Source organism: Oncorhynchus tshawytscha, linkage group LG24 (assembly GCF_018296145.1).
Source record: "Oncorhynchus tshawytscha isolate Ot180627B linkage group LG24, Otsh_v2.0, whole genome shotgun sequence".
NCBI lineage: Eukaryota > Metazoa > Chordata > Actinopteri > Salmoniformes > Salmonidae > Oncorhynchus > Oncorhynchus tshawytscha.
In genome coordinates this window covers 14,680,640-14,968,997 of record NC_056452.1, presented here as the reverse complement: position 1 = coordinate 14,968,997, position 288,358 = coordinate 14,680,640, and the positions used below count along the sequence as shown (strand labels likewise).

The following is a 288,358-nucleotide window of genomic DNA, read 5'->3' as shown; positions in this document are numbered from 1 at the left end:
TGAGTCGAAAATAAAGAATGTCATCTTTTATTTGAGGGTTTTTCATTACATATCTGTTTAACCATTTAGAAATGAAAGCACTTTATGTATCTAGTCCCCCTATTTGAAGAAATCATAAGAATTTTGACAAATTCACTTATAGCGTATTGAAGTAGTCAAACATTTAGTATTTGGTCTAGTATTTGGTGTCTTGCGACTCTTCAAACTTGTTTGCCTTTTGTTTTGACTATGTTTTGGGTATTGCTCAATAGTAACTGTATGGTGAAAGATGTTGGGTGTCATTTTGGGGTCACTTTGTAAGTGAGGATAGAAGGCATTCATTTGGATGCTGCCATGATTCGGAAAAATCATGAATGAATCATGAATAATGACGAGTGAGCAAGTTACAGAGACACAAAGATGAGAGGATAATCTGTTGTTGTAGTAATTTTCATACTCATGATTATTCATAATCCGTTCAGGAATTTTCTTAATCGTGGCAGCATCACAATGAATTTAGAAGTGTTCAGAAACATCTTCTCTGCTCATTTAAAAAGAAAATCACTCCAGACACCATTCATTTACGTTTCAGGAAGACATACAGACAACAGATGTGTATGAAAATACCCTAAAATAAAATATGACATTCTGTACTATCATTTGATCTCAAATCCAAAATTCTAGAGTATAGAGACAACATTTTTATTTTAGCGCCACTATCCCTCCCAATAAGTATGGTGAGGACTGTATGTACATGTACATGTGTACTATTTGGTGACAGTGTGTACCCATGAGTGTTAACATTTTTGAACACCACTGTTTGTCACAGTGCCAACAGGGCTAAAGCCATAGTGGATGTGAGGAACTACTTCAGCACTTTTGCCATATCACCCGATGTTTGTGGATGGGATACACATACGCGGGGAGATTATGTATAGCAGGAATCCCTTTACAAAGAGTGACTGTTATCCGGTTGAGAAACAACTCCAAGCTCCTTCTGCCATAGGCACCTTTGAGAAGATTAGATACTCTTAATGCCATACAGTAGAAGCTAGGAGTCTGTTTGGTACTGGGAATAGGTTACTGTAGAATCTGTAAAGTATCTCACATGTCACAAATATTTGGACAACCCTACTGTTGATCTTTTTCCAGGAGGTTAGTGAAGGCAGACTGTCCCCCAGCTAAAGAAAACTCTAGAAGGTCATGAACTCTAGACCTGGTGCAGGTTCCCCACCCTGTGGTTTTGGAGTGTGAACATCTCTACCACCTCAGCCTATCATACAGTTGACCTTATTGTATTTGTGTAATCAATTTACTAAAGAGGATTCTCATACGTCAATACAGGGGTGTGTTTCAAACTTTCAACAGCATAGATTGGTCACTTTTTTCTAATTTAGCACACAGAAACTAGAGGCCATGAGTAACTTGGTCAAAAATAATGGCACAGAGTGGCCTATAGATGGCGCTGTTATAAGTATTCTTACTTAAACCCTCATATCCGTTACCTTGTTTGACCTAGAGACTTGAACTTTTGCATGTAGGTTGCTTTTCCTCATGCTGAACAAATTTGCCTCAAGGACTCATAAGGTCCGTCAGGATAGATTTTCCTCCATCTTGTAGCCCATGGTACATCCCTTAACTTAGTTTGATAAAAGCTAAGGGATTGATTAAGAGATGGCTGAGATATTGATAAATTAGGATTTCAGATTTTACGTGTCTTTCGTAAATCTTTTGTAAATCCACTCCACAAGGCCTAACAACATCAAACTTTTTAGGGTCATCAAAGCTATTGCCACGATGGACCATGTTAAGTTTGACATTGATATCTTAAAAATTAAGGAAACTATTAACAATTCAGTTTTTTGACGATGTAACCCTAATGCTTAAAATAATCATAAAAAATCTCTCATTGACTAAAAGTCAGATTCACTGCAAATTTGGTCTTTGGACTAATCACAAAAGCCACTAAATATTTTGAGAAAATAACATTGACGCATTCAAAGACTGCCACATTATATCAGCAGATGCATATTAGCACATGGCAGAGTTATTGACAAATCAAAAAAATCTTTTTTTTTGTGTCCATTTAAACCACTGTAAATCCGCTCCATATTGGCCTATCAACTTGAAACTTGTCATCGCAATCATGGACGTCACTACGATGAACCACACTGAATTTGGTATTGATATCTAAAAAACTGTTAACAACTCACCCTTTGTATATGTAACGCTAATGCTCAAAATCATCCGCAATCATCTTCTCCTCATGAACCATATGTCAGATTCACTCCATGTGTTCTATTTAGACACATTACAATTAGACTTGAATGCTTTTGAGATTGTTGCTCCATTCAATACATAGTAGCTCAATAGATTAAGTAATGACTTTAAGAATGATTACCCGCTGCATTCAAAGATAACCAACTTACAGCATTTGTGTCATCCTTGTGGTATTGAGAGAGAAACATGGTAATGCTTTCCCTAATGGCATATAAAGGAAGATAGTTCCGACATCATAGAGTGCTCGCTTTCCTATCCAACTGATCTGGTGTCCTTTCTGTCATCCTGTGAACCCCTGTTCATTGCTGCTCGCAGCTGTCTTTTTGAATGGTTATACTGAAGCTCCTCTGGTTTAGAGTGTTATTCTGATCCATCCATTGTTCTCTTTTCCTGGAAACAAGTCCTTTTGAGTCAGATAGAGTAATACCCTGTTGACAGTGACTATACTCTCCGCATAGGAGAACCCTTTGAATAACCCTTTTTGGTTCCAGGTGGAACCCTTGGGATTCCAGGTAGAACCCTTTTGGGGTTTCATGTAGAACCCGTTCCACAGCCATAAGGATTCTCCCTGGAACCAAAAAGGGATTCTCCAATGGGGACAGTCGAAATAACTGTTTTGGAACCCTCTTTTCTAAGAGTGTAGTGTTGTTGGGTCATGCTCACCCATGCGTGTGTGCGTGCATGCGTTTGAAGTACACGTACGTCCGTCTATGTGTCGAAAATAAACATTGATGTAATTGTGTTCCAGGTGGATTATGCCAAAGTGCTTCACTACGTGGGTGCAGGGGTGGCTTTTCCCACCAGTATCCTGTTTGTGTGTCTGCAGTCAGCCCTGACCTACCGGCTGGCGAAGACCCAGAGAGAATATAACGTGGGCCACCTTCGACTGGGGATGAGCTTGCTAGCCTTCATCACCCTGGTCTTCAGTATCCTTTACACTGGTCGTCACTGTAAGAGAGAGAGAGTCAGCGAGACATGAAGGAAGTACGTATGTGTTACATGGCCCCCTGCTGGATAAAGGCATATTTTGCATACATGCTGTTGATATAAGTGTGTGTGTGTGTGTGTGCACGCAAAGTGTGTTTCCACATGCTATCTCTCAGTAGTCCCTCTGTCTAGATAGGTGCTGTTGTTCTCCTTAACCCTCTGTCCCTCCCAGGCGGTGTCTTCTTTGTCCAGGAGAGCTTTGCCCTGCAACACGCCTCCGCCATCTTTGAGTGGCTCTTCTGCATCATCATCATGCTCTTCTTTGGGACCTTTGCCTTTGAGTTTGGGGACATGTCCGGGGATACCCTTATGGTGCTGGCCAGAGGGGGTGTCCAGGGATTTTCCAGCAGTGACCACAAGGCCGAGGAGGCAGGAGGGCCCAACCACCACTACCAACCAGATGGCATAGCAATGCTGTAGGCCTATCAAAGGCAGGCTTCTGTGCCCACTGACCAATCACAAACAGGGTTGGAGTGGGAAGAGTGGATCACTGACCAATCATAGACCACCAAAGGGCATGAGGACGACGCACCCTCCAAATGGACCTGCTCGGTATTGCACATAGCTAAAGCACCCAAAGCTTTTCTAACCATTGACCAAAGACTAATATCATGTTATTGCCATATTTGCACTGCGTTGCAGTAGACAGTACAGGGTGGATCGCAAACATATGTTACAAGTGCCTTTTGGAAGGAACACAGGCAGGTGCACACACACACACACACACACACACCTTCCCCGTCTTTTCCTTTCATCATTACGTAATCACTCTTGATTACGAGAACTTGTTCGCTTGCCGTGTATCAGATCCAATGTCTTGATTGAGTGCCTGAAAAATCTTTAATGACTAAGCAGAATATGGCTGGGTCAGTACCTGTGTTATTATGTTTGGCCATTCAGACACTGAACTCTGCATCGCATTGTTTCTACTCAGGAAAATCTGTTACATCACCAGCTGTTCAGTGCCTTTTAACAGGAACTTAAAGGGAAGTTAAAGTCAAACAAAAGAGGTATTGTTGTTTTCTGTGCTCAGAGATATTTGTTTTATATCAGAGGTTTGATTGTTGTATTGTATGAAATATAAGCAAATAGGGTAAAGGGAGGTTCTGTTCAGGTGCAGTGACCCTTGTTGTTTCATTTTGTGAGGGACTATGCGAAAGGAGTCTGAAAACCTGTATTTGGTGAAACCAGTAGAGGGCCCCCTGATCAATGGTTTTGTTGCAGTGTCATCTGATGCAGAGAAAGTGTTACAGTGAGAAAGAAAGCAAACCAGAGAAGTGAATCACTTTGAACGTGTATCTTTGTACCAAATTGATATCAAGAAGAAGAAATGTTAATACAGACATGTTATTTTATGTATGCTGTTCAATTCTTCAGGTATTAATGCGAATATAGACACATTTTTTACTTGATCTAAATCTGTCTATTTATCGTCTAGAACCTGTTTTTTTTTTTTTATCTCTGAGCTGTCTTCTATCTAGTCATTGTTTCATGCCAATCGGATCAATTGCTGTTCAAGCAGGCAGAGATACAAAATGTATCACACCGGCTATGACAATTAGCGTTTTGAAAGTTCCATATCTTGAAAACTTGATTTCTGACATACAAGACATTTTGGGACTGTGTCAACAGTGGACTAATGAAACAAATACCAAAAGATAGTTTGAGTGGATTATTACTTTAAGGTGAGCATTATCAATGCACCAGCAAAGAATAAAACCCTTTTCTGAGAATGAACTCTTATAGAGACTGATGAAAAGACGTATACATTTCATGTTTTATTGTTCAAAACCCTATTTACATTTTCCTGTTATCTATTGACAAACTGTATATGAAGGATCTGAGTTCATCTGGTTTCCGAGCAGTTACAGCAAGCGGGACAAGGTAACAGCATTGACACAACATTCTCAGTCATTTTTTTCTACATTGAACCAAAATGTGGCGACATACCATTTTACTCTAAACCCTTCACGCTCAGAAAAAGCTAGCCCTGCCTCTGGTTAATATCTCTACAATAAAAGCGTTCTAACATAAAAGCATGTAGAAGTCGTGTGTCTCTTTCAAAGAGATTTTGTGTATTTGTGCCTTGATTTGAACAAAGTTTCACAAAGCACTCAACTATACTATTGAACCTCTAATTGATCAACTTTACTTGAAAACCCTTCCCTGAATTTTGTTAGAAAAAGTTTGGATAAAAGGAATTAAGAATGAACACCACTTCACATGTCAATCACAGCATGTCAAATAGAGTGTAGTTAACAGATGTTCTTTGATGGTATCAATTAGTATTAAAAGACCCAGTGCAGTCAAAATAGTTTTCTGTGTTTTGTATCATATTGTTGAAAATACAATACTCTCTGCCAATAACAGTAATTTTTCTTTATGCATAGCCTTTCCCATTAGGCCCCTCCAATTAGGTCCCTCACTCAGACCACTGTTTTTTGCGCACAAAAAAAGCTATTTGACCATTTTAATTTGAACTACTATAGTAAGGTGTTTAATTGTTACCCACATTCTTTTTGATATTGCGATAATAATAAAAAAACAGCTGCATTGGGCCTTAAAGTATATGTAACGGCTACGTAAAGTATGGCTATTCTACCTTTAGATTTGGTCATTTGCTTAATAACAACAGGCGGTTTTAGCGGTTACAACAGGACAAGTGTAGTTAACCTAATTTCTTTTTTATCCAGCTTAATGTTTTAGGCATTACTGAAAACAAACAAAAATGAAAACTGCACCAAAAAGGAGGTTGTGTTTGTGAGACAAGCCACATGTATGGGGGTGTGTAGTATATGTTAAAAACACTTTGAAAATGCCATACAGCCATCTCACATATCTGATGACCATTGAGGTCATAGCCACCGCCCCTTATCTTATGACCGAGATGTTTGGGTTTTCAGTTTTCAGCCAAAGAGAGAGCGAGAGAGAGTACACTCCCCCTTACTCCAACCTTGCCCACCCTCCCCTGTACCCCTAACAGCTGCCAGCATGGCTGTCGCGTACTGGTCAACATAGACAGCTGCCCATGTCACCGTTGCCCGTTGCCTACCGCACCACACACTAGAAGTTGAGGTTCTTGGCCACCTCCCAGGGAAACTCCTTCCTGCCAAAGTGGCCGTAGCAGGCCGTCTTCTGATAGATGGGCCTTTTCAGGTCCAGGTCTCTGTGGACAAATATCCAGCAAGGTATTCCAGTCAAATCCCATTGCTGCCACTTAGTGTTGACGACAGGGAATATTTACATACACACAAGCACACAAGACTAGAACAATAAGATTTTCTTAGCATGTGACCTGATCAGGAAAAACTCTGGAACCTATTTGTTGCTTATAACTAAGGCCCAGAATTTCTCATGGCCTGGTTGAGTGATCAGGAAAAACTTTATGTATGACTGAGGGGAAATTGACAAGAATATTGTCCCACCTGACAATGACCCCAGGCCGGAGGTCAAAGTTCTTGTTGACAATATGCAGCAGCTCCTTCTCACTCTTCTGGGAGGACCCATAGGTGAACAGGGAAATAGACAATGGTGCTGCCACTCCAATGGCATAGGACACCTGGATCACAAACACGCACAGGATATCAACTCCTCAGTTCCAATAGAAATGACTGGCATTGTTTACTTCGGTTCGGTTGACAGTGTACAAAGTTTAGAGAAGTATACGGTTGAATCTCTCACCTGCACCAGCACCCTCCTGCACAGATTGGACTTGACCAGGGACTTGGCGACCCAGCGTGCGGCGTAGGCGGCAGACCGGTCCACCTTGGTATAGTCCTTACCAGAGAAGGCCCCGCCACCGTGGGCACCCCAGCCACCATATGTGTCCACAATGATCTTTCTACCGGTTACCCCAGCATCACCCTTTCATAAACAGAGATGTGTGAATGTTTGAAAGCGGACAAAGACTACAGGTTGTATCCTTCACGCATATAAAATGATGAACTTGTCATCAATAAAATAAAATAATTCATTCAGATACTTTGCGTGTTGACAGGCTGTGGATTCTACACGGATCACCACCCAGACACTACAAAGACCCAACCATCCTTTGTAACTGAGCTGCTGGAGAGGAAGGAACTCTTACTGATAACTTGAAGTGAACTGGAAGTAGATAAAGTAAGGTCAAGAAGATCTCCTCAGTGGAGGGAGGAACAGCCACCTTGGCTTAAAGAGGTGAGGGGGTGGCAGGTAGCCTAGTGGTTGAGAGCGTTGGGCCAGTAACCGGACGGTCGCTGGCTCGAATCCCCGAGCTGACTAGGTGAAAAATCTGCCGATGTGCCCTTGAGCAAGGCATTTAACCCTAAATTGGATAAGAGCATCTGCTAAATAACTAAAATATAAAAAACCTATGTGGCCTCTAATAGCTCAACCGGGATTGTTAGAACCTAACAAATGGGACCATAATAATGGTTACCTGGGGCCCGCCAATCACAAAGCGTCCGCTGGGCTGCAAGTGATAGATGGTGTTGTCATCCAGGTACCTGGCCGGCACAACGGCCTCGATGACCTTCTCCTTCAGTATCTCCTTCTGTTCTTCCAGGCTCACGTAGTCGTCGTGTTGCACTGAGATGACCACTGTGTGAACTCTACGAGGGATCACCGCCCCGTTCTCCTGGGTGTAGTGAACTGTCACCTAGAGAGAAGGGGCATGAGGGGAGAGTTTTCCAGCCCAGCACTAACACACCTTTAAAATAATATATAATCAAATGACTAATCTTCATTCTGAGCCATACTTACTTATATCAGATATTACTGTTGGGCTGGAACAAAAGCCTGAGAACTGCGATAAAATCATTGTGTTGGGGGATTTTAATATTCATGTTGACAAAGAATCTGACTACAAGGCCATTGAATTTATTAATATTTTGAGCTCTATGGACTTTATCCAACTTGGTGCTGTGCCCACCCATAACCACGGCCGTACTCTGGACCTGGTTATTACCAAGGGGCTTTCTACTGACATATCTTCTATTGTTGATGTTGATGTTACTTTATCTGATAACCACTGTATTTTTTACTTGTTGCCCATAGCACAGGGTATTACTGAATGCATTATTAAGAAACATTATTTTACCTCTGAAGTTGCCACAGATTTTATTGAGTGTATGAACAATGCTCCTCCACCTATTCTGCCTTCCTCTTGTGATAACTTTAATAGCAAATTAAGGGCAACCATTGATGCCATAGTTCCAGTTAAGTTGAAAAAGGACACATCCAAACGCAGCCCCTCAGATGAGTGAGGAAACGAATCAATTAAAGAGAAATTACAGGAAGGCAAAGCGCAAGTGGAGAAATTCAAAGTTGCATGTCCATTATGATACTCTGAGAGAGTAACTTGGCACATACAGTACCAGTCAAAGGTTTGGACACACCTATTCATTCAAGGGTTTTTCTTTATTTTTACTATTTTCTACATCGTAGAATAATAAGTGAAGACATCAAAACTATAAAATAACACATATGGAATCATTTAGCAACCAGAAAAGTGTTAAACAAATCTAAATCTATTTTATTTTTGAGATTCTTCAAAGTAGCCACCCTTTGCCTTGATGACAGTGTTGCACACTCTTGGCATTCTCTCAACCAGCTTCATGAGGTAGTCACCTGGAATGCATTTCAATTAACAGGTGTCCCTTGTTAAAAGTTAATTTGTGGAATTTCTTTCCTTCTTAAAAGCATTTGAGCCAATCAGTTGTGTTGTGACCAGGTAGGGGTGGTATACAGAAGATAGCCCTATTTGGTAAAAGACCAAGTCCGTATTATGGCAAGAACAGCTCAAATAAGCAAAGAGAAACAACATACCATCATTACTTTAAGACATGAAGGTCAGTAAATACTGAAAATTTCAAGAACTTTGAAAACGCTTTGATGAAACTGCCTCTCACAAGGACCGCCACAGGAAAGGAAGACCCAGAGTTACCTCTACTGCAGAGGATAAGTTCATTAGAGTTACCAGCCTCAGAAATTGCAGCCCAAATAAATTATTCACAGAGTTCAAGTAACAGACACATCTCAACATCAACTGTTCAGAGGAGACTGCGTGAATCAGGCCTTCATGGTCAAATTTACCAAGAAGGAGAGTGATGGAGTGCTGCATCAGACGACCTGGCCTCCACAATCACCCGACCTCAACCCAATTGAGATGGTTTGGGATGAGTTGGACCACAGAGTGAAGGAAAAGCAGCCAACAAGTGCTCAGCATATGTGGGAACTCCTTCAAGACTGTTGGAAAAGCATTCCAGCTGAAGCTGATTGAGAAAATGGCAAGAGTGTGCACCTGTTGTTTTACGAAGTGACAAATAAAATGAGATTTGATAGATCTCCTGCGCCAAGATGAAATGTGGCACACTTCACTTTCGTCGCCACTGAACCCCTGGAACTCCAAATAGCACTTTGAGAGAGTTCTCAGATTCCCCCCAAAAAACACTTTAGTGCTGGAGCTTTTCCCAAGGGCCCCTGTGGGACAGATGGACAACGGTCTCCCCTAAAGACCAATGAGAGTTGTCCATGGGAAGATGGGGGAGGAGAGTAAAACAGACCACGGAAGAGTCCAGGCCTCGGAATCCATGTTCTCAATGTCATCATGGTCACGGTATAAACCAATATCTATGACTGGGTTCAGTGTAAACACAAGAATAGCTTCCAGTCCATTTGACTTTAAAGGCAATCACCTTGACTTATGAGGATGTGCACGTGTGTGTGTGTGTGTGTGTGTGTGTGTGTGTTATTATTAAAGACTGGATATTGGAAAGCAAGGGACAGTGGGTCTCCAAAAAAGGTGAGCTCCTGTTGCTTTGAGAGGGTTCATGTTCAATGGCCATTTATGAAAACACCTAACTGATGTATAATGGAATGATAACAAGGATCGGCTCCAGGCTCGTCAGTCAGAACATAACCAGGGATGGTCAAAAATGACAAAATACCGGAAAGATCAATGTATCATAATAAACTACAAAATACTTGTATTTTGAAATGTATTTAATTAAAATACATGTATTTGTATGTTAAAATACACAAATACATTTGCAATTAACCGGCCAGAACAGCAACAACCTTCTCAGGAATGTCTACTGAAACCTTTGACTCGCTATGACTGTGATATGTTGTTGTTTTTCTGCCTTAGTTGAATGCACTCACCGTAAGTCACTTTGTATAATTTTGTCTGCGAAATAACCAAAATGTATATATCAAAATGAACTGCAAAGCACACTGGGTACTATTATTGGCCTTATAATGTCATATCTAGATGGGATACAGTTTAACTTAATTATCCTAGCCTGCTACATTAATTATCCTAACCTGCTGCGTAAGTTCTCCTTAAACCTGGTACGAAAAGTCCATTTTGCTGTACCCCTTCTAGATTGTTTTATTTCTGGGGAGGGGGGTCAGAGCTCATTCAAGTAATACACAGCATGCTTTGCAATTGTCCATTTTTACACACACTTTTATATTTAGTTAATTTTGCAGATGGTCTTCTCACACCATAGTGCTATCAAACTTCTGATACCAATCATGGGTGAAAGGGGGGCCACAAAATGGTGAACCTTTAAAAAAAACTGTGTAGAAAAGTATTTTGTAAATATAAATTACAGCTCTCGAAAGTATCTTGTTACAAAAAACTTTGGAGTGTAGTTCAGCACATGGTAATACAATTGACAACATACTCAAAAGTTATTGAAATGCATATTTCGAATACATGGATCCGAAATACTGCCCATCTTTGAGCTTAACCATCATTATACCTGTGTCTTGGAGTCAGGGCGGAGCCAGGGGACAGTGCCGTTCCGCCTCAATTCAGCCATCTTGGCATTGAGTTTGTGGGCGAGGACGATGGTGAGAGGCATGCACTCCTCGGTCTCATCAGTGGCATAGCCAAACATCAGACCCTGCAAACCAAGCCCAGGCAGTTTAGAATGACATCACCTCACACACCTAACGCCTCAGACCCCAATTGTTGAAGGATCTGTTTAATCACCTGGTCTCCTGCTCCGATGTCACTCTCCATCCGGTCAATGTGAACTCCCTGGGCGATGTCAGGGGACTGCTGCTCCAGAGCCACCAGCACGTTACAGGTCTTATAGTCAAAACCTGAGGGGAGTGAAACATGACATGCAATAACTGCCATGTGGGCCAGATTTAACTAACATAATCTGGCCCTGCCTGGGTGGGGGGGTGGGTATGTTGTGCACACCTGGGCTATGACAACTCATGATGAAAAGAAAAGGGTAGTGGGAGAGCAATGTCATATATACTAGGGTAGAGGAAATTATTTATCCAAGTCCAATATTACCTTTATCTGAGTTGTCATAGCCGATTTGCCTGATGGTATCCCTCACAATCGTCTGGTAGTCCACGTTGGCCCGAGATGTAATCTCCCCGCAGAGTAGCACCATGCCGGTCTTACACACAGTCTCTGTTCACAACACACAATGGTTAGAATGCTGACCATATGCCTGATGATCATACAACGAGTATACAAAACATTAGGACACCTTTTTGCACCCCCTTTTTGTCCTCAGAACAGCCTCAGCATGGACTTTACAAGGTGTAGACATTGACTCCAATGCTTCCCACAGTTGTGTCAAGTTGGCTGGATGTCCTTTGGGTGGTGGACCATTCTTGATACCACAGGAGGACTGGATCGGGGTAATGGCTGGAGCAGAATGAGTGGAATGGTTTCCAAGTGTTTGATGCCATTCCATTTGCTCTGTTCCAGCCATTATTATGTGCCGTCCTCCCCTCAGCAGCCGCCACTGCTTGATACACACCAGAAGCCGTTGAGCCTGAAAAGCCCAGCAGCGTTGCAATTCTTGACAGAAACCGGTACGCCGGTACACACTACATGTGTTAAATGTTCTGCATTGCAGGAAAGGTTCTCCTGCAAAAAGGTGATCAAGTTCTACATCGGTACATCCCTGATCAAAGGCTGAGAAGTTTGTCCTCTGCTGCTATATAGAGGTGAGATGTTCTCCTCAACTCACCACAGGCCACCTTGGCATCTGGATCCTGCTTCAGGTGAGCATCCAGCACAGCGTCACTGATCTGGTCACATATCTTATCTGGAAAAATAATGTTGTAACGTCATTAATTTGTCAATGTCAACAATGTAGCCTTGACTCTGTTTGCATAATTGTTTGGTAATGCAACGGGATGTAGATTATTAATAAACCCGGGAGTGTATTTGGGGGATTAGCCTGATAGGAAGTCAAACCTGGGTAACTGTGGCTGTCAGTCCAACACCTTAACCGCTACACCAAGAGGTCCAAAACTCTTGATCAGGTTGCTACTGTAGGTGTTGTACAGAAAGTATTCATACCCCTTGACTTACAGTGCATTCGGAAAGTATTCAGACCCATTCCCTTTTTCCACATTTTGTTACGTTACAAACTTATTCTAAAATTGATTTTTTTTAAAGAATAATCATCAATCTACACACAATACCCCGTAATGACAAAGCAAGAAAAATGTTTTTTTTTTGTTGCAAATGTATTAAAAATAAAAATCAGATATACCTTATTTACATAAGAACTCAGACCCTTTGCTTTGAGAGTCAAAATTGAGCTCAGGTGCATCCTGTTTCCATTGATCATCCTTGATGTTTCTACAACTTGATTGGAGTCCACTTTGATTGGAGTCCACTTTTTATTATTTTTTTTATTATTATTTTATTATTTTATTTATTATTTTATTATTTTTTTATTAAATTGATGGGACATGATTTGGAAAGGCACACACCTGTCTATATAAGGTCCCACAGTTGACAGTGCATTTCAGAGCAAAAAACCAATCCATGAGGTCGAAGGAATTGTCCATCTCTGCAGCACTCCAATCAGGCCTTCGTGGTAGAGTGGCCAGACGGAAGACACTCGTCAGTAAAAGGCACATGACAGCCCGCTTGGTTTGCCAAAAGGCACCTAAAGGACTCTCAGACCATGAGAAACACGATTCTCTGGTCTGATGAAACCAAGATTGAACTCTTTGGCCTGAATGCCAAGCATCACGTCTGGAGGAAACCTGGCACCATCCCTACGGTAAAGAATTGTGGTGGCAGCATCATGCTGTTGGGATGTTTTTCAGCGGCAGGGACTGGGAGACTAGTCAGGATCGAGGGAAAGATAAACAGGACCCCATTAACATCGATGGGGATGTAGTGGAGCGGGTTGAGAGTTTCAAGTTCCTTAGTGTCCACATCACCAACAAACTATTATAGTCCAAACACACAAAGACAGTCGTGAAGAGTGCACAACAAAACCTATTCCCCCTCAGGAGACTGCAAAGATTTGGCATGGGCACACAGATCCTCAAAATGTTCTACAGCTGCACCATCGAGAGCATCCTGACCAGTTGCATCACCGCCTGGTATGGCAACTGCTCGGCAGCTGACCGTAAGTCGCTACAGAGGGTAGTGCGTACGGCCCAGTACATCACTGGGGCCAAGCGTCCTGCCATCCAGGATCAATATAAAAGGCGGTGTCAGAGGAAAGCCCATAAAATTGTCAAAGAGGCATAGACCCAAGTCATAGACTGTTTTCTCTGCTACCGCACGGCAAGCGGTACCAGAGCATCAGGTCTAGGACCAAAAGGCTCCTTAACAGCTTCTACCCCCAAGCCATAAGACTGCTGAACAATTAATCTAATGGCCACCGGACTATTTACATTGACCCCCCCCCTTTGCACACTGCTGCTACTCGCTGTTTATTATCTATGCATAGTAACTTCACCCCTACCTACATGTACAAATGACCTCAACTAACCTTTGCCCCTGCACACATGGAATAAACAAGCGCACAGTGAATAACACAATAGAAAAAAAGAAAGTCTATATACAGTGTGTGCAAATGACGTGAGGAGGTAAGGCAATAAATAGGCCATAGTAGCGAAGTAATTACAATTTAGCAAATTAACACTGGAGTGATAGATGAGTGATGTGCAAGTAGAAATACGGGTGTGCAAAAGAGCAGAAAAGTACATTTTAAAAAATATGGGGATGAGGTAGGGGTGTGGGTGTGTAACGGTAGATTTCATCTTCGTCTGAAGAGGAGTAAGGATCGGACCAAGATGCAGCGTGGTAAGTGTTCATGACGATTTATTAAAAACGAACTGAACACTGACATACAAAACAATAAACGATGTGATGAAAACGAAAACCGAAACAGTACCGTGTGGCGACAAACACTCACACGGAAACAAATACCCACAAACCAACAGTGAAACCCAGGCTACCTAAGTATGATTCTCAATCAGAGACAACTGCCTCTGATTGAGAACCATACTAGGCCGAAACAGAAACCAAACATAGAAAAACAAACATAGACTGCCCACCCCAACTCATACCCTGACCATACTAAATAAAGACAAAACAAAGGAAATAAAGGTCAGAATGTTAGTGAGGGAAATGTAAGTCTCCAGCTTCAGCGATATTTGCAATTCGTTACAGTCATTGGCAGCAGAGAACTGGAAGGAAAGGCGGCCAAAGGAGGTATTGGCTTTGGGGATGACCAGTGAGATATACCAGCTGGAGCGCGTACTACGGGGGGGTTGTTATCGTGACCAGTGAGCTGAGATAAGGCGGAACTTTACCTAGCATAGACTTATAGATGCCCTGGAGCCAGTGGGTCTGGCAACGAATATGTAGCGAGGACCAGCCGTTTAGAGCATACAGGTCGCAGTGGTGGATGGTATAAGGGGCTTTGGTGACAAAACAGATGGCACTGTGATAGACTGCATCCAGTTTGTTGAGTAGTGTTGGAAGCTATTTTGTAAATGACATCGCTGAAATCAAGGATCGCTAGGAGTCAGTTTTATGAAGGTATGTTTGGAGGCGTGAGTGAAGGAGGCTTTGTTGCGAAATAGGAAGCCAATTTTAGATTTAATTTTGGATTGGAGATGTTTAATATGAGTCTGGAAGGAGAGTCCAGCCAGACACCTAGGTATCTAGGTATATTCTAATTCAGTACCGTATAGAGTAGTGATGCTAGTCGGGTGGGTGGGTGCGGGCAGCGAACGGTTCAAAAGCATGCATTTAGTTTTACTAGCGTTTAAGAGCAGTTGGAGGCCACGGAAGGAGTGTTGTATGGCATTGAAGCTTGTTTGGAGGTTAGTTAACACAGTGTCCAAAGAAGGGCCAGATGTATACAGAATGGTGACGTCTGCATAGAGGTGGATCAGGGAATCACCCACAGCAAGAGCGACATCGTTGATATATACAAAGAAAAGAGTCGGCCCGAGAATTGAACCCGGTGGTACCCCCATAGAGACTGCCAGAGGTCCGGACAACAGGCCCTCCAATTTGACACACTGAACTCTGTCTGAGAAGTAGTTGGTGAACCAGGCGAGGCAGTCATTTGAGAAACCAAGGCTGCTGAGTCTGCCGATAAGAATACCGTGATTGACAGAGTCTAAAGTCTTGGCCAGGTCGATGAAGACAGCTGCACAGTACTGTCTTTTGTCGATGGCGGTTATGATATCGTTTAGTACCTTGAGCGTGGCTGAGGTGCACCCGTGACCAGCTCGAAAACCGGATTGCACAGTGGAGAAGGTATGGTGGGATTCGAAATGGTCAGTGATCTGTTTATTAACTTGGCTTTCGAAGACTTTTGAAAGGCAGGGCAGGATGGATATAGGTCTATAACAGTTTGGGTCTAGAGTGTCACCCCCTTTGAAGATGGAGATGACCGCGGCAGCTTTCCAATCTTTAGGGATCTCGGACGATACGAAAGAGAGGTTGAACAGACTGGTAATAGGGGTTGCAACAATGGCGGCGGATAATTTTAGAAAGAGAGGGTCCAGATTGTCTAGCGCAGCTGATTTGTACGGGTCCAGGTTTTGCAGCTCTTTCAGAACATCTGCTATCTGGATTTGGGGGAAGGAGAAGCTGGGGAGGCTTGGACAAGTAGCTGAGGGGGTTGCGGAGCTGTTGGCCAGTGTTGGGGTAGCCAGGAGGAAAGCATGGCCAGCCATAAAGAAATGCTTATTGAAATTCTCGATTATCGTGGATTTATCAGTGGTGACAGTGTTACCTAGCCTCAGTGCAGTGGGCAGCTGGGAGGAGGTGATCTTATTCTTCATGGACTTTACAGTGTCCCAAAACATTTTGGAGTTAGAGCTACAGGATGCAAATTTCTGTTTGAAAAAGCTAGCCTTTGCTTTCCTGACTGACTGCGTGTGTTGGTTCCTGACTTCCTGAAAAGTTGCATATCGCGGGGTCTTTTCGATGCTAGTGCAGTCCGCCATAGGATGTTTTTGTGCTGATCGAGGGCAGTCAGGTCTGGAGTGAACCAAGGGCTATATCTGTTTTTAGTTCTACATTTTTTGAAAGGAGCATGCTTATTTTAGATGGTGAGGAAAGCACTTTTAAAGAACGACCAGGCATCCTCTACTGACGGGATGAGGTCAATATCCTTCCAGGATACCCGGGCCAGGTCGATTAGAAAAGCCTGCTCGCAGAAGTGTTTTAGGGAGCGTTTGACTGTGAGGAGGGTTGGTCATTTGACCGCGGACCCATAGAGGATGCAGGCAATGAGGCAGTGATCGCTGAGATCCTGGTTGAGGTGTATTTGGAGGGCAAGTTGGTCAGGATAATATCTATGAGGGTGCCCATGTTTACAGATTTAGGGTTGTACCTGGTGGGTTCCTTGATAATTTGTGTAAGATTGAGGGCATCTAGCTTAGATTGTAGGACTGCCGGGGTGTTAAGCATATCCCAGTTTAGGTCACCTAACAGAACGAACTCTGAAGATAGATGGGGGCAATCAATTCACATATGGTGTCCAGGGCACAGCTGGGAGCTGAGGGGGGGTCTATAACAGGCGGCAACAGTGAGAGACTTATTTCTGGAGAGATTCATTTTTAAAATTAGAAGCTCGAACTGTTTGGGCATAGACCTGGAAAGTATGACAGAACTTTGCAGGCTATCTCTGGAGTAGATTGCAACTCCACCCCCTTTGGCAGTTCTATCTTGACGAAAAATGTTGTAGTTCGCTATGGAAATCTCAGAATTTTGGGGGGTTTCCTAAGCCAGGATCCAGACACGGCAAGGACATCAGGGTTGGCGGAGTGTGCTAAAGCAGTGAGTAAAACAAACTTAGTGAGGAGGCTTCTGATGTTAACATGCATGAAACCAAGGCTTTTCGGTTACAGAAGTCAAGAAATGAGAGTGCCTGGGGATACGCAGGGCCTGGGTTAACCTCCACATCATCCGAGGAACAGAGGAGGAGTAGGATGGTACGGCTAAAGGCTGTCAAAACTGGTCGAAACTGGGACAGAGAATAAAAGGAGCAGATTTCTGGGCGTGGTAAAATAGATTCAGGGCATAATGTACAGACAGGGGTATGGTGGGGTGCAGGTACAGTGGAGGTAAACCCAGGCACCAAGTGATGATAAGAGAGGTTGCATCTCTGGACGGGCTAGTTATGCTGGGTGAGGTCACCGCATGTGTGGGAGGTGGGACAAAGAAGGTATCTGAGGCATGTTGAGTGGGACAAGTAGCTCCGCAGTAAACTAAAACAATGATAACTATCCTAAACAACTGTGTATAAGGAATATTGACATTTGAGAGAGACATAAAGCAATCACAAGTGTTGATTGGCAGAGCTAGCTAAGACAACAACGGGTAAGACAACAACAGTTAATCAGTTCAGACAACAACAGCTAAAATGGTGATGAATGGGCAGAGAGGGTTGGTTAACTACACACAGGGCCTGAGTTCAAGGCTGGGGCCGACATATAAACAAAAATAAACTAAATGGAGTGATTAATGAACAGTCCAGCAGGCATCAGCTATGTAGCCAAGTGATCATAGGGTGCAGTAGATGGAACAGGGAAGCCAGATGGCCAGATGGCGAAAGAGGTATTGTAGTTTTATTGTTTTATTGTAGTTTTACTTCATGTAAAGTGGAACAAGGAAGCCAGATGGCCAGATGACAAAAGAGGTATTGTAGTTTTATTGTTTTATTGTAGTTGTACTTCATGTAAAGTGGAACAGGGAAGCCAGATGGCCAGATGGCAAAAGAGGTATTGTAGTTTTATTGTTTTATTGTAGTTGTACTTCATGTGAAGTAGATATTTCTGAATTTCATTTTCAATACATTTGCAAAAATGTCGAAAAACATGAAAGACTTGAAGATTGCTGTTAACCATCACTCCCCATCTAACTTAACAGAGCTTGAGAATATCTGCTAGGAAGAATGGGAGAAAATCCCCAAATCCAGATGTGCAAAGCTGATACAGACATACCCAAGATTATTCAAAGCTGTAATCACCACCGAAGGTGCATCTACAAAGTATTGATTCAGGGGTGTGAATACTTATGCTACCCGACCAAGCAAAAAGGCAGTACCTGCTCATTGCATGGAACTGAGAAAAATGGCTTTTATTTACCTTGGTCTCACAGTAACTTTATGCAGTTACTTCTAACATGACCCCCATTTTCTCCAAAACACAATAAAATAGAGGTAGGATACGTGTCTACATGATTAAGCATGTATTTAATGTAGCAAAAATGACATTAACTCATTTTCAAACAAATGAGCAGTTAGTGTCTTTTTGCTTGGTTGGGAGTATGTAAATTTAATATTTCTCTATTCAATTTTCAATAGATTTGCAAAAAAAAATCTAAAAACATTTTCACTTTGTCATTATTTGTCATTATTGTGTGTAGATGGGTAAGAAAAAAATCTTTAATAAATGTTGAATTCAGGCTGTAACACAACAAAATGTGGAATAAGTCAATGGGTATGAATACTTTCTGAAGACACTGTAACTGACCATAATGAGCCTCCTGAAGTTGATGAGGTAGTTTCCTGGCTTGACCTTTTGCTGCACATGGCAGAAGCCAAGTCAAGACCTAGATTATATTTCACCCTTCCGTCAGAGTACTACTCTTGGTTGGCTCATATTAGGTGCTCCAACCCTCGGAATAGCTTTAGTTCTGTTAATGCATACCTCTGTAGCGTGCTTTCCTCCCCACCGGCAGTCAATATACACCACCATATATGTGCATATATCAACTTATTGTGTAAACTTCACAAGGAGGTTGAGTGTTCAAACTATGTCATATTCACAATCATTTGTGTTATATTCTTTGATTGATGTTGATATGCCTTCATTTAAAGAGATATGAGATATTCAGTCTTCACCCATCAATCTAAATAAATACAGATTTTACTTAATTGTTATGTTTGTAACCCTTATGTTTCTGGTTTTCTCCCATTTACACTGAACAAAAATATAAACGCAACAGGTAGTGTTTAGCCCCATGATTCCTGAGCTGAAATAAAAAAATCCCAGAAATCATCCATACGCACAAAAAGCTTATTTCTCTCAAATATTGTGCACAAATTTGCACCTTGTCCTGGGGACAATAAAAGGCCTCTCTAAAATGTGCAGTTTTGTCACACAACACAATGCCACAGATGTCTTAAGTTTTGAGGGAGCGTGCAATTGGCATGCTGGCTGCAGGAATGTCCACCAGAGGTGTTGCCAGAGAATTTAATGTTAATTTCTCTACCAAAAGCCGCCTCCAACATCATTTTAGAGAATCTGTTAGTACCTCCAACCGGCCTCACAACCGCAGGCCACGTGTATAGCATCGTGTGAGTGAGCAGTTTGCTGACGTTGTGAACAGAGTGTCCCATGGTGGCGTTGAGGTTATGGAATGGGCAGGCATAAACTAGGGACAATGAACACAATTGCATTTTAATGATGGCAATTTTAATGCACAGAGATACCGTGACGAGATCCAGAGGGGCATTGTCGTGCCAATGCTCTGCCGCCATCACCTCATGTTTCAGCATGATAATGCACGGCCCCATGTCGAAAGGATCTGTACACAATGCCTGGAAGCTGAAAATATCCCAATGCTTCCATGGCCTGCACACTCACCACTTGAGCATGTTTGGGATGCTCTGGATTGACGTGAATGGTTGCGTGTTCCAGTTCCCGCCAATATCCAGCAACTTCACACAGCCATTGAAAAGGAGTGGGATAACATTCCACAGGCCACACTCAACAGCCTGTTCAACTCTACTTGAATGCAATGTCGCGCTGCACGAGGCAAATGGTGGTCACAGCAGATAGTGACTTGTTTTCTGATCCACGCGCCTACCTTTTTTTTTTAAAGGTATCTGTGACCAACAGATATATCAAAACATGCATATCAAAACATGTATTAACCATGTAATGAGTGGAGTGTTTTTAACGTGAGACATTCATGAGAGCATACCATAATTAGTGAGGGAAAGTGTGATACAGTAATTGATATGTGAGCAGATCAAGTTGTCTCTGAACACATTGTGACATTAAATGCAGAGAAGGTACTTGGCCATCATGAGGCAGGTGTTAGGGCATATGTTGCCTAAGTTGCATGCCACTGCTCCGGGTGTATGTGTAATTATGTGTGGAGCACAGGAGGTTGGTGGTTTCTATGTGTTTGATGCCCTTCCATTCCATCCGTTCTAGCCATTATTATGAGCCATCCTTCCCTCAGCAGCCTCCTCTAGTTTGGAGGATACATCATACTATATTGAAGGGAGCAAGAAAGAGAGAGAGGGTGCTTTGGCAAGTATGTATCAATATTTATATTCATAATTACACATTCAGAGTAGAGGTTAGTACTGTAAGTACTGTCAGGAATATAGTAGGCCTACTGTATGTCAACAGAGGTGAAAGTATAATATACCACCGTCCCCTTTCATTTGCTTGACCCGTCCTACTGGAGTAACTGGGGAGTAACAGCAACACATGCATCCATAAATTGTCAATGGTATGTCTCTACAGCACCTCTGTAGCATGCTCCCAGTTAGATTGAATTGTGCAGGCATCCAATTCTACTGCCAACTTCTGCACTTTCTCAATATGTTTCCTCTCAGTTTACATGGTGCAAACTCTTAGTGAATCCGCTCCTTTGTGTCTCCTCCTTCCGCTTCTTCCTGCATGGCATAAGCAACCGTTCAAATGCAAGTACAACTAATTCATAAAAACCCAGTGGTGTCAGCGGTGGGATCTTGAAGAAAAAAACAAACTTTCTATTGATGCAGTGCATGACATTCTATGGTTCTGTTCTGTTTCATGGGGACCATGCAAAGGCATAGTGGTGTTATGGTATCCAGACTAGAGCTGTCTACTCACCTGGGTGTCCTTCTCCCACAGACTCAGAGGTAAACATGAATGACCCATAGTGCTCAGCGTCATACAATCCGTCCACTGGCCCGTTCATTGTGATCTGAGCAGCTCAACGATGCAAGGAAGTTAGAGTCGGCTAAAAAGCCTAAATAGAGAGATAACTATAGTAAATGACGGGTTGAGCAGAGAGGCTGCTGTACCAGCTACTGCGTCCTTCTACGCAAGAGGCTAAGAGAGAAAGAGGGAGGAGAGAGGGAATGTGGGAGACTTTACTGGAGCCACAACTTTCCTCTATATAAGGCAAGGACAACATACACACTCATGCACACACACTCATACACTCTCCGTGAAAGGGGGTGGGGGTCATGTGAACCGGTGGGTTAGACCATTCAGAAGAGGGAAAGAGGGAGAGAGGGATTACAATTTCCAGGATAAACTTGTTTTTAACTCCTCGTGTGCTGAGCAGCGGACCCTTCCATTCAACCACTGTCTTACTTGAGGTTTATTCAATGAATGCCCTGTTCATAGAAAGTCACCACATGGAGTGGTGTATTATATTACTGTGAAAAATGTATATTAATTGTATGGAGTGGCTTCTCCTGTCTTTCCCCCCTATTCTCTCTCTTTTTGTCACAAGGGGCCCCTCACTTTCCTGGCGGGATCACTGTGCCTGTGTACACAGAGTCAGACCCGGTAGAGTTATAAGCCCAGCCCTGGCAGTAGCTGCTGGAATCCATGCTTCTAATGAAGACATGCCTGATTGAAACTAGGCACTATACAGCATGATGTAATGCATTCAGTTGAGCATTAAATGATGAACCATCAAATTATTTACATGTATTTTTTTTAGAATGGACAATAAGTTTTAAGGATAAAGCATTGCTTGTTTAAAAAAAAATTAAACATATGTTTGAGTTTCATGTTTGAGTTGATTTTCTTGTCAACCCATCTGCTACAAGACATCGCTGACCCTGGCCCCATACTGTAATGACAACATAGAGTGGGGTCAGAGTTCAGACAGAGGTCAAACCAAAGAATAATGACTCTCGCTCTACCTAAATGGTATAGGCCTATATGAATATTTGCACCTCCAAGAGCTTCCAAAGTGTGAAAAGTAAGAAATACTTGAACATGAGCTTCTCAAATATGAACTGTCCCATGGTATCCATCCTGTATGGAGTACACTAGAAATATAGTAATGGATGCAACAGTCTAAATGAAGTGGTATTGTAATATTAATCAAGTGTCCAATAGCCTACAATTTCCCATTACTAATGCTAACCTTTCCAATTCAAATGTCCTCATCCAGACGTGCTCTTTGGTATGTGGTGGTGCTTGGGGATCTGGGTCAGGTGTTGGTGAGATGATTGCTGGTGTGACCGCTAAGCAGCGGCAGCGTGCATAGGGCTGAGATCCCCTTTCCTCCTCAGCTATTATGGGGAATGTGGCAGCTGCCTGCAGGGTGTGTTGGTTGGATCCCGCTGTACCTCACCGATGTGTGTGACCCTGACAATCTCTGATTTCATGAAACCCTAAACCCACAACCAAAACAAGAGCTTTGGATTACTGATAAACATCACAAACCATATCTCTGCTGAGTGCAGTGAAAAAGGTGTGTGTGTGTGTTTCAAACTTAATGCAGACGAGCAACTGAAACATCAACCCAAATCACTGACTCCCAGATCGTATTAAATGACTAATAATTATATGGATTCCCTGTCCTAACGTAATGTACAGCTGTATGGTCATAGATGAATAGGTAAATACTGTAGCATGCACCCTAACTACATATAGAACAAAAGGTATAAGATACCTAGCAAACCTTTTTCTATTTCAATTAGTAATGGAATTATTTAGCTCACACAGGCCTATAAAACCATTACTGAAGTGTAAATGGGTTGAAATACAGGCTTAATATGTGGTTATACCTTGTAATTGGTGACATTATATGTCATTTCAATGAAATTATAGTCTTATATATTTTTTAAATGAAATAAAATGCACGTGGTACATCTTTGCCAGCTCTACTTCTTACTACAAAACGGAACCTTCTCAACAAAGTTGGAGGAAAGATGTATGAAGTAGCACCGTTACCATGGAGATAAAATACATATCCGGACGCTCTAAAACGAAAAAGACAGGTGGGTCTGGTTTCAAAACAATTGTATTTGGAGTCAGTTTATCCTATTATAAAATAGTAACATTAAAGTAACAATGCTCTTTTGTGTCGACACATTTAGTTTACAAAGTATTTACAGTCAAATAGGAACGTTTTACACTGAAAACCTTGTTTTATTTTTCATAGGTTCGATAGCTAGCGTAACGACGCAACAATAACGCCTGAGCTAAAGGTAAAAAATTAAGTAGAACATATTTTGTACCCCTGTTGTCTTAGCTGACATTTGTAGCTACTGTGTTCATACATTATGGCATTTTCTTGCATACAGGAAAATGGACTCAGAATACTTGAAAAGGGGTATGGGAAAATGTCTCATAGAAGGATTAGCCGAGGTGGCCGAGCTTCGCCCCATGGACCCGATCGAATTTCTTGCACAGTGGATTTACAAGTGTAAAGAAAACATGGACAATGAGGAGAGAGTGAGTAATGATGTTCAGACTATTGCAGCCTATATCCAAATGTTGTCTAGGCAATCTCATTCAGACGTGCTCTTTGGTATGTGTTGGTGCATTAGTTTATTTAGTAAATATCTTTCTTAACTCTTATTTTTCTTGAAACTGCATTGTTGATTACCTGTTGTATTCGGCACATGTGACAAATAAAGTTTGATTTGATTAACTACCTGAATGCATACTTTTCTGAGCCTATACTGTCATTCAATGTTGCTAGATAACGGGACTATAAAAACACTTGAGTACACAATCATTAAGCTAGTATTGTGATATTATTGGAATATCTCTGATCATTGCAGAAAAAGGCCCTCCAGCAGCAACTGGAGCAGGAGCAGCAGAAAGCCATAGATGAGGCAGTGCACATGAGGCAGATGAAGGAGGAAGAATATAAAATCACAGGGGAAGTCCCAGAAGATCCCAAAGAAACAAAAGTATGTGTGTGTGTGTGTGTGTGTGTGTGTGTGTGTGTGTGTGTGTGTGTGTGTGTGTGTGTGTGTGTGTGTGCACAGCCGGCCCGTTCATTAGGCAGGATTAGGCGGCAGATTGACGAGGGCGGCATTTTCTGAGCTAAACTGACCAAGACGCACCTCCACATAAAACCTCACATAATTCTGCCCAAAGACAATGACAATTTCTCGAAACCAGTGGCATATGGGCTTTTTAGGTGAGTGCTGATGCTACCCTGATAAGCAGCGCCCACAGGCTGGAGATCAAATGTATGACAATGTAATGAGAATGACACTTTTTACATCATGCAGGTTTCTCTGATCAAATAGCCTAACCTAAATGACGATAAATCAAATAAAAAATGTGCTGTCATGTTAACAAACAACATATCCTAAAAACAGGACAGGTCAAAGTAAAAGGGACAATATGTCATGGACAATCACAACTGTTGTCCAGGAGTTTCACCCCATTGTCATGATCAGTGGTTTCAAGTTTGTATCTGTACATTTTTGAAAAGCTGGTCATAGGGAAAAATAAATACTTCTGCATTTCCCACTGTGTAAACACATTGCAAATAGGCTCACGATGACTCCTGATAGAGTTGGGTAGCTGATATTTAGAGATTAAATATCCAAATTCATTAGTCACAGGAACCAGGACTACTATTTGGTGCGGTCTGAACCAGCCTTGATTTGGCTCAAACATAGTTTATAAATGACGTATTTTCAACTTTCATTCAGATAAAAAAAATGCCTGATTTCAACATCTGGAAAATACATATTTTCAACGTCTGGAAAATACGTATTTTCAACATCTGTAAAATAAGTATTTTCAACTTTCATTCAGAACCAAAAATGAACCAGATTTCAATGTCTGGAAAATACGTATTTTTCAACATCCAGAAAATATGCCTTTTCAACATCCTGGGAAATATGTATTTTAAACATACGGAAAATACATTTTCACCTGTTATTCAGAACCTAAATTGAACCTATCTTCAACGTCTGGAAAATCCGTATTTTAGACATCTTTTCAATGTAATTTTGCTTACTGGGATTATTCTAGTTTTGCAGAGGGCACCATTTTTGGGTCTCGCCTAGGGTGGCAGCACGGCGAGGGCCAGCCCTGTGTGTGTGTTTGTGTGTACGATTTAAAGCCCATGAGGGTTGAAATTGTGTTGTTATCTTTTCAGGAAGTTGAGGAAATACCTGCGACGCCTCCGCCAGCTCCAGTTTCAGAAAGGCCCAAGAAATTAAACCCTCCAACGCTTGCTGCAGTGGAGGAGGGCGATGATGGGGTATGGTTTTTGTAGAATTTTAAGACTCCCTCAGTTCCTCAGATATAACGTTTTCATGTGTTGTTTTCAAAACCATTTTTGATAGATTGTATGTTTTTGTGTATGCTTAATATCAGGGAATCTGTGATGTCTTATAAATGTTGGTCGTCTTAAATTAGATTTAGCGTAATAAGCCCAGTGTAATCTCAAAATGGTAAGAAAACAAACCAAATTAGTAATATCTGTTTAGAATGTCCATGTTTTGACTAGATGTTCACAAGAGAGCTTCAACTGCATTTTGAAATATAGATTAGGAACAGCCGCTGGAGAGAGAGTTGAGAATTTTATCATCCAGGGTTTAATCTCATCAACACATCATCAGATATTTCAAGAGGACCCTACAAGGTCTGGTCAGAGTCAGACCACCGGGGTCATATCACCAGGAGTCATGGAGAATGAGCTGTTGACATCGGAATTATCCACCACCTCCAACTCTGAAAATGAGCAGGTCACTGAAGAAGTTCAAGACAAAGATAACACCAAACAGGAGGTAACATCCGTCCCAGAGCTCAAGAAAACTCAGCTAAAATCTGTGTGCCTTTGGTGGCTGCTATACTATCCTCTAGGTCACCATTTCTTTCGCACCTCTGTATCATCCAAGGGCTTTTCCGGTTCTGTCCATTGGCTGATGATGACTGCTTCAGCACATTCTTTGCATGGCTTGCCCTCTCCCTGAGGTCAAAAAATTTGATTCAGAAAGGCTAGACGTGCAGGCTAGAGCTGAGAGCAGGAGGACTAGAAATCTACAGATGTGGATGAATGGCTGCAATGATTCTAATATTGTTTTGTCTCACAAACTGGTCACCAGGTGACTGATCAACCTGAAACTAGTGAACCTGATGAATGTACACAAATAGAGGTAGAGTCAACCTCAGCACCAGAGAATGATGAGGGGGGACAAACTGAGGATCCACAAGACAAACACAAACCTCTTCATCAAGACCAAAATAAGGTGATGGCTCATACTAAACACAGACTGAAACGAGGGACATGAGAAATAACAAACAAGCAAAAGAGATAGGAAAGAACATGGATAAATGTGTGTCAGGCAAGAGAGGGAGGAATGTCTAGACAAGACAGAAGGGATACATTGGACAAGTGCACAGTAAAGATCATAGATTACTGAAAAGAAGACAAGTCATTGTGCCTTGGGAGACAGTCAATGTTGTTTTCAGGACTGAAAAAGACAGTCAATGTTGATTTCAGGACTGAATTAATGAAAAGATGGTAGGAGCAAGAATAAAAGAATCAGGAAAGCTGAATAATCAACCCGAAAAAATATCTTCCTTTTGAGATGCAGTGAGGACATTTTTAGCCAGACAGTCACACTATTATCGAACAACACCAGAAGACGAGAGAGAATAAGTACATTCAGTGAACTGAACCCAGTCATTTTTCTTCCAAAAACATTTTCAACAGGTGACTGATGAACCTGATAAACCTGAAACTAGTGAACCTGCTGATTCTACACAAGTAGAGCCAACCTCAGGACCAGAGAATGATGATGTCAAACCAGATGAGACTATGTCTGAGGAGGGACAGGAACATAAGGACCAAGAGAAGGTGATGGCTTCATGTGACACACCCAAGACAGATTAAAATGGTTGATTATGTATTTGTGTTTTTAGAGATATGCTGAGGATGTCTACCATCTGTTTTTACCCAAAGACGTAGCAATTGACAAAATAATATTCATTCAGGGAAGGAAAGACAAAATAAAGGGATGACAAACCAGGAGAAGAGAGAGGAAAGATCACGGTGAAATGAGTGCCAAAGAAGAAAATAAAATACAGTACCAGTCAAAAGTTTGGGCACACCTACTCATTCAAGGACTTTTCTTTACTTTTACTATTTTTTACATTGTAGAATAGTGAAGACATCAGAACTATGAAATAACACATATTGAATCATGTAGTAACCAAAAAAGTGTTAAACAAATCAAAATATATTTTATATTTGAGATTCTTCAAAGTAGCCACCCTTTGCCTTGATGACAGCTTTGCACACTCTTGGCATTCTCCCAACCAGCTTCACCTGGAATACTTTTTCAACAGTCTTGAAGGAGTTCCGACATATGCTGAGCACTTGTCGGCTGCTTTTCCTTCACTCTGCGGCCTCAACTCCTCACAAACCATCTCAATTGGGTTGAGGTCGGTTGACTGTGGAGGCCAGGTGGAGGCCAGGTCATCTGATGCAGGACTACATCACGCTCCTTATTTGTCAAATAGCCCTTACACAGCCTGGAGGTGTGTTGGGTCATTATAATATTGAAAAATAAATGATAGTCCAACTAAGTGCAAACTAGATGGGATGGCGTATCGCTGCAAAACGCTGTGATGGCATGCTGGTTAAGTGTGCTTTGAATTCTAAATAAATCACTGACAGTGTCACCAGCAAAGCAGCCCCACACATCACACCTCCCCCTCCATGCCTCACGGTTGGAACCACACATGATCAGAACATCCGTTCACCTACTCTGCGTCTCACAAAGACACGTCGGTTGGAACCAAAAATCTCAAATTTGGTACTCGTCAGACCAAAGGACAGATTTCCACCAGTCTAATGTCCATTGCTTGTGTTTCTTGGCCCAAGCTTCTTCTTATTGGTGTCTTTTAGTAGTGGTTTCTTTGCAGCAATTCGACCATGAAGGCCTGTTTCACTCAGTCTCCTCTGAACAGTTGATGTTGAGATGTGTCTGTTACTTGAACCCTGTGAAGCATTTATTTGGCCTGCAATTTCTGAGTCTGGAAACTCTAATGAACTTATCCTCTGCAGCAGAGAGGCTGCATTCCAAACACTTAAAAGACCCATCCTATTCCCTTAGCCCTCAAATTATGTGGACACTTCTGATGACGTCTGACGAGTATACACTTGCAGGGCGAGGGAGGAAGGAATGATTTTTAAATGGACCGCCCTTGCCCGGAAATTTGTCAATCGTTCATCCCGCGTTGATTGTGCTTTCAGCCAGCTTGTGGGTGCTTTATATGCGATTCAGTCAATTATGATTGCATGTCTACTTATATTAACTATATCATTATTAATACCAAATCAAAATCAAATCAAATTTATTTATATAGCCCTTCGTACATCAGCTGATATCTCAAAGTGCTGTACAGAAACCCAGCCTAAAACCCCAAACAGCAAGCAATGCAGGTGTAGAAGCACGGTGGCTAGGAAAAACTCCCTAGAAAGGCCAAAACCTAGGAAGAGATCTAGAGAGGAACCAGGCTATGTGGGGTGGCCAGTCCTCTTCTGGCTGTGCCGGGTGGAGATTATAACAGAACATGGCCAAGATGTTCAAATGTTCATAAATGACCAGCATGGTCGTATAATAATAAGGCAGAACAGTTGAAACTGGAGCAGCAGCACGGTCAGATGGACTGGGGACAGCAAGGAGTCATCATGTCAGGTAGTCCTGGGGCATGGTCCTAGGGCTCAGGTCCTCCGAGAGAGAGAAAGAAAGAGAGAAGGAGAGAATTAGAGAACGCACACTTAGATTCACACAGGACACCGAATAGGACAGGAGAAGTACTCCAGATATAACAAACTGACCCTAGCCCCCCGACACATAAACTACTGCAGCATAAATACTGGAGGCTGAGACAGGAGGGGTCAGGAGACACTGTGGCCCCATCCGATGATACCCCCGGACAGGGCCAAACAGGAAGGATATAACCCCACCCACTTTGCCAAAGCACAGCCTCCACACCACTAGAGGGATATCTTCAACCACCAACTTACCATCCTTACCATCCAAGGCCGAGTATAGCCCACAAAGATCTCCGCCACGGCACAACCCAAGGGGGGGCGCCAACCCAGACAGGATGACCACATCAGTGAATCAACCCACTCAGGTGACGCACCCCTATATATATTAATATATACCTACTGTATGATAGCTAGCAAATTCATTTCCAAAGCTAACCAATCAAAAACATAATTACTTTTACGAGACGTGTTTGTGCATTAGTAGCACAATCTTTTACTTATTTACTCCATATTGACGTTGAGTTTTGGCAGACTTTTCTTAGTGGATGTATAAACATCGCAAATTGAATTATGAGGTGTTTCAGGCACCGAAGTGAACATAATTGTAACTCTCGCAAACTCCATTAAAAACGAGGGCTGAGGGGCTCACATTGCAATTTCCCTTGCTTGGCTAATCATTTGGACCGACCACAAATATGTCTGCGGGGATTCCCCCAAGGGCATAAGGCGAGGGTAAATGGACGAGGGTGTGTCTTTTATGAGTTTGAAACGCAGCCTGGGTCTTTCTTTCCTGTGGTGGTCCTCATGAGAGCCCGTATCATCATAGCGCTTGATGGTTTTTGTGACTGCACTTGAAGAAACATTCAAAGTTCTTGAAATGTTCCGTATTGACTGACCTTCAGGTCTTAAAGTAATGATGGACTGTCGTTCCTCTTTGCTTATTTGAGCTGTTCTTGCTGCAGCAGAAGGCAGACGTTTTACGTGCCCCCAATCGATTGTGTTTTTTTGCTTGTTTATCTGCGTTGTTTGTAACTTATTTCTTTACTATTTTTGTACATAATGTTGCCGCTACTGTCTCTTATGACCAAAAATAACTTTTAGACATCAGGACTGCGATTACTCACCATGGACTAGCAGAATCCTTTTTCTTCTTTCACGACACCGACGAGCCCGAGGCGGAGGATATACGGCTCCCTCTGGAACAGGCTCCAACCCCAGTGATCTGCATGAAGAGGAGGTAGAGAAAGAGAGGCCGGAGAACGGGCTGTCAGAGGCGATCGAATAAACCCCCACTCCCCTAAATTCTGCTAGCAAACATGCAATCTTTGGACAATAAAATGGATGGGTTATTGGGAAGATTAAACTACCAACGGGACATTAAAAACTGTAACATTTTATGCTTCACGGAGTCGTGGCTGAATGACGACAATATCAACATACAGCTGGCTGGTTATACGATGTACCGGCAGGATAGAACAGTGGCATCTGGTAAGACAAGGGGCGGCGGTCTATCTATTTTTGTAAACAACAGCTGGTGCACGATATTTAAGGAAGTCTCGAGCTATTGCTCGCCTGAGGTAGAGTTTCTCATGATAAGCTGCAGACCACACTACCTACCGAGAGAGTTTTCATCTATATTCTTTGTAGCAGTACATACCACCACAGTCAGAGGCTGGCACTAAGCATTGAATGAGCTGTATTCCGCCATAAGCAAACAAGAAAACGCTCACCCAGAGGCGGCGCTCCTAATAGCCGGGGATTTTAATGCAGGGAAACTTAAAACAGTTTTAACAAATTTCTATCAGCATGTTAAATGTGCAACCAGAGGGAAAAGAACTCTGGACCATCTATACTCCACACACAGAGATGCATACAAAGCTCTCCCTTGCCCTCCATTTGGCAAATCTGACCATAATTCCATCCTCCTGATTCCTGCTTTCAAGCAAAAATTAAAGCAGGAAGCAACAGTGACTAGATCAATAAAAAAGTGGTCAGATGACGCAGATGCTAAGCTACAGGACTGTTTTGCTAGCACAGACTGGAATATGTTCCGGGACACCTCCGATGGAATTGAGGAGTACACCAAGTGCATCGATGACGTCGTCCCCACAGTGACCATACGTACATACCCCAACCAGAAGCCATGGATTACAGGCAGCATCCGCACTGAGCTAAAGGCTACAGCTGCCACTTTCAAGGAGCGGGACTCTAACCCGGAGGCTTATAAGAAATCCTGCTATGCCCTCCGACGAACCATCAAACAGGCAAAACGTCAATACAGGACTGAGATCGAGTCATACTACACCGGCACTGACGCTCGGCGGATGTGGCAGGGCCCGCAAACCATTACAGTCTACAAAGGGAAGCACAGCCTAGGGCTGCCCAGTGACACAAGCCTGCCGGACGAGCTAAACTACTTCTATGCTCGCTTCGAGACAAATCACACTGAAACATGCATGAGAGCCCCAGCTGTACCGGAAGACCGTGTGATCACGCTCTCCGCAGCCAATGTGAGTAAGACCTTTAGACAGGTCAACAGTCACAAGGCTGCAGGGCCAGACGGATTACCAGGACGTGTACTGCGAGCATGCGCTGACCAACTAGCAAGTGTCTTCACTGCCATTTTCAACCTCTCCCTGTCCGAGTCTGTAATACCAAGATGTTTTAAGCAGACCACCATAGTGCCTGTGCCCAAGAACACTAAGGTAACTTGACTAAATGACTACCGACCTGTAGCACTCACGTCTGTAGCCATGAAGTGCTTTGAAAAGCTGGTTATGGCTCACATCAACACCATCATCCCAGGAACCCTAGACCCACTCCAATTTGCATTCCGCCCTAACAGATCCACAGATGATGCTGTCTCTATTGCACTCAACACTGCCCTTTCCCACCTGGACAAAAGGAACACCTATGCGAGAATGCTATTCATTGACTACAGCTCAGCGTTCAACCCTCAAAGCTCATCAATAAGCTAAGGACCCTGGGACTAAAGACCTCCCTCTGTAACTGGATCCTGGACTTCCTGACAGGCCGCCCCAGGTAGTAAGGGTAGGTAACAACACATCCGCCACGCTGATCCTCAACACAGGGGGCCCCTCAGGGGTGCGTGCTCAGCCCCCTCCTGTACTCCCTGTTCACTCATGACTGCGTGGCCAGGCACGACTCCAACACCAGCATTACATTTGCAGATGACACAGCAGTAGGCCTGATCACCGACAACAACGAGACAGCCTATAGGGATGAGGTCAGAGACGTGACCGTGTGGTGCCAGGACAACAACCTTTCCCTCAATATGATCAAGACAAAGGAGATAATTATGGACTATAGGACAAACAGGACCGAGCACACCTCCATTCTCATCGACGGGGTTGCAGTGGAGCAGGTTGAGAGCTTCAAGTTCCTTGGTGTCCACATCACCAACAAACTAACATGATCCAAGCACACCATGACAGTAGTGACGTGGGCACGACAAACCTATTCCCCCTCAGGAGACTGAAAAGATTTGGTATGGGTCCTCAGATCATCAAAAGGTTCTACAGCTGCACCATCGAGAGCATCCTGACTGGTTGCATCACTGCCTGGTATGGCAACTGCTCGGCCTGCGACCGCAAGGCACTACAGAGGGTAGTGCGAACGGCCCAGTACATCACTGGGGCCAAGCCTCCTGCCATCCAGGACCTCTATACCAGACGGTGTCAGAGGTAGGCCCTCTAAATTGTCAAAGACTCTAGCAACCCTAGTCATAGACTGTTCTCTCTGCTACCGCACAGCAAGCGGTACCGGAGCGCCAAGTCTAGGTTCAAGAGGCTTCTAAACAGCTTCTACCCCTAAGCCATAAGACTCCTGAACATCTAGTCAAATGGCTACCCAGACTATTTGCATTTCCCCCCTCTCCACACCACTGCCACTCTATGTTGTCATCTATGCATAGTCACTTTAATTAACTACCTACATGTACATACTACCTCAACTAACCGGCACCCCGGTTTAATTGTTACTTTTCTCTTATTCTTATCCATATTTTTTGAAACGGCACTGTTAGTTAGTGGCTCGTAAGTAAGCATTTCACTGTAAGATCTACACCTGTTGTATTCGGCGCACGTGAAACGTGAAGCGCACGCATAAAATTTTATTTGATTTGAAATAGTGCTATCTTCTGTATACCACCCCTACCTTGTCACAACACAATTGATTGGCTCAAACTCATTAAGAAGGAAAGAAATTCCACAAATTAACTTTTAACAAGGCACACCTGTTATTTGAAATGCATTCTAGGTGACTACCTCATGAAGCTGGTTGAGAGAATGCCTATTGTGCAAAGCTGTCATCAAGGCAAAGGGTGGCTACTTATAAAATATATGTTTATTTGCCAAACACTTTTCTGGTTACTACATGATTCCATATGTGTTATTTCATAGTTTTGATGTCTTCACTATTATTCCACAATGTAGAAAATACTAAAAAATAAAGAAAAACCCTTGAATGAGTAGGTGTGTCTAAACTTTTGACTGACAGAATGAGGAGTCAAGTCTGAAGGAGGAAGGTGTTGTGAGGTGTTCAGTCAACCAAGAATTAACAGACAGGGATCAGAATATCAGAGGAGAAGGCGATATTGCATGTGATGTCAGAGGCAGGCTTAAAACATGTTTTATTACTCAACCAGTTTCCCTCTGACAAACTCAACATAGGAGACCGATAACCCTGTCCCAAGTGACACTATTGATCACACACAAGAAGGGGCAGCCTCAGAGAGTGATGATGTCAGACCCGATGTGACGCAATCTGAGGAGGGAGTGGAGGAGGGAGCGGAGATGTCACAGGGGGCACTTGAACATACAACTCCTGATGACCAAGCCAAGGAGAAGGTTAACATGGAGAAGGCTTTTGTTTCGAAAGACATTTACACTGTTCAACTACAATGATAGCATGCATAACATATAAGAAGACATTCTCAAGAGTGAATGACTAAGGAAAACAGGTATAAATAGTGTATCAGTTCCATCTAAACCCGGTTATTTTTTTTCAGGAGGAAGATGAGGAAGAGGAGGACAACTAAGATGTGGAATGATAATTTTCCTACATTATCTGGACGAAGACGTTAGTTCAAATGCAATGATAGCCTAAAGATCTATATGTTATAACATTCTACATCTTATAAATCAGTAGAGAAGCTCGACTGACGCCTAATGAAATGCGTGATGTCCCCAAGAGGGAGATACATGTCAATTTAACAAAATGTCTATTCAGTTTGCTTTTAATAAATTTGTGTAAAGTTGTGCTTCCAATTGTATTTATTATGAATGCCATTTAATGCCATTTAAGCAGTCAAATGTTTAATTGATGTGGTGATTCTTTTTCTGGTTCTTGTAGTTAGAAAAACTATGGCAGTAGGCAGGACACTAGATATGGTCAGCTTATCTTGTGCTCTTTGAACGCTACAGATGGATGTGCCACATGGTTGACGGTGATAGCGCCATTCTGAGGCTGCATTTAAACAGGCAGCCCAATTCTGAAAATGTTCCACTAATTGGTATTTTGACCAATCACATCAGATCTTTTCACGTCAGTTATTTTCAGAGCTGATCTGATTGGGCAAAAGACCAATAAGTGACAAAAATATCAGAATTGGGCTGCCTGTCAAATCGCATCTTTAACGCAGTGTAATTGGCCATGCCTGTGCGGCATCAATCCTATCACTTTGCTGGCGAGACAACGACGGAATAGCTCACATGACATTTATCTATGTACTTTCGAAATAACTTGTGAAATATCAAAACGACGATTGGGCTGGATTTAATTATTCGGGGATTTAAACCCAGCCTGCAATGTGTGAGTCATAAGGGGCCAATCTATGCCAAGGGTTGACCTCGTGCTTCCATTGTTGAGCGTGTTTATGGGCCAAGAGTGGTTTCGTGTTGAATTTCCTTCCTTATTTCGATACAAAGACAAATTGTGCGATGGATGTTGTGGTCCAGTCATTGGGCGCAGTTGTTACCTTAATCGCTACTGGTTTGCGCTCTTTCAGCGACTTGTTTTTGACGCAGCCATCGAGAGCCACCCTCAAACATTTAGAGGAGACTGACCTCAAACCATTGACAGGAGGTATGTTTCTAAAACACTTTCTAAATGTATTGTGTTATCTGACGTATTGGTGTACAATGGATGGTCACCGAATGTATTGGTGACAATTGCAATTTTCCCCATAGTCCTATCTGAACTGAAATAGCCTTGCCTGAACACGATTTTTGAATCAAATCGAGCAGCAAATAGCATTTTTGAATCATGCCAATTTCCCCTCATGACATCGACGAGCCACAATATTTAATAAACTTATTTTAATATACTTTACGGATTGTCAGTGAATTTGGTCCTTTTGGCGGTTGACAACGTATCCACGGGAAATTCTAATTGTCTCCCATTCCTACCGCCAAAAGGACTAACTGCACGGACAACCGGTAAAGTATGTTCAAATATAATTTTATTCAACATTCGGTCTTGTAGAGTTCTTGAGGTAACTGTCCTGATCTAAATGTTAAGTTTTGCCCCACAACATCGGATTTCCATGCAACCCGTGACATGAATTTGCTTAATTTTTAACCTTGCAACTTCTTTCTCACTTAGCGCGTAAGCCTTTGAAGGCCAAATGTTTATGGGAGAAGTCTGGAGCAGTTATCATGGCAGTAAGGCGGCCTGGATGATTTTTGTGCAGAGAGGTATAGTTTGAGTCACCGTTTACCTCTGCGTTTGTAAACACTTTATTACAGAATTTATTTGATGTTAACAGTAACACAGGTGTAAATCCTTATTTGCGTATTTATTTCCCGGGGTGTGTTCTGAATGAATTTGAGGTACAAGTACCATGTTTGCTAGTGACAGACATGATTGTTGCATTTAGCTTTCATCAAACCGATTTGATAAGTTTAGAATTGTTTATCTTAAGTATAAGATCGATTAGTCAATGTGTATGCAGACACTGTTATAAAAAAACAATTGTAAAAAATCGACCTGCCACAATGCATGCTGGGATATGAGACACTCGTATCAGTTGTAAGAACACAATGTGGTGTTGATTCCACTGACTAAAATAATACTTAATTTGATTTGTCACATACACCAGATGGCTGCAGTGAAATGTGGTGGTTTACAGGTTAGCCATAGTAGTATGGTGGCCCCTAGAGAAAAGTAGGGTTAAGTGCTTTGCTCAAGGGCTCTTTGTCAGCTTGGGGATCCGACCCAGCGACTTTTCGGTTACTGGCCCAAAGCTCTAACCTAATACCTGTCGCCTGCAGGTATTCACCGCAGGTGGTGTCAATTTAAATCACCCTGTTAGAATCAACACTCTGCCATAACTCAAATCTTTTGACCTCAACACTGGGACTTTGACGTCATTACATTTGCTGCATATTATCAATATGGGCTACTTAATGCTGATTTCTTCTGCCGGGCTGTGGTGTGATCTATGCCCTATGTCTGTCATTTGACAATTGGCTTATGTGGTGTAATCCTCCAGGAGGCCGCTGAGCTGTCCTCTCTGAAGCCCCAGCTGGACGAGCTTGGGGTCTCTCTGTATGCCGTAGTGAAGGAGGACATCGGCACAGAGATCCAGAACTTCAGACCCTACTTCAATGGGGAGATCTTCATTGATGAAAAGGTGCATAAGGCTGTATTTCAGTCTAATTTACAGGAAATGAATCCTCTTGTCCAATCAGTGCCATTGTGGGTCATATCTCAACTAGTTATGCATGCACCACATTATCTAATCTGACATGATTATTGCACTATGAATAGAGCAATTTGTTGCAACTCCAAAGCCTTCTGTTTTTGTCACAGAGATGTTTCTATGGGCCCCGCGAGCGTAAGATGGGTCTGTTGGCGTTTCTCCGTCTGGGCGTGTGGATGAATGGTCTGCGAGCCTTCAAGAACGGCTTCTTAGGAAATGTGTTTGGAGAAGGCTTTGTGCTGGGTGGTGTGTTCGTCATTGGAGCAGGCCAGCAGGTAGGTCTTCTCAGGAAATATTCATTTCGCAATCTCACTGATGCATGGGTAGTAAAATAAGTGTTTTGAGGGAAATGCTGGCTAAATGAATCAAATGGTGCCACCAAAGCCAATATATTTTGTCTGCAGGGTGTACTGCTGGAGCACAGGGAGATGGAGTTCGGGGATAAGGTCAACATTCTGGATGTCCTGAAAGCTGCCAGAAAAGTACAAACTGAACTTGTCTTTGGAGAAGTAATGTAATAGAAACTGAAACAAATTCCACCCAACTTAGGAGGTAGATGCCGTCTTGTTTGTAGTTGCCGTGTTCTCTCTGGGATCTGCAGGGGCTTGTCCTGCTGACGTGTAGGTGCTGTGTTGGGCTGTCGGCGTGTGTTTATGATGGTCTGTGTCTAAACTCTGTTGAGTGACCAGACTTGATGCTTTACACGCAAGTCTCCCCATTTGGTCGACACACAGCAGACGGGCTACCTGAGGACTTGAAAGAACTCTGTTTGACAATAAAGATCTTGTTATGCATCAGTACCTCTCTGATCTCTTTTCTCTGGCTAGTTTAATGATTGACTTGACACACGTTTTCACATGTCTGTTTCAGAAATGTCTCTAATTGAACCGTATTGACTGCTCATGTAGTAAATGTTATTTTTAATGTGACATGTTTTGGTTATATTGGCAACTACAATTAGGTATGTTTCCAGTGTTTAATGATGTGCATTTGTCTTGACTGTTTTAATAAGACCTAGGCTAGCTCTAGGCACCTTAAAGTCAGTCACTGTTTTTCTAGTGTGTAAGGGCTGTGATTGGCTGAATTCTCAATCATTCAAATGACCCTCTGGCAGCCTCCTGTTTAAGTGGCGAGTATAGGGTGTGTGACATCCGGACTTCACTGTTGGACAGACTACAAACTGAAACAGAGGGAGCAACACTGCATGTCCTGTATTGTTCTATGTCCTGGGAAATCTACAGCAACAAGTTGGTATTCTTTTGTCTCTTAGGCCTTAAATATGATACTTATTAACCCATGTGCACATTTTCAGAACTAGAGGCAAACAAGTTGACTCAGTGACTGTATACAGGGATTTTGTACAATGCAAATGTATGAATGGTGGATTCACTCCTTGCGCTTCAACTTTTAAGTCTGCCACTTGTACATCAGCTGCCACACTGAATTGTCTCTAAATGCTTAGTGACTGTAGGGTTAATTACTAGTGGTAAACACATGCATTTGTTTGTCCAACTGACTGTCTTGGATACAACAATACATCTACATTTTACGTCTTGGGTAATCGGCTAATTTTCCTTTACATACTGTGAACGCCCAATGTGTGCTTGTCAGTGATACTATGGCTGTCACCTCCCCCTTCCCAAAAGGACCTTGCTCTGTTTTGCAACTGCCCAAATAACTAAGCAGAAATGTTTCAGAATTGATTCATCAGGTTTTGATATTGGTTAATAGCCCTGTCCTGAATCGGGTGGTTTTTCTGTGTATGCATGACATGTTGCAATGTCACAAGATGTGATCTACAGCTTACAAAATGTAGCTGTGTCCAATCGAGGGGATTGTGATGCAGTGTAAATGTCTGAAGGCCTGTATCCGTGACCTCTTTTTCTGAGACTGCTTTCATGAGATAATACAAATGGAGCCTTATCAGAAGAACTGAGTCATGGTTGGGACACAATGTGCCCTTGAATCAACCAGGGCAAAGGCAACACCATGGCTCCTCAGTTAGGAAATGTACTGTTACAGAAACGGGAGGGGGTGTCATCTGGAGTTCTACCAGAGCAAATCAGGTTCTCATTGGCTTCACGTACACTAATACCTTTAACATGAAACAGCTGTTCACTTCCACACTTGCTCTGTTGAGAACTGTATCTACTGAAGATAGTGTTTGTTTTGAGACTAAATCTGCCCCCCGAAGTATAAAACTTGTACACGTCCATTCATAGATCTCAGAGGAATGGGCTGATAAATATCACCCCGCCCCAACCGATTCCTTTTAAATCCATGAGGATTTAGAAAGTGTATACTACTGACCATGCTTGTATGTGCACCGATATCCTGTTTTTTGGGCTATTCAAGTATTCTGTTTTTGCATAAATCTCATTTACAATTACCCAAAAAGGGGAGAGAAACCCTGATAAAATGCCTGGGATATGCTGCGCTTAGACTTCAAAAAGTGAGTAATTTCCAACTTTTGGGAGGCCATTTGTCTATAGTTAAATGCATACAGCTTTTCTGTCATAGGCCAACTTGTTGCCCCAGAAGACCAAATACAGTAGTGCTCACCAGAATATCTTTACATTGATAGAATGAATGCGTTAATCTCCCCTGAACAAAAATATAAACACCATGTAAAGTGGTTTCATGAGCTGAAATACAAAAATCCCAAACATTTTCCATATGCACAAAAAGCTTATTTAAGAAAATGTTGCGCACATTTGTTTATGTCCCTGTTAGTGAGCATTTTCTCCTTTGCCAACATATGCCACACCAGTCAAGTGGATGGATTATCAAGAAGCTGATTAAACAGCATGATCATTACACAGGTGTCCCTTGTGCTGGGGACAAAAGGCCACTCTAAAATGTGTGGTTTTGTCACAACACAATGCTACAGATGTCTCAAGTTTTGAGGGTGTGTGCAAATGGCATACTGACTGCAGGAATGTCCACCAGAGCTGTTGCCAAAGAATTTAATGTTACTTTCTCTACCATAATATCATTTTAAAGAATTTGTTAGTAGGGTGTCATTTGGGCGAGCAGTTTGCTGATGTGAACAGAGTGCCCCAGGGTGGCAGTGGGCTTAAAGGTATGGGCAGGCATAAAAACAGTGGAGATTGGTCCTGTGCCAAATGTCATCAGTGCTTTTATTGTGAAGTGAAAACGTCTAGGGGCAACAATGGCTCAGCTGTGAAGTGGTAGGCCACACAAGCTCACAGAACGGAACCTCTGAGTGCTGTAGCTTGTAAAAATTGTCAGTCCTCGGTTGGGACACTCACTACCGAGTTTCAAACTGTCTCTGGAAGCAACATCCGCACAAGAACTGTTTGGTGGGAGTGTCATGAAATGGCCGAGCAGCCGCAGGCACACAAGCCTTAGATCACCATGCGCAATGCCAAGCGTCAGCTGGAGTGGTGTAAAGCTCTATGAGCTACTAGCCGGAATATTGTGTGCATGTAAATGTGGTCAATGACAAGGCAGAGAAAATTAATAGGGCTTTGGTGTGAAAGGCCCAGTGCAGTCAAAAACAATGTTTTTCTCTGTTTTGGCTTTCCATTGTGACATCACCATGAAGTAAATAAGTTAATAGATCAATAAGAAAGAGTTAACCTCTCTGCCAACAACAGCAAATGTTCTGTTTTTCCCTCCTCCCTCAGACCACTTCCAGACAGTCCTAGTAAGATTCTTGCTTGAGAAATGTCTCTTTGCTAAGAAGCTTTTTTTGTTTCTTTTTGACCATTTGAATTGAAAATAATCACAGTAAGCTACTTTAATTGTTACCCAGAAATGATTTGATGTTAAGATAAAAACGTCTGCATTGGACCTTTTTAATCAGTTTTGTCTGTCCCTGCAGTGCTGTCTTTCCTCCTGGAGGGGGAGCCCCTGTCCCTCAGTGTTTGGTCTGTGGGCCTCTGCGTGCTGGTTGTCTGGCTGGCTGGCCTTATCTTGGCCAACACTGACCTGTTCCTGACCAAGTCAGCCCCGTCCACTCTGGAGCACTTGGAGAACATGGAGCTCAAATCAACACCCGCAGCCGGTGAGACCAAAACAAAAGCTTTACTGATTAACTTTCATCATCTGATTTAGCTTTCAAAGGAAAGCACTTCTAGAATAATCTCCCAGCAGTGGAGTGATCTTTGATTCAGTGCCAGTGTTAATTTAAATATGTAACGCATACACCTGAAAGCTTCTTACTATTGTGTGCAATATTGTTGGTTGTGTCTCGGCAGATAAGACTGTTAAAGCCAGTAGTCTGTGGGAAAAGACTGGTGCGGTACTCATGGCTGTGAGGCGCCCCGGATGATCATTATGCAGAGAGGTACAGTATATTTGTAGGGGTATGAGTGTGTATGCATGCTGTATATATGTGGCTGTGTATACTCATGGAATTGTGCACATATACTCATTCTCCAGGAGGCCGCTGAGCTGTCCTCTCTGAAGCCCCAGTTGGAGGAGCTTGGGGTCTCTCTGTATGCCGTAGTGAAGGAGGACATCGGCACAGAGATCCAGAACTTCAGACCCTACTTCAATGGGGAGATTTTTGTGGATGAGAAGGTCAGTTATATTCGCTGAACTTTTCTCCAATCAGGTAATGTGAGAAAGACTAATGATAGGAAGTTGTCTTTTACAGCAATGTTTCTATGGTCCCAAGCCGAGGAGGATGGGACTGGGTCTTGGTCTGGCTCGTCTGGGGGTGTGGCAAAACCTCCTTCGAGCCAGGAAGAAGGGTTACCAGGGTAACAAGAAGGGGGAGGGCTTCATCCTCGGTGGTGTTTATGTGATTGGAGCAGGGAAACAGGTAAGTTCCTCATTTCCCCTACTGGTTTCATCATATGAGTTTACATTTGTTTTTAGTGAATCATATATATTTTAAATGTTGTGTGTTATTCTGAAGGGTATTCTGCTGGAGCACCGGGAGAAGGAGTTTGGGGACAAAGCTGACCATCCCTCTGTCCTGCAGGCGGCAAAGAAGATCAAGAAGGGGAAATAGAAAAGATATTGAAAGATGGCCGTGAAGTCAAGGCCTCAGAAGTAGTGTACATGTACTGTATGTCACAAACAAATTTTACATATTATTGTATCCTGAACAAAAAATATAAATGCAACATTCAACAATTTAAAAGATTTAATTGAGTTACAGTTCATATGAGGAAATCAATCAATTTAAATACATTCATTAGGCAATATCACATGACTGAGAATACAGATATGCATATGTTGGTCACAGATACAGTACCAGTCAAAAGTTTGGACACCTACTTATTCAAGGGTTTTTCTTTATTTTTACAATTTTCTACATTGTAGAATAATAGTGAAGACATCAAAACTAGGAAATAACACCTATTGAATCATGTAGTAACCAAAAAAGTGTTAAACAAATAAAAAATATATTTTAAATGTTTGATTCTTCAAAGTAGCCACCCTTTGCCTTGATGACAGCTTTGCACACTCTTGGCATTCTCTCAACCAGCTTCATGAGGTAGTCACCTGGAATGCATTTCAATGAACAGGTGTTCCTTCTTAAAAGTTAATTTGTGGAATGTATTTCCTTAATGTGTTTGAGCCAATCAGTTATGTTGTGACAAGGTAGGGTTGGTATACAGACAAAAAAGACTAAATCCATAATGACAAGAACAGCTCAAATAAGAAAAGAGAAACAACAGCCCATCATTACTTTAAAACATGAAGGTCAGTCAATCAAGAACGTTGAAAGTTTCTCGAAGTGCAGTCGCAAAAACCATCAAGCGCTATGATGAAACTGGCTCTCATGAGGACCGCCACAGGAAAGGAAGACCCAGAGTTACCTCTGCCGCAGAGGATAAGTTCATTAGAGTTACCAGCCTCAGAAATTACAGCCCAAATAAATGCTTAAGAGTTCAATTAACAGACACATTTTAACATCAACTGTACAGAGGAGCTGCATGAATCAGGCCTTCATGGTTGAATTGCTGCAAAGAAACCACTACTAAGGACACCAATAAGAAGAAGAGACTTGTTTGGGCTAAGAAACACGAGAAATGAACGTTAGACCGGTGGAAATCTGTCCTTTGGTCTGATGAGTCCAAATTTTAGATGTTTTGTTCCAACCTCTGTCTTTTTGATTGGATGATCTCCACATGTGTGGTTCCTACCGTGAAGCATGGAGGAGGAGGTGTGATGGTTATTTGCTGATGACACAGTCTGTGATTTATTTAGAATTCAAGGCACACTTAACCAGCATGGCTACCACAGCATTCTGCAGTGATTCACCATCCCATCTGGTTTGCACTCAGTGGGACTATCATTTGTTTTTCAACAGGACAATGACACAACACCTCCAGGCTGTGTAAGAGCTATTTGACCAAGAAGGAAAGTGATGGAGTGCTGCATCAGATGACCTGGCCACCACAACCACCCGATCTCAACCCAATTTAGATGGTTTGGGATGAGTTGGGCTGCAGAGTGAAGGAAAAGCAGCCAGCAAGTGCTCAGCATATGGGAACTCCTTCATGACAGTTGGAAAAGCATTCCAGGTGAAGCTGGTTGAGAGAATGCCAACAGTGTGCAAAGCTGTCATCAAGGCAAAGGGTGGCTACTTTGAAGAATCTAATATATTTTATATTTTGATTTGTTTAACACTTTGTTGGTTACTACATGATTCAATATGTGCTATTTCATAGTTTTGATGTATTCACTATTATTCTACAATGTAGAAAATAGTCAAAGTAAAGAAAAACCCTTGAATGAGTAGGTGGTCCAAACTTTTGACTGGTACTGTACCTTAAACAAAAATGGGCATCATGATGGCAACAGGATCTTGTCAGGGTATTTTTCTGTGTTCAAATTGCCATCGATTAAAATGCAATTGTGTTCGTTGTTCTTGGGTTATGGTATGGGCAGGCATAAACTCACTGCCAAAGGATACATGCTCACTAACAGGGACGTAAACAGCGTTGTGCACAATATTTGAGAGAAATAAGCTTTTCGTGGATATGGAACATTTCTGGGATCTTTTATTTCAGCTCATGAAACATGGGACCAACACTTTACATGATGTGTAAAAATGTTGTTCAGTGTATGTATGGTAGGCAAAGCAAAGACTTCAACAATATACAGAAGCTAAGAAAAATCTCTGATTCGTATACAAAGAAAACATAAAAGAAGTATATAGATCTATTTTGACCTCAGTGTTCAGTAAGGGTGTGTTGCACAAGTCACTTCGCTATGTTAGATATGTCTTCTAACAATGCTGAAGGTGTTGTAGTTCTGTGAGTGTGTTAATGATGGTCTGGGTCTAAACTGTTGAGGGACCAGAGCTGATGCATCACACTCAGTTCCACCACTCCAACCAGCTCATACCAGACAGGCTAATAAGTGTGTTTCATTGTACTGTATACCCTCACGGACAATAAACTGAGCCTTTTGTTTCCCCTGGAGTATCATTTAGACAATGTAATAAAACATGAATAATGGGGAAAGGGGGATACAGATTTTTCCCTTGTCTGTTCGGTGATTCGATTCGGTAACCTTTCAGTTACTGGCCCAACGCTCTAAATGAAGACTGCTTTTATGTCAGGACACAGTGGATTTGATTAAATACCTTTATTTGATATCCGAATGGATTATTATGGCTTTTATAAAAATATGGCTCATAAAATTAGGATATAGTATGCCTATTTGCCATGAGTTGCCTACCTGTATTTCCTACGCAGAGGAACGATGAGCTGGTTCAGCAGCCAATCTGAAAGCAGTTTTGTGTCCCAGTCAAAATGAAGACATCCAATCACATTGATGGAGAGGGCGGGACTTCGATAGCTTTGTGCTTTTCCCAGGTGAGCTAGGTCATTCAACACAACATGGACAAAGGTAATGTTCAAACTTAAACATCCGGTAAAACAATAGCCTGAGTTTATCCTAGGATACCTGTATGCTGTCGAGTTAATTAAATGTAACGTTAACACCTTCCAGCAACTTAGTAGTCAGTCATTGCTGGTGAAATGGTGCTGGTGAATATCTGCACAATATCAACGCTTTAGTTTTTATAAATGTATTTATTAGCCGTACCATTCATTTTTGTCGGAGTGCTTTATTTTATTTATTTATTTTAATTAGGCTATATAGAAATGGCAAGACATGCCACGGTAGGCTATTGTACAGCTCCCAGGCTGTTGCTGTTGTTGACGAACTACGCAGATAACGCATCTCTAATAAAGCATATGATAGTAAGGAAAGTGTACTTTAAGGCCGGCCTACTTTACATGCCAGTAGTTTGGATGCTTGAGTAACATAATGCTGCCAACAGCGCATTCTATTTACGCAGTTAGTTCAACGTCGCTGTCCAAGGTCCCAACAAGCCGTAGGCGCATGGGGGAAATCCTCCTTCATGACGACACCGGGTTTATCACGCATTGGGTTTATCACGCATTGGGTTAAGTTTAGTCCAAGGTATCCATGGCATCGAAGGCATGTGACATCGTGTCTGTAATTGGGTCAGGCAGGTTGATGAAAGTAAGCTTAAGAACCCGTTATCAAAAAAGAGCTCAGCCGTTCATCATTGCTCAACCTACAGTCGATATGATCTAAGAAATTGCAGCATGCTTGGAAATAATTGAGCAACATGTATCCTTATCAGTTCGCACATAACATTTGGTTGGTTATTCAATTGGATGAGGTATCTGATCCTGCATGATATCTGACCTACTGCATACACTGGACAGGTCTGTGTTTCTCATGGTGTTAGGCGGGGGAGTGAGATTCACCATGGCCAGGAATGGACCAGAGTGTGAGTCCAGGGAGGAGGAGGGTCTGCCAACATATCACAAACCACCCATCTGCACTGGTAAGTTACCATGCTACTCAATCGTGCCAATATATTCTGCTAGTTTATGTTCTGGCTTCGGGTGCATGCATTTATGACAATTTCAAGCCATTGAATTGTACTATTATCTGGTTTCATCAACCCTGAGCCTCCATCTCCTTCTGTTCTAGGCTCCTTCATCCAGCGCTGAGCCCCTGGAGGAGTGTGTACTGGGGTAGGCGTGTGTGAAAGAGAACCCAGCTCCTGGCCATGGCTCACTCGTCAGACCCCTCTCGCAGGGACGCAGCCCCCGGGACTCAGAGGTCAGGCACGGCTACGCACCACTTCCTCCGGAAGCAGCAGCAGCGCCGGGGAATCCGATCTTCCTCCCCCATGGGCCGGGTCATCCTCATCAACTCTCCTGTGGACGGTGAGGCTGCCGCTCTGATACACCACACCAGAGATTGGCTCAGATCAGATCATCGTGCCCTCTAAGGCATGACCAGTGTCTGGCATATAGGCTTCCCCTCATCACAATCCATATACTGCTACACAGACAAGTTAAGCACCATTTGTTTTCTTAATTAATGTGTTCAGCTCTTTGAAGACAGATTATAAATTGTGGCATAAAATTAACTCCGTAAGACATACAGGCAAAAGGTGCCTTTTTGTGATCCCTTATATGGTCAAAGTGTCACTCATCAAACTTACAACAGAATTTCCTCTTGGAGTTCACCTGGTAGTATCTGTATTGATCTATCACGTGTTTGTCAGGTGGAGATGACAGTGAGGACATCCATACGGTCACAGTGGACAAGAGTGAGGACGGCAGGCTGGGCTTCAGCGTGCGTGGAGGCTCAGAGCACGGCCTCAGCATCTTTGTCAGCAAGGTAGAGGACAACAGCTCCGCAGGTAAGCAATACATCCAGACAACTATATATCTGTGTTACACATTTAGTCTACACATGACAGGTGTGACATAACATGAGTGACACTGTTCTACCTTGACTGTTTTTAAATTGAGAGACCGACTGTGTGTGTGTGAGCGTCTGCATCTGTATGTCTGTGTCCATGCATGTACTGTACAGTGCATTCGGAAAGTATTCAGACCCCTTGACATCTTCCACATTTTGTTACGTTACAACCTTATTCTAAAATGTATTAAATAATTTTTTTCCTTCATCAATCTACACACAATACCCCATAATGACAAAGCAAAAACAGGTTTTTAGAAACGTTTGCAAATAAATAAATGCAAATATTTAAGTATTCAGACCCTTTGAAATGAGACTCGAAATTGAGCTCAGGTGCATCCCGTTTCCATTGATCATCCTTGAGATGTTTCTACAACTTGATTGGAGTCCACCTGTGGTAAATTAAATTGATTGGACGTGATTTGGAAAGGCACACACCTGTCTATATAAGGTTCCACAGTTGACAGTATATGACAGAGCAAAAACCAAGCCATGAGGTCGAAGGGATTGTCTATAGAGCTTCGAGACAGGATTGTGTAGAGGCACAGATCTGGGGAAGGGTACCAAAAGATTTCTGCAGCATTGAAAGTCCCCAAGAACACAGTGGCCTCCATCATTCTTAAATGGAAGATGTTTGGAACCACCAAGACTCTTCCTAGAGCTGCCCACCCTGTCAAACTGAGCAATCGGGGGAGTAGGGCCTTGGTCAGGGAGGTGACCAAGGCCCTACAAAGACCAAGGCCCTGCAATCGGGGGAGTAGGGCCTTGGTCAGGGAGGTGACCAAGGGCCTTGGTCAGGGATGGTGACTCTGACAGTGCTCCAGAGTTCCTTTGTGTTGGTTGTCCTTCTAGAAGGTTCTTCCATCATCTCTGCAGCACTCCACCAATCACGCCTTTATGGTGGAGTGGCCAGAAGGAAGCCACTCCTCAGTAAAGGGCACATGACAGCATGCTTGGATTTTGCCAAAAGGCACCTAAAGGACTCTCAGACCATGAGAAACAAGATTCTCTGGTCTGATGAAACCAAGATTGAACTCTTTGGCCTGAATGCCAAGCTTCACGTCTGGAGGAAACCTGGCACCATCCTTACAGTGAAGCATGGAGGTGGAAGCATCATGCTGTGGGTATGTTATTCAGCGGCAGGGACTGGGAGACTAGTCAGGATCGAGGGACAGATGAACGGAGCAAAGTACAGAGAGATCCTTGATGAAAACCTGCTCCAGAGCGCTCAGGACCTCAGACTGGGGAGAAGGTTCACCTTCCAACAGGACAACAGCCCTAAACACACAGCCAAGACAACGCAGGAGTGACTTTGGGACAAATCTACAGGTGTAGACCTTACAGTGAAATGCTTACTTACGAGCCCCTAACCGACAGTGCAGTTTAAAAAAACACAGATAAGAATAAGAGAAAAGTAACAGGTAATTAAAGAGGAGCAGTAAAAAATAATATATACAGGGATGTGCCGGTACAGAGTCAATGTGTAAGGGCACCGGTTAGTTGAGGTAGTATGTACATGTAGACAGAGTTAATTAAAGTGACTATGCATAGATGACAACAGAGAGTGGCAGTGGTGTGGAGAGGGGAGGGGAGGGGGCAATGTGAATAGTCTGGGTAGCCATTTGACTAGATGTTCAGGAGTCTTATGGCTTGGGGGTAGAAGCTGTTTAGAAGCCTCTTGGACCTCCAGTACCGCTTGCCATGTGGTAGCAGAGAGAACAGTCTATGACTAGGGCGGCTGGAGTCTTTGACAATTTTCAGGGCCTTCCTCTGACACCGCCTGGTACAGAGGTCCTGGATGGCAGGAAGCCTGGCCCCAGTGATGTACTGGGCCGTTTGCACTACCCTCTGTAGTGCCTTGCGGTCGGAGGCCGAGCAGTTGCCATACCAGGCAGTGATGCAACCAGTCAGGATGCTCTCGATGGTGCAGCTGTAGAACCTTTTGAGGATCTGAGGACCCATGCCAAATATTTTCAGTCTCCTGAGGGGGAATAGGTTTTGTCATGACCGCTTCACGACTGTCATAGTGTGCTTGGGCCAAGTTAGTTTGTTGGTAATGTGGACACCAAGGAACTTGAAGCTCACAACCTGCTCCACTGCATCCCCGTCGATGAGAATAGGGGCATGCTCGGTTCTCTTTTTCCTGTAATCCTCAATCATCTCCTTTATCTTGATCACATTGAGGGAGAGGTTGTTGTCCTGGCACCACACGGCCAGGTCTCTGACCTCCTCTCTATAGGCTGTCTCGTTGTTGTCGGTGATCAGGCCTACTGTTGTGTCATTGCCAAATTTAATGATGGTGTTGGAGTCGTGCCTGGCCGTGCAGTCATGAGTGAACAGGGAGTACAGGAGGGGGCTGAGCACGCACCCCTGAGGGACCCCTGTGTTGAGGGTCAGCGTGGCGGATATCTGGGGCAGCCCGTCAGGAAGTCCAGGATCCAGTTGCAGAGGGAAGTGTTTGGTCCTAGGGTCCTTAGCTTATTGATGAGCTTTGAGGGCATGACGCTGAGCTGTCGTCAATGAATAGCATTCTCACATAGGTGTTCCTTCTGTCCAGGTGGGAAAGAGCAGTGTGGAGTGCAATAGATACGGCATCATCTGTGGATCTGTTGGGGCGGTATGCAAATTGGAGTGGGTCTAGGGTTGGTGTTGATGTGAGTCATGACCAGTCTTTCAAAGCAATTCATGGCTACAGACGTGAGTGCTACGTGTCGGTAGTCATTTAGGCAGGTTACCTTCGTGTTCTTGGACACAGGCACTATGGTGGTCTGCTTAAAACATGTTGGTATTACAGACTCGGACAGGGAGAGGTTGAAAATGTCAGTGAAGACACTTTCTAGATGGTCAACGCATGCTCGCAGTACACGTCCTGGTAATCTGTCTGGCCCTGTAGCCTTGTGACTGTTGACCTGTCTAAAGGTCTTACTCACATCGGCTGTGGAGAGCGTGATTACACAGTCTTCCAGTACAGCTGGTGGTCTCATGCATGTTTCAGTGTTATTTGCCTCAAAGCTAGCATAGAAGTGGTTTAGCTCATCCAGTAGGCTCGTGTCACTGGGCAGCTCTCGGCTGTGCTTCCCTTTCTAGTCTGTAATGGTTTGCAGGCCCTGCCACATCCGACGAGCGTCAGAGCCGGTGTAGTATGACTCGATCTTAGTCCTGTATTGAAGCTTTGCCTGTTTGATGGTTCGTCGGAGGGCATAGCGGAATTTCTTATAAACTTCCGGGTTAGAGTCCCACTCCTTGAAAGCAGCAGCTCTAGCTTTTAGCTCAGTGTGGATGTTGCCTGTAATCCATGGTTTCTGGTTGGGGTATGTACAGTTGAAGTCGGAAGTTTACATATACTTAGGTTGGAGTCATTAAAACTTGTTTGTTTTTCAACCACTCCACACATTCCTTGTTAACAAATTATAGTTTTGGCAAGTCGGTTAGGACATCTACTTTGTGCATGACACAAGTCATTTTTCCAACAATTGTTTACAGACATTATTTCACTTATAATTCACTGTATCACAATTCCAGTGGGTCAGAAGTTTACATACACTAAGTTGACTGTGCCTTTAAACAGCTCTGAAAATTCCAGAAAATGATGTCATGGCTTTAGAAGCTTCTGATAGGCTAATTGACATTGTCTTCCAAATGGACAATGAGCCCCAAGCATACTTCCAAAGTTGTGGCAAAATGGCTTAAGGACAACAAAGTCATGGTATTGGAGTGGCCATCACAAAGCCCTGACCTCAATCCTATAGAACATTTGTGGGCAGAACTGAAAGTGTGTCCAAGCAAGGAGGCCTACTAACCTGATTCAGTTACACCAGCTCTGTCAGGACTCTCTCTCGGTAGGTAATGTGGTCTGCAGCTTATCATGTGAAACAAAAAAATGGCTCGAGGCTTCCTTAGATAATCGTGCACCAGCTGTTGTTTACAAAAATACATAGACCGCCGCCCCTTGTCTTACCAGACGTGACTGTTCTATCCTGCCGGTACATCGTATAACCAGCCAGCTGTATGTTGATATTGCCGTCGCTCAGCCACGACTCCGTGAAGCATAAGATGTTACAGTTTTTAATGTCCCGTTGGTAGTTTAATCTTCCCAATAACTTGTCCATGTTATTGTTCAAAGATTGCATGTTTGCTAGCAGAATTGAGGGGAGTGGGGGTTTATTCGATCACCTCCTACTCCTCAGAAGGCAGCCCGCCCTCCGGCCTCTCTTTCTCCACCTCCTCTTCATGCAGATCACTGGGATCGGAGCCTGTTCCAGAGGGAGCCTTATATCCTCCGCCTCGGGCTCGTCGGAGTCGAAAAGGATTCTGCTAGTCCGTGGTGAGTCATGTCCGTGGTGAGTCATCGCAGTCCTGATGTCTAGAAGTTATTTTCGGTCATAAGAGATGGTAGCGGCAACATTATGTACAAAATAAGTACAAAAAATAAGTTAAATGCACATAAACTAACAAATATGCAATCGGTTGGGGGCACGTAAAACGTCTGCCTTCTGCTCCGGCGCCATTTTTACAATGGCAATTTATCTCTGAATGTCCTTGAGTGGCCCAGCCAGAGTCCGGACTTGAACCCGATCGAGCATAGCTGTGCAGCGACGCTCCCCATCCCACCTGACAGAGCTTGAGAGGATCTGCAGAAAAGAATGGGAGAAACTCTCCAAATACAGGTGTGCCAAGCTTGTAGCGTCATACCCAAGAAGACTTGAGGCTGTAATCGCTGCCATAGGGGCTTTAACAAAGTACTGAGTAAAGGGTCTGAATACTTATGGATTTAAAAGAAGAAGAATAAGGCTGCAACGTAGCAAAATGTGGAAAAAGTCATGGGGTCTGAATACTTTACGAATGCACTGCATATGTCCACAGAGCAGGCAGGCCTGTGTGTGGGGGACAAGCTGGTGGAGGTGAATGGGGTGAGCTTGGAGAGCATCACTATGAGCAGTGCAGTTAAAGTCCTGACAGGGAACAACAGACTGAGGATGGTAGTGAGACGTGTGGGCAAAGTACCCGGTATCCGCTACTCCAAAGAGAAGACAACCTGGTAAGCACAGACCTCCGATTATAAATTACACATTTTGTCTGTCAATTCAGAGCCACAGTTTGGAATTGTGAGTTCCTTTCACCCCTTGAATTGTCTTACTGATTCGATTGTGTCTAGTTAGAATCCTGTCAATAAAGCTTTATCTAATTAGCAACTTAAATTCCATAGTTCTGTCTTTAAAGTACTTAAATAGGTCTGATCATGTCTTTACATGTATTTGATACATGTATACAGTATATATATCAATGGTTTGATTACTCCTAGCCTAAATGTTAGTGAGTATAACTCTATTGCAGTGTATATCCTTATGCACCAGTATACACCGAGTGTTGAGTGTAAAAAAAAAACAGCAGCGCTGCAGTTCTTGACAGACTCAAACCCGTGTGCCTGGCACCTACTACCATACCCCGTCTAAAGGCACTTCAATATTTTGTCTTGTCCATTCACCCTCTGAATGGCACATACACAATCCATGTCTCAGTTGTCTCAAGGCTTAAAAATCCTTCTTTAACCTGTCACCTCACCTTCATCTACACTGATTTGAAGTGCATTTAACAAGTGACATCATTAAGGGATCATAGATTTAACCTGGATTCACCTGGTCAGTCTGTCATGGAAAGAGCATAATGTTCATAATGTTTTGTACACTCAGTATATATCAATGGTTTGATTACTCATAATAAAGCAGTGTGTATCCATATGTGCCAGTATATGTCACGAAAACATTTGACCCCATAACATATCTCCATTGCAGGGTGGATCTGATCCACGGTAGGATGGTGGTGGAGGAGAGTGGGCGTACACCCTCCGCCTCGGTGGCCAGCTCAGATGGGGCCCTGCGGAGGATCATCCACATCTACACCACCTCAGATGACTACTGCCTGGGCTTCAACATCCGAGGGGGCAAGGAGTTCGGCCTGGGCATCTACGTCTCCAAGTAGGCTCGTACTGCAACATCTCCGGCTTGAGAAACAAAGAAATCATTAGAAATAAAGTTGAACCCGCTTTTTGAATTCATCATTTAAATCCTTGCTTAGTTTGCCGTGTCTGTATTTCCTGTGCTGTGCCGGACTCTTATGCCCGGCTCTGTTTAGTGATATTATGATGTGTGCTGTGTCAGATTGGATCCTGGCGGTCTGGGTGAACGGAACGGCATCAATATGGGCGACCAGATCCTTGAGGCCAACGGTGTAAGCTTTGAGGACATCAGCCACAGCAGTGCCGTGGAGGTGCTGAAGAGCCACACACACATCATGCTGACCATCAAGGTGAGTGAGGTTGACCTTTGACCTTCTACCTTGAACGTCAAAGACTTTGAAAACAGACAATTAGAGCCTGAGATTCAATATAGATCCAAATGAGACTGTTGTAGATTTCTTTCCACCGCTGCGTTCATATTTACGCGTGGAGATCCATGCTTCTTGGTGTATTGATGACCTGGTAATGAAGGTGTATCACCTTCCAGAATGAACCATGACTACTCTCCATTGAGAAAGTGTGTAGCCCAATTGTAATGGTCAGTGAAAATGGCCCACACAGTCACTCACTCACGGTCTCTCTCTCTCACACACACACACACCGTTACTACAGTACACACACCAAGAGAGCAGGTTGCGTGGCAGGGTAGACAGCTGGCGTACAGTCGTAATATTGCTCGCTCACTTTACCTGTGGCGGGTTGGGTTTCACCCTGTGAAAAATAGCCAGGCCGCATGCATTATTCACTAGGCAGCTCGGCCAGGATCAGGTGATGATCAAAAGCACACAGGCGCGTTTTGTACCTTAATGTTCTCCAATTCTTTACCTCGCCTTGGCCCCTCTTTAAAAGGGAAACACTATTACCAGTACTAGGGAAAATAACAGTACGAAGCATGTCAAAAGGTGGAATATGTGTTGGGAAGAAAGCGATTTCCATTGCTTGTTGTCGACGTGTGGACCTTTTTGCTGCTCTTTCTCTACGTTATATATGACTCTGTCTTTGTGGTTCTAGAGTTACTCTTGATCCTGTGAACGGGTCAAGAACTCTACTGTAACCTATTTGCATATCTCTGGCCGCATCTTTGCAGGAAGCGGGACGATACCCTGCCTACAAGGAGATGGTGGCAGAATACAGATGGCTTAACAAGTGTATGTAACCATCTTACCTCATGTAGCCTATATTATGTTTCAGGTGTGTTTTTGAATTATTTAAGAAAGCAACTGGTGACTTTTGCTAACTTTTATTTTTAAATATATATTTTCCGCACAAACAATCCAAAACAAACACTATCTGTGCTGATGTGTGTGTCTCCTCCCTCTCAGTGGCCAGTGGCAATGGGACTCGGCAGTCTTCCTCCCAGGGCTCGGACTCCAACTCCTCTGCCTCATCCTTGTCCTCTGGGACTCCCATCTCCTCTCTGAGCGGACTGTCTCAGGTCATGTTCCCCCCCAGCCTGCCCTTCGGCATGGACATGGTGGACGTCTGTATCTCTACTGAGGACCAGACGTCTGGGTCTGGCCAGTGCACTGACACCGCCATCCAGACCGACCCCTCGCCTCACAGGATGGGTGCGGACACTAGCCACAGCCTGGGGGCCACCACCCTCCTGCAGGACTCGGCCATCCGGGGGGAGGGAGGCAGGGGGAGAGGAGAGTCCCCCAAAACGTCCGTCCTAATGGCCCTCAGTAGACCGAGTCAGCCCATCCATCGCTCCCAGAGCCAGGTCACTGTAGCAGGTGAGGCCAGAGTGGTGGACTGGTTTAGATAGAAAGGGAGTTTACTGCAACGATTGGACAACTCAGAAGAACCTGTTTTTGTAAAATGACTGAGTGTAGTCTGGTTTGGTTGAGGCCCTGTCTCCTTCCTGTCCTGCCATAGAGGTGAAGCAGACGAAGCAGAGGAAACAGCAGAAAGGAGGGAAGAATCCTGAGAGGAGCACCCTACAGCGCTCCAAGACCTTTGTCAACCTGCTGTTCAGGGGTCGCAGGAGAGACACCTCCAAGGGGCGCTCCAAGTCCCCCCCCAAATCTGGGGCAGGCGGAGGTCAGTAGTACCTTCAATGATCCTGTAGACTATAAGAAAATAACGTTAGTCAATGGTGCAACTAGCTGGTATTTCAACCGGAGTTTTACACTGTCATTGCGAGTTAATGTGTCTGTGAGTATAAGTATGGCTAAAACCAGGGTTAGTTTGTTATAGTTTTGAGTTGGTATTGTACAATCAGCTGGGTGTTGGTTATGTCCCTAGATGGGGAGCGCAGGCGCAGACCCAGCGGGCCGGACCCAGAGATGCTGGGGGTGGTGGAGGGCATGGCCCGCAGGCTGCTGAGTGAGGACGAGGTGGCCTCCGTCATGAAGACCTGCCGACGGGTATGGGGCAAGGGCAGGAGGGGCACCGAAAATATGAACTGTTATCATCCTTATTCCATGGATTTTTGCATGCTGTGTGTTATAGTCACTATTTTCTTGCAGTACATAACAGAGCGTGTGGTGGAGAACCTGGTGCGCCACCTGCTGGCCGTGCTGGACCGGCCTGAGAAGCTGCTGCTGCTGAGGGAGATCAGGTACACAGAGAGGCAACAATAATAGTAACAACATTCACTTTAAGGATTTAGGTAGGAAGGGGAGCGGCCAGTTGACGGATTTAGCATTCGGCTTAACTCACAAATCCAATTATTTGATGACTGGACAATGAAAACAATCCTGTTCTTTTTATAAGCTAATAACTCTGTCTCCCGCTTTAGAATGCTGCTGCCTCCAGCTGACCTAGGGCTTTTCAACAACATGGTGGTCCCATTCGAAGTGGAGGCCTATGATATCTTGAAGTACCGTTCTGGTGAGGAAAGACATGCATATTCATAGAGTAATATACACACTACCCATACATTCAGCAATACATTTAAAGGAAAGCCTTTCCATTCTTTAAATTACCCCTTTATCATGTAGTCAGATCCCCACTTCTGCGCTCCCCCCAGTCTGGACGAGCCCCCAGGCGACACCTCATCACCCCCATTCCAGGTCAGTACGGTCCCATCTACAGTATAGCAGTGTTTCTTTAATTCATTCTTGGGGGAGGAAGTGCGGGCTTTTGTTCCAGCCCAGCACCGTCACACCTGATTCAACTAATTGTGGTTCAGGTTGAAGACCATGATTATTGGAAACCGGTTTTAAAGTTGTGTTGGAACACAAGTCTGCTCTCCAGGATCTTGGTTGTTACTGACTCCTAAATCCCCATGTAGACTTCCAGGGTGGCTTTGAGCTCCACAGTGCCCAGGAGGTGGAGAGGGAGAGCCAGCTGCTGGAGGAGCTAGAGCGGCTGCGTCTGTCTGCGTCCCAGAGTCCCCGGCAGCAGCACACCCATACCTCCAGAGCATTCCCCCCCCTGCTGGACGTCCCAGTGGATGGCTACGCCTCCTCAGACTCCCTCAGTTCTCTCTCCGTCAGCCCCCTGCTCCCCAACTGGCTGCTGGCCCACAGCAATACCACCGACCCCCGCTCCCCGCTACGAGGACACAGTGGTACGGTCCGCTCCGTCCACTTTGATGTGTCAATGGACCAGGGAGATACCATCTCAGAGCGGGGGAGGTCTCCCTTCAGGAATGGGACTTCCAAGGGTAAAAAGGAGAAAGAAACTGTGTTCACTCTGCAGAGCGCTCCTCGACGCAGCAGGCCCCTGTTGTCCCAGGTGTTTGGCTCTGGCCTGGACACTGACTTCACAGCAGAGGGGTTGGGAAGGGAGCGGGTGAACGGTCATCCCAGCTCCTCTGAGAATGGCCTCAATGGCAGCGCTCCGGTCATAGAGTACGAGTTCAAAACCGTCAGCATCTCCAAGACTAAGCAGTCACTGGGTGAGTTTGTGTAAAATTCTTATGTCACTTTGTCACAGTTTGCAATCCTCATGGTTTACCAAACAGTTGCACCTCCAGTACTTCTATAATAATTCATTCATATTAGAGAAAGGGGTCAGCAAAGTAGCTCTTACAACAGAGCCAATACAAATGTGATGTTTCACTTATACAATTCAACACATTTTTGATTGATTACGTGTGTAGTAATGCCTTTGTTTTACTGGTCCAGGGATCAGTATCTCTGGTGGGATGGAGTCTAAGGTGCAGCCGGTGGTGAAGATAGAGAAGATCTTCCCAGGAGGAGCCGCCTCCACGTGTGAAGTCCTGAAGGTACACCTGTTCGATCCTGTGTTGTGACCTGTTCTAAGCTCTAAGGCTACAACCGGTCTCATTGCAACATGACTCATAAACCACCATTCAGATAAGCATTTCACCTTATGAACATCACACATTCCATTCAAATCTTTTCCAACTAATTTGAATTGACCTGATTCATGGAAATATGAATGTAGCTAGTGATGAAATCAAACATTGTGATGAGATAGAGGCCCAAGGTCATCTCAAGGGATCCTTGTTATAATAAGCCTTATGGAGGAGCTCTTTTATTTGAGGGCAGAGTAGAGGGAGGGGGGGGGATTATTTGCGTAACGCATGTTTTGAACCGGTGCATTTAGACTCTGGCACCACATTATAGAAAGAGAACAGAGAGCAATGCAATCAGAATGATGTTTTTGAGCTCAAATAACAACGTAACGTGATGTTGAGGCAATGTGTGTGTGTGCTTGTTTGTGCACAAACTAGAGCAACAGAGCATGCACAAGACAAATGTATTCTCTCTAACCTTCCTTCCTCTGGTTGCATCCCCAGGCTGGATTTGAGCTGGTGTCAGTGGATGGAGTGTCCCTGCAGGGCGTGACTCACCCCCACGCTGTGGAGATCATCCGCAGGGCTTTCAGCAACAAGGCCAAAGACCCCATGGTGTTTATAGTCAAAGTCCCCAAAAGCCCTTGACCCAAGACTGGGTCTTTGACCTGGAGGCCCAAGACCTGAAGAGACTAGAAACAACACAAACAGAACTACAGTGTGTTGGAAGAAGGGGAGAAGAGTGAGGAGTGAAAAGTGACGATCTGAAGGAATTCTGTGGGTTAATAGGAAACTCCTGTTTCCTCGATGGTGAACAAGAAGGATCTGGTCAATCAAATGAAGGGACTAAGAGACCTGCTGCCATGGGAACCAGCAGCTAGTGATGTGTGTGCTGGCCTAAAGCACCAGTTCACACAATCTTTCACTTTTCATTATTTGTTATTTGTTATTATCACATCAGACTTTCACAAATGATGTAAAATAAATATACACATATTTCTTAGGACAATACTTTACTTAAGTCATTTAAAAACACACTGGCTAATTTATGCAAACTGTAATCAGAGTGCCTTCCAGGACCCCTGTGAACTGAACGAATGGTGTCTGTCCGAGCCATAGAGTCCTCTATGTGCCATTATAGCGTCTGTGACAGCATGGGCAGCGCCATTGAGGCAATCTCCATTTTGAAGTAGTCAATTTTCTTCTTCAAGATTGGCAGATCCCTCCTGATGACTCAGTTGAACATGACTCCAGTCTCACCAGGAGGGATCAGCTCATGCTAATTACAGCCTTTTGGCCACTAGAAGCCTCTATCATTGGCTATGGTCTGAGCCAGTGTGGAGCAGTTGCTAGCACACCTGCTTGTGACCAGAAGATGGCAGGCTTGGATCCACCTGTCAGTTGATGGTAATGTTATTACCATGTATAGACACACCGAGCCATAAACTGATAGTGTTCCTCTTGATTGGAAAGTCACATGTTGATATCAGGTGTAAACATGACCTGAGTTTCTCCAATTCTTGGTGAAATGTCTACAGGCCACACAATCTGGGTACAGGAGAGTGACATGTTAGCACACTGTATAAACAGGACTTAACATAAAATAAAGAGCATCTAACAGATGTCAAATCAGTAAGCCATTTAAAAGCAGCTATGCGTTTTTATCAATGGTTTTATTAAAAACAGTCAGTTGGTACAATAAATTTACAGCATGAAAATATACATTTAATGTCTTCATACAAATACTGAGGATTAAAAAAAATGGAATATTGAACCATGGAAGGGGCATTCACTCAAACGTCAATATGCAGACATGGTACTGTAAGGACTCAACAGGACATGGGACATTGCTTTGGTCTATTCACAGTGGCTATGTTTATTTTGAAATAGATCAGATCTATATTTCCCCATATGTGATTTGTCAATACTAGGGATATCTACAATGAAGGGTTAACAGCGATATGGGGGACATTTACAGTAAGTGTCTTTCTTTTGTGAATGGGTGTACTTCTTTATACAGAATTTGAAAAGATAACAGTCATAGTTTGGCCAGTCTAATTTTACTTTATAAAAGACCAAGCTCCTCTCACCTGTACAAAAAGCACGTTCACAAAAACAGCCAGAGCTGCATACAAATATTTTCAGAGAAACAACGCTCCACAGAGATGAATCCATCCATGCTATTGTACTTCTGCGAGAGACAGATCACAAAAAGGGAAAGCAGATTATCTTCACAACAATAGAAAGCATATCGGAGTGTGCTTTAATGACATGTTTCCTTTTGAATTTCCACGGTGCCCCTTTTGCTCGCTGAAGATACTGTGCAGATTCCGAATGAAATTACATCCTGTGTGTGTGTGTGTGTGTGTGTGTGTGTGTGATAGGGAAATTCGAGATCACTAATGTCCATATTTAGATACTCAAGATGTCATGGAATGAGACCTTTGGTAATCGTAACATTGAAACGCTTCCCTTCTTTGTTTGCCAATGAACCTGTTTTATTTGAGAACACTCCGAAGAAAACAAGTGTTATCAGGCTCTACCTCCCAAGAACACACACAGTGAATAAGGAGGAAGTACACATTTCTAGGGAATAGGAGGAGTTACATGATGTTCAGTGAATACCACAGAAAGACAGGATTTATCTCCTCCACGCTGTACGAGACTCATCTGACTCCACCATCACTCTCCCGGTCAGCGTACTCTCCCACTGTCACATCAGATCACACTGCGTTTGTACGATTTAAAGCCAATAAGGGCTGAAATTGGGTTTGCTCCAGTTCCAGGAAGGCCCAATAAATTCAACCCTCCAAAGCTGCTTGTCGCAGTGGTACGTTAGTGTGCTTAATATCAAGGTCTTAGAGATGTTGGTAGTCTTCTATTAGATTTAACACAATAAGCCCAGCTTAATCTTAAAAAAGGTAAGGAAACACCAAATGAGTCATATCTGCTTAGATGCTGTCCATGCTCCAACTGCATTTTGAAATATAGACTAGAAACAGCCGCTGTGTGTGTGTGCGCATTCTTTTGTGGAAGTGTGTGTGCGCGTGCGTCGACATTAGCCAGAGGGAGTCAACCATAATAAGACATTTGTGAGACGAAGTGGAAGCGCAGGAACATAGGCAGAGTAGACCAACTATAAAAAGACTGCTACATACCATACTGACCCTGATGGAGACCTACTGAAGGATTCTGAAGTGACCTACTAAGCAATTATAGAGGCTCTCTTGGCTTCCTGTAGATGCTCCTAGTGGATCACATGCATATGGCGGATAGAGAGAAGGAGACACACAGAGAGAGAAGGTGGTGGTGTCAGATCTCAGTAGCGGTGATCTCGTCAAAGTTGATCTCGTTGCCGCTGCCTTCGTCCTGCTCCTCCAGCTCGTCCCGGGTCTCCAGTTCTAGACTGAGCTCCCGCAGCATTCCCTCCAGCTCCCGGTTCTTCCGGTACATCCCCACGTAGTTCTGCTGCAGCTGTTTCTGGTACTGGATCACCTTGTCCTTTTCCTCCTGCCAGACCCTGTGCTCCTCCTCAAAGCTGCACGCCTGCTCCTCCCCCCGCTGGCGTTCTGTGGCTAACTCCGCCCTCAGACTCTCCATCTGCACCCGGAGGCTTTGGAGGGCCTCGCTCTCATAGGCCCGCTTGGCCTTGGCCTCGTCGCTCTCATAGGTCAACAAATGTGGCTCCTCCCCCTCAGGGAAGGCCTGGCACTGCCTGCCTCCACTACCATTGTGGGCGGGGGCCTGGGGGCTTGTCTGATTGGCCGCGGCGTCAGGGCGGAGGCGGGCCGTCTCCTCCTCCAGGCGACCCACCTTCTGGCGGAGGAGCTGGGCCTCACTCTTGCGGCGCTGCAGCTCGTTCTGGCACACCTCCAGCTCCAGGGTACGCAGGCGTCCGGCAGAGGTGGCCTCTTGTAGCAGGGCCTGGCTTGTGGCGAGCTCGCCTCGGGAGTCCCGAAGCTGGCCACGCAGAGAGACAATCTCCCCCACGCGCTGAGCCAGCTCCCCCTGGACATCCTTCAGCTGCTGCTTCAGCAAGGAGATCTCCCCAGACTTCTGACACACCTGAAGGAAACACAACTAGTGTCATATACACAGTGTACATAACATTAGGAACACCTTCCTAATATTGATTTGCACCCCCTTTCGCCCTCAGAACAGCCTACATTTTTTTATTTTATCTACCCTTTATTTAACTAGGCAAGTCGGTTAAGAACTAATTCTTATTTACAATAGCGGCCTACTAAAAGGCAAAAGGCCTCCTGCGGGGATGGGGGCCTGGGATTAAATACACACACACTAAATATAGGACAAAACACATCACAATAAGAGAGAACACACTACATAAAGAGAGACATAAGACAACATAGCAAGGCAGAAACACATGACAACACAACATGGTAGCAGAACAAAACATGGTAAACATTATTGGGCACAGACAAAAGCACAATGGGCAAGGAGGTAGAGACAACAATACATCACGCAAAGCGTCACAACTGTCGGTAACAGTGTCCATGATTGAGTCTTTGAATGAAGAGATTGAGATAAAACTGTCCAGTTTGAGTGTTTGTTACAGCTCGTTCCAGTCGCTAGCTGCAGCGAACTGAAAAGAGGAACGACCCAGGGATGTGTGTGCTTTGGGGACCTTTAACAGAATGTGACTGGCAGAACAGGTGTTGTATGTGGAGGATGATACTGCAGTAGATATCTCAGATAGGGGGGAGTGAGGCCTAAGAGGGTTTTATAAATAAGCATCAACCAGTGGGTCTTGCGATGGGCATACAGAGATGTCTGTCAGGGCATAGACAACAAGGTGTCGAAAGCGTTCCACAGGGATGCTGGCCCATGCTGACTCCAATGCTGGTGTCAAGTTGGCTCGATATCCTTTGGGTGATGGACCATTCTTGATACGCAGCGTGAAAAAAACAGCAGCGTTGCAGTTCTTGACACACTCAAACCTGTGCGCCTGGCACCTAACTACCGTACCCCGTTCAAAGGCACTTAAATCTTTTGATTTCCCCCCCCATTCACCCTCGGAATGGCACACATACACAATCCATGTCAAGGCTTAAAAATCCTTCTTTCACCGATCTCCTCCCCTTCATCTACACTGATTTAAGTGGCTCAATAAGGGCTCATAGCTTTCACCTGGTCAGTTTTTGTCAGGGGTGGGCAACTCCAGTCCTCGAGGGCCTGATTGGTGTCACGCTTTTTCCCCAGCTAACACACCTGACTTCAATTATCAACTAATCACGATCTTCAGTTTAGAATGCAATTACTTTAAATCAGCAGTGTTTGCTAGGGATGGAGAAGTGTGACACCACCCCGGCCCCCGAGGACTGGAGTTGCCCATCCCTGGTCTGCGTCATGGAAAGAGCAGGTGTTCCTAATGTTTTGTACACAGTGTATAGTAGTGATGGGCATTCCGAGTCTTTTTGGTGAGCCGGATCATTTGGCTCCGTTCAGCTAAAAGACCTGTCCATTTGGCTCAAACGGCTCTTCGTTCATTAGTGCTTAGAAATGTACCATGCCATGACAAAACCCATGACAAAAATAGCAAATATCTTATGTTAAACCTATAAAGTTGCCTGCCATGTCAGATAGTGACATCCGAGTTCAAATACATTTTTACCTGACCAAATTATTAGACGGCCACGCAAAATAAGAAATTTGAATACACTGAAAAAAATGCATGTGGACCAGAGTAGTCTCTCTCCTCACTTTCGATTGTTCCTGCAGTGAGGAATTAGAGAATGTTATAACTTATCTGCAGATAAATCGTGAGCTTAAAAAGCAGTTGTAACAGTATCCAAATCAGGGAGTGAAATGAACGGCTCTTTCACAAATGCGATTCGGTTCCCGACATTCACCAAAAAGATCTGTTCAAAAAGAGAGGTTCGTTCGTGAACGACCCATCAATAATATATAAAGGAATCACACCACAAACTAAGTCCTATGAATATATTAAGATATATGACAATATATAGTGCATTCGGAAAGTATTCAGACCCCTTGACTTTTTCCACATTGTTACATTACAGTCTTATTTTAAAATGGATTAAAATTGTTCCCCCCTCCCCCCACCCCATCAATCTGCATACAATACCCCATAACGGCAAAGCAAAAAACACGTTTAGACATTTTTGCAAATGTTTTATTTTTTTAAAACTGAAATATCACGTTTACATACAGTACCAGTCAAAAGTTTGGACACCTATCCATTCAAGGGTTTTTCTTTATTTTTCCTATTTTCTACATTGTAGAATAATAGTGAAGACATTAAAACTATGAAATAACATATGGAATCATGTAGTAACCAAAAAAAATGGCTAAACAAGTCAAAATAGATAATCTATTTGAGATTCTTCAAAGTAGCCACCCTTTGCCTTGATGACAGCTTTGCACTCTCTTGGCATTCTCTCAACCAGCTTCATCTGGAATGCTTTTCCAACAGTCTTGAAGGAGTTCCCACATAAGCTGAGCACTTGTTGGTTGCTTTTCCTTCACTCTGCGGTCCAACTAATCCCAAACAATCTCAATTGGGTTGAAGTCGGGTGATTGTGGAGCCCAGGTCATCTGATGCAGCACTTCATCACTCTCCTTTTTGGTCATCTAGCCCTTACAAGCCTGGAGGTGTGTTGGGTCAAAGTCTTGCTGAAATACAAATGAATGTTGTGCAAACCAGATGGGATGGTGTATCGCTGCAGAATGCGGTGATAGCCATGCTGGATAAGTGTGCCTTGAAACCTAAATAAATCACTGACAGTGTCACCAGCAAAGCACCCCCACACCATCACACCTCCTCCATGCCTCACACTGGGAACCACACATTCGGAGATCATCCATTCACCTACTCTGCGTCTCAAGACACGGCAGTTAGAACCAAAAATCTCAAATTTGGACTCATCAGACCAAAGGACAGATTTCCACCAATCTAATGTCCATTGCTTGTGTTTCTTGGCCCAAGCAAGTCTCTTCTTGTTGGTGTCCTTTAGTTGTGGTCCTGATTCACACAGTCTCCTCTGAACAGTTGATGTTGAGATGTGTTTGTTACTTGAACTCATTTATTTGGGCTGCAATTTCTGAGGCTGGTATAACTAATGAACTTATCCTCTGAAGCAGAGGTAACTCTGGGTCTTCCATTCCTGTGGTGGTCCTCCTGAGACAGTGCTTGATGGTTTTTGCAATTGCACTTGAAGAAACTTGAAAAGTTCTTGAAATGTTGCGTATTGACTGACCTTCAAGTAATGGACTGTCATTTCTCTTTGCTTATTGACCAAATAGGGCTATCTTCTTTATATCACTCCTACCTTGTCACAACACAACTGATTGTCTCAAACACATTGATGAAAGAAATTCCACAAATTCACTTTGAACAAATCACACCTGTTAATTCAAATGCATTCCAGGTGGCTACCTCATGAAGCTGGTTGAGAGAATGCCAAAAGTGTGCAAAGCTGTCATCAAGGCAAGGAATCTGAAAAATATATATATTTTTATTTGTTTAACACTTTTTTGGTTACTAAATGATTCCATAGATGTTATTTCATATTTTTTATGTCTTTAATATGATGTAATATTAGTCTTCTTGGGTATGACGCTACAAGCTTGGCACACCTGTATTTGGGGAGTTTCTCCCATTCTTCTCTGCAGATCCTCTCAAGCTCGGTCAGGTTGGATGGGGAGCGTCGCTGCACAGCTATTTTCAGGTCTCTCTCCAGAGATGTTCGATCGGGTTCAAGTCCGGAATCTGGCTGGGCCACTCAAGGACATTCAGAGACTTGTCCCAAAGCCACTCCTGCGTTGTCTCGGCTATGTGCTTAGGGTCGTTGTCCTGTTGGAAGGTGAACCTTCACCCAAGTCAGAGGTCCTGAGCAGGTTTTCATCAAGGATCTCTGTTCTCCCCCGATTGCTCAGGTTGGCGGGCAGCCAGCTCTAGGAAGTCTTGGTGGTTCCAAACGTCTTCCATTTAAGAATGATGAGGCCACTGTGTTTTTTTATTTTACCTTTATTTAAATAGGCTAGTCAGTTAAGAACAAATTCTTATTTTCAATGACGGCCTAGGAACAGTGGGTTAACTGCCTGTTCAGGGGTAGAACGACAGATTTGTACCTTGTAAGCTCGGGGGTTTAAACTTGCAACCTTCCGGTTACTAGTCCAACGCTCTAACCACTAGGCTACCCTGCCGCCCCAGGGGACCTTCAATGCTGCAGAAATGTTTGGGTACCCTTCCCCAGATTTGTGCCTCGATACAGTCCTGTCTCGGAGCACACATGTCTGCCTTTCCAAATCATGTCCAATCAATTGAATTTACCACAGGTGGACTCCAATCAAGTTGTAGAAACATCAAGGATGATCAATGAAAACAGGATGCACCTGAGCTCAATTTCGTGTCTCATAGCAAAGGGTCTGAATACTTTTTAAAATAACCTGTTTTCACTTTGTCATTATGGGGTATAGTGTGTAGATTGATGAGGAAATTAAAGTATTGAATCCATTTTAGAGTAAGGCTATAAATGTAACAAAAAGGAAGGGGCCTGAATACTTTCCAAATGCACTGTGTATATATACACACTAACGTTCAAAAGTTTAGGGTCACTTAAAAATGGCCTTGTTCTTGAAAGAAAAGCATTTTCTGCCCATTAAAATATCCAATTGATCAGAAATACAGTGTAGACATTGTTAATATTGTAAATGACTGTTGTAGCTGGAAACGGCAGATTTTTGTATGGAATATCTACATAGGCGTACAGAGGCCCATTATCAGCAACCATCACTCCTGTGTTCCAATGGCACGTTGTGTTAGCTAATCCAAGTTTATCATTTTAAAAAGCTAATTGATCATTAGAAAACCCTTTTGCAATTATGTTAGCACAGCTGAAAACTGTTGTGCTGATTAAAGAAGCAATAAAACAGGCCTTCTTTAGACTAGTTGAGTATCTGGAGCATCATCCTTTGTGGGTTCATTTACAGGCTCAAAATGGCCAGAAACAAAGACCTATCTTATGAAACTCGTCAGTGTATTCTTGTTCTGAGAAATGAAGGCTATTCCATGTGAGAAGTTGCCAAGAAACTGAAGATCTCGTACAACGCTGTCCCTTCACAGGACAGTGTAAACTAACTCTAACCAGAAAATAAAGGAGTGGGAGGCCCCGGGGCACAACTGAGCAAGAGGACAAGTACATTAGAGTGTCTAGTTTGAGAAACAGACGCCTCACAAGTCCTCAACTTCAGCTTCATTAAATAGTACCAGCAAAACACCAGTCTCAACATCAACAGTGAAGAGGCGTCACCGGGATGCTGACCTTCTAGGCAGAGTTGTAAAGAAAAAGCCATCTCTCAGACTCGCCAATAACAAGAAAAGATTAAGAAGGGGGCAAAAGAACACAGACACTGGACAGAGGAACTCTGCCTAGAAGGTCAGCATTCCGGTGTCTTGCCTCTTCATTGCTGACGTTGAGACTGGTGTTTTGCCGGTACTATTTAATGAACCTGCCAGTTGAGGACATGTTAGGCATCTGTTTCTCAAACTAGACACTCTAATGTACTTGTCCTCTTGCTCAGTTGTGCACCGGGGCATCCCACTCTTTCCATTCTGGTTAGAGCCAGTTTGCGCTGATAATGTACGCCTATGTAGATATTCCATTTTTTTTTAAATTCCCAGCTACAGTAGTCATTTACAACAATAACAATGTCTACACTGTTTTTCTGATCAATTTGATGTTATTTCAAATGGACAAAAAATGTGGTTCTCTTTCAGAAACAAGGACATTACTAAGTGACCCCAAACTTTTGAACGGTAGTGTGTATATATAAAGGAGAGAGAGAGAGAGAGAGAGTCTTTGTTATGTGATTGATGACGATGCGACACCGAGCCAGACTCTTGCCCGCCAGCATCTTACAGAGCAGACTGTTTGTACTAGACTACAACAATTACTCAAAAGGGGGTTACAGTGGTATTTATGGATTGTGTAAAATCCACTGTCTCTACTGCATCCGCTTTGTCTACAAGATATACTAAAGTGCCAAGGCCCAGGAGGTAGGGACTCGGAGTGAATTTGGAATGGGGCCGCCACAGACAGTATTAAAGGCCCACCTCACCTCCCACTTGGTCTCCTCCAGCCGGGGCCCTAGGTCAATCTTCTCATGCTCGTAAGAGGTGCAGCGCTCCTCCAGCTGCTCCCTCTCCTGCAGCAGCTGGCTGAAGTCCTCCTGGAGCTTCTTCTTCTCCTGCTGCAGCTGGAAGACCTGCAGCTGGAGCACCTGCTGGGCACGCTGGGCCTTCTGGGAGTGTGTCTGCATTCGTGTGGCGCAGGTCTGACGCAGCTCCTCCAGCTCCAGCTCACAGCGCTTCTGCTTCTCCTCATACACCTGGGGGGGAGAGAGGAGACCGGGTAGAAGGGGTGGGTAGGTGAGGGTGGCATTGTGTGAGGGTTGCACTGTGTGTGTGTGTGTGTGCGCGCGTGTGTGCCTGCCTGCCTGCGTGTGTGTATAGTGATTGTAATGGTTTGAGTGTCCCAGTATGTCATGACATTTGTCATTTCGTGCGTGATGGTTCATGGTCTGCGTGCCAGGTGCGTGCATGTGTACGTGCGCTTGCATGCCTTCATGCGTTTTAGAATATGTGAAGGAAGAGGATTGTGTCTAATGCTCTCTGGTCCATTTACGCCGCCATGTACCTGACAAATGGCCATCTCGTTCTCGTCCAGGTTGTCTCGGAGCTGCTGCAGCTCCACGTCCCTCTCCCTCAGCTTATCCTCCAGGTCCCTCACCACCCCCTCGTACCCCCCCTCCACGGGGGCTGGCGACCGCCCGGTCGACCCACTGTCCGACAGAGGCTGGACACGCCCGCTCAGCGACCCCGACCCTGTGCTCTTACTGGACGAGGAGCGCCCGCTGTCCGAGTTGGAGTGCCCGTGCACATTGCCGGGCGCCGTCTTCATGGGCTCTAGGTGGCCACTGCCAAGCGGGGTGTCTGCGGGTGGCAGATTGTAGGGGATGCTGCCATAGGGTGGCAGGCTCGACAGGGAGTTCCGGCCCGAATCAGACATGGAGCAGGTCTGACTGCCCCCGCCCACGTGGCGCCCGCCGCTGTGGGAGGTGCGTTTCTCCGAGCAGGGCGACAGAATGTCCGTCTGGCTACCAGGTGACAACAGGTTGAGATTGTTCTGGCTGTCTGATAGGCTGGCCCGGTCGTGGCGAGGGGAGAGGTACTGCATGGAGTTGCGGCTCTTGGGGATGACTGGTTTGAAGGCGGTGGGCCGGATTACTGTTTTCTCCATGTTCTGAGGGGTGAGACAGGGTAAGAGGTTGTAAATAATGTATATTCAGTGAATGTTTCATTTATTTTTTCTAATTGTGTTACTGTGAGAGTAGATTGATCTACTGTAAATATAGAGGAAACTGAATGACTGTACCATATAGCCTGGACAGGATCATACTCACCTTCTCCAGCTTCCCCGATACGAGGACCAGTTTGGGTGGGGCTCCTCCTACATTCCCATTGAGGCTCCCCAGCTGCCCCTCCTCAGTGTCAATCCCGGTCCTTGGGCTTCCGTTAGCCACTAGGTTGTCATTCCAGTCCCCCACATAGTGCTGGTTCAGATACGAGTAATTCCCATTGGTCCCGCTGTCCTTACTGGAGCCAATCACCATCAAGGGCTTTCTGTTGCCAGGCGGAGTGAGGCTACTGAGCAGTGGATCCTGGGATGTGTCAGAGGAGCCCAGGCAAGAAATGGCCCCCAATGTGGTTCTGTGGAGCCTGGAAGTTCCCGGCTCGGGACCAATATCAACGGGCCGGTATTGACACTCCAGGTAGGCCGGGCCGGGGCGGTGGGCGATGAGGCTGCTGACGGAGCCCATGGCCTCCTGGGAGTTGGAGGCGGGTGAGGTGGAGGGGCGGTCAGTGGGCGTGTGGGAGGCAGAGGGGTGGCGGCGGGGGGATCCGTTGAGGCCGGGGGTGTGGTGACGCTCAGCCGGCATGGGTGGAGCCTGAATCAGGGCCATGGTGGCTGCTGCTCAGTGGGACAGCCACACAATCTGGGGGGACAGAGGTAGAAACAGAGGGACACAGTCAGTCAGATGAATGGGAACTATCAATGTAGCAAAACAAAAACAAAGTGATACAGTAGAAATATTAGGAATGTACAGCTTGTCTGGACTATGGAACCATCCAGGGTCGTGTTCAGGAGGGCTCAGAGTTCTGAACGTTGCAGATAGAAATGTCTTAGAGATGACCTGAAGAATGTTCACAGACATGCTTCTATGTTCATGTAACATATTCTACATTACAGAGAAAGCGTGTCTGTGAACTTTCTGTGACCCTGGTAAAACCATAAAGACCGCACGAATACAAACAAAATATGTTCTCCTCCTACAGTTAAACATCCAGTAGCCACACAGACAGAGCCAACTCATTTACATAGCCCTTTCAAGCAGCACAAACATGGGCTTCAGGCCTATGGCTTTCGATGCCTGAGACAGCAAAGGCACATTCTCATCTCATGGCAAATAGCCCCTGACATGGTACTCGTGATGGGAAGCGAGGCGACTGTCTGTCTCCCTACATCCCTTCAACCTCCTTTCAAAACAATGTTAGGGGGAGTGAATGACAAAATCCTAGGGTATTCAATTGGTAATGACATCGTACACGCACGCATGCGCACACCATGGCAACCATCTCCTCCCAAACGGTGATCTCATCCAAAACAGCAACACTACACAGATCGGCCGTGACATCATCAGTCTCAGGGCACACCGTCTGGTGGTGAGTGGAGAACAATGGTAGACGGGAAATGGCGCATGATGGCGAGGTCACGCTTCGTGTTTTGCAGGCCACCCAGCTGTGTCAGGGTTCTCCCCAAAGAACGTATGAGGGGCGCTGCGCCACCTTGTGGACTGGCTGCGCCGCTTTTCAATCATTTAAGGCTCTAGATTGCAGGAAATGGCCCCACCTTGTTAAAAAAAAAAAATCTGGTGTGCATTTTAAATAAATCATCACTGCTGTAGGAGTCATCCAAAGCATAACGAGGTCCCAGGGACAGATGTGTCCTGTTGGAGACAGTTCAGTGTCAGAGCGCTGTGAAGTCAGGATCTAAATCCAGATACTGCACTAGCCCTAAACTATGTCAAGTCACACACACACACACACACACACACACACACACACGTGTGTTAAGACCAGGACAGTGATTAAATGGGACTGTGGCGTGTCTATCAACCAGCCAGCTCCTCATTAATTACAGCCAGCCAGCCAGCTTGGCACCAGATGGGCACTGCTGGCGATGCCTCCTTGCCAAGACAAACAGCCTACCACTAAGGTTTATCTGTGATTATGACATTCTAATTAGCACAGAGTGGAGGGGTAATAAGTGATCCCTATTTATTTGATCCGATCATAACTGATACTGAGAGTTGGGGCAGTTGTATGGCAAACAGAAATACTACATACAGTAAAGTATGCAATATACTGTAGTCTCATTGCAAAAGGGTCTGAATATTTTTGTAAATAATGTATTTCTGTTTTCGCTTTGTCATTATGGGATGTTGTGTGTAGATGGATGAGGAAAAATGTGTATTTAATCCATTTTAGAACAAGGTTGTAATGTAACAAAATGTGGGGAAAGTAAAAGGGGTCTTAATACCTAGCCGCGTTAATACCTAGCCGCGTTAATACCTAGCCGGTCTCTTCAACAGTGGTCAATGCGTCTGACCAAGGACCCGGGCATGTCCTTCGTCGACAAATTTTGACTCCTTCTGGAATTGGCCTGACTACTTTGTGGAAGACAGAATTCACCTGGGTGAAAATGGCTCCTGGATGTTGTCATCAAACATTGGGATGATTCTTGGTCAACTAAATTGATGTGAGGGCAATATTAGCGTTACATGTAAGTCAGTTTTTACCATCTCCTCTTTGGTCTCTGAGAGTTCCACATGTTGTATCTGAAAGTGGTAACATGCCAAATGGTGCTAACCGGAGAAATGTCATTGCTATTCCTACTTTGTTTCATTTTCCTAATAGATATAATCCAATCTTTGAGTCTCCTGAAATCTCAAAGTAATCAGACTTGTATTGAAACTCCGTATGATTTTAAATACAGAAAATGTTTGACATTTTTACATCTTAATATTCGTAGTTTATTACCTGAAATGGATCATGTCAAGATCTGGGTCTCGCAGGCAGATCCTGATATTTTTATTGTATCCGAGACCTGGTTAACTGATGAAACCCTGGACTTTGACGTTTCTATGGATGGTTACAATGTGTTCAGGGCTGATAGGAAAGGCAAAGGTGGTGGTGTTGCTATTTACACGAGGAATATTCTTTGTCTCTGTTAAAGGCTACCTCCAGTCCTAAACTATTTGAATTGTTGGCTTTAAGTCTTCAGTTGGGTTCACACCCAAAAATAACAGTTCTAAGAATCTATCGTCCACTCTCCGCCAAGAAGTGTGTACTAAACGAACTCACTGATTTAATTGCAATTGTTATTACCCCAGAGGTGTTGATCGCCGAAGATTTTAATCTTGCATGGGGAACGAACGATGCGGACTGTTTAAAAGATTTTTGTACTAATTTAAAATTTGACCCAGCTGATTACAAAGCCCACTCTCCAAACTTTAACAGGACCCTACGAAATCAACTTGGTTTGACCTCATATATACAAATACTCCAGAGAAATATGCTGGAAGTGGGCTATTTGCTTTAGATATTAGTGACCACTGTCCCATTGTATGTATCAGGGATATACAGATGCCTCGATCCAAACCTTGTTTTATCAACAAGAAGAATTCTTTCAATTTCAACGAACAGGCCTTTGTGACCTTTATTTTGGTGACTTTGATTGTATTGCATCTATACCTGACCCAGAGTTGGCTTTGAACCACTTCACAAACGTTTTCAAATGGTATTGTAGATAATTCTCCGTTTTTTTAAAGGGAGCATGTTTAAAAATCGGTCTTGCCCTTGGTTCAGCCCAGAGCTATCTGAAGTCATACACAACAGAGATGCTGCCTGGGCCAAAGCTAGATTCACAGACTCGGGCCCAGACTGGCAGTCTTTTAGGCAATTGAGAAATCTGTGTGTAAAACTAGTGTAAAAAAAAGCCAAATCAGATTATTATGTTAACACACTATCTGAATGTACAGGGAACCCAACTAAATTCTGGAAAGCTGTTAAATCACTGAAGGGTTGTGTCTCCTCGTCTCTCCCCCAAGAAATTAATTTAGGTTCTGGCCCCATTACTGACAAATTGATATCATTAATGCATTTAAGGACCATTTATCTCCGCAGGCTTTATATTTGAATGTATTTCAAAGCCAGCTCTTGAAAAGAGTCGTTTGGATGTTGATGGTGAAAATCTATTGAAATGATACTGAAAATGCTGGTCAGGAGTTTTCTTTTCAGAAATTCACTGATAAAGAAGTCCTGGATGCTTTGTTAACATTAGCCACACAAAAAAAAACAACAGGGGCTGATCATTTAGAGCCTGGTCTGCTTATGTGTGCAGCACCCCTTATTGCTGGCTCAGTAGCCAACATTTTTTATTTAACATTGTTATCAGGAAGTATTCCAAAGGCATGGAAATCTGCATATCTTGAAAATAGATTTTCTCATCAATGTGACTCCCTGTTTAAATCAAATAAATCTATACTTGTATTGTCAAAACAAAACAAAAAAATCCCTCTCGCACACAAATTTGTGTTTGCAGTAGTGCACTAAACCTTCAGCACACCATTTCTTAGGATATATGTTTGCAGGTTGACTACTATGCCCTTTTCCATGCTCATTACACAGGTGCACCTTGTGCTGGAGACAAAAGGCCACTAAAATGTTACGTTTTCTCCAACAACCCAATGCCACAGATTTCTCAAGTTGAGGGGGTGTGCAATTAGATACCTCATCCCCATATTGTTATTTATTTTTGCTCTTTTGCACCCCAGTATCTCTACTTGCACATCATCATCTGCACATCTATCACTCCAGTGTCATTGCTAAATTGTCATTTGTTTTGCCACTATGGCCTATTTATTGCCTTACCTCCCTAAAATCTTACTACATTTGCACAGTGTATATAGATTTTTCTATTGTGTTACGTTTGTTTATCCCATGTGTAACTTTGTTGTTGTCGCAATATATAAAAAATAAATTGACAGGAATGTCCACCAGAGCTGTTGCCAGAGAACTTTGTTCATTTCTCTACCATGAGCCACCTCCTACGTTGTGTGAGAGAATTTGGCAGTACATTCAACCAGCCTCACAACCGCGGACCACGTGTATGGCGTCGTGTGGGACGAGCGGTTTGCTGATGTCATCATTGTGAACAGAGTGCCCCATGGTGGTGGTGGTGGGGTTATAGCATGGGCAGTGCATACACTACGGACAACGACCACAATTGCATTTTATCGATGGCAATTTGAATGACGAGATCCTAAGGCCCATTATCACGCCATTCCTCCGCCGCCATCACGTCATGTTTCAGCATGATAACATACGGCCCCATGTCGCAAGGATCTGTATACAATTCCTGGAAGCTGAAAATGTCCCAGTTCTGCCACGGACTGCATACTCACCAGACATGTCACCCATTGAGCATGTTTGGGTGGCTCTGGATCAATGTGTACGACAGCGGGTTCCTGTTCCCACCGATATCCAGCACAGCCATTGAAGATGAGTGGGACAATATTCCACAGGCCACAATCAACAGCCTGATCAACTCTATGAGAAGGAGATGTCGTGCTGCATGAGGCAAATGGTGGTCACACCAGATACTGACTGGTTTTCTGATTCACACCCTTATCTTTTTTTAAAGGTATCTGTGTGACCAACAGATGCATATCTATATTCCCAGTCATGTGAAATCCTGAGATTAGGGCCTAATGAATTTATTTCAATTGACTGATTTCTTTATATGAACTGTAACTAGGTGAAATCTTTGACATTGTTGCATGTTGGGTTTATATTTTTGTTCAGTATAATTTCATTCAACATTCTGGCTCGCAAGGAAAATGTTCATGCTTTCAGTACTTTGTTTCAGACTGTATTCCAAGAACTGGTATCAAATTCTGATTTATTAGGCAAGGAAGTAACCCTACTCCTCAGCCAGAGGTCATGTGGCGCTCTGAAGACTCCGAATTTACGAACGGACAATCTGACAGCGCTCTGAATTTACGAATGGCCCAGAGCGCACTCTGACACTCCAGAGTGAATTTACGAACACACGCCTTAGCTTCTCAAAGCCTCGGAAGGAGGCCAGATAGACCGATCACACTGACTCACGTACTGTAGGCCTAGTTCAACCAATAACCATGGGAGTCAGTGCTGCTTTGTCATGGAGGAAATTGGCACCAAAAATACAGGTATATTTCTCATTCAACTCAGCTGCCTGCAGCTTCGAAGACATTCTCTGAGCAAATTGGTTGTATCTCTGGGAAATGCCTAGGATGTATTCAGACAGGCAGACAGACACTCCCGCAGAAATAGCCATTTGCAGCCACATCGGCTAAAACCACTTGTTTCCCTGAGAGAAACAAGTGGTCAGAGAAGGTAGTGGTCAGTGGGTTCAGTATCACCGGTAGGTGGAAGAGCTCCAGTCCACCGTGATTTAATAACCACTGCATGGCAACGCTCACAGTCACATGACATGGCTATAGGGGTGCTCAGTCATGGGCAATAAAGTAATGGCAGCTTACCCCTCAGGTATTTTATACAGCATAACAAGCAATTAAATGAACATGCCCATTGGCAGATTTGGTAAAAAGTGAAAACTAACTTTTCCTTCTCCAGATGCAGCGGGTTATAGACTGCTGGACTGACAGGTGCAGGCCACACCCCAGAACAGCAGCACTTTGCTTATTTGCTACTTTCGTAAGTCGTCTCTTTGAATGCTACAACTGACATGAAATAAACATGCATGGTGTACAACTAAGCACAGGGATCAGGCACAGAAGACCAAACATGAACACATCTCATTTATTGGGTGCTACACACAGAAACACCATGGACACACACATATACAGTAGGCCCAGCAGACCCTGCTTGGCTTGTATGCAACATCACGCAAACATGCTTTGATACAAACCAAGAGGTTGCAGTGAATCCCTCAGAGTCAGTTGTACACATACCAACACAGCCAGAGGGATCTGGGCCCAAAAATACAGTACACACGAGGGGATGTGTCAGGACCGTGAATAAGGACAGCTCTGTTTTACTGGCTGGTTTTGAGGCCGACTGGAAGAGGCACCAGGAGCAGCACTTCTGATTTGGGATGTATTGAGTGAGAGAGCGTGAATGAGTGAACAATGGAGAAATAAAAAATAAAAAAAATAAAAAATAAAATCGCAGAAAGTGAGAAAAATAAGAGAGAGAGCGTGTGCATGAGCAGTTGGGAACAAACTGTCTGGAAATCCCATCCTCCACTCTACATCTCCCTCCCAATCAAATCCACTCTCTCTTCTTCTCCATCTCCCTCCCCCTTTCCATCTTGATTCAGAGAGTGTCCAACACTGAAAGTAGACCACGGAGGAAAAAAAGTGTGACATTGCTATTTTGGTCCAACAGACAACCTACCTATCCAAGAAAATGGACCCGTTTTCCTCAGCCCCGGTCTGTATGCTAAATCCCACATTGTGAGGCCATCGTCGTGATACGGACTGTCATAGTGCTTCTATGGATAATGAGGTGAGTCTTACACGTATACTTAATGCCATTCTCTCCCTCTGAGGGCTAACAAATTGAGGCAGCACGGACAATAATGAAACCTGAGAGAAAAAAAAAAAGAGGCCTCTTTTCACATGCATGCGCGCATGCGCACATACAACACACACACACACACACACACACACACACATTCCAGGATAACTTTTCTCTGCCTGTCACTGTCTTTGTTTCAGTGAGCAGAGAAAGCTCTCCCACGCTAATAGCCATCTATAGTATAGATACGATGTTGTCTTGCCGTAAACTTGCTACTATCCCATTTCAGATGACTCTGGTCATCGGAATGATCACTTACTTCACATTTTAGTCATGAAGCAGACTCTCTTATTCCAACGGACTTCAAATGCATTCAACTAATGTAGGTGAGACTAAACAAAAATCGAAGAAAGAGATTTAAAAAAAAAACATTCACCTCTAGGAGAAGTTAATTACACCACCAGGCGTCAAGGCTAAGAGCCAACCCTCATGGCTCACACTGTCAACAAATGTTCTATGTCTACAGTTTTGGGAACCCCATTTCGCCTGTTTCTATTTTACATCAAACTACATTGTTCCCAAAGCCCCCAACGTTCCCCATCACAGAGTTACTACTCACACATACCCCAAGATGACCCTTGCATAACTGCTTCTGCACTGGGCCTCCTCTCGTTCACTTCAAAGTCTTTCAGCTCCCAGATAACTCGCATCCACTTTCAATGTGTTCCAATCCTCCCGCTGCTCTGTGTCGGTCTCTTGTCCTGAGGGAAACTTCTCTCCGAGTCCAAACGCGGCTTATTGCTCAGGCCAAATGCCACCAATGTGGATAGACGCTCCGGTCCCTCCTCTTCCTTTTTCCTCTACCCCTCCCTCACACACACACACTCCCCCGCACCACCTCCCCTCTCTCAACTCTCTCGCCCTCTTCTCTCTCGTGTGGCTTTGACCAAACAGGCTCCACTAGGCATAGTGTGCCTTGCTGCCTTTCTCAAGTAATAAAAAGGAGGAAGAGAGAGACCAGTCAAAGGGGAATTCTCCCCTCTTCCAGTCTGTCTAAATAGGGAAGAAAGAAAGAAAGAAAGAAACTGGGCCAGCATGCTGATATTGGAAAATTTTCCAAGTTTTATGGCTCCTGTGATGTTGCTGCAGACATGCGTTCCTAACTAATCAGATAACTGGCCGTACACATGTGCTATCTTAATTTGATCACTCTGTTCTTGCTGACTTATTCACATATTCATGTTTTAAGGCTTTTAAAAGTTTGTAATTTCCACTTAAAAATGTCTGACTTGATTTCCCCTACCGAGAAATGTATCAACCCCTATAAAAATGCCCATTAGTTATAATCCACATAATAATTCACATATCCCGTTGCTGCAGGATTATATTCCTGCTGTGGGAAACTGGTCAAATCAAAGGTCAATTGCTCTTGAAAACTCCTTTTGAAAACAGCCTGTATCTCATCAATACGAGTCAGAAACATTTATTCTAGTGTCAATTTACTACATAGTGTAAATAGAATAATGTTGGTCATAAAGTCGGTCTCGTCCAAAACGGAGTCATGACCAACTTCAAGGTTTGGTTTGGACTAAATTATGTCAATTCATGCCCCCTTTTGCCTATTAACACATGGTCGCATCGGGTTTTCATGGAAAAGACTGGGTGAGTTCGCTTTGCATGGCCGGGTGCCCCGGGCGAGCAGCGACCTCTCCTTAGGAGGACCAATGGAATGGTTGAAAATGAGCAAACCCCACCTACCTGGCACACCAGGCGATGCAAACTGAATTCCCCAGACAACACGGTGTATCTTTGGCAGTAGCTTGATATGCAATGTATATATTGATCAGGAAATAACTAAGTCTAGTGAAAATGGGCTTCTGTGAAGTTGATCAATAATCAGATGGCCAGGATATGGATTAAATGCAACGCTAGCTACAAGTTATGCAGGCTGCCAACCATCAAACTGTGCCTGGTGGTGTTGCTGACGTTGAGTTGGTTACACTAGCTGACTACATTATTTGATAATGCTAGCGAATAGCAAGATAATGTGTCTCATGAAACACATTCCAGACACTGGTTCTCGCTACCTTTGGCATAACTGTGATTTGACAGAGAAATATCAGCTAGCTAACATTAGATAGGCTAGCCAGATGCCGCTAGCTATCCCTCAAGCTATGCCAACTAGCTGCTGGCAGCTTGGCTAAAACACAAGGGCAGCGCTGGCTTTACTTTCTATTTGCCTCTTCCTTTCCACTCTAGCCCACACATAGAACTGTATTAGTCCTTGTTTGTGGTTGAATGGCAAAGACAAAAAAAACACCCATATGAAACCACGCCCGGAAGACAACTCTCGTTTGCCTTCAGTCATGGCCGCTAGCATTTCTTAATGAGCACTGATGAAAAAAAAAATGAAAAAAAAAAAGAGGCCAAATCAGGAAGTGCAGCTCCCCTTTAAGATAGTACATCTGTATCTACAGTGTGCGCCCATGAATGCACGTGTAAAAGACATAAGGTCTGTTCAACTCATAAGATAAATAAGTTTCCTTTTTATTCAAGATCATTCGGGATTTTGGCAAAGAGGCCCCTTATCTACTTCCCCAGAGTCAGATGAACTGGTTGATACCATTTATGACCCTTGGTGCAGTTTAAACGAAGTTGCTAACTACTGTTAGCATAATGACTGGAAGTCTATGGTGTCTGCTAGCACTCTAGCAGATACCCATAGACATCCAGTCATTGTGCTAACACTAGTTAGCATTGGCTCATGAAACTACCTCTAACTTCCTTCGTAATGGACACAGACATAACAGTTGTACCCACGAGTTCATCTGACTCCGGGGAAGAAGATAAAGGGCCTCATTTCCGGGGGAGGGGAGCGTGCTACAGACAAGCAACATAACCCTTTACAGTTCATAGCAGGGTCCCACTTCAGTCAGTTACTGAGTGTGTTACAGTTTCTTAATGAAGCCTCGACAGACAGTGAGATCCAAACACCTACTGACAGTCCCTGTTTTCAGCCTGTCTGTTTCCAGAGAAGTTCTACTATAGTCCTCCAGGCAGACAGCGTTCAGCCTCAGCCCTGACCTGCAAATCCTCCATCTGGCCACAATCAATGAAAAACTGTTTCAATCAATGTTAAGCTGTCTGACAGAGTAGACTAAAGTAGGGTAGCTAGAGAAGTAGGCTACAGCACATACATCTCTCTCTCAAAAGTCCTACAAGTGGGTCACACACTGCTCAGTGTTCTGCTTGTGTCCTTCATACAGTGAGCTGTTGAATAGGTAGAGCTCTTCACTCACCTTGAGGGAAACCAAAGGGAGGCTGCGAAGAGGGGTGTAAAGCAAGCTGACCCCTGGTATTGGTCCAATCCAGTACTATAAGAGCTCTAAAGTTGTCTGCAGGAGACTGGACAACAACAACACCCCCCGTGTCCAAACCGGGTGACAATTAATCATGGGCCCAGTTGCTCACCAGCCTCTCTGGCACCATTCGACATTGTGTCTCACAGTGTTATTGCATGAGAACGTTTCTGCTGGAGCCAGACCCTACTGGAAAAATCTGACAACTCCATAGTAGAATAATTGTATCTTTTTACCTAGTCAAATCCAAATCAAATCAAATTTTATTGGTCACATTCACATGGTAAGCAGATGTTATTGCGAGCGTAGCGAAATGCTTGTGCATCTAGTGCTGACAGTGCATCAATATCTAACAATTCCACAACAGATACCTAAAACTCACAAATCTAAGTAAAGGAATGGAATAAGAATATATAAATAGATGGATGAGCAATGAGAGCGGCATAGGCCAGATGCAATAGATGGTATATACATATGAGTTGAGTATAATGCAAGGTATGTAAACATTATTAAAGTGGCATTATTAAAGTGACTAGTGATCCATTTATTTCAGTGGCCAATGATTTCAAGTCTGTATGTAGGCAGCAGCCTCTCGGTGTTAGTGCTGGCTGTTAAACAGTCTGATGGCCTTGAGATAGAAGCTGTTTTCCATTCTCTCGGTCCCAGCTTTGATGCACCTGTACTGACCTCGCTTGTGTGTTTATGCAAGAAAAATGTTTCTTGAGGCGCATTCAAGTTACGAGTGCCATAGGCAGGGAATTCCCAGAATATAGTATAGTTAACTAGCCAGCTAGCTTTGTAGCCATATATAGCTAAACAATGGAAGGTGCACTAAGTAGCTAGCTGGTTGATGTTTTCCTTTGGTAACCAGGGCAGTTGAAAGCAACATTCACCTCCACAAATGCTATTTACATTGATATCTATACTGAATGAAGCAGTTTAGGGACCTCTTGGGCACCCTTAACATTTACACTTCATTTAAGGGGGAAATTCACCTTAAAATGTTTTGTGCAACTGACTTAAAGTTAAGGAAACTTTAAGGGAAAAGATGAGGGGGAAATTAACTTAGGGTGTTTTATGTAACCTGGGTCCAGTTCCCGTCTCCACACACCCTCAATGTGCGCGTGGCTGGTAGGCTTAGGTCTGCCTGGCCGTAATGCAACACAACTAGCTCCTAGGTTTTTAAAAAGTGTATTATCTTGATTTAAAATGTTTCCCCATCTGCAATGTAATTACTCTGAACTGTGAACCGACCCACGGGTTGACAAAATGTTTTCAGTCTACCCGCCTCAACTGTGGGCATCCAAACCGATGCAGGACTGATTAGCTCAATAGGGTAAATGCAGATTGGCAACCCCTTGCGTAAGCCTATTTATGTATAGCCATTATGCTGTGTCAGTTGGGCTAGAGGTGAGTATGCTTATTGTTGCTAATAGCATACCTGATATTATGGACCATGCAAAAGCATAATTTCATCCAACAGGTTAAACAAACACCTCCATCATGACTTAGTTGGTAGGAGATTGTCAATGTACTGATTCCATGGCACATGGTTTATGAGCCGATACACAAAACGACACCGAACTCAAAAACTTTAAATGATTATACAACATTCCTGCAACCAATAGAATGTTACATATATGAGGGATACAACCATCATAGCTCTGCAGATTTTGATGCGAAGCGACAGAATCATTAGGTCACTTGTTTTGGTACTGCCCATATGTAGCTCGTTTTTGGTCGCAGGTTCAGGAATGGCTGAAAACCTTCAACATTTACTTGGAGCCAACTCTGCAGATGGCACTGCTGGGTGATTTGAAAAGTCATAGTCAATCGATCAATAATATAATAATACTCTTAGAAAAAGTGTTTCTTTAATTTACAATCTGTAGAAACTAAGAGATGTTCAGAACTTTTGTGAAACAGTGGAAACATAGTAGCTGGAAATTAAAACTGGAAGGTCTTCAGAAATAGATGGGAGCGGTTGGTGGTAATGAAACAATGCAGACAACTACATTGATAGAAGTCACAATCTGCAATATTTAATCTGATCTACCCCTTTAAAAAAAAGGAAAATTCAAACACCCCTCCACACTCTGTACTTGGCACATTTAAGGTATTACCCAGGACAAATGCGACCTGCCAACCCGATGTACCCGTCTGGCTGTTCCTCCATTATATTTTCATAACAAGGGCTCCTGTCTGTGGCCAATAGAAAGCTAGGTAATCCATCAGTGTCTGGTCTGCTATCGCTGCATGGGGACATGACTCCCAGGGGGAGCCAGAGCTAAACTTGCCTCAAAACTGCCTCAACCAACCCTCTCCCAAAAATCCCTCTGTCACCATTCACTTAGCCTCGAAATTAAAAACTAGTGAAAATAAACTTGATTCAGTTACAATTCCAAGGCTGGTACCATAGAAATAGAATTCTATGGCTTGTAAATGTACCAATCAGTCCAAATGCACCAACAAATAAACCAGATGTTTACCGCTTCGCACTTCCTTTTAAATCGCTTTACACTGAAGTTGACGAGAAAAAGCTATTGGCATTAGCCGGAGTTGCCCTTGTGGATATAAAAATGAGTAAATCACTATTGTAAGCGCTCTAATACATCTGTACAGTACTCACTTAGCAGACGCCTTAGTTACTCACACACACACACACTCAGACTTACAGTATTGTGTGCCAAAGAGATTAGGGGTTACGCCTCGATCCTAAGAGTTACAGCAGTTACAGGGTGGTTAAGTGACTTAGTGCTTACTTCAAACAGCTGGAATTAGGTCCTGTGCGAGGATACAATTGCTCGACTTCAAAATTGACTTGGTAACACTTTACTGAAAGCCCACAGGCATAATGCATTCTACATTCTACAGAGCACCCTTAGAAACAGAATGGTTCCAAACTGTTTCTGTTATGAAAGCATAAAGACAATTCAAAGCAGCTGTGAGCTCTAAAGTAACATTGCCACAGAGAGTCAATCTCAGTAGTAATTTGAGAATGTTTCCAGAGTCTAACTTCAAGGTAGAGGACAAAATGAAGATGCGTGAAAGCCAGAGAGCCATCGCTTTCTAGGAGAACCAGCTGAGTAATGGAATGGTAAATTGACAATATAATCAGAAGCACATTGGGTTCTTGAGCTCGCTCACCTCTCAATGGCAGCCGGTCTTCAGCTTCTGGAGGCCTGAGAGAATTAGGGGGAACGGGTCGGCTGTGCATCCCAGGGACTCACTGCCGCTGTTGGGACTCTCCTCCCTCTCTGCTCCTAGACTACAGAAGCAACCAGAAAGACAAATTGAAGTTAGCTACAACTGCTACAGTACCAACTCAGAGCTGGAACATCTGAAAGGTCACAACTGAGTGTGTAACCTACACCAGCATGTAAGGTGGAAGTAGCCTTTCCAAGGAAAATCATCATGTTAATACTTGAAGGGTAGGAAGCATGAGTTCTCCTCACCAATGTAACAACACAGTGTGGTCAAAGACCACAATCTGGTTACCTAGAAGTATAAACACAGTTATGTAGTAACCCAAAAATATATCTCATTTCCGGTTATCTTCTCAAAGTATTTGCTTGCAAGTTGGCTGAACATTTTATTGAAACCTGTCGTCATGAGTGCAAACAATTTTGGTTTCATTTGAAGTTAGTTTACATTATAGGGAATAGGCTGGCTTGCCGGGTCCTCCGTATTACATCACCCCCCTGAAAAAACTTTTCCGACACGACTACGGCATTCTGATCTGTCTTATGTAAGGACTTGAAAGATGGCGAAGTGAGGTGTAACTTTGCATTGGGACGTTTGATGTGTATACTAATGCAAATCCATATGTAACATGTGGTTTACGTTTTGCTGCCTACCCTGATTCAGGAGGGGGTTGGGTTAAATGCAGAAGACACATTTCTGAATGCATTCAGTTGTGCAACTGACTAGGTATCCCCTTTCCCCTTCCTATAAAGGAGGAACGCAGAGGGGAATTCCATGCCAACTTAAGAGAACACTTCTTATGTTTGCCCTCATTTACGACTGAGTAGTACTTCAACTTTGACCTCTCCACTATGTTCATTAGTCATTTCTAAAGCACCTCTGTCCTACTCTTTTGTCTTCCTCTGAGTGCCAGAGTATGGGTGAAACTCAAGACAGTCCGGCAAACAGAGAGCTTCCAATGGGAAATAAAGCCCTCTGGTTGCCATGGCAGCCTGCTCGTGAAGCGGATTCCTCCCAGCAGCCTCTTGGACTGGGGCCACATTCCAATACTTTGATAATGCATCCTTTATTTCTTTATGCGGCAACGTGGGGCAAATTTACGGTTAAACTTATGCTGGACAAAGCATTCATATGTAAAAGCAGCCATTTGCAACCACACTGCTCCAGCTGACTATCTGTGCCAGGTTCATAATAGGGAGGGTATTTGAAATTATTTTACTTTTAGAATAATATGGTTAACTTTTTTCAGATATACCCCAAAGAATATTGTAAAAATGCTCGACTAATCAAAATGATGCAAATGGCAGAGGTAAACAGAGGACATATATTTTTCAGGTAATTTTGGCTTACAGCTACAGTGAAAGAGAAGTCCGATTTTCACCACGATGGAACGGATTCTGATACAAAAAGATTTTCTGGTGAGTGTTTTCCATTGAACTATGTCAGGTATTGTGGAAACTCCATTAGGTGCGTGCCTGTAATTGCTATTTTAAGAGGGGAAAATAGCATACCGATGTCAGGACAGACTGGAGGGCTAAATGCCCAGCAGTAGCTCAACTCACCATTATAAAAACTACATTCAAAGGTTTGCTGTTTTATTCAATTAAGAATTTCAAACGTTGTGGTATATCCTTGTAGGTAACTGTTGGATTCTAGCTTTAAATATACTTATTCATGTTCAACTTATTACTTTACATGTACAAGGAATGTATGTGTTAGGGGTCAAGAAAGGGTAAAGAGGAACTTGGTGTGTGGAAAGTTACTGAGTGAAAGTTACTGAGAGAAAAAAGGGGAACAGAGTTTATGACCCAGGTCTGTTGAGTAAGGTGAACAGGAGGTCACTGATAAACATCATGGAGAAGTCACCAGATAACCAGGACTGCTCTACTGAAGACAACGCAACATTTTAAATCAAACTTTATTAGTCACATGCACCAAATTCAACAGGTATAGTAGACCTTACAGTGAAATGCTTACTTACGAGCCCCTAACCAACAATGCAGTTTAAAAAAATACAGATAAGAAATAAAAGTAACAAGTAATTAAATAGCAGCAGTAAAATGACAATAGTGAGACTATATACAGGGGGGTACCGGTACAGAGTCAATGTGCGGGGGCACCAGTTAGTTGCCCCCTCTTTTACGCCACTGCTACTCTCTGTTATCATCTATGCAGTCACTTCAATGACTCTACCTGCATGTACAGTGGGAAGAAAAAGTATGTGAACCCTTTAGAATTATCTGGATTTCAGCATAAATTGGTCATAAATGGAATGTTATCGGATCTTCATCTAAGTCACAAAAATAGACAATCTGCTTAAATGAATAACAAACCATTATAATTTTTCATCTCTATTGATCACACCATGTAAACATTCACAGTGCAGGTTGGAAAAGTATGTGAACCCTTGAATTTAATAACAGGTGGACCCTCCTTTGGCAGCAATAATCTCAAACAAATGTTTCCTGTAGTAGCGGATCAGACCTAAACAACAGTCAGGAGTTTTGGACCACCCCTCTTTACAAAACTGTTTCAGTTCCACAATATTCTTGGGATGTCTGGTGTGAACCGCTCTTGAGGTCATGCCACAGCATCTCAATCAGGTTGAGGTCAGGACTGACTGGGCCACTCCAGAAGGTGTATTTTCTTCTGTTCAAGCCATTCTGTTGTTGATTTACATATGTCTAATGGGTTGTTGTCCTGTTGCATCACCGAACTTCTGTTGAGCTTCAATTGGCGGGCAGGTAGCCTTACATTCTCCTGCAAAATGTCTTGATAAACTTGGGAATTCATTTTTTTCGTCTATGATAGCAAGCTGTCCTGGCCCTGAGGCAGCAAAGCAGCCCCAAACCATGATGCAGTCGGGATGGTTTGAGCCTGGACAGTTACAGTTGGGATGAGGTTGATGTTAGTGTGCATCTTCCAGAGATGTCTAAGTCTTTAGCTGACACCCTAGGATTCTTCTTACCCTCATTGAGCATTCTGCGCTGTGCTCTTGCAGTCATCTTTGCAGGATAGCCACTCATAGGGAGAGAAGCAACAGTGCTGAACTTTCTCCATTTATAGACAATTTGTCTTACCGTGGACTGATGAACATCAAGGCTTTTAGAGATACTTTTGTAAACCTTTCCAGCTTTATGCAAGTCAACAATTCTTAATCTTAGGTCTTCTGAGATCTCTTTTGTTCAAGGCATGGTTCACATCAGGCAATGCTTCTTGTGAATAGCAAAATCCAATTGTGAGTTTTTTTACAGGGCAAGGCAGCTCCAATCTCATCTTATTGATTGGACTCCAGGTTATCTGATTTCTGACTCCAAATAGCTTTTGGAGAAGGTATTAGACTAGAGGTTCACATACTTTTTCTAACCTACACTGTGAATGTTAAAATGAAGTATTCAATAAAAGACAAGAAAAATACAGTGTGTGTTAGTTTAAGCACACTGTGGTTGCCTATTGTTGTGACTTAGATGAAGATCAGATCAAATTGTTTGTCAAATTTATGCTGGAATCCAGGTAATTCTAAAGGGTTCACATACTTTTTCTTGCCATTGTACATGCAGGTACAGTTATTAAAGAGACTGCATAGATGATCACAACTGAGAGTGGCAGTGGTGTTAAGGGGGGGGGGCAATGCAAATAGTCTGGGTAGCCCTTTGATTAGGAATTCAGGAGTCTAATGGCTTGGGGGTAGAAGCTGTTTAGAAGCCTCTTGGACCTAGATTTGGCGCTCCGGTACCGCTTGCCATGCGGTAGCAGAGAGAATAGTCTATGACTAGGGTGGCTGGAGTCTTTGCATCACTGCCTGGTATGGAAACTGCTCGGTTGAGGCAGTGATGCAACAAGTCAGGATGCTCTCGATGGTGCAGCTGTAGAGCCTTTTGATGATCTGAGAAACCATGCCAAATATTTTCAGTCTCCTGGGGGGGGAAATAGGTTTTGTCACACCCTCTTCACGACTGACTTGGTGTGCTCGGCCCATGTTAGTTTGTTGGTGATGTGGACACCAAGGAACTTGAAGCTCTCAACCTGCTCCACTGCAGCCCTGTCGATGAGAATGGGTGTGTTCTCGGTCCTCTTTCTCCTGTAGTCCACAATCTCCTTTGTTTTGATCACGTTGAGAGAGAGAGAGAGAGAGGTTGTTGTCTGTGCACCACACGGCCAGGTCTCTGACCTCCTACCTATAGGCTGTCTCGTCTTTGTAAGTGATCAATGTTGTGTCATCGCCAAACTTAATGATGGGGTTGGAGCCGTGCCTGGCCGTGCAGTCATGAGTGAACAGGGAGTACAGGAGGGGACTGAGCACGCACCCCTGAGGGGCCCGTGTTGAGGATCAGTGTGGCCGATGTGTTGTCAGGCAGTATTGGGCAACAGATAGCAGTTCTGAGAAGTTACACCCCTAATCTCATCTTGACATAAATGCCTGTTTGATTGTGTGCAAAATGTGCTTGCAACTGAGGCACCCAGTGAGGAGAAGAAACTGGGTTTAAGCTTTTTCTAGTTGTCCGTTTGAGTTTTAACTGCGTTTGTTCCTAACGTAACAATGTCACAAGGATCATTTAAATGTAATTTAGATAAAGCTTTTTCGTTGTTAAAATAGGTGTGAAAAATGTTCTCCAAAAATGAACACTCACTCAAGTAATCAAATACTGACGTCCGTTCGGATGTTCTATTAATCAATTTACAGTATCCATCACTAGTTCATTATAGGGCATAACGTTGAGGAACGTTAGGATATCAACATGCCCAGCCCTCCCGTTCACAGGCACATAAATCTTTTGTCTTGCTCTCAATTGTCGCAAGGCTTAAACATCTTTAAAATGTCTCCTCTCCTTCATCTAAACCAATTAAAGTGGATTTCACAAGTGACATCAATAAGGGATCATAGCCGTCACCTGGATTCACCTGGTCAGTCTATGTCAGATGTTCGTAATGTTTTGTACACTCAGTGTACAGTGTATATCCTGGATATTTGCAGGATCAGAGATGTTCGCTAAGCCCTCGATTCTTATATTACAAGCGGAGGAATATTGCAATTTGTTCTTCGGCCTATTTATTGACTTTTTCCTTAAGCCAGGCAGAGTAAATATGTTGGTAACAGATGGAAGTGTTAAGAAGACTGTGGCTTCCCACACGTAATGCAGCTCAAGCCACATGACGATATACTGGCTTCAGAAATATCACACTGTGGCAATATAATGCCCGTGTTGGGTAACACCACATTGGGTACACAGTGTGTGGGAGAGAGGTGCTACAAGACATATTGGATGATTTGACAACATAATAGTAACTCCTGGAGGTTTATAGTTGGCCCACACGGACCATTAACAGGTGCTTAGCTGTGCCAGCCCTCTCTCAACTCCTACTCTGAATCGATTGGAATCAGTAATCCACGTTATTGCCCTACCAGCTGCCAGATAGAGGGGGATTAAACTTCATGCAGAGAGCGAGAGAGCAAAAAGAGACTGCGAACCCTCTGTTTACCATTGCATTACATTATTAATCTGCTGAACAGGCACCCTCAGACAGCCATCGATAACACTAACCTCTCAATGACCTGTTCAGTGAGCCATTACCACCGACAGGCCTTTATTGCAGGCTACCTTGGGGTGGCAGGTAGCTTTGAGGTTAAAGAGGTGGGCTAGTAAACAGAGGGTTACCAGTTCGAATCCCAGATCTGTCAGGAGTGTAGGATGGAGGATAGATCGCTCTCACTATCTCCAATCTGTTAAAATATCTTATTGAAGAGAGAGGTTCACAGGTTCATATTCAAGGGTGCACTTGGATACGTAAGCTGTATTGATTGATTTAGTGAAACACTAAGGGTGTTTGCAAGGCCTTATAAACCTAAAAAGGGGAAGTATTTGGTTAATGCTCTGTTTTGCAAAGTCATGAATAATATGGTACCCAATTGCACCTTTAGTGTGAATAACTAGCCTTGTTTCAACAAAATAATCTCTTTAGGTCATTGTCCTGTTGAAAAACAAATGATAGTCCCACTAAGAACAAAGCAGAAGGGATGGGTTATTGCTGCAGAATGCTGTGGGAGCCATGCTGATTAAGTGTGTGCATTGAATTCTAAAAAAATGACAGACCCTGTCACCAGCAAAGCACCATCACACCACCTCCTCCATGCTTCACGGTGGGAACCACACATGTGGAGATCATCCGTTCACCTACTCTGCGATTCACAAAGACACAGCGGTTGGAACCAAAAATCTCAAATTTGGACTCATCAGACCAAAAGGTCAGATTTCCACCAGTCTAATGTCCATTGCTCGTGTTTTTTGGTTCAAGCAAGTCTCTTCTTAATATTTGTGTCCTTTAGTAGTGGTTTCTTTGCAATAATTTGACCATGAAGGCCTGATTCACACAGTCCCCACTGAACAGTTGATGTTGAGATGTGTCTTACTTTATTTGGGCTGCAATCTGAGGTTGGTAACTCTAATGAACTTATCCTCTGCAGCAGAGGTAACTCTGGGTCTTCCTTTCCTGTGGTGGTCCTCATGAGAGCCAGTTTCATCATAGTGCTTGATGGTTTTTGCGACTGCACTTGAAGAAACTTTCAAAAGTTCTTGACATTTTCCGAATTGACTGACCTTCATGTCTTAAAATAATGGATTGATGTTTGTCTCTGCTTATTTGAGCTGTTATTGCCATAATATGGACTTTGTCTTTTATCAAATAAGGCTGTCTTCTGTATACCAATGCTATCTTGTCATAACACAACTGATTGGCAAAAATGCATTAAGGAAAGAAATTCCACAAATTAACTTTTAACAAGGCACACCTGTTAACCTCTCTGCGCACGGAACCCGGTAGCGGGCTGAAATTCCACAACATACGGTGATCGCTACATAAATAGTCATATTAAACATTCATGAAAATACAAGTGTCTCACATGTATCGAAAGCCTAGAATCTTGCTAATCCAAATGCGTTGTCAGATTTTTAAAAAGGATTTACTGCGAAAGAATACGATGCGATTATCTGAGGATAGAGCACCATAAAAAAAACTATTTCAACCAGCACAGCCTAACAAAATCACAATCTGCATTAAAATAAATAGTTTACCTTTGACGATCTTCCTCTGTTTGCAATCCCAATGCTCATTGTTACACAATGAATTATCTTTTATTTGATAAAATCCGTCTTTATAGCCTAACACGAAACATTTTGTGAACCGCTTGTGTCATGAATTCCGTCTCATTCCATTTGACGACACATTCGGGACAAATACCCACACAAAACGTGACTTTTCCAGTCATGATTGGTTTCATTGCAATCAACTGGTTTGTTTGCAACACAACCAAACCTGATGGGCCATTTCGCGGAACGTATTGACTGAAAGAAACCGATTTGAAGACAACAAGTAATGACATCACTGTGCACCAATGATATGACCACTGTTTCGTTGATTGACTGTATTTTAACCCAATGACCACTGATCGTCTTGAAATCCTAGCTGGGTAGATCGCCAATGAGCTGAGGTAAACGGCAGTACGCAATGGTTGTGTTGGAAGACCAACCCATGTAGTAAACTCCAACGTAAAGAGAGTCATTCGGGATTGAAGTTTTATACCGGAAGGAGCTACACATATTACGCACAGCATTGTTTGGTAAATGCGCAGATTCTGCTGTTTATATATCAATCAGTATGGCGACTAAGTCAGGGAAAGCTAAAACGAAGTCTAGATATACAGGTGTACACAGTTTTAGAAGAAATTGATCGGAAAAGTGAGACAGAGATTGGTTGTAGGACGATTAATTTAGCGATTCCCAAGTGGAGGAATATTTTTTGAACGGAGAGGACATGTTTTGGACTGGTAAGTTCTTCTCATGCTAATGCCCTTGTTTGAAATTAATAATCTAAAATATGTGATTTTATTTTATTTTAGAAGCAATATATAAAAATGTAATGTAAATTAAATGTGAGATACAATGGCATACAATGACATTGTAGACGATTCTGTGCTTCCAACTTTGTGGCAACAGTTTGGGGGAAGGCCCTTTCCTGTTTCAGCATGACAAAAATCCTGTGCACAAAGTGAGGTCCATACATAAATGGTTTGTCGAGATCAGTATGGAAGAACTTGTCTGGCCTGCACAGAGCCTGACCTCAACCCCATCAAACACCTTTGGGATAAATTGGAACGCCGACTGTGAGCCAGGCCTAATCGACCAACATCAGTGCCCAACCTCAATAATGCTCATGGCTGAATGTAAGAAAGTCCTTGCAGCAATGTTCCAACATCTAGTGGAAAGCCTTCCCAGAAGAGTGGAGGCTGTTGTTGCAGCAAAGGGGGGGGGACCAACTCCATATTAATGCCCATGATTTTGGAATGAGATGTTCGACAAGCAGGTTGCCACACACTTTTGGTCATGTAGTGTATGTAATCATTCCATTCTAGGTCAAAAGTTTACACTGTTCAGTTAATAAAATATTGGATTAACATATTTTTGGCAAACCATCAATTACCTAGATTGTGTGTGTGTGTGTGGGGGGGATGCGTGACAAGAGCCCTCCAAAAACCAGATGTCAAGATCTTCTAAAAACAGACTGCGTTGATTGACCGCTTGGGGTTTAGAGGAACGGAGAGAAAAAGTGAGGACAGATTAAGCCCTATAATCTGCAGGAAGGACAGCCAGCAATCTATCGTCCAAAATTCACCAAAAACAGAGCCTTCAGAGTCAGATTATACCTTGTATCTCAGTTCCCCGTGTACTGCGTTCCACACTATACATAGGCTACAAATCCTTTTTAGATCATGGCCATCATTCTAAAACACCCTTAAGTCTAGAGAGACAAAGTGGGCTAATAATTACCTGTTGAAAACATTTGTTTATGTTTTTTACATGTCTAATTCTGTCTATTTCACTGTTATGCATCTTCAGATGTTTAAATGCTATTTTTTTTCAATTAAGTTTGATGTAGCACAGGAAGAGAAGTAATTAGGGGGTGGGGGTCGTCTTGGCCAGGGTTCTCCACATAGTGGAGGTCTACATTCTACAACAGGATAAGAGGCGGTGGCCCACCACTTCCTCTGAGTCCAAACACTGCCGTCACACGCACCACAAGGGTTTGTTATTGTACAGCTGTGTGCCAAGGAGTTTGTTGGCTATACAGCACAAACAGATCTGGGATCAGGCTAATGGCTTCAGACAAGCAGTGATGGGACCACACCCTTACCACAGGCCACAAAGGGGGAATAAGGAAGTGATGAAACAACAGTTGGTACATGATTGTAATGTAAACACTTGTGGTAGAGGTTTTGCTAACCACCAATCTAGGATCAAGTTACTTCACCCAAAATTCTAACCTTAACCATTAGGAGGATTTTCCAAATCTGAGCCTTGACAAGCAGTTAGGGTTCATTTCTACCAGCTCCAATACAAACAGTTCAAACTAGGTGCCCCTGTCAAGGTTGTGTGAGCAAGTCTGAACTGTAAGTATTTGTACAGATGTAGGATCTTAATTTGATTCATCTTTTGTTGCTGGAAATGTTTATGCAGATGAGCTTTGTGATTTACATAAATTCACTGAAAACCTACACTAACACACAGTTATATTATATTGACATTATTCCACATTTCATGTAGCCTCATTTTGACTAGATAATAGCGTAACCACAGATCAAGCAACAGGACTAAATGTTCCAATCCTGTTACTACAGGAATATTTTGCTCAAATTAAAGATCCTACATCTGTACATTTGTCATTCTGTCCAATGGAGAGCATTTGTTTATGGAAGGAATGGCACACAGATTATTCGGGCATCTGTCCAGGAGAACACTGGCATGCTTATCCTATACGAGGGAAAAGAGGGATGTCTACATGAGAAGAAAAGCATTCTGCACCAAGATGTCCCAATCTCAGTTTATTTTTCTATGAGATCCTTCCTCATTGAGGATCATTACAGCCAAAACCTCAGTAATTTCCCCTGTCCTGAGAACAGAGGATAGAGGAAAATTCCATTCAATTCCAATGTACATTAAAGTGGCTGGCGAGGAGGGAGGGAATATCATTAGACACGAATTGCATAGATACTCCCATAGTCGTAGCACATGCTCATTTTAATGTACTTGAATAACTAGGATGTCTGTTACATTAGCCACAAATGGGATATGAGAACACTACACATTCTGCATCAAGGATCATGTGGAGTGTAGGACTTCCTTCCTTGGTGATTTGAAAAGAACACAGAGATCAGAAGAATATGGTAGTCAACAACTCAAGCCGACTTGGTTTCCACCCCACCCTGGCACAGTGGGCTACTGAAACTGTGTGTGTGTGTGTGTGTGTGTGTGTGTGTGTGTGTGTGTGTGTGGCAGTAGTGTAGGCAGACCGCCTCTCCAAACTAATTACTTCAGACCCAGTTCCCCTCGGTATGACACGTCTGCGCCCCATGTAGCCCTCTGCTCCGACAGGCCCTGTGCATCACCCTCTGCCTACCACCTACAACACGATTTGCTTCAATTCACCCATCAAACCTAATCTCATAAACAGCTTCTTCCTATAGGACAACTGCTATTAAGTTCTGCTTTTCAAAGGGTCACCTACACCTGACCAGTGTCTGTTATCCATTGTGTGTACGCACGCGCGTGTGCATGTGTTTTTTTTTGTTTAACTATCCTTGTGGGTACCAGACCTCACAAGGGTAATAAAACAAGGGAAATTCGGACCAGTGGGGACATTTTGCCGGTCCTCATGAGGAAAAATGCTATTTTAGGCTTTGGGGTCATCTATTTTTTTTTTTTAACAATGCATTATGCGAGAATAAAACAATTAATAAAAGTCCCAAGATGGTAGTGACTGCCCATTACTGCTTATCACTTATTATAAACTGGGTGGTTCGAGCCCTAAATGCTGAAAATCGTGATATCAGACCGTATACCACAGGTATGACAAAACATTAATTTTGACTGCTCTAATTACGTTAGTAACCATTTAATACTGTATGGCCAATATACCACACCTCCTCGGGCCTTATTGCTTAATTAACCACCATTCACAAACCAAGCCATGAGGTCTAAGGAATCATCAGTAGAACTCAGAGACAGGATTGTGTCGAGGCACAGATCTGGGAAAGGATACCAAAAAAATGTATGCAGCATTGAAGGTCCCCAATAACACAGTGGCCTCCATTCCTAAATGGACGAAGTTTGGAACCACCAAGACTCGTCCTAGAGCTGACGGCCTGGTCAAACTGAGCAATCAGGGGAGAAGGGCCTTGGTCAGGGGGGTGACCAAGAACCCGATGGTCACTCTGACAGAGCTCCAGAGTTCTGGTCTGATGAATCCAAGATTGAACTCTTTGGCCTGAATGCCAAGCGTCACGTCTGAAGGAAACCTGGCACCATCCCTACGGTGGAGCATGGTGGTGGCAGCATGGTGGTGGCAGCATCATGCTGTTGGGATGTTTTTCAGCGGCAGGGACAGGGAGACTAGTCAGGATCGAGGGAAAGATGAACTGAGCAAAGTACAGAGAGATCCTTGATGAAAACCTGCTCCATTGCGCTCAGACTGGGTAAAAGGTTCACCTTCCAACAGGACAACAACCCTAAGCACACAGCCAAGACAACGCAGGAGGGACTTCGCGACAAGTCTCTGATGTCCTTGAGTGGCCCAGTCAGAGTCCGGACTTGAACTGATCGAACATCTCTGGAGAGACCTGAAAATAGCTGTGCAGCGACGCTCCCCATCCAACCGGACAGAGCTTGAGAGGGTCTGCAGAGAAGAATGCGAGAAACTCCCTAAATACAGGTGTGCCAAGCTTATAGCATCATACCCAAAAAGACTTGAGGCTGTAATCACTGCCAAAGGTGGTTCAACAAAGTACTGAGCAAAGTACTGAAATGTAATGTTTTTTATTTTAAATACATTTTCAAAAAAATGTCAAACCTGTTTTTGTTTTTGTCATTATGGGGAATTGTGTGTCGATTGATGAGGGGGAAAAAACAATTTCACCCTTTTTAGAATAACGCTGTAACGTAACAAAATGTGGGAAAAGTCAAGGGGGTTGAATACTTTCTGAATGCACTGTACATCGCACAGTTTGGGCTTGATCTGATTTCTCTATAGAGAAACTACACAATGTGTGCGTTGCGCCACCCCCCCCCCAAAGAAAGATGAACAAAATGGAATTTAAATAATTGAACCGAAGTCGGCTGGTTAGTTGAATGAAAACCAAAATGTTGGTTAATTGCTCAGCCCTAGCAATGAGAAAGTATATTTAAAAATAACCAAACAACCCTGGTTACGTAGGCCTAGGTAATACCTTCACGGCACCGCAAGAAACTTTAGCCAGGGGAAAAGGAGTGAGAGTAATACAGTACATGAAGGCCATCCCACACCAGCTGTGAATGTCATCACACAAACTACCACCGCCCAATCACAAAGCACTCAGGAAGAACATAACATTTATACCATGTCACACTTTAAACCAATGTTTTTTTGCCGCTGAAACAATTTGTGATGTGTTGAGTTGTTGTTTTTTATTTTATACATGTATGTTTATTTAATTTGATCCCTTAGGTCTCGAGTGGGGTGGGATTAGGATGTGGGAAGGGGGGGTGTAACTTCATCTTGTATTCATGTTTGCTGACAATTATTATTACAAAATAAAATACATTTGATCACAAAAAATACTGTTTGTATTCATCTGAATTTACAGTAACCAGAACATACATTTAAAAAATCCCCAGACAGGGTATTAAGTAGTGTAAAAACGAATTGACTGAAATCTGCAGACCTCATTCCTTTGATTTTGGAAATATAGAAGGCAGGCTTGGGCCCAAAGAAGAACAAAAAAACCTGTCCACTACAAACAGCCCCTGGGTCCTAGCTTTCTAGGTCTTTCTGTAATAATATCTGCAATATCAGCAAAACTGTACTGCACTGACCATCACTAAAATTGTATTTTACTATCCATTGAATCAAATTCAATCAATACAGATTATAAGACTGGTGACAAATCGACAGTCAGTGCAAAAATGCAATAAGGTAGCAAATTCCACTAGTCGCCTAGTCTGACGTCTTATCGGGAATGTTTACCAAACTGTAAATCTCATTTCCAGCTCCAGCCCAGCAGTTCCTGGGCCACTTGTCAAAGTGCTTACATGGATGCCGGGTTAAAGTCGAGCCTGAGAAGAGGGAGAGAAAGCATTGGAGGAAGATGGAGGGTAATGAGGTTACAGTGGTGGTGGAGCACAGATTTTGTACGGTCAGGAGAAATTGGGGTTCGTATACTGTGTCTGTCTGTGACACGCAGGGAGATGACTTGGAGCCAAAAGGTTGAGGGTGCGAGAGCTCCTTACAACATGAGGCAGAGATGCACTGCGTCGGGGTACACTATACAACCCAGACATTTCAGATGGACTTTTTTTGTTCAAGCCCATTAGTTAATCCTAACCACATCGTGACCTGACCAGCAAAAACTCCTGCCTCCTGAAGATGATACATGACAGTCAGCCTTTAATGAAAAAAATCTTATCTGGATCTTATACCAACATTTGGTCTCAAAATACCATCATTAACCTTTCCCAGGGAGTGAGAACCCTCATTAACCGGCCCCCTTGACTGTCCCCTGTCACAGTGCCCTTCAGAAAGCTGTGTGGCCCAGCTGTTCACTTAGCTTAATGCTGAGAACATCACTAAAGCCTGAGGGTAAGACGGTGGCCCGCCTCGGTCTGTGTCATCAGGCATTGAAAAGGGATCCATTGTAAAGGAGGAAGTAGTACTGTTGACAGATCTTTTACAGACACATACAGATAAAAGTAGGTAGGCGGTAGGCACACACAGAACCTTTTATTAGCCTTTAGGTTAAGGGCCGAGCCTCCCTGAAGTGCTCGTCTTTTCAGTCTGATAAAGTCCTCAGAGCTCAGCTCAGACCTCCCTTTACTCGTAGACGATTGAGGAATTTCATAGACTTCTCCCAACCCAAATGTACAAAGAACATGAAGTTTCCTCCATGGCATTGTTGTTGTTTCAAACTGTTTAACATATTGTGGTGAGGTGAGTGGGAAGGAAACTATGCAACATCACTAATTACGATGAGAAACAGGAGGTTGATGCGGCAGTGGGACAGAAACAAACTAGCCAACTCACAGATCCTGAAGACAGGAGAAATTACTTGTGTAAGCACTTTACAAGATGCTCCCTTTGAAATTAACTACAGCAAACCTTTAAATAAAATGGCACTATATTCACCTTCACTGTTATCCAAACAGACAATACTGGCAAGTCTAGAGGGACTTGACCTTCAGTTTCAATGTCTTTCGAGGGAAAAACCTAAGTATCCCTTACACAAGCAGGTCATCCACTGAACAGGAAACTGTACAGGGCCCAGGTTAAAATAAACACAAACCCTCTTCCTCATATTTCCCAAGCATCTTTCAGGCCCACAAGGGGAATTTCTCCATGACACAGCAAAATGCTCACAGACAAACACTGCTTTCAATTATTGACAATGCCCTCTACCTCACCCTTTGTTCTGGTCCCTATTCCAAGCAAGTGAAATGGTCAAACAAATTCTACATACAGTACAGTATTGCAGGTTACCCAAATGAACTTGATCACAGTACAACAAAAATTACAGTAGTTCTCTCAGATCCAGTCTCAAATTCCCTTGGGTCCTTGAGCCCGGATGAGTTATTATATTTTTAGCATCATTAATTGCAAGACATGCAGCCTCTTTTGCGTGATGATTGCCTCAGTGAAGCACATCTAAAGCCTGCTCCCTGGTGTTTCATACATACAAAGCAGAACATATACTGCTAAACCATAAAACAAACGCACCAACAGAATCCACATTTTGTTACGTTACAGCCTTATTCTAAAATTGATTAAATGATTTTTGCCCCCATCATTAATCTAGCAGAAACCTCATAATGACAAAGCAAAAACTTTTTAGCAAATGTATTGAAAATAAAAAAAACTGAAATATCACATTTACGTAAGTATACAGACCCTTTACTCAGTACTTTGTTGAAGCACCTTTAGCAGCATTTACAGCCTCGAGTCTTCTTGGGTATGACGCTACAAGCTTGGCACACCTGCATTTGGAGGGTTTCTCCCATTCCTCTCTGCAGATCCTCTCAAGCTCGGTCAGGTTGGATGGGGAGCATCGCCGCACAGCTATTTTCAGGTCTCTCCAGAGATGTTTGATCGATCGGGTTCAAGTCCGGGCTCAGGCTAGGCCACTCAAGGACATTCAGAGACTTGTCCCGAAGCCACTCCTGCTTTGTCTTGGCTGTGTGCTTAGGGTCGTTGTCCTGTTGAAAGGTGAACCTTCACCTCAGGTTGAGGTCCTGAGCGGGTTTTCATCAAGGATGTCTCTGTACTTTACTCCGTTCATCTTTCCCTCGATCCTGACTAGTCTCCCAGTCCCTGCAACTGAAAAACATGCACACAGCATAATGCTGCCACCACGCTTCACCGTAGGGATGATGCCAGGTCTCCTCCAGACGTGACACTTGGCATTCAGGCCAAAGAGTTCAATCTTGGTTTCATCAGGCCAGAGAATCTTGTTTCTCATGGTCTGAGAGTCCATTAGGTGCCTTGGTGGTTCCAAACTTCTTCCATTTAAGAATGATGGAGGCCACTGCGTTCTTGGGGACCTTCAATGCTGCAGAAATTGTTTGGTACCCTTCCCCAGATCTTGCCTCTACACAATCCTGTCTCGGAGCTCTACGGACAATTCCTTCGACCTCATGGCTTATGGCTTAGTTTCTGCTCTGACATGCACTGTCAACTGTGGGACCTCAAATAGACAGTTATGTGCCTTTCCAAATCATGTTCAATCAAATTAATTTACCACAGGTGGACTCCAATCAAGTTGTAGAAATAGCTCAAGGATGATCAATGGAAACAGGATGCACCTGAGCTCAATTTTGAATCTCATAGCAAAGGGTCTGAATACTTATGTAAATATGGTGATTTTTAAAAATGTAATCTAAAAACCTGTTTTTGCTTTGTGTGTAGATTGATGAGGGGGAAAACATGTTTTTGTAATAGGGGTTGTGGTATCCACATACAGTGGGGCAAAAAAGTATTTAGTCAGCCACCAATTGTGCAAGTTCTCCCACTTAAAAAAATCCAGAAAATCACATTGTAGGATTTTTTATGAATTTATTTGCAAATTATGGTGGAAAATAAGTATTTGATTACCTACAAACCACCAAGATTTCTGGCTCTCACAGACCTGTAACTTCTTTAAGAGGCTCCTCTGTCCTCCACTCATTACCTGTATTAATGGCACCTGTTTGAACTTGTTATCAGTATAAAAGACACCTGTCCACAACCTCAAACAGTCACACTACAAACTCCACTATGGCCAAGACCAAAGAGCTGTCAAAGGACACCAGAAACAAAATTGTAGACCTGCACCAGGCTGGGAAGACTGAACCTGCAATAGGTAAGCAGCTTGGTTTGAAGAAATCAACTGTGGGAGCAATTATTAGGAAATGGAAGACATACAAGACCACTGATAATCTCCCTCGATCTGGGGCTCCACGCAAGATCTCACCCCGTGGGGTCAAAATGAACACAAGAACGGTGAGAAAAAATCCCAGAACCACACGGGGGGACCTAGTGAATAACCTGCAGAGAGCTGGGACCAAAGTAACAAAAGTCTACCATCAGTAGCACACTACGCCACCAGGGACTCAAAATCCTGCATTGCCAGATGTGTCCCCCTGCTTAAGACGTGTCCAGGCCCGTCTGAAGTTTGCTAGAGAGCATTTGGATGATCCAGAAGAAGATTGGGAGAATGTCATATGGTCAGATGAAACCAAAATAGAACTTTTTGGTAAAAACTCAACTCGTCGTGTTGAGGACAAAGAATGCTGAGTTGCATCCAAAGAACACCATACCTACTGTGAAGCATGGGGGTGGAAACATCATGCGTCGGGGCTGTTTTTCTGCAAAGGGACCAGGACGACTGATCCGTGTAAAGGAAAGAATGAATGGGGCCATGTATCGTGAGATTTTGAGCGAAAACCTTCTTCCATCAGCAAGGGCATGATCCCAAACGGGTCTTTCAGCATGACAATGATCCCAAACACACCACCCGGGCAATGGAGTGGCTTCGTAAGAAGCATTTCAAGGTCCTGGAGTGGCCTAGCCAGTCTCCAGATCTCAACCCCATAGAAAATCTTTGGAGGCAGTTGAAAGCCCGTGTTGCCCAGCAACAGCCCCAAAACATCACTGCTCTAGAGGAGATCTGCATGGAGGAATGGGCCAAAATACAAGCAACAGTGTGTGAAAACCTTGTGAAGACTTGCAGAAAACGTTTGACCTCTGTCATTGCCAACAAAGGGTATATAACAAATTATTGAGATAAAATAAGTGTTTGGTCAATAAAAGTTTCCACCATAATTTGCAAATAAATTTAAAATCCTACAATGTGATTTTCTGGATTTTTTTTCTCATTTTGTCTGTCATAGTTGAAGTGTACCTATGATGAAAATTACAGGCCTCTCATCTTTTTAAGTGGGAGAACTTGCACAATTGGTGGCTGACTAAATACTTTTTTGCCCCACTGTACACTAGTCGCGGTCAAGATGAGGGAGGACACTTTATGAGCATGGCCTTATTTCTATTACAGCATATTAGATGACTGTCATTCATATTCCATTCACCCACCTCAATGTAACATTGATTGGTTTAGGCTACGACACGATACTGAAATTTTCCCTATACCCATAATGATAATGCTACAACAGGAAGAGAGAAACATTTGCGTAATCCAGACCGTGACAAATCCAATACCACTTGGCACACTCTTGCCTGCATCTAGCTGATCTGGGCTGTTATCATTAATAAAACAGTTGCAAATCAGAGTTTCTATTAGAAAATTCAGGTAAGTTTATCCAAGTTTCGTTCCGTTTGCTTTCGTTCAAGGAACATTGTATAACAGAGTCGATGGAATGAATACACCCTTGATCAGCACAAACACAGTTCACTTTAATAGCAGCCACATACAAACACCATGATTTGCTCGTTGTATAATTCCTTCATGAATCTGTGCTCTCCTCCTCTCACCTTTTCCTTTCGCTTGTGGACTTCAGTGCGCAGTACAACAGCTGTCTGTGACTAGGCGAAAAAACCTTACCAAGCCAAACCTTCACACCATAACCACTAACTGATACACATAGCTTACATCGTTGTCACCTAACGATATAGTCAACATAGCCATCTACTAGAACTAACACATTAATAAACCTGCTACAATGATGCAGTACAGTGTACAGCAAGGAGTTACACCAGCGGGCCCCAGTGGCAATAAATTAATAATACCCAAAAAACGTACATTGACTTAGAAGAGTTCCAGTTTTGGATATCCATAGCCAGCTAGCTAACATAGCATTCCTCGGTCTTTGAGCCGGGTATTTGAGTAGGTTCAACTACTCGCTATCTAGGTAAGTGAGAAGATTTTTTTTTTACAAAATCTCTCATCACATTTTATTCACTGCAGTGCTAGCTAGCTGTAGCTTATGCTTTTAGTACTAGATTCATTTTCTGATCCTTTTATTGGGTCCACAACATGTCAGTTCACACTGCAAGAGCGCTGATAGCTTGGAGGATGTCCTCCAAAAGTTGTCATAATTACTGTGTAATTCTATGGAAGGTGGTGAGAACCATGAGCCTCCTAAGTTTTGTTTTGATGTCAATGTACCCAGAGGATAGAAACTAGCTGTTCTTCGGCTACACCAGGGGTGGGCAATTCCAGTCCTCGGGGGTCTGATTGGTGTCACACTTTTTCTCCATCCCTAGCAAACACAGCTGATTAATCCAATTTCATTCTAAACTGAAATCACAATTAGGTGATTATTGGAGTCAGGTGTGTTAGTTGGGGCTGGGGAAAGACTGATACCAATCAGGCCCCTGAGGACTGGAATTGCCCACCCCTGGCTACACCATGGTTCTATCCCAGAGCGCTGTTGAGGCTACTGTAGAACAGTAGTGCGTTTTAATCAATTATTTGATGACATGAATATATTTAGTGTAGTTTTATCTAAAAAGGAGAATATATTCACTATTTTAATTTCTGAAATTCACTGAGGATGGTCCTCCCCTGAAGAACCTCCACTGACAGACACACACACATAGAGCAGAGTCTTATCCACATACACAGACTGATGATTGGTTGTAAGACATGTATAATAAGATTGAGAGCTGTACTATTAGATTTTAGTGCAGCCTTTGATATTATTGACCATAATGTTGTTTAGAAAACTTGTGTTATGACTTTTCAACCTCTGCAATATCGTGGATTCAAATGAATCAATGTAATCAAACTCAGTGTTTTCATTAATGGAATCTTAACTAATGTTAAACATGTAAAGTGTGGTGTACTGCAGGGCAGCTTTCTAGGCCCTCTACTCTTTTCTAATTTTACCAATGACCTGCCACGGGCATTAAACAAAGCATGTGTGTCCATGTATGCTGATGATTTAACCATATACGAATCAGCAACCACAGCTAATGAAGTCACTGAAACCCTTAACAAAGAGTTGCCGTCTGTTTTGGAATGGTTGGCCAGTAATAAACTGTTCCTGAACATCTCTGAAACTAAGAGCATTGTATTTGGTACAAATCATTCCCTATGTTCTAGAACTCAGCTGCATCTGGTAATGAATGGTGTGGCTGTTGAAGAAATTGAGGAGACTTTGACACCATACTCCACAAAGCAAGTCCTGTAGGCTTTAATTTTTATCTTATCTTGATTATTGTCCAGTCATATGGTCAAGTTCTGCAAAGAAAGACCTAGTTACGCTGCAGTTGGCCCAGAACAGAGTGGCACATCTTGCTCTTCATTGTAATCATAGGGCTAATATTAACACTATGCATACCAGTCTCTCTTGGCTAAGAGCTGCGTCACTTCTTGTTTTTTATAAGAAACATTAAATGGGTTGGAAATTCCAAATTGTTTGCATAGTCAACATACACACAGCAATGACACACACACACTTCCTCCACCAGGCAGGCCACCAGGGTCTTTTCAGAGTCCCCAGGTCCAGAACAAATTCAAGGAAATGTACAGTATTATACAGAGCCATGAGTGCATGGAACTCCCTTCCACTTTATATAGGGCAAGTGAACAGCAAACCTGGTTTCAAAAAACAAATAAAGCAACACCTCACGGCACAACGCCTCTCCCCCATGTGACCTACTTGTTGTGTGTATGTACTGACATGTATGTGTAACTGATAGATACATACATTTAAAAACATTAACGTGTGTGTAAATGGTAATCTTTTGTCTGTAATGTCATTTCGTTATGTGTCAGACCCCAGTAAGACTAGCTGTTGCCATTGGCGGCATCTAATGGGGATCCTAATAAATCAAATAGAACAGTTTTGTTTAACGGAGAGCAAGGTCTGACACACGACAACAAAAGAGTACCCAAAACCCCTGTATGGATGAATTACAAAGGAATTGTACTCCGTTCAGATCCAAGATAAAATAAAGATGGTTAACTTTTTTTTCCCACAAGTGGCTATACAGGCAACATGGGATCAGGATGTTGCATAGTCTAAAACTCACCCAACCAGTAAAGTCTGATAAACACTAATATTAGTCTTAAATAGTGAAAAACAAAAGGACCAAAATAAATAGACCTACCTTAAAAGGTAGATTAATAGCCTATTATAGGTTCTATCCTACCTGTCAACACCACCCCTGTGCCACACAAGCATCCCAAACAACTTGACTGACAACATTATGCATCCCTGTCCAGAGACAGTTATTGACTGTGAACCTTTCATTATTAACTTATCTGCATAAGGATATTGTGTGACCCTGCTGGTTCTCTATGAACATTTGAACATCGAATAACAATCTGGCCTTAATGAGCATGTACTCTTATAATCTCCACTCCACCTGGCACAGCCAGATTAGGACTGGTCACCACATGCAGGAGTGGGCAACTCCAGTCCTCAAGGGCCTGATTAGTGTCACACTTTCACTTCATCCCTAGCAAACACAGCTGATTAATCAAATTGCATTCAAAACTGAAGATCATGATTAGGTGATTATTGTAGTCAGGTGTGTTAGCTGGGGCAAATCTGTGACACCAATCAGGCCCTCAAGGACTGGAATTACCAACCCCTGAATAGAGCCTGGTTCCTCTAAGTTTCTTCCTAGGGTCCTGCCTTTGTAGAGGTTTTCCTAGCCACCATGCTTCTACATCTGCATTTGTTTTGCTCTTTAGGGTTTGTAGGCCCAGTTTCTGTATAAGCACTTTGTGACAACTTTTGATGTAAAAAAGGGCTTTATAAATACATTTGATTGATAAAGGCAAAAGGTCAGTCAAACCTGCCATGATGAAAATGACATGCATGAAAGTATGCATAGGTATGTTTATCAGAGAAGCCAAGTTCTTTTTTTTTTAAAGAAGCAATGTATAAAATTGACAGCCTACACCTGCGTCAAAAGAAATAAAAATGAGTTAGACTGAGCCTACACTGCTGCCTTTCAACGTTTCGACTAATCCCATATGGGACTGTCTTTTGTGAACAAAAACTACGATAAACGTACATTATTACACAACACAACATATTTTGTGTGTTATAACCAAGTCACTCTTGATCGTTATTTTCACAAGCTCGAGAAAGAAGAGCAACGCTGGCTGCACCATTGTACCAGTTATTAAAATAAATAAAAACTTACCATGAAAAGCCTCGATGCACAGCTCAGGAGGAGGTTGACAGTAAAGTAAATTCTTTATAAACTGTTTGGCGCGGGTGTTCTAATTTTTAATCTATAATTTGTAGCCGAAAACGATTTTTCGAGCGTAGAATTTCCGTGTCTTCCTCCTTGTGTATAGCGATGGCGCGTGTTTTTGGTGTGAGCGCTCCAGCACACTGTTCAGGTCAGATGCTTGTAGAAAAATTCCCGTTCCGTCTCCGTCTGACTCTGAGCCCAGCCCCCAATTGGCTGCCAACCATAGCTTCACCACCACTGGCTGAAGTAATGTGATGACCAGTGAACTGAAGAATGGGTCTCTTGTCTACGACTGCTGTTTTTTAGATGCTGAATGTGCAGTGAAACACAGACAAGTGGAAATTTATATGATTTCCTGACAATAACAACAGTCTCTCAGAACCATCGACAGTGACCTTCAATATAAGATATTACACTTCTAGGCACGTCACTCTAACTTCCATTGGCTACTATAAAACACAAGTAAATTAACAGGTGACGTCATTATAAAATCCAAATGGTTTGTCCTGAAGAGAAGTGACCCATTTGCCCTACCTGTTCTAGCACAACCGGTTCCCGTCTATTCTAAATATGTAAAACCAAACGGGGTAAACTAAGCCTACACTGCAAAGCGGGTTCAACGAGTTAGCCAGCTAACTTTGAAAAGCAACCAGAAAAAATGTTAAATAATGTTAAAAAAGCGAAACTCTGATACTGGTATGTGTGTAAATCATCCTTAATCCTGCTTTGTAATATACCCCTCTGGTCATACCTGACAACTCCCTCTTCACATTGACAATCCTTTATTCACTCAAATGAAACAAGGCCACAATATACTGTAGTAGTTGAATTCAATGCTAGCAATGTTATTTTTCTTCAACAGGCAGAAGTTTTTATTCTTGAACTTGGCATGACCCCTTACCGGGTCCAAATTACAGTATCCTACCACGCCCCATGTATACACATACATTCATAATTTTGTGTATGGTTCGGTAAAGAAACTAAATAGAAAAAGTGGTAAGCAAGTTCGGTCCAAAAAACGTATTTTCACCAAGTCAAATGAATTTATTGTGTTAGAGGTTTCATGGTGCGTGTATTTAAACCAAAGTAAATAATTTCAAGATTGTTCTATACATCAGTTGGGGTCTCTATAAGCTTCAATATGAGGTCCTAAACCTAGCATGAAAGTGCATCCTTGTAGCTGTGTGGGCTAATATAGTTAACATTTTTGCCTTGGGGTAAATTGAGCCAATGGCCACGGGGTAAATTGAGCAAATTGAAACGTTTTCTTCCCAGGCGTAATGTAAGGCATGAATGTGAGGTAATAATAGAGCCTGGCCTATGTTAAAAAAGTACAAAGTGTTTGTTAGGTGTTAAGTCTGTGTTAAAATATGCTTACAATTATTTTGAAAAATCAATTGTGATCGTGTTGAATTGTGTTTAGGAAATAAAGATAGACATGGTTTTAAAAAAGTAGTGGCAATATTTCATTCAGTACTGAAATTTACCCCAAACCCGGGGTAAATTGTGCCAAGAGACCACTTTTTTTCAAATGTGACAAGCTATTTTTCAAAACTGTAGACTTTACATGAATTCAGATTATTTCCAGGGATACACAACATCTTTAAATATATGTAGATATTGTTAGAAAGAATGCTATATTCCAATTGATGGAGTGATGCTGAATGTAAAAAAAAAGGTCTCAGTTTACCCCACTCTCCCCTACAAATCAATGTAAAAAAAAATATAAATAAAAATCAGCCATACAAAGAATGAGGGTCATTCAACCATAGGCCTACTTATTTGACCACAAGAGAATTGTATGCACGTGTATCTATTAACAATGAGGCCCTGCAAACCACTGGATCTTCTCTATCTCAGTTGCAGTATGAGCAATGAGACTTTTTGTGTTTTTCTCTTTCCACTGCTCTCACTTTACTCTAGATGCATGCTCAAGATGTTTATCATTGCAAGACAGCCTGCTAAGCTGTAATTTGAGTGATAATGGGTTCCACTGTATCCAGTGGGTTTCTTCCTCTCAAAAATTGCTGAATGGAAATAATCATCCTAAAGTAATCGGCCAATAACTAATTTAACTCAAAATGGCCGCTCTGTGGCTTCTGCAATATTAACTCACAAAGATTCACACAGCCAATTTTTACACATGGATATGATCAGTTGAATAGGGTAAACACACCATGCCAGCAGTGTTCTATAATGTTGATACAGGGTTTGACCATACACCCTCTTGCTGCTCTTGTTTATCACATAACATGACGTGTGTAGAACACTTAGGATGGCCACTTGCTTCACCCAATCTGGTCTCAGATCTGTTTGTGCTGTTTTGATAACTCCTATGGTTATTTTCATACCAAACATGCCATGACAACGACCATAGGAGTTAGCTATACAGCACAAACAGATCGGGGACCAGGTTACATCAGTGACCTTTCCCCTCAATGCATTCAACACTGTATCTCTGCAGACGCCCTGAAACCTGAACCCACCTTTTTTACCTTGCTCGGCCACTCTGACACAATGCTAGGAACTCAGGACAGCATAAAATCACCTATCATGTGATCTACTCTCCTACCAGCTTAGCAGCCTGTTTTGTCTGGCCCTGCAAGTTCCAGCCCTAGTGATACATGCTAGTGTGTAATGCTTATGTAGTGCGATCCCGTGTTAATTGGAGCATGTTATGTGGATTCCATTCCCACATGGACCAGATACAATTATGAATGTGGTAACTGTAAGTGGTTTTGGATGTAAGCGTATTACTATTATCATGCATATGATTAGGGAGACTATTTCCAACAGAATGCAAATTGTTTTTTTACGTGGCTTTTCTTACCAGCCTGCTCTCTGAAATGGATAGGGAACATCTTAGTACATTGGAGATTATATTTTTTGTATTTTCAGCTCAGGTGGGGGCAGGTTAAATATGTAGTAACCTAAAGGTATTTACAAGCAGGCATGGTGAAAGATACAACTTTATAACCAAACCAGGACTGAAGCTCAAGCTCAAGCTATTGCTCTGTTTACTGAAAATAAACAGAGCAAACAACATTACATAAACCCATGTCAAACCATTGGAATGTTATGACAGTGGGTTTCTTCAGCGCTCCTTAATTCATCCCTTACATACTTCCCTATTCAAAGTAAATAGAGCAAACAAGATTACATAAACCCATCTCAAACCATTAGAATGTTATGACAGGGGGGGTTCTTTAGCACTCCACAGTTCGTCCCTTACATACACTGAGTATACAAAACATGAATCACAAGACTTGTCTGAAGGTCCCCCTGTACCAGTTGAAAACATTTATGGAAGTAAAACAGTACCAGGCAAACGTTGGACACAGCTACTCATTCAAGGGTTTTTCTTTATTTTTACCATTTTATACATTGTAGAATAGTAGTGAAGACATTAAAACTATGAAAAAACACATGTGGAATCATGTAGTAAGCAAAAAGTGTTAAACAAATCAAAATATATTTTATATTTGAGATTCTTCAAAGCAGCCGTACTTTGCCTTGATGACATCTTTGCACGCTCTTGGCATTCTATCAACCAGCTTCACAAGGTAGTCACCTGGAATGCATTTCAACTAACAGGTGTGCCTTGTTAAAAGTACATGTTATGCGTTTGAGCCAATCAGTTGTCTTGTGACAAGGTAGGGGTGGTATACAGCAGATAGCCCTATTTGGTAAAAGACCAAGTCCATATTGCAGCAAGAACAGCTCAAATAAGCAAAGAGAAATGACAGTTCGTCATTACTTTAAGACAAGAAGGTCAGTCAATATGGAAAATGTCAAAAACTTTGACATTTTCTTCAAGTGCAGTCGCAAAAACCATCAAGCGCTATGATGAAACTGGCTCTCATGAGGACCGCCACATGAAAGGAAGACGCAGAGTTACCTCTGCTGCAGAGGATAAGTTCAGTTATCTGCACCTCAGATTGCAGCCCAAATAAATGCTTCACAGAGTTAAAGTAACAGACACATCTCAACATCAACTGTTCAGAGGAGACTGCATGAATCTGGCCTTCATGGTCAAATTGCTGCAAAGAAACCACTACTAAAGGACACCACTAAGAAGAAGAGACTTGCTTGGGCCAAGAAACACGAGCAATGGACATTAAACCGGTAGAAATCTGTCCTTTGGTCTGATGAGTTCAAATTTGAGATTTCTGGTTCCAACCTCCGTATCTTTGTGATATTCAGAGTAGGTGAACGCATGATCTCCGCATGTGTGGTTCCCACCGTGAAGCATGGAGGAGGATGTGTGATGGTGTGGGGGTGCTTTGCTGGTGACACTGTCAGTGATTTATTTAGAATTCAAGACACACTTAACCAGCACGGTTACCACAGAATTCTCCAGTGATACGCCATCCCATCTGGTTTGCGCTTAGTGGAACTATCATTTGTTTTTCAACAGGTCAATGACCCAACACATCTCCAGGCAGTGTAAGGGCTATTTGACCAAGAAGGAGAGTGATGGAGTGCTGCATCAGATGACCTGGACTCGACAATCACCCAACCTTTTGTGTTGAGTTGGACCGCAGAATGAAGAAAAAGCAGCCAACAAATGCTCAGCTTATGTGGGAACTCCTTCAAAACTGTTGTAAAAGTATTCCTCATGAAGATGGTTGAGAGAATGCCAAGAGTGTACAAAGCTGTCATGAAGGAAAGCGGTGGCTACTTTGAAAAATCTAAAATATTTTTCGATTTTCTGACACTATTTTGGTTACTAAATTATTCCATATGTGTTATTTCATAGTTTTTAAGTCTTCACTATTATTCTACAATGTAGAAAATAGTAAAAATAAAGAAAAACCCTTGAATGAGTAGGTGTATCCAAACTTTTGACTGGTACTGTATATGGAGACTATTAAATTCCCCAAATAAGGGGTTAAAATAAACTGTTTCCTGATATTTCTTACATCTCTCAGATACAGGACAGACACTTCAGAACAAGCTTCCTTTTTATTTTTTGTGATTTTCTGTTGTTCCATGTAGTGAATCTCTAATTCAGTGCTTTTGTATGGGCTAATACCAGTGTATATATATATTTTTAAATATATTTTTGGGATACTTCAAGGGGTCTTAAAATTCCAAATCAAATACCAAAATGATCACCCCCCTCCTCCAACTGTGGGCTTCCTCACAGTGTCAAGTTGGATGGATGTCCTTTGGGTGGTGGACCATTCTTGAAACACATGGGAAACTGTTGAGTGTGGAAAAACCCAGCAGTGTTGGAGTTCTTGACACAAACCAGTGCGCCTGGCACCTACTTGGAGGTGTACCTGTGGATGTATTTCAAGGCCTACCTTCAAACTCAGTGCCTCTTTGCTTGACATCATGGGACAACCAAAATAAATCAACCAAGACCTCAGTATAATTGTAGACCTCCACAAGTCTGGTTCATCCATGGGAGCAATTTCCAAACACCTGAAGGTACCACGTTCATCTGTACAAACAATAGTACGCAAGTATAAACACCACGGGACCACGCAGCCGTCATACCGCTCAGGAAGGAGACTCGTTCTGTCTCCTAGAGATTAATGTACTTTGGTGCAAAAAGTGCAAATCAATCTCAGAACAACAACAAAGGACCTTGTGAAGATGCTGGAGGAAACAGGTACAAAAGTATCTATATCCACAGTAAAACGAGTCCTATATCGACATAACCTGAAAGGCCGCTCAGCAAGGAAGAAGCCACTGCTCCAAAACCGCCATGAAAAAGCCAGACTACGGTTTGCAACTGCACATTCCCCACAAAGATCGTACTTTTGGGGGAAATGTCCTCTGGTCTGATGAAACAAAAATAGAACTGTTTGACCATAATGACCATCGTTATGTTTGGAGGAAAAAGGGGGAGGCTTGCAAGCCAAAGAACACCATCCCAAACGTGAAGCACGGGGGTGGCAGCATCATGTTGTGGGGGTGCTTTGCTGCAGGAGGGACTGGTGCACTTCACAAAAGATGGCATCATGAGTTACAGCTTGGTCGCAAATGGGTCTTCCAAATGGACAATGACCCCAAACATACTTTCAAAGTGGCTTAATGACAACAAAGTCAAGGTATTGGAGTGGCCATCACAAAGCCCTGACCTCAATCCCATAGAAAATGTGTGGGCAGAACTGAAAAAGTGTGTCTGTCATGTATTGTCGTATTATGTCTTGTTCCTGTTCTTTCTCTTCACTCCGTTTCCCTCTGCTGGTCGTATTAGGTTACCTTCTCTTCCTCTCCTTCCCCCAGCTGTTCCTCATCTTCTCTAACTACCTCGTTCACTCTTTTCCCACCTGTTCCCTTTTTCCCTCTGATTAGGTCTCTATTTCTCTCTCTGTTCCTGCTTCTTTCTTTGTCAGATTCTCGTTTGAGTTTCTCATGCCAGAACCAAACTATCGTCTTGTTTGCTTCACCCTTGTCCCATCCTGTCGGAATCTGCCTGTTCTTCTGATGCTACGTGTGATCAGGTACCTCTGTCCGCTACGACCCGCGCCTACCCAGAGAGACCAGCAGTCTGTCGCCGCAACCCAGCTATTCTCCTCTGCTGCTAAGAAGGGGACTCTTTTGTAAATATCAGAAGGACTTTCTGTTTCATTTGTCGCCCTCTCTGAGGGTTGTCTATTTTGCCATTTTTCTACATCTGAAGAGGATCTATGTCTTCCCTGTGTTTTTACATTAAAGGACTCTGTTTTTGTTAAACCGCTTTTGGGTCCTCACTCAAGTTCATAACAGAAGAATCTGACCAAGAATGGACCCAGCGATTTCGGATCCTTTCCACTCAGCCGTCGAGATCCAGGGAGCGATGCTAGGCAGACACGAGCAGGAATTGTCTGTTGCTCGACATGCCGTTGAGACCCTGACCGCCCAAGTCTCCGACCTCACAAGACAGGTTCACCATCTCCGCCTCGATCCACTGGCCACTTCCAGGGCTTCCGAATCTCCGGAGCCCAGAATCAATAACCCGCCGTGTTACTCTGGGGAGGCCACTGAATGCCGCTCGTTCCTCACCCAGTGTGATATTGTGTTTTCTCTCCAGCCCAACACTTACTCCAGGAGCACAGCTCGTATCGCCTACGTCATATCTCTCCTTACTGGACGGGCTCGTGAGTGGGGCACGGCTATCTGGGAGGCGAGGGCTGAGTGTACTAACCAGTATCAGGAATTTAAGGAGGAGATGATACGGGTTTTTGAGCGTTCTGTTTTTGGGGAGGAAGCTTCCAGGGTCCTGGCTTCCCTATGTCAAGGTAATCGATCCATAACAGATTACTCTATTGAGTTTCGCACTCTTGCTGCCTCCAGTGACTGGAACGAGCCAGCTTTGCTCGCTCGTTTTCTGGAGGGTCTCCGCGCTGAGGTAAAGGATGAGATTCTCTCCCGGGAGGTTCCCTCCAGCGTGGATTCCTTGATTGAACTCGCTATTCGCATAGAGCGACGGGTTGATCTTCGTCACCGAGCTCGGGGAAAGGAGCTCGCGTTCTCCGTTGCCCCCCTCTCCGCATCACTACCATCTTCCTCCGCCGGCTCGGGTGCTGAGCCTATGCAGCTGGGGGGTATCCGCATCTCGACTAAGGAGAGGGAACGGAGAATCACCAACCGCCTCTGTCTCTATTGCGGTTCCGCTGGTCATTTTGTCACTTCATGTCCAGTAAAAGCCAGAGCTCATCAGTAAGAGGAGCGCTACTGGTGAGCGCTACTACTCTGGTCTCTCCTTCAAGATCAAGATGCACTACCTTGTCGGCCCACTACGCTGGACCGGTTCGTCAGCTTCCTGCAGCGCCTTGATAGACTCTGGGGCGGAGGGCTGCTTTATGGACGAGACCTGGGCTCGGGAACATGACATTCTGCTCAGAGAGTTAAAGGAGCCCACGGCCTTGTTCGCTCTGGATGGGAGTCCTCTCCCCGGGATTCAGTGTGAAACGCTACCTTTAACCCTCACTGTCTCTGGTAATCATAGCGAAACCATTTCTTTTTTAATTTTTCGTTCACCTTTTACACCTGTTGTTTTGGGTCATCCCTGGCTAGTTTGTCATAATCCTTCTATTAATTGGTCTAGTAATTCTATCCTCTCCTGGAACGTCTCTTGTCATGTGAAATGTTTAATGTCTGCTATCCCTCCTGTTTCCTCTGTCTCTTCTTCACAGGAGGAGCCTGGTGATTTGACGAGGGTGCCGGAGGAATATCACGATTTGCGCACGGTGTTCAGTCGGTCCAGGGCCACCTCTCTTCCTCCGCACCGGTCGTATGATTGTAGTATTGATCTCCTTCCAGGAACCACCCCCCGGGGTAGACTATACTCTCTGTCGGCTCCCGAACGTAAGGCTCTCGAAGATTATTTGTCTGTAGCTCTCGACGCCGGTACCATAGTCCCCTCCTCCTCTCCCGCCGGAGCGGGGTTTTTTTTGTTAAGAAGAAGGACGGGTCCCTGCGCCCCTGCATAGATTATCGAGGGCTGAATGACATAACAGTTAAGAATCGTTATCCGCTTCCTCTTATGTCTTCAGCCTTCGAGATCCTGCAGGGAGCCAGGTTTTTCACTAACTTGGACCTTCGTAACGCTTACCATCTCGTGCGCGTCAGGGAGGGGGACGAGTGGAAAACGGCGTTTAACACTCCGTTAGGGCACTTTGAATACCGGGTTCTTCCTTTCGGCCTCGCAAACGCTCCAGCTGTCTTTCAGGCATTAGTAAATGACGTCCTGAGAGACATGCTGAACATCTTTGTTTTCGTCTACCTTGACGATATCCTGATTTTTTTCACCGTCACTCCAGATTCATGTTCAGCACATTCGACGTGTCCTCCAGCGCCTTTTGGAGAATTGTCTTTATGTGAAGGCTGAGAAGTGCACTTTTCATGCCTCCTCCGTCACATTTCTCGGTTCTGTTATTTCCGCTGAAGGCATTAAGATGGATCCCGCTAAGGTCCAAGCTGTCATTGATTGGCCGGTTCCTAAGTCACGCGTCGAGCTGCAGCGCTTTCTCAGCTTCGCGAATTTCTATCGTCGTTTCATCCGTAATTTCGGTCAGGTGGCAGCTCCCCTCACAGCCCTTACTTCTGTCAAGACGTGCTTTAAGTGGTCCGATTCCGCCCAGGGAGCTTTTGATCTTCTCAAGAATCGCTTTAAATCCGCACCTATCCTTGTTACACCTGACGTCTCTAGACAGTTCGTTGTCGAGGTTGACACGTCAGAGGTGGGCGTGGGAGCCATTCTTTCTCAGCGCTCCCTCTCTGAAGACAAGGTCCACCCTTGCGCGTATTTTTCTCATCGCCTGTCGCCGTCGGAACGTAACTATGATGTGGGAAACCGCGAACTGCTCGCCATCCGCTTAGCCCTAGGCGAATGGCGACAGTGGTTGGAGGGGGCGACCGTTCCTTTTGTCGTTTGGACTGACCATAGGAACCTTGAGTACATCCGTTCTGCCAAACGACTTAATGCGCGTCAGGCTCGTTGGGCGCTGTTTTTCGCTAGTTTCGAGTTCGTAATTTCTTATCGTCCGGGCTCTAAGAACACCAAGCCTGATGCTTTATCTCGTCTCTTCAGTTCTTCAGTAGTCTCCACCGACCCCGAGGGGATTCTCCCTGAGGGGCGTGTTGTCGGGTTGACTGTCTGGGGAATTGAGAGGCAGGTAAAGCAAGCACTCACTCACACTCCGTCGCCGCGCGCTTGTCCTAGGAACCTTCTTTTCGTTCCCGTTCCTACTCGTCTGGCCGTTCTTCAGTGGGCTCACTCTGCCAAGTTAGCCGGCCACCCCGGCGTTCGGGGTACGCTTGCTTCCATTCGCCAGCGGTTTTGGTGGCCCACTCGGGAGCTTGACACGCGTCGTTTTGTGGCTGCTTGTTCGGTCTGCGCGCAGACTAAGTCCGGTAACTCCCCTCCTGCCGGCCGTCTCAGACCGCTTCCCATTCCCTCTCGACCGTGGTCTCACATCGCCTTAGATTTTATCACCGGACTGCCTTCGTCAGCGGAGAAGACTGTTATTCTTACGGTTGTCGATAGGTTCTCTAAGGCGGCTCATTTTATTCCCCTCGCTAAGCTCCCTTCTGCTAAAGAAACGGCACAAATCATCATCGAGAATGTTTTCAGAATTCATGGCCTTCCGTCAGACGTCGTTTCGGACAGGGGTCCGCAATTCACGTCTCAATTTTGGAGGGAGTTTTGCCGTTTGATTGGAGCTTCCGTCAGTCTCTCTTCCGGCTTTCACCCTCAGTCTAACGGTCAAGCAGAACGGGCCAATCAGACTATTGGTCGCATCTTACGCAGTCTTTCTTTTCGTAACCCTGCGTCTTGGTCAGAACAGCTCCCTGGGCAGAATACGCCCACAACTCGCTTCCTTCGTCTGCGACCGGTCTATCTCCTTTTCAGAGTAGCCTCGGGTACCAGCCTCCGCTGTTCTCGTCTCAGCTCGCCGAGTCCTGCGTCCCCTCCGCTCAGGCTTTTGTCCAACGTTGTGAGCGCACCTGGAAGAGGGTCAGGTCTGCACTTTGCCGTTATAGGGCGCAGACTGTGAGAGCCGCTAATAAGCGTAGAACTAAGAGTCCTAGATATTGTCGCAGTCAGAGAGTATGGCTCTCCACTCAAAACCTTCCCCTTAAGACAGCTTCTCGCAAGTTGACCCCGCGGTCCATTGGTCCGTTCCGTATTTCTCAGATCATTAATCCTGTCGCAGTGCGACTTCTTCTCCCGCGATATCTTCGTCGCGTCCACCCGGTCTTCCATGTCTCCTGTGTTAAGCCCGTTCGCCCGGCGCCCCGCGTCGTCCCCCCCATCCTTGTCGAGGGCGCACCTATCTACAGGGTCCGTAAGATTTTGGACATGCGTCCTCGGGGCCGTGGTCATCAGTACCTAGTAGATTGGGAGGGGTACGGTCCTGAGGAAAGGAGTTGGGTTCCCTCTCGGGACGTGCTGGACCGTTCGCTGATCGATGATTTCCTCCGTTGCCGCCAGGTTTCCTCCTCGAGTGCGCCAGGAGGCGCTCGGTGAGTGGGGGTACTGTCATGTATTGTCATATTATGTCTTGTTCCTGTTCTTTCTCTTCACTCCGTTTCCCTCTGCTGGTCGTATTAGGTTACCTTCTCTTCCTCTCCTTCCCCCAGCTGTTCCTCATCTTCTCTAACTACCTCGTTCACTCTTTTCCCACCTGTTCCCTTTTTCCCTCTGATTAGGTCTCTATTTCTCTCTCTGTTCCTGCTTCTTTCTTTGTCAGATTCTCGTTTGAGTTTCTCATGCCAGAACCAAACTATCGTCTTGTTTGCTTCACCCTTGTCCCATCCTGTCGGAATCTGCCTGTTCTTCTGATGCTACGTGTTATCAGGTACCTCTGTCTGCTACGACCCGCGCCTACCCAGAGAGACCAGCAGTCTGTCGCCGCAACCCAGCTATTCTCCTCTGCTGCTAAGAAGGGGACTCTTTTGTAAATATCAGAAGGACTTTCTGTTTCATTTGTCGCCCTCTCTGAGGGTTGTCTATTTTGCCATTTTTCTACATCTGAAGAGGATCTATGTCTTCCCTGTGTTTTTACATTAAAGGACTCTGTTTTTGTTAAACCGCTTTTGGGTCCTCACTCAAGTTCATAACAGTGTCGAGCAAGGAGGCCTACAAACCTGACTCGGTTACACCAACTCTGTCAGGAGGAATAGGCCAAAATTCACCCAACCTATTGTGGGAAAGCTTGTGGAAGGCTACCCGAATCATTTGACCCAAGTTAAACAATGTAAAGGCAATGCTACCAAATACTAATTGAGTGTTTGTAAACTTCTGTGATGAAATAAATAAAAGCTGAAATAAATCATTCTCTCTACTATTATTCTGACATTTCATATTCTTAGGATCACCAATTTATTTTAACTGACCTAAGACAGGGAATATTTACTAGGATTAAATGTTAGGAATTGTGAAAAACTGAGTTTAAATGTATTTGGCTAAGGTGTATGTAAACTTCAGACTTCAACTGGATGTAAAAAGTCTGTTCATTGACTATACCATAGCTCAGCATTCAACACCATAGTACCCTCCAAGCTCATCATTAAGCTTGAGGCCCTGGTTCTCAACCCCGCCCTGTGCAATTGGGTCCTGGACTTCCTGGCGGGCTGCCCCCAGGGCACCCCCTCTCTACTTCACTGATCCTCAACACTGGGTCCCCACAAGTGTGCGTACTCAGCCCTGTCCTGTACTCCCTGTTCACCCATGACTGCGTGGCCATGCACACCTCCAACTCAATCATCAAGTTTGCAGATGGCACAACAGTAGTAGGCTTGATTACCAACAACGACGAGACAGCCTACAGGGAGGAGGTGAGGGCACTCAGAGTGTGCTGTCAGGGAAAATAACCTCTCATGTCAACAAAACAAAGGAAATTATTGTGGACTTCAGGAAACAGCAGAGGGAGCATCCCCCTATCCACATTGATGGGACAGTAGTGGAGAATGTGGACACATCACTGACAAACTGAAATGGTCCACCCACACAGACAGTGTGTTGAAGAAGGCGCAACAGCGCCTCTTCAACCTCAGGAGTCTGAAGAAATTTGGCTTGGCACCTAAAACCCTCACAAACTTTTACAGATGCACTATTGAGAGCATCCTGTCAGGCTGCATCACCGCCTGGTACGGCAACTGCACCTTCCACAACCGCAGGGCTCTCCAGAGGGTGGTTCAGTCTGCACAACACATCAATGGGGGTAAACTACCTGCCTTCCAGGACACCTACAGCACCCGATGTCACAGGAAGGCCAAAAAGATCATCAAGGACAACAACCACCCGAGCCACTGACTGTTCACCCCGCTACCAGAAGGCGAGGTCAGTACAAATGCATCAAAGCGGGGATCGAGAGACTGAAAAATAGCTTCTATCTCAAGGCTATCAGACAGTTAAACAGCCATCACTAGGACAGAGAGGCTGCTGCCTACATACAGACTTGAAATCATTGGCCATTTTAATCAATGGAGCACTAGTCACTTTAATAATGCCGCTTTAATACTATTTACTATATATACTATACTATATATATACTATATACTATTTACTATTTACTATTTACTATATCTTGCATTACTCATCTCATGTGTATATACTGTTTTCTATGCTATCTATTGCATCTTACCCTATGCCGCTCTGTCAATGCTCACCCATATATTTATATATTCTTATTACATTCCATTCCTTATTCCATTAGGTATGTCACGTTCTGACCTTTATTTCCTTTGTTTTGTCATTATTTAGTATGGTCAGGGCGTGAGTTGGGGTGGGCAGTCTATGTTTGTTTTTCTATGATTTGGGGATTTCTATGTTTCGGCCTAGTATGGTTCTCAATCAGAGGCAGGTGTCATTAGTTGTCTCTGATTGAGAATCATACTTAGGTAGCCTGGGTTACACTGTTTGTTGGTGGGTGATTGTCTATGTTGATTGCTTGTTTCAGCGCAGTTCGCATTAGCTTCACGGTTGTTATTTCGTTTATTGTTTTTGTATAGGGTTTCAGTGTTTTCTTTATCAAAATTAATGATGAACACATACCACGCCGCATTTTGGTCCTCCGATCCATCTCGCCTCTCCTTTTCAGATGAAGAGGAGGACGACCGTGACAAGGTATTTGTTGTGGAATTGTTAGATATTACTTGTTAGATATTGTTGCACTGTTGGTACTAGAAGCACAAGCACTTCGCAACACTCGCAATAACATCTGCAAACCATGTGTATGTGACCAAATATGATTTGATTTTTATGTGGCAGGGACTCCAGACAATCACGATTACAAAGGGAAAACCAGCCACATCACGGACACCATCTCGCTCCCGAACAAGCTTAACACCTTCTTCACCCGCTTTGAGGATAACACAGTGCCACTGATGCGGGCTGTTCCCGAGGACTGTGGGGTCTCATTCTCCATGGCCAACGTGAGTAAGACAAGGCTGCCGGCCAAGACCGCGTCCTCATAGCATGCGCAGATCAGATGGCTGGAGTGTCTGCTGTCCCCACATGCTTCAAGATGTCCACCATTGTTCCTGTACCCAAGAAAGCTAAGGTAACTGAACTAAATGACTATCACTCCGTAGCACTTACTTATGTCGTCATGAAGTACTTTGAAAGACTAGTTAAGGATCATATCACCTCCACCTTACCGGCCACCCTAGAGCCAATTCAATTTGCACACCGCCCCAATAGATCCACAGACGATGCAATCGCCATCACACGGCACACTGCCCTATCCCGTCTGGACAAGAGGAATACCTATGTAAGAATGCTTGACTCCAGCTCAGCCTTCAACACCATAGTTCTATCCAAGCTCATCATTAATTACGCTTGGGGCCCTGGGTTGGAACCCTGATTGGCCGACCCCAGGTGATGAAGGTAGGAAACAACACCTCCACTACACTGATCCTCAACACAGGGGCCCCACAAGGGTGTGTGCTCAGCCCCCTCCTGTACTCCCTGTTCACCCATAACTGCGTGGCCACGCACGCCTCCAACTCAATCATCCAGTTTGCAGACAACACAACAGTAGTAGGCCTGATTACTAGCAATGACGAGACAGCCTACAGGGAGGAGGTGAGGGCCCTGGCGGAGTGGTGCCAAGAAAATAACCTCTGCCTCAACGTCAACAAAACGAAGGAGCTGATCGTGGACTTCAGGACACAGCAGAGGGAGCGCACCCCCATCCACATTCACAGGGCCACAGTAGATAAGGTGAAAAGCTCAAAGTTCCTCAGCATACACATCACTGACAATCTGTAATTGTCCACCCACACAGAAATTTGGCTTGGTCCCTAAGACCCTTACAAACTATTATAGATGCGCTATTGAGCTCATCCTGTCGGGCTGCATCACCGTCTGGTACGGCAACTGCACCGCCCACAACCGCAGGGCTCTCCAGAGGGTGGTGCAGTCTGCCCAACGCATCATCCGGGGCAAACTGCCTGCCCTCCAGGACACCTAGAGCACCAGATGTCACAGGATGGCCAAAAATATCATCAAGGACAAACCACCCGAGCCACAGCCTGTTCACCCCGTTATCTTCCAGATGGTGAGGTCAGTACAGGTGGGACTGAGACTGAAAAACAGCTTCTACCTCAAGGCCATCAGACTGTTAAATAGCCATCACTAGCTGGCCTCCACCTAGTACCCTGCCCTGAACTTAGTTGTGAATTAGATATTACTGCAGTGTTGGAGCTAGGAACACAAGCATTTCGCTACAACCGCAATAACATCTGCTAAATATGTGTATGTGACCAATAGAATTTGATTTCACCCTTTGAATGGCACACATACACAATCTCTAGGGTTTAAAAATCCTTCTTTAACCACTCTAAAGGCGGACTTAACTGATGTTCCCATTATTCTGGTCCAATGTAATGTCTCACATGAGAGACTAGTCTATATAACACTGAACCATGAGGGAAATAACTACTCCAAGTTGCTTTGTCAACACTTCCAGGGAGCTTTAATGAAATGTTATTCTAATGTATTCATAGTTTGTCCTACATTTGAATTTGTAAATGCCCTGTGCCAAAATAAGACAAATGTTAATCAGCATGTGCCTGGGACGTTACAAACATAAGCATGCCTGTTTATTTTTGCCATCACGTTATGAAAAGAGAAATTAGAAGGAAAGCTGTTTCGAATACTGTGAATAACCATGGCAAAACTTCTGCTAAATTGTTGTTATGGTGGTTATATTCTAGAATTCATTTTTGAGGTAAGGAGGGCATATGGCATGGATCATGTCCCTAATCAGAATAAGTTGATTATAAATGAAATTTCCATCTGTTTTCCATGAAGTAACAATAAGCTCAGTTGTGTCATTATCCATAATCCCGCATTTTAATCAAAAAAGCATTGAATAACTGCTTTATTTGGTATTCACTAATGTGCTTGTAAATTAACAATTGGGACAACAACTGGGAAATGGGGATAGTAAAGGGGTTCTTTTCAAAGTCATTGCACGGTCAGAATGTGCCATTTGATATGATAATTGACATTTTTTGTTAATCTGTGGTGATTCTACAGGCATCAGTCTTGGGATTACTGCCTGGAGCTGGAAACTTGACCGGTTTGGAGACAAAGGTGTTCTAACCGAGCAAACTTTCCCGCTTAGCCAATCAGAGGGCCAGTTAAATTTCTTTGTCATCCAGTGAATGGCGCACTTACTTTGAGGCCAGGTTTATTAGTCTTTAGGTAACTGAACTACAACCCCATATGGATTTTTCTGTAATGTTTCATTTTGTACTGTGTTTCAGATCAAATGAGCTGAGGATGTTGGTCATTTTATCCAATACAGAATGACACATTATTTCAAACCAGAAAGAAAAAATACCTCCTTTGATGCATAGTAAAACTCCATGCATTACAGTCTATAGTACTGCTTTCTACCTTACCAAGTCATTCTCCACAGTCCTCACTTTAGGAGACATAATGGACTGAAAGATTGCAAAATTACCCTCACTCATACATAATAGACAGGTTTGCATATTTCGTGGGTATATTTATGGGGACCATTGGGGTTGGACACTGCACTGTTAGGTAATCGGCTTCTGGGACATGGCATATGTCGATAATGCTGCAATTAACTGCTGTGCCGAGAGATCATTGGCTCTGTACATATGCTGCACACGGGCTTTCATGGTGGTGAGTAGCATATGTACAGAGCCAATGATCTCTCGGCATATGCAGCGCATGTGTTTAGGAATAGTGGATTAGGCTTACTAGGGCCCACTTTGAAAGTGCCTGTACAGATGCCTAATTTGAGAACTTTTTTTTTTGAGGGGGGGGGGGCTGGAGTATTATCTACTCTTGTTTAGCTGAGTACAGCTCTCTTTCGCTCTCTCCCCCCTCAGTCTGTGAAGCCTTCTGGTGTGAGGTATAAGAGGCCTGGCGAGGTCCTCACTCATTCAACGTGCAGTAGTCATTTTCAATGCCCCCTTATTAGTAGTATGAGGCCCCCACTCCAGCCAAGTTTTTTTTTTTTTTGTGTCCTCACAGAGTTAGGTGGCCCCTTCTACTCCTTGTTAAAGCCCCACTCCACAGCTTCCAGACTCATTATCCCCTATACCCTCCCTCCCTCTTGCCATACCCCAACTCCTAAGCCTCCAATGGTCTGACCGCAGCATTTAATTACCCACCTATTATTAACCCACTGCCGGCCCCTCTACCCTGAAATCTCCTTAACACCCCCTTTTCCACCTCTGTCGAAAAGTGGTTGTGATAGTTTGCGGGGGCCACTCGCACTCCCTCTCCCACAGGGCTCGGGATTATATTGCGTCCATATCCACCCTGAAGGTGCACACATTAAGCCTTGTAGTCTCTCTGGGTCTCGAAACACATTATGTAAGACTGGTCCCAGCCCCGCTTGGCTTTCTCTCTCCAGAAGGCCTCCTGTTGTGTTCAAAGGCTAAATGCAGGCGTTCGAGTACAGTTTGTATGTGAAAAAGCAGGAGTGCAGAGCACAGCGCTGTCAGTGGGAGTCCATGGCCAGGCGAACATGAAGCACTGACAACCTATGACAGCAAACCATGTGAGGCTTCAGTAAACTGTGTGTACACTTCACAGAGTTGAAGTAACTGTAGGTCAAGATCTGTGATCTACACGGGCAATTGGTGCTAGGAAGGGAGGCTTTGTGACCAGGATGTGTAGGGCAGGTAGAACGTGACCAAAGGAAATGTGTAGGGCAGGTAGAAGTAAGCATCATGCGTCAGATGCCCTTTTTGTCTCCAGTAACAGCTAGAGACGGACGGACAGACATACAGAGAGAACACACCAGGACAGGCATCCACAGAGGGATCCAGCTCATATCAAGCTGCTTTCACTCAGGTCCAGTCCTGTGTGACACATCAAGTTCTTTACAGCTCAGACCTCACAGCTTACTTTATTTAACCCTAAAAGTGTCAACTAGGGTCATTTTTACCCAAAATTGGTAATGATTGCAAAGCGACACTGTCTGTCAAGCTGTAACATTGTTTTTTTTACAGTATGCAAAATAAGTATACCATAAATACAGTTCCTTTGAAAAGTATTCAGACCACTTGAATCTTTCTATAATTTGTTACTTTACAGCCTTATTCTAAACATTTTTTCCCCCCTCAGCAATCTACACACAATACCCAATAATACCAAAGCAAAAACAGGTTATTAGACATTTTTGCCAATTTATTTGAAATGAAAAACTGAAATACCTTATTTACATTACTTTTCAGACCCTTTGCTATGAGACTCGAAATTGAGCTCAGGTGCATCCTGTTCCATTGATCATCCTTGAGATGTTTCTACAACTTGATTGGAGTCCACCTGGGGTAAATTCGATTGATTGGACATGCTTTGGAAAGGCACACAACTGTCTATATAAAGTCCCACAGTGGACAGTGCCACCAAGCCATGAGGTCGAAGGAATTGTCTGTAGAGCTCCGAGACAGGATTGTGTAAAGGCACGGAAGGGTACCAAAACAGTTCTGCAGCGTTGAAGGTCCCCAAGATCACAGTGGCCTCCATCATTCTTAAATGGAAAATGTTTGGAACCATCAAGACTCTTCCTAGAGCTGGAGGCCCAGCCAAACTGCGCAATCGAGGGAGAAGGGCCTGGGAAGTGACCAAGAACCTGATGGTCACTCTGACAGAGCTCTAGAGTTCCTCTGAGGAGATGGGAGAACCTTCCAGAAGGACAACCATCTCTGTAGCACTCCATCAATCAGGCCTTTATGGTAGAGTGGCCAGACGGAAGCCCCTCCTCAGTAAAAGGCACATGACAAACTCCAAGCGGGCTGTCAAAAGGCACCTAAAGGACTCTCAGAGATTCTCTAGTCTGATGAAACCAAGAAGGAACTCTTTGGCCTGAATGCCTAGCGTCACGTCTGGAGGAAACCTGGCAAAGATGAACGGTGCAAAGTACAGAGAGATCCTTGATGAAAGCCTGCTCCAGAGTGCTCAGGAACTCTGACTGGGGTGAAGGTTCAACTTCCAACAGGACAACGACCCTAAGCACACAGCCAAGACAACGCAGGAGTGGCTTCGGGACAAGTCTCTGAATGTCTTTGAGTTGCCCAGCCAGAGCCTGGACTTAAACCTGATCGAACATCTCTGAAAAGACCTGAAAATAGCTGTGCAGCGATGCTCCCCATCCAGCATGACAGAGCTTGAGAGGATCTGCAGAGAAAAATGGGAAAAACTCCCCAAATACAGGTGTGCCAAGCTTGTAGCGTCATACCCAAGAAGACTCAATGCTGTAATCGCTGCCCTCAACTTTAAATATCTATGGCATTGTGTTGTGTGACAAAACGGCACATTTAAGAGTGGTCTTTTATTGTCACCAGTACAAGGTTCACCTGTGTAATGACCATGCTGTTTAATCAGCTTCTTCATATGCCACATCTTTCAGGTGGATGGATTATCTTGGAAAAAGATAAATGCTCAGTACAGGCATGTAAACTAATCTCTGCACAAAATGCGAGAAAAATAAGCATCTTTGTGCATATGAAACATTTCTGGGATCTTTTACTTCAGTTCATGAAACATGGGACCAACACTTTACATGTTGAGTTTATAATTTTGTTCAGTATGTAGTACTGTATGTATTGAGTATTTTTTTTTACTGCAACCGCCAACCACAGGAGGACTCAGGAGCCCGCTCTCAATGAGAGTAAACAGCCTGCTGCTGCCTGCCGCTGCTCTGCTAATCATCAGATGGGAGAGGAGAGGAGGTAGGGGGCCCACATGGGTAATTGGGGGGCCCTGCCTTGATTGGCTAACGGATACTTCAAAAAATAAACTGCATAATAAATACATGTCTGGTCAGTGATGGAAAAAGTACACAATTCTCATACTTGAGTAAAAGTAAAGATACCTTAATTTAAAAGGACTCAAGTAAAAGTGAAAGTCACCCAGTAAAATACTACTTGAGTAAAAGCCTAAAAGTATTTGGTTTTAAATATACTTAAGTATCAAAAGTAAATGTAGTTGCTAAAATATACACGTAAGTATGAAAAATTAAAAAAAATCCTTATATTAAGCAAAACAGACAGCACAGTTTTGTTTGTATTTATTTATGGATAGCCAGGGTCACACTACAACATTCAGACATCATTTAAAAACAAAGCATTTGTGTTTCGTGAGTCTGCCAGATTAGTAGGGATGACCAGGGATATTCTCTTGATAAGAGTGCGAATTGGACCATTTTCTGTCCCGCTAAGCATTCAAAATGTAACGAGTACTTTTGGGTTTCAGGGAAAATGTATGGAGTAAAAAGTATATAATATTCTTTAGGAATGTATTGATGTAAAAGTTGTCAAAAAATATAAATAGTCAAGTACAGATACCCCAAAAAACTACTTCAGTAAAAATACTTTAAAGTACTACTTAAATACTTACACTACTGTGTCTGGTCAATTGTGAATCAGGGGCTGGGCCCAAGCATGTAGGCAAAAAAAATATATGACATAGTTTATTTGTATGAGATATTTTTTTTAAATCCAACCACATTCTTCAAAATACACCAGAGAGTATAATTTAGCAAGAGAGGTTTAATAGTTTAAAAATGAATAATACAGGTACCTGTCAAAATAAAGGAAACACCAACATAAAGCCTCTTAAAGGGTTGTTTAGTCCACCACGAGCTGCCAGAACAGCTTAAATGCACCCTGGCATTGATTCTACAAGTGGCCCTAAACCATGCCATGACAATGCACACCATAACATATACTTTGCCTACAGTTGGGAAAGCAGCAGTTTGGGCAGCATGCAGGGCCAAGTACACAGCTTGTTGTGTTGTGGTCATATAATCAATAGAAGGGTTTTGGAACCTCTTACCCTGGCAATTTGACTGTTAATAAACTTATGGGTACACTAGCAATGACACAATGGCTGCCAGTCCTGACATGAAGGGGAACTGCAATCTATGGATTATATTACTATGGTTGGTTGCAGCTGTAGGTTTGACATTTGCAGATTTCAAAATTACAATCGGAAAAACATACAGTTTGGAAAGCAAATGCGTACTGCTGAAAAGAAAAGACTAATCTGTCTGTCGACCCAATATAATTTGTTTTACCTCAACTCTCAGTTTATTGGGAACTGCAGCACTGTTTTTCAAAGTAGCTCATCTTGAGATAGGCTATTGCCATGACGTGAGTAGTACCCTGACTCATCATTAGGTGAGTCAGTGTGCCACTGGAAATGTTATTCAGTAGCTTACTGTAGCCTACAGTGGATCTTCCTTTAAAAGTTGTGTCATACTGCAGCACAGCTTGCGGGCATGTTATTTAACTGTCAGCCATTGTTGCCATTAGGGCTAGTTTGCCCACCAGAAGGCATCTTTGACAAGCTAAGTTATTGAAATGACATGGAGCTGTAGTCCTAAGAGTCCTGTTTACTGTAGCTGTTTTAGCGTAAAATACTTATTGGCAAAGGATACAAGTCATTCATGTCTTTTTAAATACAGTCAAGCATTTTAGTTATAACATGAAATAACAAAGTGAGCCTTGAATAATGAAACAATGAATAAACCGCAACATGTCGGTGAACGCGATTGAATTCAGCAGTGCATTTCACTGTTTTTAATTTTGACTGTACTAAAGACTTTTTAAAACCTTTTTTTGTTAGAACAGACTATATGGGATGGATTTTTAGAAATGTAGTTTAATTAATTAGATTCATATTTTGGTGTTTCTATTCCAATAAAAACTCAAATGCCTTTTACAGTAGCCTATGTAGCCCTCAGGGTTTCCGTTAGGAGAATATGGTGCTGTACACCGTGACCGGTCAGGAGTAGGCCTACTGTAGGTGACTGCGAGTGAAGAGTGAAGAGTAAGTGACTGCGAGTGAAGAGCAAAATAATCCAAACATTCCACACCCCAATTGTAGGCTAACCAATAACCAAAGAGAGATTCAGTGGAAATAAAAATCAATTGATTTATCAAGACAATCCCCACGCTTGACCGCACCCGGATAGGCTATTGAGAAAGGAACCTTGAATAATTAAACAATGAATAAACCGCAACATGTCGGCTAAAGCAATTGAATTCAGGAATTCATTCAAAATATGTGAAACATATGTAGCAGAGGCTTTATGGCGTCACCATTCCCAAAAACATAGCATTTACTGTGGTAGAAATATATGATTGAATTCGATAAAAAGACGAACTATTTCAAAATGCAAATGTTTATTAGGCTACTGTGCAGTGTCTTTAAATACAATGCCCCACCTGTCCTCCTTTCCTACCCTCCTTCTTGATGTCCTTCTTGGCAAGAGCCGATTGTCCTGCTAATAACCCATCATGGGTTGATGGCTTCTTTTGTATTCCAATGTATTGAATTAATCTATTAATTACAGTCATTTAACATTCATTCTCAGAGTGGAAATGTTTGCAGAGTTCACAACCTGCTACACTTGTGAAAAACAACTGTTTAAAAACAGCTGTCCATCACTACTGTAAACCAAGAACTATATTTTAAAAATAACTACACAGCATCAACAGTGGTACAAATATGATTGAATTAGATTTTTAAAAATACTGTTTTAAATGTGTATGTTTTATAGGCTACTGTGCAGTCTGGCAAAAACCAACAGGACAATGAGATGTTTACTGTAGCCTACATAGTAAAGTGCCTAATTCCTTACATAAGCGAGAGCAGGCCATATCTAGACTTTCTCGGTGACGTCAAGTACTCATTAATTCTGTCTTTAATGCTTTTTCAGGTTGCATCAGTCATGGACAGAAACTTCTGAGACACAGTATTAATACTCAGAGGTTCACTGGTAAGCCACATTTTCCTCGGGATCCATCCCAGTTGTTATTTTGTGTCCACTTGTGGTATTTCTCTTCAGTTACACGTTGTCGTGACTTGACTTTAACATCCATCTGATGACTGTTATTTATCTAATCAACTAACTATGTTTAATTGTTACCCAATTAAATGAATAATGTAACAAATAACTAATTGGGATCTGGCGCACCACGGTACCATCTCCCGAATTAAACTCTAAAAGGTGACCTATCACGTCAATTAACAGTCAACTTATTAATCATAACCTTGTATCATATTATCATTCTGAACAGTTGTAACCTTCTTGCATCTGCAAAAACCCGAGCCTTGCTTATGATTCAGTACTACACAAATTGGTTTCATTATTTATTCATTTATTTCAAACTTTGAAGACCGAGATCGAGTCATTGAAGGCAGACCTGCAGAAAGAGAAACATTCTCAGGTTCCTCGCGGACTGACAACAATATGGCTGTTCGTTACAAAAGAGATGGAGAGGGCGAGAGAGAGGGACAGAGACGCTAATGTCTTCTGTCATGTAAATGGGGTAGAATTGCATGAAATGTGTTCTTAAAAGGCAGATTCTTTCCCTGTAGAGGTGACATGGGCACTGGTGCCATCAGACTTTTAGCCCATATTGTTCCTAAGTTAGAACTATCAACTCTGTTCCAATTGCATCTGAAAGATGAGACTCTCAACTTGGCATAGAGACATTGACTGGAAGCTAAATATGTATTTAAATGTTTGAGTAATGTTTTAATATCTTATATATATATATATATATATACCAGGGTACATTTCAGGGTACATGTATCTTCATCTACACCAAATTTGGTGCTTTAATCACAATGTGCACTACTGTGTGCATTTTCAGTTTAGCTGTGTACTACTAGTATACAAAATAGATATTATATTTCATTCCTCCATATTAACACATATCATGGTATCATTGTGTTTTGTTGTCGGTAACTAGTTGCTTGACAAAATCCCCCAAAAATCTGATGAATCAAAAAAATTGTTTTGAAATTACATTTGAAAAGATCAGTTACCCTGCTGCCTTAAATATTTAAGTTTTGTCAACTCAGTAGATCAAGTTGAGTTGACTAAACTTAAGTTTCAATAGATACAAGTTAGCACAACTTAAAAAAATAGTACTAGTATCAATAGAACTGTAATACAATCTCTGACAATTAATAAGACATCAGTATAATTTTTCTGCAACATTCAATTAACAGTTTAATCTACAGATGTAGGATCTTCATTTGAATGCCTTGTTGCAGGAGAACTTTCTTGCAATGCAGGAAATGTAAAACTGGTCATTTTGAAAAGGCTTCTGAAGTCTGTAATTTCCACTTTGAAATGTCAGACTTGATTTTCCCTTACGAAAAATGTATCAACCCCTACAAAAAAGTCAATGAATTATAATCCACATAATAATTCACATTTCGTGTTGTTGCAGGATAATTTTCTTGCTGTAGCAAACTGCCTCAAATTAAGATCCTACATCTGTACATCTCACAGTCACACACACAGCCAGCAAACAGGAATGTCAAATTGACATAATGAGCAGAAACATGAGCCTTCCTGTGGTTGGGGACTGACCGGGAATACAGAGGGGAGGATCTCCATATGGTTATTATATACATAGAGAACACATACATTGCTGTTCAAAAGTTTGGAGTCACTCAGAAATGCCCTTGTTTTTAAAAGAAAAGCTATTTCTTTCTCAACTTCAACAGTGAAGCGGCGACTCCGGGATGATGGCCAGTGTCTGTGTTGTTTTGTCCATCTTAATCTTTTATTTTTATTGGCCAGTCTGAGATATGGCTTTTTCTTTGCAACTCTGCCTAGAAGGTCAGCATCTCGGAGTCGCCTCTTCACTGTTGACGTTGAGACCGGTGTTTTGCGGGTACTATTTAATGAAGCCGCCAGTTGAGGACTTGTGAGGCGTCTGTTTCTCAAACTAGACACACTAATGTACTTGTCCTCTTGCTCAGTTGTGCATCGGGGCCTCCCATTCCACTTTCTATTCAGGTTAGAGCCAGTTTGCACTGTTCTGTGAAGGGAGTAGTACACAGCGTTATACGAGATTTTCAGTTTCTTGGCAATTTCTTGCATGCAATAGCCTTCATTTCTCAGAACAAGAATAGACTGAAGAGTTTAATAAGAAAGGTCTTTGTTTCTGGCCATTTTGAGCCTGTAATTGAACCCACAAAGGATGATGCTCCAGATACTCAACTAGTCTGAAGAAGGCCAGTTTTATTGCTTCTTTAATCAGCACCACAGTTTTCAGCTGTGCTAACATAACTGCAAAAGGGTTTTCGAATGATCAATTAGCCTTTTAAAATGATAAACTTGGATTAGCTAACACAAACTGTCATTGGAACACAGGAGTGATGGTTGCTGATAATGAGCCTCTGTACGCCTATGTAGATATTCCATACAAAAATCAGCCGTTTCCAGCTACAACAGTCATTTACAATATTAACAACGTCCACACTGTATTTCTGATCAATTTGATGTTATTTTAATGGACCAAAAATGTGCTTTTCTTTCAAAAGCAAGGAAATATTTAAGTGACCCCAAACTTTTGAACGGTTGTGTATCCTCTTCTAAAGCGCTTTCAGGATGGAGGATCACGTGGGTCAAACATGCCAAGCGCACACGAGTTATTCAGACGGAAAGATATTATCCCCCTGATGTCTTCGCAACCAGAGGAGAGTAGAGGGGAGGAGAGAATTTCTTCATCACCATCTAATCTGAGCCAGTAGTGGCCTGAAATGTGGCTATGAGGGAGTTTAGTCATAGACCTGTCCTGCATGCTACACTAAGCATCAGAGGCATCATGCCCATAAGGGGCACATATTTGTCCTGTTTAAAATATATTATTATTTTAAAATGTATAATTCTGTAATTCTACTAGCCAATTTTATGAAGTTGGCTTTAGTTAGCCCGATCTCCCAACTTCATAATTAGGTACCAAGAGGCCATTTCAGGCTATCAATCAAGTTAGAGTAGCTAGCTTGTCTAACTATCTTAGCAGGCATGTCTTCTGGCAAGGTTGGTAGAAATACAAGAAATACGTGTACTGAATAAGATACATTCCTTTCAATCTTTTACCCAGATTTTAGCAGAGAAGCATATTTTGTTTCTTTAAAACAATAACCACCAGCCAGGAGGATACAGACAGCTTGAGTGGTATGCTTAGATTTGCAGAAAAATATACATGTTTTTTTTTTTACATAGAATTAAGCGTAATGATTATGTCTCTAGATTGCAGGAAAAAAAGCTGTTTCAGGTGTTGAAAAGTGCAAAATTCTCCACAGCCCCCTCCGGACCATCCCCCAGCCATCTTAACGTACATTGTGCCCCATCAGATTTTTGGGGTGCATAACGCCCATAACGCATGAAGTATACATGAAGTATACAGAGAAATAGACTAATGTAATTATGCCCAAAAAAACATGTTTTATTATATACACTGCTCAAAAACATAAAGGGAACACTTAAACAACACAATGTAACTCCAAGTCAATCACACCTCTGTGATATCAAACTGTCCACTTAGGAAGCAACACTGATTGACAATAAATTTCACATGCTGTTGTGCAAATGGAATAGACAACAGGTGGAAATTATAGGCAATTAGCAAGACACCCCCAATAAAGGAGTGGTTCTGCAGGTGGTGACCACAGACCACTTCTCAGTTCCTATGCTTCCTGGCTGATGTTTTGGTCACTTTTGAATGCTGGCGGTGCTTTCACTCTAGTGGTAGCATGAGACGGAGTCTACAACCCACACAAGTGGCTCAGGTAGTGCAGCTCATCCAGGATGGCACATCAATGTGAGATGTGGCAAGAAGGTTTGCTGTGTCTGTCAGCGTAGTGTCGAGCATGGAGGCGCTACCAGGAGACAGGCCAGTACATCAGGAGACGTGGAGGAGGCCGTAGGAGGGCAACAACCCAGCAGCAGGACCACTACCTCCGCCTTTGCAAGGAGGAGCAGGAGGAGCACTGCCAGAGCCCTGCAAAATGACCTCCAGCAGGCCACAAATGTGCATGTGTCTGCTCAAACGGTCAGAAACCGACTCCATGAGGGTGGTATGAGGGCCCGACGTCCACAGGTGGGGGTTGTGCTTACAGCCCAACACCGTGCAGGACGTTTGGCATTTGCCAGAGAACACCAAGATTGGCAAATTCGCCACTGGCGCCATGTGCTCTTCACAGATGAAAGCAGGTTCACACTGAGCACATGTGACAGACGTGACCGAGTCTGGAGACGCCGTGGAGAACCTTCTGCTGCCTGCAACATCCTCTAGCATGACCAGTTTGGCGGTGGGTCAGTCATGGTGTGGGGTGGCATTTCTTTGGGGGGCCGCACAGCCCTCCATGTGCTCGCCAGAGGTAGCCTGACTGCCATTAGGTACCGAGATGAGGTCCTCAGACCCCTTGTGAGACCATATGCTGGTGCGGTCTGCCCTGGGTTCCTCCTAATGCAAGACAATGCTAGACCTCATGTGGCTGGAGTGTGTCAGCAGTTCCTGCAAGAGGAAGGCATTGATGCTATGGAGTGGCCCGCCCGTTCCCCAGACCTGATTCCAATTGAGCACATCTGGGACATCATGTCTCGCTCCATCCACCAACAGTTGCACCACAGACTGTCCAGGAGTTGGCGGATGCTTTAGTCCAGGTCTGGGAGGAGATCCCTCAGGAGACCATCCGCCACCTCATTAGGAGCATGCCCAGGAGTTGTAGGGAGGTCATACAGGCACGTGGAGGCCACACACACACTACTGAGCCTCATTTTGACTTGTTTGATTTTGTTGTCAGCACATTCAACTATGTAAAGAAAAAAGTATTTAATAAGAATATTTCATTCATTCAGATCTAGGATTTGTTATTTTAGTGTTCCCTTTATTTTTTAGAGCAGTGTATATTATATAGATGGAAGCACACAGTATAAAACTAAAACTAAATATCCCTGAAGTGTAAAGCAGAAACCAGGTTGTTTAATTGAAATATTAATGTCATGATGAAGAAGGAAGGATCATGAAAGCGGGAGATCTAGATGTAATGAAGGAAGGAACTCAAATAAAGAACAGAAATGTCTTATTTACATAAGTAATCACACCCCTGAGTCAATACATGTTAGAATCACCTTTGGCAGCAATTACAGCTGTGAGTCTTTCTGGGTAAGTCTCTAAGAGCATTGCACACCTGGATTCTTGTATAAAATACTTGAAAGGCTGTGAAGTTGGTAGTCGATCATTGCTCGACAGCCATTTTCAAGTCTTTCCATAGATTTTTAACTAGGCTACTTAGGTACATTCAATGTCATTTTGGTAAGCAGCTCCTGTGTATATTTGGCCTTGTTTTAGGTTATTGTCCTGCTGAAAGATGAATTTGACTCCCAGTGTCTGTTGGATTGCAGACTGAAATAGGAATTTGCCTTGGCTCAGCTCTATTCCATTTCTTTCTATCCACCCCAAAAAACTCCATAGTCCTTGCCGATGACAAGCATACCCATAACATGATGCAGCCACCACCATGCTTGAAAATATGAAGAGTCATTGATGTGTTGTGTTGTATTTGCCCCAAACATAACACTTTGTATTCAGGACAAAGTTAATTTCCTTGCCACATTTTTTTCCACTTTTACTTTCGTGCCTTATTGCAAACAGAATGCATGTTTTGGAATATTTTTATTCTGTACAGGCTTCCTTCTTTTCACTCTGTCATTTAGGTTAATATTATGGAGTACCTACAATGTTGTTGATCCATCTTCAGTTTTCTCCTATCAGAGCCCTAAACTCTAACTGTTTTCAAGTAACCATTGGCATCATGGTTTAATTCCTGAGCGGTTTCCTTCCTCTCCAGTAACTGAGTTAGGAAGGACGCCTGTATCTTTGAAGTGACATTTTTTAAAAACCTATCTACCAATAAGTTCACTTTCCCGTGAGGCATTGGAAAATCTCCCTGGTCTTTGTGGTTGAATCTGTGTTTGAAATTCACTGCTCGACTAAGGGACCTTACAGATGTATGTGCGAGGTACAGCGATGAGATAGTCATTCAAAAATCATGTTAAACACTATTATTTCACACAGTATGAGTCCATACAACTTATGTGAATTTTTAAGCAAATCCTGAACTTATTAAAGCTTGCCATAACAAAGAGGTTGAATACTTATTGATTCAATACTTTTCAGCTTTTCATTTTTTATTAATTTTAAGAATTTCTAAAGACATAATTCCACTTTGACATTATGGGGTGTTGTGTGTAGGCCAGTGACACAAAATCAAAATGTCCTCCATTTTAAATTTGGGCTGTAAGGCACTGTACCTCCAGCTTTGTCCACATAGTTGCCTTGATCTCAAAAGGAGTTAATGGCCCGAAGAACTCTGCATATCCATCCCCACCAACCTTGTATTAGAAAAGAGCAGTAATAGAGGCTTCATGGGGTAAACGAGATTGTTGAGACTCCTGCTATATCTGCATGGCTCTATGCTTGTGTTAGATGAAGTGTACAGTACATGTACATAACATATAAGCTCTCTGAAGATAAACCTTTAGATTTGCGTGAGGAGATTATGAGCTATTGCCAATTTCCCTTACATTCTGAAACAGTCAAGACACTTGAGTTTGATAAGTGAAATTCCTGTGGTTACAAAGATCTCATGCTTTGCCTCCATAATTAAGTTGCTGCTCTGATGTGTTCCATCCTCCTCTCCTTCTCCAGATGTCAGTAAGTTGAATGAGCACAGAGCTCAGATCAGATTTAACAAATCAGAAATCAAAACAACAAAGTTGCAGGACTTTGAGGAACTGGGGATGTCAATACCTGATCATAGTTCCTCTTTCAAAACGGTCCTCTTATTCACTGCTTATTGTTTCCTATGTACTCAGTCCATTCAACAGCAGGTTTCTATTCCATGTGATCTTGCGGAAATTGATAAACATGGTTGTTGAATGCAATATATAACTGTTACACGAAGAAGAACTTATGTGAACCATTCAGGGTTTCATGGATGTATGATTATCACAAATGCTGACTACGGTAATGACTGTTTTTTTACCATCTGTGCATAGAAACATGTGTATGTGACATGCATTCAGTTGTGTTTGTGTACGTTTCCTACCCCTTGGAGCCGATGCTGGCAAGTGATGGAGCCGCCGTCCCCATCCAGGAACGCCCAGAGAGCACAAAGGGCCTCTTTCAACCACTCTTTTAACGCCAATGTCCCACACCCACACTGTCATCCAGACACCCAGAACCACACAGCCTGGAATCATTATGGAATGTTCTGTTACTGTAGCCTACTTCGACAGCAGTAAAGCATTCACATGAAAACGGCACATTAAGAAAAACCTCAGAACCGAGGGGGGAAATCATGGAATGAAAAACCTAGCACCAAATCTGCCCAGAAACTGTCTCCCCTACTGCTGTCTCAGCAAAGCTGTGTGTCACACTAAAATTGCTCCAATGTCCATCGCTTGTGTTTAGCAATGAGTGGATGATATCCTGTTGGTTTTCCCTACCTCTGAAGCCAAGTACAGCATGTGACTCTGTGGCTAGACTACAAGAACACAATACCATTTTTTGGGGGGGGATATGATTCACTGTGCTAAGAACAATATTTTAGTTCCAGCAGCTGCCCAGAGAGCTCAGGTGGACTACAGGCCATGTGTTTAAACAGTGTGTCTTGCCAGCCAGGAGCTTCCTAGGACTGCTCTGTGTAGGGAAGACCAATAGTGGATCTGACAGACTCTACAGTCTTATCATTTCAATCCTGAGAGAAGAGGAACAATACTACGAACCCCGATATCCCTGTACTGTACATCAATCTGAATATCATGAGAATCCCTGATATGGAATGCAAGTTAAGGAATAATTGAGTGTTCTTTAGTGAGTATCTAATGTAGAAACGCATGGTCTGCGTCGAGGTCAGTTTAAAAATGTAATGCTGTTATGACATTGGGACACAGTACATCAGGGGTGTCGGATAATGTTTCAGTAGGGGGCACAAACCTGATTATTTTCATCTGGACGCCGGTATTACAAAAACGTACTCAGCTGTAGGTTAGCTACATCGGCCTACTGTAAATAAATCACTCATGAGTATGCATGGCAACTCACAGCGGACACTATTTGGATGAATCACAGACACCCTCTAGGGATCAGAATTGCACATGAGCGCTTGACGTTTTAATGAGGCAAACAAGCAGCAGCACTATATCTGTGTTCAGTAGAGTGTAACATTCACATTCTGCAACAGTCCACATACAGTGATGGTGCTTATCCTTGTGGAATACTGTACCTCAGAAGTCCTAGCTCCTGTTATGACAGTATACTGTTACTATATAGCAATACATGTAATAACATGGACAGTCAAGGGTTTGGATTAACGGAGTTTAGCTTAACGGAATTTCACCACCTTTGAGTGGGGAAAAGCAGACATAACAGTACAGTAGTAGTAGAAATATAAATACTGTCAGAACTTCATTTCGGTAAGTCAACTATCTTTCAACTATTATTTTAAAGGAGCTGCCCAGTGAAAAGATCACTTTTTTTAGAAGTTAATATTCTGTTAACTCGTATGCAAATAATGTTGTTGACTTGTCCTATATTTGCATTTGTGGCCAATGCATAAATTGAAGAAAAAACAAAATAAAACCATCTCAAACTTATATCTCAAACATCCAGTTTCAAAATGCTTGCTATTTCCTCATAGAATATGATGTCATCTCCCTGAGGTGGATGAGCTGGCCAATCAGTGGTTTAGAGGAGGATGAACTGGCCAATCAGTGGTCTACTTGAATGAATATCTTATGACCATTATATGCCTACACCATTCCAACACAAAAAAAGCTGCTTTCCAACCTACTTAATTACAATTTTTGTAAGAAACTATTTCCCTCATATTGTAAGTATTAATAATCATTTCATAGAAATCTGGAAACACTGGGTAGTTACTTCAAGTGCCAATACTGTACTCTTCAATGGTCATTCGTTGCCAACATCCAACATATCATACTAATGTTATTTTACACAGCTCTTTTCTCCTTTAGATAACATATTTCATTCCATCTTTCTGTGACATAAGTAAGCACATTTTCCAATCAGGTGACAAATCATCAATATTAAGCAATACATTTTCTTTCCTTTTTATGATACTGTACCATAAATTAAGTCCCAATACCTTTCTGTCATTTCAAATCATTATACACTGAGACAATGTTCTTTGCTTAGATCAGTGAGTGAAGTCTTCTCTATGGCTGTTTCTTCCCCTCGCCCTCTGGTGTGCCCTTCCCTGCTGCAGGACTCTTAACAGCTCTGGGAGTTTTGGTAGCTTTGGGTGGCCTCTCCAACTTCACTAGTTTCTCCTTTTTAACCGTTGTCTCCTCCTTCTTTAGAGTTTCTCCTAAAGACTCCTCATTATCTGACCCCTCCCCCTTTTCACCTTTGACCTTTCTCAGCTTGTGCTTGCCCTTGACTGGGGCGGAGAAAGTGAGCGAGGCCTTGTTGAACTCCAGAGGGAAAATGCCCACGTCTCCGTCGAAGCGGTTCTTGGCCACCTGGAGGGACCTCCGGCCGGGGCAGGTCACCAGCTTCTTCTCCTGCAGGATGAGCACGTTGTCTGCCTCCTGGCTGGCCTGGTAGACAGGAGTTTCAAAGGTTACTAGTACCAACACATATAGGTTAAACATACATTGGTGACAATGTGTGTTGTGGTGAATCTCTTTGATTGAAAAAGAATGCGGGCCTGTGAAACTAATACATATACAGTACATGGAACTGTTTTTGATAATGTTGTCACAAGCACCACCTATCGATCAAACATAGCGATGCGCCCAACAGAATGACAGGTGTAATGAAAGCACTCATTGCTTTAAAGAGGCAAACAAGGAAGCCGCGTTATATTTATCTGTCTACATTTACATTGACATGATTCAGTATTAGATTTAACCCTGTACTCACCTTGGCTGTTCCAAAGATGGACGCTGTCTGTAGTTCTCTGTCGTCCTCCTCTTTCCTGGGGTGAATGATCAGAGTGACGTGACAGCTGCTGTTGGTGGCAAACTTCCTGAAAGCTCCGATAATGTGGTCCTGGACGGCAAACTTGTCTACAGAGAGGTTCTCCTGGCCCATCATGAACTGCAGGTTGTCAATGATCACGTGACTGATGTCGTAAAGGTAGACAGCGTGTTGCATGGTGTCCAGCACAGCTCTGCAGAGGGAGAGAGGAGGAAGTTATATAAAACTCAAGCTGTACAGTACATCTACAGATTGACATATCACTCAACACTTTCAGAGGACTCACTTGATGTTCTGCTGCCCGTGAAAGGTCATGAAATAGAGGGGCAGGTCCTCGAACCTGTCGGCCCACGAGTCGTACTGGTCCAGGTTCTCCTCCAGTCTCTGCATGGCGAACTGGGTCAGCATGATCTTGGCCAGGCGCACGTTGTTGATCTCGAAGCTGCCCCACAGCGTGTTGACGCCCTGCATGCACAGGTCCAGGGCAAACTCACTGATGAAGGTGGTCTTGCCGCTGCCCGTGGGTCCTGGTGGGGAGAAGAAGAAAAAGGGAGGAGAGGTACATTAAAGTTAGACACGATCAACATAGTCTGGTAGCAGATTGATCATTTGCTTTTGTTTTGACTTACACAGTGAAGCAATATTCTCAGTCTAGTGTCAGGTTAAAAATCAACCCCAATTTGAAGCATATTCTACCATAACTAGCTATATACGTCTGTGTAGAACAACATGATCAAATGACAATATGTCATCCTACTATACGCTATACCTGTGAAGACTGTCAGTTCCCCTTTGCGATGACCCTTCATGATCCTGTTGAGCTCTGGAAACCTGGTCCATTTCACCCCAGCCACCTGTTCCGTGTTGGCAAGCTCCCCGTAGACGTCCTCCCTGAGCTGCCTGAACGACACAATGGACTTGTGGGCGGCGGGGATGGAGGCTTTGACGATGCGGGCCAGGTTCCTGCCCTGGAACAGGGCCTCCAGAGGACAGGGCTGGAACTCCCCAGGGCGCACTAGGGAGCAGCGCTTAAGACCCAGCTTCCTGGAGAAGATCTTGGAGGCCTCCCAGGAGCGCATGTCCCCTCCCAGCCACAGGGTGACCCGCTTGAACTGCTCCAGGTAGGGCAGGAGAGCTGGGGGCAGGGTGTTAACACCCCGGGGCAGAGCCACACTGGGCAGGCCTGTGGCCTGGCTCACTGCCAGGGTATCCACCTCCTGGCCTGTCAGCACCACCTCAGAGTCCATGCGTCCCACCAGAGGCAGTCCAAACAGGTTGTGGTAGGAGCCAGCCTTGGGCACCGTGGCCTCGGTATAAGCCACCGTCCCGCCCTCCATGCTCTGGGCGGATAGCAGCTTGACGCCCCGCAGGCTGGAGTCCCTTCCACCAAACCAGGGGAACACCAGGCTCTTGGTGGGCTTGAATAACCTCACCGCAAACTTTTTGAGTGTGGCGTTAGAGATCTTGCTGATCTGGAACATGGTTTTGACTAGCTGTGCCTCCTCGTCAGGGAGGTCTGAGAAGGGCACGGCACTGGACCAGATCCTCTGCACCTCCCTGAGCTCCTGTTCCTTCTCCTCCCGCTCCTCCAGGCTCTCGGGGTAGCCCAGCAGCACGTGAGGGCTGAGGGAGGCCTGGCCCTCCTTCTGCATCACCTCCAGGCAGTCCTGCAGGTCCTCCCAGCTCCCCTCCACCAGCGTCTCCTTGCACAGAAATTGGCCAGTGGTTTTGTCAATGAACATTGTAAAGCTCTCCCTCCCTGTATCCGCAGGGACACCCACAGCTGAGTCCAGGAACATGCTGGGGGCATGCAAGCAGCTGTAGCCATCATGGAATGGGATGTCTTTAGAGCGTAGATATTGTTTGATATCGGTCACTGTAATAGGGTCGACAGGAAAGTCTAGGATAGACTTGGTATCTTTTTTGTAGCTCCTGGTACAACTGATTGGCAATGACATCCCCCATAGTTGTCCCTGAGGATAGTATGAAGGAATAGCAAATCTTGGGGTGTGTGGCTTGGTTAGGACTCTGACAAGGGAGGAAGAGAGGCATCTTTGGGGAGGCAGCCTTGGGGTGCTGTGGGCTGCCACCTGCAAGAGACAGGGGGTCCCTTTCAGGAACCAGCTCATCCACATTTGTTACCTGTTCAAGACATTGGACCTGAAACATACAAAAGAAGGATTACACAACCAGCAAGGGAAAACATAGCTACGCTAATCAGTTAGCTTACAAGCTACTAGCTACATACTGTACATTAGGGATACCAACTACATTCAGCCGCGGGGACAATTTTTTTATTGAGTGTATAGTCAGGGCCGGAACCAGGGTTTACGTTCGCCGTTAATTGCCGGCCTTTGCCCCCCCAAAAGAAAAGCAGGTAAATAAAACTGTTGCTCGACAAAATGACCAGAAAAAAATCCATGGCAAAATAATGCTTTTTATTCATTGATGGAAATACCAGTTGATGTAAATACATTTTACCTTCATGCTTTTCGGTCTATAGGTTAATTTGCATTAATTTGCATTATTTAGTGGAATTAAATCGGTCTGTGTGTATTTTTGTAATTCATCATGTATCTTATTTATCCAACACAACTACCACACACACACACACACAAGCCTTCCACAACCATAAGACCCACTAAAAATGAATTTATTTCATCAAAATAGTTGAACCTGCTTTTTATTTGGCTTTCAAGTATCTATGAAAATGCCCTTTTTTGTTACAAATTTAACTAGAACTATGCATAATGCACTAACTTCTTGTAGCAGGCATCTGGCTATAGAAAATTAACACTGGTCTCAACAACCTCAAGTCCTCGTGCTAGTGATTAGCCAGCTAATCTTTATATTTCAAGTTTAGACAACTTGGATCTATTTGCTAGCTAACAAAGTTGAACTGTTATGAACACACCGTTCTGTCTGTCTCCAACTGTTTGAAAAGCATGTTAGGCTGTCCACTTCAGCACTCAGCAGTCCCATTCTGTGAGCTTGTGTTGCCTACCACTTCACGGCTGAGACGTTGTTGCTTGATGTTTCCACTTCACAATAACAGCACTTACAGTTGACCGGGCAGCTCTAGCAGGACAGAAATTTGACAAACTGACGCGTTGGAAAGGTGGCATCATATGACGGTGCCACGATGAAAGTCACTGAGCTGTTCAGTAAGGCCATTCTACTGGTAATTGTATACACCTGTCTGCATGTCTGCAGTGAGTGTTGCTCAATTCACTAATCTATACTTTTGTATATATAGTGTATCTCAAATGGGCGGTAAATCTAAATTTTCCGGGTCACCCAGTCCGGCGCCACATTTTCCTAATGGAAACCATGGCCAGAAAATATAATTAATTTGTAAACTGCAAATTGACCACAAGAAGCCCAAACAAATATAGTTAGCTAGTATTTGACAAAAATAAAATTATTTCTTGATAACATTTGTTTACGATTCTCTCTATTTATGCTGGAAATACTTGAACAGATTTCCTAAATAAAAATGGCTTTGAACTGATTTCCTGGGGATTTCTGTCTTTTGTGTTATTTACTTTGTTCAGAAAACTTGGGGCCAAATAAAATCTATTTCGGGCCGCCAATTGGGGAACCCTGCTGTACATTAACCACTAGATCAGTGGTAGGCAACTGTTCCTGGAGGGCCGCAGGTACTGCCTAAATTTATCCCACCTGGTCTTCCAGGTCGGTTAAATCAATAACACGTGGCACTCCAGAGCCAGGGTCACCAACCCCTGCACTAGATGCTGGTTGTTGTTAACCAGTTAACTACCGGTCTCCACTGGCTATATTGTAAACATTCATGGGGGAAGTAGCTTTCTGGTCTTAATTTAAGGTTAGTCATAAGGTTTGCTGTGTGGTTAAGTTAAAATCACATGTTAAGAAGATAAATTGTATAAATTGGTGCGGTTTATGACTTAGTGGCTGTGGTAATTAGCTAACTGACGTGAGTAATTTGTGACCTAAGCTAGCTAGCAACATTTTTACAGGGGTGTCAAACTCAAGACCTAGACAACCAGGTGAGGGGAGTTCTTAACTAATCAGTAACCTTAATTCATCAATCAAGTAACGTTACTTGATTGAAGGGAGGAGCGACATACCGCAAACACTCGGCTCTGCATGGAATGCGTTTGACACGTGATTTAAGAGGCCAAAAAAAGGAAGACAGAAGTGGACAAAAGCGAGGTTGCGGTAGCTTTAACCTTTTATATTGATATGCATCCCCGCATACATTCTTTCAAACTAAACTAAAATTATAATGATGCACACCAACCTTTTCTTACGTTTCTTCTTCCATGCATGCTTTTGCGGGCTTTTGTTGCGTTATAAAAATACGTCCGTGTGAAACAAAGCCATCAAACCAGTATTCTAATCGCATACACAAATTATACAAAGAGAACGCTTTGATTGTACATTTGTGATTGATATTTTATATTCATATTTGATATTTTTTTTACATCGAAAATCCAACTCAAATGTATAACATGTATAAATGAATTCAACATTTATTGATTCCTGTGTTTGTCTTTCCACACGGACTTTTCACTTGACGGACTGCATGTTCTTCTCATGCCCGTCAAATCGTCCTTTAGCTACTTAGTCCATGGAAGTTAAACATACACATTTTACATTTATATAGAGGTCAAAGTATTTATCAATATTGCAAAATGACATCTAGAGGCACCCCGAGTCGCTTCCTACAAAGTGTTCTGCAAAACGGGGTGGGTCGGTATGTTTGTCAAATGAAGCGCATTTCCCTCATCTTCTCCAAGAATGGACAGAGCTCTCTGGGAGCCAGGTTAGTGTCATTAAGCTATCTAGCTAGCCTATTGTGATTAGTTACCATTTATTATCTAGTGTGCTTTCTATGCCTGTGATATGTGGTTGTCCCACCTATTTATCTTAAGATGAATGCACTAACTGTACGTCGCTCTGGATAAGAGCATCTGCTAAATTAATAAAATGTAAATGATTATCAACAAATCCTTTCTTAGGGAATTCATCGAAGAAGGAGTGGTGGATTTTGCCCAAAAGAACCCTGGAACCGTTGTCTACGTATCTCCTCAGTCCTGCAGGATCCCTAAAATTGTTGCAGAATACTGTAAGTGTGAATTAAGTGATATTTTGTTTGGAGAAATGTGTTCACGTCGATGTATTAAATATTGTTCCGCCATGTCAGAATGCACTGCTACAGTAATATGAACTCGTCACATTTTTGTGGATGCATTACACAAACATTACGGTAGGTGGCGCTAGAGCCAAACCGTTCATGATCTGTCATTGAGTGTGATCCAGGATCATTGTGCAGTGAAAACCAATGTCGTTGTATAGAATTTTTTTTACATTACATTGTTTGTGATTATTGCAGTTTGGATATTCATGTGATGCAGATCACGTTTTAAGGAATTGTGAATGTGCCTTGTGTTTTCCTGCAGTAAATGGCAATGTGAAGGAGGAAGCCATCACAAGCAAGACGTCTCAACAGATCGCAGAGTTAATAACCAAACTGACCAACCAGTCTGGCCTGGATATCATCCGTATCCGCAAGCCCATCCACACAGACAGCCCCAGCATCCAGGGCCAATGGCATCCCTTCACTAACCGACCCCTGTCCATTGGACCAATCGGACCCCAGAAACAGCAGGCCAATTAAAGATTGTGAAACCTCATAATACTGGCAATATTTTTGTCTGTTATCGTCACCCTCATCAGTGGTAGAACGACTACAAGTCAGGTGTCCACTCTCCACAGAACTGTCCAGAGCAACTCCATGGCAGACAAGCCATTGTGTTTCTGAAACACCTGAATCACCAGATACGTTATAGCATATCTGCCCTTTTCGTTTGAATGAATTTTGCACAGTTATCAGAGGCTTGTCAACTGGTATCAGTGGCGTGCATACAGAACAGTTTGTGTCCAAACCAGTATTTCAAACTGCTCACTGCAGCTGTGTTTTACGAATAGAATAAAGTGGTCAATGTTTTAGACTCAGAAGTGACTAAGTTGTGATCATTTGGGAGGGGCTAATTTAAGACCCTGCGAGGCTAGGTATTTACGTGGATGATCATTTAAACTGTTCAAGCGTTTGAATCAGTCGACTGAGTTCTCTGAAAGACACATCAAAATAATTACAGATGACTACGACAGACAATCCTAGACACATTGTAGAGATGTTTATTTTCCATGGCATGTAGCATATGTACTCATTTACACCAACATCAGTGTTTCAAGTTGCCATTACACCACAGTTCAAACAGAATCTCAACTTAGAAAATGTCTGCCATTCTCCAAAACCTTCTAAACATTGTGGAATGACCCAGAAACATATGGCTCTTGAACGTCTCTATCAGCTACCCATCAATAAGAGAACAGGGAATGTTCCCAACGACTTGACTGTAAGCATGTCTTGTATAAACGCCGTGTTGATTGTCTGCCGATGACAACATAGCTGTGGGTGGTGCTGTAAAAGAAGTGGTCAGGTAGGATTTCTGGTTGAACTTGATGGATGAGTTCCAGACAGGTTGCGTGTGACTGGTCACAGGAAAGGAAATAGTATAATCCGAAGGTTGATTGTGTAAAATGCAAAGGGTGCGTGAGTCATGAGTGTGGAAGGGAAGAGGAAGTGCACCTGTGACTGCAAAGCAATTACAGTCATGTGTTCTCAATTTGTTTGGTGACCAAAGAGGATGGCATTATGTTTTCCGGCTGTGAAGTCAGTGTTATAGATTATAGTTTAAACAATTCATAAAATGTAAAATTGTGCCTCTTCATTCGGGTATGTTTTTTGATGGTTACCTGTCAGAATGTAGGGTGGACTTAAAACAGGAGATGATGACCTTAATAGAATCCACTTCATACTAGTTATTTAAGTTGGGAAAAATTATAACAGTCTGTTTTTCTAAGAACATCTACTGAACAGACTGCTGATTTTTCTATTGATTGGGGTTGGGTTGCCACTAGTATTAACATAGCTAATCATTTATCACACACCGATTACAGGCAGCAGAGACTGACCAGAGTAGAGTTCTCAAATCACATTTTCCCCCCCGATGAGAACTGTCAGAGCTTGACTGACACTATGGGTGTAAAACCTCTAAATAAAGATTGCTGTTGCTTAGTTACGGCCCTAGACCGCCACTCAGACTTGCCTTTTTTTCCCACCAGTCTTTCAGCCTGTGCTGTACCCCCATACCCTGTCACAATCATATGTGTGAATTACTCACAATTTTATGTTGAGCAGTCTGTGGAGAAAACAGGGTCCTGTTCATTAGGTTCCAAAACAGACTAAAATAGGGAGGGACTACCAGTCTTTGCATTGTATAAAACGTTTTCCATTGCGTGTCCTAATGAACATGACCAAGGCCTTGATTATCATCATCACCCAACAGCAATACTATTGGGTATCATGCTGTCGAGACAAAAGGACGCGGTTGGAACATGTTTTGAATAATGCTGTACTGTACTGACTTCGCCCTTGGGCATTGACACACAGGATTATTTCCAGTCAGTCTGATGCAAAATAGTGTTTTTATCCTTTACGGGTAGTTGCACAAAACAGTTACAACATACAGTACCATTCAAAAGTTTGGACATTGCTACTCATTCAAGGGTTTTTCTTTATTTGTACTATTTTCTACATTGTAGAATAATATTAAAGATACCAAAAATATGAAATAACACATGGAAGTAACTAAAAACACATGTAGTAACCAAAAATGTGTTAAACAAATTAAAATAGATGTTAGATTCTTCAATGTAGCCACCAGCTTCACCTGGAATGTTTTTCCAACAGTCTTGAGGGAGTTCCCACATATGCTGAATGACAGCTTTGCACACTATTGGCATTCTCTCAACCAGCTTCACCTGGAATGTTTTTCCAACAGTCTTGAGGGAGTTCCCACATATGCTGAACACTTGTTGGCTGCTTTTCCTTCACTCTGTGGTTTTTAACCCTTTCTCCCCAATTTCATGGTATCCAATTGGTAGTTACAGTCTTGTCTCATCGCTGCAACTCCTGTATGGAGGCGAAGGTCAAGAGCCGTGCTTCCTCCGAAACACAGCCCAACCAAGCCACACTGCACACAATGTCCACTTAACTCGGAAGCCAGCCGCACCCATGTGTCAGAGGAAACACCGTACACCTTGCGACCATGTCAGCGTGCACTGCGCCCGGCCCACCACATGGGTCACTAAGGCACAATGGTACAAGGACATCCCTCTCAGGCAAATTCTCCCCTAACCCGGATGATGCTTGGTCAATCGTGCGCTGCCCCATGGGTCTCCCGGTCGCGGCCGGTTGTGACAGAGCTAGCACTGCGATGCAGTGCCTTAGACCACAGCGCCACTCGGGAGGTCTAAATGAACTTTTAACGTGGCACACCTGTTAATTGAAATGCATTCCAGGTGACTGCCTCATGAAGCTGGTTGAGAGAATGCCAAGCGTGTGCAAAGCTGTCATCAAGGCAAAGGGTGGCTACTTTGAAGAATCTCAAATATAAAATATATTTTGATTTGTTTAACACTTTTTTTGGTTACCATGATTCTATATGTGTTATTTCATACTTTTGATGTCTTCACTACTATTTTACAATGTAGAAAATAGTCATAATAAAGAAAAACCCTGGAATGAGTAGGTGTCCAAACTTTTGACTGGTACTTGTATGAGAATTGTATTTTCTCCTCAAGTTCAATGATGGCCAAAGAATTACACATGACATGGCCAATTACATGGCTGATAAAATACTAAGTAGATTGTGAAGTAGTAGTCATATCTACAACGAGCCAGAAAACCAGAAAACAACACATAACATGTATGTAACACATTGATGTAACACTTTACAAGGGTATACTAAATCTCCTTATGTACAGAGCAAGAAAAGTCCTCGCAAGAGGTATAACGCAAATGAATCATTTAGGCATTGTTAACTCAAATATATTCTGTAGGTGATGTGGAGTTAAAGGCCCAGTGCAGTCAAAAATGTGATTTTTCTGTTTTATTTATACTGTATTTCCACACTGAGGTTGGAATAATACTGTGACATTGATGATCCTTCCCTTTTAGTGTAAGAGCTGTTTGAAAAGCCTGCCTGAGTTTTCAGCCTTTTTTGGTGGGATGGAGTTTTGGCCTGCCTGGTGACATCATAGTTACTAGACCAATAGGAAAGAGTTCCAAACCTCTCTGTCAATATCAGCTAGTTTTCAGCTAGTTTCCCCCTCCCCACTTAGACCACTCCCAGACAGTCATAGCAACATTCTTGCTTGAGAAATTGCCCTTTGCTAAGAAGCTATTTTTGTCACAGTAAGGTACTTCATTGTTACCTAGAAATGATTTGATATTGAGATAAAAACGGCTGCACTGGGCCTTTGTCTAAACCTCCATTTGAATGTTGTCATGTCTGTACAGTATGACGTGAGCGAGTATGTTTGTTGAAATAAGTGTTCCACAATGTTTATGGGGGCATACAGTATATACTGGAGGTGCGTATTTGACTGTAGTAGCCAGCCTATTTTCCAATTGACCGTAAGTAGTAAGTACACTACGATAACCATATCCAAGTCCCCTGTCATTGGAGGTTTCACGTACTGATTGTCCTTCTGTGTATTTTGAGCAGTCATTGGCTCAGATCATCAGGGATCCTCACACACTCCTTCTTCCATCCATCTTCTCCATCTCTTCTGAGATCAATGTGATCTGGCTTCTTGCATATCTAAAGACAGATGCAATATAAAACAGCAGGCATAAAGACTTAATATGGCACCAATACACTCTACATATACATATACATATTTTTTTTACTTTTAAACTAACTTCTCTCTGTTAAAACTTTAAACGTAACGTGACAACATCAGTGAATCACCTCTAATGACAAATGACATGCCCTGCAGTTTAAATGCCCAGTTAGTCATAAATGTCCAGTTTGTTCTTTCAACTTTGAATGTTCTATTCATAGGCTGAGTGAACACGCTCAACTACCCTCATTTGTGTGATTGCACTTTCGATACATCATTATTTATTTTACATGAAAAGATAATAAGATAAGCAAAACACATTCATCCGGCTCGCTTTTGAGCCCTGCTGTAGACAAGCTTTTGAACAACATTAATATAACGCTCCTGTGCCATTGTGTTTTTTCCACTTCCACCGAGACACCTTGTGAAAACTGCATGTGTAATGACACACATATCATACTGCATTAATATTCTAAACAACCAGGTTCTGCTCGGCTATTATAATGACCAATGGGAGATGTCACGTCTTTGTTATAGCCCAGCACTAAAACACCCGATTCAACATAAATCACTGCCAAGCCCTTGATTAGTTGAATAGGGTGTTTTCATTAGTGCTGGGCGAGAACAAAGAATGCACACCCGGTGGGTCCTTCCAGGCACAGGGAACAGGATTTAGGAACACTGCAGTAGCCCCTTTCCAAAGACAAGGTCACAGGCACTGTTTATAGGCCAGGCTTAATTGATTGGGGTGCTATCATGGAGGTTTGTAAACTCAGCAGAGTCCTCTAGTCCTCCAGCAGAGCCCCCCCCCTATCCCCCCCGCCCCCGGGTGCACGTTTTGGTTTCTGCCCGAGTGCTACGCAGCTGATTAAAATAATCAAAGCTTGATGATGAGTTGGTTATTTGAATCAGCTGTGTAATGCTGGTCAAAAAACAAAAACGTGCACCCAAAGTGGGAACCCAGGACCAAGTGTGGGAAACCCTGCTCTAGGGGAGAGGGGGGGGATGAGAGAAAAGGAGGGCAGGAGGGGATGATGATACTGTAACGTGGAGAGGCCAGGGAATGGAAAAGGGAGGATTTAACGAAAGAGAGGGAGGGAATAAAGGTAGGGGGAGAGAGGGTTAGGAGAAGGTTAGGAGGAGGAGGAGCGGGAAACCTCTTGGGGTGCAAAGCAGTTCCTGACAGCCCCCCTCCCACACACAAATACAGACACGCACATATGCACACACCCTCCCTCTCCTACTCTATCAGCTCACTTCATCAATGCCCAGGACACACAGGTCAAAGGTTTCCCTGTGCCGCTCAGCCGCCTTCGATAGAATCCACACAAAAAAGGACAACAAGCCTTCACTTGGTGTCTCTATGGAGTCCAGCCCATATGAGCGATGCCAAGCACCGCTGTTACCGTCAGCAATGCAGTAACAGATACACAAACCGGCGCGCTGTGCTGCGAGCCACCAGGGAGCAGCCGGGCAAGAGCTGATTGCACACTTCACTGTGATGAGGAAAGGCCTCTATTTAACACGACAAGCCTTGACATGTTTACAGAGTACCGACTGACTGGCTGTTTGTGATCTTGTTCCTATGCTGGATGCATATTCCACCATACGGCACCATATTCCCTATGTAGCGCACTACTTTTGGCCAGAGCCTTATATATTCCCTATAGTGCACTAAACGTTGTGCACTTTATGGAGAAGGATGCCATTTCAGACACAACCACTACTTGCTTTGGTCAGAATGGACTCTCCAGGAACTGAAGCAGTGGAGTAGGTCGTCGCTAGCGACATACGTTGTTTTTGCGTTGACACTGATGTCACGTAAACATTGAGAGAGCGTTGCAGGTTAAGTAACAATGACGCAGGTCTTTTTTTGTGCGAAGGTCCTATAGCTCATCTGGCATGTGGCCACCAGCTTGGGACAGCAAAGGACACATAGCAGCAACATCAAACTGGGATGGAATCTGGACTGGACTGTTTCTTTTATACTGTTTTTCACACTGTGTATCCATATACTGTATTCTTCACGTAACTTATTTTAATACATCTACTACTGTATATAATATTCTTAGTAGATCTTTTTGGTGTACAGAACCTTCAGAAAGTATTCACACTCCTTGACTTTTTCCACATTTTGATGTGTTACAGCCTGAATTTAAATTGGATTACATTTAGATGTTGTGTCACTGGCCTACACACAATACCCCATAATGTAAAAGTGTAATTGTGTTTTTAGACATTTTTACAAATTAATGAAAAGCTGAAATGTCTTGTGTCAATAAGTATTCAACCCCTTTGTTATGGAAAGCCTAAACGACTTCAGGAGTAAAAATGTGATTAACAAGTCACAGAAGTTCCATGGACTCATTCGGTGTACAATAATAGTGTTTAACATGATTTTTTAATGACTACCTCATTGATGTACCCCACACATACAATTATCTGTAAGGTCCCTCAGTCGAGCAGTGAATTTCAATGGTTACTTGAAAACAGTTACAGAGTTGAATGGCTCTGATAGAAGAAAACTGAAAATGGATCAACTTTGTAGGTACTCCATAATATTAACCTAAATGACAGAGTGAAAAGAAGGAAGACTGTACAGAATAAAAATATTCCAAAAGATGAATCCAGTTTGCAATAAGGCACTAAAGTAAAACTGCAAAAAATGTGGCAAAGAAATGAACTTTATGTCCTGAATATAAGTGTTATGTTTGGGACAAATCCAACACAACACATCACTGAGTACCACTCTTCATATTTTCAAGCATGGTGGTGGCTGCATCATGTTATGGGTATGCTTGTCATCGGCAAGGACTATGGAGTTTTTTTGAATAAAAATAAATGGAATAAAGCTAACCGCAGGCAAAATGCTAGAGAAAAACCTGGTTCAGTCTGCTTTCCAACAGACACTGGGAGATAAATTCACCTTTCAGCAGGACAATAACCTAAAACACAAGGCCATATATACACAGGAGTTGCTTACCAAGATGAGATTGAATATTCCTGAGTGGCCTAGTTACAGTTTTGACTTAAATCGGCTTCATAATCTATGGCTGTCTATCAATGATCAACAACCAATTTGACAGAGCTTGAAGAATTGTACAAAGAATAATGGACAAATATTGTACAATCCAGGTGTGCTAAGCTCTTAGAGAATTACCCAGAAAGACTTGGGTGTAAACACTGCCAATGGTGATTATAACATGTATTGACTACTCAGGGTGTGAATTCTTATGGAAATAAACTATTTCTGTATTTAATTTTCAATACATTTGTAAAAATGTGTAATAACATGTTTTCACTTTGTCATTATGGGGTATTGTGTGTAGATTGGTGAGAAAACAAGTATATTTAATCCATTTTGAATTCAGGCAGTACCACAAATAAGTGGAATAAGTCAAGGGGTATGAATAGTTTCTGAAAGCTCCGTACCTACGAATAGATTGCATTTGGATTACCGATACAGTGTTATTTGGGATTGTTATCTGGATTCGTTCTGACATTCGTTTCTAATTTTTAATTGTTTGATATTTGTACGGCACCGTTAGGAGCTAGAAACACAAGCATTTCACTGCACCCGCTACAACATCTGCTAAACTGTGTACATCAATATGTCTGCCGCAATCGCCTTCCTCTTTCATGGAGAGGAACATGAAAGCTGATGTTTGGTGGTGGTGGACTTGAAATGACAGTGACAATGTGCATGTTCATAGTAATTTGAGAAGTATTTCAATTTCAACAACATGTGCAGGGCACAGCTTTCTCTCAGTCTTACCTTTTGCCTTCTGGTCTCCTGTTGGGCTCACACATCTCTGCCAATCAGATCCATCATCATCAGCATCATTATCACCACTCAGTTTCTCTGATCAATCTGACCAGAGATCAGTCATTAACGATTGTCTTCATTCTTTAATGATAGTCTTCATCCCCGCCAAGTTTAGATAAAACCTGCCGTCTATCCATACTGCCGTTTTCCCCCTTTGACACAATCCGACGCTAACAACACAAAGATGCTAAAAAGTTCCATTTCAATTTGGTTTCGGCGCAACCATTTCAACTGGCATTGTTGCTACTGATGGCTGCCACAGCGATACTATTGCTATTTACATAAAGCACAAAAGAAAATGAAGATAAGTGTGTGGTATTAAGTTATGACTGCAATGTATTACTTGTCCAATCATATTTGCTCTCATATGAAGTTCTGTAGGCCTGGGTCAATAAGAGCCATCTTAGACGTGTATGGCACTAAACTTCCGTACCCATTGTTCTCCGAACTCAATAGTTTAGACGATGGTCTATAATGTTCATACCGGACTTGGTAGTTCCTCACAGTCTTACGTGCATCACCATCTCACTCCATGGTCGTTGGTCATATGACCTGGGCTCTCATCGTCCCATGTCCGACGATACACCACAGCACTCGCTGTCAGTGTGTCTGCTGACCAGACCATCACTGACCCTACTTCCCCAATAGGGTAAGGATCTGAGGTAGGATTGTAACTAACTTGTGTATGTATCATGTATGTGACCTTAAGTCCTTGAAAGTCAATCAAAGGGTCCATGTAATAGTAGAATGTGTGTCCAAAATGGTTACCATGACTACATCAATGACTGCTCCAGTTTGGTCAAAGTCAGAAAGTTTTCTTTACTCCAGTGTTCAGGAGGGAACGTGGGCCACTTGTCTCGAGTCACAGGAAGCTGCACATTGAGTTTTAGGGATGGATACTCCCACAAGTTGCTTTGACACTGGGTAAAGAGCAGCAGTATAATACAAAAGTTTGACCTCCCTGCCTCTTGGGGGCACTCTGGGGTAGTTGGGTTAAACCAATAAACAGATCAATGGGAAAGTGAGGGGGGCTAGACAGAGCTCTCGTCTGGCAGCTGGGGGTCCATTTGTGTGTGCTTCCTCTTCTCTAGGATGCGGTTGAGCTCTTCGGTGAACGAGTGGTAGAGGGGAGACGTGCTCCCCTCGGGGTCCGCCGTCTGCCTCAGCAGCGCGTAACTGTTGCCGTTCATCTTGCGAAGGACACTGGGTAACGTGGCTGACATCCCGTTGGCGTACTCTGACGATGCGTACGCCGAGGAAGGCAGGGGCGGCGGCATTGGGAGAGGCGGGGCGGGAGGGGGCGGCGACTTTCCCGGAGACCCTCCGCCAGGCACAATCTGAAGGAAGCCGTCGCCCACGTCGTCCACGTTAGAAGCCGACAGGGAGCGGCGTCCGCGCTTGCTGTCCTGCCTGCCGTTGCAGTGGATGGACATGGTCTTGAGCTCCAGATGAGAATGGGAGCTCTTCTTCCTCTCGGCTGCGGCCCCTGACTCGGGCAGCCCCACCTGGGAGTACTTGCGGCCCTGGTAGGGCCCTCGTTTGCAGAAGCTGACATAGAGCAACACTATGGTCAGCACCAGGCACAGCCCGCCCAGCACAGCCACCAGGGAGATATACATGGCCTCCATGTGCCTGTAAGTCTGGAACTCGGGTCCAAAGGGGAGGGGAGCAGGTGGGGAGGGCAGGGGCTGCTCGGTGGGGGTGCTGGGGGTAAGAAAAGTGCTTGGTGGGGCGGTAGTGGCGGTGGTTGATAAAGTGTTCGTCGTGACTGTTGGCCCCACAGGGAAGGGCAGGTCAGGGTGCACCTTCACCGTGTACAGCCTCACTGGCACCCACACGTCGTTCTCCACGGCGTAGCAGTGGTAGTCTCCACTCTGGTCGGCCCGGGCGCCTATGAGGAGCAGGCCATCGGTGCCCACGCGGTGGCCCGAGTCGAGGTCATAGCCCTGGAGCTCGTGCCCATCCAGGGTCCAGTGGGGCGTGGCCAGGTTGGAGCGCAGCTCGCACTGGAGGAGGATGTCGTCCCCAGACATCACCGTACGCCTGCGGTGGACTACTGAGTGAGTGAGCGAGAGAGAGAGAGAGAGAGAGAGAGAGAGAGAGAGAGAGAGAGAGAGAGAGAGAGAGAGAGAGAGAGAGAGAGAGAGAGAGAGAGAGAGAGAGAGAGAGAGAGAGAGAGAGAGAGAGAGATGAAAACAGAAACAGATGTAAAGTAATGGCAGGTCATATTATCAAAGCAGAGCTAGCAGGACATATTAACCTTTCAGCGTCACTTCTCATCTTTATTCGTAGTAAGCTTCTGAAAGCGGACAGAACCCCGCAATGCAGACAGCTCGATTATCTGACCTCTAATTTAATGTAAGAGGAACTGATTAAAGTGAGTGGAGCAGCCCAGGGGAGTAGTAAAAGCGCTGCACACCTCATGAAATCCCCTAATGGCCTTTAAATGGTTTGGGTTTGCGGGCAAAAGAGCCACATGTCGGAATATATTAATGCTGTGATATCCCTTAAAATAGAACTTGTGTGTGTGTGTGAATGTGAATGTATGATGCATGTGTTTGAGAGCGATTCGCACACGCGTGGTGTGTGAGTGTATGGTGTGTGTGTGTACTCAGTACATACCAGCTCCTGTGCTGTTGTCACAGCCTCTGTTGCCTTTCTGTATATCCTGGGTTAGATTGGAGCTGAATAGAAGCCAGAAGAATGTTAGTACTCATTTATGCTTCCAGGGTAGTGGGCACCCACACATACTGTACACGCAGACAAAGTAGGAACACAGAAACGGTAGGACAATTGAACAGTGTACTTTATGTGTACTTCATTGAAGTACACATAAAATAGGATGTTGGGTTGTGTATTTAAGTAATCAAACAGTCCACCCATTTTATACAGGTACCTCATGGTTTGTTCAGTTAAAGTCAACAAAAGAAAGTAAACAACGACAGAAATTCTAAGCTGAGCCTATTAGAATATGATAGCAGTTGATCTGCCAGGGTTCTTTGAATTGGAATGAAAGTCTCTCAAACTAATGCGGTGATCAAAGCACATCAGCGATTCCACAGGAAAACCGCCAAACAGTCTGATACATCTGCAGCAGTAATGAAGATTCAAATGTCTGACGCTCACTCATGCAGAGTAAATGATTCCAGACACAAAACAGTCCCCAGCCTCACTCACTGGTGTCCCACTAGTGTGTGTGTGTGTGTGTGTGTACGTACGCGTCCGTGCGTGTGCCTGCCCTCACCTGTTTGTGCGTGAGGATATTTCCACACACAGCGCCCCGTCCCAGCCACAGTAGGGGTCCCGGGCAAACACACAGTCGAAACAGGACGTGTAGCGCTGGCAGGAGGACAAGGGGACCTGGAGCACTGCAGAGTTGGAGCCCACATAGACACTTCCCTGTTGGACGAGAGCTCATGTTACACTATTTGGTAACAATTTACTTATAAATGGCAGGCACAATGCTTTAAAACATGTTATTAGCATGTATGAGCAACGTATAGTACCTGTGTCTGGGAGATGACCATGCTGTCTACAGGCTGAGGGTTCTCAAAAAGCTGCAGCTCCTCTATGATGTGCATTTGACCTCCGACCTCCACAGCCCTGTGCAGCCAGCCCTCGTCTGCAGGGAAAAACACAGACATATCTTGCTCATCCAACGTTTATACAACGTTCAAATAACATTCATGTGATATGACATTGATATAACTCTCATATAACATTCAAGTAACATTCATTCAAGAAAAAAATATGTATTATGCATTACACATCTAGCCAGACTCACCAGTTCCCAAGAAGAGCACGGTGTAGATGTGTCTGTCCAGAGCTGCCACCCGGTGCACGGCCATCTTGACGTAATTGACGCTTCTCTTGAATAGTATGGGGCGCCCTCCTATGGGGTGGACCTGTGTAGACATCAGGGGGTGGCGCCTCGCAAAGGTCAACACGTTGTCTGGGAGGTCACGGGACGAGTTGATGCCCTGGGACCGGTGTATGTTTGTGATACACTGAAGGGAGGGAAGGCAGTGAGAGAGAGAGAGAGAGAGAGAGACAGGAGAGGGAAAGAGAGAGAGAGAGAGAGAGACAGAGACAGGAGAGGGAAAGAGAGAGCAGTCAATACAGATCAGAAGAGAGTGAGTGAGACAGAAATAGATAAGGGCTCACCTCAACAGCATTAAGTGGCTTCCTCTTCTACACCCGCATATTAAAGAACTAGTCAGGTGACAGCCAAGTCTAAGTACTGCTTTCACTTATTCAGTCTTTTCAGATGAAGGAAAGAAGACGAGGAAAGGAGGACACTGTGTAGAGAGTATTGAGATTGATCCAAGGTGGTAAGAAACGGGGGAAAGGGGAGGAAGAGAGGGAGGAAGAGATGATTGAGGGGTATTCCTAGAGACTTACCGAGCCAGGTCTAGGTACCGGAACCTTCCCTCTATATTCCCTCCATTTGGAATCCTGCACCTCCATGTAAGGCCCCTCGAAGGCCCTCTGAATATCTGTGAAGGAGTACTGGCACACCGCAGACACCTTGACATTTTTCCTGAGAGAAAAAAAAATGCCCCAAGACACAGAAGAAAAGTCAGAGAATAACAATTCAACCGTTTTATAAAACATTGAAGCTTGTTCCTGGAAAGTATTTGCCACCGGCCACCCAAAACGAATTTCAAACACATCAGTGATCCACTCACCGAGAGAGGAAATGTCAATAGACTTGGTCAGGTTTTAGTAGATAATTCACTGAAAGCTGTAGTGGGTGGGAAGCAGGGATGGAAGCAGTGATGTAAAGTCACACTCAAGTATGACAACGGAGTATTTTTTTTCCACCACTGGTGGGGAGGAGAGTGGGGGTTTGGTTTTGGGTAACAGTCATCTTTTCCTTGTTCTCTTTTTCCCTTCAACAGGGATATGGGGAGTTGGCACCATGTCATTGACGGGTAAGCTCTCGTCTTACTGTATATCAGCACTAAGCTTGTGCTTTATTCGCATTCAATGTGCAGTTGAGTCATGTACTCTCAACTGTGTTGGCATAAGTCTTACTACCTGGGACTACGCGCTTGGGTGAAAGACTGACTGGATGACCGCATCTAAAACGATACCCTATTTCCTACAGTACCAAATAGTCTGGTCAAGGTAAGGTGTCATTTGGATCACACACTCTAAGCCACATGACATGGCTCTGTTGGGGAGTACCTAGGAGAGAAAGAGTAGTTTTGTCCTGTGTATGTGCTAGTAGATAGGATCCAGGTTAAATAACTGCCAAATGCTCATAGCTTGCAGGTAGGATTAGCCTGTGTGAGTCACTGTAAAGCCTATTGTGTGTCCTCCTTAGCCCGCACAGCCAACCCAGGACTTCTTCTGGTGTCTGCCCAGAGTAATACAGTGTTGCCCAAGGGCTTACTCACGTTTACTCACTCAGGTCACACACTTGGTGATGGGTGTAACTCACAAAGGTGCACTTTAGCGTGCCATAAATGGGGGGGGAGAGGGGAGAGGGAGAGAGGGAGAGAGAGGGGGAGAGAGAGGGAGAGAGAGGGAGAGAGAGGGAGAGAGAGGGAGAGAGAGGGAGACAATTCTATATTTGTCTGTTTTTACACCATCTGATTCTCAGAACCGTGGTGACTGTTTGATGCAGCATGATTATGCATATGAACACGCACGCGCACACACACACACACACACACACACACACACACACACACACACACACACACACACACACACACACACACACACACACACAAACACAACACACTGCTGCCTGCTACCCTATCTTCGCCTGACAGGGTCATTGATATGCTCCTACTTCAGCCTGCAGCCCCAATGTCAGCCTCTCTCACTCCCCATCATTCACTATCAGCTTACAATCGCCCATCTGATAACCACAACAAACTACTATCTACTTACACTGTCAACAGATCACAAATCTCTGCATACAAAGTGATGAGTGCATGACTACACAACAGTATAAAGCCAGTTGACAATTATCCAGTAGCGGTATGGTAGACAACAAATACCATTGCTCCATTCTCTTACCATTCCAGGCCAAAGATCCCGTAGAAGACGGTGCTGTGTACATCTGGGCCCTCCAGTACGAAGACGCTACGCAGCACATTCAGGTGGAGCTCGTAGTCAGGAACGGAGCACACCAGTCTAGCCTTCAGGAAGGACGTCCACTTCCTCTGCAAGGTCCTCTGGCCACCCCAGTCACCCTAGAAGGGGGGGGGGGAGCGATGGACCGAACATCAGTCACACACACAGATACACACTCATAAGGTAACACACACACACATACACACTCATACAGTAACACACACACACATACACAGATACACACTCATACAGTGACACACACACACAGATACACACTCATACAGTAACACACACACACACACATACACACTCATACAGTAACACACACACATATACACAGATACACACTCATACAGTAACACACACACACAGATACACACTCATACAGTAACACACACACACAGGTTTACTCATGATCATACGTACACATACCACAAACTCATCCACATACTGTATACACACACACTTACTCACAACCCCACTGCACACACTAGAAGCAGTACTGAGCACCATTGAATGAGAGTGTTCAGTTGAGGCTCACAGTGTGCCTACTTGAACACATTTACTCCAATTGAATTTCGGGCAGCAGCAGCCGAGGAGGTGCTGGGAGGAGAAGAAGCCTGAATAGAGTGATTTAGCACACCTCATTTAGAGCAGAGACTTCTCCCCTCTTTGTGTGGCGGGGTTTTAATACACCCATCGCTCTTCATTTCCGTCTTTCATAGACTTCTATCATCTCTCTACCCAGCCTCAGTACTGTATCCGCTGCAAAACACTGTAGTCACAGTAAACAAAGTAACCAAAACAAACACAAAACAGCACACATTACTCATACATAAAAAGGGCTGATCCATCGAGAACAATAGCGTTGTTCTCAATGCAAAAAAAAGAGAAGATTAAGCAGAGAAATGCACCCGCACTGAAGGTTAATCTTCTCCCTAGTGAATTAGACCCCTGGTGAGAGCTGGCAACCAGCTCTGGGCAGAGAGACAAGATGGCCGCCATCCAAAAGTAGGCACAAGTAGCCGGTATAGAAGACTAAAGATGTTTTGGTTGTGATGATGTTGGTTGTGGTGATGTTAACGACAGCCTGTCAGATGAATTGTAATGCACACGCTCTGTGGCTAATCATGTTGTCACTTCATAATCTCTGTTAACAGACACAAGGACTCCAGCACAGCACCCTGAGGATATGCCTGTGTGAAAATAAATTGGAGGAAGTGGACCAGTGCCAAGTGGTGCACATTTTCATTGTAGCCCAACAGTAGCACACCTGATCAACCTATTAACTAACCAAGCCCTTGGTTCAGGTGTGTTAGTGCTTGGCACTGGTCTAAAACAAGGGGTAGAAGCCATGCAGGGGCTATGGCTGAGAGCTATATAGGCTAATAGCCAAGTAGGCCCGCCTCAAGCATGGATGCCACATCTGGCATCTGGATGGCTGTGCAATAGATTGCACACCACATATGTGGGTTGCCGATGAAAAGAAGGTTGGGGATTGGCTGAGAAGCAGACCGACCAGTGGCACGCCTACAGTTGTCTCTGGCTAGCGACTAATGGGAGTTCTGTGTCTGGGGATCTGTCGCCGCTGCAACTGTCATCATCATGGGTGACAGCCACTGTGCCGAGTCGCCCCCCCCCATATTAACCCCATTCCCAGAAAGCTGCATTTTTTAAATAGGGAGACTGCAAGCATGAAGATTACAGTTACACCAGGCACAGCCAAAGAGAAAGGTGGAGGAGTGAAACACCCATTTTCTGTATCTCCAGGAGTGGTTTCTGGGCACAGTGTCTGACAGAGAGACGCTGATCTCCAGTAAAATTAGGTAGGAGGGAGAGAGTGGGGGGAGGGAGCGAGAGGGGAGAGGAGAGAAAGAGTCTACCATTGCAGCAGGGGTTGTGTGGGCTTCTACCCTGCCTGGCAACTGTGAAGCCCTTCAGAAAGCAGCCAAGATGTGAGGAGAACAATAATCAACCTGAAGTTCACTCAGTGGGTGAGAGCACAACGTGAATGAAAAGCACAGGCAACTCCAAGAGCAAGCTCGCTACTCCTCTCCTCAGAACTGAAAACAAGAAGTACAGTAAATTAATCCAATATAAGGTTGCCAACCCTACAGGTTTGGCCTGGAGTTTTGGTGAGAAGGGAAGCTGTTCCGGGATAATGCTGGTAGAGGGCGAAATTGGAGGATGGGCTCATAGTAATGGCTGGTTTCCTTGTGTTTGATCTATTCATTCCATTCCAGCCATTGAGCTCGTCCTCTAGGGCAACCCCAAATTAGGGCAACCCCAAATTAGGGCAACCCCAAATTACATAACACCTGTCCCCCTCCAGGCCTACCTTGCAGACGCGGGCAACCCGTGCCACCCTGGTCTGGCTGGGGTAGGCCATCTGCTCCTGGCTCCTCTCCGTGAAGAAGAAGTAGATCTTGTCGTCGTCGCCGAGCGAGCTGTTGACACTCTCCTTCAGCAGCGCCGAGCCCACAAAGTCCGCCTCTGCTCATACAATAGCAACACACCATTATTCTGTGCATATTCTGTCCAACTTCGGACAAAGCACATAAGGAGAGATTCATGTTATTGACAACCTGCTACCATGCCACCAACTCCTATAGAGATAATGTAGGCTGAAAGCAAGAATGACCACAGTATATCAATTCAAGAATGCTAAAGTGAAGGAAGATCTTGTATAATGAAGGAATGGATATTAAATTACCTATGTTATCGACCAGTACTTCACACCAGACCTGGTTTCAAATACTATTTACTGTATTTGAATTACTTTTAAATACATTTAGAAACAATTCCACTACATGACCAAAAGTATGTGGATCCCTGCTTGTCGAACATCTCATTCCAAAGTCATGGGCATTAATATGGAGTTGGTCCCCCTTTTGCTGGTATAACAGCCTCCACTCTTCTGGGAAGGCTTTCCACTAGATGTTGGAACATTGCTGAAGGGGATTTGCTTCCATTCAACCACAAGAGCATTGGTGATGTTGGGCGAGTAGGCCTGGCTCACAGTCGGCTTTCCAATTCATCCCATAGGTGTTCGATGGAGTTGAGGCCAGTCAAGTTCTTCCACACCGATCTCGACAAACCCTTACTGTATGGACCTTGCTTCGTGCACCGGGGAAATGTCATGCGGAAACAGGAAAGGGCATTCCCCAAACTGTTGCCACAAAGTTGGAAGCACAGAATTGTCTAGAATGTCATTGTGTCCTGTATCATTAAGATTTCACATCACTGTAACTAAGAGGCCTAGCCCGAACCATGAAAAACAACACCAGACCATTATTCCTCCACCACCAAACGTTACAGTTGGGATTATGCATATCGGCAGGTAGTGTACTCCTGGTATTTGCCTAACTCTGATTCGTCCGTCAGACTGCCAACCGAGGACATACGATTTTTACGCGCTTAAACACTCGCCGGTTCCGTTCTGTGAGCTTGTGTGGCCTACCACTTTGCGGCTGAGCTGTTGTTGCTCTTAGATGTTTCCACTTACAGAATAACAGCACTCACAATAACAGCACTTACAGTTGACCAGGGCAGCTCTAGCAGGGCAGAAATTTGACACACTGACTTGTTGGAAATGTGGCATCCTATGATGGTGCCATGTTGAAAGTCACTGAGCTCTTCAGTAAGGCCATTCTAGTGATATGTTTGTCTATGGACATTGCATGGCTGTTTGCTCTATTTTATACACCTGTCAGCAACGGGTGTGGCTGAAATAGCCAAATCCACTGATTTGAAGGGGTGTCCACATACTTTTGTATATATAGTGTATTTTGACAAAGTTTCTTGAATTATTTTCACAAATAGTTGAATATTGCCATAATGTATTTGGAAATTGGAAAGTATTTGCATGTATTTTACAACCATCTCTATTTGAAGTAGTTGTTTTTTGGCTGTGTATTTGAAAATACCCTCAGGTCTGCCTAGTGCAGTATAGCTGTAGTATTATGAATCAAAATGATGGTATTGGTATTCCAAAATTGCATAACCGTAGGGATCAAGCCACAAAATGTGACCAGGGATGGGCCATAATCTGTCCTTACCCAGCAGCCACCTGGTCGGGGCCTCCTCTGTCCTCAGAGTGGGGAAGGGGAAGTTCCGACGAACGTCCGGAGAGCTGCGGAACTCATACTGGGTCGCTGAGAACATCTCACCGTCTGACAGACCACAGAGAGAGATATGGAGGCGTCAGAGAGAGAGGACACAGAACAGGAGATCGAAGAGTGTCTCGCAGTTTCTTCTTACTGCTTGGTTAGGACAAAATAGTGCACCCCAAGGAGTAGATTAAGGTTCTTACCCACAAGGAGGCTGGTGTAGCCCTTGGCTGGGTCGTAGGGACACCTGTCCCTGCCCTCCTCGAAGCCAGAGGAGAAACTGAAGCGCTCCACATCCTGATAGAGAGAAGAAGAAGAGAGAGCGTCAATAACTACACTATGGGAATATAAATCACACCAACACCATAACAAAACAGATAACACAGCATGCTAATGGGCAGTACGTTGGAAGCCAGAATGTAAACAGGGAAGTTTCCAGCAACAGGAAGAACAGCTCTTACTATGTAAGCACAGAGGGGCCTGAAGGCGTGCGTGCCACAGACGTACAGGTGAGTCTCATTGTACCTCTGTAGGACCCGGATGTGATTGTAACACTCTGTCTGTAGGAGAGACAACGCAGGATGGTTATATATCTATATAGCATCCACCTAGTCAAGAAAACACAGGCTAACACATTCACTTGACCCCTTCTGTATGAGGACTACATTATTACATTATAATAACAACAGCACATCATTGTTATACCATTTAATAAGGAGAGAAAGAGATACAGAGAGACAGACAGACGGATAGATAGACGGATAGATAGATAGATAGATAGATAGATAGATAGATAGATAGATAGATAGATAGATAGATAGATAGATAGAGAGAGAGAGAGAGAGAGAGAGAGAGAGAGAGAGAGAGAGAGTGTTGAGCGGTGTGAGCTGCATGCAATGGGTTGTACCTGATTGTCTTTTCCTTTGCTGAGACACTGCTTCATCTGCTCGGCCGAAGCTTCCCAGTCAATCTGTAAGGGGGAGAAGAATGACCTCTCATGTCACCCAAATAGGTAGTGGGAGGATGGACAGTGTAACATGGCAACATTTAAATACCAGTGAATGCTGCTCTTTAATATTCCAGTGAATACTCCATTTTAATACTCCCAGTTACTCCCATCAACTACATTGTGTTTTAATCTATTCTGTTGGCCCGTGATTAAACTTGTCCCCATGCATTTAATCCAATGCACTGAATAATACACTGAAGAAAATGAACGTACAATAGGATTTACTGAATCTCCTTAAGGCTATTATTAGCCTGTCCTGTTTAAAAGTTGTGAAAGAGAAAAAGATTTGTGAAAGAGGGTTAGTTTTGCAAATTGCAACATAACGGTCATGTGATATGATGTGCTGTACCAGCTAACCAGTTACAAATACAATACAACTTAATTGCCGATCTAAATGTTAGCAAGTTAGCATCCCGGCACTCACCGTGAGGTTGCCAGGAGTGGAGATGTTGGTGGTGTCCAGGGCATAGAGAGCCCCCCTGGCCCCCACGTATAGCACCCCATTGTCCTCCTCCAGTAGTAGTGTGCTGTAGTTTTGAGATGGGCTGCTGAAACGCTGGCAACCTAACAGGCCTAAAAACAAACACACAAACTTACTGAGTCTTTGGGGTCGATTTAACTGAACCTGCATTGTGGTATTTGCACAGTTTTCCCATGGTCAAATAAAGTCACAGAATGGTGTTGTTACTGGAAAAAACTAGAATTATTATTACTACTGCCAAGTACTAGACCCACAAGTTGATGCTTCCACTTTCAGAATAAGAAATTATAGCGCAATGACAAAACATTCCCCAAATATTACTATGTTGGATCTGGTGGAATTCCAGTCTTAGGTATGCTGTAAGTCTTTCCTCATAGAATGAAACTGTCTGTTCTTAAAGTTGTACTTACAGTTATATAGTTGGAATATACAACTATGCACATACTTCCTCTTTCCAATGGTCTCGGTGACATTATATCAGGTTGTGTTTTCTAACGATTCCTATTTTTTTCCGGTAGCTTAGCTATCTATCAGAAGTAAATGGGAAGTGCAACAGATTGACTGTGACAAGCGTGCATCCCTCCCCAATAAATCAATATGTGGGACATCATGCATATAAGTTCTTATTACTGCAAGCAGCCTGGGACATACTCCTGTCAATTCACCAAAATAAAGGGGGGAGGAAGAGGAGAGGAGGAACAGAGGGGAAGAAGGAGGAGGAAAGGAAAACGAGGGGGGAGGAGGATCGAGGAAGGAGGAAGAGGAGGAGAAGGGGAGGAGGAGAGGAGGTTAAAGAGGAGGGGAGGATGTGTGCTAAATTATTATACCCATCTTACACCATGCTGACTCATTCCTCAGTGTATTTTCCATTATTCCTCCCTCCTTTTGTTCAACTCTCCCTCGCTCCATCTCACATTTATTCTGGTCATCTCTGTCCGCCTCTATCCCGTTCTTAATCTCTCTTTCTTTTTCCATCCCATATTCCTCACTTTTTTTTATCTTCAAACAATCTTCAGTGCTGCTACTCACAATTAAAATACGGTCTTATCTGCCTCACCACTAAATAAGATCACATCTTAAATATAGCAGCCTAGATGAAAACAATGACCTCTTTTTCACCACTTCGTAGAAACGGAGCAGCTTGCCCCCATTTCAGAGGTTCCAGACTACTGATAAAATATTTAGTTTGATCCGTTTCCATGAATTAAGGTCAAAACACAAAGGAATGAAAGAAATGTGTAACCTTGTGTTGCTTGCCTGCTGTATTTGTTCAAGGGATATGAAGCTCAGGCTCTGTACAATATGCAGTGATTGAGATAACCCTAATCAACCCTTCTTGTGCACCCCTTCCCCCAATGGCACACACACACACACACACACACAGACACACGCACACTGCCCTAATTGTGGCATTTGTACACTTATATGATTTGACAGTACTGGGGCACATCTCCTGCTGAATGGCCTTAAAATGCCCTCCCCCAATACCCCATGTCAAACACAACCATCACTTCTACTACCCCACGATATTAAGATTTACAGCATAGAAACATGCAATGGTTGTGAGCAGGTGCTATAAATCAAATTGCATGTTCAGCTAAAAGAAGACTCATCGATCGATGCTCCCATGTGGTTAAAAAAGCATTCATGATATTACCCTGAAGAAGTCACTGTAATTCTGAAATATTGGTGGTTTACACAATATTACTGGGAGCTTATATATGATGTCGACGACAGACATGGTCGCCCTGTTTCCAGCTCCTATCCAATTTTGCATATTTGATTTGTTTGTATATGTTATTTCTTTCATTATTTGCTCAGAACGTTTCTCGCATTATTACCTAGAGACGAAAATAACTTATGGATATTAGATCGGCGATCACTCATCAGCATTTCGACCAGAAATTAGATTTCCCTAAATTGGATCCTTTCTTTCAAATACCTGAGGCAATTCCAGTCATCCCGGGGGCTGCTCCAAGACGCCACTGCCGGAGAAGAGGTATAAGGAGTGGGCTCCTAGCATAGCCGCGGGAAGTAAGGGTGCTAGGGGTGCTGCGGCACCACCTGATAATTTTTTATTTTTTTAAATTTAAATTGACAACAGCACCCCTACCCCAAAACATCTTCCCACGGCCATGGCTCCTAGTCAGACTCAGGAGGTGTGAATATCATCCACTGCTTCCAAGTATATTACTCGCTAACGTTCAGTCCCTGGACAATAAAATAGACAAGCTCAGGGCGAGCATCTCTTTCCAGAGAGACATCAGAGACTGTAACATACTCTGTTTTACGAAATCATGTCTCTCTCCGGATATACTGTCCCCGTCCATTCAGCCAGCCGGGTTCTCCGTCCTTCACACAGACAGGAAGAAAGAATTCTTCGGGAAAAAGAAAGGTGGAGGTGTAAAGTATGTTTCATGATTAACTACTCGTGGTGTGATTGTGGTAACGTATAGGAACTGTCACGATCGTTTAGAGATGGATTGGACTAAGGTGCAGCGTGGTAGGCGTATATTTCACTTTTATTAAATGACACCGAAAAAACAACAAAATACAAAAACGAACGTAAAGCTACATGCAGTGCAGAAAGCAACTACACACAAACAAGATCCCACAATCTAAGGTGGGAAAAAAGGCTGCCTAAGTATGATCCCCAATCAGAGACAACGATAGACAGCGGCCCCTGATTGGGAACCATACCCGGCCAACAAAGAAATAGAAAAACTAGAATGCCCACCCAAATCACACCCCGACCTAACCAAATAGAGAAATAAAAAGACTCTCTAAGGTCAGGGTGTGACAGGAACTCAAGTTCTCCTGATCTGGAAAATCTCACCATCTAATGCCGACCGCATTACCTCCCGAGATCTATCTGCCCCAAGCTGATACAGCTCTCAGGTACTAAACTTGACTATGTGCAAACTGGAAAGCGCATATCCTGAGGCAACATTTATTGTAGCTGGGGACTTTAGTAAAGGAAATCTGAGGAAAATGCAACCAAAGCTCCTCGCTCATCGATCACTCTTGACCATTGCTACTCCCCCTTCCGGGACGGCTACAGGCAGAAGCTTAAACAGGAAGCACCCATGTAAAGACTGTTCAATGTTGGTCTGACCAATCAGAATCTATGCTTCAAGATCGTTTTGATCACGCAGACTGGGAAATGTTACGGGTTGCCTCTGAGAATAGTATTGACGGAGGATGTTGTTACCACTGTGACGATTAGAATTTATCCAAACCAAAAAACATTGATGGATGGCAGCATTCACGCAAAACTGAAATCGCAAACCACGGCATTTAAACACGGCAAGGTAACTGAGAACATGGACATGTACAAACAGACCATCTATGCCCTCCATAAGGCAATCAAATGACAGTACAGGGACAAAGTGGCCGCAAGACATATGTGGCAGGTACTCCAGAGAATCACAGATTATAAAGGGAAAGCCAGCCACGTCGCGGACACCAACGCCTCGCTCACGGACAACCTAAACACCTTCTTTGATGTACAGAATGCTGTTCATTAATTACAGCTCAGCCTTCAACACCATAGTGCCCTCCAAGCTCATCACTAAGCTCGGGGCCCTAGGTCTTGACCCCACTCTGTGCAACTGGGTCCTGGACTTCCTGACAGGCCGACCCCAGGTGGTGAAGGTAGACAACAACACTTCCGCCATGCTGATCCTCAACATGGGGGCCCCACAAGGGTGCATGCTCAGCCCCCTCCTGTCATCAAGTTTGCTGACGACATAACAGTGTTAGGCCTGATTACCAACAATCACGAGACAGTCTATAGGGAGGAGGTGAAGGCCCTGGCAGAGTGCTGCCAGGTAAATAACCTCTCCCTCAACGTCAACAAAATGAAGGAGCTGATCTTAGTTCAGGAGACAGTAGAGAACACGCCCCCATCCACATCAATCGGGCCGCAGTGGAGAGGGTTAAAAGCTTCAAGTTCCTCGGCGTACACATCACTGACATCCGGAAATGGTCAATTCACACAGACAGTGTGGTGATGAAGGTGCAACAGCGCCTCTTCAACCTCAGGAGGCTGAAGAAACTTCTACAGATGCACCATTGAGAGCATTCTATCGGGCTGAATCACTACCTGGTACAGCAATTGCACCATCCGCAACTGCAGGGCTCTCTAGAGGGTGGTCTGGTGTTATGTACACCTCTTGGAGGAGGGAACGCAACACCCTGCTACAACTCAACTCCCCGTGGAGTAAAGAAAAGGTATGTGATTGTAGGTGCGGGTAAAGATGACAGAGACTATTACCGTTTACAGGGAATGTATTCTTCCTTCACACGGTAAGGTGGGGAAAGGGGCTAGACGGAACCAAAGCACAGAAAGTAAAAGGTAAAGTTCTGCCCAACTCATCACCGTGGGCACAATGCCTGCCCTCCAGGACATCTCCAGCACCTGGTGTCACAGGAAGGCTATGAAGATTATCAAGGACCTCAGTCACCTGAGCCACGGCCTGTTCACCCCGCTACCATCTAGAAAGGCGGAGACAGTACAGGTGCATCAAAGCTGGAACTGAGAGACACAAAAACAGCTTTTATGTCCAGGTCATCAGACTGTTAAATAGTCACCACTAGCCGGGCCTCCACCCAGTACCCTGCCCTGAACCTTAATCACTGTTACTAGCCCACTACCACTCTGGACTCTACCCAGCACCTTAGAGACTGCTGCCCTATATACATAGTCATTGAACACTGGTCACTTTAATAATGTTTACATACTGTTTCACTCACTTCATACAGTATGTACAGTATATATTGTATTCTAGTCAAGACTCACATACTGTCTATACACACCATTATATACATACAGTGCATTCGGAAAGTAATCAGACCCCTTGATTTTTCCACATTTTGATACATTACAGCCTTATCCTAAAATTGATTAAATATTTTTTCCCTTATCAATCAACACAACCCATAATGACAAAGCAAAAACAGGTTTTTAGTCATTTTAGTAAATGTATTAAAAAAAATCACAAACAGAAATATCACATTTACATAAGTATTCAGACCCTTTACTCAGTACTTTGTTGAAGCACCGTTGGCAACAACTACAGCCTCGAGTCTTCTTGTGTATGATGCTACAAGCTTGGCACACCTGTATTTGTGTGCCAAATTTGGGGACCACTCAAGGACATTCAGAGACTTGTCCTAAAGCCACTTCTGAGTTGTCTTGGCTGTGTGCTTAGGGTCGTTGTCCGGTTGGAAGGTGGACCTCCACCCAAGGCGGAGGTCCTGAGCACTCTGGAGCAGGTTTTCATCAAGGATCTCTCTGTACTTTGCTCCGTTCATCTTTCCCTCGATCTTGACTAGTCTCCCAGTCTCTGCTGCTGGAAAACATCCCCACAGCATGATGCTTCCATCACCATGCTTCACCATAGGGATGGCGCCAGGTTTCCCCCAGAAGTGACGCTTGGCATTCAGGCCAAATAGTACAATCTTGATTTCATCAGACCAGAGAATCTTGTTTCTCAATGTCTGAGAGTCCTTTAGGTGCCTTTTGGCAAACTCCAAGTGGGCTGTCATGTGCCTTTTACTGAGGAGGGGCTTCCGTCTGGCCACTCTACCATAAAGGCCTGATTGGTGGAGTGCTGCAGAGATGGTTGGAAGGTTCTCCCATCTCCACAGAGGAACTCTAGAGCTCTGTCAGAGTGATCATGGGGTTCTTGGTGACCTCCCTGACAAAGGCCCTTCTTTCTGCAGAAATGTTTTGGTACACTTCCTCAGATCTGTGCCTCGACACAATCCTGTCTCAGAGCTCTACAGAAAATTCCTTTGACCTCATGGCTTGTTTTTTGCTCTGACATGCACTGTCAACTTTGGAACCTTATATAGACAGGTGTGTGCCTTTCCAAATCATGTCCAATCAATTGAATTTACCACAGGTGGACTCCAATCAAGTTGTAGAAACATCTCAAGGGTGATCAATGGAAACAAAATGCACCTGAGCTCAATTTCGAGACTCATAGCAAAGGTTCTGAATACTAATGTAAATAAGTTATTTCTGTTAAAAAAGTTATATATTTGCAAACATTTCTAAAAACCTGTTTTGGGGTATTGTGTGTAGATTGCTGATGTTTTTTCATCCATTTTAGAATAAGGACGTAACGTAGCAAAATGTGACAAAAGTCAATGCGTCTGAATAATTTCCAAAGGCACTGTATTTATATATTTATATTCCGAACTTCGACATTGCTCGTTCTGATATTTCTTCATTTCTTTGTTTTGATCTGTGTGTATTGTAAGGTATTACTGCACTGTTGGAGCTAGAAACATTAGCATGTCGCTACAACTGTGATAACATGAGCAAAATATATGTATGCGATTAATCAAATTTGATTTGATTTATAGAATGTGCGACTCTTTATTTTTATAGCCCATGTGGTTCATTTAAATCTTGCTTTGACTCTTTTTGGTCTTCTATAATGGTTGAAAGAACACACTGTGCCAAGACTTATAATACACACAATCGTGCCAGTCAGATTTATTGGGTTCTTCTGACAGGGTTAATAAATGTCATCAAATGCATTACTCTAGTTTCTGACAAAAAAAGTAGTGAATGTCCTTCAATACATCTCGTTGGACAGGTGCACAATTCGCATAATTCAACCACCCTCGCAGAAGGCAATGGCTTAAATGACAAAAAAAATGGGATTGCAGGTTACTACAACAAATACTACATGTTGTCACTTGTCACTGGTAAAGTCACTTCGTTATGCTGGCAAACCTGTTTGAAAACCTCCTCCCCACACAAACAGTCACTCAGGGATACAATGGTGATACTATGAGTAGCACCCATGACTAGCATGCAGGCAGGCAGGCAGGCAGGCAGAGAGATAGTCAGACAGGCAGTCAGAGAGACGGACAGTCCGAGAGACAGGCAGAAACATGAGTGAGCCATGAGAATCTCTTCTCCACTGACCAACTCAAAGGTCAGGCCACACTCGAGGTTATGAAGAAAGGGGGGAGTCACGACACAGCAGGGCACACACAAACAGAACAACACACACAGACAAGAAAATCCGCGCGCATACACACAAAGACGCGCACACACAGAGACACACTCACCCTTTCTGTCACTCTCCCTTTCTCAAAACCCGACAAGGACATTATGTTTTGTCCCAGATTATTTTATTTTGCGCAGTTATGCTAACACAATGACAACCTGTGGCAATGTAAAAACAAATCTCATTTTTCATTTGACTAATCCAAGTGTGTGCACAAGAATAGCCTTGGATTCTTCATTTTAAAAATAGTCCGACCATGATGACGATGAGGATGACGCAAAATGGCCGCCGCCCAAGGCAGTCGGGGACGAAGTGTCCTTGATGTCTGTCAGAAGCCTGACCTATGAGCTGCTCCGAAGGCAACGTTCTAAGGCCAAACAAACACATAAGTAGTTATGTTACACATAAGTTACCCTCTTCATGTTAAAATGAAGAACTTCTATTGGGTGAATCTACTTGAAAATAAAGTTGAATCCTACAAGAACGCAATAAAACGATTATGATGATTGCATTATTTTGTTCAGTTCTTACAGTAAGTGCATTCATCTTAAGATAGCTAGGTGAGACAACCACATATCATAGTCATAGAAGGTACATTTTTCTCGACACAGAAGAATAAGATTATATAGACATAAGTATTAGGACGGCCCCTGCTTCCTCCCAACTATGGAAAAACCAAGAATCTATTGGGCACAGATCCAGTCCTGCTGATTTCATATATACTTTTTTACATCAACTAGAAACTGACTTACACACAGGCAGTCAACAACAGTCAACTGAGAGAGAGAGAGAGAGAGAGAGAGAGAGAGAGAGAGAGAGAGAGAGAGAGAGAGAGAGAGAGAGAGAGAGAGAGAAAGAGTGAGTGAGTACAGGATAGACAGAGACCAAGAGAGAGAGAGAGAGAGAGAAAAAGAGAGAGACATATACTGGCTTACAGTTCCTGTTCTAAACCCACAGCACAAGCTGCACCTTGGTTAACAAATCGATGAGGAGAGTCAACAAGCGACGGAGAGTGCCAGCTGAGTCTGAGCCGACGGGGCGGTTTCTTCTATCTACCATTGTCGTGCAGCGATCTGAGGGAGGCTGTCGCTGTGACCTCTCACCCCTGTCCCTAGTGCCGCACGTGGAATGCACCCTGTGTGTAAACTGAACACACACACACCTATGCCATTTCACCTGTCTCACAGAGCAAAAGGAAGGACGGTTCTCCCGGCATCAGAAGAGGTCTGAGGGTACATGTATGTTCATGTCTGTTCATGTATGTGAAGAGATTATGTCCCTACAGGTGTTTTCATGGATAGAAGAACAAAGGATGTGTGTGTGTGTGTGTGTGTGTGTGTGTGTGTGTGTGTGTGTGTGTGTGTGTGTGTGTGTGTGTGTGTGTGTGTGTGTGTGTGTGTTGTCCTATCCTTAGGGTCGGTCCAAAAGCACAGTAAATCTAGTGTGTCTGTGTGGATTGAGGGAGTATAGAGCTGTACTGTGTGTGATTGCCCTTGTGACTCATTGCGCACGCCTGATCCTCTCTGACTAACTAAGACAGGCACATGACACACACACACACATGGGTACATGGGCTGGGGGGACAACACATGACTTAACCACTGTTGACACTGGTGAGAACTGTCAGCTGTTGCTAAATTGATCAATGTTATTATATTGCCTTGTCAGGTATTAGTCCACCAATACCTGACAAGGCAAACCGTAGGAGTTCTAGTCTTCTAGTCATAACTATCATAGATTTCTGATTGGAATAAATTTCACCCAAATGTACATCTCGAGAAGCAAGACTATAAAGTACTGACTTTTAAAAGGAAGTTTGACAAAAATAAATGATCAAGAATGCAATACTTCCTGTTCCCTATTTTCATAAACCTCTAAAATGTCTGAGCATATCGGAAAATCGATTATTTCGACCAAGGATCGACATAGCTGCCTCACCACTAGTGGCTTCATTTCCTTAAATCATGGGATAGACCAGCCCACACACTGTCAACATAAACACGTGTGTTCTCTCTATCACGAGTGGTCTGTCATATTTACCATCATTCTTGTGATGTTTGGCAGTACTGTGGGTTTGGCCTTATGCAACTCCCATGGTTGCCTGTCATAATGTAACCCTTTCTATTTATCTCCATCAGCCTGACTGGGGTTTTCCCCTATATATTTTTGTTACCATGAGTGTTCTGAAAGACAATATTGCAATGAAAGCAGTGCACGCACAGCGATAACAAGAAGCAGAGATATATCTCTTATGATGGTATCAAAAACACCTACAGTTAGGTGCATACATCTTGGTGCCATTTCAGGTATCTAGGCAGAGTCTGTCTCTGCTAAGATCCTGTCAACCACCAAGCTCAGGGAACACCAGAGAAAGAGATCGATCAGAGCATCACTGGATAACTCACCAGGGCTAAGATGTCCAATTCTTCTCCATTGTCACCCGAGTGTCACATTAAAAGAAGCCGTTTTCTGCAAACACTGACTGGTGAGAACAAATTGTGAGATGCTGCATCCAACAAGAAGAACGAAAAGCAGAGAGATAGACTCTAGCCCACCCATTTTTACCTACCTCATCCCCATACTGTTTTTATTTATTTACTTTTCTGCTCTTTTGCACACCAATATCTCTACCTGTACATGACCATCTGATCATTTATCACTCCAGTGTTATTAATCTGCAAAATTGTAATTATTCGCCTACCTCCTCATGCCTTTTGCACACAATGTATATAGACTCCCCTTTTTTTTCTACTGTGTTATTGACTTGTTAATTGTTTACTCCATGTGTAACTCTGTGTTGTTATCTGTTCACACTGCTATGCTTTATCTTGGCCAGGTCGCAGTTGCAAATGACAACTTGTTCTCAACTAGCCTACCTGGTTAAATAAAGGTGAAATAAAATAAAAAAATAAATTAAAAACTCATTAGTATTTTAGTGAGTCCTTTTTTCTGTTCACCTAGACACAACAACTGCCTTGACTAAATAGATACAAGCATTTCACGACACCCGCAATAACATCTGCTAAATATGTGTATGTGACCAATACAATTTGATTTGAAATGTGAATTACAGATCACTATTGCCAATTATGAACCTTACTATCGCAAGCCCTGAACATAGCTACATGCCTTGGGAGTGGTATGCTAGTCTACATAAAACCCCCCTTTTAACTGAAGAAACTATAATATTCTAAACCAATGACTAAATAATACACAGAAATCCACTACTATCAAGACCTCCGCTGCACTCTCTCCTCATAGCAACAGTAGACAGATCTTACACATGCATCAATATTGCATGCATGCTTCCATTACTTCAGGTCTGGTTGGCACCAGCAGAGAGTGGGAGACAATCCCCTAGGTTCCTCCCTTGAGTTCAGACCAGAGACAGGCATTCATCTAACCATAGAGAGAGACACACACACACACAAACATGCATGCATACACATTTTTTGAATTTCAGTATGTCAGATATGCCAGTTCTTAAGTGAGTTTTATTGTGAGTCAACGTACACCTACTCCTACAGACCAACTGTAAAACACAGAGCAAATTAATGATCGCCCTCTCACCCCACCCACCAGAGGTAAATATAGCTGAGATCTCAGACTACCAAAACGGTGGTCATACAGTACCACCACTAGCACCACCCACATAGAATAGCCCTCCTTTTCATACACATTATAGTCATTTGCCCGGCGGCCATTTTTCTCTACGAGGTGCTACTCTCTCCACTCTTCATTCTGCACTGGGGCATGTTTCTCCTAAGTGAAAGTGACTGGGGGTGCATGCAAGTGCAGATTTTAGATGTGGGTAGAGATCATACATGCATGCACACACACACGCACATGCACACACGTGCACACACACACACACACACACACACACACAGCCCATGGGAGTCTGAATGTAGGTCACGGGTTTCCTTCTACAAGGACAAGGAGAAAAATAAGATTCACTGTGTTAGACCGACTTAGCAATAGAGGCTTTCTGAACAACAACAAAATGATTTCCATAGGGCACCCATCAAATCATCTGGAATCCATTTCCCTGATTGGGTAGAGGGAAGAAATATTCAACTAATACTTTTGGGTGGTTTATGTCACCTTTATCCCCCGCCTAAAAGTCCTGTCTATCTTATCTCTAACCATCTCTTTCCACTGTAATAGACTGGTTTTGTGACGGCACCACTGTCCAGGAAGGCGATACACCAGGCTCTCTTTACTCCCCTCCTCTGTTAATAATATTCCTCCTCTCGAGACAGGAGTAGAGAGGAGTGGAGAGGAGAGAGTAGCCAGGTACAGTATAGTCATCTGAAGAACCTGCCAGGGCTGGGTAATCCCTTTGCTACAGTAGCTTTCTGGGTGATAGATATGCTGCAGTGGATAGACAAAGAGAGGCTTAGCTGATATGGGAGGGAAAGAGATGCTGATGTGTGTAAATGATGTACCCTAACCCCTTTGTAAAATACTATTTCATTTTCTACACAAGCACTGGTCAGGGTTCCACCGTAAAGGGGTCCTCTTCTATTCTCTAGTGTTTCATTAGAGCTGCATGGTGAACTAAGTGAACTAGGACTTGACTTGAGAGAGACGATTAATAACTCCCTGGAAGTAGGGGCTGGCTGTCTTCAGGGAAAATGTCAAAACTGTGTCACTTGCTAAAAGTCAGTTGTATTGAATCAGGACACTATGATACTAGTACACAGTAGATGTCCTATAAGTAGAGCCAGGAGTTTTCTCAGTGATCTGACCAGGAAAAACCCCTAGGCCTATAGCTAGGTCCCAGAGGTTTCTCTAGGTCAGGTGCAGTCATGTTGACAGGACAACCTTCTGGCTCAAACTAGTATAGACTCTTAGGAAAAAAATGCTATCTAGAACCTTAAAGGGTTATTCGGCTGTCCCCATGATAACACTTTGAAGAACCCTATTTGGTTCCTGGTAGAACCATTTTGGTTCCAGGTAGAACCCTTTTAGGTTCCATATAGAACCCTTTCCACAGAGGGTTCAACATTGAACCCCAAAGTGTTTTTCCCGGAACAAAAATTTGTTCTAACTGGGGCCAAATAAGTTTTTCTTATGGGGACAGCCAAAGAACCCTTTTGGAACCCTTTTTCTAAGAGTGTACAGCAGAGCTGGAGCCTTGGTCTGATCTTACCTTGGGAGAACACTGTGGTCCTGGGGGTGACGTCCATGTCAAGGACGGGGCCGAAGGGGAACCCCCACACCCCTGACAGGCTACAGAGGAGCAGCAGCAGGGGGGGCAGCAGTGTGACGTGGCCCTCCATGTTTGACAGATTGACCCGGGTGCAGCTGGAGCCCTGTTTGCTGTCACACACCTTGTTGCTTACACACACAAGAATGATATCCTGCTCTGCTGGGCTCAGCAGTGGTGGCTTCTAGGTCATTCTCTGTCTGTAGAAAGGCTCACTCTACACAGGACAAAAACAGATGTTATCCCTCATAGAGATCCATAAGGATATAGCGCAACTTGCAACTATAGATGCCATTGTTTAGATGAGAGTGTGTGTGTGTGTGTGTGTGTGTGTGTGTGTGTGTGTGTGTGTGTGTGTGTGTGTGTGTGTGTGTGTGTGTGTGTTTGTGTGTGTGTGTGTGTGTGTGTGTGTGTGTGTGTGTGTGTGTGTGTGTGTGTGTGTGTGTGTGTGTGCGCGTGTTGATTTCCTGGGCCTGGTTGAATTTGTGCATAATCACACTGCGTCACCCCACATTAGCATAGGAATAATTAGTACAAGACGTGTTACATAAAACACCAATTTAAAAAGTCAATGATGAAGAAGTATTGTTGTTTTCTCTCATATTCTGGCACATGGCTCCACTTCTCCACTTCCTAATTAGCAGTGTGCGTCAAGGGGCTAGGCTAGGCGGGCTAGGCTATCTGATGACTAATCTAGTGATTAGGCCCGATGCCATCAGCACAGTCTTCGCTTGGTCTCCTGCACTCACGCGCTCTGTCGCTGATCAAAGGCCTCTGCCATGAATCCTGTTCTCCTCTCCGCCGCACGGTGACACAGGAGAATTCCCATAGCCTTGATCTCCCCGGCTGCCTCTCTGACAATGTTTTCACAGTAGAAGACATGATGTGGCTAATGAACTCTGTAGTAGCAGCAAGGGCCACTCTAACCTCTCTATAGGATCCCACACGGAGAGAGAAAAGAGAGAGGGAGGCAACTCTTTCTGGAAGGTTGAGTCTGTTGTATGTCTGTCTGTTTCTCAACTCCAGTCCTTGTGTAGGTAGGCTACCTCCAAGGTATAACTTATTCAAACGGGCTTGGTGATTAGTTGAGGAGTTGAATGAGGTGTCCTGGTGCTAGGCTGGAACACAAACGAGCAACCTTGGGGGTATCTGAGGATCAGAGTTGAGAAACACTACTACACACGCACACAGCCTACTGTGTAAACACACCAGGGTCTCACCCATCTGCCACTATTGTGTGGATGGTGTCGCTTGTGGAAGGTGGCCAGGCGATGACGGCCTATCTGTTGTCACCATGATGACAACATGGAAACTGCACATGGAAAGGTAAAGACATCTGCCTGAGCAGTATCACGCCTGGATCATAACACACTCATGAACGAAAGGGTCGAACAAAACAGCACGAGCAAGATTTCCCCTGAAACGCTTTGAAAAACATTTAAAATCTGGCCAAAATATTTTTTTATTTTTTTTATACATCTAATTGGAGCTCAAATATATTACATGTATTGTTGACATAGAATTAAACTATTTCTAAGGGTTTTATCTGGGACAGAAGAAGTACTGGGTTGAGTGTAACTTCTTCAGCACTACTGCTGGAGGCTACTTCCCCTGAGCGTTTTTAAACAGTTCTGACAAACTGACCTCAGTTGCCTTCCTGTTCAGAAAGCACAGTTATATTGATTGATGGCCTACAGAATGGGCAAAGATATAAAATGGAGTTATAGTCTCTCTGGATATGGCCATCTGTCAGGCAAGACAAAATGCAAAATATGCTAAATATTATCCAGTCTGACATTTCTACAGATACGCTCCAATTGTTTCTTCTCTTCCTCGCTTTAATATAAACAACCAATCAAATGTTTGGACACACCTAGTCATTCAAGTGTTTTTCTTTATTTGTACTTTTTTCTACATTGTAGAATAATAATGAAGACATCAAAACTATGAAATAACACATATGGAATAATGTAGTAATTCTTCAAAGTAGCCACCCTTTGCCTTGATGACAGCTTTGCACACTCTTGGCATTCTCTCAACCAGCTTCACCTGGAATGCTTTTCCAACAGTCTTGAAGGAGTTCCCACATATGCTGAGCACTTGTTGGCTGCTCTTCCTTCACTCTGCGGTCCAACTCATCCCAAACCATCTCAATGTGTTATTTCATAGTTTTGATGTCTTCACTATTATTCTACAATGTAGAATATAGTAAAAAATAAAGAAAAACCCTTGAATAAGTAGGTGTGTCTAAACTTTTGACTGGTACTGTAGCTATGAGAAGAAAATTTTACCAAAATTCTCATTGAAAGCAAGTCTAAGAAGCGGTAAATCGGATCTATGTGCACTATTTCTATACTTCCCAATGTTAAGTTTTGTTTTTGCTTTTACTTTCGGTTTTGTACTTTCGGTAAAATACAATATTTTTGGTTATGGTCAATATATTTCATAGAGGTTTAGATGGTACAATGATTCTCTACACAATGACTGCTTGTTTTGAAACATAAATGGGAATTAGGCAAACTATTTGAATTTTAGTAACCAGGAAACCAAGTGATTGGGTTAAGACTTACTTTTTCTGTCCCACATAGAAGGGGGAAAAGAGCTCTGCCTTTGCTGCTGTCGGATACTTGTTTGGCAAGTATGAAATAAATAACCGTAACTGAAGAGATTAATCAAATGAATGAGGATGGATGAATGAAATCACCCTGTTCTAAGCAGAGACCATATCCACTCGGAGACAGCAAACATCAAATGTACCAAGGCAAAGTAGCATGAAATGGGGATTGTGTCTCAAATAATCTGTCATTCTATTCTGGATAAGTCTAAAGAACTGTATACAGAATGATTGAGATGTCTATGTCAATCTTATTTGGGTATCAAGCACATCCTTTGAACCGGATGACAATTTAACATATGACATCATTGTTAATATGCCTGTATTACTATGTTGTGCCAATTTATTTAGCCTTATCTGACACATTGCAGCCAATTGCACCCAACAACAAATACATTGGCACAACATTCTAACAACATTACCACAACGTAGTAATTAGAGGCATATTAACAATGCTTTGTAAAATACCAAACTGCATAAAAAGTGTATTTTTAAAACTAAAGCCAATCCAGATAAGGGCATTAAAAGGCTAGTGGATAGCCATGACGCAATGTAATTTCCTTCTGAGCGATGGACAAGTAGCTACGCACTTTCATTTGAACACTTTTAATTGGTTGGTGATACAGGATGGCACTGGATGCCCATGATGTTGATGTCATTTAAAGCTTTTGTATGATATGTCCATCATCCATTTCGTCTGATATGTTACGAATTTGCAAAACGTACAATATTTTATGAATTTTCAAAACATATGATATATTACAAATTCCATTTTTTTTGTGGCTCATGTTAGCTAGGTTTTTAGGTGGCTAACGCTAACGTTAGCTAGCTGGCTAACGTTAGCTAGGTTAGGGTTTGGGGTTAAGGTTTAGAAGTTAGGTTAATGTGTTAGGAGTTAGGGAAAGGGTTAGCTAAAAGATTCGGGTTAGGGAAGGGTTAGCTAACATGCTAAGTAGTTGCAAAGTAGCTAAAAAGTAATAAGTACTTCAAAAATGCTAAAGTTGTTCGTGATAAGATTCGAACACGCAACAAGGGTTGATAGACGTTCACCCTGACCAACAACCCTACTTTCGCTTCAGCCTTAAACTGAAACCGAAAAGACGCCGTCAACAGCTTCATAATATGCGTGCGAGAGAAAAGAGCGTAAATTCACGTACATTGCGTAGCGTATTCCAACCTAATTGTTATGAGAATCCATAATAAACAGTTGTATTTGTTATGTTCGCTATGAAGCCCTTTTTTTGTTGTGTGTTACTTTTGACTCACCTTATATATCATAACGGGAGCCAACATACCTGCCGCCTGTTATGTTAGCTCATGAAGGTGAGTCAAGTTGTAGCTAATACACCCTAGCATTTTATAAAGAATTTAGCTAGTCTCATTCTTTCTACATAACAGTATTTTCTCTTGAACGGAGTTCCTCGAGTTTCACACTTATTAACTATACATGTCACCATTCCAGACGTAACGCACAGTCTATTTTCTAGCAATTTATCCGCTCACTTTACCAGCATTACTTTGCGTAACTTGGTATTGGTATTTATTAGGATCCCCATTAGCAGCTGCAAAAGCATCAGCTACTCGTCTTGCGGTCCACATGAAACATAACATAATACATAGTACAGTACATTATTAGTCAAGGACTGAAAAACATACATTTAAACCGTCACACATAGCCTACATATCAGTACATATACACAATATATTGGTCTAATACATAGTACAGTGGAAATTACAATACAAGATGTATAAAATGCCTGTGTCTCTTCACAGTCCCCTTTGTGAGGTAAGGTGTTCTTTTATCTGTTTAAAAGAAACTGCTTTATTGCTAGCTTGAGTTACTGGGGAGGCAGAGAGTTCCATGTAGTCATGGCTCTATTTAATACAGAGCGTTTCCCAGACTCTGTTCTGGACCTGGGGAAGAGACCTCTGGTTGCATGTCTTGTTTTGTACCGATGAGTGTCCGAACTGTGTGTCACCTGCTTGAACAGACAGTTCGGTGCCTTCGACACATCAATACCTCGCACAAAGACCAATAGTGATGCAGTCAAACTCTCCTTAACTTTGAGCCAGGAGAGACTGACATGCATGCTACTGATACTTTCCCTCCGTGTACATCTAAGTGCGATACTGTACGTGCCTCTTTGTTGTGGACCAACTGCAATTTACCTATGTCCTTCTTTGCCGCACATATGACCACACAGCTGGGCAGTAGTCCAGGTGCGACGAAACTAGGGCCTGTAGGACCTGTCTGGTCGACTGGTCCTATCATGGACAGACCTCTTCCCATTTTAGCAACCATTGAGTCTATATGTTTTTACCATGACAGCTTGCTATGTAGGGTTACACCCAGCAGTTCAGTCTCCTGAACTTGCTCAATAGCCACATGATTCAATTATTGAAAATCCTCTGTGTTCTACTAGATATGCAACTCTCAATCCATAATAAGGCAGAGAATGCAAATCCATAACAGCTATGTTTTTTTCAGCAATAGGTTATGATCAATTACATCCAAAGCTGCACTGAAGTCTAACAAAACCGCTCCCACAATCTTCTCACAAACAATTTATTTCAGCCAATCAGTCATTTGTGTCAGTGCCGAGCATGTTGAGTGCCCTTCCCTATAAAAGCATGCTGACAGTCTGTTGTTAATTTGTTTCCTGTAAAATAGCTTTGTATTTGATCAAACACAATCTTTTCCAAAAGTTTGCTAAGCACTTGTAACAGGCTGATTGGTCGGCTGTTTGAACCATTAAAGGATGAGCTGCTATTCTTGGGAAGCGGGGAATGACCTTTGTCTCCCTCCAGGCCTGAAGGCACACTCCGTCTTCTAGGCTAAGGTGTGGCATATAGGAGTCAATGTATTCCGCTACCAACCTCAGCAGTTTACCATCCAGGTTGTCGGTACCAGGTGGTTTGTCCTTATTTATAGATAGCAACCATTTTCTCACCTCTTCCACACCCACTTTGTGGAACTCAAAACTACAGTGTCTTTCAGTATTTTGTCCATTATGCATGAATATAAAGGCTCAGTGTTTGTTGTTTGCATGCTTTCTAATTTGAAGTTGACACTCGGAGTCCGTCTTTTTTCTCTCATTCTCTACCATGCATTATAATTCCAGTGTGTACACTCTCATTCACGCTCATAAAAAAAATTATTTGGGCTTTAACCTTCTGTCTTGTGTAACCATACCAAACGTAACAAATCGTACTAATTTGAATGTCCCGGATTTACATGCGTTATGTTACGTCTAGTCTATGAGACCAGGCTGGTTCTCAATATCGTAGCAATTTTGTAGACTAAATATTTTGTATTATTTCCAAGATCAGACAAAACCATAGCTATGCTTAATTTGCATTCCGATGCCCCAATGTACACATTCCAACATAACTTCTGACGATTCTGCCACGCGTGCAAGTGTTGTTCCATGTTATTACACATTTACAGATATTGATATAACCGTTCGATGTGCTCTTGTCTAAAAAAATGTACATAGCCGAGTACACTCCCGATGCAATACACATTTCCACAATGTAACCTGTTTGACGAACACTGTAGCATTTTATTAAAGAACACCTAGCAGAGCGCATTCTCATTCACCTTCACCTGCCTGCAATTTGTCCCACACCTCTTACACCACATTCAAGGCTGAATAGGTAAACGGAACGAAATACAAAATAGAGCAGTAGGCTACGGTAGAGTAGCGTACAGTACAGTAAGCCTACTGTAGTTATAATGTTGTTAATCTTACCTTGAAAATCTGCTACGAAACTAGATAATTATCTTCTGAAGAATAATTATTTGAGTCCCTCCGTGGTGAAGTGGTGCGCAGATGCCAGCCTCTGCTCTGTCAAAACCAGCGTATTTTTGCACATGTGTATTCTAGACGTACACCGGTGTCGCTCGCTCGCCCGCGCGCTCTCTCTCTCTCTCTCTCTCTCTCAAAACATGCGCAAATGGTTTCAAAACAGAATTGTAATCCCTTCTTGCCAGTGTAAACAATTCTCTCTATGCTTATGTCATTGCTACTCCTGACATGATAACATGCAACTCATTGGTCAAATGTGTCACCACACATAGGTTAACGTGTTATTTTAATGGGTTAATAGTGTTACTTAATGTGTATGCCTGATGTCGAAAGCCTACAGCATATATAATTATACTAGCCGCCTACGATTAAAATATATTTAAATCGATATAATAAATGTTATTATCCCTCATAGAAATGTGTGTGTGTGTGATTGATTTCTGACAGGTTAAATTATTTTACACAGGTTATACTTGAAACTGCATCTGGCGCTCATATGTTTTTACGTGATTTCATGAATTTCTTCATGATGATAAAGATGCACCCATATCGACTGAGCGCCACCTGTTGGGGGACAATGGGAGTTTAAGTGATAGGGACCGTATGTTTCAGGGACACTCTTTTCACGCCACTTCGATACAGCTATGACCGGAAGTGGTTTTCGTAGTAAGTTAGGAGAGCAGGTTCTCCTAACCTGCTAGTGCTACGAAAAAGTAACTTCCGTTTGTAGCTGAATCGAACTGGTGATGCTCGTACAGTACCAGTCAAAAGTTTGGACACACCTACTCATTCAAGGGTTTTTCTTTATTTTTACTATTTTCTACATTGTAGAATAATAGTGAAGACATCAAAACTATTAAATAACACATATGGTCTCATGTAGTAACCAAAAAAAGTGTTTAAAAAATCCTAATATATTTTATATTTGAGATTCTTCAAAGTACCTCCCTTTGCCTTGATGACAGCTTTGCACATGCTTAGCATTCTCTCAACCAGCTTCATGCGTTTCAATTAACCGGTGTCTTGTTAAAATGACATTTGTATAATTTCTTTCCTTCTTAATGCGTTTGAGCCAATCACTTGTGTTGTGACAGGGTAGGGGTGGTATACAGAAGATAGCCCTATTTGGTAAAAGACCAAGTCCATATTATGGCAAGAACAGTGTAAATAAACAAAAACAAATGACAGACCATCATTACTTTAAGACATGAAGGTCAGTCAATACAGAACATTTCAAGAACTCTGAACGTTTCTTCAAGTGCAGTCGCAAAAACAATCAAGCGCTATGATGAAACTGGCTCTCATGAGGACCGCCACAGGAAAATACCCAGAGTTACCTCTGCAGCAGAGGATAAGTTCGTTACCAGCCTCTAATGCAGCCCAAATAAATGCTTCAGAGTTCAAGTAACAGACACATCTCAACATCAACTGTTCAGAGGAGACAGCGTGAATCATGCCTTCGTGGTTGAATTGCTGCAAAGAAACCACTACTAAAGGATACCAATAACAAGACGAGACTTACTTGGGCCAATAAACACGAGCAATGGACATTAGACGGGTGGAAATCTGTCATTTGGTCTGATGAGTACAAATTAGAGATTTTTGGTTCCACCCGCCGGGTCATCGTGAGACACAGAGTTGGTGAACGGATGATCTCCGCATGTGACTGTAACATTTGTTAAAGTACTTTGTGAATTTCACCAGGTTCATACATGAATATGGCATGTTGATTTGGTATTATGCATGCCTGCATCCTGGGAATAGGGGTGTGTACTTACGTTTTGCCCTGCGTGCTCGTGCTCAAATCATTTTGATGCACTGAGAGAGGTAGGCACGCTTTTTCTGTCATCTTCAGAAAAGCTTGTTTCCGCTAAGCACAAAGTCATACACACAGTGTTTTGTTCATGAATAATGTTGTATATTTAGAGGTTACTCATAAGTGGATGGTATTGTTAAAATGCAATTGTACTTTTTAGGATGATATTAACATTCTGAATTCAACATGTTGTTACTAGCTAACTATTGTATGTGTGAACGATGGCTAGCTCCTCGAATGATTCCAGTCCCTTGTATTGTGCGTCTGTTGTAGAAAAAGGCGATGATTCGCAGAACATATTTGTGCTCTACAAATGTTTTGTCTTTTCTTTTGGATGCAGGTATGTGGTTTTATCTATGTCAAATATATGGTATGTGTTGATGCATAATAAGGAGAGGCTGTACTCATTTTTGTATTCTGGCAAATCATTTTGATGCACTAAAGAGACAACGATTCGCAGAACATATTTGTGCTCTACAAATGTTTTGTCCTTTCTTTTGGATGAAGAGAGTGAATTCTGATTCATTAAAACAACCTGATCTCCGAAGTCCACGTCTATAGTCTCAATCAACCACACACAATGCAGAGCTACAGAGGTGCAGTACAGCACTGGTTAAATGTGGTTCTCACTGTGAAGCATGGAGGAGGAGGTGTGATGGCGTGGGGTGCTTTGCTGGTGACACTGTCAGTGATGTATTTAGAATTCAAGGCACACTTAACCAGCATGGCTACCACAGCATTCTGCAGTGATATGCCATCCCATCTGGTTTGTGCTTAGTGGGACTATCATTTGTTTTTCAACAGGACAATGACCCAACACACCTCTAGACTGTGTAAGGGCTATTTGACCAAGAAGGAGAGTGATGGAGTGCTGCATCAGATGACCTGGCCTCCACAATCACTCAACCTCAACCCAATTGAGATGGTTTGGGATGAGTTGGACCGCAGAGTGAAAGAAGAGCAGCCAACAAGTGCTCAGCATATGTGGGAACTCCTTCAAGACTGTTGAAATAGCATTCCAGGTGAAGCTGGTTGAGAGAATGCCAATAGTGTGCAAAGCTGTCATCAAGGCAAAGGGTGGCTACTTTGAAGAATCTCAAATATAAAATATATTTGGATTTGTTTAACACTATTTTGGCTATTACATGATTCCAAATGTGTTATTTCATAGTTTTGATGTCTTCACTACTATTTTACAATGTAGAAAATAGTACAAATAAAGAAAAACCTTTGAATGAGTAGGTGTGTCCAAACCTTTGACTGGTACTGTATGTATAAGGCATCTCAGATTAGGAGTGCTAGTTTAGGATCAGCTCCCCCATCCATGAAATTTTATTCATTCTGATCAAATGGAAAAACTGATCCTAAATCAGCTCTCCTACTCTGAGAAGCTTGATACATAAGATTCCAGAGACAATTACTGTTTTTTGGAGGCTATACAATTAAAATAGATAGGTATTTACGAATTAAACAAATGTCCCACAAGACCTAAATAAAGAGACACAAAAGCCCAAATAGCTCCTTTTTCAAGGATTCACCTCATACTAAGACATACAGTAGCATTGTATAGCCTACACCAATACAATATTACACCTCTAACAAAAAGAGCCCAATGATGGCCTGGGCCCTGGGGTGGTCTTAGCAGTCTATGCTGCTGCCTCTAGATTCACATGTACTGTGTACAGCTGCAAGCACGGCTCTCCCCCTTCCTTTCCTCTCTACCTCGCTATCTCTATCCTACCCAATAAAACACACAAAAAATGCTTAAGGAGTGGGACTGCCCCATTCCTTAAAAAAAAATTTTTTTAACACCACAAAGGTTACAGGGTGACATAATCTGAAAACATCTAATTTTATCACAAGTTTTTCTTCCTCCAGTCCATAGTCCATCTTCAGTTCTCGTCTCTCTGGACTATGTTACAGTTGAATCTCAACTGGGGGAATTCCTAGTTCCTCCTCCAAGCAGTTCCCTTTGTATTTTTATGGGAACCAAGGGCCGGGCAGCCAGTCAGCTGTTTCTCTAGTCTCAGAACTGCTTTGTATATTTGTATTGATTCAGAGGCACCCTCCCACCCCTTCCCTTCATACTTGGAAGTGATTGCTTGGCTCAACTTGAAGAAAGACAGACACAGAAACAGATATGTCACAGAGGGTATGTAGAGTTCGTCATACACTAATGCTAGTATGTATCAGAAAGCCTTGCAATAATCGAAGTCAAACTGAAGACAGAACATAGTTTTCTTTGGATGAAAGTAGGCTTTTTTCTTTCAACAGGGATCTATTGTACAACATGGTAACAGTGCTAATGTCAACAGGGACCAGGGACCAGTGTAACTGAAATGTAAAGGGTAAGTTAGCGATTCTCTCTATTGTATTATTATGGTAATTCTGCTCAAGATTGTTTTACTAGTCTCCCTAACAGTTGCTTGTGACTGATCTCTATCTTATTTTATTCGGTGAAATAAAATCTTAATAAAGTGGATTGTTTTGATAATTTATTGTGATTTATCCCCATACTTGTACTTCTTGAGAGAGAGAGAGAGAGAGAGAGAGAGAGAGAGATTAAACAGTTGTGACTTAAATCAGACTCAACAAGACAAAGATCAATAATTCACATTACACTTGTCCTCTACATACATATTGTGACAGGCTATAGCTTACCTAAAGTATGTGTTGTCATGTCTTATTCCATGAAGGGTCCACGCACTCAAATGCCCACCCTGGGCCTCATGTGACTCACACAAACTGTCTGATCGCACACGAGAGTGGCCTAGAGATAACCCTGACTCATTCATTCTCATGTGAGTTTGTTTTCTCTGCAAATATATTGTGAAATACCGTGGCCACTCTTTTTCCAGTTACTGGACATTTCACTGTCATTTCAGCTGGGGACTTTGGAGGGTTGTGAACCAGCCCTAGCACTGTACTTTCAATGGGCTCTCACAGGGAATAAGCACCTAGATGTGCTATCAAAGATTAGAGGTATGTATGGTTTTAAATGTCAATAACAGTGCTATTTCATTTCATATTAAGATGTCTACCAAATAAAACAACTATTAATTCTGAAAACATTTGTTTCTGGCCTTTCTAGTGTGCTACTTTCTGGTCTACTAATACAATGTAATTGTAGAAACCAACAAGTCTATCTGATGCTGCAAATGAGCGTTTGGCCATGAGAACTGAATTCCATAGATGGTTAGTTGCTCAGATAGACATCTATGGATTCAGTTCTTCTTGCCTGGCAGCTACAATCAGCAGCCCATCACCTATCAAGGACAACAGAGACAAGGAAAGAAACACTTTGTTTATTTGACGTTGGTAAGATATTGCAAAAATGTCTGGCCCCCTTAGCAGATACATGTGAATTATAACAAAGTTGCTTCATTCTTATTGTCAGCACACTTGTCCCATTATTGTGCAGATATTTGAATCTGCAGAAAAGAAAGAAGGAGGAAACCATAACAAGAACACAAACACAATTTCAAGCAAACTTTACTCTAGGTGGCACTACAACCCTTGTCATAGCCAGAGATGGGCAGTATTTCTGTTACATGTATTTGATAGAAGCATTATTTTGTCATTTGAATTACACTGGGCTGAACTACACTCCAATGTATTTATTGTTTTGCATTTTCAAAATACTGCAATTACATTTTTGAAAATATAAAATACTTTTCAATAGCATTTTTATTTATAGCGGTTCAAATGTTGTGGCCCCCCTTTCACCCTGCATTGGTATCATAAGTCTGATAGCACTATGGTGTGATAAGAGCGTCTGCTAAATTAATTCATATAAATGTAGATGTAAACTTTTTGATAAATAATTTGTTGAGGGAAAATGTACTTGATACGATTGTGATGTGCTGTTGTCTCACTTAGCTATCTTAATATGAATTCGCATAACTGTAAGTCGCTCTGGATGAGAGTGTCTGCTAAATGACTAAAATGTAAATGCAAATGTAAAAATGAACAATTACAAAGCATGCTGAGTGTTATTCTAATAATCTCTGCCCCCCCCCCCAAACAAGGCCAATAATAATACCCAGTGTGCTTTGCAGTTCATTTTGGTATTTTAATTTTCACATTACATTTACATTTTGGTTATTTAGCAGGCACTCTTCTGCAGAGTAACTTGCACAACTAAAGTAGATAAACAACATATCACAGTCAGCAAGTAAAACGTGCCTGTAACCATTACTGATAATATTTTGCCTGTTCAGGCTGGCTACTTGCCGCATATTTTTTTGTATTTAAAAATACATGTATTTTAATAAAAAGAAAATACAAATGTTAAGTATTTTCAAAAAGTACTTTATAGTTTATTTTGATACATTGATCTTTATGGTGTTTCGTATTTGTATTTTTTTAAATGTTTCCCATCCCTGGTCATAGCTACTACAAACATCAACGCTCCAGAAATGAGTAGGGAACATAGCGATTGGGCTTCTTTGAGTGGCAAGGCTGAAACAACAGACTGCAGACGAATGGTTTTCCAACAGCAAGGCTCAGTGCAACATGGCAGTGTTGCCACTGTTCATTACGTTTGTTATTTTTCTCCCCTTGTCAAAACCAGTATGTAGTTTATTTTACGCATACTACGTTAGGTTAACGTGGGTCAAACAAAAAAAACTTGAATGATCGGTAGACAAATAGTGCCCCCCACAATGCAGGTGATGGCTGCAAGTTGCCGCTGGTGAGGAGCAACTGCAGACATTTTAAATCGACTACAGTCGAAACTTTATGAACTTTGATCAAATGGTTGTTCTAAAGTTCATGTAGTTGACATGTAGGTGCAAGCAGGACAATTTTTATCCCCATAATGCAATACATGTTGAAAGGCTGTGGTCAACGACTTGACAAATGTGATCTACTCCAACGAGCCCAATGATACCCAAAAGCCTTATTAGCATAGGCTCAAGGTCCTAAACGATATCTTAACCTAAGAAACATTACTGTGCAGCCGTATTCATTGATCTGGCCAAGGCTTTCGACTCTGTCAATCACCACATCCTCTTCGGCAGACTCGACAGCCTTGGTTTCTCAAATGATTGCCTCGCCTGGTTCACCAACTACTTCTCTGATAGAGTTCAGTGTGTCAAATCGGAGGGTCTGCTGTCCGGATCTCTGGCAGTCTCTATGGGGGTGCCACAGGGTTCAATTCTTGGACAGACTCTCTTCTCTGTATACATCAATGATGTCGCTCTTGAAGCTGGTGAGTCTCTGATCCACCTCTACGCAGACGACACCATTCTGTATACTTCTGGCCCTTCTTTGGACTCTGTGTTAACAACCCTCCAGGCAAGCTTCAATGCCATACAACTCTCCTTCCGTGGCCTCCAATTGCTCTTAAATACAGGTAAAACTAAATGCATGCTCTTCAACCGATCGCTGCCTACACCTGCCCACCTGTCCAACATCACTACTCTGGACGGCTCTGACTTAGAATACGTGGACAACTACAAATACCTAGGTGTCTAGTTAGACTGTAAACTCTCCTTCCAGACCCACATCAAACATCTCCAATCCAAAGTTAAATCTAGAATTGGCTTCCTATTTCGCAACAAAGCATCCTTCACTCATGTTGCCAAACATACCCTTGTAAAACTGACCATCCTACCAATCCTCGACTTCGGCAATGTCATTTACAAAATAGCCTCCAATGGATGCAGTCTATCACAGTGCAATCCGTTTTGTCACCAAAGCCCCATATACTACCCACCATTGTGACCTGTACGCTCTCGTTGGCTGGCCCTCGCTTCATACTCGTCGCCAAACCCACTGGCTCCATGTCATCTACAAGACCCTGCTAGGTAAAGTCCCCCCTTATCTCAGCTCGCTGGTCACCATAGCATCACCCACCTGTAGCACGCGCTCCAGCAGGTATATCTCTCTGGTCACCCCCAAAACCAATTCTTTCTTTGGCCGCCTCTCCTTCCAGTTCTCTGCTGCCAATGACTGGAACGAACTACAAAAATCTCTGAAACTGGAAACACTTATCTCCCTCACTAGCTTTAAGCACCAACTGTCAGAGCAGCTCACAGATTACTGCACCTGTACATGGCCCACCTATAATTTAGCCCAAACAACTACCTCTTTCCCTACTGTATTTATTTTATTTATTTATTTATTTTGCTCCTTTGCACCCCAAATTTTTTATTTCTACTTTGCACATTCTTCCACTGCAAATCTACTATTCCAGTGTTTTACTTGCTATATTGTATTTACTTTGCCACCATGGCCTTTTTTTGCCTTTACCTGCCTTATCTCACCTCATTTGTTCACATCATACATAGACTAGTTTATACTGTATTACTGACTGTATGTTTGTTTTACTCCATGTGTAACTCTGTGTCGTTGTATGTGTCGAACTGCTTTGCTTTATCTTGGCCAGGTCGCAATTGTAAATGAGAACGTGTTCTCAACTTACCTACCTGGTTAAATAAAGGTGAAATAAATCAATAGGCAGAGCCATTGAGGGCTTCCACCATTTTAATGTAATCAACTGGGTGGGAATTTCAACTTCATTGGCTGAACCCTCCTGTTGACATGGAGTCATGTCAAAATTGGTCATCAGGAGGGATCGGCCAATCGTGAAGAAGAAAATGGACAACTTCAAAATGGAGATTGCCTCCATGGCGCTGCCCATGCTGTCAAAACACTATAATAACACAAATTCAAAGATGAGTCCTCTATCTATCTCTATGGTGGGGGAAACCCTTCTGAAATCCGATTCGTGATCAGCCCAGTGGGCGAGGCTGATATATGGTTGATGTGACGTGTACTAATGTAAACTGTCTTGCTAGCAGCCGCCTGTTGAAAATTGTATTGATTAGCAAGGTTTCCCACTCGTTTCAGAGGCTTCATTCAATGACGATGGTAAGTACATTGTCTTTGTGGTTAGGCGCCTGTCTAACCACAGCCAGGGCGAGCTACTTAACTCGTTGGTTACTGGTTAGCCTAGCTGTAACCAGCTAACTTAACGTTAACCTGTGAAAGGACTGGACAAATATCTAATACGGGGCAGAAATCGTATTGTGTAGCTAACTAGTTATATGTGTACAGCTAGCTATATGTGTACAGCTATCTCGCTAACTCAATTTAAATAGGTAACGTTACTAACTAGCTACCAAATGCCTTGACTGGCTGATAATCGCGACCTACTCTTTCTGCCAAGAAGCGTCTCCAGTCTCTACAGTCAGGTGAGAGCTGCCCTGATATCCATTACAACTTAGTTCTACCTTTTAATTAGAGGTGCACTGAACTATACTGTACACATACTACTCTCCTACCTGTTTCCAGAAGATTAGATCAATTAAGACGACTGGGATGGGAATCACATTTGGAGATGTGATACAATACAATGCTCCGAATTCGTTCCGATCCACCGCATGGATCTGATGGGATCAGACACAGCTGGCACTTGCTGTACTTGTATTTGTTGAAATGTAATCTAACCAGAACCCTGTGTGCTGTTTCTATAGTGAGAGCTGAAGCAAATGTAATTGTTTAGAATTAGTTTTTGCGAGTTGACTGATTTCACTGTTTTCTGTAAAATGGCATAGTGGTAGAACAGGACCATGGCTTGTGAGGTGCAGCCAGAGCCTAGGCTGTGTATTTTTTTCCATTGGATGCCACATGTGTGACTTGTGCTCTGAAGGGAGGATCGTGCTGGAATAATTGCGGGGAATAACTGCCTCTAGGCTAAACTTTACAGATGGCAAAACTACAGCAGTAAAACCACCAGGCCACGGGAGGAGGATATGAGGATACACATAATTGTTAGGCTTTGCAGGCAATGCTCCACCCAGTTAACAAATAGCATATGAGATAATTATTTGCTGAAGTGATTCAACAGATCAATATTGAATTAAGGCAACTTTTCTTTATTGACATTTGACAGAGGACAAAGCAATGCTACACCTTAGTGTGCCTCAGGCAAAAAGAGGGCCTACCTACAAAACCAACCATAGAACAAATAAGGACCAAAAGCTAGAATATGAGCGTGAGAGAGATTTGGTGTCTTTTTAAATTGTCTCCCTGTGTGAAAGAGGCCAGCTAAGAGCTTTTATGAGAATGGTGTTGTTAGTATCCTGAGACGGACCCCATAATCGCAGTGATCAGAGGATAGGATTACACCCTCCCCTGTCATCCAGCTGGGCCAGAGGAGACACAGGAGAAACTAAAGGGCGCCTTATTCTCTATACAGCACACTGCTTTTGACCAGGGCCCATAGGGTTTTGATCAAAAGTAGTGCACTGTGTAGAGAGTATGGGGCCATTTGGGACATGGTGTAACTGCTCACAATAGCTTCACTCTCACCTAATGAATAGAGTAGGGGTCGCCATGGAAATGGCCGGTTCTCCCTCACCTGCTTACACAGCCCTGCGATCCAGTTTATAATGCATTGAATGGCCCTCGGTGTGTGAAATTACCCTGTTCAGACATGGCCTATTGTCAGTTGTGTGTGTGTGTAAGTACGCTATGTGTTACTCTTGTTCCTTCATGTCTATTTGCTCAAGCTCGCTCTTCTCCCACTCTGTACGGTAACGTAACCCACCTCATACTTCACACCACAGGAGGTCGGTGGCACCTTAATTGGGGAGGACGGGCTCATGGTAATGGCTGGAGTGGAATCAGTGGAATGGTATTAAACAGGTGGTTTCCAGGTGTTAGATGCCATTCCATTCACTCCATTTCAGCCATTATTATGAGCCGTCCTCGTGTCAGCAGCCTCCACTGCTTCGCACATCCACATTTAGTCAGCCCTCCAAAATGGTTATTCACATGTTTGTTTGCTCTGGCAGGAGTGGGTACGGTGGTGCCCCTAGCCCAGGCTGGTCTGTGGGATGAGCGTGGTGTAGCGGCGGAGAACGGAACAGCAGAGTGACTGAGTGACGAGAATGGGTAGGAGGGGCTGCAGGCTAGCTGTCTCCACTGCAGTCCTCTACGGCTCCCTGGCCCTGTTTGTCTCCATCCTGCACAACGTCTTCCTGCTGTACTACGTAGAGACCTTTGTCTCTGTTTACAAGATTGACAAGCTCTCCTTCTGGGTGGGAGAGGTGAGTGTCACTTCCTGTTCTCCATGGGTTATTATAATATCTGTATTTTGGAAGCCTTCTGCTTTAGACAGTGTGACAATGACTGATACCCTGGCTTTTTTCTGGGTTGGGGTGTTTAATGCTAGTCTGTTCTACTAACTCCTCCCCCCCTCTCTCTGCCCACACAGGCAGTGTTTCTGATATGGAACAGCTTGAACGACCCTCTCTTCGGCTGGCTGAGTGACCGCTCCTTCCTCAGCTCCTCACAGTAAGACCTCGTTCTCTTTCCTCTCTTTCTCAAATCAATGGTGCCGCTTTCTCGTTACCCTGCTCTTTTTTAAATATCTTTGTCTTGCTCTCTCTCCCGCTTTCTCGCTCCCTCCCTATTTTTGACTTTCTCTCACTCTCTATCTTGAAAGCACGGTTGAACGCCACAGTTGGTGAAAAGTGGGAGAAGTTTGTCTTTACCGTTGCACTGAACTTTTTTTTCTCCCACTCCCCTCCATCGTAGGTCTGGCACCCAGATCTCCAGCCCAGAGGTGGTACTAAAGCGGTTGGCGGCCCTCTCCCGGAATGGCCCCCTGTTCGCCATCTCGTTCCTGGCCTTTTGGGTGTCATGGGCACGGCCGGGCATCCAGTTCCTAGTGTGCCTGTGCCTGTACGACGGATTCCTCACCGTGGTGGACCTCAACCACAACGCCTTGCTGGCTGACCTGGCCGTGTCGGCCAATGACCGCACGCGCCTCAACTTCCACTGCTCGCTGTTCAGTGCCCTGGGCTCGCTCTCCGTCTTCCTGTCCTACAGCGTCTGGGACAAGGGCGACTTCCACTCGTTCCGGCTCTTCTGCGTGACGCTGGCGGCCGTCTCGGCACTGGGCTTCGCCGCCGTGTCGCGCCTGTTGACGAGGCGATTTGAGAAGGAGGCGCGTCTGAGGCAGGACGAGGCTCAGGCACTCAAGGAGTAGGTGACACGATCATTCATGTATGCACTTGAGAAACACTCGGTTTACATTATTCACTGACAAGCAAGGGGCAACTGAACAACACCTGTTGTTTATGGGTTTGCTTCCAACAACTCACCTTATGGCTTCAAATCAAGCCTTTAATCTTTCTATCCCGTAGTGCCTATGCCAGCCTTGGCCATGGATATTGCTTGCTAAGGGTATTTTTAAAGAGACTGTAATGGAATTGAATTGCGAGTTAATAACATTGCACAGTCTGCACACACTCATACAGTATATCTGGCAGGGAGATGACGTTAACACTTGCTCAGTTTACAGACTCAATCCCCTGGGTAGTGTGTGTGACACTGATTGTCCTTTCACTAATCCCCCTCCTCCTCCCCCTCTCAGGTTGAGCATTGTCCAGAACCCTCTGACTCAGCAGGAGACGCCAGTCACTCTAGGAGAGTATCTAAGGCAGCTCTCCAAGCACAGAAACTTTATGTGGTTCGCCTCTATGAACCTGGTACAGGTGTTTCACTGCCACTTCAACAGCAACTTCTTCCCTCTGTTCCTGGAGCACCTCCTCTCTGACAGCATCTCTGCCTCCACTGGCTCCATTCTGCTGGGTAAGAGACGAGCGTACTACTGCTGGTTATGTTTCATGACCAGGGAAAGGCCTCATTCATAGAATGGGCTTAGTTTCATAGCCTGGTCCCAGATCTATTTGTGCTGTCTTGTCTATTATACTGTACATTTGGTCTGACAATGACCATAAGAATAGGCAAAACTGCACAAACAGTTCCACAGACATGTGACTAACTAAAATGGAATAATGTGTCCCTGAACAAAGGGGGGGTCAAAATCAAAAGTAACAGTCAGTATCTGGTGTGGCCACCAGCTGCATTAAGTACTGCAGTGCATCTCCTCCTTGTGGACTGCACCAGATTTGCCAGTCCTTGCTGTGAGATGTCACCCCACTCTTCCACCAAGGCACCTGCATATTCCTGGACATTTTGGGGGGGAATGGCCCTAGCCCTCACCCTCCGATCCAACAGGTCCCAGGCGTGCTCAATGTGATTGAGATCCGGGCTCTTCGATGGCCATGGCAGAACACTGGCATTCCTGTCTTGCAGACAATCACACACAGAACAAGCAGTATGGCTGGTGGCATTGTCATGCTGGAGGGTCATGTCAGGATGAGCCTGCAGGAAGGATACCAAATGGGGGAGGAGGATGTTTTCCCTGTAAACGCACAGCATTGAGATTGCAGGCAGTGACTACAAGCTCAGTCCGATGATGCTGTGACGCACCGCCCCAGACCATGACGAACCCTCCACCTCCAAATCGATCCCGCTCCAGAGTACAGGCCTCTGTGTAACGCTCATTCCTTCGACGATTAAACGCGAATCCGACTATCACCCCTGGTGAGACAAAACCGCGACTCGTCAGTGAAGAGCACTTTTTGCCAGTCCTGTCTGGTCCAGTGAGGTGGGTTTGTGCCCCTAGGCGACGTTGTTGCCGGTGATGTCTGAGGACCTGCCTTACAACAGGCCTACAAGCCCTCAGTCCTGCCTCTCTCAGCCTATTGCGGACATTCTGAGCACTGATGGAGGGATTGTGCATTCCTGGTGTAACTCGGGCAGTTGTTTTCCATCCTGTACCTGCAGGTGTGATGTTCGGATGTACCGATCCTGTGCAGGTGTTGTTACACGTGGTCTGCCACTGCAAGGACGATCAGTGGTCCGCCCTATCTCCCTGTAGCACTGTCTTAGGCGTCTCACAGTATGGACATTGCAATTTATTGCTCTGGCCACATTTGCAGTCCGCATGCCTCTTTGCAGCATGCCTAAGGCACGTTCACACAGATGAGCAGGGACCCTGGGCATCTTTCTTTTGGTGTTTTTCAGAGTCAGTAGAAGGGCCTCTTTAGTGTCCTAAGTTTTCATAACTGTGACCTTAATTGCCTACCGTCTGTAAGCTGTTAGTGTCTTAACGACCGTGCCACAGGTGCATGCTCATTAATTGTTTATGGTTCATTGAACAAGCATGGGAAACAGTGTTTAAAAACTTTACAATGAAGATCTGTGAAGTTATTTGGATTTTTACGAATTATCTTTGAAAGAAAGGGTCCTGAAAAAGGGACATTTGCTGAGTTTATTTACTGTCCACTAACAGTTGCTCTCACCTCACAGGGATCTCCTACATAGCCCCCCACCTGAACAACCTGTATTTCCTGACCCTGTGCCAGCGTTACGGGGTGTATACGGTCATCCGCTGGCTGTTCCTGGTCAAGCTAGCCCTCAGTGTGGCCATGCTGCTGGCCGGGGCCGACCAGGTCTACCTGCTGTGCATCTTCATTGCCAGGTACTGACACACACACACACACACACACACACACACAGTTTAGATATCAAGTTCATGTACTCAAGTCATGGAAGTTATTTTCATATCAAGGACCCAGTGGGTTTTTTCCAATACTTGTTTTGTGTGGCTCTGTTTGCATTGGATCTGGCTGAGTGTTGTCAGCCAAGACGACCAATCCCTTTATCAACATGGGGCTGGCAGTGGCTGGGCGCAGCCTACCACTTGTCCTCTTGGCACAGTGTCATTGTTTTCATAGCATACACTGAGATAAAGTCAGAGTGGGGGAGAGGTCTTGCTCTATTGGTTTCGGACTTCGTATAAATGCCTTGACCCAGTATTATTATTATTGTTGTTGTTATTTTTAAAATCCTGCTCAAGAAAATCTGATGCAGAATCCACCTCATTTGAATATTAGCAGTTGGAAACAGTGACGACACTTCAGTAACGGCTCTGAAATGTCCTTCTCCCTCAGTAACCGAGTGTTTACGGAGGGCACCTGCAAGCTGTTGAACCTGGTCATCACGGACCTGGTGGACGAGGACTTTGTGGTGAACCGGCGCCAGCAGGCGGCGTCGGCGCTGCTCTTCGGCATGGTGGCCCTGGTGACCAAGCCTGGCCAGACCTTCGCCCCTCTCATCGGCACCTGGCTACTGTGTGTCTACACAGGTATACTTTATATGGACAGTGGGGGGCAAAAGTCTGTTTTTAATGAAGGCTCCTTGATGATGGAAATGCAGATATCCGCCGCTGTGAATGAACTAGAATCAAACCAATTTCACCAACCTTACTCTAGGTGGATTCCCACGAGTTCATGCCTGTTATTTATTCTAATCTGGCTATTTCTTTCCAGGCTACGATATCTTTGAGAGAAACTCCGTACAGGACTCAGCGTCACCGCCCCCTGTCTCGGGCCAAGCGAGCTCCACTGTTCCATTGCGCCAGGGCTGTTTCTACTTGCTGGTGTTTGTGCCCATCTCCTGCGCCCTGTTGCAGCTAATGGCCTGGTCCCGCTTCACCCTCCACGGCCGCAGACTGCAGGGCGTCAAGGCCCAGAGGCAGGGAGCCCAGCACAGCCATCTCATGGACGTCAAGGCTATCTGATATGAGGCCAGCTCGTCCGCACCTTCGCTCAACTGCGTAATGCCATGCCATACCACCCACTGCCATTGGGGTCAGCAGAGAGGAATGTAGACAGGAGAACTGATGAAATCTCGCTGTCTAGCCAGGGACAAAAATATTTTTGGGGTGTGAAACAACATGCCTTATTTTGATATGAAGAGGACAAAGACTATATTTATGTATGAACTGATGACCAAATGATACCGCAGAGCCAATCAAAGAATGAGAAGCTCATACCCCTCTCTGGGATAGGGCAAAGGTGTGACACCTCCTGTTTATCCAGTGAGTAGACATCCTAGGTTGAGGCGTAGCCTGGTATGCATTTCTATCCCCAAAGGAATACACATTGTCACTAACCTTGCTATTACAGTGTGGTTAACCAAAGCCAGAGTCTGCATAGCTAGGTAAATGCCTATCTTTCTGATGTGTGTGTGTGTGTGTGTGTGTGTGTGTGTGTGTGTGTGTGTAGGGAAATATTAAGTACTGAAAACAGGTGTGTGTGTGTGCACATGAGCATAACATCTAAATCCTGATTTGCATAGATGTTGCTCTTGAAATTGCATTAAGGTTTGTGACCATCACCATGCTATTGTCTTCAAGAAGTACTACTAGTACTAATCTGTATTTTCAAAAGTCTAACAAATGTTTTTCTATTTGTTTTACTGTGACCGGTCCTAAAATAACTGCCATCTCCAATATTCAACTCTGTCTCCTATGTTTTCTCACATTATGTTTTAACCTGATGCGTGGAAGCATTTAGGTGACTATTACAAAACAAGGCCCTAAACAACCTCTGTTTACATTTGTACCCCAGATCAGGAAAGAAATTCAGTTTTATAGACCATGAAGAGAATTGAGAAACTGATTTGACTGAACATGAAACTATTGTGTCATGATGACCTGATATATGATAATCATGGAAAATACATTCTGTACTTTTTTTTTTCAAAGTTATTTTTATTACTGCTGCTACATGAGTTGTCTGAGTGTTAAGGAGTCTTAAATTCCATTCTCAATTTATATCTCTAAACAAAAGTATTCTCGTAATTTGTCAAATACTGGAGACCCCTTCATGGAAGTGTTTGAGTGACTCAGGAATGACAGTTTCAGCACAATGTGATTTAAGTAACCAGAAGGAAAGCAGAGGTTCTTACAAGACAGACTTACAGCACAGATGCCTGTATTTGTATCTGCCATTTTCTGACTATCTTTGTGACTTATTAAAGTGATCTCACTACTTGAGAGCTTGTGGAATGTGTCTTGTTGCCCCCTTTTCACAGATCTGTTTTCTGCTCTGTCAGGACAAGTCTGGCAGCCTTGCACAAACCCAGAAGCGCAGGTCTGTCTCTGGTCTACCTTAATTTCCTCAACTGGGACATGTGAAGGGTCTCACCTCAGGCCTCTTCTGGGACACTAATTACAAAATACAGAATGTTACCATGATGTTTTTTTAACTAGGCTAAAGATAGGTGCTCTCACTGCACAGCATACACAATGATAATGTGTAAGACAGATCCATGAACATGGTTTCTGCAGATATTTTGTTGCCTAGTCATGTGGATACTAATTGTGTATTTTGCTCAGATTAGTAGAGGGTTCGATGTAGCATTCTATGCTGACTGCAGGAATGTCCACGAGCTGTTTTGCCTGAGAATGTCATGTTAATTTCTCTACCATTGGCTGCCTCCTACATCGTTTTAGAGAATATGGCAGTACATCCAACCAGCATCACAACAGCAGACCATGTGTTACCACGTCAGCCCAGGACCTCCGCATCCGGCTTCTTCACCTGCGGGATCGTCTGAGACCAGCCACCCGGACAGCTGATGAAACTGGGTTTTCACAACCGAATCATTTCTGCACAAACTGTCAGAAACCGTCTCAGGGAAGGTCATCTGCGGGATCGTCGTCCTCACCAGGGTCTTGACCTGACTGCAATTAGGTGGCGTAACCAACTTCAGTGGGCAAATGCACAATTGCATTTTGTCGATGGCAATTTGAATGCACAGAGATACCGTGACGAGAACCTGAGGCCCATTTTCGTGCCATTAATTCGCCATCACCTCATGTTTCAGCATGATAATGCACAGCCACATGTCGCAAGGATCTGTACACAATGTCAAATGTCCCCGTTTTTCCGTCAACTGCATACTCACCAGTTATATCACCCACGGAGCATGTTTGGGATGCTCTGAATCTACATGTATGACAGCATGTTCCAGTTCCCGCCAATATCCAGCAACTTCGCACAGCCATTGAAGAGGAGTGGGACAATATTCCACGATCAACAGCCTGATTTGGCTATTTCAGCACACCTGTTGCTGACAGGTGTATAAAATTGAGCACAGTGACATACAATCTCCATAAACAAACTTTGTCAGTAGAATGGCACATACTGAAGAGCTCAGTGACTTTCAACGTAGCACCGTCATAGGATGACACTGTTCCAACAAGTCAGTTTGTCAAATTTCTGCCCTGCTAGAGCTGCCCCCGTCAACTGTAACTGCTGTTATGGTAGGCCACACAAGTGGTAGGCTACACAAGCTCACAGAACGGTCCGCCGACTGCTGAAGCGCGTAGCGTGTACAAATCGTCTGTTCTCGGTTGCAACACTCACTACCGAGTTCCAAACTGCTTCTGGAAGCAACGTGGGCACAATAACTGTTCGTCGGAGCTTCATGAAATGCGTTTCCATGGCCGAGCAGCTGCACACAAGCCTAAGATCACCATGCGCAATGCCAAGCGTCTGCTAGAGTGGTGTAAAGCTCGCCGCCATACTTCTGGAGAAGTAGAAACGCGTTCTCTGTAGGAATTAATTGCTTTCACCATCTGGCAGTACTACGGAAGAATCTTAGTTTGGCAGATGCCAGGAGAATGCTACCTGCTAACTGTAAAGTTTGATGGAGGAGGAATAATGGTCTTGGGCTGTTTTTCATGATTCGGGCTAGGCCCATTAGTTCCATTGAAGGGAAATGTTAATGCTACAGCATACAATGACATTCTAGATGATTCTGTGCTTCCAATTTTGTGGCGATAGTTTGGGGAAGGCCCCTTTCCTCTTTCAGCATAACAATGTCCCCGTACACAAAGGGAGGTCCGTGCAGAAATGGTTTGTCGAGATCGGTGTGGAAGAACTTGACTTGCCTGCACAGAGCCCTGAACTCAACCCCATTGAACACCTTTGGGATGAATTGGAACACCAATTGCGAGCCATGCTTAATTGCCCAACAGTGCCGGACCTCACTAACGCTCTTGTGGCTAAATCGAAGCAAGTCGCCACAGCAATGTTCCAACATATAGTGGAAATCCTTCACAGAAGACTGGTGACTGTTAAAGCAGCAAAGGGGGGACCAACTCCATATTAATACCCATAATTTTAGAATGAGATGTTCGACAAGCAGGTGTCCACATACTTTTGGCCATGTAGTGTATCTGTGACCAACAGATGTATATGTGTATTCCCAATCATGTGAAATCCATTAATCAGAACCTAAGGATTTTATTTCAATTGACTGATTTCCTTATATGAATTGTAACTCAGTAAAATCTTTGAAATTGTTGCATGATGCGTTTATATTTTTGTTCAGTGTAGATATGTGCTGCACGGAATCATGATCAGACAGGTAGAGAAATATATTCCTCCATAATCTCTGTCACTATTAAAAGTTATTATGGTAAACATTCTAAGATCTTGTGGGGACACTTCTACTTTACCTAAGATAAAATGACCCAGTTGTTTATTTCATTTTATATTATAATTTTTCTCTTTGGAACTGAAGCTGGGTTTCAATGATACGTGGTTGACTTCAGAATCTCTGACAGCCTCTAACGCACGACGAAATCAACACAAGAGTGCCACCTGCCGTTAAGCAAGTGCAAATACAACTGCGCATGCGTTTCTAGTTACCCATCATGCACTTCATGTGAAATAATTTTTGTTTTCTACTGTAATATATTAAAACAGGAATATGTTTTTACGATCATAATGTTATGCATTATATAGTTATGACTGTACACGTTGAACAGGGCACGAGATTTGTTTCTGGATCGCGAGATTAGTATTACCGCTATCGGAAAAGGGAAGTCCTTGAATCCCTTCCCAATGTCACGTAAGAATAATCAGTAAACTCTGGTTTCTCTTCAGATCGCATAAATCTTTCGCCTTTTACTAAAGATTTCCGTGGAGAGGAACAATATGAGTATCAACAATTTTTTTGATGCCCTGCTTAACCGCGGGGCTGCCTTTGGGTTGTGAATTGTAATCTCAGACGTTTTCAGTTAGGTAATTAAAATTTATGACATGAGTATCTCAATGTATACCTTACATCAGTAAGCGAAACCTGGTGGACTCGAGGCTAGGTGGTGCATTTACAAGTTAATTATGTTTGATGATGAGCGTATTGCTTTCTGCTTTGCTGCTCTATTACTACTATAATTATTTTCAGTCGCTATAACATTTATACATGTCATGTCATTCGGAAAGTATTAAGACCCCATGACTGTTTCCACATTTTGTTACATCACGTTCTTATTATAAAACGGATTATATATATATATATATATATATTTTGCAAATGTATTACAAATACAAAATTTAAATTAAAAATTTACATAAATGTTCAGACCCTCAAGCTCTGTCAGGTTGGATGGAGAGCGTCGCTGCACAGCTATTTTCAGGTCTCTCCAGATGTATTCGATCGGGTTCAAGTCCGGGCTCTTGGCTGGGCAACTCAAGGACATTCAGAGACTTGTTCTAAAGCCACTCCTGCGTTGTCTTGGCTGTGTGCTTAAGGTCGTTGTCCTGTTGGAAGGTGAACCTTCGCTCCAGTCTGAGGTCCTGAGCGCTCTGGAGCAGGTTTTCTTCAAAGATTTCTCTGTACTTTGCTCCATTCATCTTTCCCTCGATCCTGACTAGTTTCCCAGTGCCTGCCCCTGAAAAACATGCTGCCACCACCGTGCTTCACGGTAGGAATGGTGCCAGGTTTCCTCCAGGCGTGATGCTTGGCATTCCGGCTGAAGAATTCAATTTTGGTTTCATCAGACCAGAGAATCTTGTTTCTCATGGTCTGCAAGTTGTTCAAGTGCCTTTTGACAAACTCCAAGCGGGCTGTCATGTGCCTTTTACTAAGGAGTGGCTTCCATCTGGCTATTCTACCATTAAGGCCTGATTGGTGGAGTGCTGCAGAGATGGTTGTCCTTCTGGAAGGTTCTCCTATCTCCACAGAGGAACTATGGAGCTCTGTCAGAGTGACCATCAGGTTCTTGGTCACCTCAATGACCAAGGTCCTTCTCCCCTGATTGCTCAGTTTGGCCAGGAGGACAAACTTCTTCCATTTAAGAATGGGTGAAAAGGGGATACCTAGTTAGTTCTCCAACTGAATGTATTCAACTGAAATGTGTCTTCTGCATTTAACTCAACCCCTCTGAATCAGAGAGGTGCGGGAGGCTGCCTTAATCGACATCCACGGCGCCCGGGGAACAGTGGGTTAACTGCCTTGCTCAGGGGCAGAATGATAGACTTTTACCTTGTCAGGTCAGGGATTCAATCCAGCAACCTTCCGGTTACTGGCCCAACGCTCTATCCTTCGCTGGAGAGTCGGGAACCTGTCTGCCGTTTCTCAAGCAGTGTTCTCTCATCATTGAGCTGCAGCCCTCCTCCTTCCCCTCGGACTGCTCGAGTCGGCCGTATGCTTCAGTCTGGAAGAGTTTGTGGCAGAGGTGAAGAAGGTTTTAGATTTTCTATTGTCCGGGAGAGAGGCTGCCCGGAAGTTACTCCAGCTTCGGGAAGACTCCCGCAGTGTGGCAGACTTTGCTGTGGAGTTTCGCACATTGGCAGCGGAGAGTACCTGAAACCCGGAATCGCTGTTCGACACATTCCTGTACGGATTATCGGAGGAAGTGAAGGACGAGCTAGTAGCCCGGGAACTCCCAACGGATTTCGACTCGCTCAGTGCCTTGACCATCTGGATCGATGGGGGGCTAAGGGAACGTAGGAAGGAGAGGAGGTCCGATTCCACTCGCCCACCCAAGGATTCCACCTTACCTCCGAGGAATCCCGGGAAGTTCCCGACGTCTCCGTGGCCGAGAAGACCCAAGGCCCGAGTTCCCCTGAGAGTCTGTATTGCGGGACTACTGGTCATTTTGTGTCCTCCTGTCCACTAAAAGACCAGGCTTGACCGTAGTGGTGAGTACTCTGGTGGGCCATACAGAGAACTTTTCCTCTCCCCTTTCTTGCAAAGACTTGTTCAATCATCTCTGTCAGAAAAGTGACTATGACCAGGAGGACCCCACTCAGTCTTCACATATTTTACCATGCCCCAATTGAGAAAAACAGAGAGATGGATTCTCTACTAAGAGACTCAAATGAACAGATTGAAACAGTGTCGGATGAAGAGAGCTATGAAGAAACAGAACCAACATCCAGCTACTACTGTTTTGCAGCTCAGGATGTAAGATGTGAATGGATGGAGAATGGACGACAAAGCTTCCATAAGACCAAGTGTGGCAGGAAGTTTATGACCCAGCTGAAGTCGACTGGTCAAGGTCATGCTGGTCCTAGTTGTAAGGTGTGTTGGAAGTCTTAACAAAATGGGTTCTTTGATTTAAACATGTGCAAACGCATAAAGGGAATGAATAACATTTTTGCAGTATGTGCGGAGAAAGATTTGAGTCCACATAAAGTTTGATCAATCACTTTAAAATTCACATTGGAGCACAGATTTGTCCTGTTTGTGGTAAAAAATTTCAGCAAGAGTACTAAAATGAAGAGACATATGAGGACTCACACAGGGGAGAATCCTTATCAGTGTGGCAAAGTGTTCAATCAGAGTGGAAATCCGTAATTGCACATGAGGAGCCACACAGGGGAGAAACCTTTGTGTGCACAGTATGTGACGAATGTTTTAGCGACAGAAATACATTAACCAAGCATCTGACAATTCACATTGTAGAACACACTAACGACAATCCCATGAGGAGAATGCCCAAGAGGACGAAAACATGACCATTTCCTGTGTGGCAAAAAGGCATCTTAGTTCTCTGATCAGTGATCTATAAATAGAGGCTGTACTCACAGTACACACACAAGGCTATGTCTTCCTTGACTGTTTCTGGTGTCATCTTCTATCTAGTGCATGTTCTTTACTTGCACATGTTGGAGATACACAAACGTGTCTAAATTAGACTGTTTTTCTACATTACTTTTTGTCCATCTCCTACCTGGAAGCAACCTGTCAGTGTTTTGCAGATCTGCTAATGTTAGTGTTCCATTTGTTAAGATTTAGCCTGTGGTTAAAGTGCATTCTTTATTTCCACATGTATATTGTACATGTAATATGATTAGTATAGTAATACAATTAATTGAGAAAAAACTTGGAACATCATTGAGATGACAAATGTGGTTGTTTACTGTCAGAGTGGTTGAACCCGGAGAGATTTCAACTGGTTTCCCACAGCAGGATGGAATGGAAAGGGGAGATATCAGACAGCAGTTCTTGAAGTTGCTTTTTGTCCTGACTTGTTGACTGAGCTCTTGTTTCCCTCTAATCTGTGAGGGCTCTGGGTCTTTCTGGTCCAGGCACCTCTACTGGTGAACCACAAGCAGCGCAGGGCGAATATTCACTGCAGCAGACAGTGAGTAGCTAGGGGCCTAGACAGATGGAAGGAGAAAGGATTAGACAAACAAATCGGCTAGGCCTATTGAAAACCTAAATGCGTGATGTATGCTATATATTTTAGCAAGATATCTGTATTACTATTAGCTAAGCTTTTGAACTGGTCTAGCTGGGTTCTTCACCTGCGGGATCGTCTAAGACCAGCCATCCAGACAGCTGATGAAACTGTGGGTTTTCACAATCGAACTGGCAGAAACGTTCTCAGAGAAGCTCATCTGCGTGCTAGTCGTCTTCACCAGGGTCTTGACCTGACTGCAGTTAGGCGGTGTAACCGACTGACCCCCTTCGATGTTCACTGGAACGCTGGAGAAGTGTGCTCTTCTCGGATGAATCCAGGTTTCAACTGAACAGGGAGACGGTGTGTATGGCGTCGTGTGGGTGAGAGATTTGCTGATGTCAACGTTGTGAACAAAGTGCCCCATGGTGGCGGTGGGGTTATGGTATGGGCAGGCATAAGCTACGAACAACAAACACAATTGCATTTTATCAATGGCAATTTTAAATGCACAGAGATACCGTGACGAGATCCTGAGGCCCATTGTCGTGCCATTCATTTTCCGCCATCACCTCATGTTTCAGCATGATAGTACACGGCCACATAACACAAGGATCTGTACACAATAACTGGAAGAAAAAGAAATGTCCCAGTTCTACCAAGGCCTGCAGAGTCACCAGACATGTCATCCATTGAGCATGTTTGGGATGCTCTGGATTTACGTGTATGACAGCGTGTTCAAGTTCTTAACCCTGCCACAGTCAAACTGTAAGTGCTGTTATTGTGAAGTGGAAACGTCTCGGAGCAAGAACGGCTCAGCCGTGAAGTGGTAGGTCACACAAGCTCACAGAACGGGATCGCCGAGTGCTGAAGAGCATAGCATGTAAAAATCGTCTGGCAGTCCGACGGCCGAATCCGGGTTTGGCGGATGCCAGGAGAACGCTACCTGCCCCAATGCATAGTGCCAACTGTAAAGTTTGAGAAATAATGATCTGGAGCTGTTTTTCATGTTTCAGTGAAGGGAAATCTTGACATTCTAGACAATTCCGTGCTTCCAATTTTGTGGCAACAGTTTGGGGAAGGCCCCTTTCCTATTTCATCATGACAATGCCCGTGCACAAAATGAGGTCCATACAGAAATGGTTTGTTGACATTGGTTTGGAAGAACTTGACTGGCCTGCACAGAGCCCTGACCTCAACCCCATCAAACACCTTAGGGATGAATTGGAACAAGGCCAAATTGCCCAACATCAGTGCCTGACATCACTAACGCTCTTGTCGCTGAATGGAAGCTACTTCAATCTGATGAAATCAATGACAATTCTAAAATAATACAGTGATGGAAAAAGTACCCAATTGTCATACTTGAATAAATGCATAGATAGCTTAATAGAAAGTTACTCAAATGAAAGTTAAAGTCACCCAGTAAAATACTAATTGAGTAAAAGTCTAAAAGTATTTGGTTCTAAATGTACTTAAGTATCAAAAGTAAATGTAATTGCTAAAATATACTTACGTATCAAAAGTAGAAATCATTTCAAATTCCTTATATTAAGCAAAGCAGACGGCACCATTGTCTTGTTTTTAAAACTTACGGATAGCCAGGGGTACACACTCTAACACCCCAATATAATTTACAAATGATGCATGAGGTTTAGTGAGTTTGCCAGATCAGAGGCAGTAGGGATGACCAGGTGTTCTCTTGATAAGTGCATGATTTGGACCGTTTTCCTGTCCTGCTAAGCATTCGTCATGTACAGTTGGAAGTTTACATACAATTAGGTTGGAGTCATTTAAACTAGTTTTTCTGTAGTTTTGGCAAATCGGTTAGAACATCTACTTTGTGCATGATACAAGTAATTTTTCCAACAATTGTTTACAGACAGATTATTGCACTTATAATTCACTGTATCACAATTCCAGTGGGTCAGAAGTTTACATACACTAAGTTGACTGTGCCTTTAAACAGCTTGGAAAATTCCAGAAAATTATGTCATGGCTTAAGAAGCTTCTGATAGGCTAATTGACATCATTTGAGTCAATTGGAGGTGTACCTGTGGATGTATTTCAAGGCCTACCTTCAAACTCAGTGCCTCTTTGCCTGACATCATGGGAAAATCAAAAGAAATCAGCCAAGACCTCAGAAAGAAAATTGTAGACCTCCCCAAGTCCGGTTCATCCTTGGGAGCAATTTCCAAACGCCTGAAGGTACCACGTTCATCTGTACAAACAATAGTACGCAAGTATAAACACCATGAGACCATGCAGCCATCATACCGCTCAGGACGGAGACACGTTTTGTCTCCTAGAGATGAACGTACTTTGGTGCGAAAAGTGCAAATCAATCCCAGAATAAGAGCAAAGGAGCTTGTGAAGATGCTGAAGGAAACTGGTACAGAAGTGTCTATATCCACAGTAAAACGAGTCCTATATTGACATAACCTGAAAGGCCGCTCAGCAAGGAAGAAGCCACTGCTCCAAAACCGCCATAAAAAAAGCCAGACTATGGTTTGCAACTGCACACAGGGACAAAGATTGTACTTTTTGGAGAAATGTGAAAAGAATAGAACTGTTTGGCCATAATGACCATCGTTATGTTTGGAGGAAAAAGGGGGAGGCTTGCAAGCCGAAGAACACCATCCCAACCGTGAAGCACGGAGGTGGCAGCATCATGTTGTGGGGGTGCTTTACTGCAGGAGCGACTGGTGCACGTCACAAAATAGATGGCATCATGAGGGTAGGAAAATTGTGGTTATATTGAAGCAACATCTCAAGACATCAGTCAGGATGTAAAAGCTTGGTCGCAAATGGGTCTTCCAAATGGACAATGACCCCAAGCATACTTCCAAAGTTGTGGTAAAATGGCTTAAGGACAAAAAATTCAAGGTATTGGAGTGGCCATCACAAAGCCCTGACCTCAATCCTGTAGAACATTTGTGGGCAGAACTGAAAAAGCGTGTGCGAGCAAGGAGGCCAACAAACCTGACTCAGTTACACCAGGTCTGTCAGGAGGAATGGGCCAAAATTCACCCAACTTATTGTGGGAAGCTTGTGGAAGGCTACCCAAAACGTTTGACCCATGTTAAACAATTTACAGGCAATGCTACCAAATACTAATTGAGTGTAAACTTCTGACCCACTGGGAATGTGATGAAAGAAATAAAAGCTGAAATAAATCATTCTACTATTATTCTGACATTTCACATTCTTAAAATAAGGTGGTGATTCTAACTGACCTAAGACAGGGAATTTTTTACCTGGACTAAATGTCAGGAATTGTAAAAACCTGAGTTTAAATGTAGTTGACTAAGGTGCATGTAAACTTCCATCTTCAACTGTAACTGATACTTTTGGGTGTCAGGGAAAATGTATGGAGTAAAAAGTACATTATTTTCTTTAGCATTGTAGTGAAGTAAAATAGTCAAGTAAAGTACAGACACCCAAAAAAACAACTTAAGTAGTACTTTAAAGTATTTTTCTTAAGTACTTTACACCACTGGTAGTCCAACAGTACATACTTTTTACACAAACTATTTTGGAAAATGTGAATGATTCAATGGAACTACAATGCAAATGATAACTAGTCTTTATTCTTTTGTTCGTCATAATATAATAATGAGCATTTATAAAATGACCACACGAATAGAGACCTTCACACCAAGAGCAGTCCCCATCGGAAGCTGTCAAGACTAGAGACTTCATGCCATATCTTTTGCTTCAACTTTTATCTTCTTTCTTTTTTTGCCTGTATACTGCAATTCAGCTTTTAGCTGTGAATGTGTACAAGTCAGTCTAACTACTAATAAAACCTTGATATACCTCATAAAAACATGGGTAAAAGAGATGTAATGATATTCTGGCACCTCGTGAGTAACCATTGGAGCCCAGTGGCATAGCGTAACATAATTCCAGGGCTCTGCTTTCAGTACGTAATTCTGCTTTACACATCGTCTCACATGATCTCGGCGTCAGATATCAGGAAAGCCATCCATTTCCTTCAGTTAACATTTCAAATAATGACAACTTCTCACAATGGTTGAATGGTAAAAGCATTCCCACACATAATTATACATTAAATAATTAAAAAGGCCATATACCCTTTGAAAGAATCATGATTTCTCTGGGAGGACAACTGGCTGAAACTATTGAATAAAAATAACTACAGGATAAACAGTCATACCAACGTGTTAAGGTGCAAGTATGCAAAATGATTTAGAATATCCTGAAACATTGAGAAGTTCAGGTACGAAGCAAGAACATTGACGAACCAACACTCACTCTACAAAGCTGCTTTTTGGTTTTGCTGCAACATTAGCATTTGTTGTTATGCTAATCAATATTCTGTTATTTCATATGGCTTTATCATACTGGTAGGATACCACAATGGGTGGGGAACAAATTTCTCAAGACTATAAAGCTTCTTTTCAACGTTAGCCTGGAACTAGACTGATATTTTGCAGCAAAAGGGTTCCAGGGTAAAGTGGAGCATAAATCCTAACCCAATGCATCTAATTAATGACTAGCTATTATAACTTGGGCAGCATAATGTTTCTTTATGTGGTCAGGACTTATCAGATGGTGATAACATCAAGAAATTAATTAAGAAATTCCCATTCTGAATTAATGGATTTGTATCAAGATGCAAGTACTCACAAATGTTGACATTTGGCAACTAACATTCAATAATGACAATCTATGCCCTGACCCTACAGTATCTAAAATCGCCCGTTTTTTAACTTCAGTGATGTTGCATGATGCACAATTCTACAATCAATGGAACATTATGTTTTTGAGTGTAAAAGTAAAAAATCTAAATGAAGGCACAATCTAAGTTTGAGAACGCTTTCAAGTGCAGTTTTTTCCCCCAGGCGTGTACATGTATCCCGTCTTGTGGAACTGGAAGCAGTTTAATATTTATATGAGTGACTTGCTCCTTTGAGCTTCCCAGAAAGTCCTGTACAAATTTACACCGAGTGTTTCCTGTAAACATGAAATAACTAGGTAACAAAACACCACAAGCCCCCCCAAATAATAACAACATCAATGTATAAATGTCATAGAAATTGCATCAAGGAGATTCTTGGCATCATCCTTTACTGGATTATATTGTTCAGATGATTCCTTGGCTTGGACACTCATGACGTAGAGCTAGTTCAGAGAGGTAAGAACATATCAGCTTGCTTCACCTTGTCAATCATGTCAATAGCAGAAACCTCTCCATGTTAGTGCACGTTGACGAATAGCTCCTGGCTCGACCACTATCCAGTTCGGTTGATCATGTTTGGTCTGTGGTCGGTCCATACAGTCGCACTTCCTAATTGCACTTGAGGTTAATTAATGTAGAAAAAAAGAAACTAGAAGCAGGATGTCAATGTCTGTTCTTGTCATTTGTCATTTCATAGGTCTCTGCAGCTATGGGAAGCCCACTGGGTCACAAAGACCATTCCTGCAGGGTTGCCGGTTAGTCCTGCATATCTCTCTCGAGGTACCTCTGAAGACGCAGGCATCGTGGACAGGAAGGCGACTTGGCCTTGCAGGTTATATGAGACACGGCCTTACACTCTTTACACCTGTGTGGGAGACAGAGGGAGAGTATGTGAGGGGGGAGTAGGTTCAGTGAGTGATCACATTTCAGTGTATTGAAGTGATAAATGGCCAGGGCCCTACCTGGTGGTGGTGTCAAACTGGAAGGGGAAGATGATGTCACTGGTGTGACAGATCTGGCAGATGAAGCCCCTCTGGGTGCAAAGGTCACAGTGGTGGACGTGGTTGGAGGCAAACTGGATCAAAGTGTTCAGGTAGGCCACATACATTCCCTCCGCTATCTGAACACACACACACACACACACACACACACACACACACACACACACACACAGAGAGAAAAAGCAAATTCAAACTTTTTACCTACATCTATTTGGTTTCTGGTGGTGTAGTTTTGCAGGTAAATAATGTCCATTATTTCATTTAAAAGTGAATTGACTAACAGGGATAATTAAGTAATGACTGTATTGATACCTGTCGTAAGTCCATGACACTGTAGAGATGGCTTGATTCCAATAAGTATGTCCTTGGACCCAGTCTTGAGAGAAAAATAACACAATAGTTACACAATAAAGGTTTACTGGTATGTGGAAATCATTAATCTATTGACGTTTGGCCCAAGTCCAGATCACCTGAAGAATGACCTAGATGACCCGAGTTCTCAGGAAGTAGGATCAATATGTTAACCAGCTCACTTTGATAAACTTTCATTCTGCAATGCTTAAAGTATTTCCTGGTTACTAAAATTCAAATAGTTTGCTTAATTTCAGTTTGTGACAAAACAAGCCAGCATAGTTTAAAGAATCGTTGTACCATCTAAACCACTGTGAAATATATTTTCCATAACCCAAACTATTTTATTTTCAGCTGGTGTTCAAAACCGAAAGCAAAAGGTGCAAAAACACAACTTAAGGGAGGCATAGAAATAGCGCACATAGAACATATCTATCACTTCTTAGACTTGCTTTCAATAATAATGACAGTTCTATAACACACATATCTATGTGAATTTGGACAGGTCACCCAAAAAGTTACATATTGCAGCTTTAAACAAAAAAGACAAACATACAAAAGTGGATCACACACACACACACACACACACCTGGTCTGGATGTTCTTGCATGCTCCGCTGCGGCAGGTGAGCAGGTAGTCTCCTAGGAGACGCAGCCTCTGTCTGAGGCTCTGTGCCTGGGCCATGGCCTCGGCATGCTCCCACAGGTCAGGGTTCAAAAGGTCAAGGTTGAGCAGGGGCTCATGTTCAATCTGAGCCAGCAGCTTAAGGGCATGCCTGGAGACCTACATTTATAGAACCAGGGCAAAGGATGCATACAAGAGCATCTTAACAACAAACACAAATAATATTAAGGACAACAGTACTGGTTTAGTTCCATGTCAAAGGTAAAAGAAAAAAAGTTATGCAAGGAGGAAGTTAAGGTATGATTATGTTGGAAAATTATTTTTTATTGACCATGGATATACTTTGGCACAAATATTGTGTGTGAGTGTGGTCCATAGACCCTTGAGACTCACCTCCCGAGGTGCGAGGTCCCAGTTGTGCACCATGCGGGAGGGTATGACGATGGTGTCGCCCTGGTGACAAGCGTCGCAGTAGTACTGCCCTGAAAACTCACACAGTCTGGCTTTCCCTCGGGAGACACCTATCACCTTTGGACAACCTGCAGAGAAGAAAGGCGTAAATAAAGTTGATGTCGGAAGTTTACATACACCTTAGCCAAATACATTTAACCTCAGGTTTTCACAATTCCTGACATTTAATCCCTGTTTTAGGTCAGTTAGGATCACCACTTTATTTTAAGAATGTGAAATGTCAGAATAATAGTAGAGAGAATGATTTATTTCAGCTTTTGTTTCTCTCATCACATTCCCAGTGGGTCAGAAGTTTACATACACTCAATTAGTATTTGGTAGCATTGCCTTTAAATTGTTTAACTTGGGTCAAATGTTTTGGGTAGCCTTCCACAAGCTTCCCACAATAAGTTGGTGAATTTTGGCCCATTCCTCCTGACAGAGCCGGTGTAACTGAGTCAGGCTTGTAGGCCTCCTTGCTCGCACACACTTTTTCAGTTCTGCCCACAAATTTTCTATAGGATTGAGGTCAGGGCTTTGTGATGGCCACTCCAATACCTTGAATTTTTTGTCCTTAAGCCATTTTGCCACAACTTTGGAATTATGCTTGGGGTCATTGTCCATTTGAAAGACCCATTTGCGACCAAGCTTTAACTTCCTGACTGATGTCTTGAGATGATGCTTCAATATAACCACAATTTTCCTACCCCATGATGCACTCTATTTTGTGAAGTGCACCAGTCCCTCCTGCAGCAAAGCACCCCCACAGCATGATGCTGCCACCCCCAATGCTTCACGGTTGAGATGGTGTTCTTCGGCTTGCAAGCCTCCCCCTTCTTCCTCCAAACATAACAGTGGTCATTATGGCCAAATATTTCTATTTTTGTTTCATCAGACCAGAGGACATTTCTCCCAAAAGTACAATCTTTGTCCCCATGTGCAGCTGCAAACCGTAGTCTGGCTTTTTTATGGCGGTTTTGGAGCAGTGGCTTCTTCCTTGCTGAGTGGCCTTTCAGGTTATGTCGATATAGGACTTGTTTTACTGTGGATATAGATACCTTTGTACTCGTTTCCTCCAGCATCTTCACAAGGTCCTTTTCGGTTGTTCTGGGACTGATTTGCACTTTTCGCACCAAAGTACGTTCATCTTTAGGAGACGGAACGCGTCTCCTTCCTGAGCGGTATGACGGCTGCATGGTCCCATGGTGTTTATACTTGCGTACTATTGTTTGTACAGATGAAAGTGGTACCTTCAGGTGTTTGGAAATTGTTCCCAAGGATGAACCAGACTTGTGGAGGTCTACATTTTTTTTTTGAGGTCTTGGCTGATTTTGTTTGATTTTCCCATGATGTCAAGCAAAGAGGCACTGAGGTTGTGGGTAGGCCTTGAAATACATCCAAGGGTACACCTCCAATTGACTCAAATTATGTCAATTAGCCTATCAGAAGCTTCTAAAGCCATGACATAATTTTTCTGGAATTTTCCAAGCGGTTTAAAGTCACAGTCAACTTAGTGTATGTAAACTTCTGACCCACTGGAATTGTGATACAGTGAATTATAAGTGAAATAATCTGTCTGTAAACAATTGTTGGAAAAATGACTTGTGTCATGCACAAAGTAGATGTCCTAACCGACTTGCCAAAACTATAGTTTGTTAACAAGAAATTTGTGGAGTGGTTGAAAAACGAATTTTAATGACTCCAATCTCAACTGTACATTCACGGGCTCTCCCATTAACGGCATGGTAAGGGTAACTTAATGGAAGCTAATGTGTTGCCTGGTTAAGGGCAATTCCACGGTATCAGATTGACACAGACTAAGATTTGTCACTTTAAAAAATACTTCTGATTGCAAAGTTAAACAAACCATACAGCTCTATTAAGTTACCCTTATCACTTTTAGCAATTTCCACAGATTTTTTTTAACAAAAAACACTTACTTGAAAAACAGTGCAGATGCAAGTTTGGTAACAGAATGACAGTTCGTGCCGTCATTCTGTAACAAAACCTTGCATATGCATTGTTCTTCAAGTAAATGTACATTTTTGTAAAATGTTATTTTTTACAATCCTTGGATTTGGTTTGAATGAAAAATGAGAGTATCAGTGTCATTGTTACTGTGGTATTGCCTGTAACAACTAGTAGGTTGATGAGATTTAGAGCTACCTGCACACTTGAAGCCCTGAAGGTCCAGCCCCTTCTCTGTGGGCACTGTGCATAGATGGGCCAGCAGCACCCCGTCCCCCTTCAGTCTATGCTGCACCAGTCTGTGGGTGTTCCCTCCCGCCCCAGGGGCCACCCCGGGGCTCTCAGGCTCCCAGTCTTCTCCACTCTCTAGGTAGGAGTCCAGGGCTCCCCTGATGAGGCCCCTCCAGGCCCGTGCCTCCTCAGAGCTCTTGGCCCTCAGCTTGAGCGTATCCCTGGCCGTTACAACCCTAAAGAAGGCTGGTCCACCCATAGAAACGTCTGGGACCACATCCCGGATCCCCTCGATGGGGTGGGAGCAGCGCAGCACCTTCTGCCCGTCTTGCATCCGGAAGCCCTTGAGAGTCTCTAAGGAGAGGGAGAAGACGACAGGAGTCCAGATGCGAGCCTCGGAGTCCTGGCAGAAGTACAGCACCGCTTCCTTAATGGCGTCTGACTCTGGGTCTGTGGGACGCGTCCAGTCCAGCTCCAGCTGCTGCTGCTGCTCCTGCTCAACCACAGCCCCCCCTCGATCGGGACTGGCGGGTACAGAGGAGGGGGATGAAGGGGAAGATTTTGGGGGCTCATCCGGGGTTACACTGCTGTCAGAGAGCTGCAGCACCTCCCACTGGTCATCGAGGAGGTGAAGCGGGCGGCACTTGTTGACGGCTTCAGTGATGCGGTCCACCCAGTCCTCGGCCTCATCGCAGTTGGCCGCCCGCATAAGGAGCCTTTTCCCGGGGAAGGCAAGGTCGAAGCGGCCCTCGGCCGAGGTGACGCAGGCATCCTCGCAACGCAGCAGGGAGCAATTGTCGCAGCAGGTGCGCTCCTCTGCATTCAGGTAGAGGCGGAACTCGAAGGGCGAGAGCTCGCAGTAGTAGTCGCGCCACATGCCTACCGTGCCCCGCCGCTCCAGGTGTCCCAGCTTCAGTAGTCCGCGGAAAGGGTTGGAGAGGCCTGAAGAACAGAGAGAAAGAGTGAAAGAGAAGAGGGAGCGAAAGAACGAGTTAAATCAACTCAAGGATGCGATAGAAAAACTGCCCAACAGATCTCTAAAGTGCGTGGGTCTAATTTCTGTCCAGATAAAAATTTGCATGCCATCAAAAAAACATTATTTTTTAATGACACTAAACCGGTATAACAGGTTTTATCTGATCATGAAACCACCGGGCAAAAATGATATTCAACTCTGAGGTTCAAACATACCATAAGGAGGAAGTACCAATAATTCTGTGAAGTTGTCAGCAAAAACGAGGAAACACGATCTTATACCAAAAAGGTAAGAGAATTCATGAACATTACTGGTAGACCTAAAAAGTTCTTCCTGGTTTGAGCCTAGATAGTTGTTTCACAATTGACCCTTCGCTAAGCCCCACCCCATAATTTTGAGCAACCAATCGCAGTGCTCCAATGGACACACCGGACAAGCTCACGTGTCAAACGCATTAAAGCCACTGAAAGCTATGGCAAAACGGAGTTTTCATGAAAAGGAAGATAAATTGTATAAATGGCTTAATAACAGTGCACCAGGGGTACCTGAAATGTAGAGCCTGTTGGAGTATTTTTCTAATCCAAAATTGTACTTTTGTTACATTGTTTGCTAGCTCAGCCAGTTAGCTAGCTCTGTCTCATTGACCACCAAACGTGGCTAACTAGCCAGTTAATATAACTTGTTTTCTTGAAATGTACAGTATGTTAGCAAGTTAAGTTAGCTATATTATGAATAGAACTACAACATCATCTGTTGTTGACATCAGGATATGACTTGAGGGAACTAGTTAGCTCCAAGAGTGGTTAGTAGTAGCTTTATCTGCTTGACATTCAGAGCCATTCAGTGGCTAACTAGCCACACAACAAACTAACTTGTACCAGGTTCCTGTGAAGCAATTGTCATGACAGTCCACCATAACATACTCCACAGTCTCCTGATTAGCAAGGGGTTGTCTGTGTTGAATTTGATTATGTATTAAAAACACAGTTTGAGATCATTGTGTAGGGTTTTCTGAATGAGGAATGGAGCTTCCTGGGAATATTTTGGCCGAGGTTGCAACAGGAAGCAAGGGTGTGTGAGGCTTAGCAAAGGGTAAATTATGGAAGTTGTGGACTGTCCAATGACTCACAAACCCTGCCATTGAACAAACAAGTCTTTGGTTCATCTTAATTTCCTTGAACTAAAGTGTGACAAAGACCAGAACAACATGTGCTGAAAACTAGGAACAATCCTTTGGCATACTGTCACCTCATGACCAAGGCCATTCGTATGGTGGTTACAACAGACTGCATCACAAGGTATTCTGTGTTCAAGAAGTGCTAGAAGAGTTGGTGTCCCTGGTTTTGGGAGCTTACCTATCTGCCTGCGGTGGACCACGCTGGGGGGTGACTGGGGGGTCTCGGGCTCTAGAGGGGGAGAGGTAAATCCGTTCACACAAACTGGGCCAGACCCTAGCAAAGACTCATCGGTGTCAGCCAGTTCCTCAAGGTGTGGCTTATAGATGTCATCCTCAGAGATCCAGGAGTGGGAATGCTAAGAAAGGGTAAATGGGTCTTAGTGGTGATCGGTTGCTCATTTAGCAAATCTGGAAATAATTGTTGTTTCAGCTTTTAACCATATAAGCCCACAGATGCGTTACTATTTAGCAAAGCTTTGCACAATATAAATTCTACTAATGCAGCCTAGACTACAGTGGAAAATATATCATTATATTATATCATTATCTAGGGCAAAGGTCAAGGAGAACTCAAATAACTTAGAGCGACTGAACACGCCGATTGGCACGTTTTTTTCTGTTACTCATTAGAAAAATGATGAGACACGGTAGACGTGGAAGCCTATTTCACTTCCTTAAAATCCCCAGAATGAATCGAAGACAACTCAAGAAATCGATAACTAATTTAGACCTTTTTGTCGAAGATGTTGTCGTTGCACAATTATACACCTAACTAAAGTATGTTTGGTGTAGTACTTCTTAAGTTAAAAAATGTGCAACAAGTAAACAAAGTCAGAGCTGCTGGGCAGGTCTGTCTCACTGTCTATGCTTTTGGATAGAGAGCCATCACCGCAGCTGTTCACCCCATTGCTAAAGGCAAATGGACATCATCAAAACCAAACGGTAACTTACCTGTTATACGCACGGATGCTACAAACTCTGTTTTAGGCTAGACTGACTTTATGACCAAAATTATCATACTTACACTTCGTCGTCAATTTGACACGATAATAACTGTTTCTGACTCATATCGATGCCACATAGGCCATTTTCAAAGGGATTTGTTGCTTTTAAAAGGCAGTCGCTCTTTAAGGTAAATCACATGACGAGTGAGTCAGACAGGGGGATGGGAGGGAATAAGAGAGAGATTAAATTTACTGTGACTGAGTCTGTAGACACCGTCCGACTGAGCATGCTGGTAGTGCGGTGTAGGTTCATGTGGGCTGAAGGCTCCGAGGCGCTCTTAACAGAATATTCTGTTTTTTTCTCCTGTGGCGTCTCAGTGGCAGGCAGGTGAGGAGTTGTCGATGTGCTCTCCACACAGTCACTGAGACTGGAGGGCCCTTCAATGTGCGAGTACACGTTGGTGGGGGCGTGGGTCTTGGTGGACGGCTCCTCCTGGTCTGACCCCAGTGAAGCAGGGTTAGAGGGGCCAGTGAGATGTGTGACATGTCCCTGGGTCTCGCTGTCGGAGCCACTGAAGGCAGTGTTCTCAGAGAGGTGGTCTGCGCCTGGGGTGGACACGTATGAATCCTCGCGCATGGAGTCCTGACTGGAATGGGCACTCTCCCTGAAGTCTGCCAGAACACTGCATGGTTACACAAAATAGGAGATGACAGAGGTCGTCAGAAATCACCAAATGAAACAAGGGACAACATGTTAGACAGTTCCTTTAAGTATTTAATACATTTCTTTAAACATTGTTAGTCGAATCACGTTGCTTGCATCACCATAATTGAGGTGGGTTTCATTCTTGCGTGAGTACGCCTACAGGCATTGACCTCAAGTTGCTTTGGATAAAAGCATTTGCTAAATGCAGAAATTATTTGGGTCTATGTCTTATACTGCTTTGGTGATCTTCCAAGGACCTCATTTAGTAGCACAGGTACACTAACAACACCCACACTCACACATGACTTACTCTTTGAGAGGCTTCTTGGCATTGCCATTGTTCTCCATGTTGGAGATTTCCAGGTCACATGGCCAGGGCTCCTTGTCTGGGCTCTTGGGGTCGTGGCCTTGAAGCAGACTGTCAGAGCTCAGACTGGAGGAGAGCTGAGACGACCCTGTGGTGTCCAGGCTCAAATTGGACGAATTCAGTGGGGTCTTAAACCCTGAGACCCCCCCAATCCCCTTCCCCAGCACCCCTGGCCCCCCACGCTGCACTTCAACCGTATCCGACCCGCCGGACGACTGTGACACCGTATCATAGGATTCCTTGCGCTTGGTGAGAAAGGGGAGGTCGAGCGCTTCAGCCTGGGCGGCAGGGCAGAGGCCAGCCAGAGCCAGAGGGGTGGTGGTCCACTCGTTGAGCACGGCCGATTTGTAAGAGAGGTTGAAGGTGAGGGAGGCCAGGCCCTGGATGTAACTGAGCAGCACCTCACGCTCCTCAGGGTCCAGAAGCAGGGCGGAGGGCTGGTAGTGGGCCTGCAGTTTGGAGCCCTCACGGAACAGGGAGGCCAGGTAGCACTCCATTAGGCCGTGGTTGAGGGCCAGCCGCAGCCAGGCCCGGCAGCGACCCGTGTCCGTACCCACGAAGCTCAGCTTCTCCAGCTCCGTGATCACGTCACTGAGGGCACCAGGAGGAGGCATTACATCATTTATCATTACAGAGAATTGTTTCATGTACAGTATACACCACACATATTGAAACAAGCTACACCATCTGATCTGAAACATTTTCTTTTGTCATTCTGCTTAACTTGTGTAAATAAATAGCATTCTGCTTAACCACTGTAAATAAACATTATTCTGCTTAACTACTGTAAATAAATAGCATTCTGCTTTACTACTGTAAATGAATAACATTCTGTGATTTGTTATGCACACTTATTGCAACATAATAGAGGATATAAACATCCCATTATCTGAACTTCAACTTCTCTAGCACACTAAAGCGATTGAGGGTGGAGACACTGCACTAGAGGCGCCTGTACGGCTATCTATAGGGGAAGTGGGATTCTCATTGTACCGCTTCAGGCATCCACCCACCCGTGAGTGACAGTCTTGAGGAGGCTCCAGAACACAGGCTGGGGGAGGGCTCCCCGGGACCCCCCTTTCCTGCCGCGTCCCCCAACCTCGGAGCGAACATATTTGCTTTTGATGCCGTGGATAAAGATGGCCTCCAGTGCGCAGCACAGCAGATTGGCGTCACCATCCTCGCTGGTAACCACGACATCGGTTGTCACGTAGCGCTTCTGCAACGCCTTGAGTGACCACGCCAACTTCTCCTTAATCCACTAAAGAAATTGTAAGATTGGGTTAAATCAGATAGCCCAACAGATGAAACATTTCCAAATGTCTTCAACTGTTTGAAGTGACACAATTTACCAATGGACTTCCCCAGATATTGGAAACAAAATTATGGCAGAAAAGATGTGTCATCACTTTAAGAAGGGTCATTAGCCATGTGAATATGAAACATACCCTGACACACATACAAGTCGCCCGATGTCAGCTGACACTGGCAAAAGGGCCAGAGAAAATACATTTTATGCAATAACACACAAAACAGATTATTTATGAGCTACTGTTGGGCTGGAATGGGTTTTGTCATTCATGACAAAGCGTGTTCTGGGCATCTAATAACACTTGACCAAATACATGTTTGTCAAAATGGCTCTTTGACATCTAAAATAGATTGTAAACCTATTTAACTGCTGCTCATACAAGTTCTACCAACCTGACTACAAATAGGAACACTTTTGATCTTTATTTTCCCCAGAAAACAGGAACAGTGGACACTGGCCTACAATTTGAATTGATAAAACAAACCTTTGCCTCATTGACGTTGTCGGTAAAACTTGAAAATGACAGCATATTATTGATTATCTATGATATTTATCCCACATTCTACATTGCACAACGTCTAGCCTAAATCAAACATCAACAGAGTTCAGTTAAAGGAAAACTCCACCCAAGAACTATCTTTTAGTATTTGATTCATTAGCCCATTATTGATAGACCCAAATTGTTTAGCATGTCAGCAATCAAGTTTTCAAGATGTATAACTTTAAAAATACAGAAACAAAGGTGGTATGAGACATTTTGCATCCTATAATGGTGCGTTTTGCAGGCTATTACTAGAACAGCAAAGATAGCCTACACCACTGAAACAGACCTAAAAATAGGTTTCAGATATTGATTTTATTCACTTAGTTTAAACCGTCTGTTATAAAGTAGTGCAATCAAACTGTGACATAAAAACGCCACGACATCAATAGGCTGCATTAAAGCAGAAGTCTTTTTTCACGCAAAAAAAAAGATTTAAAAAAACACATAAGAAATATCTTGTTGCGTTTTATAAACGCAGATCTACAATGCTTCTGATTGTAATTTCTGCTGTGCATCAGACTAATTTTGTGCTTCAGTTGCACTTCACTTGGATGTAAATTCATGAACGGGCATTCTATCAGCAGACAGGGCTCTGACTGATGCGTAGCTACTTTTCTCCTGTACTTTCTCCACGTAGCCTACTTTTCTCCAGTAAAATGCAAGATTAACTTCAAGCAAAACATTAAGAAATGTAGCTGGCTGCATTTTTCTATGATAAACATTCTAAAGATCTGGCCATGCATTGTTTTTGCCCAAAATTGTATTTTCTGCGAAGAAAACCTGCCCCTGATCACTCTATTGACGCAAAAAAACACTGTTTTCTTTCAATATAAAACGCTGGTGAACTGGTTTAAACACAGATGTTTTGATGGTCCGCATTTTGAAAATGCACATTTTTGAATTCTAACGCGACCCCAGCTACTTGTCCACACGGTCACTTACGTGAATAACTATGCCATGTCATATAGGCTAAGGTGTTTGACATAGTAACCTGGACTTCAATGACTAAGAACTGGAAATCAGGGCATCCCAGTAAGAAATAAACATTAGGCTAAGCAATAAATATTCACTTAGGCTTATTGTTAAAATACTAAGATTGGTCAGGCATAGACAGGGTCAATGTGTCACTAAAACAGTATCTGTGAGAGAGATCTGATCACCTTTTCAGAGTCACATGGAAGTGGTTTATGGGATTGGGTGGGCCATTTACAGTAAAAAAGGTTTAGCCTACCTGCTTGACGTCTTTTGCCTCTGGCCCTGTATCTGGGGTCTGTGTGGCTAACATCTTGCCTCCAGGGATGAGAGTTACTCCCACATGACACGCTGTGACATACACATAAGATATCTCCGGTGGTTATGCTGACAACAAGCTGAACAAACAACCCCATGAAAAACACATTGTTACAGGGCTCTACAGTGTGACCATTTTACTTGCAAATAAATATTTTGCTGTACTTTCAATTTTAATTTAGGAGCATCAGTGCGTCTAGAAAAATGTATGATTCTCGCTTTAATAGCTCAAATATTTGTCCTTGTGCTCCTAAATGTATTTGTGTGAGACTACATTTTCCAATTTAGGCGCACATGTGCTCCTTGTAGTTCTGCAAGCCCCCTTTATATCCATGTAGGTGGCATTTGACATAATTTAAGTAAACAAACACATCAAGGGCTGTCAGTTCAATATTCTAGTGATAGTGACATTCATTGACAGAAGAGAGACTGACTATAAGAGTATTTCCACATCATGCCGAGTCACACAATTTAGAGATCACAAGACCGTTTTAGCTTACATCTACATTGATGGTGTGTGTTGACACCAGCTCAGAAATCAATCACACGGTCTACTGAGGTTTTTGTTGACAGTAAGACAAGTTGCCACAGAGGAAAAAATGATACCAGTGAGGAATATAACTTCCTGGAAGAAGGGAACGTGAACAGTGAGTGCTCACGAGAGCATTAAACGTGTTTGTCAAAAGGTTTGGCTTGATCACTGGAGCCTATCCCTTTATCCCAATTTGTATGACACTTATCTAACGGCTGTGTCTATCTAGTGGACAAAAACAACATTCCTTTAAAAACATATATATGATTCCTAAACCCTCATTCCCAATGACAATGTTAACGTCTACAAATCAGCTGATTGAGAACCCCCGGTATTGTCGTAAAGAGATGCCCTTAATAGAAGGCTAAATGAACAATATAGTTACATAAATACAAACATGCATGTGTAGTTGACAAGAAACGCAAAGAAAAACACAAGGAACATTGCGTTACTAACAAGCTAGCTAGATACATACCGTGTTATTGTTGGGTCGACGTCGTTAACTAGCCAGTTAGCGATATCCAAAACAAGCGATATTACAGGATTTTCCCCCGCTGCTTTGTCGTTCTTGTTTGACTCCTACATGGACTGCAACATTGTATCGCATGATGCCATTTCACAGAGTCGTTTCTTTCACATGTACATTCCTGAATCGGAGACAGGAAGAAAGTCTAATCGAATGTGTCTGCAACCTTTAGCTCAGCTTCAGGCAGAGATGTTCGAGAAAGTAGGAGATCGGAATCGCATTGGACAATGAATTAGGTATAAGCCTCCACCCAGCAGACTGTCGACCAATCGCGTTAATGTTGTTATGTTGCGTCGCACGGTTGCTAAACAAATCGTCACGCAATCCCTTCTCGAAGTCCGGTTATGAGTCGAGAAACCTGCTATTTTCCTCAGAATAGCCCAGAATAGGCTGTGCGGCCCATTGACAACGTATGGGTAAAGTATACAAGGGGCATTAACACAATTCCATCTCCTCAAAAGTACCTATGGTTCAGGTTCAGCTCAGCTGAGGGGACAAATGCATGATGTGATTTGTCTGGCTCTTACATTCCTTCAGAACATACGGGCTTGCAGAAAAGTTATATGTGCATTTGCATGCAACCAGATGGGACCAACTACTGCAGAAGTCTTCCAGAACTACGTCCCCAAAATATGTCAGCTTCATGTAAAAAGCTAAATTATTCTCATGGCTGCAGAAGTCTTCCAGAACCAGGTATGCTCTGCTGTTTTAATTTTGCAATATAGGACAACATTCCGCTCTAGCATACCCTTACCCCTATATTCTTTTTAGGATATTGCTGACTGTCCTATATGCCTAGGGCCCTATGCTACGGGGCGGCAAGGTAGCCTAGTGGTTAGAGCGTTGGACTAGTAACCGGAAGGTTGCAAGTTCAAATCCCCGAGCTGACAAGGTACAAGTCTTGTCGTTCTACCCCTGAACAGGCAGGTAACTCACTGTTCCTCACTGTTCCTAGGCCGTCATTGAATATAAGAATTTGTATTAAAGTAAAGGTTAAAAAAAATATATATATAATGTTTGTCAATTAATAAAAGCTTTTAACTTTTCCACATGATCATTTCTTTGAATTCTTTGGAGATTTGCCCAATGCTTTGGATATGTTCATGCTATTAGGTCTACTGATTTTTGTTTGTTTTATGTAGTGCGTTGTCCTAGTTTTTTCTAAAGCATTTATATGTGTGTGTTTTCTTCTCTTCTTTAAAAAAATAAAGGATGTGTGTGCACAGTTCAGCAATAGAAAATTAGAAAAGTAAGAAAGCATGAGAAATAATATAGATTGATTGAATTCAAGTGATTACTGTAACATATCATAGCTTTTTTTGTATCTGTTCATAATCAGTATTCCAGGAAATGTTTCACAGCACTACGAGTTATTTTTCTCTCTCGCTTTACCAAGGTTTCTGCTGAGTATGAATGATTGTGTCATGGTATTTACTCTTTGATTGAATTACACTATCAGTGTATAGACCGTTTCTATTTCGCAATGATACTAATCTCTCATATTGATGAAAGACATTTACCACAAACAATGGTCCAGAGACCAATATCAAATAGAGGCCAAGCAGTAGCAGCTAATGTAGTTATTTATCCTTTGATGAGCAGTGATCTGAGTAACAGATAGGCTTGTTACCATATAGACTCTATTTTTACATAGAGTTACTGAGCTTCACAATAAAAGGTGAGTAATGTCCAATCAGTGGGATAATACATTTAATCATCACTGATTTGTCTGCTTTGGTTTTTGACATGAGACAACACAGTTTTCCCGTAGTACAGATAGCTTTAGAACTCACACCAATGTATGTAAACTAGTAGAACTGTGCAAGAGTCATACAAATTAGAAAGAAACAAAGATTTCGACATATATTCGAGACCTATAACCCACGTGTGACAGAAAGTGTTAGCAAAGATGGCAGATAAATTAAGATAGTTCAATCAGGCCGTTTACCATTGAAAAAAATAATTTTCTTGTTGAAAAGTGGTATCCCAAGTATTAATACAGTAAAGTACACACACCAAAGGGTAAATATTATTATTTTTGTTTCTTCTGTAGTGTTTTTAGACACAACTGCAAAATTCAAGGAGTAGGGCATTCAAGGCTTTGGTTTGATGGGAATTCGTAATGTCATAGGCCTCCCCCTTGCTTGAAGAACAATATTATGTTTCTTCAGAGAAAATATATTTGTAGTGATGTTCAATGTTTTTTGTTATTGTATTGGAATTTGACATTTAAAATTAAAAAATTAAAAATGTTTTTTTTTTGAAGAGACGAAGCGAGGAACAACTGGGCCAAAAATCTATCTTCTCCCCAAAAAAACAAAAACAAAAGATTGGAAAAAAAGAACAAAAGAGGAAAGGCCCACCCCCACACTTGTGCTATTTCATGATGTACAAGCATTTCTCTACAACCGCAATAACATCTGCTAAATATGTGACCAATCAAATTTGATTTGAATTTATCTGGACCACGGATTGAGATGTGCCTTTTGATAAGTAGATCAGATGTTAAATGAGTTGAAAATAAGACTGGCGTGCCACCTATACAGTGCCACCCAGTGGAGACAGTACCACATGTGACATTACACAGAGGTTCCAAACGGAAGTGTGTTGTACCGAAAATGTGGCGCGAGACATAGCCAATGTTGTGTGTACATACACGTTCTTTTAAAGTAAAAACTTAATCTAAAACAGTTCCATCCACTGCATTTATTATACAATTTGGGAACTACGTTGTTGTATGAGACGGGCGGCATAGGAACCGGCGTTCATCAAGGCAAATATGCCCCGTAGACGACAGGTACGAAACATGTAGGTCGGAAGCTAACGTTACGGCGTTAGCTAGCTAGCTGGATAAAGCTAACTTGACTAGCTATGCTGCTAGCATAACGTTGCTAAAATGTTAGCCAGTGATCTCTATTATGCATTCGAAAGTATGTATGTTTCTTAACTAGCTAGATAACTTGATGCTAACTATCTAGTTAGCTACTGCAGATAACCCAAGTTAGTAAGCTAAAATGGCCTCTTTTTACGCTTTCAAGGTAGATTGCTAGCTAATGCTACAATGGTGTTTTTCTAATGTTGCGTTGCCTATTTGGCTAACTAACGTTAAATGACTAGCTAGCTAGCTATTAAGGCTGTGTTTACATATCGATTTGTAGTGAGTAATTAGCTAGCTGTATATCTCATTCATGAGAAATGGATACATTTGAAGGAGCTAACGTTCGCAACAATTCTATAACCTAGTTAGAGCCATCATGACAAGCAAATAGTTAACGTTAGCTAGCTACATATCGTCTAGTTACCTGGCTAACGCGTTAGCCCTACCAGTCTTACTTTTTTTCATTCTATCACAGAGTGTGCATTTGGGGAGCGGCTCTGATGGGACTGAAGATTCAGACTCATCTGCAGAGAGAGAACAGACAAACAGCTCAGAGAGTGATGGAAACATACCCAAGAGAACACGCCTCACAAGAGCATCTCTACGCCTCAGCCAAAGCTCACAAGGTAAAGAAAGCCATGGGATGGGTGCTTTAGTTATGAATCAAAACCTACATTGCAACTGTAGTAGTTAGGCTAGTGAACAATGAGTCAATCACCTGTATAGGAGACCTTTGAGGGCTAACAATTGCTAGAAGATTCCATTATTTTATCCTACGTTGTCAGTGTAGCTGAATGTTGTGCTGTTTCTCCCACATGTCAATGTAGACACACCAGATGTGAAGCGAGTCGGCGACCATGACGAGTCTCCGCCGTTGACGCCCACAGGCAACGCCCCATCATCTGAGTCTGAGCTGGACATCTCCAGCCCCAACGCCTCCCACGACGAGAGTGTGACCAAAGACCCCGCCCTTAGAGACTCAGACAAGGACCTCTCCCACCGGCCCAAGCGCCGCCGCTGCCATGAGACCTACAATTTTAACATGAAGTGTCCCACACCGGGATGCAACTCACTGGGTAAGACAAGTGACTATTTGGTTAGTGGCACCACTGCTAGTTTAGTGGATGCTGAACAAGACTTGTCATGATTCTTGTTAAGATTCTTATTATGAAATATCTCTGGTCAATTTAATTATATGTAAACTCATTGCTTTTCTGTCTCTCGTGTTCCTTGCAGGACATCTAACAGGAAAACATGAACGCCATTTTGCGGTTTCAGGATGTCCTCTTTACCATAACCTGTCTGCTGATGAATGCAAGGTAAATATGTAATTAAAATATTTGGCATTGCTTATTGAGGTACATTAACGTCATTGTCTCGTACAATGAGAGCTACAGAGAATCAAATGCCCAATAAGTTTATTCATCCTTTTTATTGACAGGTGAAAGCATCCACTCGCGAGAAACACGAAGAAGAATCAAAGGTGCAGGAGGAAAGCAACAGACACGCTACACGACATCAGGTAAAATTAATTAAATTAATCTTGAATACTTTTTAAGGTGATTCATTTTATCATGTAAAAGTAAATAAAGGGCCTCCCGAGTGGTGCAGTGGTCTAGGGCACTGTCTCACAACCGGCTGTGATCGGGAGTCCCATAGGGCGGCGCACAATTGGCCTAGCATCGCCCGGATTAAGGAAGGGTTTGGCCGGGTGGGGCTTCAATTGGCTCACCACGCTCTAGCAACTCCTTCTGGCTGGCCAGGCGCCCGCAGGCTGACCTCGGTCGTCAGGTGAATGGTGTTTCCTCCAACACATTGGTGCGGCTGGCTTCCAGGTTAAGCAGGCAGGTATTAAGAAGCGCGGTTTGGCTGTTGACGTTTCGGAGGACGCATGACTCGACCTCTGCCTCCCGAGCCCATTGGGGAGTTGCAGCGATGAGACGATGAAAAAAGGGGGTAAAATAAAAAAAATAGCTAAAATCACAATGAATTCCTGTTGTGTCCACCAGATGCCCACATCAAAACAGACGAGATACAAAGAGCAGGTGACGGAGATGAGAAAGGGGAGGAATTCTGGGCTTCCCAAGGAGCAGAAGGAGAAGTACATGGTGAGACATAGGACAGATCTCCCCCATTCTAATGACTAGAGGGAGAATCATGTTTGCTATGGGGATCCTCTGGTCACTTGGCCCTTCCACCCCTACGGGAGGGCAGCTCCCGATCAGCCCAGTCAAAGCTCTTCTCTATCTTGGCACCCCAATGGTGGAACAAGCTTACCCCTAATGTCAGGACAACGGCCCATCTTCCCGAAAAAGTCAGAAACGCTACCTCTTTAAAGAGTATATTCAATAAAGCCCATTTATTGACACAATCAGCACTCCGTCACCCAACTCTTTTTCTTTCCATCTCGTCTACAGGAGCATCGACAGAGCCACGGCAACACCAGAGAACCTCTTCTGGAGAACATCACTAGTGAATATGACCTGGAGCTTTTCAGAAAAGCCCAGGCACGCGCATCTGAAGATCTGGTAAGACAAAAACCTCAGTGCACCTTCATGCATAATAAACCAATCTTGTTTTAGATTATTGTAGATAAGATGTTCTTGGTAGTTTAGAAGAATTTCATATTTCTCCTCTCTCGTTTGCCGCTTATTGAAAACGCCACAGGAGAAGCTGCGGATCCAGGGACAGATCACGGAGGGCAGCAACATGATCAAGACCATCCTGTTCGGCCGCTACGAGCTGGACACCTGGTACCACTCGCCCTACCCCGAGGAGTACGCCCGCCTGGGACGTCTCTACGTCTGCGAGTTCTGCCTCAAGTACATGAAGAGCCAGACCATTCTGAGACGACACATGGTAAGATATACAGTGCCTTCAGAAAGTTCCCCTCGACTTTGTTATTCCACGTTTTGTTGCAGGCCGAATTCAAAATAGATTAAATATGTTTGTTTTTTTCACTCAGCCGTCTACACACGATACCCCATAATGACAAAGTGAAAACATGTTTTTAGAAATGTATTGAAAATGAATTACAGAAATATCTCATTTACATAGGCATTCCCACCCCTTTGCTATGCCACCCAAAATGTAGCTCTGGTGCATCCAATTTACTTTGATCATCCTTGAGCTGTCACGACAACTTGATTGGAGTTCACCTGTTGCCAATTCAGTTGTTTGGACATACATTTAGAAAGAAACACACATGTCTATATAAGGTCCCACAGTTGACCGTAGATGTCAGAGCAAAAACTTCTCAAGTCCAAAGAACTGTCTGTAGATCTCCGAGATAGAATTGTTGTGTCTGGGGAAGGGTATAAAACCATTTCTAGTGTTAAAAGTTTTGAAGAGAGCAGTGGTCTCCATCATTGACAAATTAAAACAAATATGAAACTGCCTAGATCTGGCTGTCAGACCGAACTGGGTAAGAAGGACCTTGGTCATGGAAGTGACCTAGACAGAACTACAGAATTCCTTGGCTGAAATGGGAGAACATGCCACAAAGACAACGGTCTCTACAGCCCTTCACCAATCTAGGCTTTATGGGAGAGTGGCCAGTCGGAAGCCACTCCTAAGAAAAAGGCTCATGACAGCATGCATAAGGCAAATTATTCTGTGGTCTGATGAGACAAATTTAACTCTTTAGCCTGAATGCAAAGCTCTGTGTCTGGAGAAAATCAAGCACAGCTCATCTCCCAACGGGGAAGAATCATGCTATGTAGGATGCTTTTTAGCGTCTGGGACTAGGAGACTGGTAAGGATAGAGGGAACAATGACTGGAGCCAAATACAGCAAACTCTTGATGAGAGAGTTTCTTCAGAGTGCAAACGACCTTAAACTGGGGCATAGATTCCACGTACCAACAGGATAATGACCCCAAAAATACAGCCAAAACACTGCTGGATTGGTTTCAGAACACGAATGTGAAAGTCCTTGAGTGTTCCAGTCAAAGCCAAGATTTAAATCCCATTGAAAATCTGTGGAAAGACTTGGGAGAGGCGATGAACAGCAATCTAGCTTAAGAGCTTTGAGAAAATCTGCAGATGTTCAAAGATTCTTCCAAATGGTCTACGGTACAACTCCCGCAGCCGCACTCCTTTTGAGAAAAAGTATTTTCCTTTTTATCCTGACAAATGTTGACTCTCCTGAACACCAACGCCGGAGTACAGTGTTAATGATATAGGGTCCTATCATGGTACAAAAATAAACATTGTTCTAAGCTCATAGACATACCCAAGACGACTCAAAGCTGGGCTTTATAAATACATTTGATTGAATCGCCACCAAAGGTGCTTTTACAAAGTATTAACTCAGAGGTTTGAATACATATGTAAATGAGATTTCTGTGTTTCATTTTCAATACATTTGCAAATATTTCTAAAAACACGTTTTCATTTAGTCGTCATGGGGTATTGTGTATGGATGGGTAAGGGGAACAAAATCGATTTAATCCATTGTGAATTCAGGCTGTAATACAACAAAAATGCGGAATAAGTCGAGGGGTATGAATACTTCCTGAAGGCACTGTAGAAAAGCCAGTCCTATCACCTCTTAAGCTGGGGTTACACAAATCAACTTTCACACAATGTTTGTTGCAGGTTGCAAGTGACATTCTCTAAAGCAACCTTTGCTGATACTTGAAGCAACTCAAATGTGATTGAAACTGCATGCAACAGCCAATCAAAGTTTAAGCTCCTTTTGTCATATGTTTGGGAATTCTAAACTCACCCAATGACTTCAATTTCAGCTGAAACTCTTCAGAGAGGCCTTTTTTAATGGGGGTTTGAATGAGCAAATCAATAGTGTTGTCTCCCTGTGTGTTTGTTAGGCTAAGTGTGTGTGGAAGCATCCGCCCGGCGATGAGGTCTACAGGAAGGGAGCCATCTCTGTCTTTGAGGTGGACGGCAAGAAGAACAAGGTGAGGGGACCTACACACTTGAACTCACCCTGGACTCGTACACAACAAATGCTTTTTTTCCTGTCTCCGTTTTATTCTCCGGTCTAAAGAACAAATAAATAATCGTGGTTGAATTATTACCTTTCGTTTTGTCATGTCTCACATTTCTTCAGGGACCCTAACCCCACTGGTGCCTTGCACTCCTATAAAACAAGCTACATAGAATATGGATAGGTCACATACACTGGATAGGTGCAGTGAAATTGGGGCGGCAGGGTGTTGGACTAGTAACCGGAAGGTTGCAAGTTCAAGCCCCCCAGCTGACAAGGTACAAATCTGTCGTTCTGCCCCTGAACAGGCAGTTAACCCACTGTTCCTAGGCCGTCATTGAAAATAAGAATTTGTTCTTAACTGACTTGCCTAGTTAAATAAAGGTTTAAAAAAAATAATAATAATAATTAAAATGTGTTGTTTTACAGGGTCGGCCACAGTAGTAGGGCACCCCTGGAGGAAATGAGCTCTAGTCTACCTTTCGCCCTTATATTATCCCTGGCAAGGTCTTTGGGGAATTGAAATGGTGTGTGGTTTCCTTTTCCAGATCTACTGCCAGAACCTGTGTCTACTCGCTAAGCTCTTCCTGGATCACAAGACGCTGTACTACGACGTGGAACCCTTTCTGTTCTACGTTATGACTGAGGCAGACAACACAGGCTGCCATCTTGTGGGATACTTCTCTAAGGTACCCATCCATTATACTCTGTTCAAATTGATAGTGTCTCCCATAACTTTTTGATACGGTTTATAACAGAGCTTTTTTTTTAAATTATTATTAGGGACGTCTCTGTCATTACTTTAGTTTTAAAGATGAGATTCAGACCCATATCCTCTGTTTTTTCAGGAGAAGAACTCTTTCCTCAACTACAACGTCTCCTGCATCCTGACAATGCCCCAGTACATGAGGCAAGGCTTTGGGAAGATGCTGATTGACTTCAGTAAGTATAGACTAACTCTGTTTTCCCCTTGTTAGATTGGCTACTGCAACTACAGCCAGGTGGCATTTCGACATGCTGATTTATTTTGTTAAGCCTCCCAGGAATGACAACAGAGTCTTGCTGGTCAAAAATGGCTTTTAATGTCCTGAAAGCAACTTCTTTATGTGTTGTCATTATGTGGTTATTGCAGTAGAAACTACAGTTCCTTTAGCAGTTTTTTTTGCTTTTCTCCACCAGGTCTCATTGCTATATAAGTGCAGTCCATCTCATTACTTATTAGAACTGCTAGTGACCACCCTGCCGGCGCTCTCCCCTTTCTGTAGGCTACCTGCTGTCCAAGGTGGAGGAGAAGGTGGGCTCCCCAGAGCGGCCCCTCTCGGACCTGGGCCTCATCAGCTACCGTAGCTACTGGAAAGAGGTGCTGCTGCGTTACATGTACAACTTCCAGGGCAAAGAGATCTCCATCAAAGGTGACAGAGGACTTTACAAAGAACTGATTTTTGCAAATATGTTTTGGTGCTTAATGCCGCTCTTGACTGTTGAGAAAATATTTCCTCAACAATCTACAATTAGTTTAGGGTCAAAGGTGAGGGTTTAAAATTACCCGGGTAAATTATGTAGCTTGTTCCGGTCACACACACACGCCATACACTCACACACAATCTCCAAAGTGTCCTCTTTAAATTTCTCCCACATAAGCATATGTATTTTTTTTCTCATTTAGAAACGTTTTAATTTGGGCCTGTCCATATAGGCTAATTCTCCTCTCATAATGAATTAGTCCGTAGGTGGAGCATCAAACTGCTTAACGAACATGCACTAAGCATTAAACCTGGGAAGGCTACCTTTGGTTTATCACTCTATTTGTCATGTATTTGCTGTAGCTTGTGTGTTTACAGCCCTATCAATCTGTTTTATGGTTGTCAAGTCTGTAAATGTTGATGATTTAATGTTGTTAATTATTTAGCTTGTTCAGGTTAGCCTCAGTTTCATTTGAACACGTGAGAGGATTTTCTACCAAGCATTTGAATGACTAGTTACAGCATATGAAACGGTACTCTTGGCACGATTCAGTATTTTGAATGAGTGCGTGAAGAGCTGTGCGTTGTACTCGTGTGTGTTCAGAGATCAGCCAGGAGACCGCGGTGAACCCAGTGGACATTGTCAGCACCCTGCAGTCCCTGCAGATGCTTAAGTACTGGAAGGGAAAGCACCTCGTCTTGAAGAGACAGGTAAGTGTCCCCTTCATGAAGGTGTGTGTCATGACAATATCAACATCGGTTAACCCTTTATACTCTGATCCCATGTACGGGATCAAAAATGGGAGATTTGGTCACTGATAAGAGATTAAATTGGAACGCGGTGGCTGTACAGTAGCATACTATACATTTCAATTGGGGCCTATCCATATAGGTAAAGGGTTAAGTGATGTCCCCCATCACGTACCCAACAGTGTGTGACATCACAATATCCCATTCAGCCCAGTTTGTCAGTTAATACCCTAGGCGAGGCACCTAAAACCCGTGAAGGAGGAGTTCTGTGAACATTTGAGAGACTGCAAAATCAAGGATATGTCATGTGTTTACTGTAGCTTGTGTGTATGTAGCCCTGTCCATCTGTTTTTTGTGGTTATCAGCAGTGGGTTTCATAATTATTCACCCCCTTGGATTTCTTCACATTTTGTGTTGCAAAGTGGGATTAAAATGGATTTAATTGTAAAAAAAAATGTTTTGTCAACGATCGACACAAAATACTAATGCCAGTGGAAAACATTTTCATATATACACTACCGGTCAAAAGTTTTAGAACACCTATGCATCCAAGGGTTTTTCTTTATTTTTACTATATTTTCTACATTGTAGAATAATAGTGAAGACATCAAAACTATGAAATAACACACATGGAATCATGTAGTAACCAAAAAAGTGTTAACCAAATCAAAATATATTTTATATTTGAGATTATTCAAATAGCAACCCTTTGCCTTGATGACAGCTTTGCTCACTCTTGGCATTCTCTCAACCTGTGTCATGAGGTAGTCGCCTGAAATGCATTTCAATAAACAGGTGTGCCTTGTTAAAAGTTAATTTGTGGAATTTCTTTCCTTCTTAATGCATTTGAGCCAATCAGTTGTGTTGTGACAAGGTAAGGAGGGTATACAGAAGATAGCCCTATTTGGTAAAAGACCAAGTCTATATTCTGGCAAGAACCGCTCCAATAAGAAAAGAGAAATGACAGTCCATTACTTCAAGACATGAAGGTCAGTCAATCCGGAAAATTTCGAAAGTTTAAGTGCAGTCGCAAAAAACATCAAGTGCCATGATGAAACTGGCTCTCATGAGGACCGCCACAGGAAAGGAAGACCTAGAGTTACTTCTGCTGCAGAGGATAAGTTCATTAGAGTTAACTGCACCTCTGTTTGCAGCCCAAATAAATGCTTCACAGAGTTCAACTAACAGACACATCTCCACATCAAATGTTCAGAGGAGACTGTGAAAAAGGCCTTTTTAATTATTGAATTGCTTCAATGAAACCACTACTAAAGGACACCAATAATAAGAAGAGACTTGCTTGGGCCAAGAAACACAAGCAGTGGACATTAAACTGGTAGAAATCTGTCCTTTGGTCTGATGAGACCAAATTTGAGATTTTTGGTTCCAACCATCGTGTCTTTGTGAGATGTGGAGTAGGTGAATGGATGATCTCCACATGTGTGGTTCCCACCGTGAAGCATGGAGGAGGTAGTATGGAGGTGCTTTGCTGGTGACATTGTCTGATTTATTTAGAATTGAAGGCACACTTAACCAGCATGGCTACCACAGCATTCTGCAGCGATATCCCATCTGGTTTGCGCTTAGTCCCACTATCATTTGGTTTTCAACAAGACAATGACCCCAAACACACCTCCAGGCTGTGTAAGGGCTATTTGACCAAGAAGGAGAGTCATATAAGCGCTGTATCAGATGTCCTGGCCTTCACAATCACCCAACCTCAACCCAGTTTGGGATGAGTCAGTCCGCAGAGTGAAGGAAAAGCAGCCAACAAGTGCTCAGCATATGTGGGAACTCCTTCAAGACTTTTAGAAGAACATTCATGAAGCTGGTTGAGAGAATGCCAAGAGTGCAAAGCTGTCATCAAGGCAAAGGGTGCCAACTTTGAAGATTCTCAAATATTTTGATTTGTTTAACACTTTTTTGGTTACTACATGATTCCATATGTTATTTCATAGTTTACGATGTCAAAAAAAGTAAATATAAAGATATAACCTTCGTAGGTGGTGACTGGTACTGTATATATTTTTTAGATTAACAAAGAATAAAACACTAATATACTGTACCTTTTTAAGTATTGAACCCCCTGAGTCAATACGCGTTAGTAACACCTTTTGGCAGCGTTTTATAGCTGTGCGTCTTCTTGGGTCAGTCTCTAAGAGCTTTGCACACTTGGATTGTGCAATATTTGCCCATTTATTATTTTTAATTCTTCATGCTGTGTCAACTGTAACTTGGCCACTCAGGAACATTCACTGTCTTCATGGTAAGCAACTCTAGTATATATTTCGCCTGGTGTTGTAGGTTTAGGTTATTGTCCTGCTGAAAGGTGAATTCCTCTCCCAGTGTCTGGTGTAAAGCAGACTGAAGCGGGTTCTCCTCTAGGATATTGCTTGTGCTTAGCTCCATCCCATTTCTTTTTGTCCCAAAAACCTCCCCAGTCTTTGCCGATATCAAGAATACCCATACCATGATGCAGCCACCACCATGCTTGAAAATAAGGAGGCAGTTACTCACTGATGTGTTGGATTGGCCCCAAACATAAGGCTTTGGATTTAGGCCAAAAGGTATATTCCTTTGCCGCGCTTTTTTTTTAGGTATGTATTGTTGCATACAGGATAGGATGCATGTTTTGGAATGTTGTTTTATTCAATATGTATTTGCTTCTGCTTTTCTCTGTCATGTAGGTCATTATTGTGGAGTCACTACAATGTTGTTGATTCATCCTCAGTTTTCTCCCATCACAGCCATTGAACCCCTTAGCTGTTTTAAAATCACCAATGGCCTCATGGTGACATCCCTGAGCAGTTTCCTTCCTGTCCTGTAGCTCAATTCAGAAGGAGGATTATCTTTTGATGTGTCTGGGTGGTTTAATTTATTTATTTTATTTTACCTTTATTTAACTAGGTAGGCAAATTGAGAACAAGTTCTCATTTACAATTGCGACCTGGCCAAGATATAGCAAAGCAGTTCGACAGATACAACGACACAGAGTTACACATGGAGTAAAACAAACATACAGTCAATAATACAGTATAAACAAGTCTATATACAATGTGAGCAAATGAGGTGAGAAGGGAGGTAAAGGCAAAAAAGTCCATGGTGGCAAAGTAAATACAATATAGCAAGTAAAACACTGGAATGGTAGTTTTGCAATGGAAGAATGTGCAAAGTAGAAATAAAAATAATGGGGTGCAAAGGAGCAAAATAAATAAATAAATTAAAATTAAATACAGTTGGGAAAGAAGTAGTTGTTTGGGCTAAATTATAGGTGGGCTATGTACAGGTGCAGTAATCTGTGAGCTGCTCTGACAGTTGGTGCTTAAAGCTAGTGAGGGTAGTAGTAATACATCATCTACAGCATAATTATTAACGTGACCATGCTTAAAGTGATATTCAATGTCTGATTCGTTATTGTTACCCATCTACCCATCACGGCCCTTCTTTGAGGCTTTCGAAATGCTCACTGGTCTTTGTAGTTAAATCTATGCTTTAAATTCAATACGTGACCTAGAGACCTTACACATGAATGGGGGACAGTGGAAGGGGTAGTCATTCCAAAATCATTTCAACCCCTTGTGATTTAAGACAAATTTTACTCCTGAACTAATTTATGCTTTCTTAAACAGAGGTGAATACTTGACCTATATTTGAGTTATTTAGTACATTTATATATTTTTCTTTTCACTTTGACATTATGGATTGTTTTGTGTAGGTCAGTAACAAAATCACAATTCAATCTATTCCATTCCCTCATTGTAACGCAACAAAATGTGAAAAAATCCAAGGGGGGTGAATACTTATGATACCCACTGTATTTCATATCTGTAAATGTTGATCATTTTATGTCTGACTCGGTGCTCTTGAATGCGAGGCAAATTCCTCAAGGGCCAATAAATGAATTGAACTGAACTCTCCCTCACAGGACCTGATCGATGAGTGGAAAGCTAAGGAGACCAAAAGAGGCAGCAACAACAAAACCATCGACCCCAGCTCACTTAAATGGACCCCGCCCAAAGGGACATAGGCTATAGGCTCACCAGTGAGCCACTTAATAAACTTGACTTTCTTCTACCACACCTGCCGGGATAGGAGTCCTATCAATACCACAGTGATCTTTCTTCTACCACACCTGCCGGGATAGGAGTCCTATCAATACCACAGTGATCTTTCTTCTATCACACCTGCCGGGATAGGAGTCCTTTCAATATCACAGTGATCTTTATTCTACCACACCTGCCGGGATAGGAGTCCTTTCAATATCACAGTGATCTTTATTCTACCACACCTGCCGGGATAGGAGTCCCATCAATACCACAGTGATCTTCTATCCCTAAACACACCCTGTAGCTGTCCCTTACTTGTTCTTTTTTGTGTCTGGAGGAACTCTCTTCCCTTTTTACATTTCGACTTGTATTTATATTTTAGTAATATGTCACCATGTAACCATTCAATCAATTCTTGGCTGAAATATTGTTAAACAATGAAGGTTACAGAATTTGAGTTGATGACTTGTTTTAAAAGATCCACTTAAAGATGAGCTATGAATGTAGGTACATCTCGTCTGAGCTCTGACACTAGTGGATCACATGAGTGTTTTTGCTGCTTTGTCCACAAAAAAATATAGAACTGACCGGCTGCAGCATTCCTGGCTATTTTATTTCATTCAACACAGTTGCGGTTGTTTGCAGAGACAAGTACATTTTGGGGGGGATGGAATATTCAATAATCATCAGCATGAACTTTGATACGTTAGATATAGCATTTTGTTTCTTACAAGTATGAGATACAGTTTTGTTTTGTATGGTAGTCCTTTTTGAGTCTATATCAAAATTGTATAGGTCATGAAAACAAATCTTTTTTTTTCTAGCTTTAGTAATATTGGAGTTGGTCCCATTCCTCTTGTGAATCTGCCAAATGAAGAAATAAAAAATATTACATACAAGTTAAAATGTTTCGTTTGCATTTAGTCAACATGAATGCAAGTTTTACATGTATGTTTTTAAATTGCACAGTAAAACTTGTATTACATTTTGCAAACTGTACATTACAATGTTACAAAGTGCTCTCTGGTTTTAACCGTAACATCAATGTATATGACAGACCTGGTTGTGTGTCTGATCCCTCAGTGACATCGACCGCAGTGCTTGGAGCATCTGGAGTGATCCTCGTGAACGATTCTGCAGCACAAAACATTGCATTTGGTTATGACACGCGACTGCAATTGTTGACACCCGTTTTAAATTTGACTTCTCTCTGCTGTGTGTTTGTCTATAAAAAAAAAAAATGCCTTGAGATTTCAAATGATATAAATCATGCCATTTAGCAGACACTTTTATCCAAAGTGTTTTAGTCATCCGTGTATACATTTTGACGTATTGGGGGGGCGTTCTGGGAATTGAACCCACGCTGCAAGAACCATACTCCTCTACCAACTGAGCTATAGAGGATCTTATATGAAGTGTAATAATTCTTACCCCCACTTAGTGCTCTTCTTCCCATAAGTCCAACAAACATGTCCCCTTTGTTTCCTGTTGAAGACATCACCAGGAAAGAGTCATTTAAAAGGAGATGCATATTTTTTCTCATGTTAAATGTAAAACATATTTTAAATCCATATAATGCAGAAAATGTGTTATTGTTGTGATTTAGATACTGAATAATCTACAATATAGTATATGGACCAGAGTGTACTGTATACCACTATTCTAAAAAATATTTGTTTTGTTAGTCCATTGTGCTATACTCACGTTTTCTATCCACTTTAATAGGCTGCGGCTGATCGTCTGTAATTAAAGGGACCTGATAAGCACTCAAATGTATTTGAGTTCAAAATATTTGCTTTTCTTGTCAATTAGATATAATACGTACTCAACATACAGTACGCATCATACAATTTAGTACTCTAGTCTACCTCCTTCAAGATCCCTTTTCAAGTCATTCATTCTTGTTATGGACAGGCAGAACGTTATAGTGCTTACCTGAGCGTTTGCCCATGAGCCCGTAGAACTGACGGGCTTTGGATCTCTTTATCAGACTAGCCACTTGGCTGGACAATCTCTCTTCCAGTGGCTCATCCTGGCGAAAGGATTAAAGAGTCTTTTTTCCACAACATTTTTTTTTCTTGATTTATTTGTGAAAAGGCAATGTTCGGTTGCGACAATTATTACTCGCAAATATTTTTTTTGTTCTTGGTTCAAATCAGGAATATACTAATGATATAAACTCGTCTTGATAATAGAAATCTAAAACGTTCCACTTACCTGCCAGTCTTTTGATACCCAGTGTTCCTTGTCAACACTAAACGACAATCCTTGGTATGTATACACCAGTGCAAACAGGGTAACTATTACCAGCTGGAATTTCAAGATATCCATTGAATGTGATGATACTAGGCAAAGCTATATTCAAATAATATTTTTTTTTTTTTTTTTACTTAAGAAGTATATATCTTCAAGAAATAATGATAGTTGGCTGCTGAGTGAGCTCAGAAAAGGTCTGCTATCTTCTCTGATGGATTGCGGACTGAGTCTATTCCCTGTCGGTCTGATCCTGCACTGAATACAACGTCCATTTTATAACACAGTACCCCGTACAACCTCATGTTCCCTCCCCTCTGGACGCCATCAAATCATCAAGCTCATACTATTATTATGCAACATTTAACAAATATGTGTTTTTCACATCATGCAGAGAGATGCATGAAATATATTTTTGAATGCTTGTAGTATGCAGGTCCATTGTTAAGGAAACAAAATATAGGTGAGGCGAATGCAATGAGCTGTCGTCCAGTTTGAGCACTTGGACTGATGATATATGCATAATGCCCAATATCCAATTTACAGAAGGGGCCATTGTGCTTGTACTTTTATAATCCTTGGTTTGCTTTAAAAGTTTAACCTGGTGCTCACCTCGTTCCCTTGGATTTGATTGGGATCTGAGTGTATGTATGTGATTCACAGTTAAATATTTGCATTTTTTTCAAATTTGGTTCTGTAATTTCCATGTTTATCAAACCTACAACCAGAACTCTATATTTGCCAGAAACGTAAGTCAGCAGCCTCATGTTTGACCTTCTGATCTTTCTCTTTGATGTGAGGGTGCTTGAAAACTGCCGCCTGACATCTTTGAACAATGTCTTGTTAGTAATGGCTCCTTGTAACCCAGTCAGTGTTTGCCTGTTCATTAATTGGCTCAGTGAATCATACCTAGGACAGGTCAGCCCAATATAGACCTCATAAATAAGTTTTTTTATTTTTAACTGACATAAAAACAGACCAAGTGGATAGCTAAATGGCTCATTCAATCATCTGAACTTGAAGCTGTATGTCTTGAGAAAGCGGTGTGCACTAGGGTATAGTATGGTGAGTGATCGGGTTGGATACCGCTCTGTGACCGTGTCTCATGTCGGCCGAAGTGGGTTCAGCTGAGATGAACAGAGCACCAGAGAATCTGACACTCTCCTATGGGTTCTACACTTCAATAATAAGCCACATTTTAGTGACCTACTTCAGGCTTTTCTTGAGTGAGATGGCTAGAGCGAGCAGATGGTTTTTCCTTACAGCACTGAGGGTAGTGCGATGTCCAGCTGAGAGCGATGCTCTCGAACCACTATGTTGTGCTGGCACAGCTGAAATGTTTTTTTTTAATATATTTATTTTTGAGACACAAATCGACTAATAATTGTTTTAAAAAAGCCATCCATTTATCTCTAGAGGATAATTAGTGTAGCAAAGCCTTTTATATGATATTTGGTTGCTTAGTCCATAGACATTAATAACTGCTTAGTCATTCAAATGCTTGCGGTTTTACTTCAATCATATAACCTTTTCATTATTAGCAATACATTTTTTCCAGTATAATCCGGCTACAAAATGTTTTCAAGGAGCAATTACTTGTCAATCGGGTGTTCTAAGGATGTCCTCTTGAAATGTGGGCAACACACACATCAAATGCTTGGAACTCTGCACAGGTGCTCCACAAAGCAAGGAAAACAGGGCAATTTGAGCTGAAAGGCAATTACACCAGAGAACAACCCTCGTGTCATGTTCCCACAGACGCGACGGCTAACGCTGAGTGGCAAATCAAAGGGAATAGGAGGACCTTCATTTGCATGTGAAATGGCTTCCTACTTCCTGTAACGACTAGGGCCATTATGTTTCCATGTTACACAGAGTGAACCAGTGGCAGTAGAACAACCCCAGCCTTCCACTGGGGATTGATTTGGACTTGACATAGATCACTGCATTCCTTCTATTCACGCTTTTTAAAGGAATTGTGTCATTGCAATTTCGGGAAACTCAATGGGAAGTCGACATGGTAATTCACCCATTTGCTGCGTCGTTTCCGTGTCATTTGAATGTCTTCTCATCTAACGGTAAAGGTGACATTTTCCGTCAGGCGCACTGCTGCACTACTCTATGAACGTGGCCACGTCATGCTACTTCAAAGTCCAATCATGTCCCTACAATAACCATGTTCAGAATGTCCTGGGTACAGTACTATCCAACAGAAAGTCAACGGGAGGCTGCTATCTTCACCATGTCCATAGCTGCCGAACTTCTCAATGAAAAGGGAGAAAAGGCACTGCTATTGGACTTTGCTCCATAGAGAAATGATCCGGTTTCAAGTATAATGTGTTTCCTTGGAACCTCTTGAACCCAGCTACTTAGCTGCAAAACTGTTACTTTTGCCTCGAAAGACTTCCTTGGTGGTCTGAGACTCGCCCGATGCTAGAAATATTCTGACATCTTTACACGCCTGAAATCTGGGAGGATTCTTCAGTGCCTGTTTTGATCTGAAGTATACCTGCGCTGACAAGCACAGTAGGAACAGTCTGTACTCTCTTGGAATTGGTTCTCTTTCAAAGATTTTTGTTGTTCTTGATTGGTTGCATCCTTCACCATGTACATGGACGAAGTAATGGAGACATGCCAAATTGATTTGTACCCGGTAATGGCCTCCAGAGTCCTCTGGAAGTAGGCTATTATTAAATTTGAGCCCTCTTTGCAAAAATGTGACTTGTGCGTTCCTGACTTCATTCAAACTTATTGCTTTCTTTTGATGATGTGTGGGTTGTACATTTAATGATTACTTTGAGAATTGATTTTTAACCAACCAGTGGAAAGGTCCCAGAATGGCGCAAACTGCTCAACCTGCACACTGGTCAACCCATATGGGTAGACCAAGGTATCGTATACTAAAACTGTACTTATGTCACAGGTGTGACTCATTTGCAACGTTTAACCTAAACAAGTATTTTTATTGGTTCATTGCCTGGCCATGTGACTTGCGCTGCACGTATTTAAACCCACCTGTTTTGTGCTTCTTGGTGTCTGTCAACAGGAAATGATGGGGCGGCAGGGTAGCCTAGTGGTTAGAGTGTTGGACTAGTAACCGGAAGGTTGCACGTTCAAACCCCCCAGCTGACAAGGTACAAATCTGTCGTTCTGCCCCTGAACAGGCAGTTAACCCACTGTTCCTAGGCCGTCATTGAAAATAAGAATTTGTTCTTAACTGACTTGCCTAGTTAAATAAAGGTACAAATAAAATGCAGTCTGTAGGCATGGTGGAACTTTTGAGAAGAGCATGTTTAGTGAGAGAAGATGGCTAAAAGGGAGTATAATAAACTAGAATGTAAAAGGGAGTATAATAAACTAGAATGTATGAAGAAATGGTTTCCTGCCTGCTGGACTGTGTCGCTTCCTCTGCCTCATTTTGTTTGGTTTGTGTTGGTTTATTGTATTTTAAATAGCATGGTTTGTAAAGCTAAAAGAATAAGAAAATGACACGAAGTGTGGACATGATTTACGGAACTGGAATGTGAACTGAGAACGTGTCTGATCTTTGATTTCAACTTGTGGCGAAAACTATGCTTTCAGGAAATAAATGTTAACTTCCCTTTTTTGTTGTCTGCCTCTGCTTCACTCTGCTAGCTCAACCCAGACCTAGAACCTGTCACTTTCCACCCAAAACAGAGGCCTCTACCAACCAACCTGTGATATACGACACCAAATGTCTTGAGTTGTGGCCTGTAATCTGGTGTTGACAGGTACTGTGTGTTTATCAGATGGGCAGGCTGCCACAGATTGTAAAATGTGAGTTTAGTCAGGACGTGGCCTATCCTCACCTTCCATTGGTTTGATAGAGCTGCTTTAATGGCCCCTAAGGCTCCTTGTCTTTATTCCTCATTGATTATCTAAGCACAATCTGGGGTTCATCTTAACAGAAACAAATGAGTCCGATCATGGAACTAAGTAGGGATGGCTTAGTTGGGCTACTCGGGTGACCAGAGGGGATTTGATTGGTCTCTGAGAAATATTAATGAATGGATTTCCACTAGTGTTAGCTATATCACACTGTGTTCAAATATTGTTCAATGTAATTAACTGACAATATAGACCGCATTGTGTATTTCAAGACTACACAACTTTTTTTCTGTGCTGGCTTGTTAACAGATCAAATCATGATTAAATGACGACACCCGCTTGCCTGTTTCGTTTTCAAAATGCCGCAGGGTTAAGACTTGTCAAGCTGGCTCTTGTGGAATGTAGCCTTCTGCTCAGTAGGCCTGACATTATTCAAGTGGTCTTAGACAAAGTTCCCGTTTTAGTGGGGGGTATATGATTAGGCTTTGGGTTTAATCAAATCAAACTTCATTTGTCACATGCGCCGAATACAACAAGTGTAGACTTTACCGTGAAATGCTTCCTTACAAGCCCTTAACCAACAGAGTTAAGAAGAGTTAAGAAAAGATTTACAGAGTAGACTAAAGTAATAATGAAAAAGTAACACAGTAAGAATAACAGTAATGAGGCTATATACGGGGGGTACCGGGTCAGTGTGCGGGGGTACAGGTTAGGTGAGGTCATTTGTTCATGTAGGTAGGGTTGAAGTGACTATGCAGAGATAATTAACAGAAAGAAGCAGCCGTGAACAAAAGAGAGGGGGGGGGGTCAATGTAAATAGTCCGATGGCGATTTTAGCTGTTGAGGAGCCTCTTGGTCCTAGACTTGGCTCTCCGATACCGCTTACCGTGCGGTAGCAGAGAAAACAGTCTATATTTGGGTGACTGGAGTCTGACAATTTTATGGGCTTTCCTCTGACACCGCCTATTATATAGGTCCTGGATGGCAGGAAGCTTGGCCCCAGTGATGTACTGGGCCGTTCGCACGACCCTCTGTAGCGCCTTAACGTCAGATGCCGAGCAGTTGCCATACCAGGCGGTGATGCAACCGGTCAGGATGCTCTCGATGGTGCAGCTGTAGAAACTTTTGAAGATCTGGGGACACGAGCCAAATCTTTTCAGTCTCCTGAGGGGGAAAATGTTTTGTCGTGCCCTCTTCATGACTGTCTTAGTATGTTTGGACCATGATAGTTTGTTGGTGATGTGGACACCAAGGAACTTGACACTCTCGACCCACTCCACTACAGCCCCGTTGATGTTAATGGGGGCCTATTTGGACAGCCTTTTCCTGTAGTCCACGATTAGCTCCTTAGTTTTGCTCATATTGAAGGAGAGGTTGTTGTCCTGGCACCACACTGCCAGTTCTCTGACCTCCTCCCTATAGGCCGTCTCATCGTTGTCGGTGATCAGGCCTACCATTGCTGTGTTGTCAGAAAACTTAATGATGGTTTAATAGTCACATGTAGAGGGTTGCAGATGTAATTATATGGTACAGCGAAATTAAGCTCGGAGTTCCAACAAAGCAGGACAAAGTGAAATAATTAAACAAACAGTTAGTGAGAATGCCAAACTGACCTTGGATCAGTATAAAAACACATCTTCCATGCAGGACAAAGTGAAATAATTAAACAAACAGTTAGTGAGAATGCCAAACTGACCTTGGATCAGTATAAAAACACATCTTCCATGCGCATTATAATCAAAAACATCACATAAAAACAATATGTATAATAAACATTTTCGTCTGGCTTATATTCTCTGATAGAAAATATATTTTTTTTTTGTGTGTGAATTTTACCCCATTTTCTCCCCAATTTCATGTTATCCAATTGTTTTAGTAGCTACTATCTTGTCTCATCGCTACAACTCCCGTACGGGCTCGGGAGAGACGAAGGTTGAAAGTCATGCATCCTCTGATACACAACCCAACCAAGCCACACTGCTTCTTAACACAGCGCGCATCCAACCCGGAAGCCAGCCGCACCAATGTGTCGGAGGAAACACCGTGCACCTGGCAACCTTGGTTAGCGCACACTGCACCCGGCCCGCCACAGGAGTCGCTGGTGCACGAGCCCTCCCTAACCCGGATGATGCTAGGTCAATTGTACGTCGCCCCACGGACCTCCCGGTCGCAGCCGGTTACGACAGAGCCTGGGCACGAACCCAGAGTCTCTGACAGTACAGCGCCCTTAACCACTGCGCCACCCGGGAGGCTAAAGACTGAAAATATTTTAACTTCTTAGTGCTGAGATCCCACTAACGGGATCGATATGACAACAGCCAGTAAAAGTGCAGGGCGCCAAATTCAAAACAACAAATCCTATAAGTAAAATTCCTCAAACATAGAAGTATTTCACACTATTTTAAATATACACTTCTTGTTAATCCCACCACAGTGGGCAATTTCAAATAGGCTTTACGGCAAAAGCACCACAAACGATTGTTAGGTCAGAGCCAAGTCAAAGAAAAACACAGCCATTTTTCCAGCCAAAGAGAGGAGTCACAAAAATCAGAAATAGAGAGAGAGTTAATCACTAACCTTTGATGATCTTCATCAGATGACGCTCTTAGGGCTTCATGTTACACAATACATGTATGTTTTGTTCAATAAAGTTCATATTTATATAAAAAAATCTCAGTATACATTGGCACGTTATGTTCAGTAGTTCCAAAAACATCCGGTGATTTTGCAGAGAGCCACATCAATTTACAGAAATTCTCATAATAAATGTGTTATGCATGGTGTTATGCATGGAAGTGTTATGCATGGAACTTTAGATACACTTCTCCTTAATGCAACCGCTGTGTCAGATTTCAAAAAAGCTTTACGGAGAAAGCAAACCATGCAATAATCTGAGTACGGCGCACAGAGACCAAACAAGCCAAAAATATATCTGCCATATTGTGCAGTCAACAGAAGTCAGAAATAACATTATAAATATTCACTTACCTTTGATCTTCATCAGAATGCACTCCCAGGAATCCCAGTTCCACAATAAATGTTTGTTTTGTTCGATAATGTCCATTTATGTCCAAATAGCTACTTTTGTTAGCGTGTTTTGTAAACAAATCTAAACTCACGAAGCGCGTTCAATGTCAAATGACAATGTCAAATGTCAATGACAATGTCAAAGTTTTGTTACAGTCCGTAGAAACATGTCAAATGATGTATAGAATCAATCTTTAGGATGTTTGTAACATAAATCTTCAATGATGTTCCAACCGGAGAATTCCTTTGACTGTAGAAAAGCAATGGAACGCTACCTCTCCCGTGAACGAGCATCAAGAGTTTGTGGCACTCTGCCAGACCACTGACTCAAAGAGCCCTTATGAGCCCCTCCTTTACATTAGAAGCCTCAAATAAGTTTCTAAAGACTGTTGACATCTAGTGGAAACATTAGGAAGTGCAACATGACCACTTTCCCACTGTATGTTCAATAGGGAATGAGTTAAAAAACGACCAACCTCAGATTTCCCACTTCCTTGTTGGATTTTTTTCTCAGGTTTTTGCATGCCATACGTGTTCTGTTATACTCGCAGACATCATTCAAACAGTTTTAGAAACTTCAGAGTGTTTTCTATCCAAATATACTAACAATATATTAGCAACTGGGACTGAGTAACAGGCAGTTTACTCTGGGTACCTTATTCATCCAAGCTACTCAGTACTGCCCCCAGCCATAAGAAGTATAAAGATAACATGTTGCAGAATTGTTGTAATTGATAGCTTGGGCAATAACTTCAAATCAACAAACATACACTATAGTTAGGCCAATATGATGGTTCAATCTCGTTAACAGACATTGTGCATTTTCAAATCGATCTGGATTCATGAACCGTCAGCGCACACTGATACGAATGAACAGGACCACTGTGATTCCCTGTCAATAGGCTCAATAAAAAAATCTATGTGAGATTAGTAGGGACAAAAATAGCTGGAAAGTTGAGTTGCTCTTTATTTGATTTGAAGGCTCAAAAAGGAAGCAGAGAAAGGGAATGACGTAGCTAACCTGTTAAGAGACTTAGCTACAGTATAAATGGAGTGGAAATGTATAGTTAGTGAGCTCTTTTATCTTACATAGACACAAGCACATTTTTGACATTCTCATTGATCTTTTATGTCATAATGTTTTCCTTATTGCCATGGGCACTAAAGGCACTTCCTGTGTTCTGTGACAGACCAAGCTTAATTCAGAATGAGGGACCTTGAACATCAGACTTCCAGCGATTTGACCAAAAACTTTAGTCAACCCCCAACCGTAGCCTCTTGACTCTACTATTGATCTCTCCAACCTGCAAGTCACATTCACTCTCTTTGTTACAGCTCCTTGCTCTATACCCTGATGCTACAGTATGTGAAATGACTAGTACAGGGACCTCTTCCTTCTCTCTGGCTCGTATCTTTTAGCAACCCTGAGGTCTGCGACGAGGTCGTAAGAATTCTGACGAGCATTTCCCAGAGCTTAACCTTCCATCCTCAGTCCCAAGCTGTGCTGTTCCTCTAATGTGGTGGTGAACATCTTGCCCAGGCTGCTCCAGAGCCTGTGGCCCCACCAGATCAAAGGCCCCTGTGACCGGCCCTGAGGGATCTGGCTGTCACCATGGTGAAGGCAGTGGTGGAGAACCTCTAACAGGTCTGAAGGCCCCTCCTGCACCTCAGGTCTATTACTTCCGTTCCACTGGTGTCAGGATGGTCCACTCACTCAACCATAAGATCCAGCGCCTAGGCAGACCAGAGGCCCTGAAGAGGACTCTTTTCATCCAAAGTCTCTCTCTGATCAGCACTGACATTGAAGCTGTGAGCACTAAAGTCCAGAGACTGTTTGAAGCTCCCGCTGATTTATATTTCATTCAGCTCTATCCATGGTTGGTTATCAGAGGCCAAAGCAGTGGGTGATTTGGAACGAGGTTCCTCCAAAGTGCCCTGACCAGCTGGTGATCCCATCAGAGCTCCTGAGGACCAGCTTTGGTCTGACAACCATCCTAATCTATGGTGGGACACTGGAGAAAGGCATCATCAACCTTCATTACCGGCCCCTCACAGATGACATCATCAACCAGCTTTTGCTGTGTGGGGGGTCAGTTATGAAGAAGAAGCGGAAAGTTAACTGGCATCTGGGCTGGGACCAGATCCTTGAGATGACAAACATCCATACCGACCTTCACTATGGTGGCACAGAGAAGATCTTAAAGTTTGCCACAACTTACAGCGCCACCATGCTAACGAGGCACATGGTTCACCTTGTGGTTGAAGAAATGAAGAAGGCCAAGGACTCTTCGAACAACAGAAAAGTTGGTGATGATGAATACCAAGGAGGTGAGCATGAACACTGTATGTATGCCCGGCACTGCGCCCTCCACCAGGCTTTGCCGCCGGCACAGGCTGTTCTGAAGCAAATTGTCGTCCGATTCCTGGAGAAGCTCTCCCCTCCTGCACCAAACGGCAAAGTGTCAACGTCCTTCCCTTTTGGCCAAGCAGTTCTGCATGCTGGTTCAGACAGTCATTGACGGATCCCACAGCGTGTTCACTGAGGAGCTGGAGAAGTCTACTGACTCTGACAGTAAGAGCTACTGGGAGTACCTGAAGTGTGTTAACTATCACCCCAGTGGTCTGGGGATTGAAGCCTTCTCAGGGGATGAGGAGAGACGTTTAAATGTGGCCAACATGATGGTCGAGAAACGTCTGGCTGACGTCGAGCCCCAGCTGTGACACTTCGATCTGAACCCGTCCATTAAGGGACAGAAGGAGAGCAAGGTGATTTACAATTTACTCTGATTGAATCGAACGCCAGCTCCAAAGACCATTGAGGTAAGCAACACAACTTTTTTGAGTTCTCAAACTTTTATAGAAATGATCACTATTAGTAAATTGGTTGTAAAAAATGGCATTCTGTCTTTTCTGCTTTCAGTCTGTTGTGCGCATGAATACTCCTGTGTCAACTAACCTGCTGACAACACCACCTGAGACTCCTGGGTCAACTCCACTGAGCACGACCTCTATACACTGAGAAATGAATGAGGTAACAGCTGACCTCCAGTCAGGTAGGTTTGCACAGAGTCCCTTGTCATGAAGTATTTTCACACTGATATACCTCATCTACTTGCCTGTATTCGTTTCTTTCCTAAGGTTAGTGTGGACGAGACATTGATCCTCTGTGTAATTTCCAGGAGAAGTGGTCAAGCTGAAGAGGAGCAGAGCCAATTGTTTCCTCCGTAGACTTCTGTGTTGCTGCATCTAGTAAAAGATGTTGTGAACCTGACCTTCTCTTCACCTGCTTTTCACATGCCCCTCCCCCCCCCCCCTCATCTCAGCTTAGATGGGATTTGTTTTGTGTGTTTTAGAATTTGACTGATTACTGTAGCGCCACCTAGGGGCCAATCAATGCCACCTTTGGCATACCAGTTACTCTTTCAGGGTCCCACCATTATGCCAAATGTTACAACCTTTTACTAATTGGTTGTTGAGTTATTGTCTGAAAATAAAGAAATAACTGAATAATCGGAACACTAACAAAAAAGAGGACTTCATGCGCTTTTGCTGCTAGGAGCCTTAAAAGGAAAACTATGTTTAGATAAGATTGAATACATTAAATACATAGCAGTGTTTTCATTAGTTTAAAAAAATATTTCCATGAATTTGTATTTCTTCAGTTCTCCAGAAGAGGGCAGTCTTGTCTAACATTTAAACCTATGAAATACTACGACCTGACATTTGAATTCATACTTCTAAAACAGCCCTGTTTGTCTTGACAGTAGTTGTTTAAGTAGGTCTTAGCCTGTGTGGCTTTCATTCATTGTCATGTATTCTTAAAAATTGAACACAACATTATTCCCAAGCAGTCTACAAAAACGTTCTTCTGTATGTGGCTAAACTCTGAATAGGACGGAGAGATGAGTAAGAATGAGGCATGTTTTTAATTATTACTTTTGTTTGTTTGTGGTTGTGACCCTTTTTTGAGATCTCTGAGACATCATACTCTCGGCATATTTCCATCTCTTCTTATATCTCTTCTTATAATTGGCCTCTTATTTCAGAGCTTTACAAAACAGACATTTCTCAAGTTCAAACACTATGGCTACTATCATGATTTAACTTTATGGAGACAATTTAACTGTTTTCTTGCTTTTCCAATCACTTAATGACTGTTGCATTATGACAACACAAACCACATATATATATATATATATATATATATATATATATATTTACTATGCCCCCAATTAAAGGTTTGCATTACCTCTGATGCTGCCACTACACATTCATTGCTTTGTTGTTGTCTAACAATCCGACACAGACTGACATTTTCAAGAAAAACTCTCATCCTTCACAATGGTAGTCTGCTTTCTGACTATAAATTATCATCTTAGTTTTCACTGTTGGAGTTGGCCTAAATGCCTCACTCGGCTCTCTTGTTCCTCAAGTTGTTTTTCTCGTTTGGTGCCCTGTGGCACTTCTGTGTGGTTCCTCTAGAGAGCCATAAATTTGGACTTTGAGGCTCTCTGTGTCAGGGTGAAGCCCAACTGTCTGACACTGCAGGCTGGGCCAATTTGGTTCTTTGTGAGGGCTCCTGCTCCCATGTTGCATAGGAGACATGAACTGCTCTGGGAAGCTGTGGTTCTAGGTACAGAACTAGGATCAGTTTACCCACCCCAAAGCCATTAGGATAGAAAGTTCCAAACTGGCCTGAGGTCAGTGTCTATTGTGTACGACTTCATTCTACCCTGTACCAGTAGACACTTGACCGCTGCAGGCGTACTGCTCTTACAGAAAGTTTAGTGCTATCCGGGATCCTTGTGACGACTCCTCTGTAAACCCTAAGCCTAACCTTAACCTTTGCCCTAACCATAACTCTTACCTAACCCTAACCTTTATCTTAACCCTTACCTTTACCAGTTTACATTTCAATGGGGGTAGGGAATTCCCGAGGATTCCAGATAGCAAGGACCCTTACAGAAACATGGAATGGCTGTGTTGGTATATGCTAGAGAGAGTATTATTTTCACAAGTTTATTACAACATGTTACAGATGTAGTATCTTAAATTGATCACCGTGTTGCAGGAGAAATATACATTGTGTAGTGTATTTGAGGTTTAAAAACACTTCTGAAGTTTTTAATTTCCCCTTTGAAATTCCAGATTTGATAATCAACCCCTACAAAAATGTCCGTTGGTTATAATCCACATAATAATTCACATTTCCTGTTTCTGCGGGATTATTTTTTGGCTGTAGCAAATTGGCTCAAATTAAGATCCTACATCTGTACATACTTTTGTTGGCCTTACTTTGCTCTGTTGACATCTCAGACACCCTGGACCCATTCCAATTTGCATACCGCCCCAACAGATCCTGACGGGCCGCCCCCAGGTGGGAAGGGTAGGCAACTACACATCCACCGTGCTGACCCTCAACATGGGTGCCCCTCAGGCGTGAGTACTTAGTCCCCTCCTGTACTCCCTGTTCACCGCACAGGACTCCAACACCATCATCAGATTCGCTAATGACACAAAGGTGGTAGGCCTAATCACCGACGACGATTAGAGAGCCTATAGGGAGGAGGTCAGTGAGCGACAACAACCTCTCCCTCAACGTAAGCAAGACAAAGGAGCTGATTGTGGTGTACAGGAAACGGATGGCTGCGCATGCCACCCTACACATCAACGGGGCTGTAGTGGAAAGGGTATAGAACGTCAAGTTCCTAGGTGACCACATCACTAAGGAATTAACGTGTTCCACACACACCAACACAATTGTGAAGAGGACACGACAATGGCTCTTCCCCCTTAGGAGGCTGAAAAGATTTGGAATTGTCCCTTAGATCCTCTAAAAGTTCTACAGCTGCACCATTGAGTGCATCTTGACTGACTGGATCACGTTTGGTATGGCAACTGATTGGCATTCGGGTAGTGTGTACGGCCCTGTACATCACTGGGGCCGAGCTCCCTGCCATCCAGGAACTCTATACCAAGTAGTGTCAGAGGAAGGCCCAAAAAATTGTTGAAAACTCCAGCCATCCAAGTCATAGACTGTTGGGTTAACTATTTGGTTAACTATTTAACTATCGTTGACCCTTTTTGCGCTAACGTTTTTGTTTTGAGTCATCTCATACGCTGCTGCTACCGTTTATTACCTATCCTGTTGTCATATGTACATATCTAAGTCAATGACCTTGTACCCCTGCACATCGACTCGGTTCTGATACCCCGTGTACAGTATATAAGCATTTCACCGTCAGTCTACACGTGTTGTTTAATAACATTTGGTTGATTTGATTCTCTTGGGGAGATACAGGTGTTTTCGCTATGCTTTTACGGTCCTATTTCGCACAACAAAGACATTTAGCAGCTTCCAAACCCAGTCAAACTGAAAGCGCCTGTCATCGCCAAGCAGTAGACGGTGAAGGTGACCCCTGGCAACACACTCAGACAGGAGCTGGTCGTGTGGACGCCTTATCTCCTCAGTTACGCTGTATGGCAGTGTGTGCAGCTCCATTGGAGCGACACAAACACAACAAACCCTAACACAACAGTATCCTCAGTGACTGATTTGGAGCGCTCTGTCGGAGGCCAGCGAAGTATAGATGACCTACAGGCTTTGAAGTTGTCCAGACGCCTCAGGCCTACTTGTTTGTCTCACTGAATGCCCATAGGCCTACATAACGCTGTCACGGGAGTGAGAGTTTAAGAGGCAGCCAACAAAACAGTTGCTTGGAAATGCCTATGTATTTATTTTTAAACTTGAGGTAATATCAATGTGGAGCGCTTCAGTGCATGAAACGGTTCTACTCATGAACTTGAACCTAGATTCAGAATAGTTCAGTCAGGTCAATTTCATATCAGCAGCTGTGAGCTAGTTATTTCACCGGCTCTTCTCTCATCTGTTTGAGTCATCTGTGTGCGTGTTCTTTTTGCCTGATTTAAGAAGTGTGTCTAATTGCTTGGTAAGAACCACTTGGTCCCCAGGGCCTGTAATCATTACGTACACCTGTCACTATCATTACGCGCAGCAGCGCTCACTGGACTCACCTGGACTCCTTCCCGTTGTTGATTGCCCCGTCTATAACTGTCTGCTCCTCCGTTGGTTCCCCGTGTCGCCGTTATAGTCATGACGTTTCCCCTGTCCACACGCTGTCCATATTCTGTTCCTGTCCGTGGTTATTAAATGTTCACTCCCTGTACCTGCTTCTCGTCTCCAGCGTCTGTCCTTACATTGCTAGGTCATAATTGGACCAGTCAGAGGTGTGCTCGTTATCCTCTCGCAGGCAGCGGATGGCTCAGCTTCATTTGGTCAAAATGTGCTCGTCTCTGACCCAATTACTCACTCATTCATTTGTTCATTCATTCAGAAACTAAGGAGTTTAAAAGCCAAGTGCATGATTACGCCTTAAATCAATCTGCACGTTTAGTGCTCTTCAAGCAGCAATCAGTTGTCCCAGAGTCATCAATTCACCATGAATGGCCATCTACTGTAGGCATTTAGAGTCCTGAAAATTTCTGTATCTTGGGGAAAATTGCTGTCTAACTGGAACAGATACAGAATGTGATAGAGATTCATGTCACATGAATTCTACATTGGAGGATCAGTGCGATCTATTCAATTTCCTCAACCTTTTATGGGTATCATCCTTGTGTCTTTGTGGTTGTGATTGGGTCTAGGGCCACACAGACAGTGTCCTAGTGTCTCTTCATTTTACCAGTGTGTGGGTGGGTGTATGAGACTTAACCGACGACAGTCAGCCGCTGCATGTCTGTTTGAGAGAGAAACAGGAGACAGGCAGTGTGGTTGGGGCAGTGTCACTTAAAAACAGACAGCTCTCGTCTCTCTCCTCTCTGCACTCACCTTAATAACAGACAGCTCTCGCCTCTCTCCTCTCTGCACTCACCTTAATAACAGACAGCTCTCGCCTCTCTCCTCTCTGCACTCACCTTAATAACAGACAGCTCTCGCCTCTCTCCTCTCTGCACTCACCTTAATAACAGACAGCTCTCGCCTCTCTCCTCTCTGCACTCACCTTAATAACAGACAGCTCTCGCCTCTCTCCTCTCTGCTCTAACCTTAATAACAGACAGCTCTCGTCTTTCTGCTCTCACCTTAATAACAGACAGCTCTCGTCTTTCTGCTCTCACATTAATAACAGACAGCTCTCTCCTCTCACCTTAATAACAGACAGCTCTCGTCTTTCTCCTCTCACCTTAATAACAGACAGCTCTCATCTTTCTCCTCTCACCTTAATAACAGACAGCTCTCTCCTCTCACCTCTCACCTTAATAACAGACAGCTCTCTCCTCTCACCTCTCACCTTAATAACAGACAGCTTCTATCCACACACGTTAATGCCCTTGGCTTTACAAACCTTGCTTTAATACACATCGTCTCTCTCTCTCTCCCTCCCCCTCCTTTCCCTGCTATATTTGCAGGCAGCTTTAGCACCAGACACCCTGAGGCAGCAGTAGCGCCAGTGAGTCTTCCCACCTCTGTTTTTGTGGTGGGAGATGACATGTGGAAGCTTTGAAGGGCAGGAGGAGGGCGGGAGAGCGGAGGAACACATCACTCTGCAGCAGAGGGACTGTAATGTCATGTGGACTGCAGTCCGCCCAGATTCCCTGGCTCTCTATGTGGGCAGTGAGGAATGGCGACAGGAAGAACCCCCCCCACCTCATCCTCCTTCCCTCGTTCTCTCACTCCTTCTCCGGTCTCCCCCTTTTCTCTCCCACCAAACTCTCTGCCTCTCCTCTCTCTCCCTCTCAGATTTGGGCCACATTTTAACTGTGTGTGAAATTTTAGACGAATAGTTGTAAAAGTCGTTCCCCCCTCTGTTTCCTCCTGGGCGTGACGACCTGTCACTCATAGCTCAATGGTGTGTGAATGGGCAGGTGTGAATGAGCAGAACAGACCGAACATGTTAAATGCAGATCCTCAGGCATAACACACCCCTGAAGAAGAGTGAGGAAGTCAACAGTATTTTTCCAAACGTGGGGCAGGTTTGTGTTTGTAGTCATGTAACGGAGCTGGACACACCACCTGACACTAAGGCCATTGTTGAACGAATGATCAAAAACAAATGTCTGCCAGAAAAAAAGCTCGCTATTGACATTTTTTTGGGGGGGGGGGCCCAAGCTTGTCAAAATGTATGTAAAACCGTATTAGGCTACATCTCTGCGTTGGGCCTAAAAAAAAACAGCAGGGATTACAGAGGAGGCAGACAGACCCTCCAGACAATTGCTACTCTCCTCTGTTAGCATTATGGGGGCTTGAACAGTTTACACACTATAAAGGTAGTAGAAACACCTTGATATCTCCCGGTTGTGGAAATAAAAGGATGAAAGGGAGATGAAAGTCTGAGGGTTTGGTCTACTTTTGATTGCCGCCTCTGATGGAACAGTAGTTGTTTCATGTTACTTCTTCAGCCATACCTGGATGTTTTTACTGTGGGTTATGTCATGTTTTGCCCTGGGGGGTTACTCTACAAACCGTCGTTGGAAAGTAACATCCAGAACATCACTACCCATTGTTATTAGGTGAATGTCAGTTGGCGGAGTGACTAAAAGAGAGATCTTAACAGGACCCCGACTGTCTGTGTTGATGCATTGCAAATAGTATGTGAATGAGTGAGAGTGTGTGTCGGTTTGTCTGTCTTTTACTAAAACCTTCTCCGGGGAAAACATCCAACAAGGTCGATTCCCACGCCGCCATCAAAAGGTAGCTTCGAGAGGAACCTAGGAGCATGTCTTTCTAAGAATGCATCAAACCAGTTATCGACCGAAGTGGCTGTCCAGACTCTCCACCCATCTCATCCCTACAGTGGGGTTTGTTGCGTCACTGATACCATCGTAGCCTGGTTTGATATGATAGCCGTTACACACAGACACATTGGGGAGAGATTACAGGGTAAAGCAGTCATTAAACAAACCATTTAGTGCGACAAGGTGTTATTATGCAGTAGTCGTCAGGTGAGATGTCAGACCCGCTTTGTGTCACTCCCGGGCTTTCCAAGACCAGCGCTCTCATCACAGAGTGCTCTCGGACTGAATTCTCATGGGAATTCACAATGGCGTTTCATGTTGGACTGTCAGAATATGGCGTTTCGTGGTACTTTCTCATCAGATGTAATGAGACGGTTAATGTTACACTTACAGCCGACGCACGCAGCGCCGGTAGTTCGCTACGTACAGAGAAACCCAGCGCTTGTTTTGCAACATGAAACTATATTGAATTGTCTAAAAAATCATGTTGAAATAATGGGGGTTTCTTCACTTTTCTATGTCAAAGCCCCTCGCAACTCTTCCCTAAAGCGTGTTAAAAGCATCAGGAAAATGCTCACAGCAACAAACGTGAATAAGAACATAAATTACAACCGCGCCCCCCTCCTCCCCCTCCTCATCTAGTTGCATCTACATTTTCCGCGGCCGGCCTCCCAACTGCTGAGAGTGCTGTTCCTTGAAGCCGCAGTGTATTTTGAAACGAGCTTCAGAGATCCAGCGGCTCCAAAAGCAGGCACAAGGCTGCCAGTGTTCCAGTGTTCAGCCTGGGGCTTGGCACTCACCCTGACCAGAGGGGTCCAGCCAATGGCGGCACTCGCTGTTTGCGTGTGCGGGAAAGAAAGAATGAGAGTTTGTGAAGAGAGGTGCGTATGTATTTGCGTGTGCATGTGCTGATGGAGAAACACCCTTTTCCAAGTAGAGCTCTTCCTCAGCCTAGGTGAGTCAGAGAGTCTCATGTTTGGTAGTTTGCGGTTTTGTCCGTTTCTTTGGTAATAAGCTCTCTCCCCCTCCTCCAACCCCATGGTGGAGTCTGCTTGTTACTGAGCTGGAGGCGGGCCAAGATGTGCACCGCAGGAATTGGACCAATCCACACAGTAGAAGACAGGGGGAGCATTGCTAAATTGGTTCCATACCTTGGCTGACAGTGGTTAGGTCTTTTGAGCTCTGAGAAGAATGGCCTACACTGGTGATAGATAGTGAGCCTGTGACAATGACACTGCCGTCCCCAAATTCCATAGCTGCTATTTGTCTGTCATTATAATTTCAACGCAACGTTCCCGCTGGGCACCTACATCAGTTCAACGTCTAGTTTTGATTTACAGTGGGGCAAAAAAGTATTTAGTCAGCCACCAATTGTGCAAGTTCTCCCACTTAAAAAGATGAGAGAGGCCTGTAATTTTCATCATAGGTACACTTCAACTATGACAGACAAAATTTGAAAAAAAAATCCAGAAAATCACATTGTAGGATTTTTAATGAATTTATTTGCAAATTATGGTGGAAAATAAGTATTTGGTCAATAACAAAAGTTTATATCAATACTTTGTTATATACCCTTTGTTGGCAATGAAAGAGGTCAAACGTTTTCTGCAAGTCTTCACAAGGTTTTCACACACTGTTGCTTGTATTTTGTCCCATTCCTCCATGCAGATCTCCTCTAGAGCAGTGATGTTTTGGGGCTGTTGCTGGGCAACACGGACTTTCAACTGCCTCCAAAGATTTTCTATGGGGTTGAGATCTGGAGACTGGCTAGGCCACTCCAGGACCTTGAAATGCTTCTTACGAAGCCACTCCTTCGTTGCCCGGGCGGTGTGTTTGGGATCATTGTCATGCTGAAAGACCCAGCCACGTTTCATCTTCAATTCCCTTGCTGATGGAAGGAGGTTTTCACTCAAAATCTCACGATACATGGCCCCATTCATTCTTTCCTTTACACGGATCAGTCGTCCTGGTCCCTTTGCAGAAAAACAGCCCCAAAGCATGATGTTTCCACCCCCATGCTTCACAGTAGGTATGGTGTTCTTTGGATGCAACTCAGCATTCTTTGTCCTCCAAACACGACGAGTTGAGTTTTTACCAAAAAGTTCTATTTTGGTTTCATCTGACCATATGACATTCTCCCAATCTTCTTCTGGATCATCCAAATGCTCTCTAGCAAACTTCCGACGGGCCTGAACATGTACTGGCTTAAGCAGGGGGACACATCTGGCACTGCAGGATTTGAGTCCCTGGCGGCGTAGTGTGTTACTGATGGTAGTCTTTGTTACTTTGGGCCCAGCTCTCTGCAGGTCATTCACTAGGTCCCCCCGTGTGGTTCTGGGATTTTTGCTCACCGTTCTTGTGATCATTTTGACCCCACAGGGTGAGATCTTGCGTGGAGCCCCAGATCGAGGGAGATTATCAGTGGTCTTGTATGTCTTCCATTTCCTAATAATTGCTCCCACAGTTGATTTCTTCAAACCAAGCTGCTTACCTATTGCAGGTTCAGTCTTCCCAGCCTGGTGCAGGTCTACAATTTTGTTTCTGGTGTCCTTTGACAGCTCTTTGGTCTTGGCCATAGTGGAGTTTGTAGTGTGACTGTTTGAGGTTGTGGACAGGTGTCTTTTATACTAATAACAAGTTCAAACAGGTGCCATTAATACAGGTAACGAGTGGAGGACAGAGGAGCCTCTTAAAGAAGAAGTTCCAGGTCTGTGAGAGCTAGAAATCTTGCTTGGTTGTAGGTGACCAAATACTTATTTTCCACCATAATTTGCAAATAAATTCATAAAAAAATCCTACAATGTGATTTTCTGGATTTTTTCTCTCTCATTTTGTCTGTCATAGTTGAAGTGTACCTATGATGAAAATTACAGGCCTCTCTCGTCTTTTTAAGTGGGAGAACTTGCACAATTGGTGGCTGACTAAATACTTTTTTGCCCCACTGTACATGTGGTTTAGTTGTCAACTAACATGACTTCAACGTGAAATCAAAAAGAAAATTCACCATGTCATTGGATTTAAGTTAAAAGTTTGGTGAAAAAAAGACTAAATGCCTTTATGTGGATTACTTTTTTTTCGAAACCAATCATTTCCCCACGATGATTCAACATCATCACATCGATTTTTTTTTTGCGTGTTTGGTTGAAATGACGTGGAAACAACGTTTATTTAACCAGTTTGAGCCCAGTGGGATGTAATGAACTGTAATTGATGTCGGGCCGACATCGGGTCAGTAGAGGGGGACGACACATAAAACCCTGAGTCGCACTGTTTACACACATGGATATGACATTAGTCCGGAACGCTCTATGAGTATGTCAGTCAGAGTGTTCATCTGTCTTCATCCTCTGTCGGAATATCCTCTCGGGGTCTAGAAGTCTAGAACGCAAAACACGCAAAACCGCCAAATCTAAATAAACGGCTGTATTTCTTCTTCTTTTGTCTGGTCAGGATACTCTGCTGTGGCGTTGCCAAGTTGAGCATCTACATTTGGGTTTGGCTGTTCCCTCCTCCCGTCTGCTCGGTCGCCCCAGAAACCACAGGAAAGGGAAGCCGGAACCCTCCGAAAGCTCCGAAAATATTGTCCTGGGTAAAAATGGCCACTTGAATGGCAACATTCAGCCCCCATCCACTACAAACAAAAGGACTTTGACAGAGGGAGAAAGATGTGCAGTTTCATTTTTGTTTCTGCTTTTCTAGCTACAGTTACACTTCCATTTTCTCTTTCATTTGACAGTTTAATGTGAATACAGTATATGAATCATATACTGTATCTACTGCAAATACACTTTTTTTTAATACGTTGTTTGTTTACTTGTGTTTGTATTCCATTGTCACTTGTCTGCTGGTCGTTGCATTTGTGGATTTATAGGGAAAGAGAAACTTCATTCATCATGAGGTCAGGTCTGTCACGCTCTAGCTGTAATAGTAAGGCCTAGCCTTGAAAGTGACTTGAAATGTGGTGGAACTTCAGTCAAAGTCTCCACATTGCCATCTTTTTCCATCCCACTACTATGGAACTTTATCTCCAACAAACACATATACAGATGCAGGATCTTAATTGGAGCCAGTTTGGAAAATAATCCTGCACAAACAGGAAATGTGAATTATTATGTGGATTTGAATGAATGGATATGTTTGTAAGGGTTGATATTTTTTTTGGGGGGGGGAATCAAGTCTGAAATTTCAAAGTGGAAATTACAAATTTCAGAAGCCTTTTGAAACCTAAAATACACAAATGTCCTGCCTGCATTGCAGGAAAGTTCTCCTACGACAGGGTGATCAAATTAAGATCTTACATCTGTAAACTCACATAAAACCTCCAAATGCCACCCAACACACACAGACACACACATCCTGGCAATCAAATGCAAACACTCACACACATACAAACAAACACACAAACAGACCCCCCCCCCACACACATTATTCTGGTGTCTTTGATGGAAGCTAAGGTGTGGTCTATATGGGTGGTGTGTGTGTGTTTTATAGTTGTGTGTGCATCAGTGTCGGTGTCCTCCCTAAGTGAGGAGGGCCATCTGGTCACCCTGCCATTGCTGTCCGTGGTCCCTGTGAAGTACTGTCAGCGTAGCCGCTGCGGTCGACTGTGGCGACTGACTGCTTGCTGCACAGCAACATCCAGGCTGGGCTCTCACCTCAGAAAAGGAGATTTGGGTTTTCTCAAATGGAGGGGTTGCTCCTGAGCTATTTACAGAGCCCAGTACCGGTCCAGTGCCACCCACGGTATTCCATATGAGAACCAGTGTGTGTTGTGTGGTGGGAAGGGGGTTTGAGGTTGAGGGGGAGGGGGGGGGGTGTGTGTGTGCGTGCATGCACTTGTGTGCACAATCTGAGTGCATAATGTAAATGTTTGAAATAAAATGAATGGACGTTCCATAAAATGACCTATTATCTTGTTATCATGTCATTCATTATCATCACTACTTCGCTTCTTTCTTGTCGACCATTTTAATTGAAAACAATCACAGTACGGTACTTATTTGTAACCCAGAGATGATTTGATATTGAGATAAAAACGGCTGCATTGGGTCTTTAAGATTTAATTGAGAATGTTTTTGGGAAAGCCTTTCCGTCTCTATCAGAAAGTTATCATTGGCATCCTTGCTAACGGCTACAGAAGGTGTAGACATGCGTACGCGCCGAACACATGCACAGACGGGGGTGGGGGTATTCCTGTGCCGTTTCAGAAAGTTAGCTGATGCATTTTGTTCATGTCTTGTGATTAACTCGGGCAAATTCATGAATTACCCACTAAGTTCAGCACATTTAGTTGATTTCCCACTAAGTTCAGCACATTTAGTTGATTTCCCACTAAGTTCAGCACATTTAGTTGATTTCCCACTAAGTTCAGCACATTTAGTTGATTTCCCACTAAGTTCAGCACATTTAGTTGATTTCCCACTAAGTTCAGCACATTTAGTTGATTTCCCTCTAAGTTCAGCACATTTTAGTTGATTTCCCACTAAGTTCAGCACATTTAGTTGATTTCCCACTAAGTTCAGCACATTTAGTTGATTTCCCACTAAGTTCAGCACATTTGTTTTTATTTTGTTGAATTACGTTTTAATGTCCCGATTCCGTGATTCTATCTGCGTTCTCGGCAACAGATTTTCTATGGACCTAGGTATGGGGTAAATTGAGCATTATATAGACAGGGTAAGTTGAGCCGCTTTGGGGTACATTTCTGTACTGAATGAAATATTACCACCACCTTTTTAAAACCATGTATATATTTATTTCACAAACACAGTTCAACACAATCCCCTTTTCCCCCCTGCTACTCTATCGTAGCCTCTCTTTTGCACAGGTACATGTTCATTTTCTTTTTTTGTCAATCTACCTCTTCAGTGTCTTGATTTATTTATTTGTTCATCCCTTGCTGCTGCTCAAATTAACTTCTTCCCTTCTCTCACTTCCTTGGCTGCTCTTTCAAGAACCTCAAAGGGGGGCCATACCCCTGCTTGTTTTACCTTTGTATACACTGGGCATGATGATGTCTGCTATGTAACAATAAAATGTGCACTATCTTGAGTTCATATGCATATTCTGCATAAAACTGACAGCATGTAGTCATCATTCGTATGGGGTATGTTGAGCCATTGGCTCAACTTGCCCCTGGCTAAACGGCACAATTTACTACAAAGCAACCATTTTGACTCTATTAGCCCACACAGCTAAAAGGATGCACTTTCATGCTAGGTGCATGACCTCATATTGTAGCTTATAGAGACCCCAACTGATGTATAGAACAATCTTTAAATGATTTACTTTTATACACGTATCATGAAACCTCTAACACAATAATTTCATTTGATTTTGTGAAAATACATTTTTGGATCGAACTTCCTTACAACTTTTTCCAACTGGTTTCTTCCTTCACAGACTCTGTGAAATGATGACCTCATCCTAAATATTTGGTCAATCAGTCATTTAAGAGATTTTTTTTTCTGCCAAATTTACATATACTGTAAATTAGCTACTGCAAATAAAATATAATTTGACTCATCTACAGTACTCTAGCTGAAATAATACCTCCTTCCCTGAATGCCTATCCAAGACGAAAGCAACCAAATAAACTCCCAACCGCCTACACGTTAAACACGCAAACCACCCAAGTGGGGACGACCTCCAGCAACTCCAAAGGAGTCTCTCCGGGTTGTGAATATTAGGTTAAGGTTATTTTCGGCAACCCCTGCCTTGCTCCAGGAGAAAATTACAGCACAGAGACGAGAAGAGAAAAAGACAATCGGAAGTGGGCCTTTCCACCGTATAATTTTCCTGTTTCTATTTTCAAAGGATGAGGTATTCCTCGAGGAAGCTCTGTTCAATTTATGAGCCCTCTGGTCAAGATAGTTGACCTCAAATCAATGGGATGGGGCTCGTGCCGCTCCTCTCAAAGGGCTGAAGAGATATGTCCCTGGAGCTTCTCGGTCTATGGTCTGAAAGAGCAGTAACCCTTACAGGACAAGACTAACTACTCAGCTTTATCGCCCCGGTTGATCTCAGGGGCGTTATCAAACAGAACAGGTATCAAAACAACATTAGTCCACTGAGACTATTAAAATCCCATGAGATTTTGTTTTCAGGGGGCCTTGAATAAACATAAAACTAAAGCAATGTCAACATTTTAAACTAAACTGGCTAGGAATCAAATAAAGCTTTCTTGCTACCTGCTTCGTTGAATGAATGGTATACACAGTGTAAAAAACATTAAGGACAACTTCCTAATATATATAATACTTCCCTTTTTTTTTAAACAATGGAATCTATCTCCTCCTTCATCTACACCAGGTATTCCCAAACTGGGGCACGCGTACCCATACACGCAGTGCCGTCGGGGGTATGCCAGATAAAAATGTGATTCACATAAAAAAATATGTATTATATTTCTTTTTTTCAATTTTTTCTCTTCACATTTTCAAACAGGCAAGCCCCATACTATTGTGGAGGACTTAATTCTTCCTGCTGCCGCTGATATGGCCTAGCCAGTCTCCAGATCTCAACCCCATAGAAAATCTTTGGAGGGAGTTGAAAGTCCGTGTTGCCCAGCAACAGCCCCAAAACATCACTGCTCTAGAGGACATCTGCATGGAGGAATGGGCCAAAATACCAGCAACAGTGTGTGAAAACCTTGTGAAGACTTACAGAAAATGTTTGACCTCTGTCATTGCCAAAAAAAGGTATATAACAAAGTATTGAGATAAACTTTTGTTATTGACCAAATACTTATTTTCCACCATAATTTGCAAATTAATTAATAAAAAATCCTACAATGTGATTTTCTGTATTTTTTTTCCCCTCATTTTGTCTGTCATACTTGAAGTGTACCTATGTTGAAAATTACAGGCATCTCTCATCTTTTTAAGTGGGAGAACTTGCACAATTGGTGGCTGACTAAATACTTTTTTGCCCCACTGTATATGTCCGTTACGTTTATGGGGGGTCAATTTAGGAAGACATCCTCTTCTGGAAACCAGGACAACATGAGAGGATATTTTTAAAGCACTGGACAGCTTGTGACAATGGGCAGCAACCTTGTAATGCTTTTACAACATACAGAAGTGCGCTGGTTATCAAGGGGCAAAGTATTGACACGTTTTTATTAATTGAGAGATGAGCTTAAAGTTTTCTTTACTGACCATCATTTTCTTGTCTGACCACACTTGCATGATGAAAAGTTTCTCACACGACTGGCCTGTCTCGGTGATGTTTTTTCTCACCTGAATGATCTGAATCTAGGATTACAGGGACTCTCCGCAACTATATTCAATGTGCGGGACAAAATTGAGGCTATGATTAAGAAGTTGGAGCTCTTTTCTGTCTACATTAACAAGGACAACACACAGGTCTTTCCATCATTATACGATTTTTTTGTGTGCAAATGTACTCAAGCATACGGACAATGTCAAATATGATATAGCGAAGCACCTGAGTGAGTTGGGTGCGCAATTATGCAGGTACTTTCCCGAAACGGACGAAACAACTGGATTCGTTATCCCTTTCATGCCCTGCCTCCAGTCCACTTACCGATATCTGAACAAGAGAGCCTCATTGAAATTTCAACAAGCGGTTCTGTGAAAACTGAATTTAATCAGAAGCCACTGTCAGATTTCTGGATAGGGCTGCGCTCAGAGTATCCTTCCTTGGCAAATCGCGCTGTCAAGACACTGCTGCCCTTTGCAACCACGTACCTATGTGAGAGTGGATTCTCAGCCCTCAATAGCATGAAAACTAAATACAGGCACAGACTGTGTGTGGAAAATGCTTTAAGACTTAGACTCTCTCCAATACAACCCAACAGTGCAGAGTTATGTGCATCCTTTCAAGCACACCTTTCTCATTAACCTGTGGTGAGTTATTCACCATTTATGATGAACAAATAAGGTTTTATATGTAAGATGGCTAGATAAAGAGCAAAATGATTGATTATCATTATATTATTATTTGTGCCCTGGTCCTATAAGAGCTCTTTGTCACTTCCCACGAGCCGGGTTGTGACGACAACTCACACTCATTCTTATGTTTAATAAATGTATCGTATGGTGTGTGTGTGGCAGGCTTACAATGATGGCAAAAACAACATTTGAGAGTGCGCTGACCCTGGTGCTAGCTGCTAGGTACGCAGCTGGATTTTGAATGTTTGAAGGGGTACGGGACAATAAAAAGTTTGGGAACCACGGCCTTAAAAGAATGATGATGATCACTGCTTACTCCTGCTGTGTTTACAGCATCAGACGTCTGCTGCTGTGCCATAATTATGCCAGTGGTGGAGAATCAAAGGTAAACCTGCCATTACTTTTGATACACACAGACAAGCGCCTGTACCTCTTCACAGACACACACACACACACACATGTACATACACATGCACACATGCAGTCTTGTACAGCTAACCTTGTAGGGGGACACACAATTCCACACACACACACACACACACACACTTTCCTCTCCCATCCATGCTTGTGAGTTCATAAAGTCCTTCAGAAAACCATTTTGTTTTATACTGCCTTTGATCTAGACCCAAAAAGCACCACTCGCTATAATTATACTTAATGTCACGTGCTAAAATACGACCCGGCAATTCATTACACTTGAAAGTAGCAGACGTGGTGTGTTGACATACAATGCTGCTGATGCGTACGCTTATACCACTCCCCACATATTCATCATCAATACAGTTGAATGACAATACAAATCATGCATCATGTTCCCTGGAGGCATATCAACGATGTTGTATATCAGCGATTGCGATCTCATGAACAGTGGGCCACGCTCTTTCCTTCTTTCCCGCTTCCCGTCCCGAAGGCCCTTGCCCGCAGAATAGTGAGGGGAGGAAGAGGGGATTGGAGCTGTGCTCTCTTTGCAGTACTGTGCTGGTTAATTATGGGTCTAAGTCGGTAGCTGTAGTTTTGCTCTGCTGGCCTGGCTGGGCGGGTAGTTGGAGCCAGTGGGTCTGGCACAGGGAGGTCTGGCCACAGACCCCGGCGGTGACGGCATAAAGTCTGGGACGAGTCAGAACACCAACTCCAAGGGTTTGGAGCATTCCTCAAATTCCCCTCCCTCCCTCCTACCATGGCTTCCTGCCTCCTCACTAGGCTAGAGTCTCCCCTGCATAGGCAAAACGAGAGAGCAATGGCTTCCCTGTGTGCATGTGTGCATTTGTCACATGCTTCATAAACAACAGGTGTAGATTGACAGAAAAATGGTTACTTACGGCCCTTCCCAACAATGCATATAGAAAGATAATAACAAAAGGAATAAATACACAATGAGTAATGATAACATGGCTATATACACAGGGTACCAGTACCGAGTCGATGTGCAGGGGTACGAGGTAATTGAGGTATATATGTACATGTAAGTAGGGATAAAGTGACTAGTCAACAAGATAGATAATAAGCAGTAGCAGCAACGTATGTGATGTGTCAAAATGGGGTCAATTCAGATAGTCCTGGTTGCTATTTGGTTAACTATTTAGCAGTCTTATGGCTCGGGGGTAGAAGCTGTTCAGGGTCCTGTTGGTTCCAGACTTGGTGCGTTGGTACCGGTTGTCGTGCGGTAACTGAGAGAACAGTCTATGACTTGGGTGGCTGGAGTTTAGAATTTTTTTACGGCCTTCCTGACACCGCCTGGCATAAAGGTCCTAGATGGCAGGGAGCTTGACCCCAGTGATGTTCTGGGCCATATGCTCTAACCGCTACAGCGCCTTGCAGTCAGATGCCAAACCGTTGCCATACCAAGCAGTGATGCAGCCAGTCAAGATGCTCTCAATGTGTGTGTGAATGCGTGTGTGTGTGTGAGAGAGACTCAGAGTGTGTGTTAATGAGCATGTGGTTGGGTAATGCAAATGATGTACAGTAAGGCTTAGATGCAGGACAGTATCTATCCAGCTTAATCAAAACATACTGGGTCCCTGGTTGATATGCAAGCGGTCTGTTGGCCAAGATTTCTCTCAGGGAGTGTGTTTGATGGTGTGTAGGATAGCTTGAGTGTTTGCCGAATGAAAAAGAGGCACCGCGTGTCAATAAGAAAATATTTCCCATGACAAGTTTCCCATGGAATGTTTACCCTCTAATGACTAATGTACTTGCTATCTAGGGCCAAATCCTATGGAGATACACACATTAATTTCTTTAATAGCACGTCATGGTAAGTTCTACAAACGAAGGTAAGGAATGTCAAGACAAAGTGATATATGTTGATATGAGGTGTCTTGATATGTGGCTGATTTTCTCAAATGGCACAGTGTGCGTTTCCCTAGCAGGTGCCCTGTAGGGTGAATGTCGTGTGTGTGTGTTTTCGAGGCGAGACATGCTGCAGACACTGACAGGTGTGTAGGCTGTGGGGAACTAGAGGCGTGGTTACTGTGGACACGGTAATAATAACACAGATCAAAGCAGGTTGTGCGTCAAATGGCTCCAGTGTGTACGCAGCCCAGGGTCATCTTTACAAACCTCTATCACCATGACAAAACAATAAGGCATTTTCCACTGTCATTATGGAGACTAAAACATGGAATACATGTTAGCATAAGAGTTGAACAACCGTTGCTGTTGTTAGAAGGCTTGTAGCATGATAGTGTGACATGGGGGACCTTTCAGATTTCCACCACGATTGGGCACTTTAAGTTAAATCAAATAATTACCCGCTATCACTGTTAAAAGGCAACTGCAATCAGGCATGTTGAGAAACTACTATGGGGCCTACAGCAGGTGGCCATGTCAGTTTGGTTTCCATTGTTTGAAAGCATAATTTCATTTCAAATGAGTAATAATATTGAAATGGTTTGTTTTGAATATATTCATCATGTAAATGTTATGTTGGTAGAAATGGCGCATGCAACGTCAGGATAGTCGGTTCGATTCCCTGGACCACCCATACGTAAAATGTATGTGCGCATGTAACTTTGGATAGAAGGTGCTAAATGGCATATTATTAAATTATAAAAGAGTAGAATTGCTTTTAGTTGTTTGTTTTGCTAGTTTGTTGGAGGTCCTCCATCTTTTTTTACTTCTCTTAACCGAATGTCAATACTCAAATGGCTGAAGACCTTCACCAATTCACTGCATATAGACACATGCTATAGTTATACCATATTTAAAGCTACGCTGTTTCAGGATTTTGGTAGAACCCTGCCCAAAATAGGCACCAAAGTGGAGGAGAGGGTATTTCTTCTCTCCATGCATAAACTTCACTTTGACCAGGCTGGGAGTAGTGGGTATTTATATCGAGCTGTGTGCTGTGGCTTCGCCACAATTACAGACTGTGGCTCCCTAGACACAGAGGTGTGCTGGAGGTTTTTAAGAGAGGGGGGGACCGAGTGGGGACCAACCCTCTAGTAACTAACAACCTGACAGGCATGCCTCTAACCAAATATTCATACGCACCACCATATCATACACTCATGGACACCCCAGGTGGGAAAGATTGTGTGAACATGCAAAGGGATGTTTAGTTTTGGAATGATGCTTGGATGAATTACACATTTATGAGGAGATGATGGCAGAAATATTGCAGTTGTGTCCTGCCCATGGGCCAATTAGTTTTTGGCTCATTTGGTTGTGTTCTGTGTTTTGATGTATATTCCTTGTGTAGACATAGCGTTCGCATTCAAGGTCGTCTTCGTGGATCTATATTGACCTTAGGATATAAACGAGGAGTTTCTAAGCCCTTTGTACACAACCACTGTGAGCCACGTAGAACAGAACAGTGGGAGTTTATGTTTGTTTCTTGGATATTCTGTTGACTCTGGCACTGGTCGCAGAGGCGAGTTGAGGGGGGAACCGGGGTTTGTGGTTATGTGGGGCTGCTTGGAAGTCAGTCAGGGGCGGTGGCTGAACCACCTTCCCTCCACAACCCAACATCCACCCCACCCTTAACACACATACCACCCTACTTGTTCTCCCAACTACACCCCGCTATACACTTGCACACTTGCACACACACCCTGATCCTGCTCAACTTCTCCCCTGCAGCCAGAATGGTATAGTATATCAGGACTTACAGGATGGTGTCGTGCCGAGCAACAGGAAATACTAGACAGCCTTGTTTATGAGGACAGCGTGTGATGCAATTCCACGCTCACCAGAAAGACCGGTGCCACAAGCCTAGAATTCATTAAACACCTCGCTGACAATGTCCAAAAACACAAGGCACACTGCTAAACTACCAGGCATACTGTGGCATTCTGCGACACCAGTGAAGTTTACTTGCATTTAGACATAGAAAATTATATTTAAGACTAGATATTGCTACATTACATTAAACATTTCTCCAGTATTGACTTGGAAACGTATAGCTTATGTCTTATGGGGTGTGAACGTGCCGTGAGGTTGTTGTTGTAACTGGTTGTCTGACAGATAGCTGACAATTGAAAACAAAAAAGAAAGGTTGTTGATGGAACTTCACATACTTCCCCTGAGGATGAAGAGTCTGGCATAGCTTCTGTGGTGAAAACCTGTGTTGGCACTGGTACTACTACAGTGCTACAGGATATCTTTTGTAATTGCAACCCCTTTTTCCTCATTACTTCACCCACGACTGTACTTGCCCGTGTGTCCTAGGTATCCCCTCTCACTCCGTCACCATAGCTGCATAACAAATAGTAGCCGGTATGCACTCCAAAAACGGGTCTGAATAAAAGTGACAAGCAACCGCAAAAATGCCTCTTCAATACTCCATATTTGGTGAGAATAATGAACGTACACTACAAAGGTATGTGGACACCTGCTTGTTGACCATCTCATTCCAAAAGCTTGGGCATTAATATGGAGTTGGTCCGCCCTTTGTTGCTATAACAGCCTTCACTCTTCTGGGAAGGCTTTCCAATAGATGTTCGGACATTGCTGCAGGGATTTGCTTCAGCCACAAGAGCATTAGTGAGGTCGTCACTAGTGAGGTCGCCATTAGGCCTGGCTCGCAGTCTGTGTTGCAATTCATCCCAAAGGTGTTTGATGGGGTTGAGGTCAGAGCTCTGTGCAGGCTAGTCAAGTTCTTCCACACCGATCTCAACAAACACTTTTTGTATGGACCTTGCTTTGTGTACGGGGGTATTGTCATGCTGAAACAGGAAAGGGCCTTCCCCAAACTGTTGCCACAAAGTTGGAAGCACAGAATCGTCTAGAATGTCATTGTGTGCTGTAGCGTTAAGATTTCCCTTCACTAGAACTAAGAGGCATAGCCCGAAATTATGAAAAACAGCCCCAGACCATTATTCTTCCTCCACCAAACTTTACAGTTGGCACTATGCATTCAGGCAGGTAGTGTTCTCCTGGCATCGTCCAAGCCCATATTGGTCCGTTGGACTGCCAGATGGTGAAGCGTGATTCATCACTCCAAAGAAAGCTCCGAAGTCCAATGGCGGTGAGCTTTACACTACTCCAGCCGACGCTTGGCATTGGGGATGGCTGGTGATTGGTGATCTTAGGCTTGTGCTCGGCCATGGAAACCCATTTCATGAAGCTCCCGATGAACAGTTCTTGTGCTGACGTTGCTTCTGGAGACAATTTGAAACTCGGTAGTGAGTGTTCAAACCGAGGACAGATGATATTTACGAGCTAGGCGCTTCAGCACTCGGCAGTCCCATTCTGTGAGCTTGTGTTGCCTACCACCTCGCAGCGGAGCCGTTCTTGTTCCTAGATGTTTCCACTTCACAATAACAGCACTTACAGTTGCCCGGGGCAGCTCTAACAGGGATTGTTGGAGAGGTGGCATCCTATAACGGTGCCACTTTGAAAGTCACTGAGCTCTTCAGTAATGCCATTCAACTGCCAATATTTGTCTATGGAGATCGCATGGTTGTGTGCTTGATTTCATACTCCTGTCAGCAGCGGGTGTGTCTGAAATAGCCGAATCCACTAATTTGAAGACATGTAGTGTATTTTGAAAGTATAATGCTTGCAGAGCTGTCTAATGTGAGTTTGAATCTGAGATTCCTGGGGGTTAGAGAAGTGACACGTCATACTCATCGTCGACATCTCTAACGCACAGATACTGCCGCATACTCTTCTCTGCCCACTGCTAAGGTACCAGGATTTGTTCGATAACAGGCTTTGTCGCAGCCGGCCGCGACCGGGAGACCCATGAGGCGACGCACAATTGCACCCAGCGTCGTTTGGGTTAGGGGAGGGTTTGGCCGGCCTAGGATGTCCTTGTCCCATCTCGCCCTGGCGACTCCTGTGGCGGGCTGGGAGCATGCACGTTGACACGGTCGCCAGGTGTACGGTGTTTCCTCCTACATTTTGGTGCGGCTGGCTTCCAGGTTAAGTGAGCAGTGTGTCAAGAAGCAGTGCGGTTTGGCGGTGTTGTGTTTCGGAGGACGCATGGTTCTCCACCTTCGCCTCTCCCGAGTCCATACGGGAGTTGCAGAGATGGGACAAGACTGTAACTACCAATTGGATACCACAAAATTGGGGAGAATTTTTTAATTTTTTAAATACAAGGTTCCAGGGTTTCAGACTGGTTGACACAGTCATGTGCATTGTAATGGACACAATATGGTTTTGAAAATACAAAACAGCTGAAATACGTGGCAGTAATTTGTGCCGATGTCCGTGCCAATGATGCAACCATACACAACTTACAACTAAGAAAAGCTATGATGGTGGTCAACCTTTACGCTACTTTTTACACACAATGTCATGTCCAGAATTATTATTTATTGCCTAGGTATCTACTGTAAAGCAATATTTCACTCCTACTAATCCTTTTAAGGCAGGCCTGTCACCTGTGACATAAATCTGCATGGCAGAATTTTCTTAGCCTCTTCCTGCTCTCTCTGCACTCTTTTGCAGATCAAATGACTGCTGCTCCAGTCACCTGCCAGTGGAATGCTCCTGCTCTCTCCATCCATCAGCCACTCTTCTCCCATAGCAGGCATGGCTGAGGCCGGGGCAGCACAACACAACACAGGGCCTCACTGCCTGGTGGTGTGACTCCTACTAACAGAGGTGTGTTTGTGTGTCTGCGCGCGCATTCATGCTCGTTCGTTAGGTTCCAATCAAGTGATGCCACCAACCACGTGACCCAACAAGTCTCGCTTTGTTCCGGATCGGTCGGCATGTTTGTCTGATGTCTGCGGTGGAGACAGGGCGTTTCTCCGTGTCTCACTGTGTTCACGAGAATCCAACCTGACTGCGGCAGAGAAAGAAAGAGAAGGATTTAGCATGTTTCAACAGGCATACCTGTAACCCGGGAGCTCTCCCATCCAGGCACCTAGTGATTTTCTCATGATTGTCATGGCCAGACGCAGACGACAGGCCTTGCAAAAGTATACTCCTCAGCAGAACTGGGGTGGCTTAGTATGGCGTCAGCCAGAAACACTATCACATTAGGAGATGCTTATAGTGTGCAGTTGGTGTTGGGGGAGCGATGTGTAAGTCAGAATGACTGTTTTTGTTGTGGCCACTGCGGGACGGTGGTGGCATGGCGGTGAATAGGGATGGAACACGTATTTGTGTGAGATGTTTGTGTGTGTTCTCATCCTACCCATGAGAACCAAAGCAGACGTCAGGGAAATAAGATAGACTGAGGGCTTAGGACTGGCCCCAAAAACAAACACTTTACTGTGTCTGTCGCTTTGACTGCTGTGTACTGAAAAACAAGAGCTTTGGTGCATGGTATTTCTCATTGTTTTGGCTCCTTTTCTCCTCATATGTTGTTTATACCCCCATTAAGTGGCTTTCTTCCACTCCCTTAGAAGACTATACTTTAACTTGTGTTTCTTTTGGGTTTTATTCATGTTGAAATGTTTCTATATCATTCAAAATCCTCTTTCTCTCCCATTACACATTTTTTTTTTCTTTTCACTAACTATCTAGTGGCCTAAATTCAAGGTTGGGTACTTGAAGGTATTATTTATCACAGTCTCCGTGACAACACCGAGACAAAAGGAGGGTTTGGTTGTGTGAAAGTACAGGGGTCGTAATGTTGAACCTTGGCGTTGCGTGACAAACAATGGCCATGATTGTCGTTGGCTGTCAAGAGACAGAACATGAAAGGTTGCTCAAGATCGATGAAGACAGAGCCAGAGAGTTGACTCCTACCTACACCCACATTTTTAGCAACACACCTTAACAGCCACTGTGTGGCTGACTGTCTGCTGTTTATTTGTCATTACTGTTGCACTGACTGGGGTTACAACACAGAGATCCTTACATTCCTTACTATCAAAAGGCGCCAATCAGATAGCCCACAGAGGGAAATAGAACTAGGAAGAAAGTGTGTTTGTTTGTGTGTGTGTGTGTGTGTGGTAAGGGTTACAGGTTGCATATTCATTGGCCTCATAATAGCAGTCATTACCTTGTAATTACCTGTTTTTCACTTGTCAATAATTTACATTAGCCGCCCCATAGAGGCATGGTCTAAGGCTATTCAGCTAATTGAGGTGAGATGATATGATCATTAAGATAAGCTGGTGGTAGCTCCTACACCCTGGGGTGACTACTACTGCTAACATAGCGGTGTTGTGTAATAATAGCAGGCTCTTTCAGGACTCACTGCAGATAGCAACGGAATCTCTAATTGCCCTCAATTATCAACGACAGGAGACCTGCTTCATTACATTCCACTGGGTGGTTAGCAGAGTGCGTTAGCTAATGCTAATGATTTTGAGTATTATGATGTTTAATATGGCATTAGCTAGTTATTAGCAACCGCGGCTAAGCTAATAACAGATATTCCCTACTCCAACCAAGCCCTCTCACAGATCGTGAATCAGGTCATGTGATTTTTTGTAAGATGTAGCTTTTTTTGATTGACAACTTTCTATTTAAAGCAAAGGCAAATGTTCTTATATTCCCAAGCCATAAGACTGCAAATTAGCTAACTACATAGCTAAGCTAACTAGATAGCTAACAAAATGGCTTCATGGACTATCTGTGCTGACCCTTGTATTTTATATTCTTTTTGCACAGTCTCTATGCGCACTCACACACAGGCCCCTACACACTTATGCACACTAACACTCCAACACACACACAAACACTGAATTCATAATTTGCTCACTCACACACACACACACACATAATATGCACATACATTTATAAGGACTCTACACACACACATGCCCACACACATTCAATCATCACATACGCTGCTGCTACTCTGTTTATCATATATTCTGATGCCTAGTTACCATAGCACTATACATGTCTACCTCTATAACTCCAGTACCCCTGCACATTGCAAACATGGTAATGGAACTGACAGAGTTTTAGTATTACATTGTTATTCATTACTGCATTGTAGGGTTTAGAGCTTGCAAGAAAGGCATTGCCCTGTACTTGTGCACCTGACATTAAAGCTTAAAACTGAAACTGAATCAAGCAGATTGTTTACAATATGCGCTTGCACAAATATAGCTGATGCATGATCAAACTTCCAAAGGCGTTTCTGTGGTCTGAGCGGGTGTGACATTTATGTCATGAGTCTTGTCCTGGAGGCAGACCTGAGCGATTTCCCCTTGGATAAGCCAGCTGCAAAGTCAAAATTGTCTATATTGTTTAAAAAAATATGAAAACAACATTCAGCTTTTTGGTCTTAATTTAAGGTTAGGGTTAGGCATTAGGGTTATCAGTGTGGTTAGGGTTAATGCTCGGCTTAAAATAGTTTAAAACAGATTTTTTTTGACTTTGTGGCTGTGCCAGCTAGTGACCGCTCTGCAGAGCTGCCTCCAGAACAAGATTCATGACAAAAAATGCTATCCTGCGTCATAAACCAGTAGGAAGAGGCCTCACTTGCCATGTTGCCAATAATTGAATGGATGGGAACATACTGTACTATTTGCCTGTCCTTAGAGTTACTCTGAATCTTTGAGTTCTCATTAAGGGTTCTTCTCTTGTTTGGTGTTTTAGGCTAGAGTTTGGTGTGTTGTATTGCCAAGTCATTACCAAACATTTTCTTAACGTAACTGGTTCAACCACCTGGTTAAATCAAATTTGTGAAAGACCACTATTGCACGCACGCATTCCGTCACACATGTAACAAGGTTGGTTATGTTTCCACTTGCCACTGCAGGAATAAGTATTTTGATGTTTTTGATCGGTTGGTTCAATCTAGACGTCAATAAGGTGTATTGTCATTGGCTACGCTTGCAGATTGTGAACGTCTATTCTTCCCGGTCTGATATATACATGCAAGAGACGAATCTCGAATCCCTAGCCTTGTGTCCTGCATATCTAATGTGCTTCCTTGTGTCTATTGTCAGGATAAACACCAATCACCTGGCAACGCTGGCTGGACATTCATTTTTGGTAAACACAACGCAAGGGAGTTACGAAGTACTTGTTATGCACCCACACACAAACACACACCTAGGACATTCCCCTCCGGCGCTTTTCTTGACGATTTAGCTACTACTACGTAGAGTAGGGAGGGCCAGGACACAGACGGCTAATGCTAGGGCTAAGCCTTAGCCTCTCGTGACAAGAGGATGTGTCGTCCTGGAATTAGTCATTGCTCTGAGGTGCCGCTGAGACATATATTATTCATCAGTAGCTCCCCAGTCCTGTCACGTCAAGTCCCCTGATCTCTGCCAGGAACAACGATTTATTCACCAGCAGATAGTCTAGCTGCGGGACGCTAGGAGACACGCACACACACACGGCTTAATTAAGGAAATAGAGACAAAATGCGCATGGAAGCAAATTGACTCGTTGACCCCGCTTACTGACTGACACCCGCACATTACACAACTCCTACAGTGCTTTCTATCACCTTTGATCGTTTGATCACTTTGCATCTATTTACTGTACTTTGAGCTCTTTGTTTGCAGAGCTATGTCATTGACTCGATCGGCTATCCCCTATCTATGGGGCTAGGTTAGCAATACTAGCTATAAGCTAGCCCCATTTCTCTACCATGTAGAGGGAAACACTTAGTTAATAACTTGCGGGGTAGAGTAGTAGGGCCTAAGCATACTCCCTCCAGGTTGCAATGGAAAATATCATGGTGTCCTACAGAGTGTATTTCTCTTCCAGTGTGTTCATCTTGTCAACCTAACACAACACAGCCACACTCCCTCAGGCATCAACTCTCCCAGCCATATGTTTTTCAGTGTTTTAACACTTGGTGGGAGTGTTGAGCCAGTAAGGACCTACAGTATGTATAGGATGTTTCGATAGATCCGAGTAATGCAAAGTACAAGGAAAGGAGAGGAATATGCCTATGTGTATGATGTATCTAGCCCAAACATAATTGGGCCATCACATATTTGAACAAAGAAACATAAACAATATTTTTTTTTTCTCTCCGGACAATCTCAAAGCACTACATACTGGTAGTGGTAGACATTACGTTTTTCCAAAAGAGGATGCCGCTGGGCTCAAAATGTATTCTTAACCCAATAACCACCTGCATCTTAGGTGTAAATGCGCTCAAAGAATACAGAATACCTCCCCCCGGGTCATACCACCTTGCCCCCTATTATACCTGAGTGACCCCATTGTTCCCTAAGTGCCCAGCACCCACAGAGACTAGAGGCATTGTCCCCTGACCAGTGACCAGCTGTGCTGTGGCCAGGGGATTCACCTGTCTGTCACCATCCCAGAGAAATGAAGCCACTTCTCTTTGTCAGCGGTGAAGGCTATGGGGGACACTCTCAAGCCAACCGAGTGGAAGCCTGTTTGAACGACGGTCAGATGGTCATTGAATGACCCAGTCTGGATTCACTGGTGTCGATGGTCGACATCATCATGTCTCTGATGGGCAGTCCTAGTGGTTAGAAGTAGTGTCTGTGACTGAAGAATAGAGAAACCTTTTGTTATTGCCATTTATAAGTACTGTATGAGAGTAAATGAGTCATAATATGCTGATAATGAATGCTTGACGCATATATACTCATTTACACAACTTGTCTACTAAAACTATTTTAATTCAGGTCACTTGGTTAATGTCCATTCATTGTTTTGTTTTTGAAAGTCAGAGCCCTCTGAAGTGGACAGTGAACACTTCCTGTAAACTTCTATCAGTCGGCTGCAGCCTGCAGTGGTGACATGCCATCTCCTTCCTTAATGGCCCTTTGTTCCACCTGCTGGCTCTAGAGGTCAGGGGTCAACTACACCTGAGGCCGGTTCCCACAGACAAAGGCCCTGTGTGTGTCATGGCACCGGGCCACCACTTGACTGCTGCGTCCACACACCCGGCAGGCATGCAGAGTGAACAGTGGAACACAAAGACCGGTCCATTCACCCAGCACACTCTGACACCTCCACTGAATTTAGTCTCCTTGTTTGGCTGAATATTTCCATAGGACTGTAAGATACAGGAGGATGCTTTCTAGCAATGTATGTGCATCATGCAAAACCAAAGTTATGTATGTTTTCATCTTATACTATGTTCATTATCACATTACTATGTACTATGTGGAAGGACAAGCTTTTTTTAATATACAGATCTTCATTCGATCACCCTGTTGCAGGAGAACATTCCTTCAATGCAGCAAATGTAAAACGTGTAGAGTATTTGAGGTTTAAAAGGGCTTCAGAAGTTTGTAATTTCCACTCTGAAAATTCAGACTTGATTTTCCCTTACAAAAAATGTGTCAAACCCTACAAAAATGTCCATTAATTATGATCACATAATAATTCACATTTCCTGTTACTGCATGATTATTTTCCTGCTGTAGCAAACTGGCTCAAATCTAGATCCTACATCTGTAGGAAAATCAATAAATACTCAGACACGGGCAAAGGTACAGTGTTGCCACTCGCTCCACTGAAATGAATGTAAAAGTATGTACAAATCCACACAGTGGGTGTAGAGAGAGAGAGACACCATGAAGTGTGAATACATCTGTATTCTGTACTAAATGCATTCCCTGTATTTCTTCCAGCACTTCCCAGCTCCTCTGGCAGCTAGTCAAGGCCGGGCAGATGGGAACCTTTAAGTCTGCCATCATGTTCCTGTGTGAGAGGAGACGTTGGCCCCTGTATAGATGAAAGAGTACTGGTGTGTGTGTGGTTGTGTGTGTGTGTGTAGGTGGGCAGCTACCTGTCCAGACATGAGTGAAACAGGTGAGCCCCACTGTCCCTGTGGCCCGACAGGGCTTGGAGCCAGACTCGTTCCCCCTGGCTGCACACTCCCCTTGGTCTCCCCATGCTGTACCCCACCACACCCACTGCCAACCCTCCTCCACCTGTCACTACTGGGTTGGGAACCAGATGGGTCTCTCTTTCTCGCCCACTTTCCCTCCACAACCTTCAGTTTGATAATACCCCTTATGCCTCCCTATTTTAAACTCTAAATCTATTCCTTATCCAGGAAGAATCTGAGTGGAATGAGACTTTTAATTCACCTTATTGACCTCTATCAGATAGAAAAATGTATAATCTATGCAGGGAATTAAGTTTTGTTGATACATCTCTCGTCACACATTTATTACAGCCTATACTGACTTCTCACTTCTCCTTTAAACAAGATGGCCGACTCTAATTTGGTCCAGGACTCCAATTCCTAGGTGATTAACTTCCTTCCTTAGGCCCATTTCTCTGCACGGAGCCTAGGCTACTGAGGACTGTTCTCCAAGGCACCCTGTTGTGGTCGTTAAAGACAACATGCAGTTTATGAGTCACCAGTGTCCAGTATGGCGGTTATACCCAGCAGTGACGATGATGGTGTGAGGCACTCCCATGCTGTTTAGCCTAACTGACTGACTGACTGACAACCATTGAACTGCACTGAGAATCCGTTGCTGTAAGTGACAAGAGGGTGAGGCAATTTTGAACCACACATGGGAACTGTCATACTCAAAGTTTTACACAATGGGATTTATGTGTGAAACATCACACCGCGGCAGCCCAAAAGCTTTACCAGTGAACTCTGGTGTTGAACTGGGCTGCCCATCATTGCAATCCACCAAGTTGTATATCTACCTTTAGGTTGGGCTGTTTTACATGGCTTTTTACCGGTTTTCCGCTGTTGAAATAGGTTAGCTCCCTGCACACAGTCTGCTGCTATTTCCCTTAGGCAGGACAGAAACCTTTTGAATATGTACTCACACTCCCTATCTAGTCACGCAACCTCATCGGAGCAGGCATGCGGACACACACACACACACACACACACACACACACACAGACTCACAGAGACACATACACAGTATATGAGTCAGAGGAGGTTCTGGATAAACTGTGTTGTGTAATGTGATATCATCATGTTGTCGGGTGATGTTTATACTGTAGTTTCATGTCCTCTAGATATTGCAGTTTGATCTAACTTCTCTAGTCTCTATTCAATCGCAAGTCAAATCCTTTAAAGTCTGCAGAGTGAAACAACACACCTCTGCACTCAAGAAGCCTGAGTTTTAATTCCAAATTCATATCAATGTCATCACAATGTTCTTCAAACGTTGAAACGATAGAAACTCCCAGATACTAAATGATTGAATAGAGCCACACCAGTTACTCTGGGCATGAGCTAGGGAGTGGAGATAGGAGGGCCTGGGTAGGAAGGGCTACATACACACACACATAGGCAGCCAGCACCAGTCAGTCTGACAGGCTGGGAACAGGCTGCAGGGCATTGCTGACTGACTGATAGGAGAGGCGTTAACCTTTTCAACAGTGCCGCGGTGACACACATACTTATGCGCACACAAATGCCACATGCGTTACACACACAAACATTATGCATAAACACACCCAGGCATGGAGGCACACACACACACACCTTTTGCCTGTTGTAACCCTTTCAACCGATCTACAAATATTGATTTACAGAGCATTCCCAAGTTTCACTCCCAAGTCTGTCTCGGGTTCGTATTGAGACAGATATTGCTGTGAACATTCAGCTCAATAGTTCCCATCCCAATAGGCCCATGTAAACGTTCCCATGAAAATAAACACATCCACAACAATTCAGGTTAATCACGTGGAGACAAACGTGGTTTTCTTTAGCTCTCATCGCCCATCCCCCCCAACAGGCACACAACAGGCCTGCCATTTGCCAACTGCCAACGCCAGCCTGTGTGGTATGGGGCGTGGCAATGGTGATGGACTGCCTTTGTTGTTCCTGGCATGGAGTCAACGTAAGTCAGTGTGTCATGTCAGCTCCGTGTTCTTCCTTGGCCTTTGGCCGGCACCTCGATAACAGTGACTAAACCGGGATTGTGTCTGGGGGTGAGGGACACGGTCTGTTCATTTAACCCCAAAAGGCCTTGGCTCTAGCACCCATTTCATCTGCCAGGTGTGGGGTAGTCTCCCCGAACGGTTCCTACCCTGCGTAAGTGCTCTCATATGCTTGTGGCAATTTGGGTAGTGCCATTGGTCTTGGACATCCTGTGTGGGGCTGTGTGTCAGTGTGTATTCTTGGTGGGGGTCAGCTGAAAACTCCAATCCTTTGTGAGGCAACAAGACTTTTGTAACTTTGACAGAATTGTTCAATTATAAAGCCACAACAAGCCAGCTATGGTGGGAACCAGTCCCATAGGGCATGATAGATGCACATTACTCTAAGCTCTCATAAGTCACTACAAGCTGGTTTATTGTAAGTCATTGTCCTCCTTGCCAGCCAAAGAAAGCTTCTTTGGATTTATATACATACTACACATGCAATTATTCATTAATTGTATACAGGTGGACTATAATTACAATGAAGCTGAATTAAATCTCTCAACAAGCCCAAGCCCAGATGGAGAACCACCAGAGCACTATTTAGATACAGCCACACCTTCTGTCGTCATCGTGATCCCACTGAGTTCCCCTCTTACCATCCTCATACGGGGGCAGTATAGTGAGATTCTAAGATGGCCGCCCCCCACGGCATAATGCTGCAGTTCATGTACAGTGTGCGGGAAGTGATTAACAGTAAGAGATGAAAAGCGGTGGACAGGATAAACATTCCTCGCCCCTCCTCCAGGCTACAGCAGCCCTCCCTCCCTCTCTTCTTCCACTTCCTCCACTTCCTCCTTTTACAGACTTCCACCACAGCACAGCAACACATTGTCCCCACATGAGGCACTACCGACCAACGGGCACTGACAATTCAGTGTGGGGGTGTTGGGGGGATGTGTGTGTGTGTGTGTGTTTGCACGTGTGCGTGCGTGCTCTGATCTGATCAGTGGAGTCAAAAAGTATGGGATGGCATCAGGAGTCAACACTTGACACATTATGCGTGGACTGTCCCTGTCTCTCCAAATACAGTGGATTTGTGAGGCAGAGGAGCCCATGCTAATGCAGGGTTTCATGGTTGACAGTATATACTTCAGACATAAATCCATCTGTTTGTTTGGGACTTCTACATCTTGTTACAGGGTGTTACAGTGTGCTGATGTCAGTAGGTTTAAAGTACCTTGGCTAATTCTCTGATTGGTGGTGCAGCCCACAGCTGGCGGGTTAACTGACTCTCGTTGGGAGTCGATTATCTGTCCAGTTGCAGGTGTGGAGGAGGATGAGGAGAGGAAATGTAGGAAGGGAACCCTCTCGTCTCTAGCTCACTAACGTCAACCAGGCTGGATGTAAATTTTAACACAAGCCATTCCCACTGTGTGTGTGTGTGTGTGTGTGTGTGTGTGTGTGTGTGTGTGTGTGTGTGTGTGTGTGTGTGTGTGTGTGTGTGTGTGTGTGTGTGTGTGTGTGTGTGCGTGCGTGCGTGTGCGTGTGTGTGTGTGTGACAAGAGCATATATAGCATACTATCGTTTGTACTTCAATGACGTGAAATATGCTACGATCTGAATGAGCTGAACTCTGTTGAACCCGCTGATGTTGGACTGTCAGTCAGTAATGAAACTCCCAACTCTAAACTCTCTAGTTTAACCTTGACCTCTGACATTAGATCAACATATTGACATGACTAAATCAAGTCGAAATTGACAGGGTTTCATCTTTACTGTATTTGTGTCTTTATTAATCTAACACTATCCAACCCTGCTCCCCAAACAGACTTGTTACCTCCTTCAGGCTCAATGGATGGGAGATCACAGAGCCCTAGGATCTAAAAGAGACAATTATCCTCGATTGGGGCCAGGAAGAACAAACGTGTAATAAGTGGCATAGGGGTCTGCTTGTCTTCAGAGAGTCAATGGACAGGGTCCACACACGGGGGCGAGTGAGTGAACATGTCACCCCATGCCCAGGATGCAGGTTCCCCCTGTAACCTCCTGTAACCCTCAGCCCCTTCCCCGAGTAATTGTGCTATGCCTGGGTGATCATAGGCAAGATTGGTGGTGTGTGCCTGTTGTGTGTGTGTGTGGGGGGGGGTTGTAATTAAGACACAACCAGACTGGCAAGAAGGTATCTAGTTTTAGTTCATCCAGGACTATAAATACAGAACTTGACCTTGGTGCTCCTTTGAAGCCTCAGCTAGCCTCAGCTAGCCTCAGCTACATGAAAACCTCTTTGTGTTGGGTTGGATGAGGGCTCCAACGGCCTTTGCTGTGGCCTGCGCCAAGCTCTCCAAGTTGAGTTGAAAATAGCAATGCATTTTGGATATGTGGTTTTGCTCTTGCTAGTTCTTCTGGAGGCCTGAGGTCAGAACATATTGCTCATAATCCGCTTCATGTGCCACATGACATTATATAATTTATTGTCTTTTAGGTTACGGGGGAATTCACGTGGTAAATGAACAATTCTGTTACATGCTCTGACTCCATTGAGTTTGTGGTCAGGCAACACTGACAATATGAAATATAACATTTGGTTCCTGGACCAACAAACAACACTTCCTCATTCCTCAACACTTCCTCAAACACGTTTCCTCATGTTGGCCCTGCTTCGCCGGAGCTTAACCCTCCATTCAAAGATTGGCTACAAATGAATCTCATAGTGATCAGAAAAATGCACATATGGCTTTCTTTCCAGCAAGGCCCACATTTGGTCCCTGCCATTAAATAACATTTCATCTGATAGAATCATTTGTCTTTGTGTCTGGGCCAGGCAAGTCCAAGGGTTGAGTCCCATGATTGGCCGACGGATACATTGACATCCCCAGAGGTGAGAGGTCAATCTAGGACAACCTTGCACGATTTTAGTTGCCACGTTCTGTATTGAGAGTTGCCAGGTGTGAAAGGATCTCCTTGTTGTTCTTGGGCTTATTTGAAACATCTGTGCCGGACCACTGGCCAGCTCAGTGGAATAGATTCAAGATTAATTTGGCTGCAAATTCCAGCCAGACAAGGAGGGTAATTGAGCAAAAGTACACTTTTTGGGGTGGGGCTGGGGATTGGGGAATTGAATGTCTCAGAGTTATAAGGTTCCTAATGCAACCTTACTATATGAAAAATGTCAAATTTTCCTTCTGTGTTTTTCATACAACTTAATATGCTGTTGGAGATACACCAAAAAGTTCAGGAAACACATTTCTTATTTGGAGGATGATATTTCATGGCAAACCACCAAGGCACCTACTGTATGTTCCTTCCCAGCCAACTGCAAAGGCCTCCTACAAACCCTGAAGGTTCCACCAAGGCACCTACTGTATGTTCCTTCCCAGCCAACTGCAAAGGCCTCCTGCAAACTCTGAAGGTTCCACCAAGGCACCTACTGTATGTTCCTTCCCAGCCAACTGCAAAGGCCTCCTGCAAACTCTGAAGGTTCCACCAAGGCACCTACTGTATGTTCCTTCCCAGCCAACTGCAAAGGCCTCCTGCAAACTCTGAAGGTTCCACCAAGGCACCTACTGTATGTTCCTTCCCAGCCAACTGCAAAGGCCTCCTGCAAACTCTGAAGGTTCCACCAAGGCACCTACTGTATGTTCCTTCCCAGCCAACTGCAAAGGCCTCCTGCAAACTCTGAAGGTTCCACCAAGGCACCTACTGTATGTTCCTTCCCAGCCAACTGCAAAGGCCTCCTGCAAACTCTGAAGGTTCCACCAAGGCACCTACTGTATGTTCCTTCCCAGCCAACTGCAAAGGCCTCCTGCAAACTCTGAAGGTTCCACCAAGGCACCTACTGTATGTTCCTTCCCAGCCAACTGCAAAGGCCTCCTGCAAACTCTGAAGGTTCCACCAAGGCACCTACTGTATGTTCCTTCCCAGCCAACTGCAAAGGCCTCCTGCAAACTCTGAAGGTTCCACCAAGGTACCTACTGTATGTTCCTTCCCAGCCAACTGCAAAGGCCTCCTGCAAACTCTGAAGGTTCCACCAAGGCACCTACTGTATGTTCCTTCCCAGCCAACTGCAAAGGCCTCCTGCAAACTCTGAAGGTTCCACCAAGGCACCTACTGTATGTTCCTTCCCAGCCAACTGAAAAGGCCTCCTGCAAACTCTGAAGGTTCCACCAAGGCACCTACTGTATGTTCCTTCCCAGCCAACTGCAAAGGCCTCCTGCAAACTCTGAAGGTTCCACCAAGGCACCTACTGTATGTTCCTTCCCAGCCAACTGCAAAGGCCTCCTGCAAACTCTGAAGGTTCCACCAAGGCACCTACTGTATGTTCCTTCCCAGCCAACTGCAAAGGCCTCCTGCAAACTCTGAAGGTTCCACCAAGGCACCTACTGTATGTTCCTTCCCAGCCAACTGCAAAGGCCTCCTGCAAACTCTGAAGGTTCCAGCAATGCACCTACTGTATGTTCCTTCCCAGCCAACTGCAAAGGCCTCCTGCAAACTCTGAAGGTTCCACCAAGGCACCTACTGTATGTTCCTTCCCAGCCAACTGCAAAGGCCTCCTGCAAACTCTGAAGGTTCCACCAAGGCACCTACTGTATGTTCCTTCCCAGCCAACTGCAAAGGCCTCCTGCAAACTCTGAAGGTTCCACCAAGGCACCTACTGTATGTTCCTTCCCAGCCAACTGCAAAGGCCTCCTGCAAACCCTGAAGGTTCCACCAAGGCACCTACTGTATGTTCCTTCCCAGCCAACTGCAAAGGCCTCCTGCAAACTCTGAAGGTTCCACCAAGGCACCAACTGTATGTTCCTTCCCAGCCAACTGCAAAGGCCTCCTGCAAACTCTGAAGGTTCCACCAAGGCACCTACTGTATGTTCCTTCCCAGCCAACTGCAAAGGCCTCCTGCAAACTCTGAAGGTTCCACCAAGGCACCTACTGTATGTTCCTTCCCAGCCAACTGCAAAGGCCTCCTGCAAACTCTGAAGGTTCCACCAAGGCACCTACTGTATGTTCCTTCCCAGCCAACTGCAAAGGCCTCCTGCAAACTCTGAAGGTTCCACCAAGGCACCTACTGTATGTTCCTTCCCAGCCAACTGCAAAGGCCTCCTGCAAACTCTGAAGGTTCCACCAAGGCACCTACTGTATGTTCCTTCCCAGCCAACTGCAAAGGCCTCCTGCAAACTCTGAAGGTTCCACCAAGGCACCTACTGTATGTTCCTTCCCAGCCAACTGCAAAGGCCTCCTGCAAACTCTGAAGGTTCCACCAAGGTACCTACTGTATGTTCCTTCCCAGCCAACTGCAAAGGCCTCCTGCAAACTCTGAAGGTTCCACCAAGGCACCTACTGTATGTTCCTTCCCAGCCAACTGCAAAGGCCTCCTGCAAACTCTGAAGGTTCCACCAAGGCACCTACTGTATGTTCCTTCCCAGCCAACTGAAAAGGCCTCCTGCAAACTCTGAAGGTTCCACCAAGGCACCTACTGTATGTTCCTTCCCAGCCAACTGAAAGGCCTCCTGCAAACTCTGAAGGTTCCACCAAGGCACCTACTGTATGTTCCTTCCCAGCCAACTGCAAAGGCCTCCTGCAAACTCTGAAGGTTCCACCAAGGCACCTACTGTATGTTCCTTCCCAGCCAACTGCAAAGGCCTCCTGCAAACTCTGAAGGTTCCACCAAGGCACCTACTGTATGTTCCTTCCCAGCCAACTGAAAAGGCCTCCTGCAAACTCTGAAGGTTCCACCAAGGCACCTACTGTATGTTCCTTCCCAGCCAACTGAAAAGGCCTCCTGCAAACTCTGAAGGTTCCACCAAGGCACCTACTGTATGTTCCTTCCCAGCCAACTGCAAAGGCCTCCTGCAAACTCTGAAGGTTCCACCAAGGCACCTACTGTATGTTCCTTCCCAGCCAACTGAAAAGGCCTCCTGCAAACTCTGAAGGTTCCACCAAGGCACCTACTGTATGTTCCTTCCCAGCCAACTGCAAAGGCCTCCTGCAAACTCTGCCTCCTGCAAACTCTGAAGGTTCCACCAAGGCACCTACTGTATGTTCCTTCCCAGCCAACTGCAAAGGCCTCCTGCAAACTCTGAAGGTTCCACCAAGGCACCTACTGTATGTTCCTTCCCAGCCAACTGCAAAGGCCTCCTGCAAACTCTGAAGGTTCCACCAAGGCACCTACTGTATGTTCCTTCCCAGCCAACTGCAAAGGCCTCCTGCAAACTCTGAAGGTTCCACCAAGGCACCTACTGTATGTTCCTTCCCAGCCAACTGCAAAGGCCTCCTGCAAACTCTGAAGGTTCCACCAAGGCACCTACTGTATGTTCCTTCCCAGCCAACTGCAAAGGCCTCCTGCAAACTCTGAAGGTTCCACCAAGGCACCTACTGTATGTTCCTTCCCAGCCAACTGCAAAGGCCTCCTGCAAACCCTGAAGGTTCCACCAAGGCACCTACTGTATGTTCCTTCCCAGCCAACTGCAAAGGCCTCCTGCAAACTCTGAAGGTTCCACCAAGGCACCTACTGTATGTTCCTTCCCAGCCAACTGCAAAGGCCTCCTGCAAACTCTGAAGGTTCCACCAAGGCACCTACTGTATGTTCCTTCCCAGCCAACTGCAAAGGCCTCCTGCAAACTCTGAAGGTTCCACCAAGGCACCTACTGTATGTTCCTTCCCAGCCAACTGCAAAGGCCTCCTGCAAACTCTGAAGGTTCCACCAAGGCACCTACTGTATGTTCCTTCCCAGCCAACTGCAAAAAGGTTCCACCAAGGCACCTACTGTATGTTCCTTCCCAGCCAACTGCAAAGGCCTCCTGCAAACTCTGAAGGTTCCACCAAGGCACCTACTGTATGTTCCTTCCCAGCCAACTGCAAAGGCCTCCTGCAAACTCTGAAGGTTCCACCAAGGCACCTACTGTATGTTCCTTCCCAGCCAACTGCAAAGGCCTCCTGCAAACTCTGAAGGTTCCACCAAGGCACCTACTGTATGTTCCTTCCCAGCCAACTGCAAAGGCCTCCTGCAAACTCTGAAGGTTCCACCAAGGCACCTACTGTATGTTCCTTCCCAGCCAACTGCAAAGGCCTCCTGCAAACTCTGAAGGTTCCACCAAGGCACCTACTGTATGTTCCTTCCCAGCCAACTGCAAACTCAAAGGCCTCCTGCAAACTCTGAAGGTTCCACCAAGGCACCTACTGTATGTTCCTTCCCAGCCAACTGAAAAGGCCTCCTGCAAACTCTGAAGGTTCCACCAAGGCACCTACTGTATGTTCCTTCCCAGCCAACTGCAAAGGCCTCCTGCAAACTCTGAAGGTTCCACCAAGGCACCTACTGTATGTTCCTTCCCAGCCAACTGCAAAGGCCTCCTGCAAACTCTGAAGGTTCCACCAAGGCACCTACTGTATGTTCCTTCCCAGCCAACTGCAAAGGCCTCCTGCAAACTCTGAAGGTTCCACCAAGGCACCTACTGTATGTTCCTTCCCAGCCAACTGCAAAGGCCTCCTGCAAACTCTGAAGGTTCCAGCAATGCACCTACTGTATGTTCCTTCCCAGCCAACTGCAAAGGCCTCCTGCAAACTCTGAAGGTTCCACCAAGGCACCTACTGTATGTTCCTTCCCAGCCAACTGCAAAGGCCTCCTGCAAACTCTGAAGGTTCCACCAAGGCACCTACTGTATGTTCCTTCCCAGCCAACTGCAAAGGCCTCCTGCAAACTCTGAAGGTTCCACCAAGGCACCTACTGTATGTTCCTTCCCAGCCAACTGAAAAGGCCTCCTGCAAACCCTGAAGGTTCCACCAAGGCACCTACTGCCAATGTTCCTTCCCAGCCAACTGCAAAGGCCTCCTGCAAACTCTGAAGGTTCCACCAAGGCACCTACTGTATGTTCCTTCCCAGCCAACTGCAAAGGCCTCCTGCAAACTCTGAAGGTTCCACCAAGGCACCTACTGTATGTTCCTTCCCAGCCAACTGCAAAGGCCTCCTGCAAACTCTGAAGGTTCCACCAAGGCACCTACTGTATGTTCCTTCCCAGCCAACTGCAAAGGCCTCCTGCAAACTCTGAAGGTTCCACCAAGGCACCTACTGTATGTTCCTTCCCAGCCAACTGCAAAGGCCTCCTGCAAACTCTGAAGGTTCAAGGAAGGTTCCACCAAGGCACCTACTGTATGTTCCTTCCCAGCCAACTGCAAAGGCCTCCTGCAAACTCTGAAGGTTCCACCAAGGCACCTACTGTATGTTCCTTCCCAGCCAACTGCAAAGGCCTCCTGCAAACTCTGAAGGTTCCACCAAGGCACCTACTGTATGTTCCTTCCCAGCCAACTGCAAAGGCCTCCTGCAAACTCTGAAGGTTCCACCAAGGCACCTACTGTATGTTCCTTCCCAGCCAACTGCAAAGGCCTCCTGCAAACTCTGAAGGTTCCACCAAGGCACCTACTGTATGTTCCTTCCCAGCCAACTGCAAAGGCCTCCTGCAAACTCTGAAGGTTCCACCAAGGCACCTACTGTATGTTCCTTCCCAGCCAACTGAAAAGGCCTCCTGCAAACTCTGAAGGTTCCACCAAGGCACCTACTGTATGTTCCTTCCCAGCCAACTGCAAAGGCCTCCTGCAAACTCTGAAGGTTCCACCAAGGCACCTACTGTATGTTCCTTCCCAGCCAACTGCAAAGGCCTCCTGCAAACTCTGAAGGTTCCACCAAGGCACCTACTGTATGTTCCTTCCCAGCCAACTGCAAAGGCCTCCTGCAAACTCTGAAGGTTCCACCAAGGCACCTACTGTATGTTCCTTCCCAGCCAACTGCAAAGGCCTCCTGCAAACTCTGAAGGTTCCAGCAATGCACCTACTGTATGTTCCTTCCCAGCCAACTGCAAAGGCCTCCTGCAAACTCTGAAGGTTCCACCAAGGCACCTACTGTATGTTCCTTCCCAGCCAACTGCAAAGGCCTCCTGCAAACTCTGAAGGTTCCAGCAATGCACCTTGAGGTAAATTATTTCCAAGTATACTACCCCCACTTGGCAAAAAATGGTTGAATCAATATTGTTTCCAAGTCATTTAAACCCCAAAAATCTATGTGATGACGTTGAATCAACGTGGAAAACTGATTGGATTTGAAAAAAGTCATCAACGTCAGGGATTTTTATTTGTTCCACCCAACTCTTAACCTTAATTTTTTATTTGATTTCACGTTAGTTGACAACTCAACCAAATGTAAATCAAAACCAGACGTTGAACTGACGTCTGTGCCCAGTGGGACGTTTCAATCTTTAGATATGAATAGAAACTTGCAATAGCTTTCCTTACTATGCCTTGACCCCTAGCGTAAACACAACATGGATCCATTCCCCTGCGACTGGGTCCTAGTTGGGGGCAGGTGGTCCACACGGACACCTCTATGGGGCTCTTACCCAAAGGTCAAAGGTCGGACCCCTAAAATCACAGGCTTCCTCGCCGCCCCCTAATTGCCTGTTTATTTTTAGTCCAAACAGGGCAATGTGGAGCTATTAAAAGAAACATGAACATGAGGACTGTCTTCTAATTACCACTGGCCAGGCAGACCCCTCTCACTTCTTTCCCTCGGATTGTTACCACATGCTACCAATGAGAGTCTCCCCTGTCTCCCCTGTCACCTCCACTGTCTTCCACTTACTTCATGTGGACTCGACTCACTATCTTGGGTGGCTCTTGGGAGAGACGTTTATATTATTATGCACTTCTGCTATCAATTTTATCAGTTTACCTTTGGGAATGTGTTCTAACACAGAAAACACTTTGAAACAGGTGAATTGAAATTCATTTTCAGTCATTGTCTGAAATTTGAAACATATCTATTTAAGAAAATATATGGCCTATGGGAGAACGAGGGTGAGCTCTGACGATTTTCATAAACGTCCCAAAATTTTATTCAAAATTAATTTAAATCTCTGCAGATCACATGTAGATATGGCTGCACAGGAAGATAAGGAGATAAACAAACAAAACAAACAAATGTCCATTGCTGGGGAGTATCAGTGAATTTAGTTAGAGCGCTTAAGGAAGCAGTAAGTAATTGGGCCTATTTGTGGTCAGAGAAGGTGGAGGAGT

At 43.6% G+C, this 288,358-nt stretch overlaps 12 protein-coding genes, 2 long non-coding RNA genes, 1 other non-coding gene and 2 pseudogenes across 26 annotated transcripts in view; 11 read left to right on the top strand and 6 right to left on the bottom strand.

The window, feature by feature from the left end:
- LOC112223626 (transmembrane protein 150A) overlaps positions 1-3,806 on the top strand; it is a 34,176-nt gene extending 30,370 nt beyond the window's left edge. For all 5 annotated transcript variants that reach the window (XM_042305361.1, XM_042305359.1, XM_042305360.1 and 2 more), the window contains 2 exons: positions 3,008-3,185; positions 3,419-3,806. In XM_042305361.1, the coding sequence (XP_042161295.1) occupies positions 3,008-3,185; positions 3,419-3,666 (426 nt within the window). In that variant the 3' untranslated portion in view covers positions 3,667-3,806. The remainder of the gene's footprint in view (positions 1-3,007; positions 3,186-3,418) is intronic.
- Positions 3,807-5,001: 1,195 nt separating this feature from the next.
- LOC112223625 (S-adenosylmethionine synthase) lies at positions 5,002-21,656 on the bottom strand. Its single transcript, XM_024386718.2, has 9 exons — positions 21,376-21,656; positions 12,231-12,308; positions 11,540-11,662; positions 11,225-11,337; positions 10,992-11,135; positions 7,664-7,882; positions 6,928-7,110; positions 6,672-6,805; positions 5,002-6,412 (listed from the first exon to the last, which is right to left on the bottom strand). The coding sequence occupies exons 1-9, from the start codon at positions 21,461-21,463 to the stop codon at positions 6,310-6,312; spliced, it is 1,185 nt and encodes a 394-aa protein (XP_024242486.1). The 5' UTR covers positions 21,464-21,656; the 3' UTR covers positions 5,002-6,309.
- Positions 21,657-23,442: 1,786 nt separating this feature from the next.
- On the top strand, positions 23,443-34,551 carry dydc2 (DPY30 domain containing 2). 3 transcript variants are annotated; one of them, XM_024386307.2, is made up of 10 exons: positions 23,443-23,510; positions 23,675-23,720; positions 23,817-23,967; positions 24,300-24,431; positions 25,640-25,744; positions 26,106-26,273; positions 26,592-26,735; positions 27,203-27,346; positions 33,964-34,140; positions 34,302-34,551. In XM_024386307.2, the coding sequence occupies exons 3-10, from the start codon at positions 23,821-23,823 to the stop codon at positions 34,329-34,331; spliced, it is 1,047 nt and encodes a 348-aa protein (XP_024242075.1). In that variant the 5' UTR covers positions 23,443-23,510; positions 23,675-23,720; positions 23,817-23,820; the 3' UTR covers positions 34,332-34,551. The 3 variants fall into 3 exon arrangements, with proteins under 3 accessions (XP_024242075.1, XP_042161292.1, XP_024242076.1); XM_042305358.1 differs by lacking the exons at positions 33,964-34,140; positions 34,302-34,551 and adding an exon at positions 27,484-27,607; XM_024386308.2 differs by lacking the exons at positions 26,106-26,273; positions 26,592-26,735.
- A 366-nt stretch (positions 34,552-34,917) lies between these two features.
- On the top strand, positions 34,918-37,792 carry LOC112223628 (annotated as a pseudogene).
- Positions 37,793-38,011: 219 nt separating this feature from the next.
- LOC112223627 lies at positions 38,012-42,170 on the top strand (annotated as a pseudogene).
- A 1,510-nt stretch (positions 42,171-43,680) lies between these two features.
- LOC112223629 (PDZ domain-containing protein 7) lies at positions 43,681-58,470 on the top strand. The gene is made up of 17 exons (XM_024386721.2): positions 43,681-44,834; positions 45,686-45,807; positions 45,957-46,195; positions 46,540-46,677; positions 51,603-51,777; positions 52,532-52,714; positions 52,898-53,045; positions 53,843-53,903; positions 54,078-54,491; positions 54,634-54,798; positions 55,003-55,124; positions 55,227-55,318; positions 55,499-55,590; positions 55,701-55,772; positions 55,994-56,602; positions 56,832-56,932; positions 57,470-58,470. The coding sequence occupies exons 3-17, from the start codon at positions 46,036-46,038 to the stop codon at positions 57,611-57,613; spliced, it is 2,676 nt and encodes an 891-aa protein (XP_024242489.1). The 5' UTR covers positions 43,681-44,834; positions 45,686-45,807; positions 45,957-46,035; the 3' UTR covers positions 57,614-58,470.
- A 149-nt stretch (positions 58,471-58,619) lies between these two features.
- LOC112223631 (leucine zipper putative tumor suppressor 2 homolog) lies at positions 58,620-104,295 on the bottom strand. 3 transcript variants are annotated; one of them, XM_024386722.2, is made up of 6 exons: positions 103,886-104,278; positions 82,160-82,280; positions 68,411-69,004; positions 67,645-68,250; positions 67,067-67,336; positions 58,620-61,030 (listed from the first exon to the last, which is right to left on the bottom strand). In XM_024386722.2, the coding sequence occupies exons 3-6, from the start codon at positions 68,969-68,971 to the stop codon at positions 60,278-60,280; spliced, it is 2,190 nt and encodes a 729-aa protein (XP_024242490.1). In that variant the 5' UTR covers positions 68,972-69,004; positions 82,160-82,280; positions 103,886-104,278; the 3' UTR covers positions 58,620-60,277. The 3 variants fall into 3 exon arrangements, with proteins under 3 accessions (XP_024242490.1, XP_024242492.1, XP_024242491.1); XM_024386724.2 differs by lacking the exon at positions 82,160-82,280 and having other exon boundaries at positions 103,886-104,295; XM_024386723.2 differs by lacking the exons at positions 82,160-82,280; positions 103,886-104,278 and adding an exon at positions 76,279-76,473.
- Positions 104,296-134,841: 30,546 nt separating this feature from the next.
- twnk (twinkle mtDNA helicase) lies at positions 134,842-141,060 on the bottom strand. Its single transcript, XM_024386726.2, has 5 exons — positions 140,982-141,060; positions 137,469-138,859; positions 136,986-137,226; positions 136,643-136,892; positions 134,842-136,317 (listed from the first exon to the last, which is right to left on the bottom strand). The coding sequence occupies exons 2-5, from the start codon at positions 138,832-138,834 to the stop codon at positions 135,934-135,936; spliced, it is 2,241 nt and encodes a 746-aa protein (XP_024242494.1). The 5' UTR covers positions 138,835-138,859; positions 140,982-141,060; the 3' UTR covers positions 134,842-135,933.
- Positions 141,061-141,239: 179 nt separating this feature from the next.
- mrpl43 (mitochondrial ribosomal protein L43) lies at positions 141,240-142,699 on the top strand. Its single transcript, XM_024386727.2, has 3 exons — positions 141,240-141,506; positions 141,703-141,809; positions 142,144-142,699. The coding sequence occupies exons 1-3, from the start codon at positions 141,376-141,378 to the stop codon at positions 142,359-142,361; spliced, it is 456 nt and encodes a 151-aa protein (XP_024242495.1). The 5' UTR covers positions 141,240-141,375; the 3' UTR covers positions 142,362-142,699.
- A 2,549-nt stretch (positions 142,700-145,248) lies between these two features.
- Positions 145,249-180,748, bottom strand: LOC112223634 (semaphorin-4G-like). 2 transcript variants are annotated; one of them, XM_042305356.1, is made up of 16 exons: positions 180,562-180,748; positions 174,139-174,412; positions 161,896-162,044; positions 161,370-161,432; positions 160,924-161,022; positions 160,666-160,759; positions 160,412-160,525; positions 158,692-158,846; positions 156,297-156,472; positions 154,665-154,803; positions 154,048-154,270; positions 153,770-153,885; positions 153,508-153,662; positions 152,886-152,947; positions 150,213-152,316; positions 145,249-146,415 (listed from the first exon to the last, which is right to left on the bottom strand). In XM_042305356.1, the coding sequence occupies exons 2-15, from the start codon at positions 174,266-174,268 to the stop codon at positions 151,295-151,297; spliced, it is 2,697 nt and encodes an 898-aa protein (XP_042161290.1). In that variant the 5' UTR covers positions 174,269-174,412; positions 180,562-180,748; the 3' UTR covers positions 145,249-146,415; positions 150,213-151,294. The 2 variants fall into 2 exon arrangements, with proteins under 2 accessions (XP_042161290.1, XP_042161289.1); XM_042305355.1 differs by having other exon boundaries at positions 150,213-152,319; positions 180,562-180,747.
- A 3,702-nt stretch (positions 180,749-184,450) lies between these two features.
- Positions 184,451-185,479, top strand: LOC112223635. The gene is made up of 4 exons (XR_002949354.2): positions 184,451-184,586; positions 184,709-184,782; positions 185,131-185,235; positions 185,320-185,479. It is a non-coding gene; the product is annotated as an uncharacterized LOC112223635 (long non-coding RNA).
- Positions 185,480-189,089: 3,610 nt separating this feature from the next.
- Positions 189,090-197,141, top strand: mfsd13a (major facilitator superfamily domain containing 13A). Of its 2 annotated transcripts, none has more exons than XM_024386728.2 (8): positions 189,090-189,310; positions 191,239-191,493; positions 191,661-191,740; positions 191,984-192,433; positions 192,825-193,042; positions 194,609-194,780; positions 195,253-195,446; positions 195,631-197,141. In XM_024386728.2, exons 2-8 carry the CDS (start codon positions 191,335-191,337, stop codon positions 195,879-195,881), a joined length of 1,524 nt encoding a protein of 507 aa, XP_024242496.1. In that variant the 5' UTR covers positions 189,090-189,310; positions 191,239-191,334; the 3' UTR covers positions 195,882-197,141. The 2 variants fall into 2 exon arrangements, with proteins under 2 accessions (XP_024242496.1, XP_024242497.1); XM_024386729.2 differs by lacking the exon at positions 189,090-189,310 and adding an exon at positions 189,343-189,633.
- A 2,882-nt stretch (positions 197,142-200,023) lies between these two features.
- Positions 200,024-200,139, top strand: LOC112223897. The gene has a single exon (XR_002949390.1). It is a non-coding gene; the product is annotated as a U5 spliceosomal RNA (small nuclear RNA).
- A 6,998-nt stretch (positions 200,140-207,137) lies between these two features.
- Positions 207,138-221,485, bottom strand: LOC112223638 (pleckstrin homology domain-containing family M member 1). The gene is made up of 12 exons (XM_024386730.2): positions 221,221-221,485; positions 220,155-220,246; positions 218,081-218,328; positions 217,011-217,658; positions 216,248-216,677; positions 215,229-215,406; positions 212,865-213,839; positions 210,642-210,787; positions 210,214-210,407; positions 209,586-209,649; positions 209,235-209,392; positions 207,138-209,137 (listed from the first exon to the last, which is right to left on the bottom strand). Exons 2-12 carry the CDS (start codon positions 220,206-220,208, stop codon positions 209,029-209,031), a joined length of 3,204 nt encoding a protein of 1,067 aa, XP_024242498.2. The 5' UTR covers positions 220,209-220,246; positions 221,221-221,485; the 3' UTR covers positions 207,138-209,028.
- A 2,340-nt stretch (positions 221,486-223,825) lies between these two features.
- Positions 223,826-236,261, top strand: LOC112223639 (histone acetyltransferase KAT7). 2 transcript variants are annotated; one of them, XM_024386732.2, is made up of 14 exons: positions 223,826-224,068; positions 224,625-224,775; positions 224,977-225,225; positions 225,386-225,468; positions 225,591-225,671; positions 226,159-226,257; positions 226,567-226,677; positions 226,817-227,008; positions 228,978-229,067; positions 229,645-229,785; positions 229,945-230,038; positions 230,362-230,508; positions 231,164-231,270; positions 235,235-236,261. In XM_024386732.2, the coding sequence occupies exons 1-14, from the start codon at positions 224,051-224,053 to the stop codon at positions 235,334-235,336; spliced, it is 1,665 nt and encodes a 554-aa protein (XP_024242500.1). In that variant the 5' UTR covers positions 223,826-224,050; the 3' UTR covers positions 235,337-236,261. The 2 variants fall into 2 exon arrangements, with proteins under 2 accessions (XP_024242500.1, XP_024242499.1); XM_024386731.2 differs by having other exon boundaries at positions 223,827-224,068; positions 226,805-227,008.
- On the bottom strand, positions 236,129-237,852 carry LOC112223641 (protachykinin-1-like). Its single transcript, XM_024386733.2, has 6 exons — positions 237,573-237,852; positions 237,291-237,387; positions 237,060-237,095; positions 236,787-236,840; positions 236,415-236,489; positions 236,129-236,219 (listed from the first exon to the last, which is right to left on the bottom strand). Exons 1-6 carry the CDS (start codon positions 237,684-237,686, stop codon positions 236,182-236,184), a joined length of 414 nt encoding a protein of 137 aa, XP_024242501.1. The 5' UTR covers positions 237,687-237,852; the 3' UTR covers positions 236,129-236,181.
- A 17,055-nt stretch (positions 237,853-254,907) lies between these two features.
- On the top strand, positions 254,908-258,041 carry LOC112223295. The gene is made up of 2 exons (XR_002949270.2): positions 254,908-255,118; positions 257,688-258,041. It is a non-coding gene; the product is annotated as an uncharacterized LOC112223295 (long non-coding RNA).
- The last annotated feature ends 30,317 nt before the right edge of the window (positions 258,042-288,358 follow it).

Excerpts from the sequence above, each read along its gene's own strand:
- twnk (XM_024386726.2), bottom strand. The coding sequence starts at position 138,834 with ATGTGGATGAGCTGGTTCCTGAAAGGGACCCCCTGTCTCTTGCAGGTG. Across the intron at positions 136,893-136,985 it reads CACGGGCAGCAGAACATCAA|AGCTGTGCTGGACACCATGC; the intron begins GTGAGTCCTCTG and ends CTCCCTCTGCAG. Across the intron at positions 136,318-136,642 it reads CCATCTTTGGAACAGCCAAG|GCCAGCCAGGAGGCAGACAA; the intron begins GTGAGTACAGGG and ends CCTGTCTACCAG.
- LOC112223639 (XM_024386731.2), top strand. Across the intron at positions 225,226-225,385 it reads ACCGGGATGCAACTCACTGG|GACATCTAACAGGAAAACAT; the intron begins GTAAGACAAGTG and ends TGTTCCTTGCAG. Across the intron at positions 230,039-230,361 it reads GAAGATGCTGATTGACTTCA|GCTACCTGCTGTCCAAGGTG; the intron begins GTAAGTATAGAC and ends CCCTTTCTGTAG.
- LOC112223634 (XM_042305355.1), bottom strand. The coding sequence starts at position 174,268 with ATGGAGGGCCACGTCACACTGCTGCCCCCCCTGCTGCTGCTCCTCTGT. Across the intron at positions 156,473-158,691 it reads GGGTTGCCCGCGTCTGCAAG|GGTGACTGGGGTGGCCAGAG; the intron begins GTAGGCCTGGAG and ends CCCCCCTTCTAG. Across the intron at positions 154,804-156,296 it reads GGGATCTTTGGCCTGGAATG|GAAAAATGTCAAGGTGTCTG; the intron begins GTAAGAGAATGG and ends TTTTTCTCTCAG.
- LOC112223631 (XM_024386724.2), bottom strand. The coding sequence starts at position 68,971 with ATGGCCCTGATTCAGGCTCCACCCATGCCGGCTGAGCGTCACCACACC. Across the intron at positions 68,251-68,410 it reads TATCGGGGAAGCTGGAGAAG|AACATGGAGAAAACAGTAAT; the intron begins GTGAGTATGATC and ends CTCACCCCTCAG. Across the intron at positions 61,031-67,066 it reads TGGAGGAGACCAAGTGGGAG|GTGTGTCAGAAGTCTGGGGA; the intron begins GTGAGGTGGGCC and ends TGTTTCCTTCAG.
- LOC112223629 (XM_024386721.2), top strand. The coding sequence starts at position 46,036 with ATGGCTCACTCGTCAGACCCCTCTCGCAGGGACGCAGCCCCCGGGACT. Across the intron at positions 54,492-54,633 it reads GAGCCAGGTCACTGTAGCAG|AGGTGAAGCAGACGAAGCAG; the intron begins GTGAGGCCAGAG and ends GTCCTGCCATAG. Across the intron at positions 55,125-55,226 it reads TCATGAAGACCTGCCGACGG|TACATAACAGAGCGTGTGGT; the intron begins GTATGGGGCAAG and ends ATTTTCTTGCAG.
- dydc2 (XM_024386307.2), top strand. The coding sequence starts at position 23,821 with ATGGACTCAGAATACTTGAAAAGGGGTATGGGAAAATGTCTCATAGAA. Across the intron at positions 24,432-25,639 it reads AAGATCCCAAAGAAACAAAA|GAAGTTGAGGAAATACCTGC; the intron begins GTATGTGTGTGT and ends TTATCTTTTCAG. Across the intron at positions 27,347-33,963 it reads AACATAAGGACCAAGAGAAG|GAGACCGATAACCCTGTCCC; the intron begins GTGATGGCTTCA and ends AACTCAACATAG.
- mfsd13a (XM_024386728.2), top strand. The coding sequence starts at position 191,335 with ATGGGTAGGAGGGGCTGCAGGCTAGCTGTCTCCACTGCAGTCCTCTAC. Across the intron at positions 191,741-191,983 it reads TCCTTCCTCAGCTCCTCACA|GTCTGGCACCCAGATCTCCA; the intron begins GTAAGACCTCGT and ends CCTCCATCGTAG. Across the intron at positions 192,434-192,824 it reads GAGGCTCAGGCACTCAAGGA|GTTGAGCATTGTCCAGAACC; the intron begins GTAGGTGACACG and ends TCCCCCTCTCAG.
- LOC112223638 (XM_024386730.2), bottom strand. The coding sequence starts at position 220,208 with ATGTTAGCCACACAGACCCCAGATACAGGGCCAGAGGCAAAAGACGTC. Across the intron at positions 217,659-218,080 it reads CTCAAGACTGTCACTCACGG|TGACGTGATCACGGAGCTGG; the intron begins GTGGGTGGATGC and ends TGGTGCCCTCAG. Across the intron at positions 216,678-217,010 it reads GCCAAGAAGCCTCTCAAAGA|TGTTCTGGCAGACTTCAGGG; the intron begins GTAAGTCATGTG and ends GTAACCATGCAG.
- mrpl43 (XM_024386727.2), top strand. The coding sequence starts at position 141,376 with ATGACATCTAGAGGCACCCCGAGTCGCTTCCTACAAAGTGTTCTGCAA. Across the intron at positions 141,507-141,702 it reads CAGAGCTCTCTGGGAGCCAG|GGAATTCATCGAAGAAGGAG; the intron begins GTTAGTGTCATT and ends ATCCTTTCTTAG. Across the intron at positions 141,810-142,143 it reads TAAAATTGTTGCAGAATACT|TAAATGGCAATGTGAAGGAG; the intron begins GTAAGTGTGAAT and ends GTTTTCCTGCAG.
- LOC112223641 (XM_024386733.2), bottom strand. The coding sequence starts at position 237,686 with ATGGATATCTTGAAATTCCAGCTGGTAATAGTTACCCTGTTTGCACTG. Across the intron at positions 236,490-236,786 it reads AAGAAGAGCACTAAGTGGGG|AATCGTTCACGAGGATCACT; the intron begins GTAAGAATTATT and ends TTTGTGCTGCAG. Across the intron at positions 236,220-236,414 it reads GGGATCAGACACACAACCAG|ATTCACAAGAGGAATGGGAC; the intron begins GTCTGTCATATA and ends TTCATTTGGCAG.
- LOC112223625 (XM_024386718.2), bottom strand. The coding sequence starts at position 21,463 with ATGAACGGGCCAGTGGACGGATTGTATGACGCTGAGCACTATGGGTCA. Across the intron at positions 11,663-12,230 it reads AGATGCCAAGGTGGCCTGTG|AGACTGTGTGTAAGACCGGC; the intron begins GTGAGTTGAGGA and ends TGTTGTGAACAG. Across the intron at positions 7,111-7,663 it reads TTGTGATTGGCGGGCCCCAG|GGTGATGCTGGGGTAACCGG; the intron begins GTAACCATTATT and ends TGTTTATGAAAG.